General features: G+C 43.4%; 4 protein-coding genes across 10 annotated transcripts in view; 3 read left to right on the plus strand and 1 right to left on the minus strand.

The window, feature by feature from the left end:
* znf593 (zinc finger protein 593) overlaps nt 1-648 on the plus strand; it is a 9,761-nt gene extending 9,113 nt beyond the window's left edge. Inside the window, exon 4 of the mRNA XM_073028412.1 lies at nt 1-648. This exon is cut by the window's left edge and continues 1,290 nt beyond it. The gene's annotated coding sequence lies outside the window, so the exon portion shown is untranslated.
* Nucleotides 649-5,712: 5,064 nt separating this feature from the next.
* On the plus strand, nt 5,713-47,144 carry selenon (selenoprotein N). 2 transcript variants are annotated; one of them, XM_073028418.1, is made up of 12 exons: nt 5,713-6,276; nt 9,034-9,151; nt 11,233-11,363; nt 17,524-17,736; nt 21,485-21,609; nt 23,567-23,704; nt 25,178-25,259; nt 30,378-30,566; nt 31,904-32,009; nt 36,010-36,122; nt 37,906-38,007; nt 41,484-47,144. In XM_073028418.1, the coding sequence occupies exons 1-12, from the start codon at nt 6,082-6,084 to the stop codon at nt 41,649-41,651; spliced, it is 1,680 nt and encodes a 559-aa protein (XP_072884519.1). In that variant the 5' UTR covers nt 5,713-6,081; the 3' UTR covers nt 41,652-47,144. The 2 variants fall into 2 exon arrangements, with proteins under 2 accessions (XP_072884519.1, XP_072884520.1); XM_073028419.1 differs by lacking the exon at nt 5,713-6,276 and adding an exon at nt 6,397-6,817.
* A 522-nt stretch (nt 47,145-47,666) lies between these two features.
* On the minus strand, nt 47,667-165,010 carry LOC140715901 (nuclear receptor coactivator 7). Of its 5 annotated transcripts, none has more exons than XM_073028416.1 (16): nt 164,500-165,010; nt 161,377-161,480; nt 136,705-136,884; nt 129,824-129,945; nt 129,135-129,242; nt 128,222-128,335; nt 125,418-125,555; nt 124,089-124,273; nt 116,841-117,610; nt 96,335-96,503; nt 61,931-62,090; nt 55,830-55,952; nt 53,018-53,170; nt 51,972-52,067; nt 49,970-50,043; nt 47,667-47,877 (listed from the first exon to the last, which is right to left on the minus strand). In XM_073028416.1, exons 5-16 carry the CDS (start codon nt 129,234-129,236, stop codon nt 47,742-47,744), a joined length of 2,220 nt encoding a protein of 739 aa, XP_072884517.1. In that variant the 5' UTR covers nt 129,237-129,242; nt 129,824-129,945; nt 136,705-136,884; nt 161,377-161,480; nt 164,500-165,010; the 3' UTR covers nt 47,667-47,741. The 5 variants fall into 5 exon arrangements, with proteins under 5 accessions (XP_072884517.1, XP_072884516.1, XP_072884514.1 ...); XM_073028415.1 differs by having other exon boundaries at nt 129,824-129,953; XM_073028413.1 differs by lacking the exon at nt 129,824-129,945 and adding an exon at nt 130,000-130,070.
* A 60-nt stretch (nt 165,011-165,070) lies between these two features.
* Nucleotides 165,071-192,478, plus strand: mtfr1l (mitochondrial fission regulator 1-like). Of its 2 annotated transcripts, XM_073028420.1 has the most exons (8): nt 165,071-165,221; nt 165,917-166,015; nt 174,882-174,986; nt 183,240-183,364; nt 184,443-184,669; nt 187,081-187,408; nt 189,458-189,615; nt 190,280-192,478. In XM_073028420.1, exons 3-7 carry the CDS (start codon nt 174,882-174,884, stop codon nt 189,570-189,572), a joined length of 900 nt encoding a protein of 299 aa, XP_072884521.1. In that variant the 5' UTR covers nt 165,071-165,221; nt 165,917-166,015; the 3' UTR covers nt 189,573-189,615; nt 190,280-192,478. The 2 variants fall into 2 exon arrangements, with proteins under 2 accessions (XP_072884521.1, XP_072884522.1); XM_073028421.1 differs by lacking the exon at nt 165,917-166,015 and having other exon boundaries at nt 165,074-165,221.
* The last annotated feature ends 95,880 nt before the right edge of the window (nt 192,479-288,358 follow it).

Here is a 288,358-nt window from a genome sequence, read left to right on the forward strand (position 1 = left end):
TGAAGGTCAACAAAGTTCACTGGGCTAGGCCTTTCTTCATTGGAACTTTGGAGAATGGGAGGGGGGCAGTGCAACCCTATAGAAATGTTCAAAATTATGAGAGTAAGATAGGAACAATCTTCCCTAGGGTAGAGGAGTTTAATTTGGGTTGAGAGGGGAAACTTCCTCTCAGTAAGTGGAATGATCTGGGAGATTGCTGGGCGGCGCGGTTGGAAGGGCCTATTCCATGCTGTATCTCAACAAATCGATGAAAGTTACCTGGACAGGTACATGGAGGGGTGAGGCTTCAAATGTGGGCTGAATGCAGGAAATCAGGCCCATCTAGATGGGCACTGTAGTCAGAATCAGGCTTAATATCACCAGCATATGCGTGAAATTTGTTTACTTTCCAGAAGCAGTACAATGTAGTACATAATTTAAAAACCATGAATTACAGTAAATATATTTATGTAAATAGTTAAGTAGTCCAAAAAAAGTGAGGTAGTGTTCATGGGTTCAATGCCCATTCAGAGTGGAAGAAGCTGTTTTTGAATTGAGAGTGTGCCTTCACGCTGCTGTACCTCCTCTCTGATGGTAGCAATGAGAAGAGGCATAGACTTGGGTTGCATTTGTGCTATGACCATAAATGAGTTAATTGTTTTTTCAGAATTTCTTGTGCTTTGATAATGATTCTTTTTCACGATAGCTAAATTTCATAAGTCAGTGTGCAAATAATTCAGCGACAGGAGGGTACAAAGCTGATGTGTGCAACATGAAGGAATATTGAGGTATGCAGGAGGTTTCTGTAACCTCTGCCAAACTCATGATTAATAGGACCAGTTACATCAAAATATAAAAGAGCTCAGAATGACAAATAATAGGAAAAAGGCATGATATAACTTTCCAAGAATCACAGGAAGCCATTCAGATATCCAATTTCTGACTCCCTATTGCATATTTTAAGTTCCACAAATCAAGCTTCTATCTTCTGCCTCTGAATTCTATCATCTAGATGACTGACGTAAGTTGTGGCTGCCAAATGTTTGAATTTTTTTTGTAGTATTTTTAAAATCGACAACTTAATTTATAAGTTGTCCTCAAGGCTCTAAATCACAGGACAGGAGAGTTTTAAATAGGAATAATAGCTTTGTTATTTTAAACAATCCACTGTTTCTGTAATTTAAATATAGACATACTGTCAATTATTTATTCAGTTGCTAAAATAGTTTCTGGCACTTCATTTCTCCATTATTTGGATGTACATAGAATTGTGAAACTAAAAAAAAGTTATAAGAATATTGTTAGATTTACATTATTTCTATAAATTTTGCTCCTTTTATGTCCTTTCCTAGTTCCATTGTCAATTCCTCCCTCTGCTCTAAGGCAGATGTTGACAATGAACTATGGAGAGAGAGGCGAAGTTAATGCACTTAAAATATGAATGTTTCCTCTCGCTTTGACCTCCTGATTTTTTTTGTGTGTTACCTTATATTTCTGGCATTGCTTTAATCAGTAATTTCAGAACAAGCTTACTTAGCTCCCACATTGAGCATAAATGGATTATTAGTGTACACTCTTGTCATTTGGTGTCAAGATGGTACAGGAATTTTGTCCCAGGCTGAATTGTAAGCAAGATTTTACCCAAAATCTCATTTAGTGCATGCTACTCAGAGTTGGAGCTTCAACTTTATGTTAGCAAGACGCCACCACATTAGGTTACGATCAGATCAGCTCATGAACCATCCGAATTTGTGTGAATTGGGTTTGCAGAAAGATAGAGGTTGGTAGAGAAAAGGAACTGTGCTGGTGGGTGAGAAGCAGAAAGATACTGGGCAGGCCAATCTGAATGTGTTCAGATTTCAGAATGTGTTTATATTCACGTGAAGTTTCAGTTGATGACTGTAAAGTATGCATGCCCGTTGAATTCCTTGTCTCCAGCAGGGTGCACAATCACGTGAGATGACAAGCTCAAATAGAGTCTGCTTATTTATACAAAACTTCATAGACTGCCTTTGGGGCTTTCTATAAATATTATTGCAGCCCATGAGTTGAAATGACAAAATTTAAAAAGGGTGAGAGCTTTAAAGTAATTGATATTGCATATACTACTCTTCTGGGAGGGGAGAAAACACTGATTTAACGTATTTTCAACTTTAAAAATTTAAGCAAGTCACCAATTTTTAAAATTCTCTGCACTGATTTTGCCCTTGCTGAACTAACAGATTCAGTTGTACAGCGTAGAAAAAGGCCCTTCAGCCTATTTTCTCAATGCTGACCCTGATCTGCTGAGTCTCATCCACCTGTACCAGACAATATCCCTTTAAATCTCTCCCATTCATGTACCCATCCAATCTTCTCTTAAATGTAACATCTGAACCCACATCTACATCTTCTGCTGGCAGCTCATTCCACACTCGTACCACCCTCTAGCAGGGCTTCCTAACCTGGGGTCCACGGACCCCTTGCTTAAGGGTATTGGTTCACGACATAAAAATGCTTGGGAACTCCTGCAGGTTCCCCTCAAATTTACCTATGCAAGCAAAGTACCATCCATTTACTAACTTGCATCAGAAATACTGTCTGACAGTTCTCAATGAACAATTGTAGCTCCTTTAGGATCATTTCCTGACTTAACTGCAATATTCCTGGGCCTTACACAGTTGGAACAAGTGGTCTGCACGCGCGCACACACACGTTAATTATTTAGAACTGAGGTGTGTAGAAATTTCTTCTTTCATAGGGTAGTGAATCTCTGGAATTCTCCACCCCGAGGGTAGGGAAGGCCAGATCATTCAAAATATTGAATGTGCGGACAGATAAGGGTGAAGAACTGGGGTTCACAGACTTCAGAGGAGAAAATCTGCAGATGCTGGAAATCCGAGCAACACACACAAAACGCTGGAGGAACTCAGCAGGCCAGGCAGCATCTATGGAAAAGAGCACAGTCGATGTTTCGGGCCGAGACCCTGCAACAGGACGGGAGAGAAACATCTAATGAAATGCATTGTGAGTGTCAAATCAGATTAGTGAGGATTGTGCTGGGCAGCCCGCAAGTGTCAACACACTTATGGCACCAACATAGCAAGCCCACGTCTCACTACCCTAACCCTTTCGTCTTTGGAATGTGAGAGGAAACCCATGCAGTTACAGGGAGAATGTACAAACTCCTTACAAATAGCAGAGGGAATTGAACCCTGATCTTACAGCCACCACAGTAGAGCATTGTGCTAACCACCACACATACCATGCCAGGGGAATCGCAAGTAATCAGTGCTACCTTTTAAAGCCCTTAAGTTTGCTCTGCTGTGCCTATTCACCTGCCTTACTGCTTTGATTTGCCAGCAGTGAATTTTTGGTGTGATCAGTCTACCCAGCAAGATTTAATGAAACTTTGTAACTCCAATGTCATCTCCTCTATATGAGTGTATTTTTCCTTGATTTCAATCAGTGTGCATGTGTGTGAGCAATAGGGTTCAAAGGGCCACAGCACACAACATGGTTAGCTACCAGTCTAACTCTGTGTTCAGAAGCACATTTTATCATGAGTTGGTGTGGTACACCCAAAGGAATCATTACTAAGGTTTATTTATTTATTGAGATACAGTGTGGAATAGGTCTTTTCAGCCCTTCAAGTCACACTGCCCAGCAACCCCCGATTTAACCCTAGCCTAATCATGGAACAATTTACAATGACCAACTAACCCACCAATCTTTGGACTTTGGGAGGAAACCTTACACAGATTCCTCATCTTCCTGATCTTTCGGTGGTTCCTCCTAACATTGAGGCAGGTTTGTGTGGAAGTCGAGTGTAGTATTTAATCAAGTTTGGAAATGACTGGAGCCTAGTGACATCAAGTTTTCAGGTTCTGATAAAAGTTGGAGTCTAACTTTGCTCAACAAAGAACCAAAATAAGTCACCTCTTTCTGCAAGGATTCCAAGAGGACCTCAAGTTTGACATAGGGTTTGGAGGCTTGTATGCCTCAATGACCCTGAGACCTACACTTGCTGGAGTCAAGGCTTTATGCTTTGGCTCTTGGTAGTTCAAACAGATCAAAGGGTAGAGGCCAGACTAAGAATGGTCTGTGGTCCTCCAGGTTCAGGGATTCAGCTCAGGGCTAACAACCCTGACTGGTCAAACAAAACTTATGGAAACAGCAGTGAAGGAAACCTACACCTGAGTGCAATGAGTCCATGCCTGGGATTTGCGTGACTGATAGTAGTGAAAACAGACAGCAAGCTACTGACACGATGAAGGAAGCCCTGAACACCACCAGAGATGGAGGACCTTCATTGCTGCCCCTATTGCCAGTGGTGTAATGGGCAATTGCTTGCTTTCTGCAAGGGAGGCACATCATTTATATTAAAGATTGACAAAATTCTGAACACCTCAGGCAGATAAAGGTGTTCTTCCTCCATGGTGGTTCCTATTAGTAAGTCACCGTGATTTGCAATGGTTATACACCATACATCTGCTTTCAGGATCTCAGCATCCATAGATGCTGCCTGGCTCTCTGAGTTTCTTCCTCAGTTTGCTTTGCAATTAAATGAATACAACTTATCTTTATTCATTGTCAAGCCATGTTTTATTCTGTTTATGACAGCTAGACACAAGTGTTCATTCGTTATGTGCTATGTTGTATGTCATGGGCAATCAAGGTCTTTCCAAGACCATGATTGTTCATGGCTAACTTTTCTACAGAAGTGGTTTGCCATTGTCTTCTGGTCAGTGCCTTTACAACACAGGTGACCCCAGCCATTATCAATACTCTTCAGAGATAGTTTGCCTGGCATCAGTGGTCGCATAACCAGGACTTGTGATATGCACCAGCTGCTCATGTGACCAGGTGCTTGTTCCCCTGCTTCATGTGACCCTGATCAGGGGGCTAATCAGGTGCTACCCCTTGACCAAGGGTGACCTGCAGGCTAGCGGAGGGAAGGAGCACCTTACACCTCCTTTGGTAGAGACGTATCTCCACCCCGCCACGAGGGGAAGAAGCTGTTCCTAAATCGTTGAGTGTGGATCTTTAGGCTCGTGTACCTCCTCCCTAATGGTGGTAACCAGGAGAGGGCATGTCCCACATGGCCTTTAGTGATGGATGCTGACCAGACCATATCTTGAAGGTACCCTTAGAACATCACGCCTGTGAAAATCTATTATTTGCAAACATAAAGCAAGTTAGAATAATACACACAAAATGCTGGAGAAACTCAGCAGGCCAGGCAGCATCTATGGACAAGAAAGCAGTCGACGTTTCTGGCCGAGGTCCAGGATTTTGGCCGGAAACTTTAACTGTACTTTTTACCATAGATGCTGAGTACCTCTAGCATTCTGTGTGTGTTGCTTGGATTTCCAGCATCGATCGGCAGATTTTCTCTTGTTTGCTAGTTAGAATAATGCAAGGTTTCCTTTTCTATAAGCATTTTTTTTTTAGCATTAGCGATTCCTGACTCCCTTGGGACGGGGTAATGCGCTCCCTCCGCACTGTCCTGCCGCTTCAGAAATCAGAGCTCTTTCAAAAACGGGATGAACTCCAAAACTCAGTGGTTATTCTTAAAATGTGATGCGACAAAATAATACACACAATCACATTCACACTGAACGCAAAGTATCTCAAAGCAAAACTGAAAGGCGCCGACCACCCCTCTGCCTCCATCGACGCCGCGTTCCGCCAGCAGACTGTTCAGAGAAACAAAGATCGAAGCAATCTGTCCCACCGGATGTTCGGCCTTTACCGCAATCGGATCGGAGGCAAAAATCTGCTCCTTCCACGGAGCCACTACCTACGATTTCGGACAGGGCTGTGCACAGCACTAAATTTCCAGAGCTCTGCGTTTATTTTAGTTGAATAAAGGGGATGGGGGTGGGGGCGATAATCGGGTAACGGAGCAGCTGTGGGAGGGATGTGGAGGATTTGGGAAGAGTTTCCCGGCTGCTGATTGGTAATTCCACTGCGATAGTTCCGCTCCTGTTGCAGGCTCCCTCGCTCCGTTCCCGGCGGCACGTAACCCTCCCGGGCAGAGGTGATGCGAGGATGGGCGGATAAACAGCAGGCAGGGCAGGGCGCGGATGGACAGCGGCTAGGGTCCGGACTGCGGGGCGGATGGCGTCGGATGTGAGGCAGCGCAGGACCCCGCGGAACGGGGAGCGGGACCGAGGACCGGCCCCATCGCGAGCGGTGCCCGGCGGAGCCAAGAGCGGCCGCCCGGGGCTCCTGCTGCTCGGACTCGGGCTCGGGCTCGTAATCGTGGGCGCCGTGGGATGGAAATATTACACAGATTTCCAGCGAGCGAAGCAAGTGAGAGAAACCGCCGAAATTATTTTCCCTTGTTCGTTTTATTGCTGAAAGCAAATAGGCAGACCTTGAAATTAAATAAAAACCTGGCGGGTGGAGGGAAGAATGAGGGGATTTGGGCTGAGTTTTCTGCATTGATTCACGCCAGCGCGCCTGCTCGGAGGGCAGTGTCCCGCCCCCACTGTTCGCCGTGTTTTCACCATTAGATCACACGGAGTCTTTCTCTGTTAAGTCATAGTCACAAGAGTCTCACGGCGCAGAAACGGGCCCTTCGGCCCGTCTAGATCGTGCCGAACTATTAGCTTATCTGAGCAACTCACGCAAAACGCTAGAGGAACTCGGCAGGCCAGGCAGCGTCTGTGGGACGTTTCGGGCCGAGACCCTTCCTCAGGACTGAGAAGGATGGGGGAGAGGAAAGAAGCTAGCTGGAAGGTGATAGAAGAAGCCAGGTGGGTGGGGGAAAGATCAAGGGCTGGAGAGGAAAGAATCTGACAGGAGAGAAGAGTGCACCTGGACCATGGCTCTCCGTACCCCTCCAGTCCATGTCTCTTAAATTTCTCTTAAATTAAAAAAAATCCAGCAAAATGTAGTAAAACGTTCCCCACCATTGAGCACATCTACATGAAACGCTGTTGTAGGAAAGCACCATCCATAATCGGAGATCCTCACCACCCGGGTCATGCTCTCTTCCCGCTGCTGCCATCAGGTAGAAGGTACAGAAACCTCAGGATTTGCACCACCAGGTTCAAGAACAGTTACTACCCCTCAACCATCAGATTCTTGAATAAAAGGGGGTAACTACACTTGCCCATCCATTGGGATGTTCCCACAACCAATGATCTCACAAAGACTCCATCTCATTATCTCATGTTCTCTTTATTTAGTGCTATTTGTTTATATTTGCATTTGCACAGTTTGTTGTCTTCTGCACTCTGGTTGATCTTTCATTGATCCTGTTATAGTTACTATTCTATAGATTTGATGAGTACGCCCCCAGGAAAATGAATCTCAGGGTTATATATGGTGATGTACTACAGGCGTCCCCCGCTTTACAAATGTTTGCTTTACTCCACTTCGCTTTTACCAAAGACCTACATTAGTAACCTGTTTTCGGATTACAAAGAGGATTTTTGCTTTTATGAAAAATTTTCCCATATAATTAATGGTTCTTCGCTTTACGTCATTTCGGCTCAAGAAAGGTTTCATAGGAACGCTCTACCTTTGTAAAGGGGGGGACACCTGTATATATGTACTTCAATTTACTTTGAACTTTGAAATCAAACCCACATCCACTGCTTCCACTGGGAGATCTTTCCACCTTCTGAGTGAAGAAGTTTCCCTTCAGACTTCCTTTAAGCATTTCACCTTTCACCCTTAACCCATGACCTCTAGTCCTAGTCCCACCCAACCTCAATGGAAAATGCCTGCTTGCATTTACCCTATCTATACCCTCATAATTTTGTATACTTCTATCAAATCTCCTCTTAATCTTCTCCTAACCAAGTCCTAACCTTGTTGCCAGTTACAGGGAAAAGTTGAAATTGTGTACTTGAAACTGTAGAAGTTGGGTTTGGTGTTTAGTCCAGCTGGAACCAATTTCAGGGAGGAACTTTTACCCACCAGTGACTCAGACTGCCAGTGCGTTCCTCCCAAATTACAATCCTCACCTTTTACTCTTGTAACATTGCCTGCAAATGCCCCATTTCGGCACTATAGGAGGTTGTCAATATGTACTGTGGGACAGCAAACAAGGGCATTAATCCAATTTCAGAGTGGTCAAGTATGGGCGGACACCAGGGTTAGCATAGTCCCACACCACCAGCTACTCGATCAACAGGCTGCTGAACCAGCGTGGATAACTTCACTCACCTCAACACTGAACTGATTCCACAACCTATGGATTCACTTTTAAGGACTCTACAACTCGTGTTCTCAAAATAATTAATTACTTTTTCATCTGTTGTTATTTTGTTTTATTTTTGGACTTGCACAATTTGTTGTCTTTTGCACGTTTAGTTTTTCATTGATTCTATCGTATTTACTGTGAACACCCGCAGGAAAATGAATCTCGGGGTTGTATATGGAGACATATACGTACTTTGATAATGCGCTGTCTGGAATGGTGGTAGAGGGAAATACATTAGAGGATAGGCTCATGGATGTAAGGAAGGTGGAAGGACATGGTGTGTAGGTAGGAGGGATTAGTGTTTGGTGGGTGTTTCTGATGTGCTTTTTAGCTGGTACAGCACAACATAATGGGCTGAATGGCCTGTTCCTGAGCCGTACTCATCTTCTTAAAAAAAACTTCTTTGTGCTGGGAAGTCTGTATCCCTACTCCATCTAGAATCTGTGGTAACGCACATGGACCACAGGGCACAGGAGCAGAATTTAGGCCATTCAGCCCATCGAATCTACTCCGCCTTTCCATCACGGCTGCTTCATTTTCCTTCTCAACCCCATTCTCCTGCCTTCTCCCTGTAGCCTTTGATGCCCTTACTAATCAAGAGCCTATCAACCTAAGCTGTGGAAGCCACGTCATTTAAAGCAGAGGTTGATAGGTTCCAGATTAGAAAGATTACGGGGAGAAGGCAGGTGAGAGTGATAATAGATCTGCCATAATAGATTGGTGGAGCAACTTGATGGCCTGACTCTGCTCCTATGTCTTCTCATCTGAAATTTTATTGCAAAATATTTAATGCTGTCTATTATGTTGATTTTTTGATCAATGGTTTGATTTTTAACTAATGCTTATTTTTACAGGATAATGCTCTGAAGTCACTTGGCAATGAAGGCTTGTTCTTGTTTTCCTCGTTTGACGTTAACAATGACTTGTACCTCAGTCCAGAAGAATTTAAGCCTTTAGCTGAAAAACTAACAGGTACAGTGTGCTGTCTTTGGTGTGGAAACTCACCGATGCAATGTAGATTATTCAGCATATGGCACATGCTGAAAATCCAATAAATGTATTCCTTTATTGTTTGATACAAAAAAATTCTGATTTGAGCCCAACCCAGATTAGCACCTTAATTAGTTGTGTAGGAGCCATTTTCTGTCACGTGGGTTGGGGATTGGTAGAAGCATAGTTATGTACTTGTTTCGTTAGTTGTCTAGTTTATTTGAGAGGGGGTGCACCCATTATTAAGGACCTCCAGCACCCAGGGCATGCCCTTTTCTCACTGTTACCATCAGGTAGGAGATACAGAAGCCTGAAGGCACACACTCAGCGATTCAGGAACAGCTTCTTCCCCTCTGCCATCCGATTCCTAAATGGACATTGAACCCTTGGACACTACCTCACTTTTTAAAATATACAGTATTTCTGTTTTTTGCACTTTTTAAAAATCTATTCGATACATGTACACTGTAATTGATTTGGTTCTTTATTATTACTTTTTTTATTTATTATTTTTTTTCTCTTCTATATTATGTATGGTATTGAACTGGTACTGCTAAGTTAACATATTTCACGTCACACGCCGGTGATAATAAACCTGGTTCTGAATGGTATTTTTTGGCCTCTATCAGTATGTTTAAATACGTATAGAACTCTTGTTTAGTTCAACTGCTTAGTTACACCTTTTGGGGTGTTATTGGAATGCTAACTTCACTTAAGTACGTTAGTTGGACCATTAGCTTCGTTACTTTGCTAATTTGAATGTTCCACTGCTAATTTAGTTCCGTTTGGTTTTTGCATCGCTGCAAGATCGTTCGTCTTTGCTGCTTTTGTAATAAAGGATCGAAAGTTCAATTTTTGACTTTGGAACTTTGTTATTTCGAAGCAGGTCACATAGCGTCCATCTCCTGGCTTCGTCCCTCAGCGTTTTTGGTTTGTTTTGAAGAAACCGCTACTAGTTGATCGCATGAGAGAGAGGGGAAAAAAGAGAGAGGTTTACGCAGTCATTAAAACAGCAACCGATTGGGAGATGGGGTGGTTGTAGTACTGTATTGTTGCCGTTTTGGGTTGAAACCTTGATATGCCGACAATTCCTTTCCTCCCACCGATGCTGCCTGACACGCTAAGTTCTGCCGGCAGATTGCCGCTCCAAATTCCAGCATCTTGTCTGGAACGGAGGACTTCGGTAGTTATGGGGCAAGATTGGGCAGGCTGGGACTGTCTCATCCGAGTGACAGCGGCATATAAAACTAGAAGGGGCATAGTCAGGATAGTTTTTCCATGGTAGGGGTATCGAAAACAAGAGGGTGCGGATTTAGGGTGAGAGGATGGCATGGTAGCGTAGTGGTGAGCACACCGCTGTACAGTACAGCCGAACCTGGGTTCAGTTCTCTCTGCTGCCAGTGAGGAGTTTGTGCCTTCCCTCCCGTGACCAGGTGGGTTTCCTCCGGATGCTCCGGTTTCCTCCCACAGTCCAAAGACGTACCGGTTTGTAGGTTAGCTGGCCATTGTAAATTGTCCTGTGATTAGGCTCGGATTAAATAGGGGGACGGCAGGACGGCGAGGCTCGAAGGGTCCGTTCCACGTCGTATCTCGATAAATAAATATAACTAGATCTCAGATTCTGCAGATGCCGGAACTCCAGGGAAACACGTGCAAAACGCTGGAGGAACTCAGCAGGCCAGGCAGCATCGGTGGAGCGGAATAAATAGTTGACGTTTCGCGTGAAGTGTAGGTGGGAAAAGGCTGTCGGGAAGGGACCCAAAACGCCGACTGTTTATTCTATTCTGTAGATCCTGCCTGACCTGCTGAGTTCCTCCGGCGTGTTGTATATATGTTCCTTATAAATGGATCCCGGAGTTGTTGATGTCTGCAGAGCTCTGCTAGAGTTATAGACTCAGACATAATCATTATGTTTAAAAGGCATACCAGCAGACCCTTGAGAAGGCCAGGCCTAGAATGCTTGCAGATTGAAGCAGACAGACTGAGGGGCCGGGGCGGGCACGGTGGGTGGGTGGGAGTGCTGTAAGGCTCGCTTTGATCCCGTGTGTTTTGTATGTGTACAGGAAGTATCCAGGCCCCTGTTTATGACAGTGAAGCGGAGACGGACCCTGACGCGGAGACGTTGATGATTGAAGCTGCTTTCCAGCCGCTGCTCCTGGAATCTATGACCAAGAGCAAAGACGGATTTCTTGGAGTGAGTGGACTTTGTCTCCTGCTTTTTAATTTCATCACCACCATCCTTATGTGCCGTGTCGTATGACGTGGGCGGTCATGGTCTTTCCGTATTTTTGGCAAATATTTCTACAGAAGTGGTTTTCCATTGCTTTCTTCTGGGCAGTGTCCTTACAAGACGGGTGACCCCAGCCGTTATCAGTAATCTTCAGAGATTGTCTGCCTGGTGTCAGTGGTCGCATACCCAGGACTGGTGATGTGCACCAGCTGCTCGTACGGCCATCCACCGCCCGCTCCTATGACTTCACCTGACCCTGATCGGGGGGCTAAGCAGGTGCTACACCCTGCCCAAGGGTGACCTGCAGGCTTGGGGAGGGAAGGAGCACCTCACACCCCCTTTGGAAGAGACGTATCGCCACCCCACCACCCACACTTTATATTTGTGTGTTCTGACTGTGGTCTCGTATCTCGCCAGAAGGCTCTGCTTTGGAAGCCATCCCCATTCGGGACACCACCAGGAATGTTTTGGGCCACTTTCCCAGGCACTTAGCGATAAAGGATTACCGTAGCTTTATATGCATCCAGTGCGATGCATCATTTGCATCAATGACCTAGTTCAAAGTTCAAAGGGCACTTACAAGTACTACACAGTCCGCATAGGCGCAGGAGGCAGCCCGCAAGCGTTACCAAGCTTCCGGTGCCAATGTAGCATGCCCACAGCTTAGCTATCCATAACCCCTACATCTATGGACTATGGGAAGAAACTGGAGCACTCGGAGGAAACCCACACGCTCACGGGGAGAACGTGCAAACTCCTTAACGGACAGCGGCGGGAATTGAACCCCGATCTGTCATCGCTGGCAGTGTAAAGCGTTATGCCAACTGGTAATTGCACAGTTACCTCTTCTTTGTGTGCTACTTCAGATCGCATGACAATCTTTGCACCTTTCTGTAGTTTTTTGCTTGTTTTAATTATTATTCAGATATATATTAATTATTTTTATTATTATTCTGATGTATATAGTTTATTCTGTGAGCTTCATGTGAACAAGGAACTTTATTGCACCCCAGTGGATATGACAATAAACTAATGTAATCTATTTGGCCGGCTGGTGGTTCAGTGGCATCCGTGCTGGACTTCAAGGTGAGCGGTCCCAGGTTCGAATCCAGCCGGCTCCTTGCACACTTTCCATCCGTGCTGGGTTGAGCGTCGAGGTAGCAACTTGGCCTCGTAAAAGCAGACAAGTGCCAGAGAACTGGGAAGGTTGCCACCCAATGCGCCACAAGGTGCGGAAAGGAACTGCCATCTAATCTGTTAGTATTGGTTTATTAGAATTGGAGTTGGTTTATTTGCTGTTGAGTGTACTGAGATACAGAGATAAGTATATAAAAGAGTTAGAAGTTATCTGGTCATTGTCCCACTGCCGTACATGGGATCTTGCTTTGTGCAAAGTCGGTGTTAAATTTTGATTTCATCACAACAATAGTTATGTTTCCACATCTCCACCTTGGCTGGAGCATTGAGTGGTTGTGAAAGGCACTACATAAACACCAGTATATTGGAGAATTACGCGGGGCTAGTCAATTGTTTAAGAGCTTTATTTTTTTAGCGGTTTCCTGAAAATCTCTGAGAGTCTGAGCGAGGGACTCGAGGCACTGTATGACGCGATTCCAAATAGCTGAGTTCGAGGCCGAGAAAGGTACAGAGCCTATAAAAAGTATTCACCCCCCCCCCCCCACCCCCTTGGAAGTTTTCCAGTTTTATTCCAGTGAAAGAGTGAAGTAAGTGAAACAGTGGAAGTTAACGTATTAGTGGTCAATAAAAACAATCCATGTCCCCTACTCCCCCTCTCTCTAACTAAAAACTAATGGCACAAAGAATGAATACGTGACTATACTCAGCTTCTACCATGGCCCAAACTTTCAGACCGTAAGATATAGGAGCAGAATAAGGCCATTTGGCCCATTGAGTTTGCTCCGCCATTTCATCATATAACCATATAACAATTACAGCACGGAAACAGGCCATCTCGGCCCTTCTAGTCCGTGCTAGTCCCACCGACCTGCACTCAGCCCATAACCCTGCATTCCTTTCCTGTCCATATACCTATCCAATTTTTTTTAAAAATGACAAAATTGAACCTGCCTCTACCACTTCTACTGGAAGCTTGTTCCACACAGCTACCACTCTCTGAGTAAAGAAGTTCCCCTCGTGTTACCCCTAAACTTTTGCCCTTAACTCTCAACTCATGTGCTCTTGTTTGAATCTCCCCTACTCTCAATGGAAAAAGCCTATCCACGTCAACTCTCTCTATCCCCCTCATAATTTTAAATACCTCTATCAAGTCCCCCCTCAACCTTCTACGCTCCAAAGAATAAAGACCTAACTTGTTCAACCTTTCTCTGTACCTGCTGAAACCCAGGTAATATTCTAGTAAATCTCCTCCGTACTCTCTCTATTTTGTTGACATCTTTCCTATAATTCGGTGACCAGAACTGTACACATCTTCCCAACCATTGAGGTCAGATTAACTGGTCTATAGTTTTCTTTCTTCTGCCTCTCTCCCTTCTTAAAGAGTGGAGTGACATTTGCAATTTTCCAGTCTTCCAGAACCATTTCCAGTCATTCTTGAAAGATCATTACTAATACCTCCACAATCTCTTCAGCCACCTCTTTCAGAACCATCATGGCTGATCCATTTTCTCTCTCAGCCTCAGTCTCCTGCCTTCTCCCTGTATCCCCTCGTGCCAAGAATCTATCAACCTCTGCCTTAAATATTAAATATACCCAATGACTTGGCCTCCACTGCTGCCCTTGGCAACAAATTCCACAGATTCACCACTCTCTAGCTAAAGAAATCCCTTCTCATCTCTGTTCTAAAAGGACTCCCCTGTATTCTGAGGCTGTGACCTCTGGTTCTACACTCCCTCACCATAGGAAACATCCTCTCCACACACACTCTATTGAGGCCTTTCTATGAGATCACCACTTATTCTTTTTTTTGTTGCTGTCACACAACAAACCACAAGGACCTGAGTTACAGGGAAAAGTTGAATGGGTTAGGACTTTATCCCCAGAAACACAGGAGATTGAAGAGCGATTTGATAGAGGTATCCAAAATTATGAGGGGTATATAGATAGGATGAATGCAAGCAGGTTTTTTCCACTGAGATTGGGTGAGACAAGAACTAAAGGTCATGGGTTGAGGGTAAAAGTTGAAATGTTTAAGTTGGAGCATGAAGGTAAACTTCATTCAGAAGGTGGTGAGAGTACGGAATGAGCGAATGTGGGTTCAATTTCAACGTATTAGAGAAATTTGGATAGGTACGGGATGGTCCGGGTGCAGATGGATGGGACTAGTCATATTAATAGTTTGGCACGGACTAGATGGGCCAAAGGGCCTGTTTCTGTGCTGAGGTGTTCTATGACTCCATGTAATAAAGTTGATCCTTGATCCTTGAACATTCTAAGCTTGAAAGATTCTCCTTTATATTATACTGTAACTTCCTGGAGCAATCATTTAATAGGAAATTAAAATGTCCACATGATGGTAAATGGGCCATTTAGTAATTATGTCCTGATAGAATTGCTAATGAAGGCATAGTGTATGATCCCAGGTGATTTAATATGGAGACCAGTAACTAGAGGAAGTAGGTTTAAGGAAATATTAGAAGGTAGCTCAGAGGTCAAACAAAAAAATTGCTCGGCAATTAGCTGGGTCAGGAACTTGCTGTTGGAGGGGATGGTGGAGACGAGCCTGTTTGTGTTTCAGACAAGCCTCTGAAGACTGCTAACCTAAAAGGCTGAAGACCAAGAGCTGGGATATGGAATAGCTTGTAAGATCTATGAGAGACGGAATTGTGGTGGTGTATGGTTCTAATTTAATACCATTGCAATGTGAATTGAATTAAAAATCACTCACAGTAAAAAAGAAGGTAGAGGTGAAGTTGCTCCCTGCGCATCGGGCAGCAACCTTGCTGTTTCTTTAACATTTATCTGTTTTTTTACGAGGCTGAACTGCCAGCTCGACGCTCAACCCAGCACAGATGGGAAGCGTGCAAGGAGCTGACCGGATCTGAACCTGGGACCACCCAGCTCAAAGTCCAGCACGGGTACTACTATACCACTGGCCGGCTAAGTAGATCAGATTAGCTTACTGTTATATCCACTGGGGTGCAAGGAAATTCCTTGTTGATGTGAAGCTCGTGGAACCCGGCTGGATTCGAACCCAGGGCCATTTGTTTCTAACTTTAGGTGCGAATACCACTAAACCACCAGTACAGACAAAAAAAAAAATCACCTAGTGGATCCTTAATTCTTAAATTAACAAATCCTTCGATAACGTACGATCCTTAAGGTTGTTACAGCCAGGGGTGGGTAATGGGGACAAGCTCCAACTAGTTATTAAATGCTCCCAATGGTGTGCGTCTCAAATAGCCTCTGTTAACCAAGTCCAGCTCCTGACCTTCACGTGTGGCTTAGCTACTAACCCCGGCAGAACCATTTCTACAGACAGGAGAACGGGCAAAGGTGGGTTATTGGTGTCTTAGATCCAGTTGCTTCGAGCAGGTGGGGTTCTTCCGCCATGGTTGGCAGCTCATCCAGGAAAAGGAGATCTCTGATCTGAAACCTGCACTGCCTTGCGGCTTTACCCTCTCATGGGGGAGGCTTCGGGAGTAAACCCCGAGGCAAAATCCAGAGTCGGGGTCCCTAAGGCAGTCCTACGTTGAGTTCAACGCTGACCGGCAGCTCCTGGTGCCAAACTGTATCGGTCTCTGCTGTTCCTTTGGGTTCATCAGTTGTGTGGAGAGGAGGAGCTTGCTACCTGGGCAACAGCTTGCTCTCCATGTCGTACTGCCCAGCTTGTGTATCTCGACAACTAGGACACAATATCCATGGTCGACCCTGACCAACGCAGGCCTCACTGGACAACAGTTCAAAGAAATCAGAATCAGGTTTAATATCACCTGCAGACGTCGTGAAATTTGTTGACTTTGCAGCAGCAGTACAATGCAATACATGATAATAGAGAGAATAAACTGAATTACAGTACCTATATTTATATTAAATAGTTAAACTAAAAGGTAGTGCAAAAAGTTGGAGATTTAAAAAAAAGTGGTGAGGTAGTGTTCATGGGTTCAATGTCCATTCAGAAATCGGATGGCAGAGGGGAAGAAGCTGTTCCTGAATCATTGAGTGTGTGCCCTCAAGCTTCTGTGCCTCCTCCCGGATGGTAGCAATGGGAAGATTGCATCTCCTGGGTGACGGGGTCCTTAATGATGGACGCTGGCGTTTTGAGGCACCTCTCCTTGGAGACGTCCTGGATACTATGGAGGCTGTGCCCATGATGGAGCTGACTGAGTTTACAACTCTCTGCAGCTTACTTCGATCCTGTGCAGTAGCCCTCCCCCACCCCCCCACATACCAGTCGGTGATGTAGCCAGTCAGAATGCTCTCCACAGCATTGTTGTCTTTGAAGAAACTTCAGTTTTGCGGTGATTTAGGTTTGAATAGGAGTATAGTTTGGCAGAGTTACAAAAAGTATAGAACCATTTTCATGGATTGGCAATAAACTGAACTTTATTAGAGATAAGTGAGTACCTGATAAGATAACAACAGTTTACAAGCACTGAAAGGAATGCTTCACACTCAGGTTGGAGGAGCAACACCTTATATTCCTGTTTGGGTAGCCTCCAAACTAATGGCATGAGCATCGATTTCTCGAACTTCTGGAAGTTGCATCCCCCCCTCCCCCTTCACCATTCCCCATTCCTGTCTCTCTCTCTCACCTTATCTCATTCCCTGCCTATCAACTCCCTCTGGGTCTCCTCCCCCTTCCCTTTCTTCCATGATCTTCTACCCTCTCCTGTCAGATTCCTCTTTCTTAAGCCCTTTATCTCTTTCACCAATGAACTTCCCAGCTCTTTACTTCACACCCCCTCTCGATTTCTCCTATCACTTTCCACCTTGTACTTCTCCCCTCTCCTCATCTTCTTGGTCTGAGTCCTTCCTCCCTTCCTTTCCAGTCCCGATGAAAGGTTTCGACCCGAAACGTTGACTATTTATTCCCGTCCTTTGACCTGCTGAGCTCTGACAGCATTTCGAATGTGTTGCTTTGGATTTCCAACATCTGCAGTTTTTCTCTTGCTTCAGAAATTGTGACCGTTTCCTTGTGTTTCAGGTCTCTCGTGGCTCTCTGTCGGGACTGAGGAACTGGAAAACTCCGGAACTGTCCTCTAGTGTGTTCAGTACCAGCCTGTTTAAAGCCTTCCTCCCTCTCAAGGATAAAATGGAGCTGGGAGAGGCATGGTGGATAATCCCCAGTGAGCTCAACATCTTCACAGGATACCTCTCGAACAATAGGTTTTACCCTCCAACGCCGCAAGGAAGAGAGGTAACGTAAGGAGCTTTACGAAAATGATTTCCCGATTGAAAGGTTTGTCCGGTGAATGCCTGATGACTCTAGGGCTCTAATCACTGGAATTCAGAAGGATGAGGGGTGACCTCATTGAAACCTATTCATTGAATGTTGAAAGGCTGCGATAGAGTGGATGTGGAGAGCATGTTCCCTACAGTGGGGGAGTCTGGGGACCAGAGGACACAGCCTCAAAATAGAGGGGCGTCCTTTTAGAACGGAGATGAAGAGGAATTTCTGTAGCCAGAGAGTGGTGAATCTGTGGAATTCTTTGCCACAGGGGGAAGGGTATATTTAAGGCAAAGGTTGATAGATTTTTGATTAATCAGGGCATGAAGGGATACAGGGAGAAGGCAGGAGATTGGGACTGAGAGGGAAATGGATCAGCCCTGATGAAATGGCAGAACAGACTAGATGGGCCGAATGGCCTAATTCTGCTCCTGAATCTTTTGGTTTTATGGTGTATTACTGTTTCCTGCCTCCGACTCGCCCCTCCCATCTGGACTGCAGAACCGTAGTCTTCACTGAGACAAGTTAACTAAGTTGTCTGATTATGTGAAGACAGTTACAGCCACCCCCCCCCCCAATGATGATTCACACTAAATTTAGCTCAGTTAAACATAAAGAAAGTGCTTAACAAAGTATTTGCTGTGTACACAGCAGTCTCCCCCTGCCTGAATCCCTGACTCAATGCCTGAAGATCGTGTGGTTTAAAAGTACTTCTATTAATGTAGTATTTACACTGTTTCGAGGCGGTCCTTCAGCCTCAGACTGTTTATGCTCTTGGTAATGTAGTGATTCCAAGGAATTTTCATTTCCGGAGGAAGATGGAAATGGAGATTCCATTGGCACTGGCAGAAATCCATTCCGCTGGTTGACATCCATCTACTTCCTTAGGAGTTTGTGGAGGTTCAGCAGCATTTAAAACTTTGACAAACTTCTATAGGTGTGTAGTGGAGAATATATTGACTGGCTGCATCACAGCCTGGTATGGAAACACCAATGCCCTTGAGTGGAAAATCCTACAAAAAGTAGCGGACACGTCCCAGTCCATCACGGGTAAAGCCCTCCCCACCATTGAGCGCGCCTACATGAAACACTGTGGCAAGAAAGCAGCAGGGTCACCCACCTTCGACGACATGCTCTCTTCTCGCTGCTGCCATCAGGAAGAAGGTACAGGAGCCTCAGGACTCTCAGCACCAGGGTTCAGGAACAGTTATTACCCCTCAGCCATCAGACTCTTGAACCAAAGGGCATAACTTCACTTGCCCCATCATTGAAATGTTCCCACTAACATTCAAAATTCAAAGTAAATTTTATTATCAAAGTACATATATATATGTCACCATGTACAAGCCTGAGATTCCTTTTCTTGCAGGAATACTCAAAAAACCCAAAGAATAATAGCTATAACAGAATCGATGAAAGACCGCCCAACTAGGCAGTTCAGCCAGCGTGCAAAAGACAACAAACTGTGCAAATACAAACAGATAGATATAATATTAAAAAATAAATAAACAATAAATATTGAGAACCTGGGATGAAGACTCCCTGAAAGTGAGTCCATTATAGATTCCTCAGCCCTGTTTAAGGAAGAGTGCGGCAGGCCTCCCTGCTCTCAAGGAAATGTGACGTTGCTGCCTGTGGGATCCTCCTTTGTCTAATTTGGCCATGCCCTTTTCTGTGGGTCAAAGGCCACGCTTCAAAACGTTCATTAGCTGTGAAGACCTTTCACCTCTACTCTCCCAGGGTCGAAATGGCAAATACTGGTGAGCGTGAGGTTGAGAGGGCGAAGCTCAAAGGTCATTTGTGGGGCAAGAAGAGGGGTGAGTGTCTGGAAGACACTGCCGGGGTGGTGGTCCAGGCAGATACAACGGAGGTTTCCAAGAGGCTATCAGATAGGCAGAGGTTGAGTGAATATGGATGTTGTGTACTCAGACGGGAGTAGTTGAGTTGGCTTTTAATTACTAGTTTACTTAGTTTGGTACGTCGTAAAAATAAGTTGTTGTTCCTCTCCGCCTTCTGGCGCAACAGGCGGCAGTCTTGCCAGTCACAGTCTCTGGTGTTTGTCTGCTCTTCCACGAGGCCGAGTGGCCAGCTCGCCGGAGGGAGAGTGTGCAAGGAGCCGGCCGAATTTGAACCCTTAATCACAGGTGTTAGCTTTATGTGTCATGCGTGTCTCAAAGCGTACAGCAAGATGTACCGCGTGCGCCGATGACCGAGGATGTGCTGGGGGCAGCCTGTAGGTGTCGCTGTGCTCCCGGCAACAACGTAGCTCGCCCGCAACTTACCACCCCGTCTGCCTGAGGAATGTGGGAGGAAACCCACACAGTCGCAGGGAGAGCGCGCAAACTCCTTACAGGCAGTGGCGGAATTGAACTTGGGTGACTGGCGCCGTAATAACGTTGTGCATAATTCCCTGCTACGTGCCGCCATTGTGGGCTGAAGGACCGGTTACTGAGCTGCACCCCTCTCTGTTCGATGTACATTGTTAACTCACTTCTGAAAAGTACTTGGAATCAACACTTAGTAAAAACTCTTCATGTCTTTGTTTCTGATTACAACGAGAATACTGCCTTGTAATCAAGGAGGCACTGAAGTTCCAGAGAAGGAAACTGTTCCTTTGTCTCGGGCAGCTATGTTGTGCGTGTCTGTGTGTTGGGACAGGGTTTGTTGAAAGTTCAAAGTACGTTCTTGATCAAAGTATGTATACTATGTACAACCTTGAGATTTGTCTCCTTACAGGCAGCTACGAAACAAAGAAACCCAATAGATCCCATTTTTTTAAAAAGACCGTCAGACACCCAAAGTGCAGGGGGAAAAAACTGCAAACAATAAAAGTCAGCAAATAAGATTCAGAACTGAAGTTCACGAAAGTGAGTCCACAGTCACGAAGCCAGTCACCACTGCAGACGATTCAGGCCACGATTTAGTTGCAGGCCACGGCCTCAGTTCAAAGCAGAGATGAGTAAACTTCATGGGGTGGTGAGCTAAACCAGGCCATCCATCACCTCCGGACCTGACACACTGACCTTTTCAGTCTGGCCTGGTGTTTAAATCGTCCAAACCTTGGGCTAGTCCTTGCTCTTGGACTTGGGCCCTGTCACTTCAGTGTGCTCCTGGGTTCAGGCCCCACCGCCTTGATTTGGCCTCTACCCAATCTTTCCAATTTGGCTTGGCACTTAAATCGATCTAACTTTGGGTCTTACTTCAACCTTGGGCCTGGGCCGGACCCCACTACCTCAACTCTGTATTGTCTCCTCTCGCCTCAGTTCTTCCATATTGAATCACCTCCAAGTCCTCTTCAGCAATGGCCAAACACTGTTCCTGACTTTTTCAATCTGGCACGTTGCTTATTTCATTCAAACAATGGGTTGTTCCTTGCCTGGGCCCCGCAGCCTCGACTCTGCCTCACCTCGCCTCAGTTCTGCTGCATTGAATTTCCTCCCAAGTCCACTTCAGCAATAGCCAGACATTGGTTCATTCCCCACCCTCAGGCCCGTAACTGCCACGCCACAGCCTTTCCACACCTTCGAAGCTTCAGCTCACACCATAAAAACGCCAGGTCGAACAGGCAGTTCAAAAGCTCAACTCCGAAAGGGAAGTCACAGGCTATTGGCTGCGGTGATCGTGTCCGAGAAAGAGTGTGATTAATACAGTAGTTTTTTTGTTTTGTATGCTGGTAGTATGTTGTCGCACCTCCTCAGAGTGTCTCGTTTTTAAGCAGGTCCTTATTCATAAACTGCTCGGCATGTTCCACCCTCGGCCCTTTGTGAAGACGCGATTCGCTCCTCAGGGAGCAGTGGCCTGTATCCGAGCCGTCAGCGACTTCTACTATGACATCGTGTTCCGGTGGGTATAATTCCTCTGTTGGTTACCTCATCGCTTGTTTATCCCCGTGTTCAGGTGCGAGCAGAGTGCGCTTGGGGATTGCGAAACGTAGAGCCACCTTGGGGAGACGTGGGTGCAGCTGCTAGAGCTGCTGCCTCACGGGTCAAATGACCTGACCTCTGACCCCAATCCTCCTCCAACCTCAATCCTGACCTCCGATGCCGCCTGTTCTGGGATTTTCCACGTTCTCCCTGTGACCACATGGGTCTCTTCTAGGTCCTCGGGTTTCCTCCCACACCCGGAAGACGCAGGTTGGTAGACCAATTGGCCGCTGTAAATTGCCCCGAGCGTGTGGTAGAGGGATGGGGAAAGACCCTTCGCAAATTGGGGGACCGCTTCACCGAGCACCTCCGCTCCGTCCGCCAAAAGCGGAACTTCCCCGGTGGCCAAACGTTTTATTTGCCGTTCCCATTCCAGTTCTGACACGTTGGGCCACGGCCTCCTCTTGTGCCGAGATGAGGCCACCCTCGGGGTGGAGGAGCAACACCTTATATTCTGTCCGGGTAGCCTCCAAGCTGATGGCATGAACATTGATTTCTCCTTCCGGTAAAAAAAAATCCCCTCCTTTTCTATTCTCCACACTGAGCTCTTATCTCTCCTCACCTGCCCATCCCCTCTCCTTGGGTCCCCTCCTCTTTCCCTTTCTCCTCTCCTATCAGATATCTTCCTCTCCAGTCCTTGACCTTTCCCACCCACCTGGCTTCACCTATCAACTCTAGCTAGCCTCCCAGCTTTTTATGCTGGCGTCTTCCTCCTCTGTTTCCAGTCCTGAAGAAGGATCTCGGCCTGAAACATCGACTGTTTATTCATTTCGATAGACGCTGCCTGTCCTGCTGAGTTCCTCCAGCATTTTGTGTGTGTTGCTTCGAATAAAATGGAATTAGTACAGGAGTGGTGTCATTGCCCTCACTGGACTCAAGGGGGCCCTGCTGCTCCACTGCGAGGCGCCTACCCTGAGGAAGTTTAAATCTTCTCTTTGACGGGAGTTCAATGAGACCCTCTCTCACTGCTCCCCCTCTGTGATCTCGGCTGCTCTCCGTATTCCAGGCCAGTGATTTTCCAGGCCTTCTTCCTGCACCTGCTGCTGTAAGTGCCCTCAGTGGAGGGAAGTTCACGTCCACAGATGCTCTGGGCTGTCCGTGCCACTCTCTGCAGTGCCCAGCGATCAGGGTTGGTCGGTTCCCGTCCCAGACGGTGATACAGCTAGTCAGGATGCTCTCAATGGTGCCCCTGTAGAAGGCTGCAAGGATTTGGGGGCTCGTGCCGAACTTCTTCAGTCACCTGAGGTAGACGAGACACTGTTGTGCTTTTTTCGTCAGACAGCCGGTGTGTACAGTCCAGGTGAGATCTTCAGTGAGGTGTAGGTATCAGGGGTATAGAGAGTGGTGAGTGCGTGGAGTGGGCTGCCGGCAACGGTGGTGGAGGCGGATACGATAGGGTCTTTTAAGAGACTTTTGGATAGGTACATGGAGCTTAGAAAAATAGAGGGCTATAGGTAAGCCTAGTAATCCCTAAGGTAGGGACATGTTCGGCACAACTTTGTGGGCCGAAGGGCCTGTATTGCGCTGTAGGTTTTCTATGTTTCTATACCAAGGAACTTGAAAATACTCACCCTCTCAACTGCAGTCCCATCGGGTGCAAGCCTGTCTCCGTTCCTCCTGTAAGCCATGTTGTTTTTTGGACATTGAGATTGTTTAGAAGGTTGGATTAGTTACGGTAATTGGGATTTCTGCTGTCAACTGTGCATGGGAAACCCCTTCCCCTCCCCCTCCCCCAGTTTCAACATGCATAAAGTTTAATCCTTGAAACTGACACAGTGACATTGGTTTTACTGATCAATGCGTGCCCGCGCTGGTGAGCGTATCTTGCGAGCGGTGGCCGTCAGTTTGACTGACCGAGAGTTGCGATTGTGTTTCAGGATCCATGGAGAGTTTCAGCTGAACGAGCCTCCGGATTTCCCCTTCTGGTTCACGCCAGGACAGTTCACTGGGCACGTCACCCTCTCGAAAGATGCCTCGCATGTCCGAGACTTCTGGATGTACGTTCCCAATGGCAGGTTGGTGCAATTTCTCCCTCATTTTTGTTTCTCAGTAAGATAGCAATGGCGCTCTTCAGAAGTCCCACCACTTGTCATCACACTACAGGCCATTCATCCCATCACATCCTTGCTGAGGAGGCATTTGTCCGTATCAATCCCATCTTGGCCTGTAGACTGTGTGCCTAGTGAATTTGGATAGGATTGGCGCATGAACTGAAATAACTTTTTCTTAACCATTTATCCACAAACACATGTGCACCCCTCATTTCCTTAGATCACATTAGGTCAGATTTGTGTGTAACTCTTGCTTTGGCTAGCGGCTTAATATAGGGGTGATAGTCCCCAGCCCGGCCAAACTTAAGAAATCTCGTTTGGGTGGATGCTGCGCGATGTGTCCCCTGTTACAGATCAGTACCCCGAAATAACAAACAGTACACTATGCGATTAAACGATTAAGCTTCATAATTCTTTGACTATATGGTTAGTAAAGAAACAAGAAAAAAAGGCCCAATCTTATTAAACAGTCTGTTTCACAGTGTTGGAGCTCACTGATAAGCCGGTCGTCCACCATCAACCTCCTCCGATCGTCGCTGACCTTCAGACTTTCGCTCCAAGTCCACTCGGTCCAGCGGACTACCCAGCTCTCTCCATCCGTGTCTTCTCTCCTCATCTCTCCCCGGCAAGAGACCGTGAAAATCTCTCTTCCAGACTCTCAAGGAAAAACATTGGATAGCCCCCCGCATTCCAAACCCTGTTATCTCTAGTCATAACCCAAACGTTGCTGTGACAGAGAAACCATTACATTATCAGTGAAACCTTACAGCACGTTACATGTGTACACCGACTGGCTGTAAAGTACTCTCTGAAGGCGTCAAAGTGCTGTACAGTACAGCTCAGAATCAGAATCAGGTTTAATATCACTGGTATGTGACGTGAAATTTGTTGTTTTACAGCAGCAGTACATAATAATAAAAGCACTGTAAATTACAATAAGAAATGTATATAAAAATCAAATTAAGTAGAGTCGTAGAGTCATAGAAGAGTACAGCACAGAAACAGGCCTTCGGCCCATCTAGTCTTTGCTGAGCCATTTAAACTACCTTCTCCCATCAACCTTCACCAGGGACCCTCCATACCCCTCCCATCCACATACCTATCCAAACTTGCTTAAATGTTGAAAGTGTAAAAAAAACCGAGGTAGTGTTCATGGGTTCATTGTCTATTCAGAACTCTGATGGCAGAGGGGAAGATGCTGTCCTGAATCATTGAGTGTGTGCCTTCAGGCTCCTGTACCTCCTCCCTGGCGGTAGCAATGAGAAGAGGGCACGTCCTGTGTAATGGGGGCCTTTTTGAGGCATCGGCTTTCGAAGATGTCCTTGTTGCTGTGGAGGCTACTGCCCATGGTGGAGTTGGCCGATCTCACGACTTGCTGCAGATGTTTTTTCCCCCAATCCCGCGTAGTAAATGTCTTCTGTTTGTGATCCTGGCCAGGTCTCTGAACGTGGACATGGAGTGGCTGTACGGGACGGGCGACAGCGGAAACATGGAAGTGGACATAGGTTACCTGCCCCAGGTATGCTCTCGTGTCCTGGTTGGACAGCGGTTCCAGTGAAGTAAATCTCTGTGAATGAGGTTGGAACTTTTTCAATTAGACTGTAAAGAGTATGACCTTACGAGGTGTATAAAGTTATGAGGAGCATGGACAGGATGAATGCAACAGTTAGGGAATCAAGAATTAGCGAGCATGGGTTTAAGGTAAGAGGGGAGAGATATCTTAGGAATCTGAGAGGTAGTTTTATTTTTTTGCCCAGAGGGTGGTCTGCATATGGAACCGGCTGTCAGTGGAAGTGGTTGGGGCAGGTACAATTACTAGGCTTAAAAGGTACTTGGGTACTCTACCAGCTGGCCGGTGGTGCAGTGGTATTGTGCTGGACTCCGAGATGAGCAGTCCTGGGTTCAAATCCGGCCAGCTCCCTTCACGCTCTCCAACTGTGCTGGGTTGAGCGTCGGGTTATCAGCCCAGCCTCGGAAAAAAAACCACACAAAAACGCAAAAGAAATGGTGTGGTTGCGCCCGATGTGCCACAAGACACGGAAACGAACAACAAGGTACTCTACTGCCCTTTATACCGCCAGCGTTTAGGGCAGCAATGAAGGTCCTCCTTCATCGTGTCGGTAGCTTGGTTTTCATTACTGTCTGTCATATAAGTCCCGGCTGGAGACTCGGGAATACCGTCACACTCAGATGAAGAAGGATTCTTCATTGCTGTTTCCGTAACAATTCTGTTTGACCAGTCAGGGTTGTTAGCCCTGAGCTGGAGGACCGGTGGACCACTTTTAGTCTGGCCTCTACCCTTTCAACACCATCTCCTGCCTTCTTTCCATAATCTCACCTATAAACCTTTACTTTAAATAAAGCCAAAGACTTGGCCTCCACAGCCTTCTGAGGCAATGAATTCCACAGATTCACCATCTTCTGGCTAAAATAATTCCTCTTAATCTCTGTTCTAAAGGGATGTCCTCGTATTCTGAGGCAGTTTCCTCTGGTCCTAGACTCCTCCACTATTGGACACATCCTCTCCACCTCCACTATCTAGGCCTTTCAGTATTTAATAGGTTTCAATGAGATGCCCCCTCACTCTCCTAAACAACAAGTACAGGCCCAGAGCCATCAATCGTTCCTCATGTGTTACCCCTTTCATTGCCTGAGGCCTTCCGTTGGTTGGGATCGACCATGGATATTGCGTCCTAGTTGCCTACGTGATACTCAAGCTGGTACCTAAGCCAGGGTGGTACAAGGTGTTGCCCATGCTGTAGGCTCCTCCACCCCACGCAGCTGAAGCATCCAGAGGAAAGGCAGAGACTGATACAGCTTGGCACCAGCGGTGTCGCAGGAGAATTAAACTCAGTTTTGGACTGGCTTAGGAACTCTTAATTCCGGGTGTTTCCTTCGGGGTTTACACCCAAAGCCTCCCCCAGGAGTGGGTATAGCCGCAAGGCAGCGGAAATTTCAGATCTCCTAGATGAGCTGACAAACCTCACCTTCCCAAATCAGGGGGACAAGGAAATGGCGGAATTTGTGTTTGTCTTCACTGTGGAATACACAAGCAGAATGTTGGATGTTTGAGAGTGTTGGGGGGGGGGGGGCAGGGGTAGAAGAACTACTGTCACTACTGTGGAGAATTTGCTTGGAAAGCTGAAAGGTCTGAAGGTAGAATAGTCACCTGGACCAAATGGACTAACCCCAGGGTTCTTGAAGAGGTGTGGAGGCATTAGTAATGATCTTGCAAGAATCACTAGACCCTGGCATGGTTCCAGAAAAGTGGAAAATTGCAAATGTCACCCCACTGTTCAATAAGGGAGAGAAGCAGAAGGAAGGAAATTATGGGCAAGTCGGTCTGACCTCTGTGGTTAGGAGGACGTTGGATTCAATTGCTAAGGATGAGGCCTCAGTGTTCTTGGAGGCAAATGATAAAATAGGCAAAAGAACAATCTTGCCTGATAAATCTGTTGGAATTTGAGGAAATAACAAGCGGGATAGACAAAACAGAAATGGTGGATTTGTGTATTTGGGTTTTCAGAAAGCCTTTGACAAGTTGTCGCAAATGAGGCTGCTTAATAATTGAAGAGCCCGTGATATTACAGGAAAGATACTAGTATGGATAGAAGTTTGGCTGATTGAAGGTGAAGTGTGGGATTAAAGGGGGTCTTTTCTGTTTGGCTGCCGGTGACTAGCGGAGTTCTGCAAGGGTCGGTGTTGGGACTGATTCTTTTCATGTTATATGTCAATGATTTGGATGACGGAATTGATGTCTTGGTGACCAAGTTTGTAGACGATACCAAAATAGGTGGAGGGGCAGGTGGTGTTGAGGAAACGGAGGCTGCAGAAGGCCCTAGACAGATTAGGAGAATGGTCAAAGAAGTGGCAGAGATGGAATACAAGGTAGGGAAGTATGTAGTCATGCATTTTGGTAAAAGGAATAGAAGTGTAGACTGTTTTCTAAATGGAGAGAAAATCCAAAAATCTGAGGCACAAAGGGAATTGGGAGTCCTTGTGCAGGATTCCCTAAAGGTTAATTTGCCGGTTGAGTTGGTGGTGAGGAAGGCCAATGCAACGTTAGCATTCATTTTGAGAGGACTAGAATGCTAAAGCAAGAATGTAATGCTGAGTCTTTATAAGGCATTGGTCAGACTACACTTGGAGTATTTGAGCAGCTTTGGACCCCTTACCTCAGGAAGGATGCGGTGGCATTGGAGAACGATTCCAGGAAAGAAAGGAGGAGTGTTTGATGGCTTTGGGATTGCATTCGCAGGAATTTAGAAAAATGAGAGGGAATCTCATTAAAACCTTTTGAATGTTGAAAGGTCTTGATTAGAATGGATGTGGAGAGGATGTTTCCTACAGTAGGGGAGTCGAGGGCCAGAGGATACAGCCTCAGAATAGAGGGACAGCCATTTAGAACAGAGATGAGGAGGAATTTCTTTAGCCAGAGGGTGGCGAGTCTGTGGGATTCGTTGCTGCAGGCGGCTGTGGGGGCCAAGGCATTGAGTGTATTTAAGGCAGAGGTTGATAGATTCTTGATTAGTCAGGGCGTGGAAGGTTACGGGGAGAAGGCAGGAGATTGTGGCTAAGAGGGAAATGCATCAGCCATGATGAAATGGCGGAGCAGACTCAATGGGCCAAATGACCTAATTTTGCTCCTATATTTTGGAATCTTATGGTCCTTATGGAAGCCACAGGTTTTAAGATGCCAGTAGCTGGCCTTTGGCCCTTCTCCTGTCAGTGGAAATGGCTCTGCTGGGCTTAGTAGTTGGACTTGGTTGTTAGAGGCTGTTCGAGATGCACGCCATTGGAAGCATTTAATAGGTCGTTGGAGCTTATCCCCACTACCTTCCCCGGCTATGGCTACCTTAAGGAACCACCCTTTCATTATGATCTGGATCTATTGGTGGAAGAAGCTTCAAAAGGGACTTTCCCCAAAGGGAATTGTGTATATCCACTCAAAGCATAGCATTTCCTTTCCGGAGAGGAGGAATGATACTCGGAATTTGAATTGGTATCAGGTTTATTATCACTGACGTGCATTGTATAATGTGTGGTTTTGCCATAGCAGTACAGTACAGATACTTAATTTAAAAAAAAACAAGTTACAATAAGAAGTATTTAAAAAGTACTGGAAAAACAGATGAAAATAGTGAGGCTGTGTTCTTGGACCGTTCAGAAATCTGATGGCGGAGGGGAAGAAGCTGTTCCTAAAATGTTAGTGTGTGTCATCAGGCTCCTGTTCCTCCTCCCTGATGGTTGTAATTAGAAGAGGGCATGTCCTGTATTGTAAGTGTCCTTAATCTTGGATGGGCTTCGCCTTTTGAACTTGTTCTTAATGCTGGGGAGGCTGGAGCCCACATTGGAACTGGCTGAGTTTACAACCCTCTGAAGCTTTTTCTGATCCTGTGCGTTGGCCTCTCCACACCAGATGGTAATGCGACCAGTTCAAAGGTCGAATTTAATGTCAGAGAAATGTATACAATATACATCCTGAAATGCTTTTTCTTTGCAAACATCCACAAAAACAGAGAAGTGCCCCAAAGGATGAACGACAGTTAAACGTGAGAACCCCAAAGTCCCCCCAGCTCCCCCCTCCTGCACATAAGCGTCAGCGAGCAACGATCCCACCTCCGCGCACCAGCAAAAAGATCCGCACATCGGTACCGTCACTGAGCCTAAGCGTGTGCTAAGCGATAGCAAAGACACAAACCTTGCAGTTACCCAAAGGCTTCACGTTTCATCCAAAATTTGACAACCCACAGGTTCTCTCTCTCCCTGGTAAGGGAGAGGGAGGTGTCCCCTATTTTCACAGCAAGTGGAAGACATTAACAATAATCCGCTGGTTTACGATGTTAAGAGTCCGCTTTGTCGCTTTTTCCGAGCTCTGTGTCCAAAGATCGCAAAGACCTCGGGTCTTCGGGCCCACAGGACCAGGCCTGTCAGTCCGTCTAGTCCGTGCTGAACTGTTATTCTGTCTCGACCCATCGACCCACACCTGGACCCTTCATTCATGTTTCCGTGCAAACTTCTCTTCAATGTTGCAATCCACCACTTCCGCTGGCAACCCGTTCCACACTCGCATCACCTTCTGAGTGAAGAAGTTCCACCTCAGGTTCCCCTATTTCACCTTCCACACTTAACCTCTGACCTCTAGTTTTTGTCTCATCCAACCTCAGTGGAAAAAGCCTGCCTCTCTTTCCCCCGTCTATACCCCTAGTAATTCTGTATACCTCTATCAAATCTCCCCTCATTCTCCTATGCACCAGGGAGTAAAGTTCTAACCACTCATTCAGTCTATTGATATATTTCCTGTAGATAGGTGACCAGAACTGAACATAATTCTGGGAGGGGATTGGAATGATCTCTAGTTGAGCTCAGTGGCGCCACCTATCTGTGCTGAACCTCCAGTGCCGCCAAGTTTTATCAGATGATAATGGCAGAGGTTGTGAGTGATAACCCGGTTAATTTTGCAAATGTTTGGGAATGCTGGATGAGATTGTCACTCTATGTACGTGTGACTCGAAAGTAACAGCAGGGAAGTGTTGTGTCTGGTAGCAAAGCAAATTGTCACGATGAGAGGCATCTTGTGTTGCCTCAGACATCTGTCTTTCCCGCTCAGTGCCTGTCCCCTCTGTCGTCCATCCAGATGGAACTCAAAGCCACGGGCCCCTCCTTTCCGAGTGTTATTCACGATGAGAATGGAAATGTCATCGACACCGCCGACCCGTCGGGGGAGCCCATTCAGTTTGTTTTTGAGGAGATTCACTGGCAGTCTGAAATCAGCTTTGAAGAGGCTGCCAAGAAGCTGGAGACAACTTTGTATCCCTTTAAAAAGGTAATTGAGAATGGAACTTGCCGCTTCGGGGGTGGGGGGGGGCATGGTAGTGTAGCGGTGAGTGGGACACTATTACAGCTCGGGGCGTTGAGAGTTCAGAGTTCAAGTCCTATACCGTCTGTAAGAATGGGGACTGGAATAATCTCAGTGGTGCCACCTATCGTTCTCCTCGCGACCATGTGGGTTTCCGGTTTCCTTTCAGCTGCTCCAGCTTTCACCCACGGTCTAAAGACGTACTGGTTAGTAGGTTAATTGGTCATTGTAAATTGTTCTGTGATTACTCACTTACGGCCTGTTATGCCGCTGGTGTTTAGGGCAGCAATGAAGGTCCCCCGTCTCCGGCGGTGTTCAGGGCTTCCTTCATTGTGTCAGTAGCGTCCTCCCGGTTTTCACTACCGTCAGACACGCAAGTCCCGGGTGGAGACTCAGGAATACCGTCGCACTCAGATGTAGAAGGATTCTTCACTACTGTTTCCATAATACCAGGCAGGGTTGTTCGCCCTGAGCTGAACCCCCCCAACCGAACCTAGAGGACTGGTGGAATACTCTTCATCTGCCCTCCACCCTTTGACCTATTTGGCATGGGTGACCCTTCCAAGAGCCAAAGCATAAAGCTCTGACTCCAGCCAATGTAGCCCTCCAGGTCACTGAGGCACGCAAGCCTCCAAACCCTACGACAAAGTTGTGGTCCTCTCGGAGGTGTCCTTAGATTAAATAGGTGGGTTGTTGGGTGGTGCAGTGCATTGGGGCCTGTTCCTCGCTGTATCTATAAATACAGAAATTTTACTTTTTGTTTTGAAAATGTCTTATTGGGGTTTACTAATAATACCAAATCTCATAGGGATCATTTCTTTATCATAAATCTTTTGTTACTTTACAGCAAATTTTATATCCATAAATGCAAATACAGCAATAAGAAACCTTAATTTATATTTTTTTTACGCCAGACTTCAAACTATATGTTAGTACTCTGAAAACTTCCCATAACCAGAAAGCTGTAAAGACTGTACAAATCTGTCAACGTTTCGGGTTATCTCTGGAAATGTTTCTGTTTTGTGACCCCGTTTAGATATAGTTCCTTCTGTCCACCAGTATTTAGAGTGGATTTCCTTGTTTATTTGTATATTTAAAGTTAACAGTTATGTATTTGTTGCCGCTTATGTGTGATTCCCTGGCTTTGTGAGCATATGTTTAGTGTTTCTGTTTGTGTTCAATAAAAAAATTTTAAAAGTTCAAAAAAATACAAAAATTCCCAGCTTGTGACGGTTGCCTTGATCTCAGCTTTTCTGCTGATGGCGAAGGCAAATCTAATTCTCGTTGGATTGCTTCTTTTCGAGGTTTCCTACCTTCCTTTCACCGAAGCCTTTGAACGCGCCAAGGCAGAAGACAAGTTGGTGCATTCCATATTACTGTGGGGGGCACTCGACGACCAGTCCTGCTGAGGTAAGTCATCACCTTTAGTCTGTGCGTACGGAAGCGGACCTGGTGGTCTGGCACACTGACCGTGAATAGTCTTTGGTTGCCATTGAGGGATGGGGATTCCTCCTTCTGTGAGCTTGTTTGGAAGGTGGGTGAAGTCTGTCTCAGCTGGTGTGAGGTTGCTCGCGGTACCAATCATGATTGAACGACAGTCCACACTCTCTTTTGCTTTTAAGAGAAGTGAGAGGCAGCAGAAAAGCAATGAAGAGGGCATATTGTGGAGCAAAAACTAACAAAAACTAGTTAGAGGATTGGGAAGCTTTTAAAAACCGACAGACAGAAGACAATTAAAAAGCAATAAGGAAAAAAGGATGAAATATGAAGGTAAGCTAGCCAATAATATCAAAGAGGATAACAAAAGTTCTTTTCAGATATATGAAGAGTAAAAGAGAGGCGAGAATGGATATTGGACCGCTGGAAAATGATGCTGGAGAGATAGTAATTGGGGATAAAGAAATGGCGGATTAACTTAATAAGTAATTTGCGTCAGTCTTCACTGTGGAAAGCACCAGCTGTATGCCAGAAATTTGAGATTGTCAGGAAGTGGGTGTCGTTGCTATTACTAAGGAGAAGGTGGAAGGTCTGAAGGCAGATAGACTGGCTGGATCAGATGGACTACATCCCAGGGTTCTGAAAGAGGGAACTGAAGAGATTGTGGAGGCATTAGTAAGGATCTTGCAAGAATTACTAGATTCTGGAGTGGTTCTGGAGGACTGCAAAAATTACAAATTTCTGCCCACTCTTTAAGAAGGAAGGGAGGCACAAGAACGGAAATTATGGGCCAGTTAGTACGAATTCAGTGGTTGGGAAGAAGTTGGAGTCAATTATTAAGGATGAGGTTTCAGGGTACTTGGAGACACAAGATAAGGTAACCCAAATCCAGAATGGTTTCCTTGAGGGGAAATCTTGCCTAACAAATCTGTTAGAATTTATATTCCTCAAAGACAATGGGGAATTGGTGGACATTGTGTACTTGGATCTTCGGAAGGCCTTTGACAAGATGCCACACATGAGGCTGCTTAACAGGGTAAGATAATGAGCTCAAACTGTTGCTGCTACGAGTTTGGCTCAGGATGGGGACACTTGCTCACCTGCAGGGAATTGCTACAATGCCAATTTCCGTATTTTCCAGCACCAGTGTTTGTCTCCCTTGGTGAGTGTACCTGTCCCGACAGAAGCCATTTTGAAACCTTGGTTTGGGTTTCCCCCCGTGTGCTTTGGATGGTGAGGCAGGATTGCAGCTCCATCCCTCAGATCCGAAGTGCTCTCCCAATTAGCAATGGAGACTACGTGCAAGGTTAATGACAGGATTCTTGGCAGTGTGGAGGAACAGAGGGATCCTGGGGTCCACACCCTTACATCCCTCAACGTTGCTTCACAAGAAGATGTGTAGTGCATTGTCTTTCATTAGTCAGAGGTATGAGTTCAAGAGCTGTGAGGTAACATTGCTCCTCTATAAAGCTCTGGCTGAACCACACTTGGAGTATTGTGTTCAGTTCTGGTCGCCTCATAAAGGAAGATTGGCCAATTATAGGTCAATAGATTCTGCATGGGCTTTCGTTTGTCAAGGGATTGAATTCAAGAGCCGTGAGGTAATGAATTCTATAGATTCACCATTCTTTGGCTAAAGAAATTCCTCATCATTATGTTTTAAAGGGATATCCCTCTATTCTGAGGCTGTGCCCTCTGGTCCTCGACTCACCCACTATAGGAAACAACCTCTCCACATCCACTCTGTGCCCTCTGGTCCTCGACTCTCCCACTATAGGAAACAGCCTCTCCACATCCACTCTGTGTCCTCAACTCACCCACTATAGGAAACATCCTCTCCACATCCACTCTATCTGTGTCCTCTGGTCCTCGACTCTCCCACTATAGGAAACATCCTCTCCACATCCACTCTATTGAGGCCTTTCACACAGTCAGAGACATTTTCCTAGGGTCGATATGGCTAGTATGAGGGATCATAATTTTAAGGTAATTGGAAGTACGGGAGGGATGTCTGAGATAAGTATTTTTACAGAGAGAGGTGGGAACATGGCTTAAAATGGTACTAGAGGCAGATATATTAGGGACATCTAAGAGACTCATAGCTTAACACACAGATAAAAAAAAATTGGAGGGTTATGTGGGAGTAAAGGGTTAGGTTGATCTTGGAGACAGAGAAGCAGTTTCAGCGACAGGTTACTGTCGATGCAATGCTCCTCAGACAGGATGAAGAGGTCAATACTCCCCAATGCCATTAGGCTTTACAATTCAACTGCCAGGACTTAAGAACTTTTTTTTAAAGCTATTATTAATGCTTTTTGAGTTAGTGATTTAGATGCATATCATATTATTACTGAGTTAAGTATTGTATGTAATGAGTTTTTGCTACAACAAGTGTATGGGACATTGGAAAAAATGTTGAATTTCCCCATGGGGATGAATAAAGTATCTATCTATCTATCTATCTATCTATCTATCTATCTAAAAGGTTGGCACAACATTGTGGGCAAAGGGCCTGTACTGTGCTGTACTGTTCTATGTTCTAAGCCATGGACTAATACCATTAAGTAAAGGGTCTGTGGGCCCCAGGTTGGGAACCCTTGTTCTAAGCATTGAGTACTGATTATAAAAAGGGAGTGGCAGGAATACTCAGCAGGACGGGCAGCATCAATAGGGAGAGAAACATTTTTTTCATTGATGATCCTTCAGAGCCTGAAAAGTGAGAAAGCGACTGCAAAGGGGGCTGAAATGGAGAGAACAAAGAGGGAGTCTGTGATTGGCTGTTGTTCGGGTGACACAATTGCTTCCAGTGGTCAAGCAAAATGATTGGTTGTAGCTGATGCGATTATTCAAGGACGGGACGAGAGTGTTGGGGCAGAGGAGTTTGACGAAGGAGCTGTCTTTGCTGAGGGATGATGATGATGCTGGTGAAACCTGATCCACACCTTGCTCGAGAGTGTTCACGGTAACAGAGTGGGACACACATTCCACAATACCTGTGGGGCCCCCTATCCTGCCCCAGAATAAACAACGGAGATCACCTATCCAAATAAAGGTGTGTGGAGCTGGAGCAGGCGAACGAAGGCTTGGGCCAAATCAAAATGAGACTGAATCTCCAGTAATGAGATTAGAAATCAGAATCAGGTTTAATATCACTGTGGGATATGTCGTGAAATTTGTTGACTTTGTGGCAGCAGTACAATGCAATACATGATGATGGAAACAAAACTGAATTACGGTAACAATATATGTATTAAATAGTTAATTAAATAGGTAGTGCAAAAATAGAAATAAAAAGGTAGTGAGTGTTCATGGGTTCTGTGTCCATTCAGAAATCATTTGGCAGAGGGAAAGAAGTTGTTCCTGAATCGTTGAGTATGCGCCTTCAGGCTCCTGTACCTCCTTCCTGATGGTAGCAATGAGACGATGGCATGTCCTGGGTGCTGGTGGTCCTTAATAATGGACGCTGCCTTTTTGAGGCACCGCTCCTTGAAGATGTCCTGGATATCACGGAGGTGATACAGCTAACTAGAGTGCTCTCCACGGTACATCTGTAGAAATTTGAGTCTTTGATGACGTACCAAATCTCCTCAAAGTTCTAACGAAATATAGTCCCTGTCATGCCTTCTTCATAGCAAGCACAACACATATACAGTAAACTTCAGAAGAGGGATTGTTTCTCCACTGCCTGCAAACAGAACCCCTAACCCTGAGGTTGGGTAGGGAGAGTGTGGATTATCTGTTCCCTAATTTAGGCTAGCTTTCTAGCACTGCTGTAAGGATATTTGGAGTGATGAAATGTTCTGTTTTATGTCATCTGTGGGAAAAATTCAGCAGGTCTGCACAAGTAAGTTCACATCACAGTTCATTGCCTCTATAAGTTTGAACTCCTTTTTAAAAATTTTGTGTTAAACAAAACTTTCCTCTCGCTGACAGGCTCGCTTTAATAAACCTTTGTTTCTCTTGGCTTGTGTAGGTTCGGGGCGGACTCTGCGAGAGACAGTTCTCGAGAGTTCGCCCGTTCTCTCGCTGCTGAATGAAAGTTTTGTCAGCAGCTGGTCCCTGGTCAAGGAGCTGGAGGATCTCCAGGTAAAGGGATGGCGAAGCGGCAATATTGTGGGACCGATTCGAAACCGACAACCAGATAAATTATACAGACTAGACCGAACTGGGACACTGTAGGAAGTCAGAGAACAATGTGATTAAATCCATGGGTGTTTGGAAGCTACCTGATTAAATACGTAAATGAGGGAAATGTTTAAAATGTATTCTTATTATTGACTAATGGTGTGGCGGGGTAGAGATACATCTCTACCAAAGGAGGTGTAAGGCACTCCTTCCCTCTGCTAGGCTGTAGGTCACCCTTGGGCAAAATGTAGCACCTGATTAGCTCCCTCGATCAGGGTCACATGAAGCTGTGAGAGCAGGTAGTGGTCGTATGAACAGCCGGTGCAGATCACAAGTCCTTGCTAAGCGACCACAGGCGCAAGGCAGACTATCTCTGAAGAGTATTGATAATGGCTGGGGTCACCCGTCTGGTAAAAGAAGGCACTGGCAAACCACTTCTGTAGAAAAATTTGCCAGGAACTATCATGGTCATGGAAAGACCACGATCGCGCACATCACACGACACGGTACATACTGCACTAACGAATGGTGTGGGATGTCATAGCATGTCTAGCATTTAATATTGATCCCTATTTGCTCCTGTGAACTCAGTAGTGAGCTGTTGCCCTGAAGCAACACAGAGCAAATAGTAATCTGAAGAAGAACGGAGAAAGTGGGATTTCAGTGGGTGCTATGGGGGCCATTCAGCCCATCAGCTCCATTCTAGCCCACAGCAGCAATCCCATCGGTCCTATTTGCTCTCCTTTATTTCCCTGCGGTCATTCTTTGCAGGCTCTCCCTGTGGCTATCTGTCACTTGCCCTCACTGAGGATTAATCCACACCAGTAGTGTAGAGGGAGTCAGCGCAGTCACGGCAAGCATGCAAACTCCACACGGAGAGCACCATGGGTCGGGGACAAACTCTGGGCCCCTGGATCTGTGAGGCAGTGCTAGTGACCGTGTCTAAGCTGGAGATGGATTGGACAGATAATGCAGGTTGGCTCCTACTACACGGGGGGCGGGGGAGTGTCGTATCTCAATATATTTAAATACGACATCTCTGAGGTTAAATTTGAAGATCCCAGTAATGAGACAAGTTCCTAGAGAGGTCGGGACAAGGTTTGGAATTTCTCAGATCAATGGGTTATAAAGCTTGTATGAGAGTTTCTGTGGTAGATGAGCCAGAGGGTGGAGTCAGGCTTTATGGGAGGTGGGAGAGTCAATCCAGCTGTCATGGGAGCTTGTCTTCGGGCCAAACAACATCAAAAAATCTGTTTCCGTTTCAGCCAGCTAACATGAAGTAGTGACTAAGGAACAATTGGAATGGAGATGGAGTGTAGTTTGAGAAGGTGCAGTTCAGGAAAGGCAAATAAAATACAAGAGCAGAATTAGGCCATTTGGCCCATCGAGTCTGCTCCACCATTTCATCATGGCTGATCTATTCTCCCCTCTCAGCCCCAATCCCCTGCTCTAAATAATTAAGAATCTATCAACCTCTGCCTTAAATACACCCAATGACTTGGCCCCCTCAGCTGTCTGTGGCAATGAATTCCACAGATTCACCACTCTCTAGTAAAGTAAATGGCTTTGTTTAAATGGGATACATCACTCTAATGTGTTAACACACTGTGAAATTCCTGTAAGAAGTTAGTTTCCTGCTCAGATCTTTGATGTTTGACCAGATGGTCGGTGTTGGGGTCAAGGAAGAGTTGGGTCCTTGAAGTATTGACATCGGTGATTCTGATTTCTTGTTCCCTCTCTCCAGAGCAAGCAGGAGAATGAAGAACATGCCCGGTTAGCGAGTCTGCATTTGGAACACTATAACTTCCCTGTCGAGATGCTCATCGCTTTACCAAACGGTGTGGTGGTAAGTTCTGTAACCCGCTGCGGTCAGTCAAAACCAGCTGGCCATGTTATCGGACTGTCTTAGATCCCAGGACCAATTGTATCTCATAGTCTGAATGCACAATGCTTTTTGGGGGGAATAATTATTCAAAGATTTAAGTTGGTTGCGGAGGAAAGTTCAAGTTTATTATTCGACTGTGGTGCTTTGCCTTCCTCTCACAGTCCAAAGACGTACCGGTTGGTAAGTTAATTGGACATTGTAAATTGTCCCATAATTAGATGCGGATTAAATCGGGAGATTGACGGGTGGCGTGGGCCGGAAGGGCCTATTCAGCATCGTATCTCAATAAAATATTTTAAAAATCGTCTACATTTATACCACCAAACAAAACAACTTTCCCCCGGACCAATGTGCACAGTACAGTCCATTACTCACACACAGCACATAAAGTAATATTGCCGCAAGTAAATTAATAAATAATGGAATTATTACAGAAGACTGACACTTAGCACAAGGTGCATTTGCAACACAAGTTAAAAAGGAAACAGTCGATGAAACGTGGGTGGTGGCAGGGAATTCGGGGGTCTCACGGCCTGGGGGAAGAAGCTGTTTCCCGTCCTAGCAGGCAATGTCCTATTGCTGTGGTACCTCCTGCCCGATGGTAGGGGGTCAGAGGGATCGTGGAGGCTGAAGTTTGTGTTGTAATGTTCGCTCCTAATGCGGCTCTGCTGCCCGGCTGTTTGCTGTCGGTTGGTGGGTCAGAAACTGATTCAAAGGAAGTGGCCGCTCCAGCTGAGCAAATGGTTTTGTTTAAATAACAGCAGCGTTTCAGACAGACGTGTTCGCACTGTGTCAGCTAGCAACAAGCAGATGTCGGAGGTCGGGTGGCGACCAGTTCCTTTGTTGCAAATCCCTTCCCTCTTCACTGCTGAAGCTGTTGGTGTTCCAGTTCTCAAAACTCAAAATAATTGTCAAAGTGCTGATTGTGTATCTGTCTGTATATACATGTGTACTAAACAATTATATATATATACAAGCTTAGTGTTGGGGCAATATCCACCCACATTTCCCTTCTTTATTGCTCATACACTGCAATGGAGATGCAACAATAAGATTTTTATTCCCTTGGATGTAAGAAATAAAATAAATACAAATATAAGACTATAAAATATAGGAGTAGAATTAGGCCACTTGGACCATTGAGTCTGCACCGCCATTTCATCATGGCTGATCCATTTTCCCTCTCAGCCCCAATCTCCTGCCTTCCCCCTGTATCCCTTCATGCCCTGACTAATCAAGAATCTATCAATCTCAGTGACTTGGCCTCCACAGATGCCTGTGGCAACACATTCCACAGATTCCCCACTCTTTGGCTAAAGAAATTCCTCCTCATCACTGTTCTAAAAGGACACCCACCTATTCTGAGGCTGTGTCCTTTGATCTTGGACTCCCCCACCAGAGGAAACATCCTCTCCACATCCACTCCATTGAGGGCGTTCAACATTCGATAGGCTTCTGTGAGGTCCCCCCTCATCCTTCTGAGTTCCAGTGAGTACAATACAGATTTACCGTATTTACCCAGAGATTCATGTCGGGAGTGTCCGTAGACCAAAGAAAAGCAATGGAGTCGATGGGTTTAAGTGCAAAATGCTAAGTCTTGCCTGTGACATGCATCCAGGAGTTTAGAGGAATGAAAGATGATCTAATTGAAAAATGAGAATTGTGGCTATGTACAACTGAGGACAGCCAGTCAGCACATGGGCGAGAAGGCACTTTTTCCATTCAGAATTAGATACGCTTTAGCACAGAAGGTGGGCGGCATAGTAGCTAGTGTAACACTATTACGGCACCAGCTTCAATCCCGCCGCTGTCTGCAAAGAGTTTCTGTGTTGTCCCCGTGACTGAGTGGGTTTCCTCCGGGTTCTCTGATTTCCTCCCACATTCCAAAAGAGTACGGGTTGGTCACATGGGTGTAACTCGGCATCGTGGGCTCATTGGTCCAGAAGGGCCTGTTACCAAGCTCCAACTCCAAATAAATAAAATTCATAACGTGGGCGATCAGGTCTTGGCAAATTTTTCTACAGAAGTGGTTTGCCATTGTCTTCTCCTGGGCAGTGACTTTACAAGATGGGTGACCCCCCCCCCCCCCCCCCCCCAAAATCCCTAGCCATTATTAATACTCTACAGAGATTATCTGCCCGGCATCAGTGGACGCATAACCAGGACTTGTGATGTGCACCAGCTGCTCATACGGCCATCCACCACCTGCTCCCATGGCTTCACGTGACCCTGATCTGCGCTGGTGGGGCTAAGCAGGTGCTACACCTTGCCCAAGGGTGACCTGCAGGCTAGCAGAGGGAAGGAGCACCTTTAATAGGTTTCTTTGGAATATCTGAGGTAAGTGGGAGGTGAATAGTACAGAACATGGACTGCTGTGTAAATCAGTGGGTTAAATGACTGAAATTTTAAACCCTGGAAACACACATCAGTCTGTGTAATTGCTTCTCAGCTTAAAATGTTTACTAGAGTTTACTTACTTTATTGTCACCAAACAATTGATACTAGAGCGTACAATCATCACAGAAATGTTTGATTCTGCGCTTTGCGCTCCCTGAAGTACAAATTGAAGTAAATATAATAAAAATTTAAATTATAAATCATAATTAGAAAATAGAAAAGGGAAAGTAAGGTAGTGCAAGTTAGGTCCGGATATTTGGAAGGTACGGCCCAAATCCGGGTCAGGATCCGTTCAGCAGTCTTATCACAGTTGGAAAGAAGCTGTTCCCAAATGTAGGAAGAAATGAGGTTTATTTTCAATAATGAAGCTTTCCATCGTCACAGAATAGAGTCATAGAAAAGTACAGCACAGAAACACCTAGTCCCTGCTGAGCCATTTAAACTACCTTCTCCCATCAACCTTCACCAGGGACCATAGCCCTCCATACCCCTCCCATCCACATACCTATCCAAACTTGCTTAAATGTTGAAATCAAGCTTGCATGCACCGCTTGTGTTGGCAGTTCGTTTCACACCCTCACAACCCTCCGAATGAAGGAGGTTCCCCTCATGTTCCCCCTTAAACTTTTCACCCTTAACCCATGACCTCTAGCTGTAGTCCCAGCCAACCTCAGTGGAAAAAGTCTGCTTGCATTTACCCCATCTATACCCCTCAATTCTGTATACCACTAACAGATCTCCTCTTGTCTTCGACATTCTAAGGAATAAAGTCCTAGCCTATTCAATCATCCCTTATAACTCAGATCCTCCAGATCCAACAACACACATCCTTGTAAATTTTCTCTGTACTCTTTCAATCTTATTTGCATCTTTAGGTGGGTGACCAAAACAGCACACAATACTCCGAATTAGGCCTCTCCAATGTCTTATACGACTTCAACATAACACCCCAGAGGTATCGTGTCTGCCGTGTTTCTGTTCTGATTGGGTTTGATGTGGTTATTTGACTTTGGTTGGTGACCTGTGTTTGCTTTTAACAGGTTCACCACATCAATGCAAACTATTTCCTTGATGTCACTTCTATGAAACAGGATGAGATGGACAACGGCCTCTTCATCTCTTCACGGTTCGAGGACCCTTCCACAGCAGCTTATGTACAATTTCTGAAGGAAGGACTGGAAAAGGCCAAGCAGTTTGTACCGTCCTAACTATGAGGAACACGTCAGGAATGTGGTTCAGACTGACTGCACTGCTCCTTCCCTACAGGCCTTGATGCACGGTCTTCACCAATAATTCACCTAGGAAACCAGGCCACGTGGGCTTCAGCCACTGAGAAAACGGACAACGTTTTTGTTGCTGAAATGTATGTGTGCATGAGTGAGCAGAGGCATGGTATGTGTTGGAACGTCCCCCTGCTGCATCAGGTGATGAATCCATCAGTTGTCTATGGAAATGTTGGTGGAAACTAGGACTGTTAGTGAGAAACCAAATGATTTTTAGATGCTGAATGTAAAACTCTCCCTGTCCCATTATTAGTCATCAAAAAAGATGAGAATATCCTATTTCAACACTTTTAGGGTTACTTCAGGAACATTATTTCCATCTTGTTTTCTGCTTAAAATTAAGTGAATACTGGTAGGCCCCAGAGCTTATTGAGACATGACTCAGAGTTTCAAACTTGCAATACAATAACCTTAAGTGTCTCATTCCTTGCTTTCACGTCCTGCAGCGCTGGTGATGTCCAGTTGCTGAAGCAGTTCCAGGGGGAGGAACTCATACCCCCTTCCCATTCCCTCCTGTGAAACATACTTCCATATTCCTAGGATCTCAAGGTTAGCTGGATCTTTGACCGATCAAGCTTGAATCTTCCCCTCCCTGTCATCCCCATAAGTCATAAATATGATTGGTGGCCCGGCTGAATTTCTGGTCACGTTATCTTGCCTCATTTCCTGTTTGAAGAGATCGTGCTCTTCCATATGCAAAGATTTAACCCAGTATGTAGTACCTTCTAGCTTTTCAGCAAGAGGGGAGGGCAAGACAGAGAGAGGACTAAACACATGGTGTCAAATGATCAATTTCCTTAAAAGAGACTTTCTAACCCAAGACCACTTTTTTTTTTAAAAAGCTAAGATTCAGATAAGTATGAATTGACGCAGAAGCAGAATATAAGCTTGGCTGTGGATTCTCTGCTCATGGATTATTCAAATGCCTTCATTCTGAACAGAGAACAGTACAGCACTGAAACAGACCCCTTGGCCCTCTCTGTTGTACTGAACCAGCTAAAAAAGAAATGAAGAGACACCCAAAACTAATCCCTCCAGCCTACACACATCCATCTGCCTATCCAGATGTCTCTCAAAAGCCTCTAATACCATACCAGGTATCTACCACTCAGTTAAAAAAAAAACTTACCCTCACATCCCCCTTGAACCTACCCCCTCTCACCTTCAATGCATGCCCTCTGGTGTTACCCTGGGAAAAAGATACTCCCCGTTTACTCTATCTGAGCCTCTCATAACTTTATAAACCTCTATCAGATCTCCCGTCAGCCTCTGCTGTTCCAGAGAAAACATCTCAAGTTTATCCAGCCTCTCGTGATAGCACATGCCCTCTAAACCAGGCAGCATCCTGGTAAACCTCTTCTGCACAGTCTCCAAAGCCTCAACGTCCTTCCTATAGTGGGGCAATCAGAAATGTATGCGATACTCCAGATGTGGCGTAACCAGAGTTTTATAAAGTTGCAACATAACCTCTTGACTTCTGAACTCAATGCCTCAACTAATAAAAGCAAGCTTTCCACCAGCTGTCTTAACCACATTATTGACCTGTATAGCCACTTTCAAGGAGCTATGAACTTGGACCCCAAGATCTCTGCTCAGCAACATCTCTTCTGTTTGATGATGTTTGAAAAAAGTCAAAAGTTTAATAACACAAAATTCATTAAGCCCATCATTATCAGGCTTGCTGAAAATAACTTTTATTTCTCTTTTACAATGGTCAAATTTTTACTAATGTTTTTAAAAATCCTTATTAAAAATCAGTATTCCTTGTAGGGCATCCCATGTTTGAATATCCCTTTGTTTAAACAAAGTCTCCCTGTTGGTGGTGAGTTTTTTTTTGGCCTGAAGTTAAATGTCTGTCAGATCTGTTCACTTCTCTCTTTATCATAATAACTTTACATCTCTATTCAACTTTATTCCAGTTTTAAAATCTGCCAGTCAGGCCTGGAATAATGTGTGCTAGTCTGTTTTTGAACGAAACTGAATGATTAGAATTGAGGACAAGTTGGAAAGTCTCAACTTAAGGTTTATTTGACAGGTGGGGATGGGATATGGGAGGTTAGTCCCTTTAAAAAGGCCCTTCAACTTCAAGGTAGGAGACAAAATAACCCTTCCCTGATATAACATGGAACAAACTCCACTGAATTGTAACTTAATTCTTATGAACCAGGAGAGTATATTTAAAATTCTGCACACTTCTCCAATTTAATTCAATTATGTAGAAAATGAACAGTGCATTAACTAAGAAGCCTAGTTCAACCAAACCCATCTCCAATAAATCAAAAATTACATAGGAACACACTCAGAATGCTGGAGGAACTCAGGTGAGGCAGCACCTAAAGAAAAGATTTAACAGTCAATGTTTTGAGCAGAAACCCTTTTTCAGGACTGAGGGGGATGGGAGGGGATACCTGAATAGAAGGGTGAGGGGAGGTTAAGCCAGTTGGGTGGGAGAGGTCAAGTGCTGGAGAAGAAAGAATGATTGGAAAGGAGAGTGGACCACAGGAAAAAGGGAAGGGGGTGAGATGTAAAAGATCAGAGCAGGGAATAAAGGAAGGGTGGAGGGGGTGTAATTTTTGTTCACGGAAAGGGTGATGAAGAAAATTATGAAGAGTTTTGAGTAAATGAAGCCAACTTTTAGAATCGGTAACCAGAAGACCACATTTCTATGAAATATGGGAGAAAAGACAGGAGATGAGCAAAGCCTGTTTGGAACAGATGTTTGAAAAAGGCAAAGTTTATTGGAACCTTTGGTTCTTTTAGTCTAGCTTCAGAATGATAAGTAAACTGGAGGAACTTTCTACCATTCTAGTAATGGAGTCATTATCCAGTCAGGGTCAGGTTCGACATCAGACTCCGTCCGGAAGCTGGGGATAGGAGATCAAGAGTTGAAGTGCTTTGGGAACAGGTGATCCAAAGTCCTCAAGTTTCCCCTGAGCCATTTCATATCTGTCCCAAAATGACAGAAATCTTAATTGATTTAAGTAAATCTATACTAAGTGCTTTCACCACTGCCCGAAAGACTGCTGTGACCACATTAACACTTGTCTGTTAACAAGGGAGCCTGGCTCACATTCCTGGATGTTTAGAGTCATAGAAAAGTACAGCACCGAAACAGGTCATCTCGTCCGTGCTGAACCATTTAAACTGCCCACTCCCATCGACCTACACTGGGAGCACAGCACTCCACACCCCTTCCATCCATACACCTCTCCAAATTCCTCTTAAATGTTGAAATTGAGCTCGCGTGGACTACTTGCACTGGCAGCTCATTCCACTTTCACAGCCCTCGGAGTGAAGCTCCCCCTCATGTTCTTATTAAAGTTGTCACCTTTCACCTTTAATCCATGACCTCTGGTTGTAGTCCCACCCAACCTCAGTGGGAAAAGCCTGCTTGCATTTGCCCTATCTATACCCCTTATAATTTTGTATACCTCTATCATCTCTCAATCTTCAACTCAGGGCAGAAATCCATCTGTCCTAATCCATCAGCATATACTAAATGGGATTTTATCCGCGGGATAGGGTCTTCAATGACATGAACATCAACTAGTTTTATAAAATCCAGGTACACTGCCAGTGTGGGTATATGAAAGGCAAAGGCATACCACTATCCTACTTGCACAAGTGAAAAGAGCAGCCAGGTTTACTTGCAACCTGAACAGACATTTGAATAAGGTAAATGGAACTGTGCCTCAAGGCTTTCTGTAGGGTGACTCATGTAATTTAAAGGCTGTTCCCTGGCCAACCATTACTGTACCTATGCAAAGATGGCTTCTCTTTTAAAACTATTTTATCAAATCTACAAAATATTTATAGTCAGAGGTAGATAGGTTTGACGTTTTAAAATTTGACCTCATTTTATACATTTACAGATCCAGTGTTGTTTTGTACACTGGTGATAAGGGTATCAGAAGTGGCTGTGGGGAGAATCCCGATCTGGTCATCTAGAAGCCAAGGTCAAGAATGGCAAAGGGTGGTTCTCCTTTTCTCAGGAGCCGCATTTATGAAGGCTCTTCCCCAAAGCCTGCTAAAAGGACTGGGTTCAGCCTGATGCCCAGCGAGCTGCCCTTGAGAAGGAACAGCCTGATGCCATCCCTTGCTGAAAGAATCCAAAAAAAAGAGACAAGAATCCAATTCAAGGCCTTTTAAAAGAAAGCAAGAGCTGTGAAATGCTACGGCCGACAAAAAAGTTATGACCCTGGTTCTACAATAGATTAGCCTAGGGAGGCTCAATTTGAATTTAATGCAAAATTTAGATTTATTTATCACATGCAAGTCAAAACAAACTCATTATTGCTGCCTCCTTTTGGCATTTTATTTCACTGGGCAAGGACAGTATATCCTCAGCTACATAACTGCAATCCATCGTGCCTAACCTACTTGCTTGTAACTGGAACACAACTGCATCTCAACACTTAAATGTTTCAAGCAATTCTAACCACAAATGTAACATCATTTACTTCAAAAACTATGAATAGTTGGCTCCTTTGAACTGCAACGAGTGCGATGGTTTAGATTTACACTCAGTGGCCACTTTATTAGGTACACTTGCTTGATTTTGCAAATATCTAATTGGCCAATCACATGACAGCTGCCTAGTGCATAAAAGCATGCAGACATGGTCAAGAAGTTCAGTTGTTCAGACCAAACAGCAGAATGGGGAAGAAATGTGATTCAAGTGACTTTCACCTTGGGATAATGGTTGACACTAGATGGGCTGGTTTATGTATCTCAGAAACAGCTGATCTCCTGGGATTTTCAGGCACATAGAGCAAGGGTTACCAACTTTTTTTGTCATGGACCCTTCTCAGTGAACCCCAGATTGGGGACCCCTGCTCTAGAGAATGGTGTTGGGGGGAAAGAAGAACACCTAGTGAGCAGCAGTTCTGTGGTCTTAAACACCTTGTTAATGAGAGAGGTCAGTGAAGAATGGCCAGACTGGTTCAAGCCGACAGTAACTCAAAAGACCACGCAATACAACAGGGGTGTGCGTAAGAGCCTCTCTGAATGCACAACACATCGAACCTTGCCACAGGAGCAGAAGACCATTTCAGATTCCACGCCTGTGCCCAATAAAGCAGCCACTGAGTAGGTCAACAGCTCAATAAGCAAATTTATACAGTAACTACTTCTGCCATTGAGGATGTACTGGTCTTAAATACTAAGTTATCAATCCATGGACAGAGATGATAGTTATGTCACATAGCAAACATTTTCATTTGAAAATTGTATTTTTTGGGATTGTTGAGTTATTATTTCAGTAAAGCGAATTTAAAATGGCAATGGACTCAGGTGTTTAAAAAGGAAAGGTTCTTCAAAGCTTGGATAGCACGTGCATGTAACTTTGGTACTTAATGCTTGAAGTTTATTTTTGTAATGACTGCAGTTTCCAACATTAAATCACCTATACCTCTTCGATCCAATGCAGTGATTTACAATCATAAGGTATTTATTACGAACTTACAGACAGATACACATTTGACAATTCTCACATTAGTCCTCGGTAACAACAGGAGATTAAGGCCGTGTAATCAACATGGAATACCTCTCCTGTAACAAAAATATACACAGTGATCAACTAGTGGCGAAGTGCAAGTCAGTATTATATCAATACTATGAATAAATTTTCACATATTGCACAAGCAGGCTGATGCTTCATTTCAAACTACATCCAGTTTCATTTTGGCAGTGCAAGACCATCTTTCTAGATGAAGTGGGTAAATTGCATCAGGGTCCCCTGGGCTACTGGGGTCAAGGTGTCCACCTGCTCACGTACTAGGAGTTAACTTGTCCTTTCTTTACTAAAGAAATGCCCAGCTACAGACAATATAGCAGTCTGTTTAAAGTGGGAACAGCAGTTTTAAGGAACAGGACCTATCAGTGCACAAATTGGAAAATGGGCCTTGTGCCATTTCCTGCAATAGCCCCCACCCCCCCCCCCCCCCCCACCTCCATCCCCAGGTGCTTCATGCATCAGTAGTCATCAGCCGGTAGACTCAGGAGGTTGGTGCACAGCTAGCGAAATGTCCACACTTCAAGATCCTGCACCGTGAAATCTTCGGTTTTCGACAGAATGGAGTTGTTGAATGTTGTACAAGGGTTACTCCTTCCATGATTGAGATCTTCATCCAACCACAAACCAAAACGTCCACTTAACAGAAGGAAAACATTACAAAAAAGTTTCTCAGTCAATTTGGATTGGAAATACTAAAAAGAAAATATTGGCTCATTTTGACCTGCCAGACATCTTCCTTGTCTGCATTTCAACAACTTCTATATTCTTCGGTTAATATTCTCACTAACTCAATGATCAGATAACCTCATTTACAGTTTTACCCTCTCAGACTCATCTTTCCTCCCAAAGGTTAAATGAGCTTTAAGTTCTGACATGGACCTTTTACTGTTTCTCTCCCCACAGATGCCGCCTGATCTGTTGAGCATTTCCATCATTTTCTGTTATAAAAAAAATATTTTTTAAACATTTTACTCCATTGATGCAGGTGAGCTCATTTCAGAACTAAAAGTATAGACTGATTAGGCCTACCCGTTGTTGCCAAGATGAACTTACTGTTCATTGTGCCACTGGCATTTAGGGCAACAGTGAAGTCCTCCACCTGTCTGCCCTTGGCCACACACAGATGTAGGAGGATTCTTCATTGTTGTTTCTGCAGCAGTTTTGTTTGAGCAGTCAGGCTTGTTAGCCCCGAGTTGAACCGCTAAACCCAGAGGACCACTCTTACTCTGGCCTCTACCCTTTGACCTGTTTGGCAAGAGCCAAAGCACAAGGTCCTCACTCTAGTTGGCAAGACTGCTGCATTTCAGAGGGATTATGCATTCTGCACATTCAAAAAGGCCGAGTGATTTTATGCCTTGTAGTTGCTGATTGAATGGAATCTGAAGGGGGAGGCAAACATCTGAAGGACGTGCAACACCAGGAATGAAATGTGGGCTTTGGACTATATTCTCCCCTCCTCTGCCTACTCCGCAAGGCGCGTCTTTCAAGCAATGCTCTGTAAAGAACTTGGAGAGGATGGTTCGCATTAGGACACACAGCCCACAGCAGGGGTTCCCAACCTTCTCCCCACCACCCCTAAAAGATTCAAATATATTTATTGTTTAAATTATTATATAGTATACAACCCTGAGATTCATACTCTCCCCCCCCAATCACAAAACAAAGAAAACCATGGAACCTGTTCAAGAAAACATCAAACATCTAATGTGCAAAAAGAAAAATATAAAAGACAAAAATCAAGACTCCAGACACTCAGTTCTGCTCAGTGCAATTCACCCAAAATAGCAAAAAAGTGATCAGAAACATGCATGGACCCCCTACCATCAAATCAGGGGTCTGTGGACCCCAGGTTGGGAACCCCTGTTCAAGAGGCAAACTTATTCCCACACCAGACTAAAGTTCAAAGGTGTATCATTCAAATTAAAAGGCAGCGATAAATACATTTAAACCAATGCTGCAGTAGTATATCCCAAATAATTAGTGACAAATACCTAACAGGTCAGGCAGCATCTGTGGAGAATGTAACAGTTAACATTTCAAAGTCACTGATCTTTCATTAGAACTCCACCATCTGTATAAAAATGGAAATGTGTCAACTTTTTTCGAGACTGGCCGAATGCAGACTCATCCAAACACTGCCCTTTTAAATAGATTTTCCCAGTTGGATACAATCCTCCAAGAGGACCACAACCTTGTCGTGGTTTTGAGGTTTGTATGCATCAGTAACCCGGAGAGCTAATGTTGGCTGGAGTCAGGGCTTCATGGTTTGTCTCTTGGTGGGGTCACTCACGCCAAACAGACCAAAAGAGTAGAGGACAGACCAAGAGTGGTCCACCGGTCCTCCAGGTTTGGTGGCTCAGCTTAGAGACAACTTACAGAAACAGAAATGTAGAATCCTTCTACATCTGAGCATGACAGTATTCCTGAGTCTCCATCTGGGACTTGCACGATTGACAGTAGTGAAAACTAGAGGAAGCTACTGACACGACAAAGGAAGCCCTGAACACAGCCAGAGATGGAGGACCTTCAAAACTGCCCTAAATGCCATCGGGATAACAGGCAGCAAGTAGTTAGATATAATAGTTGGTTAATGGTTTTGAAAGTATCTGGTGTCCTGAACAGGCAATGCTGGGAACTGAATGCCTTCTTCCTCCAGTTGCAGGTATGCAACATAAGCACCTCCCCACCATCAAAAAAACAGCAGAAATCATTTTCCAGAAAACGATACCTGCCACCTCCTAATGCCAGCGAGTCCAAGCTTCCTTTTATGAAGAAAGAATTCTCCCCAGTCCACTGGAAAACCTGGAACACAAATGTTTCAAAAGTTAGTTCTTTCATGAAACGGAAAAAACTTCCATCAAGACATTGCACAAAATGCTGGAGGAACTCAGCAGGCCAGGCAGCATCTATGGAAAAAGAGTACAGTCAACATTTCGGGCCAAAACCATTCTTCAGGATACAATCACTTCACAGCCAATGAAACTTATTTGAAATGTGTTCACTACTTAGCTAGCAAAATAATTTTTTTTTGTCTGTTATTAAATCTGTTTGCTTGATATTGATCTAGAAAGAAAAAGAACCCATTTATTTTATACTTCTCAACTAAATCTCCCCCTCAATCTCCTTTAACTCCACCATGGATAGTCCCAGGTCCAGCTGTTAAATGAGGGGGAGATTTAGTTGGGAGGTATAAAAACCTAGAACTATAAAAACACCAACAGAAGCTCTAAAGACCTCATTGCTGGGAAGGGAAGAATCTTCAGTCTCCTTTATCAGGGCAGGAATTAGATCAGTCTCCCCTCAGTTTTAATTCCCCACTCCTGGCGACCTTTTAAAGACTGTGTGCTTATGCTACCATATCCTTCCCGTAATGCAGTGACCAGAACAGTACATCCTATTCATGTGGTGGTCTAGTTAACGTTTCACTAAAAGAATTGCAGATGCCAAAATACTTACAGCAGGATTTTTAAAAAAAACAACTAGTTTTGAACAGTTCAAATACAACTGCACGTGTTCTGAACCTAAGCCAGAGAAAAGCATCGTCCATGCCTTCACAGTCAATTATTTTATTTAGTGACAGAGCCAAGTAGGCCCTTCCAAGCCACACCAGCAACCCCACAACCCTGGTTAACTCCAATCTAATCATGGGACAATTTACAATGATCAATTCACCTATCAGCAAGTCTTTGACCTGTTGGGAGGAAACCAGAGCTCCTGGGGAAATCCCCATGTATTCCACAGGGAGGACGTACAGAGACTGCTTGCAGAATGGCACCGGAACTGATCTCTGCACTCTGGAATGCCCCCAAGCAGTAATAACGTCACACTAACTGCTACCGTGGCACCCCATCCCACCACCATCAGCAACTTGTGAGCCGTGCACTTGGGGATCTCCTGTTGGTCCAGTCCGCTTGGTGTGTCATCTTGGAGGAAAGAGACTGCGGATGTTAGGCAGTGGAGCAACAAGCCATTTAGAACCAGAATCCGGACAAACTCAATGGGCCAGGCAGCATCTGTGCAGGGAAGGGAATGTTTTGGATTGAAACGCTGCATCACAAGTCCTGAATCAAGGCTTTAACAAGAAACAATCTCTCCCTCACCCAGTCATAGATGCTGCTCAACCCACTGACTTCCTCCAGGAGATTGTTTGCTGATTTAGAGCGTGGCCATGTTTGCCCTCCGATTGTATCATCTCCTTTTGCCCCTTCTCTGTCTATCAAACTTGTCCTTCAGTAGCTTCCTAGAGCCTAGAAACTTCCTCCCTCAGTCACACTGATTTTGATAAAAATAAACAACAAATATAACATACAAGTGCTGGAGGAACATGCAGCATGTTCAGAAAAGACAGTAAACAGTCTACGTTTCAGGCAGACTCTTCATCAGGACTGGAAAGGAAGAGAAGGATCTTGGCTCGAAATGTCGACTGTTTATTCATTTCCATAGATGCTGCCAGACTTGCTGTTCCTTCAGCATTTTGTGTGTGTTGCTTTAGATTGCCAGCCTCAGCAGATTTTCTTCTGTTTGTGGAACAACTTAAACGTGGCCCCCATCCGTAGATCAGATCATACATCACAAGGAGTTCCGTTTCGAGCCCAATTGCTGTCTGGGCACACTTCCAGAGAGCAGTCACTGATCTTTGATTTATAACCAGCAGGGAGAGTCAATAATGGAAAAAGAAATCCACATTACATTTGATCCAAATGTCTACAAGCAGACTTTGATGAACATACCTTAAAATCCAGGTTAAAAGTGTACAGAAACGTTTCTCCTGTCCCAAAGAAATGGTCACTTGGCCTTGGGGGATGTGAAGTCAAAGCACCAAACACCTGTAATTATAACAGGTTAGTTAGGCTCTTGTAATGCACATTCAGTTCCTGGGAGTTCACATCATAGAGAACCTCACGTGGTCCCTTAATGTCACCTCCCTGAACAAGGTGGCACAGCTGCACCTCCAATTCCCCAGGAGATTGAGGGAAGCAAGGTTCCCCCCACCCCAATCTTAATTGAATGTTATAGGAGTGCCATTGAGAGTGTCCTGACAAGCTGCATCTCCACCTAGCATGGGAGCAGCCAAGCATTAGACCAGAGGTCCTACGGAGGATTGTGAAAATGGCTGAGAGGATCATAGAGGTCTCCCTACCATCACCAAGGAGATTTATCAGAAGCGCTGCATACTCAGGGCCTTTCGTGCTATTAAAGATCCCACCCATCCATCCAGAATCCCCTTTAATGCACTGCCCAAGTCTGTGGTGGAGGCAGATACACTAGTGAAATTTAAGAGACTACTAGACAGGTATCTGGAGGAATTTAAGGTGGGGGGGGGGAATATATGGGAGGCAGGGTTTAAGGGTCAGCACAACATTGTGGTCTGAAGGGCTTGTACTGTACTATTCTATGTTCAACTTTCTACCATCAGGCAGGAGACTCTGATGCATAAAAACAAGAACAGTCAGCATGGGAAACAGTTTCTTCCCTCAGGCCATTAGGCTGCTGAACTCCCTGCCACATTTCATTCAAGGTGTCATCAGTTAATCTGTCCAATACCTTACAATATTTAACTTATGCACTTTAGTTTGCTATGTACGTGTGATTCATCTGTAGATTTCATCCTCACCTTCACAAGTTATTGTGTTGTGTGTGATACGTACTACTGTTTTACACCCTAGTTTGGACAAACATTGTCTCGTTCAACGGTATAGAACTATGTAGTTAAATGAAAATAAATTTGACTAGACTTGATGCCAGAGGAAGTAGTTGCAACATCAATGTCGCTTACCTGTCCGCAGGTATCTTTTATAACCAGCAGTACTGGCGAGTCAGTGTTAGCTACTTTGCGGTACAAGGTCTTTAGGCTGAAGCCATGCAAGGACGTGCTGAATGCCAACTGCCACGGATGGCCCACTGTACTGGGTGGGAGATACTTGGAAATCTACAGATCCAGGGAGAATTAAGATTAAAGTGAACAGAAACTCAAAACAAAAGACATTATTGGGACAAACATCACTAGGACAGGTTGTGGGAACCTATTCACTTTCAGCCGCCACTAAATTGGTCATGGTCGAACTGACAGTTCCTTGGGAACACCCGATTGAGGAGGCATTTGAATGCAAGAAAACCAGATACCAGGAGCTGGTAGAGCAGAACCAGGGACAGGGGTGGGGGGCCCAATGCGGGCCTATAGAGGTGGGATGTAGAGGTTTTGCTGGCTTCTCACTGTGAAGAATCTATTTTCTCTTTGGCATTGCAGTGGGTGTAAGGGAAAGCCATCAGGGCCATCACAGAGGCTGATGAGCGAGCCTCCAGATGGCTGCGGATCAAGAGGTTGGGTCACAAGCCTGATCAACCTTGGCCGGGTTGCCTGGGCAAGAACGTCTGATGTTGAAGGACCCAAAATACCCAATGGCCCCTGGTTACATCACTGACGACATGTCCCAACACATCCTAGGATGTACCTCAGCATCAGATTTATTTAATTATTTTAAAAAAGGAGCTTTCTATCATCTCCAGCTCAGTACAGTTACTCAGGAATTTCATAGCTCCAGAAAATCTTGCAGATCTTTGGACCTTCCACAATTTTAGATAAAAAGTATGAAGAGTTGGTGGATTCTGTCAGTGATTTCTGTCCATCATCTTTCAAGGACCTGAAGCAAGCAACAGCTGATGTGCCAACTTTCATTTTGGGAGACCAGACGTGGATCTTCAGATTTCAAAATTGGCCTTTCAAAATTCAAAAGGTTTCAATAAGAACTCCCCCCACCCCCCCCCCCCCCACACTTTTTCTAAATTCCAATGAGTACAGGCCTGGAGCCTTCAATCACTGCTCATATGATAACCGCTTCATTCCTGGAATCATTCTCGTGAACCTGCTCTCAATCCAGTTTGTCAATACTTTAGAAAGAATTTCTTTGGCTGCTCAATTTGACAAAGGCCGAGATAGAGTGGGTGTGGAGAGGACTTTTCCTTTGGTGGGGGAAGTCTAGGACTGGGGCACAGCCTCAGAATAGAGGGGCTTCATTTAGAACAGATGAGAAGGAATTTCTTCAGCCTGAGAGTGGTGGATCTGTGGAAGTTGTTGCCACAGGTGGCTATGGAGGCCAGTATCATTGGGTATATTTAAGAGGTTGATAGATTCTTTATTAGTCAGGGCATGAAGGAATACGGGGAGATTGCAGGAGATTGAGGCCAAGAAGGAATATGGATCAGCCATGATGGAATGGTGGAACAAAATCATGGACTAAATGGCTTAATTCTGCTCCTATATCCAATAACAGAATACAGCAATGTTGGAACCATCTAGAGCAACACCACTATCCCACCCCCCCAAGTCTTTTCCATGGCTCCTTTGACTTGTGCTAGTTAAACCCAAGTTCACAATCATATTCCAAAAAAAAAATACTTACAATGCTCTCATATCTATCAAGACAATTTTTGCCAGATTTCTCCTCCTTCTCAAAGTGCACCACTCACCTTGATAACTTAGTATGGAACTCCTTGACAGCAGTTAGCAAGTTTTTGATCACAAGATACCAAAGCACAATTCTGTAATTTAAGAGTGGCTTCCCTTCTTAATTGAGTCATACAAACACTTTTAAGTCTGGCAGCGTCTTTGGAAAGAGAAATTGAGTTGATGTTTCACAGTGAATGCTCTTAATTCTGTTTCTCTTTCCACAGGTGCTACTTGACCCGAGAGTTTGTAGCACTTATTTTTGATCTCATTTGCAGCATCAGCAGTTTGGTTTTCAGGTTGAGGGCACAATGTGAGCATCTGGCAGTGGGGTGTAGAGGTTTTGCCTGCTGCCTGCTGTGCAGAATCTACTCTCCCTGTCAGGACTGTCAGAGAGGCTGCTGAGCGAGCCTCCAGGCGGCTATGGATCAGGTGGTGTGACCCGTGGACCAGTGCTACTGGGACACAAGCCAGGGCCTGATCAACCCTGGCTGAGAGTGTCTGATGTTAAAGCCCGATGACCTCAGGTTACATCACTGATGCACGTCCTAGCATGTATGTCAGGATCATGAATTCCTTCAGCAAATTTAACTTCTTATCTTGACATTGCTCTGCCTGGGGAAGAAAGCAATATCAGGGCAAGGTGTTAAGGTGAGATGAAGCAGGGGGAAGCTCACTCAACACTCATGTAGGCCAACTGGGCCAATGGCCCATTTCTGCAATGCAATTTAGATTAAGTCACACAATATGGCTTTCACTTGCAATTTTCATCTTCCTATTTATTAATTTCTTAAATTCTGAAGTCCTATGTCAAACGATTTCACTCCTCAATGATATTTCCAACATTTTATGATATTGTTTCCTTGTTTAAACAGTGCACTGTTGGCGAGATGGACAAGATCCGGCAAAAGAACGAGAACATTAGAAATAGGAGGAGTCAGCCATCCAGCCCATTCTGCCATTCAATAAGATCACGGTTGATCTGACCATGGACTCACCTCCACCTACCTGCCATTTCCTCATAGCCCTCAATTCCCCAACTATCCAAAAATCTACCCAACCTTGTCTTAAATACATTTATTGAGGTAGCCGCCACTGTTTCAATGGGCAGAGAATTCCACAGAGCAACTTTACTGTGTCATACCTTCTCAACGTGGAAAGATTCCATTAAGCCACTTTTCCCCTGAAGAACAGGTGCCATGTTTTCAAAGTCTGGATCAAAAATATCTTTCAAGTGCTTCAAGTGGTCATCCTCCTCCGTTATAATCTGAAAAAAAAAGCACAAATTTCAAGTGAATAGCTATTTACTTTTAGAACGTTCAGACTATCACACTTCCAGAGCACTGCTGGAGAAACATTGATTATTGGAATCCAGAGACACTTATCTACAATTCTGTGGCTGCATTTACAACACGAGTATGACAATACTGAAGTGTCTAGTCCATAGACGTTGTTACTCAAACCACTGTACTGTTCTGTGTACAATGTAATTTCCTTCCCAATATTCACAGACCCCAAAGAGTCCATTCAGATGAAGCAGTATTTCACTTGCACCTTTTCCAATTTAGTCATTACATTTAGCGCTCTCAATGTGGTCTCTACCCAGCCTAGTTTGACAACCGCATTGTAGAGCACGGCTGTTGAGTCCACAAGGGTACCCTGAGTTTCTAGTTACCTGTCACTTTAACACTCGACCCACTTCTACACTGTCTTCAGCTTCTGACATTGTTCCAACAATGGCCAATGTAAGCTCAAGGAACAGCACTTCATTCTTTATCTGGATAAATGAATTCCTGAGACAAGAGACTAAATTGTATCCCTTCACCAACCTCCATTTCTCCAGGGAGATTATTGTATCTTCCTGTTTTAAGTTTTTTTGTTTCTCCTCTGTCTTGGAGAATTTTTCTTTAAAAATTGTCAATGATAGTTTTGGGATCTACACCTACCTTAGGCATTCCTGTGTTCTCTGTATGATCACCACTCTCTACAACTTATAACGTGCATTGTTTTCCCGTTTTTCCAGGGCTTACAAAAAAGGCCTTGCCGTGACAAACTTTCTCTCACCATTGACCCGATTCATTTATTGGGATACACTGCCCAGCAACTCTCGACTTAACGCTAGCCTAATCACAGGACAATTTATAATGACCAATTAACCTACTAAGTGATACATCTTTGGACTGTGGGAGAAAACCAGAGCACCCAGAGGAAACTCACATGGTCATAGAGAGAATGTACAAACTCCTTACAAGCAACGGTGGGTATTGAACCTGGGTGTCCTGTACTGTAAAGCCTTGCCATTTTTATTTTTTTTTATATAAAGAATTTTTAAGCATCATTTTCTATTTTTGTTTCATTTGAAATTAGTTGATGAGAAATCCCATACATTTGCAGATTATAGACAGCATTACTTTTCTGTGGTGAGATTTTTGATGATTCATTACCTTATTTGGATCCAAATGAATGCCTGCACATTAAGTCATAGTTCCCAGGTCAGAAATAGTCATAGAACACGACAGCACAGAAATGGGCCCTTTGAACCATCTAGTCTTGTGCCAGACTGTTATTCTGCCTAGTCTCATTGACCTGCATCACAGCCCTCCCTACTCCCCCCAAACCCAAAGTCTGGATATACCTATCCAAGCTTCTTAAATAATCTAATCGCATCTCCATTCAACCCTGCCCTTGACAGTTCTTTCTCACACCACACTGAGGGAAGAAATTCCCCCTCAGGTTCCCCTTAAATGTTTCACCTTTCACCCAATCTCAATAGAAAAAGAATGCTTGCATTCACCCCATCTACACACCCCTCATTCAAATCTCTATCATCTACCTCTCCTCTGCGTTGGAGAATAGAGTCCTAACCTGTTCAAAAGCCGTCACTAGATATTCTGCATGTGCTGGAAATCCAGGGTAACTCAGGAGATCAGCCAGCACCTATGGAAAGAAACAGAGTCAAATGTTTCAGACCAAGACCTTCCAGGACACATGAAGGGTCTTAGTCCAAAACACCAACTCTTTATTCCTTTCCATAGATGCTGCCTAAACCTTCTGAGTTCCTTCAGCATTTTGTCTGGGCTAGCCTATTCAACCTTTATGGGATTGAAAGGCTCATCATATGAGGAGCATTTGATGGCTCTGGGCCTGTACTCACTGGAATTCAGAAGGGTAGGGGTAGAATCTCATTGAAAATTGAAAGGCCTCAGCATGGATGTGGAGAGGATGTTTCCTGTGGTGGGGAAGTCCAAGACCGGAGGGCACAGCCTCAGAATAGAAGGGCATCCTTTCAGAATGGAGATGAGGAGGAATTTCTTTAGCCAGAGTGTGGTGAATCTGTGGAATTCTTTGCCACAGGCAGCTGTGGAGGCCAAATCATATGCAAGACAGAGTTTGATAGATTCTTGATTAGTCAGGGTGTTAAGGGATATGGGGAGAAGGCAGGAGATTGGGGCTGAGAAGGAAATGGATCAGCCATGATGAAATGGCAGAGCAGACTTGATGGGATAAATGGCCTAATTCTGCTTCTATCTCTCACGGTCTTTCCCAACAACTCAGATCCTCAAGTCAAACCTTACTGATATATTGATTCCTCACCACACCCCCCCCCCCAATGTTCTTGATACTTGTTGTTTATTTATTATTTCTTTGTGTTTGCACAGATTGTCATCTTTTGCACATTTACTGCTTGTCCACCCCGTTGAGTGCAAACTTTCATTGATTCTATTGTGCTTCTTGTATTTATTGTGAATGCCTGCAAGAAAATGAACCTCAGCGTTGTACACGGTGACACGTACTTTGACAATACATTAACTTTGAACTCATTAGCTGAATGGCCATGTATTTTATTTTCAGGCAAGTTGTTCACATCTAGCAAAGTTCCAAGCAAATTTATTATCAAAGTACATAAATGTCACCATTTACAGCCCTGAGATTCATTTTCCTGTGGGCATACTCAAGAAATCCATAATAATAACCATAATGGAATCAATGAAAGGCCACACCAACTTGGGCATTCAACCAGTGTGCAAAGGACAACATGTTGTGCAAATATTAAAAAGAAAGCAACAAGCAAGCAATAAATAAATAAATAAATAAATAGAGAACATGAGATAAAGAGTCTTTGAAAATGAGTCCATAGGTTGTGGGAACATTTCAATGATGGGGAACCTGTCACCTGCTTTGAACTGTTGGAGAGCTACGTTCAACTTGGCATCACTTCCCCATCTCAAACACTCTTTTAAAAAGTCACTTTCTGATGGTTAATTCATCACATTTTCTGAATGTTCCAACGAATGAACCTTGCGTTCAGATGGCTGCCGCGGGGGACTCATGCCTTAGCAAATTTATTCCTTCATGAACTTCATTGACAGACCTTCGCTAATCATTACCGGCAATTTAGGTGGAAGGTCTCCAGCAGGCTTGCCCAGAGCTCATGCCAGTGGAGTACAACTGAAGTTAGACGGTGCAACTGAACTACTACTTGGCAACAGTCCAAAATATACTACTTTCAACTCAAATAGCGAGTGACTTGATTGAAGTCTGGAAGAGGACAGGTTGTTTCCTTACCCTATTTTAAATAGCCCCTGAACAATAATTTACACTTTGAACCCATTGCCTTTGTTAAAGGCAGTAGGAAAGGCCAGGTCATGCTCTTTTCTTGCTGCTGCCAGCAGGAAGGCAATACAGGAGCCTCAGTACTCTCACCACCAGGTTCAGGAGCAGTTATTACCCCTCAACCATCAAGCTCGCGAACCAAAAGGGATGATTTCACTGGCCCCATTATTGAAGTGTTCCAACAACCTATGGACTCACTTTCAAGGACTTTTCATCTTAAGTTCTCAATATTTATTATTTCTTTTTGTATTGGTGCAGTTTGTAGTCTTTTGCAAACTGGTTGAACACCCAAGTTGGTGTGGTCTTTCACTAATTCTATTACAGATTTATTGAGTGTGCCCACACACAAAAAAAAAATGAACCTCAGGGTTATATATGGTGACACATATGCACTTTGATAATAAATATATTTGAACTTTGCAAATTACCAGAGACCTGCAAATAGGGGGTGATAATTCAATCAGACTTCCAAAATTAAAGGCACGTTTTCATGTGTCTGCTTATCCCAGTACTTTAATGTTAGTTGGTAATCAGCTGTGCAACACTCCTACATTACTAGTAAAAATAACAGAACACTTGTGCAAAGATTGGATATTTACTGCAGTTCAGAGATGGAGGTAAAACACAGGACAGTGTTTACTCTGGGACATGGATCTGGGCTGATCAGCCACAAGGTAACGTTGCAGCTCTGGTTAGACCACACTCGGAATATTGTCCTCAGTTCTGGTTGCCTCATTTATAGGAAGGATGTGGAAGCTTTAGAGAGGCTGCAGAGGAGATTTACTGGATGCTGTCTGGATTGGAGAGCATGTCTTAGGAGGCTAGTCTGAGCCAGTTAGGACTTTCCTCTTTGGAGTGATGGAGAATGAGAGGTGACTTTTTTTTTTTTTTTTTTTAATAAAGTGTACAAGAGTCATCAATCAATCAGACATCCAGAAACATTTCCCCCCCACAGGGTGGAAATAGCTAATACCAAGGGCATAATTTTTTAAAGTGATTGGAGGAAAGTATAGTGGGGAGATAGAGTTATTTTTAAAATAAAAAAAGTGGAGGAAGATACATAAACATTTAAGAAACTCTTAAGATAGGTACCTGGATGATAGAGAAATGGAGGACTATGTGCAAGGGAAGGGTTAGATTGATCTTAGAGTAGGTTAAAAGGTTTGCACAACATTGTGGGCTGAATGGCCTGAACTGTGCTGTAATGCTCTATGTTCTATTGTCCCTGAGGTTTTCCCAGATCACTGACAACAGTCACATCACCAACACAGACTGCACTTCACTATAACTGGTACTTAAGTTACAACTCAGACCTTTCGTACCTCAAGCTTCCACAGTCAATTTAAAATTGGAGCCTAAAATTTGGCCGTGGAAGCCAAATTATTGAATATATTTAAAGAGTTAATATTTTATGTTAACGTTAATATTTCATATTATATACACAGAAAATATATTGTTTGATTAAGCCTTGATCATTTAAATAATTCATTACAGGTTATATGTAAAAATACATGAATTGCACGATCATGATTCTACCAAGCGATACATGCACGTACCTCACTTAAAGTAAACATGAAGTCAGACTCACATTTCAGACTCCCATGTCTTCCTTTGAATTAGTCTAATGTTTTGAAGTTAAAGAACAACAGAGGTTGATAGGTTCTTGACTAGTCAGGGCATCAAAGGTTATGGAGAGAAAGCAGGAGAATAGGGTTGAAATGGATAATAAATCAGCCATGATGGAATGGTGGAGCAGACTCGATTAGGCAAGTGACCTAATTCTGCTCCTTTGTGTTATGGTTTAACATATTTTGAGACTGAATAGATAGACAAATTTCACACACAAAATGCTGGAGGAACTCAGCAGGCCAGGCAGCATCTATGGGGAAAAAAAAAGTACTATCCATGTTTTGGCTTAAAATGTCAACTGTACTCTCCCCCCCACCACCCCAAATAGACGCTGCCTGGCCATTTTGTGTGTTATTTGGATTTCCAGCATCTGCAGATTTGCCTCATTTGTAAATAGGCCGCATGATTAGATTAAGCAGAACCGGAACACTAAACTGATGTGTGACAGTAGTTAAGCATTCTAGTTGGCCAAGGAGAAACTGCCTCAAAAGCCAGTTTCAAAATGAAATTTAACGGTTTGCCAATTGATCCAACGTTTGGTTCATTTTACCTCAGCTATTATCATAATTTGACATGCATTTGTACACCTTACCTGAAGGGTTTATAATTGTCACTTGTACCAATACAGTGACAAACTATTGCATGCCATCCATTATACAAGTGACCTGAAGTAGTACAAGGCAACAGGATGTAGAATAAAGGGTTGAAATTACAGAAAAAGTGCAGCAGACAGACAGCAAGATGCAAGGACATAAATGAGGTTGGTTGAGAGGTCAAGTGCCCATCTTATCATACCGAGTGGTTCTATAACAGAGCAGGATGTAAGTTGTCCTGAGCCTAGTGGTACATGCCTTCAGGTCTTTTGAGTGGCCTCTGATTCTGGTGTTCATAATTCAGCATCTTGCTGTTGCGCTCTGGCCGGCAATGAAAGTATTAACAATGTCTCGTGGATGGACGTGAGATAACCTGTATCTACGATCCAGAGAAGATGATTTGACTCACCTCCCAATCATCAAACAGTCTATCAAAAAGCTTCTCATTCAAGGAGAATGGACACTTGACATCCAAGAGAACAAAGTCATCTGCACGAGTATCTCCCATTTCTTCAAATAGATAAATATCAGGTCTCCAGTGCTTCAGGTATTTGTGGAACTCAGACACGCTGAAACGACAGAACAGGAAATGGAAGTTGAATATATTTTCTTTGGTAAGTTTTTAAAATCAAAGTACATATGTCACTATACACTACCATGAGATCATTTTCTTGCAGACATTCACAGCAGAATAGGGGTTCCCAACCCTTTATGCACCATGGACCAATACCATTAAGCAAGGAGTCCATGGATCCCCGGCTGGGAACCCTTGCCATAGAACAAAGAAATACAATAGAATCAATGAAAAACTACACATAAACAAAGACTGACAAGCAAAGTGCAAAACCGTACAAATAAAGAAATAAGCAATCACAAATACTGAGAAAATGAGTTGTAGAGCCCTCGAAAGCGAGTCCATAGGTTATAGAATCAGTTCAGGGTTGAGGCAAGTGAAGTTATCCACATTGGTTCAGAGTTCCTGAAACCCAGTGGTGTGGGACCCAAGAGTCCTGTATCTCCTTCTTGATGGCAGAAGCGAGAGGGGAACAGGGCCTGGACGGCGGGGGTCCAGGATGATAGATGTTGCTTTCTGTGGTGCATCCCAGCAATCCAAAATACATCATAACCAATTCAGTGCTTTCAAGCTGCAGTTATTCTCGAAATACTGGAAATACAGTCAAAACAACCATTACCATAATTGGATTATTGGGTCATTTAAGGGGGTAATATTAGAATACTGGCAACCTCTTTGGTATTTGACATCATTCATGGATAGGAAAGGTTTTAAAGGATATGGGCCAAATACAAGCAAATGGGACTAGTTCAAGTAGGCAATTTGTTTAGCGTGGACAGGTTAAGGAAAGGGGGCCATTCCATGCTAGATAACTACTTAACACTATGAACAGAAAGGGGGCAGACAGGGTTTAAGTCTCTTCCTTAGGCTGCATTGGAGTCCAAGTCTTAACAGTGAGACTTCAATCATGTAGTATTCTTCAAAAGAAACACTCAAAAGTTCATGCTCGCAATTGGAGTGCCAACTACAGGATGCTTTGCATTAAAACTTCTGGCAGAATATTAATACAGACTGGAATTTTGGCGATTTCCATTATTTGCAGAAAATCAGATTACTATTTAGAGAGTTCATTAATAAAGAGATCTACATACAGAGAAACCAAGGTATTCAAAAGAAAAAAAAAGTAGTATTTTTGGCATTTACTACAAAATAAGGAGAATATTTTTAAATGGCAAATTTGAAAAAAATTGTACATTCAGAAACAAGCATACAAGTTTTAACTTCAAGAAGAAAGCAGTTTATGCTTTTTGAAGAGTTTCACATCTCGGGAATCCTTATTTGCTCTCTGGGTACCTTAAATAATCATTTGGAACAGCTCTTGATGTTTTTGGATAAAACAGACCTTTAGTTTGCCTCCAACCTCTCTACTATTAGCACATAGAACCATATAGAGCAGTACAGGCTCTGCCTCAAGATCACAAGACAAAGGAGCAGAAGTAGGCCATTCGGCCCATCGAGTCTGCTCCACCACTCCACCATGAGCTAAACTATTCTCCCGTCTACTTCCAATTTCCAGCTTTTTTCCCATATCCCTTGATACCCTGACTAATTAGTATTGGAGTATAAAATATTATGGAGTATAAAACTTAATGCTGACAAACTATGTGGAATACTAGAGACAATGGTGTGTCTAGGGAGAGGTCGCCAGCTTTGAAGTTGGCTATGTGCTAAACTTGTCGGCTGTGTAACTACAGCTATGTAGGAGACAATATGTGTTAATAAAAAGTAGCTAAGAGATTTTGCTTTGAACTTGTCTGCTGTGTAATTAAAGCTATGTAGTCAAGACTAGAACATGAATAAGTCAATAGGTAAAAACAATAGTAACGGATGTACTGTGATATGCACCGCTTGGATATGTTAATGCAGCTAAACCAGGTTTGCTTTAAAAAGCTGCTGTATCCCAGAATCGATAGGCAGTCTGCGACCAGCTCAATGACTGTCTCAGCTTTGATTTGCAAATTAAAGTTTAACCCTTCTTGAAGAATTTTCTGCGTCTCCTGGTCATTTGAAAAGCACGAAAAACCACGACATTAGATACCTGTCAATCTCCTCCTCCTTTAAAAACCCTCATGAGATTGTGAACACTAATACAAGCATAGTCTATGATCAATCCAAGTCTTTCCTCCTACATAATCCTCTCTTACCTTTACATCCGTATGCCCATCCAAGAGTTTCCTAAATGTCCCTATTGTGTCAGTCTCTATCACCACTCCCAGTAGTGCATTCCAGACGCCAGCAACTCTTTGGCAAAACTTTACCTCTCATCTCCCCTAGACCTTCCTCTATTCGCCTTAAAAAGGGTGCCCTCTGGTATCGACCATTGGGAGAACGATGCTGGCTGTCCACTCTCTGGATGTCTCTCAATCTCAGACACTTCTATCAAGTGGCCTCACTCCCACCTTCATTCCAAAGAGAAAAGCTCTAGCTTACTCATCCCTTTCCCATTAGACATCCAGGGAGCATCTTGGTATCCCATGGTGACAAGATGGAGGTACATCTCTACCAAAGGAGGTGCAAGGCACTCCTTCCCTCTGCTAGCCTGCAGGTCACCCTTGGGCAAGGTGTAGCACCTGCTTAGCCCCCTCAATCAGGGCCACTTGAAGCCATGGGAGCAGGTGGTGGATGGTCGTATGAGCAGTTGGACCACATCACAAGTCCTGGTTATGCGGCTCCTGACGCCAGGCATACAATCTCAGGAGAGTATTGATAATGCCTGGGGTCACCCCCCTTAAAGTCACTGCCCAGAAGGCAGCAACATCAAACCACATCTGTAGAAAAAATTGCCAAGAACAATCATGCTCATGGAAAGACCATGATCGCCCACGTCATACAACACAAACAATCCAGGTAAATATCCTTTCTAAAGCTTCCTCATCTTTCCTATAATGTGACCACAACTGAACATCATCCTACAGTGTTATTTAAACAATTCTATAGAGCTGTAACATTACCTCTGATTCTTGAACCATCTCCTGACAAATGAAGGCCAGCACACCATATGCCTTCTTAATCACCCCATTAACTAGCTCAGCAACTTTGAGGGATCACTGGACTTGGATCCCAAGATTCCTCCGCTTCTCCACATTACCAAGAATCCTGGCATTCACCTTTTATTCCACCTTTCCTTTTCTGACCACACCTGCAATAGGTGCATCCAGCTGCAGCTCCTATCAGACCGAATTAGGGAATTGGAGCAGGAGCTGGATGAACTACGGATCATTCGGGAGGCAGAGATAGATAAGAGTTATTGGGAGGCAGTCACACTGAAAAGACAGGAGGTAGGCAAATGGGTGACAGTCAAGAGAGGCAGGGGGAGCAGACAGAGAGAGAAGAGCACCCCTGTGGCCGTTCCCATCAAAAATAAGTATACCGTTTTGGATGCTGTTGGTGGGGATGACCTACCAGGAACAAGCTGCAGTGGTCCTGTCTCTGGCACTGAGGTTGGACCCTTGACTAGGAAGGGGAGGAGGGAAGAGAAGAGAGCGGTATTGATAGGGGATTCTATAGTCAGGGGGGCGGATAGGAGATTTTGTGGGGTAGATCGGGAGTCTCGAATGGTATGTTGCTTCCCTGGTGCCGGGGTCCGAGACATCTCAGATCGGGTGCAGGTTATTCTCAAGAGGGAGGGCAAGAATCCAGATGTTGTGGTCCATGTAGGGACCAATGACGTGGGTAGGATGAGTGAGGGGGTCCTGCGTAGGGAGTTCAGGGAGTTAGGTGCGAAGCTGAAGAGCAGGACCTCCAGGGTAACAATCTCAGGATTGCTACCTGTGCCACGTGCGAGTGAGGCAAGGAACAGAAGGATTATAAAGATTAATACGTGGCTGAGAGGATGGTGCAGGAGGGAGGGCTTCAGGTTTGTAGATAATTGGGCTTTGTTCCAGAGAAGGTGGGATCTGTTCCGAAGGGATGGTTTACACCTGAACTGGAGCGGTACTAACATTCTTGCAGGGAAGTTTGCTAGTGCTTCTTGGGGGGGTTTAAACTAAATTTGCAGGTGGCGGGGATCCAGAATGAGAGAGAGGGTAGCGAGAGGAAGAATAAAGGACAGGTGGGGATTACACGGTTCCGGAATATTAAGTGTGTAGTAGAGGAAGGTGGGGCGGAACAAGTGATAAGGAGGACTCATGTACAGAGGGATGGTCTGACGGAACATGGAGTTAAATGTGTTGAAAGAATAAGTAAATGTAGGAAGGACAACAAAATTCTAGGGGCGTATAGCCCGATGGGAGTTCGGGGAGCTGGATTAAACACAATAGGCAGCGATTCAAACAGAGAGAGGAGAAATGGGTTAAAAATTCTATATCTGAATGGACGAAGTGTCAGAAATAAGGCGGATGAGCTTGAAGCCCAGGTGCGAATGGGTAACTATGATGTTGCTGGGATAACGGAGACATGGCTGCAGGGAGATCAGACCTGGGAAATGAATGTACAAGGGTATACGTGCTATTGTAGGGACTGAAATGTGGGCAGAAGGGGTGGGGTGGCCCTGTTGGTGAGGAATGAGATTCAGTCCTTTGCAAGGGGGAACATAGGGTCAGGAGAAGTAGAGTCTGTGTGGATAGAACTGAGGAACAGTAAGGGCAAAAGGACCCAAATGGGTGTTGTCTACAGGCCACCAAACAGTAGCATGGATATTGGGTGCAAGTTGAATAGGGAGTTAACATTGGCATATGGCAAAGGTAATGTCGCAGTAGTTATGGGGGATTTCAACATGCAGGTGAACTGGGAGAATCAGGTTGGTGCTGGACCACAGGATAGGGAGTTTGTAGAGTGCCTACGGGATGCATTCTTGGAACAGCTTGTACGAGAGCCGACCAGGGACAAGACTATTCTGGATTTAGTGTTATGTAATGAACAGGATTTGATAAGCGATCTTGCAGTAAAGGAGCCATTAGGAGGTAGTGATCATAATATGATAAGCTTTTATCTGTAATTTGAGAAGGATAAGGGCAGATCGGAGGTGTCAGTGTTGCAGATGAACAGGGGAAACTATGGAGCCATGAGGGAGGAGCTGGCCAAAGTTGACTGGACGGATAGCCTAGCAGAAAAGACAGTGGAACAGCAATGGCAGGTATTCTTGGGAATAATACACAGGGTGCAAAATCAGCCATGAGGAAGGATTCAAAGGGGGGGGGGGAAGGGGCTACAGTGGTTGACAAAGGAAGTCAGAGATTGCATAGCATTAAAAAAAAGGAAATATGACAGAGCTAAGGTGAGTGGGAGGACAGATGATTGGGAAGTTTTTAAAGGAACAACAGAACTTAACTAAAAAGACAATACGGGGGAGAAAAAATGAGGTACGAACGCAAGCTAGCCAGAAATATAAAGGAAGATAGCAAAAGCTTTTTTAGGTATGTGAAGAGAAAGAAGATAGTTAAGAACAATGTTGGGCCCTTGAAGAATGAATTGGGTGAAATTGTTATGGGAAACGGAGAAATGGCAGAAGAATTTAATGAGTACTTTAGATCTGTTTTCACTAAGGAAGACACAAGCAATCTCCCAGATGTATGGATGGGCCAAGGACATAGGGTAACAGAGGAAATGAAACAGATTGACATTCGGAAGGAAACTGTGATGAGAAGACTGATGGGACTGAAGGCTGACAAATCTCCAGGTCCGGATGGTCTGCACCCTAGGGTACTAAAGGAGGTGGCCCTGGAAATTGCAGATGCATTGGTGATCATTTTCCAATGTTCCTTAGATTCAGGATCAGTTCCTGAGGATTGTAGAATGGCTAATGTTATCCCACTTTTTAAGAAAGGAGGGAGGGAGAAAACAGAACTATCGACCTGTCAGCCTGACATCGGTGGTGGGAAAGATGCTAGAGTCCATTATTAAGGATGAAGTAGTGGCATATCTAGATAGCAGTGATAGTATTGGGCCGAGCCAGCATGGATTTACCAAGGGTAAATCATGCTTGACTAATCTGTTGGAGTTTTTCGAGGATGTAACCAGGAAGTTAGACGGGGGAGATCCAGTGGATGTAGTGTACCTCGATTTTCAGAAGGCATTTGATAAGGTCCCACATAGAAGATTGGTGGGTAAAATCAAAGCTCAGGGCATCGGGGGAAAGGCATTGACATGGATAGAAAACTGGTTGGCAGATAGAAAGCAAAGGGTAGCGGTGAATGGGTGTTTCTCGGAATGGCAGGTGGTGACTAGTGGGGTGCCACAGGGCTCGGTATTGGGACCACAGCTGTTTACCATTTACGTTAACGATTTGGATGAAGGCATAGAAAATAACATCAGCAAATCTGCTGATGACACTAAGCTGGTTGGCAGTGTGACATGTGATGAGGATGTTAGGAGAATTCAGGGTGACTTGGAAAGGCTGGATGAGTGGGCAGATACTTGGCAGATGGTGTTTAATGTGAATAAGTGTGAGGTTATCCACTTTGGGAGTAAGAACAGGAAGGCAGATTATTATCTGAACGGTGTAGAGTTGGGTAAGGGAGAAATACAAAGAGATCTCGGAGTCCTTGTTCATCAGTCACTGAAGGTGAATGAGCAAGTGCAGCAGGCAGTGAAGAAGGCTAATAGAATGTTGGCCTTTATTACAAAGGGAATTGAGTACAAGAGCAAGGAAATCCTCTTGCATTTGTACAGACCCCTGGTGAGACCACACCTGGAGTATTGTGTACAGTTTTGGTCTCCAGGGTTAAGGAAGGACATCCTGGCTGTAGAGGAAGTGCAGCGTAGATTCACGAGGTTAATTCCTGGGATGTCTGGACTGTCTTACGCAGAGAGGTTAGAGAGACTGGGCTTGTACATGCTGGAATTAAGGAGATTGAGAGGGGATCTGATTGCAACATATAAGATTATTAAGGGATTGGACAAGATAGAGGCAGGAAATATGTTCCAGATGCTGGGAGAGTCCAGTACCAGAGGGCATGGTTTGAGAATAAGGGGTAGGTCATTTAGGACAGAGTTAAGGAAAAACTTCTTCTCCCAGAGAGTTGTGGGGGTCTGGAATGCACTGCCTCGGAAGGTAGTGGAGGCCAATTCTCTGGATGCTTTCAAGAAGGAGCTAGATAGGTATCTTATGGATAGGGGAATCAAGGAATATGGGGACAAGGCAGGAACCGGGTATTGATAGTAATTGATCAGCCATGATCTCAAAATGGCGGTGCAGGCTCGAAGGGCCAAATGGTCTACTTCTGCACCTATTGTCTATTGTCTATAAGATAGATCTCCAACCACACCCTACTCCATCAGTGTCACCAAGAGGACATTGCCACAATCATCATGAGGAAATGCTGCAGATGGATTGGGTTCATGATGAGAAGAGGCCAACTCCATAATCAAAACAGCATTTCATTGGACCCCTGTAGGGCGGAGGAAATGCGGGAGAACAAGCACAATTTAGCTCCGTACCCTAGAGGCAGAAACGGGGACCCTGAACTACACTTGGGACACTATAAGAAAGATGACCAAGGACAGTCAGAAATGGAGGACCTTCATTACTGCCCTAAACACCAATGCATAACAGGCAATAACTGACTAATAGGCTTAACGCTCAATCTTCCAAAGTGTAACACTTCACACTTCTCTCCGGACTGAACGCTTTTTGCCACCTCACCCAACTCTACATCCTGCTTATACACATCCTGTTGTAACCTACAGCAACCTTCCACACCATTTTCAACTCCAACCTTCGAGGCAATTAACAACTTGTAATGGAAGCCTGCAAACTCTCTGCTGCATTTACAAAAAGGAAAGCAAAACAACTTTAGATCGTTCTACAGTTAGGAGGCCATATTACATATTTAATCAAACGTCAGACATTGCCAGAAGTCAAATGAGGGTTAGTAATAGCTTCCATTTAATTAAACATCAGACATTGTCAGGAGTGGTCAATTTCCTTAACAACTTCCTTTTACATTGTTTGCAGCAAAGGAGTTTACATATTGCTATTGCACCAAGTCGATCAAATAAAATTCATCTCACGTCTAGACTTGCACAAAGTGCTCTGATTGAGTCCTTCCTGTAACCCTGAGCAAACAATTTATTCATTTCTTCATAATAAGATGCAAACTCAATTCCCAGAACTTATGAGATACTATACCAAGCTAATCTTTAAAGCCATGATACAACTCAATTAATAAGAATACTCCTTCCTTATTTTCTTAGGAACTGCTTGCTGTAAATTGAGCTGCAAATAGAAGACTTGTGTCAATTTAATCACAATTAGGTTTAATACCTTGTGAAGTTTGTTGACTTTGAGGCAGCAGTGCAGTACAATACATAGAGAAAAAAATGAATTTCAGTAAGTTTATATTTTAAGCTGTTAAATTAAATAAATAGTGCTAAAAAAGATAGTGTTCATGGGTTCAATGTGCATTCAGAAATCTGATGGCAGAGGGGAAGAAGCTGTTCCTGAATCATTGAGTATGTGTCTTCAAGCTTCTGTGCCTCCTCCCTGATGGTAGCAATGAGAACAAAGCATGACCTGGGTGACAGGGTCCTTAATGCTGGGCATCATCTTTCTAATTACTCCTTGAAGATGTCCTGGATACTATGGCGGTTAGTGCCCGTGATAGAGCTGAGTAAGCTTACAACCTTCTGCAGTTCATTTTAATCCTGTTCAGTAGCCCCACACCTCATACCAGAAGGTAATACAGACAGATATAGATAAAGACTTATTAGTACTACTAATAAAATAATAATTATAAGCACTAATAATATTAGTACTTGCAACTCCACTTCAATTCACTTTGTATACATTCACATTCCAATAAAATACAACCAAAAATATTAACTAAAATGCTGGTTGTTCCCTCATTGGGAAGATCTATACAGTACTTACCAAACAGACTTCTCTCAGCCAAACCTCTCCAGTCTCCAGACTGGGCTTTGAAAGTAGGCTATGAACAGGGTTATAAATCTTTCACTGGCTAATCAGATGCCTGCCCCAGTTAACAGAAAGATAATGTAGGCAATCATTCACAGCTCTGTGCTCAGTTCTAAGTCTTGTACACCAGCTGTTTAAACAAAGCAGCAGGTAAGATAGTTAAAAGTCACTGAAATTTATATAAAAAGCATTGGCCCACATCTTCAATACTAAAAGCAGGTGTGTTGAAGATGAAAGATACAACAAACAAAACAGGAAGCAAGACTGCTTACTTATGGATATAACGAGCATGGGCAGTTAGCCAATTTACTTAGGGGAATATGGGTGGGCCATGCAAATATGACAATGAGACTGATTTCCTTAGATTGAACAACTATTTTGCTTTTTACCATAAAAGAGCCAGGTATATCATCTGCGCGCTAAAGAGGCTGAATGCTTATGAGAAGTGCTTTTACAAGCATTCAAATCTTGTTGAAGTAATGTGAAGTATAAAGAAAATTAAATTTCATGCACAGTCCCTTTGCAATAGAATCTGCAAAAGGAGGGTTAATTCAGGAAAAACTGCCATCCAGCTCCCAATTACTTCTTAAAAGTTTACACTACTGAATATATTGACTACAAACACTAGGTTTTTTTTGCACAGTTTTACTCAACTTCACTTGCCCCATCATTGAAATGTTCCCACAACCAATAGACTCACTTTCAAGGACTCTTCATCCCATGTTCTCAATATTTATTGCTTATTTATTAATTATTATTATTATTTCTTTTGTTTCATAGTTGTTGTTTTCTGGCCCCATTTTAAGAAAATTCGGCACAATATTTTGCACTTTAAAAACATTTCCTTTGATAAAGGCATTAGGAACGGCCAGGACATGCTCTCTTCTTGCTGCTATCATCAGGAAGAAGGCACAGAAGTTTCAGGACTTGCACTGACAGGTTCAGGAAGAGTTACTACCTCTCAACCATCAGACTTTTGAACCAAAGGAGATAACGTCACTCAACTTCCCTTGCTCTGTCATTGAAATGTTCCCACAACCAAATGACTGGCATTCATTTGATGAGGAGAGCTGCCAATCTGCGATCATTCTGTGGCACCTCTGCATCAGCCTGGTGATGACCACGTCTTGGGGCAGTACAGATGTGGTGCATCGCTAACACCCCATTGGTGAGCACCTGTACCAGATGTGCTGCGCCCGGTGTCAGATTGCACCCCACAACTACTTTTTTACTGCTTGACGACTAAGTTTTTTCTTGTAAAAAATGTGTTTAGTTTATATTTGCAAACACAAGAATTTTAATATATTTTCACAAATACCAGCTGCACAAGGCCTTGACCCTGCCTTGTGCAGCTGGATCCTGGACTTCCAGTTAGATCACCAGCAGGTGGTTAATAGTGGGCTGTGTCCTAAACCCCCTCCTTTACTCCCTGTATACCCATGACTGCGTCACTATCCACAGCTCTAATCTGCTAATTAAACTTTCTGACGACACTATATTGATTGGCCTTATCTCAAACAATAACGAGGTGGCCTACAGGGAAGAAGTCATCTCTTTGACACAGTGGTGTCAAGAAAACAACCTCTCCCTCAATGTTGCAAAAACAAAGGAGCTGGTTGTGGATTACAGGAGGAATGGAGATGGGCTAACCCCTATTGACATCAATTGATCTGGGGTGGAGAGGGTAAACAGCTTTAAATTCCTCGGCATACACATCACATAGGACCTCACGTGTTCTGTACACACCAGCTGTGTGGTGAAAAAGGCACTACAGTGCCTCTTTCACCTCAGACAGTCGAGGAAGTTTGGCACAGGCCCCCAAATCCTAAGAACTTTCTACAGGGGAACAATTGAGAGCATCCTGACTGGCTGCATCACTGCCTGGTATGGGAACTGTACTTCCCTTAATCGCAGGACTCTGCAGAGAGTGGTGCGGACAGCCCAGCGTATCTGTAGTTGTGAACTTCCCATGATTCAGGACATTTACAAAGACAGGTGTGTAAAAAGGGCCCGTAGGATCATTGGGGACCCAAGTTACCCCAACCACAAACTACTCCAGCTGCTACCATCCGGGAAACAGTACCACAGCATGAAAGCAGGACCTTTATTGTTGAGAATGAATCATTAGCACTGGACTTTGCAGGGATAAAGTGTAGAAGCACCAGAGTGTAGCTATCACTTCCAAACTTTGCCAATTTTAGACCTGACGCAAGGTCAGGAAGTTTGGGGTTCCTCCGGGTGTTTCGGTTTCTTCCCACAGTCCAAAAGCATGCTGGTTAGTAGGTTAACTGGTCACTGTAAATCGTCCTGTGATTAGGCTAGGGTTAGATAGGTGGCTGAGTGGCGTGGCGTGTTGAACTGGAAAGGCCTGTATAGCGTTGTATCTCTAATGAACTAACTAACCACATAGATAGATAGGTAAATAGACCATTTTATACAACATAACCAAAACCTTACCCTTTCATCTAACTATTATATTATAGGTTGACTAGATGTACACTACTTAAATGGTTTGACAATCTTAATTTATTACAGGTTAAATTGTTACAGACATGACCACCCCCAGCAAGTTCAACATTAAAGAAAAATGCTGGAATCGTTAAGGAGGTCAGGAAGATCTACAGTGGAAGAGACAAAGGCAAGGGTACAAATTCATAACCTTTCATCGGGTCCAGCACATTTTAAGCTGCAAAGTGAGAAGTCTGTTAGTGCTTTCGCAGGTACTGTTCAACTTACTGAGTTACATAACTTTACACTGGGATTTTTGGTTCACTTCTTCTGAGCTTTTATGACCCTGGGCAAAGCTAAAGAAACTTTTACATTACCGATATATCACCAACTGATAGCTGGTGTGCAATGGGCTGACCATTTCACACTGAAAGAATTGATGGGTGGCAGGGTGGAGGTACATCTCTACCAAAGGTGGTGTAAGGTGCTCCTTCCCTCTGCTAGCCTGCAGGTCACCCTTGGGCAAGGAGTAGCACCTGCTTAGCCCCCCACCCCCCACACCAGATCAGGGTCAGGTGAAGCCATGGGAGCAGGCGGTGGATGGTCGTATGATTGAAGAAAAATGGTCGTATGGTCCTGGTTATGCGACCACTGATGCCAGGCAGACAATCTCTGAAGAGTATTGACAATGGCCGGGGTCACCCGTCTCGTAAACACATTGCCCAGAAGAAGGCAATGGTAAACCACGTTTGTAGAAAAATTTGTCAAGAACAATGTTGGTCATGAAAGACCATGATCGCCCACATCATATGACACGGAACAAAGTGATGATGGTGATGATGTCAGAACCGAAAGAGAAGCAACCCAACCCCAATCTTCAGTAATTGCCGAATAGTGTAACTCTTAATACACCAGTTGTGCTTAAGACTCAGCTTAAATTAAGATTTTTTATCTTAATTCTTTCTGCTTCTACACCTCTCCTTTTGTAAGATGCTCCTTGAAATTCCTCTGTTAATCAAACTTTGCATCTAACAGTAGGTTCTTTAGTGGCTCAGGGTCAAATTTTGTATGATAAAGCTCCTATGAAGTGCCATGAGTCACTGGATATGCAAGTGTTATAGAAATGGAGGCTGTGTCAGTGAATGAACCCATCTATGATAAAGAGATGAACAAAATGGAAAAGCCTGTTTCAGTACAGGATGCAAATTAGTTCAAAGTTAAAAGTAAAATGTACTATCAGAGTACATACAGTGGTGAGAGGAAGTTTGTGAACCCTGCATTATTTTCTCTATTTCTGCATGAATATGACCTACAATGTTATCAGATCTTCACCTAAGTCCTAAAACTAGATAAAGAGAACCCAATTAAATAAATAACAGAAAAAACATCATACTTGTTCATTTATTTATTGAGAAAATGATCCAAATTACATGTTCTTGTTGGAAAAAGTATGTGAACCTCTGCGGTAATGCCTTCTACAAAAGCTATTTGGAGTCAGGTGTTCCAATCAATGAGATGAGATTGGAGGTGTGGGTTGTAGAGGTGTGCTGCCCTATAAGAAAGATACACTAAGTCACAGCCTGCTCTTCTCAAGGAAGATCTGCTTATGTGCACCATGCCTCAATCAAAAAAACTTTCAAAGGACCTTAGAAGAAGAATTAGAGAGATGAATGAAGCTGGAAAAGTGACAAAAGTGACAAAAGTGACAAAAGTGTTTCTAAAGACCTGAATGTTTCTCGGTTCACAGTAAGAAAAATTGTCTACAAATGGAGAAAACTCAGTACTGTTCCTACTCTCCCTAGGAGTGGGCATCCTACAAAGATCACACCAAGAGCACAATGTGCATTGCTGAAGGAAGTGAAAAAGAACCCAAGGGTAACAGCAAAAGACCTGCAGAAATCTCGAGAACTTGTTAAAGTCTTCATTCATGTGTCCACTATAAGAAAAACACTGATTCATGGAAGGACACCATAGACAAAACCATTGTTCTCCAAAAAAAGCATGGCTGCATGCATTAAGTTTGCAAAAGACCACCTGGGTGTTCTACAACACTTCTGGGACAATGTTCTGTGGACAAAAGTTGAACTTTTGGCAGAAATGCACATTGCTATGTTTGAAGGAAGAAGGTCACTGTGCACCAAAACCTCATCGCATCTGTGAAGTGTGGTGGAAGGAGCATCATGGTTTGAGGGTGCTTTGCTGCCTCAAAGCCTAGACAGCTTGCAATCTTTGAGGGAACAATGAATTCAAAATTGTATCAAGACATTTTATAGGAGAATGTCAGGGTAGCAGTGCATCACCTGAAGCTTAATAAAAGCTGGATAATGCACTAAGACAATGATCTGAAAGACGAGAGTAAATCAACAACAGAATGGTTTAAAAAGTAAAACATTTGTGTTTTGTAATGACTGAGTCAAAGTCCTGACCTTAATCCTATAGAAATGTTGTGGAAGGACCAGAAGCAACCAGTTCATGCAAGAAAGCCAACCAACATCCTAGAGTTGAAGCAAGTAAAATTCCTCCAAGCTGATGTGCAGGACGATTCATTTATCTTGTTATTTCATGCTCGTAATTTATTGCTATTTATTTATTATCTGTATTTGCAGCGCTTGTTTGCAGTTTACAGTTACTGTTCTATAGATTTGCTAAGTATGCCTATAGAAAAAGAATCTCAGGGTCACCACAAACATGTGGTGCAAACACTGCTACCCTGACATGTTTGTACACCGATAATTTTTACTTTGAATTTTGAATCTTAATACTTGAATTCAAAAAACTTAAGTGGATTAAGGAAAGAGCTTCAGTTTTGAGGGTTGCCAGTTCTCTGCTAATAGGTTACAGATACGAAACACTGGACAAATTCATCTGAAATCCATTCCTTCAATTAACATTTTAAGTAGCTTCTTATGCTTCTTCTTCATCATCCAGACCATGCTGTCTTCTCCTCCCAGCTGCCAGCAAGAAGAAGGAATCCCACCACCAGGTTCATGAACAGTTATTACCCCACAACCATCAGGCTTTTGAAGCAGAGGGGATAACTTCATTCAGCTTTACTCACCCCATTATTGAAATGTTCCCATAACCTATGGACTCACTTTCAAGGACTCTTCATCTCATCTCATGTTTTTGACATTTATTATTATTATTTCTTTCTTTTTGTATTTTCACAGTTTGTTTTCTTCTTCACACTGGTTGAATGCCCAAATTGGGCGGCCTTTCGTTGATTCTGATCTAGTTATTATTCTATAGATCTGTTGAGTATGCCCACAAGAAAATGACTCTCAGGGTAGTATGTGGTGACATATATTGTATGTACTTTGATAATAAATTTACTTTGAATTTTGAACTTTGCTTTTTGTCATTAAGACAGAGTTGGAGATTACCCTATCACGGTCTGTATAAATAGCAAGAACTTCAATTGCAAGCTTTACAGAAGAACAGCATCAGCTTCCCCTTGTTAGACCAGGTTGAAGTATACAGTCTCAATGTTCCCAGTTGCAATCTTTCACAGCTCTCTGCATTCAGCAAAGTTTGTGTGCTTTGGATCCTGTTCTTAAATGGTAACATCACAATGCAAACAGTTTCACTCCATCCGTAGCAATGATAATGGTGATGGAACTGCATTCCCAGTGTACTAAAAGGACTGGGCAGGTCGCTGCACATAGGAAACTAGCATGTTTTTTGTGTGCGGGATACTGCAGCATGAAAACAGGCCCTTCAGCCCAATAGGCCCATGCTGACCAAGATGCCCCATCCAAGACAGTCCTCACCTTAACCTTCTAAACCTTTCCAATTGTCCAAATGTCTTTATTGTACCTGCCTCGCCACTTCTTTTGGCAGCTCCTTCCATATATGTACCATCCTTTGTGTAAGAAAGTTACCCCTCAGTTCTTATTAAATCTCCCCCTCTCACCTTCTAATTCTTGATTCCTTAATCCTAGAAAGTGTTGGCACGTGACCTAGTGGATAAGGCATCGGTCTAGTGATCTGAAGGTCACTGATTTGAGCCTCAGCTAAGGCAGCGCGTTGTGTCCTTCAGCAAGGCACTTAACAACACTTTGCTCTGCGATGACACCGGTGCCAAGCTGCTTGGGTCCTAGTGCCCTTCCCTTGGACAACATCGGTGGCGTGGAGAGGGGAAGGCCTGCAGCTTGGGCAACTGCCGGTCTCCCATACAACCCTGCCCAGGCCTGGGCCCTGGAAACCTTCCAAGGCGCAAATCCATGGTTTCACGAGACTAGCAGATGCCTATGTTTATTTAAGTCCTAGAAAAAAAAGACTGATTGCATTTACCCTAACTACACCCCTCATGGTCACCAGAACTTGCTATGATATATCATCATCATCATTATGCGCTATGTCATATGACGTGGGTGATCATGGTCTTTCTATGACCGGGATTGTTCTTGGCAAGTTTTTCTACAGAAATAGTTTGCCATTGCCTTCTTCTGGGCAGTGACTTTACAAAGCGGGTGACCTCAGCTGTTACCAATACTCTTCAGAGATTGCCTGGCATCAGTGGTCGCATAGCCAGCTGCTCATATGACCATCCATCACTTGCTTTCACCCTGTCCATGCTATTATTATGTAGAAAAAGATTAGCTTTATTTGTTACCTGTACATTGAAACATACAGTGAAATTAGTTGTTTATACCAAATCAAATCAATGTGGATTGTGATGGGCAGCCCACAAGCATCACCAGGTTTTCAGCACCACAACTCACTAACCTCAACCATACATCTTTGGAATGTGGGAGGAAACCCATTTGGTCGTGGGGAGAATGTACAAGCTCCTTACAGGCAGCAGCAGGAATTAAATCCTGATCAGTGATTGATGGTCCTTTTGATGGTAAAGCAATGCTACCATGCCACCCACTCGAAAAAAATAGTGATGAAATACAACTCAATTCTGTTCAAAAAGAGCTAATATGGAGTGGAATAATTTCACTTGAGTTTCTGGATCAGGAAATCCATCTTCTCATTTTGCAGTGGGATTTTCATTCACCTGCACATGTTGTTTTTCTCTTTGTGTTAAAAACCTTAAATATTGTTATAAAAGAAAATTTTCATCCTCAGTGACCTGAAAAGTGGGTTTATTTGCAAATCAACCAAGTTTTCCCAACCCCATTTTTCCTGAAACTGTTCTGTTTAAAGGATCTGTGACCCCAGATTCAACTACTGGTTTTCCCATGGGGGTCAGGTCCTGCTCATTCCTCATTTCAGGAGGGTCAGCTAAATTCCACAGGGATTGGGCAAAATTCCCTCTAAATTTTTTTACAGCTGTGCAGACCTGCCATTGCTCTGAGCAAGAAACTTTTCCACAGCCTGAAATCTGCACAACACTTTAAATGTTATTTTTCGTAACATGCACATCAAATAAATACAACCCATAATGCACAGCACAAGTAAACAATGTCAGATATTCAGAACAACTGGCAGATACAATGGCAAAAATAAAATGTTTTGACTAGACAGCGTCGGCATTCAGTGGGCTGGCAGTTTATTAACAATGAGCTACCAACTTCCATTCTGGGTTTATTGTTAGAATTTGTAATTTTTCAAACATTTTTGAAAAATTCAATAAAAAGAAAGAATTTGTAATTTGAAACACCGACAACGTAAATACATTAACACTCTATAATGTTTCAAAGTCACGGTTGTGGGACATTTATTATTTAGAAAATTTATGGATTATATTCATTAACATAATTAATTATGGGGTATTTCACAATTATATTAACATAGATTTCATTAATATTAACATAATATAAAAGGAAGTTCCAGCTGCATGGCAACAAAGACTATGTGCGCAGGAACATTTCAGTTACTGCGTGGCCATGCACCCACACAGCATAGAAGGAACAGTGGATTGGTGACCTTTCCTTCATCCTACAGGTGTGGGCAGGAATATTTGCCTGCATTGCAGACCTCCTTAGACTGCACGCATTCAGAGACTGCGTTAAAGTACTTACAAAGACCTCCCAGGATGACTATGACTCTGTGACCTTGGAAAGTCAATCCTTGAACTGTGTGAACTGACTTCACAAGTCAGAACAAAAAATTCTTGGGTAGAACCGGTTTAAGGTAGTCTTGTGTCAATGTGTCAATGTGTCAAACCTTCGTTATCATCCCTCATGGAAGCTGAGTTAATGATTAGGTTTTCATTGAGACTGTGCCCGGGAGCCATGAGCATCACCATCAGAGTGTCTCTCACCTTGAGACCACCATTTGATTTACTGTGCTTGGTCAAATATAGATCGCTGCTGAACGATCACGGACAGTACGGTGACAGACAGGCTTCCAGGCTCCAACCTGTATTATTTGCCACTGCAGAATAGCTGATCACTGAGGAAATGGAAGCTCTTTTCATTCAGATTCCAGCCTCTAACCTGTATTATTTGCCTTTGCAGAATAACCCGTCACTGAGGGAATGAATGCTCTTTTCATTCTGACATCAGGGAGAGTTGAAATGTCATTGATGTTGTGAATATTTGGTCTGCACATCTCAATCTAGGGAAGAGTTTACGTTTAGTCCATCTGATAACTAAATTCATGTTAGCTCTTCTCAGGATGGAACATCAGAAACCAAATTCCTAGAGTGAGCTCCATATCCAAATTATTCATTGGGGTGAGAAGATTTGCTTGTAACTCACTACTGAATAATTTCCATCTCTGGTTTACACCTTCAGGATCATAGAAAATAAATAAAAAATATCTACCCATTAAAATTCTGTGGGTGTCACCCATATGTTTCTGACCCTCTTTTCACTTTGGCCCTGCTCTTCCAGATTCAGTGAAGGTAAAAGTGTACAAAAGGCTTAGGCACATCACATGCCACAGAGTTTTGCACAGTACTGTAGTAATTTTATGTATGGCAATTGCACTGCTGCTGCTGAGAAAACAGATTTCATGACAAATGTGAGTGACGATAAACCTGAATCTGATATGGGTCTCTGCTGTGGACTGAGAGTGGGAAGGGGAATCATAAGACCATAAGACTACAAGATATAGGAGCAGAATTAGCCCTATTCGGATCATTGAGTTTGCTCCACCTTTTCAACATAGCTGATCCCTTTGTCCTTTGGGGGACATGATTGTCAAAAATCACTCCCATCATGATCGGGTAGTTTAGAAACTGCAGCTGCTTTTCCCATTGGTTAGCTGCCTGGTGTCCAGTTTCAAACATCTCGGATATGGGATAGCACGTGGAAGAGGCTTGCTCTCTTCCTTTGTTTAAGGCAAGCGATGCTCTGCATGCACTTTTATGTTTGTTGAATGTACATTTGCTGAATATTCAGCTTTGCGGTTTCTGTAACTTGTGGAACATGAATGTTTGGTTGAATTTTTACTGTTTGTAAATAAATGATTAATGTACTTCTTCGCAGTTGGTGTTTTCTGTCTCACTTGCCAGACCTGTGAACTTGATTCAGTGTTACACCCTCTGAGACCCAATCTCCTGGTTGGGAGACGGGAGTGGGGAGGGAGCGGGCATCTCCAGAGAGACATCCAGTAATGATCAATAAACCAATTATTTGGAATCAAATTACCTTGCCTGGACCACCCCCTTCCCTGCCCCGGCACTCCTTCTCTGTCACCCGTCCCACACCCCTCCTGTGGTGCTCCACTCTCACCATTCTGAACATTCTTTGCTCCCGCCAGATTTACAAACTCATTCTCTGCTCCACGTTGAGAAATAAAGCACTGTGCAAAATCCCTAGGCACCCTATTTTTATATATATATATAGATATATCCATCTACTGCACAGTACTCTAATTACACCTGAGATAAACATAAAATGGTAATCTGTTTTAGAACTGTATTGTACCGTGATGCATTTCACTGTATGTTACAATATACAAGTGTAAAGGGGGTTTCTTCTTTTTCTTTGTTACTGTGTATGTTATTCAAAATGGCTTCTTTGTTTTGTTAAAAGTAGGAATACTTCTTTGTTGCAAGAGAGTGCTGGAAGCTTGTTTGGGTTAAAATTTACTGATAACGAGAATTGTACTCCTTTGTAAACCAATTGGGATTAATGTTGTTCTTTCTTCTGAGTCTGTAAGCTATTGTTGGTGGGCTTTTGGGGAGATCGGCGCGAGGGGGTGAGAGAGAGAGGACACGATGCTGTAAGCTGGGCGAGGAACAGACCCCAAGCGGGGGTCTGAGGTCAGGAGGTACCCCGAGGAGAGGAGATGAAGCTAGATGTGCTTGGTTGACCACTTCGGATGGTCCTAAGCTGCGAGTCGAGGAGTTCAGAGGGGATCAAATGGTGGCCAGAAGACTTCAGTAATTGAGCTCCAACGGTTGTGCACGAAGTGGTTTGGACTTTGATAAGTTTGGCGCCTTTTCTTTTTTTTTCCTTCATATATACTGTATCGTTATTAATCACTTAGTTATAGTAACCTTTATAAATTGTACTCATTTAATCGCATATGGTGTACTGTCTGTTTTTGGGCGAGGCGGGGACATCACACAGCATCCACACAAGCTGATTACCCAGTTTGGTGGGGCTGAAGGCTGCTCCCCCAGACGAGAACGAGCTGAGCGAGCCTGAGGTGACCCAGGGGGTTACATTGTGGGGGCTCATCCCGGATTGATTTCTGTGGAAACTGTGTGATTGTCCTCTTTAAATTATGTCTGCGGCGAAGAGCTGGTGTGCCTTTGTGGGTGTGCGATTGCTGGTTATCACTGCATGTGTGTTGGGTGGGGTGGCTGCTGTTGGTAGCCCGGAGGTCGTTGTTTGAGTTCAGACTAGTGCTGACGAAATGGTGGTGGGGCCATGGGTTGTCCATACTGTTAGGAGAGTGAGGAGTGACAGGTTGGGATGTTACAGAAGTAGTAGGCTCCGCCCGGTTGTTGGAATAATGTCCAGCCCTAAAGGGGTGGAGCGGACCTCTCAGTTGTTGGGTGAGTGGCAGTGCTTGGCTGAGGAAAAGCGACAGGAATTGGTTGAAAGTTTGAGTAGGCAGGCTGGTGGCGTTGTTAGAACTGTTGGGTACAATTACTTTGGGGTGACAGCTGTCAGTTATGTGAAAGTGTGGGAAAATGCGTGTGGTTCGACTGGAAGTCAAATGCCGCAGCTGGGGGGCTTATCATATCCGTGGCAGGAGATTGGTGGAAAGTTTTTAGGGTATCCCTTTTGGCTAGGGGGGCAGATAAATTGCTTGCAGTGCCAGGGGGATCTGTCAAGGGGATCAGTTGTTCAGTTGATCCGAGAGGTGTCGGGAAACTTAGAGGAGGCCCAGTGGGGGAACGGCTTGGGGTCTCTGGGGGAGCACGTTCCCAGCAATGTACCAAGGAACTCCCGAAAGGAACAGACCCTATTCCTTAAGGCTTAGAGGGACCACGCGCACAGGAGTTGTTACAGATGGATGGAAGTCAAGTTAAAGCCATCCTTGGCATCGGGGTGCCGGTTAAGTTGCTGTACAGTTTGTTTTATAACCATTATTGGAAGCACTTACCCTTGCTGACATTGAGGGCACTGGAGATTTGGGGTACCAGTGCCGGTGATTATCTAGACGATGGTTGTTGGTCAGTGTGCTGGCTTTATGGCAGTTACTTAGTTTATAATATTTTCGCTTAGTAATTCATTTGTTAGCATTTTTTAGTTAAAGTTAGGATTGTTTAAGTAAATTCATTTGTCTGTAATATATCGCGGCTGCGATGACGTCACATCCGGTTTCGCCGCATCTTGTGGGAAAATACCGGTTTGGGATGAACGCAAGGGTGGGGGGCGCTCACATGTGGCAGTTCAGCGCGAGCAGTTTTCTCTCTATGCACCAGAGACACAGTGAAAGCAACGCTGTAAGTCATGAGATAATCGATACATTGAATTAAAATGTTAACGCTGATTCTGTTAAAAGTAACGACGGTCGATAAGGTTTATGTTTTCGTTAGTTAAAGAGTCGGGATAGTTTGTGTTGAAGTGTATTTAAAGCAGTCAATGGAGCAGGTAGATTCTGACTGTATGCTGCACTTTAATGTAATGTAGTTATTGTAGTTTTACCTTTGCAAGTATTCACGATGTAAATGTGATATTTAGAAGGAAACAAACACTGTACCAATCTTGTATTATTTTATCAACAGTTTTCACCATACGTTAATGTGAAGAGTGAACAGTAAATGGTTAATCTTACTGCGACCTTGTTTTCATTGACTACAGTTTAACTTGACATTTAGTTCGGTGTTCTGTTACACCCGAGCGAGAACGTTACAGTGAAAAAGCGGCATTATTAGGTGTTTCAAGTGCAGCAATGACAACTTGGTCCAGCATCAAGTCGTTGCCAAAGTCGTTGCCATCCTGCGACAGGGGCAGTAGGGCATCAAGTAAGGCCACCCAAGCAAGAGCTAAAGCAGAAGCCGCCAATGTGCGAGCGTGCTTTGCCAAATGAGAAGTAGAAATAAAAATGGAAGCGGCTGCCAGGGAAGCCGAAAACCAGAAGGAAAAGGCTGCCAGAGAAGCCGAAAACCAGTTGGAAAGAAAAAGGGTAGAGGCAAAGTTAGAAGTGCTGAAGCTAGAACGAGAAGCAGCAGCTGCCAGGGTGGAAGCAGAGTTAATAGAAGATGCTGAAGAAATGCATGATCCGGTTGACGGAAAATCTACTTCAGAAAAGATCAGATTGGAACGCACAAGCGACTATGTCCAATCTCAAATAGAATGGAAGACTCGTTCTTCCTCTCCATACTTATTTGATAACGTCCCACTTCACGAGGAGTCTCAGAGAGGTCCGACTGCATCACATCCATCCGAGGAAGACAATTTACCCTCGCAACCCCGCAATGAATCCAGGAATGAAAGGGCTCATGACAAGTACTTCTCGACACCAAACTTACCAGATTTGGGGAGATGAGAGGCAAAGACCGAGTCCAGAACAGCAAATTCCATAACAGATGTACGCCCTCAGTCGTATACCCGCAAACATGTTTCCTCAGCCCGCATGCCACTTGCAGTCGAACCCGTAGCATGGTATTTGGCACAACGGGATCTCATCACTTCAGGACTATACCAGTTCGACGATAAACCTGAAAATTACCGTGCATGGCACTCCACATTCACCAACGCTATCGACGGAGTCCAGCTCAGAGCAACCCAGAAGTTGGATCTTATGGCGAAATGGCTGGGAAAAGAATCATGCGAACAGGTGAGACGCATACGTTCAGGGTACATCAACAAACCCGAGCTAGCATTGAAGAAAGCATGGGAGAGACTTCAGGAGGGCTATGGGGCCTCCGAAATTATTGAAGCGGCACTATGCCAACGTTTGGGAAATTTTCCTAAGGTGTCAGCCAAGGACCACACTAAGCTAAGAGAATTCGGAGATTTACTCATGGAGATTCAAGGCGCCAAAGAAGATGGCTACTCAGCTGGTCTAGTATACCTAGACACTCCAACCGGGATTAGACAAATCGTGGACAAACTTCCATTTGGGCTGCAGGACAGGTGGGTGTCTGTTGCCTCAGAGTACAAGGAAGATCACAGAGGTCGATTTCCTCCCTTTGAGTATTTCACTAGGTTTGTGTGCAAGGAGGCGAAGAAGTGAAATGATCCTAGCCTCATAGGTCCAGGAAGCAGTACAATTTACACCAAGCCAGATAAATCCTCTTTGAATAATTTCAACATTAATAAACCAGTCTCAGCGCTTAAGACTGAAGTCTTTACAACTAACAACGACCCTAGCAAGAATTGTCCATTGCATAACAAACCCCACCCCCTCAAAAGATGCAGAACGTTTAGGGGAAAACCCCTTGAAGAGAGGAAGGCCCTTCTCAAGGAGAAAAGAATATGTTTTAAATGCTGTTCCTCAACCTCTCACCTTGCTAGAGAGTGTACTATCGCCGTGAAGTGCCCGGAATGTAATAGCACTAATCACGATGGGGCCATGCATCCCGACCTGTTACCACGAACCGACAACGCTCCTTCACCCCCACAACAGGACGGCGGGGAGGGAGAAGCTCACTCCAGGACAACTGTTGTCAGCTTGAGCTGTACAGAAGTTTGCGGTCAAGCTCAGTCAAGCCATTCTTGTTCAAAGATCTGTCTCACTAAGGTGTACCCTAAGGGAGTCAAAGACAAGGCCATCAAAGCCTATGTAATTCTGGATGATCAGAGCAATCGCTCGCTAGTCAGTCCAGAGTTCTTTAACTTGTTCAACATTGAGAGTGAGCAGTTCCCATACTACCTTAGAACTTGCTCAGGCAACATGAAAACTTACGGAAGGAAGGCAGAAAGCTTCCAGATCGAGTCCCTGGATGGTAAAGTTCTCATCTGTCTCCCTCCACTCTTAGAGTGCGATGAAATCTTGAATAACCGCACTGAGATCCCAATGCCAAGTGCGGTGCTACACCAGCCACATCTCCACCACATCGCCAAACACATCCCAGAGCTGGATCCAAAAGCAGAAATACTCCTGCTATTAGGAAGAGATGTTCTCCGGGTGCACAAGGTTAGGCAGCAGGTCAATGGACCACACGACGCCCCCTTTGCGCAATGCCTGGATCTGGGCTGGGTGGTGATAGGAGAGGTGTGCCCTGGCAACATACACAAATCGACGGTTAACACACTCAAGACCAATGTGCTAGAGAGTAGCCGCCATTCGATTCTTCAACCCCGCACAAGTTCCATGTGTGTGTCCAGGAAGCACAACAAGGCTTTAACAAGCGCAAAGTAACTGACGAGACGCTGGGTCAGTCAGTCTTCGCTCAAACGGAGCATGATAATAAACTTGCTCCATCGGCTCAAGACGCCATCTTCTTAAAAACAGAGGACACCAAGGTCTTCAGAGACAAAGCAAATAATTGGGTCGCCCCACTACCTTTCAGAGAACCACGCCAGTGAATGCCAAACAACAAAGAGCAGGCAGTCAAGCGGTTCACGTCCTTGCAAAAAACCCTGAAAAGGAAACCTGAGATGCAGCAACGCACCCGATTGACCCACAAGGTACCGCGCACACTAATGGCAGAGGTCACAGCCATTATAAATGCACGACCACTCCTACCTGTGTCTTCCGACCCGGAAAACCCCTTCATACTCTTGCCATCAATGCTCCTTATGCAGAGGACAGGAGCTGCCCCTCCACCAGGGGACTTCTCTGATAAGGATTTGTACACAAAGCAATGGAGACAGGTCCAGGCCCTGGCAAATCGATTCTGGTCTCGTTGGAGACAGGAATATCTACCTTCGTTGCAACACAGACAAAAGTGGACAGAACCCCGCAGGAATCTTCAATTTGGAGATTTAGTCCTGCTCAGGGACAAGCAAATCACCCGCAACTGCTGGCCAATGGCCAGAATCACTGCCACATTCCCTAGTCGGGATGGACATGTCAGGAAAGTCGAGTTGAAAACTACCGACCAAGGCGAGGTGAAAATTTACCAAAGGCCAGTTACAGAAGTCATTCTGCTTCTACCTAATGACTGATTTAGAGACTGAAGTTTTGTATTATGTTCACTGTGACCTTACGAAGGTCAAGCGGGGAGTGTGCTGCCTTTATGGCAGTTATTTAGTTTATAATATTTTCACTTAGTAATTCGTTTGTTAGCATATTTTAGTTAATGTTAGGATTGTTTAAGTAAATTCATTTGTCTGTAATATATCGCGGCTGCGATGACGTCACATCCGGTTTCACCGCGTCTTGTGGGAAAATACCGGTTTGGGATAAACGCAAGGGTGGGGGGCGCTCACATGTGACAGTTCAGCGCGAGCAATTTTCTCTCTACGCACCAGAGACACAGTGAAAGCAACGCTGTAAGTCATGAGATAATCGATATGTTGAATTAAAATGTTAACGCTGATTCTGTTAAAAGTAACGACGGTCGATAAGGTTTATGTTTTCATTACCGTAGATACCGGATTATAAGCCGCTACTTTTTTCCCACGCTTTGAACAGCTTTGAACACTGCGGCCTTTACTACGGTGCGGCTAATGCATGGTTTTTTTTCATGCCGCCAAAAACATTTTGCCTCGTAACAGTAGACCAATAAAATTGATGAGTAGTTCACAGAGGTCCAATGAAATTGTACGATAAATCAAGCGCACTTTCACAATTAAATTATGGTAAATCAGTCATTTGTACTCACCCTCATCAACATGGAAAACACTCGAAGAAAAGCATTGTGCTGCCTTTATGGCAGTTATTTAGTTTATAATATTTTCGCTTAGTAATTCATTTGTTAGTATTTTCTAGTTAAAGTTAGAAGTGTTTTAAGTATATTTGTTTTCTGTACTACATCCCGGGATGCTATGTCGTCACATCCGGTTTCGCCGCGTCTTGTGGGGAAATACCGGTTTGCGATAAACGGAAAGGTGGGGGCGAGCACATTAGACCCGCGCGATGATGCAGCTTTTAAGTTAAAGGCGATCAATAACTTTTCCTGGTAGGCTGCAGTATATATTTTTTTACCAGTCGTTAGGAGATATTGGAATGTTGTTCGTGCACTGTTCAGTAAAAAAGTATACGCAACGTAATTTGTGTGTTACCGATACGTATGTATATTTAAAAGTAGCCGTGTTACAGGCACGGTTCGAAAAAAAGCATTTGCAATATGTATTTGTTTATGTTACCATACGGATTTAATTAAAAGTTAAAAAATCCTCACGTGTAATATCTTTCTGTGTAAATATCTCATATTACAATGTGGGACACCTGCGGCTTAAAATCCAGTGCGGCTTGTACAAGTACAAAATTGATTTTCTTTCTAAAATTAGAGCCTGCGGCTTTTAATCAGGTGCGCTCTGTAGTACGGAATCTACGGTAGTTAAAGAGTCGGGATAGTTTGTGTTGAAGTGTATTTAAAGCAGTCAATGGAGCAGGTAGATTCTGACTGTATGCTGCACTTTAATGTAATGTAGTTATTGTAGTTTTACCTTTGCAAGTATTCACGATGTAAATGTGATATTTAGCAGGAAACAAACACTGTACCAATCTTGTATTGTTTTATCAACAGTTTTCACCATACGTTAATGTGAAGAGTGAACAGTAAATGGTTAATCTTACTGCGACCTTGTTTTCATTGACTACGGTTTAACTCGACGTTTAGTTCAGCGTTCCGTTACACCCGAGCGAGAACGTTACAGTCAGTGAAAATGGAGTTCTTAGAGGCAAATGTGGAGGTGACTGAGGTTCGTGAATCGTTAATGCTGATGTGTCCGGACACTGTTGAGACGGGCAGTGTTTCGGTTCTGGAGAGAACCAATAACCTGCTGGTGCACTTGGGGGCCTGCCCGGAGGAGGTGGGTGAGAGCTGTTTGGAGACATTGTCGATGCACCCAGAGTTTCGAGCTGCTTGTGCGGACATGTGTAGCAGCATTGGGCCAATACCGAATTCAAATAAGAGCCGGTGGTGGTACGGCCTGGGGGAAGTATCTGAGGGTGAGACCCTCTTAGTGGATGCTGCAAAATACCACGAGGGAGGGGAGTTGACCGCTGAAGACACCTCGGTGAGAGAGAGGTTGCGGCAACTGGCCCCCGAAGCCGTGGAAGACGTAGGCAGCGTGTGTGTGGATTATATTGCGCTGAAGAGGCGCACTGTCAGTGACCAGAATATGGCCCTGAGGGCTGAAGAGGCAATGGTCTATCTGAGTGGTGCGAAGTGGTTTAAGGTGCTGGATCTGAGGAGTGGATGTTGCCAGAGTGGGGCCGACAAGGAGAAGATGGCCGTTATAAGTTCCCTAGGAGTCTTCCGGTCCGAAAAGATGCCACAGGGCATATCCAGAGCCCTTGCAACCTTCCCGTGGGGCATGTGGAAGACCATGGGGGATGTGGAGGCGTTTGGAGTTTTGGCGTATGTGGATGATCTCTTGGTATTTGGATTTGCCTTGGGAGAATATGAAGTGAGATCATTGCAGGAGCGGCTGAGAACTACAGAGTTAAAGTGTTTTCTGGACACATGCCAGGGCTGGCGAAGGTCGCAGCTCATGAGTGACTGTCTCTACGGAATGAAGTTTGAAATGAAGAAGGAGAGACTGGAGAAAGTTGATCTGGAAGAAGTCATGAGGAAGAAAAAGCTGGAGAGAAGTGCAGTGAATACTGAACTGGAGGCTGACCAATCTTTAACTGCTGCTTTTCAGGTCAGGGTGGAAGAAGCTGTTGGAGTAACTGCGTCCCAGATTGAGATGGCCGGGATGCGTGAGTCAGAACTGCTGAGCCTGTGGCGGGAGTTGCAGGGGCCAGAGAAGAAGCTGATATCTCAAATGCAGGAGGCTGAAGAGACTGCAGGAGCAGTGCAGGCCACGTGTTTCCGTTTGGAGAAGATCAAACAGCAGCTACCGATCGCAGAAATGAGGAAGAATATAGAATATAGAGAGAACTACTGCATAGGATTGAAGTAAGTTGCAGAGAGTTGCAAACTTAGTCAGCTCCATCGTGGGCACTAGTCTCTGCAGTATCCAGGATACCTTGGGTTGGCACAGTGGTGAGCACAATTCTTTATAGAACAGGCGACCTATATTCAATTCCCACTGCTGTCTGTAAGGAGTTTGTACGTTTTCTCCCGTGACCACATGGGTTTCCTCCGGCTGCTCCTGTTTCCTCCCACAGTCCAAAGGCATACTGTTCATAGGTTAATTGATCATCCTAAATTGTCCCGTGATTAGGCTCAGATTAATATCGGGGGATTACTGGGTGGCAAGGCTCAAAGGTCCTATTTCATGCGGTATCCAAATAAATAAATAAACTAATAAATCTTCAAGGAGCGATGCCTCAAAAAGGACCCCCATCATTAAGGACCGCCATCACCCAGGTCACGCTTTGTTCTCATTGCTACCATCGGGGACGATGTACAGGAGCCTGAAGGCACACACTCAACGATCTGCCATCTGATTTCTGAATGGACATTGAACCCATGATCACTACCTCACTACTTTTTTATTTTCATTTTTGTACTACTTATTCAATGTAACTATTTAATACATATATACTTATGGTAAATAACAGTTTTTTATTATGTATTTTTATGTATTGCATTGTACTGCTCCTGCAGAGGCAACAAATTTCATGACATTGGTTGGTTGGCACCCGTCTGAGTCAAAGGACAATGGATGGTGATCATCATCACAAGCCTGGGCAGAGGGTATGGAGATCCTGAGATACTCAGTTATCAAGATCCCCCTCTTGGCCTCACCAGTGTAGTCCAAAGGAAAGCTTATGAAGCAATACATTTTGCTGCAGGAGCTGCTGGAAGGATGTTCAATGACATTCAGCCGCCTGATGGGCTCCACTCCGGATTTGCTGTCTGGGTTTACTGCCGTAGCCTTCATCTCTCCCAAGGCTGCCTACAAGACAGTGGGGCTATTTACTATAACTAGGGATCTGGTTCATGAGCACCAGGGCATGTCCACACAATGGTGAGTCTGCGTGTATTGGAATATAAAAGTTGTGTTGTTTGCTGTGTAACCAAAACTATGTAGTCAGCTTTGAACTTGCTATTTGCTAGAGAATGAAATCTTAAGAATGTAGAAGACAATGGTGTGTTAATGAGAGGTAGCTAAGAGATGTAGATTATGTAGTCTGAGTTTGCTATTTGCTATGCATGTATCCAATTTAGTTTGCTGTGTAACCAAAACTATGTAGTCAGCTTTGAATTTGCTATTTGCTATGCATGTATCCAATTGAATGTAGAAGACAATGGTGTGTTAATGAGAGGTAGATTAGAACATGATTAAGTCAATGGGTAGAAATAATAGTGGCGGATGTACTTGTGATACGCAACTGTAGACTGATTGGATATGCTAATGCAACTAAACCAGGAGATTGCTATAAAAAATGCTATGTGCAAGGATCGGTGGGCAATCGGCGACTAGCTCAATGACTGTCTCAGCTTTGATTTGCAAATTAAAGTTTAATACTTCTTGAAGAATCTTCTGCGTCTCCTGGTCGTTTGTGGGGCATGAGAAACCATGACACGTGCTACGTGTGCAGGGGTCAGACCTCCTCCCCGTCCTCTGTAGTTCAGCCTGAGTCGAAAAGGAGTTCAGTTTCCATGTGTTGGCAGTGAGGAGGCACTACATGAGGCTTGCTGTTGGAGAGGCTATGTACTGGCAGGGAGAGACTTACACACTTCAGCTCTCCTTTTTGCAAGACTGCTAGCCAGCAGTGGAAGCTGAAAGTGAGAGCGACAAGCACTACCCACTACACTACCACACTAGATGTGTCACAACAGCCATTTTGACACGACATATGCCGGGGATATTAAACCTGATTCTGATTCTTCAGCTACTCTAGCTGTTCTTAAGTGAAACTGCAGAAATGTATTTATCCCCCAGGCAGTTGCTAGACTCGATATGCCTAAACCTGTTAATATGAATACAATATGCAGCATGAGAAAAGATGCACAAGCAGCTGTATTCTAGTACCTAAATATTAAAAAAAGCCGTGGATGTAAGTCATGCATCTCCTGATAATGGATGTCACAGTAACGGTTGAAATGTTGCCAACAAATATTCACATTACTTCCCAAGCTTGACGAGGACCTAGACTGTGCTGCAAGTTTAGTGGGTTATAGTTGGAAATAGGCAGTAAGATATGAAAGTGGTGTAGCAGATAGAATTATTTGTTAAAGTTACTCAGAGCTTTGCTTAATTTTATTCTACATGAAATTTTTTTGTTGTTGTTTGCTCTGGAACAGCAGAGGCAGAGTTCAAAGTTCAAAGGACATTTATTATCAAAGTATGTGTACTATATACAACCTTCCATCTGCTTACAGGCAGCCATGAAGAGACGATAGAAGTTTATATAAGATCATAAGAGGGGCAGACAGCAAATATCTTTTTCCCAGAGTCGAACTATCTAATATGAGAAGGCATGCAATTGGGTTGAGGGAGGTAAGCACAAAGGAGATGAGTGGAGGAAGTTTGTTTTTTTGTACACAGTGGACGGTGGGTGTCTGGAGTTATCAGACACATCATTATTAATGTAAAGTTACAAGGTGGCCCAACGCAGCAGAGACCAAACCACTAGCTGGAATAGTCAGAGACTCTTTAAGAGCAAACAAATATCCTGGGACCACTTTCTGTGCTTCCACAGCTGATGTCACCTGAACTATCTGATATCCTGTGACTGGCTGTCAATGATACTCTTCAAAAAATGTACATGACCTGTGTCCTAGCTGCACACAATGTCCTAAAATCACTTCTTGCTATCTCATGCATTCAATGAGGAGAGCTGCCAATCTGCCGTTATTCTGTGGCACATCTGCATCAGGACTTCGAAGGGTCTTGGACTGAAACATCGACAGTGCTTCTTCCTATAGATGCTGCCTGGCCTGCTGCGTTCCACCAGCATTTTGTGTGAAGTAAGTAAGTAAGTTTGTTTGTGAATGGACTGTTCATAAATCTCATGACATAGGGGGAGAAAGCTGTTCCTAAAATGCTGAGTGTGTGTCTTCAGGCTCCTGTTCCTCCTCTCTGATTATATTTATAATAAGAGGCATATCCTGTGTAGCAACAAAACCAAACCAAAACAATTGCTGCTGCCTACAACTGCTACGGATACTTGCATGATGCATCCCCAGCTCCAATGGTTGTTCCAAAAGCCGAATCCTTTATTCGACCCTTCATTAGCAAACGTACAATCCTGAAGTGATGAAACTTTAGCATGCCCAAGTGTAAGCTGAGCATTATGTCAGGGATCAGCAGAAGATACACCAAGCTACAGGCTCCCACAAAATAAGCAAGAATACGGAACTTATTCCCTTCACTTTTACCACGCCTCCACTTGTATGACTAGTTACCATAATAATTATCATTGCAAAGTGCTTTGAGAGACTGGTTCTATCACATCTGAAATCCTGTCTGCCCACTACTCTGGACTCCCATCAATTTGCCTATCACACCAACGGGTCAACAGAGGACGCCATCTCCACAGCACTTCATTCTGCCCTGACCCACCTGGACAGCCCCAACTCTTACGTCAGAATGCTCTTCATTGATTTTAGTTTCAGCATTCAATACTGTGATCCCCTCCAAGCTGATGGCCAAACTTCGCCAGCTTGGTATTATTGGAGTATAAAAGTATAAATTTTGCTGTGTAACCAAAACTATGAAGTCAGTTTTGAAACTTGCTATTTGATATGCATGTACTCAATTTAGTAGGAGAATGAAATCTTAAGAATGTAGAAGACAATGGTGTGTTAATGAGAGGAAGCTAAGAGATGTAGATTAGAACATGATTAAGTCAATTGGTAGAAACAATGGTGGCAAGATGTACGTGTGGTACGTGTGATACGCAACTATAGACCGATTACATATGCTAATGCAACTGGACCAGGAGATTGCTCTAAAAAATGCTGTGTCCGAGGATCGGTGGGCAATCAGCGACTAGCTCAATGATTGTCTCAGCTTTGATTTGCAAATTAAAGTTTAACCCTTCTTGAAGAATCTTCTGCGTCTCTTGGTCATTTGTGAGGCATGAGAAACCACAACAGTATCAGCTCATCCCTCTGCAATTGGACCTTGGACTTTCTAACTAACAGACCCCAATCTGTTAAGTTAGACAATCTCTCTTCCTCCACTCTCACCCTGAACACCGGCGTGCCTCAAAGCTGTGTGGTGAGCCCTCTTCTGTACTCCCTTTTCACCTATGACTGCGTTCCTGTACATAGTTCTAACTCCATAATCAAGTTTGCAGACAACATAACGGTGGTTGGCCTGATCAGAGGGGATGACGAGACGGTCTACAGGGATGAGGTCCAGCACCTGGCTGCATGGTGTGCCCTTAACAATGACCAAGGAGATCACTGTGGACTTCAGGCATGCTAGGAACCACACTCATGTCCGCATCTACATCAATGGAGCTGTAGTGGAGTGTGTATCAAGCTTCAAACTCCTTAGTGTCCACACTTACGATGATCTCACCTGGTCCCTGAACTCCTCCATCCTGATCAAAAAGGCACAACAGTGCCTTTATTTCCTGAGGAGCATCAAGAAAGCTCACCTCTGTCCCAGGATACTGACTGATTTTTACCGCTGTACCATTGAGAGCAGTAAAAGCTAAGATGGTTCTGTGGGGTGTTGGGTACAAAGATGTACAATGTGCTTCATCATGACCACCGCCCCCCCCCCCCCCCCCCCGGTTTGTCTCCTCTTCCCTCAGAATCCTCTCCATTCCCATCTTCTGGGGCCTATCCCAATAATCTGAAAAAGACTCATCGTACACAGCACACCGTGCAGTCCCACCAACAACTTTTAAAAATGAAATGTAGTGTTCCAAATCTTATACTCAGTGCCATGACTGATGAAGGCTACCATGCTAATGCTGTTTTCTCCACTATGTTTACTTGTCACGCTGTCTATAATAGACTATGCACTTGTGCTTTGATGTCCTTCTCTTTTACTACACTCCCCCATGCCCTACCATTCATGGTATAAGTCCGATAAGACCATAAGTTTGTAAGACATAGGAGCAGAATTGGGCCATTCAGCCCATCGAGTCTGATCTGCCATTCCATCATGGCTGATCCCAGATCCCACTCAACCCCATACACCTGCTGTTTTGTCATATCCTTTGATGCCCTGACCAATCAGGAAATGATCAACTTCCATCTTAAATATGCCCATGGACTTGGCTTCCACCAGAGTCTGTGGCAGAACATTCCACAGATTTACTACTCCCTGGATAAAAAAATTCCTCCTTACCTCTGTTCTAAAGGATCACCCCTCAATTTTGAGGCTGTGCCCTGTAGTTCTGGGTACTCCCACCATAGGAAGCATCCCCTCCACATCCACCCTATCTAGTCCTTTCAACATTCGGTAGGTTTCAATGAGATCCTCTGCATTCTTCTAAATTCCAGTGAGTACAGGCCAAAAGCTACCAAGCGCTCCTCATAAGTTAACCCCCTTCACTCCTGAAACAATCCTTCTGAACCTCCTATGGACTCTCCAATGACAACACATCCTTTCTAAGATATGGGGCCCAAAATTATTGACAATACTCCAAGTGCAGCCTGACGAGTGTCTTATAAAAGCTCAGCATTATTTCCTTGCTTTTATATTCTACTCCCCTTGAAATAAATGACAACATTGCATTTGCCTTCTTTACCATAGAAGCCTACTCTGGCTTCACTTTCCAAAATGCATCACCTCGCACTTAATTTCATTGAAATTTATTTGCCACTCTTCAGCCCAATCACTTAACTCATCAGGATCCCCCTAGGCCAGGAATTCCCAACCACGTTTATGTCATGGACTAAAGCCATGAAGCAAGGGGTCTGTGGACCCCAGGCTGAGGACCCATGCCCTACGATAACCTTTTCCTCTATCAACAAACCTCCAAATTTTGTGTCTTTTGTGAATTTGCTGATCAAGCCTTAGGCATTCCCATCTATGTCCTTTCATTTGTAATGTGCCATGTCGTATGATGTAGCCAATCATGGTCTTTCCTTGAATATGATTGTTCTTGGCAAATTTTTCTACAGAAATAGTTTACCATTTCCTTCTCCTGGACAGTAAAGTTGACCCCCATCCACTGTCAATACTCTTCAGAGATTGTCTGCCTGGTGTCAGTGGTCGCATAACTAGGACTGGTGATGTGTACCAGCTGCTCATATGACCATCCACCACCTGCTCTTATGGCTTCATGTGACCCCGATCGGGGGTCTAAGCAGGTGCTACCCCTTGCCCAAGGGTGACCTGCAGGCTAGCAGAGGGAAGGAGCACCTTACACCTCCTTTGGAAGAGACATATCTCCACCCTGTTATCAGCATTCCCATCTGCAAATAATGACTAACAAGGGCACCAAAACTGATCTTATTGTAAATTATATTTCTATTTCCCTCCACAGTTTAAAAGAGAAATCACAACTCAGAAATATAACATGTAATGTCAACTAGGTTGTACCATGCTTAAATGGACACAATTAGTATTGTCAACCTATATTTAATTGTGGTGTATGGCAATGCAAGTTCTACAGTCATGTTCTGAGACAAGGATTCCCATTAATAAACTTACTTTTCTTGGGACATTGCAAACCAGTACTCATCAGATTTGTCCCGGTCCATATCCTGAGATGTAGCCACTCCAAACGTAAGCAAACGTGTCTTTTTTACAGGAAGTCTGACCTTTAGGCATAAAAACATCAATCGTAGTTTGTCTTCTTCTTCTTTAGAAGGACACGTGTCTGCAATTTAAAAAAAATCAATTTTTATAATTCTTTAATTAGTTTTGGTTAATGTACTATTGATAGAGATAGGAGGAACATTAGCGTACAGTGTTCTAGATTATGCAATAGGATTTTTCACAAAACAGTTTTTGAACATTTAAAAGTAAACTAAAAATTAAAGCAAGTTACAATAAAATTTCAATTAGCTGTTCACTTGCATTTTATTTATTGAGATGCAGCATGGGACAGGCTCTTCCAGCCCTTCGAGCAATCCTTCGACTTAATCCTAGTCTCCTCATGGGACAATTTACAATGACCCATTAACCTACTGACCAGTCTATCTTTGGACTGTGGGAGGAAACCAGAGCGCCGGGAGGAAACCCACATAGTCACAGAAGAATTCCTTACAGGCAGCAGTGGGAATTGAACCCAGGTTGCCTGCACTGTAAAGCGTTGTGCTAACCATTACGCTACCACGCCGCCCTTGATGGTGCTGGACTAGCAGATTCTTCATGCCATTGGACGTTGTAACTAAACAACCTTTGGTGTTACACAATAGTACAATACCTTTTCCAGAAAACAAGGAATGAGTCTAAAGAGAGCATGGGAAACAGAACTTCTGTTTTTGAGGGAATGTGGGAATCAGTACCCTGGTTATTTTATAAGGATTGTGGGAAGAAGGCTCTGTGAATTTAAAGGAAGTGTGGGGAGAAGTCATTTGGTTAGCTGGATGTTGAACTGTCATGATATCTGAACAATTACTAGATTACTAGAGTGTTACTTATTTCTTTTAAACTCATAGTGTCACCTCTAAAGAAAGTAGTAGAGGTAAATTGGTAAAATTCTTCATTAAGGTGACATAACAGACATTATAGATTGGGCTTTTCATTTAAATGATAATCTTCACAAACAGAAAAATCATTAAATGAGCTGGCATCCATCCCCTAAGTGCGTTCCACGTGTCATGTGATCATTACATCTGACATTTTGAAGACTTTATGAAATATTCACTTCAAAAGCAGCCTGTTGGGTTCATTATTAGATGACTTCAGCAAGTTGCAGGGCAACATTTGCTGTTTTGTATAAGTGATGCACAGGATCAAGAAGATAGATAGATAGATAGATACTTTATTCATCCCCATGGGGAAATTCAACTTTTTTTCCAATGTCCCATACACTTGTTGTAGCAAAACTAATAACATACAATACTTAACTCAGTAAAAAAATATGATATGCATCTAAATCACTATCTCAAAAAGCATTAATAATAGCTTTTAAAAAGTTCTTAAGTCCTGGCGGTTGAATTGTAAAGACCCAGTAGACTCAGTCAGTTCCATCATGGGCTCGAGCCTCGCCACCAACGAGGAGACCTTCAAGAGGCAGTGCTTTAAGAAGGCGGCATCCTTCACTTAGGACCCTTCACCTCGTCTCTTTACTACTTTTGTGACTGTCAATGAAAACCACTGGAGAGACACGCAGCTGGTAGTATAAAAGTCTTTATTTGGCACACACAAGCTGACAGCATTTTGGAGTCACACTGGAGAGTGGCTTCCTGACCCAACATTACATCACATTTTTATATGCTAAAGATCAAAGGTAACAGCAGGACCATTTCTATAGTTACAATGCATTAATAATGCTTCCTTTGGGTTACATATAATTTTCAAGCACTTAAATCTTCACACTAACACACCCAAAATAAGTATTAATCACTGGTGTCTCCGAGATGCATTCATGAATATCCAGACATCTGATGTCAATTGGGCATTTCCTGGTTTGCAATCGACCCCAGTATGCAGCTCCAGGGTCACCACTGTGCTGAACTGCATTTTAAATTCAATCTACAATCCAAATTCAGATCTGAAAACTGATTGCTGTTGAAATTAATAGTTTTTACTGTATTTCATAACTCCAAAGCAAATGACTCGAAGCACATTTTATCAAAGAATGTATAAATTATACATCTTGAAGTTTGTCTGTTTATAAGCAGCTACAAAGCAAGGAATTCAAATAACCCAATTTAAAAAATAAAAACCACTGCACAGAGAAAGAGAGGAAAAAAGAACACGTTGTTCAAACAATAGAAGCAAGCCAATAGCACCCCGACAGAGTCGCAGATCCGCTCCCAGAGCAGTCGGAGTAGGCCCAAGCCGAGCCTTGGTCCCAGTTTTCACACCGGCAAGGAAAAAATGCATAGCAGCCAGATCAGTTCACAGCCCGGGGGCCACGGAGAAAGGAATTAACATTCGCAGGAGGGCGAGCAATATCAGCCTAGCCCTTAACACCATTCCCAGCACTTGGGATTCCAGTCTATCTGCACTAGTGCTTAAATGGTCTGAGCACCAGGTAGTGCTACGTTCTAGGACCTGGATCCCAGCACCCTGATATGCCTGGGCCGCCGCGCCCGAAGCTGTTCTCTATCTCACCAAATTGGCTCGGCACTTGACGATCCAACCTCGCACCCAGCTCAGGTGGACAGGCATCAAAACTCTTCCGCATCGACTCCTCGCCAAAACGCTCACTCCATCTCCGATAGAGATACAACCTCCAGCAGCTTGAACACTTTGCATCTCGCAATGCCCCAGCATGGCTCATCTCCCGAACCAGCCATGCCTCCACCTGCCTCCTTACTGTCTGCAGCCATAGCTCACCACAATTTGCTTCATGAAAGATGTTATGAGTAATGCTTTTAGTCAAATTTCTTGCCCTATGATTTACCAGTGAGCTGTCGCACATCTTCGGTAATGCTATCTTAAACCATTAGTATAATTCTCCAGAATATGCCCTAACAACTGCTATTATGGTGGAGGTACAGGAGCCTGAAGACCCACACTCAATGTTTTCTTAATAGTCTATGAACCGAAGAATACTACCTTTATTATTCCTCTTCGTTTGCACTATTTATTTATTTTGGTAACATATAGGAATTTTATGTCTTTGCGCTGTATTGCTGTTACAAAACAACAAATTTCATGTCATATATGTTAGTGGTGATAATAAATCTCATTTTGATTTTGATTCTAGTAAATTCTAATCGGTCTCATATCCACATCTAGATGTTGGCAGGGGGAGGGGGTGGGAAAGGAAAGTGTGAGGGGTGGTTGTAGAACAAAGAAAGTTATTAAATATAAAACATAAATGAACAAAATATGTACAAAGTTTCTAGAAGCTAGATTTTAAAGGATGAGAATACTGTGGCGACCCACTTCCCAGTGCACTCGAACCGGCTCACAAAGCGGTGCGCGCCGGCATAGAGGCTGGTTCCAAAGAGGGCGCCAAGTCTGCTTCACCAGCGAGGGGAAAAGCCCGCGCGCGGGACGGGACTGTGAATACGCGCCCCCTACAGTATTTCCGCCCGGGGAGGGCAGGATCAGGAAGGCTTTAAAGCGAGGCCGCGAAGTTTGAATAAATCTCTTTTGCAACTGCAGCTCACCGACTCCGTGTCGTTTATTGCAGCGCTGCGTGTGGCCACCGCTACAATACCATGATAACCAATCTTCTATCTAGTCAAGATAATCCAGGATATAATAATGGGTGATATAATAAAGTGAGTTATTGTTTCACAAATATTGTTAGTCATTTCTAGTTTTCCAGTAACAATTTCCTGTTACTTTGTTTGAAGGAAATGGTGGACAAGATTATTTTACATTTGTTTATACATGACTAACAATCTCTCTTTACATATTTACGCGGCTGGTGTTTAGTGCAGCAATGAAGGTTCTCCATCTCTGTTTCCTTCTTTTCTATGGTGCCTCAGGTTTGGTTTTCATTTCTGCCTCTAAGATACGGCACTAAGTTGTCTTTGGTCTCCCATACCATCGCACACAGATGTAGAAGGATTCTCCATTGCTGATTCCTGAACAATTTTTGCTTGACCAGTCAGGGTTGTTAGCCCTGAGCTGAACCCCCATACCTGGAGGACTGGTAGATCTCTACCCTTTGACCTGTTTGGCACGGGTGACCCTACCAAGAGCCAAAGCATAGAACTCTTACTTCAGCCAACATAGGTCTCCAGGTCATTGAGGCACGCAAGCCTCCAGACACAACGACAAGTTTGTGGCCCTCTTGAAGGGAGCTTTTGAGTGCATATAAATTAGAATAAATGTCAATAGACAGGACAAATTAATTTTCCATAAATAGACTATAAGTTGGATGATGTCATAAATCTGTATGATGATGTAGTTCCATCTGACTGAATGTTACATTTATTAGCAGGATTGACTCAATTATTAAAGAACAACCAAATCACCAAGGAAAGTTTTACTGGTAGAGCATCACCTTATCCTTCAGTATTCTCTGATTTATCTGATAGAAGTTTACAAGATTATGAGAGGCATAGATAGAGTAGACAGAGAGGATCTGTTTCCCAGGGTTGATATGTCTAATACCAGAGGGGATGTGAGAGGAGGGTAGGTTCAAGGGCGATGTGAGGGGTAAATTGTTTTACTCAGAGAGCAGTGGATGCCTGGAATGTGCTGCCTAGTATGGTAAATATATTAGAGGCAAATACATTAGAGGCGTTTAAGTAATGTTTAGATAGGCACATGATGTAACAAAGATGGAGGGATATGGACATTATGCAGGTCGGAGAGATTAGTTTTTGGATGTCTTCGATTTACTCTTTTGCTGGTTCAAAAGGGGTTTGTACATTCTCCCCGTGACTGCGTGGGTTTCCTCCAGGTGCTCCAGTTTCCTCCCACAGTACAGAGACGTACCAGTTGGTAGATTAATTGTCCTGTGATTAGGCTCAGGTTAAATTGGGGGATTGATGGGTATGAGCAAACCAGAAGGGCTTATTTCGTGCTGTATCTAAAAAAAAAACAAATCTCAATAAATAAATAAACAAATAAATAAACTAATGAAATTCTGTGCTATTTTGTGAGTAATAATTCATCTTATAATATAAAGCAAAGCTGAGTTCTGATGCCAGAATTTCTTGAAGACATTTTGGTTCAATTGAACAGGTACACAAACAGCAGCTTAAATTTGCTTAGGAGCAATTTTTATAGTCCTTTCCAAACTTTGTAATTATGCTCCAGTTGTGCAAATATGCCTGGAGCTTGCTGGATTTGAATATCTAGATAAGTGAGTTTATTGTGCTGCAACTGTAATTCGATGATGATGCTATTCAGACTATTCAGTTAAAGATATTAAAAATCAGAATTTAAAAAGACAATTTTCCAATTTTACACTTTCTTCTCAGGCCACACCAGTCAGTACTGGAAGGCATTTTCCCCCTTCGTTTTCCATATCACTTTCACACAGAGTTAAACAGCATGGAAACATCTACTCCATACCAACCAAGACGCTTACTCTAAGCTAGTCCCATCTGCCAGCATTTGGTCCATATCCTACGAACCTTTCCAATCTATGATGGTCTGAGCTTCCGATCTTTACTGACAATGATGTAGATGACATTAGCAAGCTGCTTTGTTAACCCATGAACACTACCTCAAACAAGAGAAATTCTGCAGATGCTGGAAATCCAAACAACACACACAAAATACTAGAGGAACTCAGCAGGCCGGCAGGATCTATGGAAAAGATCTATGGTCGACGTTTCAGACTGAGACTGTTCATCAGGACCGCTTCACTACTTTTTTATTTCTATTTTTGTACTACTTATTTATTTTAACTATTATATATATATATTCATTTAATTAATGGCTCTGACTGTCTAACGGAGTGACCTCTCCGGGGTGCAGACCTGGGCGATGAATATAGAGATCCTGGGCTGCCCAGACATCAAGATCCCCCTCTCGGCCTCGTGGATGTCGTCCAAAGGAATGCGAAGCATCAGCTTGGCTGCGGGAGCTGCCAGGAGATGATGTGATACGTCATCCAACCACCTTATTCTAAAACTAACATTTATTCACAAAATTTGCAATTCTACAGTATGGATTATTCATTGCTTCTTATTCATTGCACCCAACATATCATTATATTATAATATGTTGATTATGTTAGCATGATTTTAACCTTCCTTTTTGAAGCAATTCATCTGGTGTACATGGATTTTAGTAAGGTATTTGACAAGCTTCCATTTGGCAGGCTTATTCAGAAAGTCAGGAGCCATGGGATCTGGAGAAACTTGGCTGGATTCAGTACTGGTTTGCCCACAGAAGGCAGGGGACAGTTGTAGGCAGCTGTATTCTGCCTGAAGGATGTTCCATAAGGATCTGTCCTAGGACCCCTATTGGTCAGCTTGCAGATGACATGAAGGTCAGTGGCGACGTGGATTGAGTAACAGGTTGTAGTAAGTTACAGTGACACATTGATAAGATGCAGAGCTGAGAAGTTGAAAATAGACTGGTGACTTGATAGTAAGAGGCATGGAGAAGACAGCCAATGCCTTTTCCCAGGGCAGGAATGTCTAATATGAATGGACATACTTTTAAGGTGATTCAAAGATTCAATGGTTCAATTTAGTATCAGAATGTATACAACCTGAAATTCTTACTCTTCACAGACTTCCTCAAAACAGAAAACCCCAAAGAATGACAGAAATACGTTAGAACCACAAAGTGTCCCTCCCCCTTCCATGCAGCAGCACTCCCCTCCCCCACTTGTTCCACCAAAAAGCATCAGCCCACCCACCAGCCACTGTGCAAAAATACCAAGCCCCCAGAGACCTTGGTCTAGAGTCCTTCAAAAACTACAGTCCATCCCAGCACTTCAGCATCTCAACAGGCTCTCTCTCTCTAATGAGGGGGGAGATTTATTGCTCCTGCTACAGCAAGAGGGGAGGCCAACGGATCACTGTTTCAGTGTTACAGTCTGCAGCGTCACTTATTTTGGGACCATGACTCAAGAATCAGATGAATGGAGGAAAGTTTGATGGGGGGGTATCAGAGGTGGTTTTTGTGGTTGAGGCAGATAGATTAGGGAAATTAAGATGGGCACACGCATGAAAGAAAAATGGGAGGGAAGGGTTAGATTGACATGGAGTAGGTTAAAATGTCAGCACAACATGTACTATTAACATTCTATCATCAGTGTTCAGTGGAGGTAAGCTCTGTTCTGTGCCCTTTCCCTTTCGCCTTGTGCTTGCATCACACTTCAGTATGTCCCTCGGTACATCCTCCTGCATCTTTGTACGTGCCAGTCAGTGACACTTGGTTGTGGACAGCTCCCTGCACTGGAAGACCAGCAAGTCTCAACGTAGAGTCCATTCAGCTGACGATCTGCTAGCTGGAGTTAATGTTTTACTTGGTGTACATCCCTAGGGTCATCCAACCCTGCATTGGAGCCCTGTGTTTGTGTACTGCTTGGGATGAATCTCAAAAAAGATAATACATTTGCAAGCCACCCATACAGATTATGTCACTAAAACAGTGCTTGGTAGACATAGTCAACTCTTAATCAGATGATGGTGGACTAGGACATGAACCTAGAGACCTGTTTAGAGATACAGCATGGTAACAGGTCTTTCCTGCCCAACAAGCTTGTGGTGCCCAAATACGCCCAAGTGACTAATTAATCTTTAATCCATACATCTTTGGGATGTGGGAAGAAACCAGAGCACCCGGAGGAAACTGACACAGTCATGGGGTGAATCTACCAACTTCTTCCCGACAGCGGCGGGAATTGAACCCAGGTCACTGTCACCGTAAAGCTAGGCTGAAGTGCCACCCCACGGGCACTCAGTGGTCAAGTTTCTCTTTATGCTCAGTTTTTATTAAGGGTCCTATCTTTTGAGTAAAATTTTAAACTGGATACTCCCTCACACAGATCTAAATGATTAAAGGACAATACTTCATGAAATAACATGGGGGTTATCTCTACCATCCTGGGCAATATCTACCATTCAGTCTGTATTATTAAGAAATACAATATGGGTTTTTCAAAGTTTTGTTCATGGTAGCTTCTTACATTAAGGGGAACATGAGGGGAAACTTCTTCAGTCAGAGGGTCTAGAGAACGTGGAACGAGCTGCCAATGTAAGTGGCGCATGCAAGCTTGATTTCAATGTTTAACAGAAGTTTGGATAGGTACATTGATGGGAGGGCTATGAAGGGCTATGGTCGCAGGTTAAATGGAAGTAGGCAGTTTCAATGGTTTAGCATGAACCAGATGGGCCAAAGAACCTGTTTCTGTGCTGTACTTTTCTATGACTCTATTAAAAGGTACTGAGGTTTGAAAGAAGCTAAAAAAATAAAAGTTTTCCTTAAATAATGTTTTGGATTCATGGGTTCCTATCAAACATAAATAATAAACAATACTTCACCATTAAATAATATTCTGCCAAATGGATTCAAGTATTGTGGGTCAAAAGGAAGACTGCCTCCTTTTTGGGAGGGCAGAGGACCTCTTCTGTTAGCAAAACCAAAAGACTGACGATATAAAAGTCTGGAATGTCATATTGATCTGGCTCAGAGAAGGAAATGTGCCTTCCTTGTCTGCTGTCAGAGCCACCAATATATGACTCTTAATAGCCTCATGTGTTCAGGGGCAACTAGATTTGAAAAAACATTTCCAGTGACATTTGTACAATTAACCAATAAATTAACAAAAGCCCAGGACTGAATTGAACTCTACAATTAGAAATAGTTCATCAATATATTGTGTATACGAGAGGCAATTTCACCATTTTTACCCTGGTACTGGAGAACCATTGTCCAAGACTGGACACAATCAGTGTCCTTGCCAATTTGAAAGATACTATTCAACCTAATCTCACAATCAATTGAGATACTGTCAGGATTTAACCTTGCAAGTTCTATTTAGTAGTTGCATAGCAAACAGTGCTGACACACACTCAAAAGATGATGGCTTAGCTTTCTGACTTGTTTGAGATAGCTAATATTGTACCAATGAAGCCACTTTGATTGTCTTCTTTCTCTAAGCATCCTCAGGAGGAATTTCTTTTGTTTAAGAACTCGACACTGATTTTTATCATGAGTTTATTACCACACAGAAGATAACAACAGTAACTACATCGTTAAAGTATTTAATCAGTTATAAAAGACCACACTCTCTCTCTCTTTCTCTCAATGGTAGGGAGAGTTTGCTGCTGATTCTGGAGTTGGAGAATCTTGGAATAAAAAGCAATGCAGCAGACTGTAACATCATAACAGTGATTGTCAGTTTCCCTTTTGCTGTGAAATGGGTGACATCTCTCTGTCCCTCGTTAGTGAGAGAGAGCCCGTGGCATGTCAAAGCGTTGGGAATACTATAGTTTTTATGGTCTCACTTTGAGTGCTTTGCTGTTGGTGGGTGGTGAGTGTTGATGCTTTTTGCTGAAGTGGGTGGGATGAGGTGGAGACTGATGTGTTGATATTTTGCTGCTGCTCGCGTGGGGAGGGGGAGAGGAGGCTTTAGGGTTCTAATGTTTTTTCTGGTGTTCATTCTTTTGGAGTTCTGTGTTTCGCGGATGTCTGTGAAGACTAAATATTTCAGGTTGTATATTGTATACATTCTCTGATAATAAATGGAACCATTTGATCTGAACCATTTGAAAATGCTTTGAGACATCATAGGGTTCTGAAAAGCAATATATAAATAACAATTCTTTAACTTACTTTGAATTCATTAATGTGTTTAGACAAATTTGGAGTAATAAAATGGATTCAACAGTGGCTAGATGGGAGATGCCAGAGAGTAGTGGTGGATAATTGTTTATCGGGATGGAGGCCGGTGACTAGCGGGGTGCCTCAGGGATCTGTTTTGGGCCCAATGTTGTTTGTAATATACATAAATGATCTAGATGATGGGGTGGTAAATTGGATTAGTAAGTATGCCGATGATACTAAGGTAGGAGGTGTTGTGGATAATGAGGTGGGTTTTCAAAGCTTGCAGGGAGATTTATGCCGGTTAGAAGAATGGGCTGAACGTTGGCAGATGGAGTTTAATGCTGAGAAGTGTGAGGTTCTACATTTTGGCAGGAATAATTCAAATAGGACATACAGGGTAAATGGTAGGGCATTGAGGAATGCAGTGGAACAGAGAGATCTAGGAATAACAGTGCATAGTTCCCTGAAGGTGGAGTCTCATGTAGATAGGGTGGTGAAGAAGGCTTTTGGAACGCTGACCTTTATAAGTCAGAGCATTGAGTACAGAAGTTGGGATGTAATGTTAAAATTGTACAAGGCATTGGTAAGGCCAAATTTGGAATATTGTGTACAGTTCTGGTCACCGAATTATAGGAAAGATATCAATAAATTAGAGAGAGTGCAGAGACGATTTACTAGGATGTTACCTGGGTTTCAGCACTTAAGTTACAGAGAAAGGTTGAACAAGTTAGGTCTCTATTCATTGGAGCGTAGAAGGTTGAGGGGGGATTTGATCGAGGTATTTAAAATGTTGAGAGGGATAGATAGAGTTGACGTGAATAGGCTGTTTCCATTGAGAGTAGGGGAGATTCAAACGAGAGGACATGATTTGAGAGTTAGGGGGCAAAAGTTTAAGGGAAACACGAGGGGGTATTTCTTTACTCAGAGAGTGATAGCTGTGTGGAATGAGCTTCCTGTAGAAGTAGTAGAGGCCAGTTCAGGTGTCATTTAAGGTAAAATTGGATAGGTATATGGACAGGAAAGGAGTGGAGGGTTATGGGCTGAGTGCAGGTAGGTGGGACTAGGTGAGATTAAGAGTTTGGCACGGACTAGGAGGGCCGGAATGGCCTGTTTCCGTGCTGTGATTGTTATATGGTTAAATTTCATATAATTTCCATCTTGACAATATTTTAGTTTGGATTTGGACAAATTGGCATCCATAAACCATTTCTCTTATCTTGCTGACGGAGATTGATAAAAGTTGATTTGATTACAGTCAGACAATAATCAAAGACCACACCCATATCAGACATTCTGTCTTTCACGCACCCCGCCCCCCACCCCTGCCATCGGGCAGAAAATGCAAAATCCTGAAAGCACGTACCATCAGGCTCAAGAGCAGCTTCTATTCCTCTGTAATAAGACTACTGAATGGTCCCCTAGTACGATAAGTTAGACTCTTGACCTCGTAGTCTACCTAGTTAAGGCCTTACACCATATTGTCCAGCTGCACTGTACTCTTTCTATGGGGCAGCATGGTAGCATAGTGGTTAGCACGGCACTTTACAGTACAGGCAACACAGGTTTATTTCTCGGCTCTGCCTGTAAAGAGTTTGTATGTTCGCCCTGTGAATGTGGGGGTTGCGTTGGGGTGCTCCAGTTTCCTCCCACAATCCGACAAAGCACCAGTTGGTAGGTTAACTGGTCATTGTATATTGCCCTGTGATTAGGCTAGAGTTAAATTGGGGGATTGTTGGGTGTTGCAGCTCGAAGGGCCGGGAGGGCCTATTCCACACTGTATCTCAATAAATAAAGATAGATAAATAAATAAGTAGGCAAACAAATAAATAGATGAACAAATAAATAAATAAATAACTGTTTATTCTGCATTTTGTTCTTGTCTTCCCTTGTACTACTCAATGCGCTGTTAATGAGCTGTACAGATGGCATGCAAAACAAGTTTTTCTCTGTACCTTGGTACATGTGACAATAATAAACCAATTTAAGAGAAGTTAAATCAGTCATTTAAAAAAGTGAGTTCATGAACTCTAGTCCACTGGGATCAAAACATCAGGAACAATTTAGGATTACAGTTACAGCTGTGATAGTTACACACTTCTGTCTCATGTTTGCTAAGCTTGCTTTCTAAATAGCAGCTACTACTTGTTAAGATCAAAAACAGATGTAACTAACAACTAACAGCTTGTTTAGTTTTTGGTCATAAAATGGAAATCTGCCTTCGGTTCTTAAAATGTAAATAAGACCAGTGATCAGCTTGAAGTTATAAAAACACTCTCTATAGAACAGCTTTGCATACAAGCTTTGTATTTTGCAGACACTCTGTCTGAGAGAAAGCAGATGCTAGTCACAACACTTGCTTTATTACTGTGCAAGGACAGAGTATTAGGTTGTTTAACTTGGGGTCTTTCAAACAGACAAGCTGACTCTTAAGATGTTTAATTCAAGGAAGCTTGCAGAGCAGATAGATACTATAATTTAGCAAATTAATAACTGATGCATTTATAGTTTGAAAGGTTTTTTTGTGCTCAAGGAATGTCCTGTTATGTGTTTCACAGCATTAATAGTGAACTGTGAGCATTAATCTAAGGTCTTCTTCTCCAAAAGATACTTTTAGACTGTTTGTGTTAAAAGGATCACTAAGGAAAGACCATATGCATGTGAAATCACCCAAGTGGGAGAAAAAGGATACAAATGTAGAGAGCAGTTTAAGCTTATTGAGAATGGGGTAAGGAACATCAAGAAGAAATGGGAAAGAAACACGGAATGAACTAGAATCCTTGCCTCCAGCTTTAGTTCTGTGATGGATGATTTGTTGTCTGTATCTTTGGTATGTCATTTTAGTTTATAAGAGTGTGTTTTGGAAATCCTTTATCCTTTGAGATTAAGAAATCATTAATGATTTTGTGTTTTAGGAATACTTTGTACTTTGTGTTTTAGGAAATGGTTTGTGTTTTAAAAATGGTTTGTGATTTGAAAATATTTACGATAGAGAAATCCTCCAAGCTTTAAAAGTGTTTTACGAATGTTATTTTGACTTAATCACTCTCCTCCACCTAGTGGAACTTGTCCTCACTCTAAATAATTTCTCTTTAGGCTCCTCCCACTTCCTTCAAACAAAAAGTGTAGCCATGGGCACTCACATGGGTTCCAGCTATGCCTGTCTTTTGGCTACGTGGAACAGTCGATGTTGAAAACATTGAAAATAAATGAACTGTGTATTAAGCTACTTTGATAGCTGGAAATATCTTCTCCTTGGAGAGGGGACCCACTGCTCAAATTTTTGGCAGCTAAACTCACCATGGAGATTAAACAGGGAAGTAAACTAGTCTTTGACGATTGGGTAGTTACAATATTGTCTTCCTTTAGTGAGAGTATTCATGGCAATTTATATCTGATAGGGCTTAAAGTCTTCATTTGAGTTTAGAACTTTCTAGTCAGCAAATCCAATACCATCATGCAACTGGAGATGAAACAGAAATAAAATCAATGAAGGACTAAAAATGTAAAATTCAACAATTAAAACCATCTCTTGATGATGGATTAAGCTGTCTTTAGTTGAGTACATTTAGTGTGATTTAGAGCTGTATTCTATTGATGGGTTTAAATGAGATTGTTTATCTGTATTGAACAATGCAGTAAGGTGTTTGCTGTTTGCTTGCATTTATCTTTTGTGTAACATGACTTGCTGACGTCACTATTACAAAGCTGTAGAAAATACCAAAGAACTACTGTAGATATCTTAAGACCATGGACTAAAAGAAAATGGGATTAGATTATTGGCTATTCGATGAACAAATTCTGATTCAGGTGAATCTATGGATTACATCCTGTCAGTAGACACTGATACATCAGGGAGCTTGAGTAGAGAGGAAGCTTCAGTGATTGGTGCCTGATTCATTCTCCTGATTGAGGCTGGCATTAACACACGCACGCACGTACGCACACACACACACACACACACACACACACACACACACACACACACACACGCACGCACGCACGCACACACACACACACACACACACGCACACACACACACAATGCTGGGGGAAGTCAGCAGATCAGGCAGCATCTATGGAAATGAATAAACAGTCAACATCTCGAGATGAGACTCTTCTCCAGGACTGGAAAGGAAGGGGGGAAAGATGCCAGAATAAGAAGGTGGGGAGAGGGGAAGGAGCATAGCTAGAAGGTGATAGGTGAAGCCAGGTGGGTGTGAAAGGTCAGGGGCTGGAGAGGAAGGAAGAGTGGCCCATAGGAGAAAGGAAAGGAGGAGGGGACACAGGGGGAGGTGATAGACAAGTGAGAAGAGATAAGAGGCCAGAGTGGGGAATAGAAGAGGGGAGGGAAAGGGATTTTTTTTACCGGAAGGAGAAATTGATAATCATGCCATCAGGTTGGAGGCTACCCATGCAGAATATGAAGTGCTGTTCCTCCACCCTGAGGATGACCTCATTGTGGCACAAGAGGAGCCATGTCAGAACGGGAATGGGAATGGGAATTCAAATGTCTGGCCACAGTGAAGTTCCAATTTTGGCAGATGGAACGGAGGTGCTCAACTCAGTCCCCCAATTTTCGACGGGTCTCACCAATGTAGAGACATCTGGAGCACCAGACACAATAGACGACCTCAGCGGATTTGCAGGTGAAATGTTGCCTCACCTAGAAGAACTGTTTGGGGACCTGAATGGAGGTGAGGGAGGAGGTGAATGAGTAGGTCTAGCCCTTTGGTCACTTGCAAAGATAAGTGTCAGGAGGGACGAATGGACAAGGGAAACACAGAAGCAGCCATCCCTGCAGAAAGTTTGGGGGGGGTGTGGTTGGATGGTAAAGGTATATTTGGTGGTAGGAGCATTTTTGGAGAGGGCCAGAGTTGTGGAGAATGACGTGTTGGTTGTGGAAGCTCATGGAGTGGTAGGTAAGGACAAGAGGAACCCTGTCACTGTTAAGATGGTGGAAGAAGGGGTGAGCGCGGATGTTCGCGAAGTGGAGGAGATGCAGGTGAGGGCAGTATCAATAGTGGAGGAAGGAAAACTCTGTTCTTTGAAAAACGAGGAGATCTCTGATGTCCTGGAAAGGAAAGTCACATCCTGGGAACAGATGCGGCAGACATGAAGGAACTGAGAAACAAGAATAGCTTCACCGTTAATTCACTGTCAGTGTGAGAATGGGAATTTACTATCCAGCAGATCATGGTAAGCTGTAACAAATTATAGAATTCTTGATTCAGACAATGAGGCTTTGTTTATTGATTCACAGGACTAATAAACGTTCAACTCTAATTGGCCATGAATAGATGAGGTAGTTAAGAGTCAATCTGCTCATTGGGTCTGGAGTCACATAGAGGACAGAACACATAAAGATGACAGATTTTCTTCCCAGAAACCAGATTTCTGTGGCACTCCAGTTGTTGCTAAATTTAATTTCAGATATATTTAATGAATTAAATTTAATTTAGAATTCCCCATTTCCCATGGTAGGATTCAAACTTGCGTCATATAATTCAGCACTACTGGTTGCTGGTCTTGTACTTAATAAATTGCTTTTACTATCGAAAAGCAAAAAGAAATACCCAAAATATCATTCCTATTTTCAGAAGAATGTTAACACTTTATTCACATTTTCTTGAATGACAATCAATTTTCTATGATTTCTGTTGACTGTTTAAAATTCAGCTGTCCACTTGCAATGTTTTTTTTATTTATTGAGATATAGCATAGAGTAAACCTTTCTGCCCCTTCAAGCCGTGCGCTGCCCAGCAATCCCCCTACTTAACACTCCCCTAATCACGAGACTATTTACAATGACCAATTAACCGACCAACTGGTACGTCTTTGGACTGTGGGAGGAAACCAGAGCACCTGGAGGAAACCCATGTGGTCATGGGGGAGAACATAAAACTTCTGACAGCAGTCACAGGAACTGAACCCAGGTTGCTGGTACTGTAAGGCATTATGTTAACTGCAATAATGCTACCATGCCATTGTAAAAGTGTGTACTAATGTCAAATAGTTCTTGCTGTGTAACTAATCCATTGGAAGATACTCTGACCAGAAATTCAGTTGCAAGTGAATGCTATTGATACCCTTCTGTTAGCATTTAGAATTATTATTCGAGATAAAGTCTTAAAGAATTTTTTCTTTGTGTATTCCTATGACCAAAGTTACTGATTAAGTGTTTTGACTGATTATAAAACTGTGGATTGGAACAGAAACTTTAGAATGCAGCAATCTCCTGCAGTAACTGTATTAGCTGAAGCACTGAAATTTTGGTAGGTTAGATATCAATGTTGCTTCTTTCATTCCTGTTCCTGATAAGTTGCCAATGTCAGATCAAACTGGTTTCACGGATAGAAGAATGGGAAGGTCCTGTTTTGATCTTTGGTCAGTGCTGAGTTCACTGATTGCAGCTGAGTATAACTATACAGTCACAATAACTGGATACATGCCCCCTGCGTTAGCAATATCTCCCCTGGTTCTTGCTCCAAGTTGATGCCAGTTACATCCAGTGCTATGTCACCAAAGACTCTAGCTGGAAAATATGAATGGAATCATGTGCGGTGATAGTGGTTTTTGTGGGCAAATGGAGACTTATGTGGCTTCACCATTTGAGCAAGGAGGCTGCTTAACTAGCAAGGTGGCAGGTTGGAGATGCATCTCGTCCAAAGGAGGTATAATGCACTTCTTCTCTCTGTTAGCCTCCAGGTCACCCTTTAGCAAGGTGTGTCACCTGCATTCCACACCACACCGATCAGGGTCTTGTGAAACAACGGGAGCAGCTGGTGGACGGTCGTATAAGCAGCTGGTGCATGTCACAAGTCCTGGTTATTCAACCACTGATGCCAGGCAGACAACCTCTGAAGAGTATTGATAATGGTTGGGGTTGCCCGTCTTGTAAAGACAATGTCCAGAAGATGGCAATGGCGAACCACTTCTGCAGAAAATATGGCAAGAACAATCACAGTTATGGAAAGAACAGGATGGCTCATGTCATACGACACGGCACATAATGAATGAACGAACTGAACTAGCAAAAGGTGGAATATTTAATATGGAAAGGGACAATGAAATAAAGTAAAACAGAGTAATAGAAACTTACGTATGACACAGACAGCCATTTGACTTCCATCTCAATGATGGGCAGGCACAACCTATCTTCCAGCTGTTAATCTGTGGGTTTTTGGAAAATATTGAATGAAACCTATCGAATGTTGAAAGGACTCAGTAAAGTGGATGTGGAGAGGATGTTTCCTGTGGAGAGGCTGCTTAGGACTGGAAGGCACAGCCTCAGATAGAGGGTTGTCCTTTTAGAACGGAGATGAAGAGGAATTTCTTTAGACAGAGGGTGGTGAATCTGTGGAATTCATTGCCAGAAGCAACTGTGGAGGCCAAGTCATTGGGTATATTTAAGGCAGATGTTGAAAGATTCTTGGTTAGTCAAGGCATGAAGAGTGACGGGAAGAAGACAGGAGATTGGGGCTGAGAGGGAAATGGAGCAGCCTTGATGAAATGGCGGAGCAGATTCAATGGACAAATGATCTAATTCTGCTCCTATATCTTATAATTTTAAGGTAACTCAAACTCACGGTTCTTTTCAATTTTCCAACTGGCATAATGCTGCACACTTGATTTTTCCTTTTTAAGTAATATCTAAAGTCTTAACGCCATCAATGAGATGGGGGAACAAAAGGTTCTTAAATGGCTGTTTCTTTCAACTTTCTGGTAATGAAGGGAGACCACACTAGCCTCTTTATCTCAGTAAGTTCTAGGTGACTTCACCTGGTAAGTAAGAAACTTGGTAAGCCTCTGAGCAAAAATTAATTACTCTAAGCTATTCCTGTTCATTGCATCCTTCCCTCCCAGATTCTCACATTCCAGACTTTCAAGAGAAGGCTGCTACTAACAACACTTTATACTCTATCTGGGTAGCCTCCAACTTGAAGGCATGAATATCAAGTTCTTCTTCCGGTAAAAAAAATTCCCTCCCTCTCCCCTCTTCTTCTATTCCCCAGTCTGGCCTCTTACCTCTTCTCACCTGCCTATCACCTCCCCCTTGTATCCCTCCTCCTCCCCTTTCTCTGATGGTCCACCCTTCTCTCCTGTCAGATTCCTTCCTCTCCAGACCTTTACCTTTCCCACCTACCTGGCTTCACCTATCACCTTCCCCTCCACCTACCTTTTCATTCTGGCGTCTTCCCCCTTCCTTTTCAGTCCTGAGGAAGGGTCTCAGCCCAAAACATCAACTGTTTATTCATTTTCATAGATGCTGCCTGACCTGCTGAGTTCCGTCAGCATTTGTATGTGTTACTAAAAATATTACTTTGAGTTCCTTTTGACTGTTACCCACTGAGGGGATGTGAGCTTTGCTTGCAAGGATCATTTACTGTTCATTCCTATTTGTCCCTACATAAATATTAAAATAAAATGAGTAAAATAAAAATTAACCTTTCCCACTAATTGAGGTTTTTACTTTTTTATTCAGAGATACATCACAACACTGTAACAGGCCTTTCCACCCAACGAGCCCACACTGCTCAGTTACACCCATGTGACTAATCAGCCTACTAATCAGTGCACCTTTGGACTGTGGGAGGTAAGACCGGTTCACCCGGAGGAAACCCACATAGTTATGGGGAGAAGGTACAAACTCTTTAAATACAGTGGCGTGTATTGAACCCCGATCACTGGCACTGAAAGGTGCTACACTAACCACGACACTACTGTACTAGCCTACTTGTAACCAAGTTCTGATCTGCGGCCAGATGCCTTCTCCCAATAAGGAAGTTATAACTTCTATGCGCATCCCTGAAACTGTAACATTTTATGAGAAGCAGAATCTTTACTTTACTTTATTGTCACCAAACAATTGATACTAGAGCATACAATCATCACAGCGATATTTGATTCTGCGCTTCGCGCTCCCTGAGTACAAATCGAAGTAAATATAATAAAAATTTAAATTGTAAATCATAATTAGAAAATAGAAAAGGTAAAGTAAGGTAGTGCAAAAAAAAAACCGAGAGACAGGTCCGTTCAGGATCCGTTCAGCAGTCTTATCACAGTTGAAGGCTAGAGCTGCGGCTTTTAGGTCCGGAGGTACAAGTCGCTACATGGAATCCAGGCGTGAACTCCTGAAAGCCATTAAGGGCGCCAAGAGGCAATATCGAGCCAAGTTGGAAGCCCAGGCCAACCAGAGGGATGCCAGTAGACTACGGCAGGGTCTAAATGAGATCGCTGGTGATATTAATCTGAATTAATATCACCAGCATATGTCATAAAATTTGTTGTTATGCAGCAGCAGTACATTGCAATACATAATAAAAATGGTATAGTATATATAGATAGATACACACATATATGTATACATATACATAGATTTATATATTTATTAAAAGAAGTCAAATTAATTAAGTAGTGCAGAAAGATAAAAAAAGAAAAGTAGTGAGGTAGTGTCCATGGGTTCAATGTCCATTCAGAAATCTGATGGCAGAGGGCAAGAAGCTGTTCCTAAATCATTGAATATGTGCCTTCAGGCTCCTATACTCCCTCTCTGATGGCAGTAATGAGAACAGGGCATGTTCTGGGTGATGTGGATCCTTAATGATGGATGCTGCCTTTTTGAGGCATCACTGCTTGAAGATGTCCTGGATACTATGGAGGCTAGTGCCTGTGATGGAGCTGACGGAGTTCACAACTTTCTGCAGTTATTTCGATCCTGTGCAGTTGCTGCACCCCCTCCCCCCATAGCAGACGGTGATGAAGCCAGTTAGAATGCTCTCCACAGTATTCTGCATTCTATCATTGTTTTCCCTTGTAACACCTCCACCTCAATGCATTATTTTCATGAAATGATCCTTATGGATTCATTGCAAAACATAATCTTCACTGTACCTCAGGTCATGCTGCTCTGCATGGACAGTCCCATGCCCGGCTGCGACAGGAGAAGGTTGGACGGAGGGCTAGCAACCCCATGCCATTAAAACACACAGAAATGCCAACAGACGCTCCAAGGAGCTCATCCCTAGGAGAGGAAGGATCTTCGCCAAGAAGATGTGTGGTGACAGCTGCTAGCCCATAAAAATACAGGACCAATCAACCTTCTACCATCCAGGACCACCACTAGGTTGGCCTAGGACTCTGGCGAGCTGCTGTCAGTGGCCTAAAGGGGTGACATGTTTAACTAACTAAGTACCTGTGACAGTAATAAATTTATTTACCATGAGATCTCAATTCCTATAGTCTGTGAACAGCGTTTGGGAAAAAGTCCTGGGAGCTAAGTTACGGCCTTCTCTCAGCTTGGAAGTGTTTGGAATGGATTCATTCCACAAGTAAACACCTCCAAGAGGACCACAACCTTGTTGTGATTTGGAGGCTTGCGGGCCTTAATGAGCCGGGAGAGCCGTGTTGGCTGGAGCCAGGGCCATGTGCTCTGGCTCTTGGTCGGGTCACACATACCTCTCCCGGCATACCAACAGGGTTGAGGCCAGACTTAGAGTGGTCCTCCAGATCTTCAGGTTCAGGAGTTCAGTCGAGGCTAACAGCCCTGACAGGTAGAACAAAATTGTTACGGAAACAGCAGTGAAGAATCCTTCTACATCTGAGTGTGACGGTATTCCTGAGTCTCCACCCGGGACTTGCATGACTGACAGCGGTGAAACTGAGCCACTGACATGATGAAGGAAGCCCTGAACACCACTAGAGATGGAGGACCTTCATTGCTGCCTGAAACGCCAGCGGTGTAACGGGCAGTAAGTACAAGTGAACAAACCTGGGAGAAAAATACAAAGATGGAAAAATGGAGGTGGTGTAAAAAACTGCTGAAAACAGTAACAATTATCACCTACCTTGTTGGAATCCATGTTTCCTCGTCAATGTGGACAATGTCTCATTTGAGTTAATACCTTGTTTATTACATAATCCACATGGATCATCTTTGGCTTTGTCTATGGGAGAACAAGCTTCTTCGGGCTTCAAGCTTGACATTCCAGTATAAAGCCTTTTCTCTCCTGCTGTCTCCACCACAGACCACAGATATTTACACCCTTGATCTGACAGATTTATCTCGCAGAACGATGCAGTATTATCATCTGTATTGTTGAGTGAATCACAGAGCATCTCTCCCTTATTTTGCTTACACAACTGCCCCTCTGTCAGTATCTGGGATAAATAATGGTTGCCACCAGGATTTGCCTCTTGTTCCAATATTCGTTCTCTTGTAACCTTTTCAGAATAATCACACCGTTTGCTCCCCAATATAGAACTTTTCCCTCTGTATTTTACTTTGTTTGTGAAGGGAACTGTACCTTCGTTCTCAGCTTTGTCATTTTCTTTCAGGTCCAAGCACGTTACATTCTCCCGTAATTCCGTCACCTCATTGCACGGTTTCATATTAACCTGACAAACAGAATCTAGACAGGAGTAGGGGATGCCAGAAAGTTTTGTTAAAGTTTTAGATTGTTGGTCGGTGGAAAATAAATCCATTTCTTTGATCCCTGCACGCCGTGATTTGCCTTTGATCTGTGCTGCTGTAAGGATATGAGGTTTTTCCTTTTGGCTGGAGTTTGCAGGTCCTCTTCCTGTCTGTTGTACTTTACTTTGGATAGGAACTTCTCTTCTACAAGAGAAACAGAGAAAGACTATAAGATACAGGAGCAAAATTATGCTATTTGGCCCATTGAGTCTGCTCCACCATTTCATCATGGCTGATTCATTTTCCCTCTCAGACCCAATCTCCTGCCTTCTCCCCGTATCCCTTCATTCCCTGACTGATCAAGAATCTATCAGCCTCTGCCTTAAATACACCCAATGACGTGGCCTCCACAGTCAGCTGTGGCACTGAATTCCTCAGATTTACCACTCTCTGACAAAAAGAAAGAACCTTTATGTCCATTCAGGCAAAGCAAGGTAAAGTTATTTAATGTGGAGTTTAACGGTTAAGTCAGAGACTACCAAGTACACTCACTGGAAACATTATTAGGTACAGGAGTGGAGCCTGGTGTGGCCTTCTGCTGCTGTAGCCTATCCACTTCAAGATTTGATGTGATGTACATTCAGAGATGCTTTTCTGCACAGCACTGTTAGAAAGCATGGTTACTTGAGTTATTGTTGCCTTCCTGTCAGCTTGAACCAGTCTGGCCATACTCCTCTGACCTCTCATTAACAAGGCATTTTCACTCTCAGAACTACCGCTTACTGGAATTTATTTTTTGGTTTTTGCATCATTCTCTGTAAACTCTAGACACTGTTGTGCATGAAAATCCCATATTTATGCATTAAGTTGCTGCCACATGATTGGCTGATTAGATATTTGCATGAGCAAAGTGTACAGGTTACTTAATAAAATGGCCACTGAGTGTACATTAGAATGAATTTAAATTCCATTCCTTACCTATTCTTAATAATAAGAACCACAACTCTGACTTACAGTTTACTCTGGCCATGTTTTGCTTTAAGGTTGCTCAAGAAACCTTGTATGCTGAGACAGATTGGTAATTGTCAGCTATGGTGGGTATATACTTCAGATTAGGGTGTCCATGGAGGGGTAGCACCTCTGGTGAAGGGGCTTGTCATGTCCATTCTGGGGCAGCTCACTCACCTTTGGTCCCCACCGGACACTCCGTTGTCACCTGTGGATCCAAGTAGCTGTTTGCATGCAGCCACACCTCGGTACATAGCTTCGACAGGCGGGCTAAACCAGTGAGTGTAGCTGGTGGCCTCGTACCCCGGTGAGATAGGGACATGCCTGTCCCAGCATGTGAAGCCAGCTCCAGTGGACTGGGTGGATGAGATCCACAGTGAGATCCAATGGCCAGAAAGGCAGTTTTGCAACACTCCGTGGAGAACAAAAGGGCAGAACAAGGCGCAGAAGACGTCATGGTCACCCACTGCAACCAAGGAAGACCCTAGTTTGTGACGCTTGTTCATACCACTGGAGCAGACTTCTGAGGTCGAGAAAGAAGAACTGCTCCAGTACAACGGCCTTTTCACTTTAAAAACTCTCTCACGCAGGTTTCCTGTCATTGCCGGAAATGATGGACAACCACCATACCTCAGATTTTATCACTGATTAGATTTCAATGGTTGCAGACTGTTTCCAAACGCTTGGGAAACTTATCAGGAGCAGAAACAGCAGCAGCAGCAGCAGCAGCAGCAGGTGATTGCCCAATAAACACCAGGAGCATTGTGCTGAATCTTTACCAGCGCAATCCAAAATTAACTGCAAACACTGCTCAGTTCCTGGTATGTCCTCAGCTCCATACATACAGTATATCCATCCAAGTGAAAAACATTATTTTGGATGTTCACAGGTTCTGGGGTCTCCTCTGTGATGGTTGTAGGTGGTCTGCAGAAAGTAATTTTGACAGCTCTGGACAAGTTTCTTCTCTAACAATTGACTCTGCTCTCCTCCACTGATCGATATGTCATCTCCATTAGGCTCAACCTCCACTGTGTAGGAGAGTGGTCCAGTTCTGACCTTAATCTTTCCAAGTACCCACTTTTGGTCAGCTCTGTAGTCCCAGACAAGGACTAATCATTCAGGAATGAAGCATCAAACCTCCTTGTTTGAGGAGCCCTCAATTTGTCTCAGCTGTTTGTCCTGCAGACTGCTTCGGAGATTGGGCTTGAGGAGATCCAAAGTGTGAATGCGAGGGATGGCCCAGGAACGGCACAACTGGCAGGTTGTTGGCTGTGGAGTGTGTTGCACTGCAATATGCAAGGAGGAACTTGGTGAGCTTCCACTTCAGGTAGTGTGTTCTTCTGAAATTGCTTGCAGTGAGCTCTTCAGATGCCAGACAAACCTTTCCACTAAGTCATTTGTAGCTGGGTGGCATGGTCCAGATGTAATATGCCTTATTCCATTCACATTTAGGGATGACTGAAATTGTTCTGCAACCAACTCTGGTCCATTATTAGTGACTCAGTGTCCTAGAACACCAGTCCTTGATAAGAGGCTTCCCAACATTTCAGCACTGTGCAAGGCTATAGTGGAGGCTATTTGGAATACTTCAGGCCAATTTGTAACTGCATCCACAACTATCAGGAAATTTGTGCCCAAGAATGGTCCAGCAAAACCCACATGAATCCTCTGTTAGTGCAATGCAGGCTATTCCCAGGGATGGAGAGGCACTGCTCTTGTCATCTTCTGGATGTGTTGGCATCCTGAATAGTGTGTGGCAGGCTGCTCGATCTGCTGATCTATCCCAGGCCAACAGACAAAGCTTCAAGCCAACATTTACATTTTGACCACGCCTAGATGACTGGCTTGTAGCTCCTCCAACACTTTAGATCTCAGCTTGGATGATACAACAATTCCCAATTCCCACATATAGCAACTCCTGTCAAAGGTAAGTTCATTCCAGCACTGGTAAAAATGGGGAACTAGAATTTCAGCTGCACATTCCAGCAATTTTGGGTGGCCTGTAGACTTGAGACAGTGTAGGTCTTTTCTTGTTTCCCTTTTGATCATCTCTGCCGTAACAGGGAGACATTCGATTTGCATTAGGGAGAATACGTCAAGAGGAGTGTCCTCTTTTGAGAATTTTTCAGATTATTTCCTTTTCCAACAGTAAATGGGACAATCCATCAGCACTTCCACAATTAGATATCCTCTTGAATTTGATCTTGCATTTGAATCCTCCAAGAAAAACAGTTCATCTCTGCGTCCGTGCTGCTGTCATTAGTGGAACATCCTTCTGTGGACTAAAAACGGACACCAGTGGTTGATGATCGGTAATGAAGGTAACTCTCTCCCATACGGGTAGTGGTTGAAACATTTTACCCCCAAACCGGACTCAAGGCCTTTCTGTCAATATGCGTAATTTTTCCCTGCAGCAGTACAGGAACGCGATGTAAAGGCTGTGTGGCGTCCACTTCCATCACTCATAGCATGTGACAAGTCTGTACCTATACCATAAGCTGCAAAGCTTCACTGGACGATATGAATCATAATGTGTGAGTACAGAATCTGATGTCACTGTTTCCCACGTATTTTGGAAAGATACCTAACATTGTTTTGTCCATTGTCATTTCTTCCTGAGCTGTAGTATTGAGTTCAAGGGGTGGCAGGAACTTGTTACAGTAATTGACAAATCCTAAAAAAGGACTGCAGCTGTGACAAATCCTTTAGCCTTGAGGCATCCACTACTGCTCCAGTTTTCTCAGCACATCTGTGTAATTCTTGTGACCACAGTAAGTGATGATTGGCTGAAAGGATTCACATTTGTCATATACTCTTCTATTCTGAACCCTTAATCTTCTATTCTTTTCAACACAGTCTTGAGGCTTTGGAGATGTTCCTTGTCATCCTCACCGCTGACATTGATGTCATCCAGTTAACATTGTGTGCCTGGGCTGCCTAGACCATAATTCTCTGACAGAATGTAGGTGCAGAAACTACTCCAGAGGTAAGCCTATTATACCGATAAAGCCCTTTGTGAGTATTTATGGTGAGAAACACTTTGGATCCTACTTTTATCTCCATCCACGGGTCAGCCTCAGCTAAGTCACTTTGCTGGTGTTTCCCTCCAGAAAAGTTTGCGAAGATATCTCTATGTCAGTAGAGGGTATTGATCTACTTTCAGCATTGAGTTGATGGCGACTTTAAAATCACCACAGATCCTGACAATCACACCCTTCTTGGCTACTGGGACCACGGGCTCCACACAAACTCGTCCATGGGCTCCACTCAGTTTCCATGCAACCTTGCTCACTGGCTACTTTATCGTGGATTGTATTAGGAACCAGACGGGCTTTGTAAAACTTGGGTGTACCTTTCTTAATTTGCTTTCAGTTGACCCTATTGGAGGGATGTAGCATGCAAATGGTGGATGGATCTCTAATCAAGTTGTAGTTGTCTCAGCCAGTCGCGGTCCCACAAAGCTGGCCCTCCTGTTTTTACCACATACAAGCCCCATGTGGTTTGTTGGCTGTTGTATATTAATGTTATGAATATCATTTCCACAGGAGTTCTCTTTTCTCCAGTATATGTTCTTCGTTGGATATCTGCAGACTTCAGTTTAGTATCTTTGAAATGTTGTTCAGACTCATTTTGTGTAATGACTGAAACACCCAAGCCTGTGTCCAATTTCATTTTAATCAATTTGCCTTTCATTTTCTGGTGGAAGCCATTCTGCAGGTCTCTTGTTCAAGATTTTGTAAAAGTCTCAGGGCTACACAGTCCTCTGTCACTCTCATCATTATTGTATTTTTCATCAACAGCATGCAAGTTACTGCTCATTTTGAAACTGCAACTTGACTTTTTATCTTTTTCTCTTCCTTGTGCAGCCCGTTTATTTTTGCCTGCCCAACATGCTTTTTGCATCTGTCCTACTTTGTTGCATTTTCCACAAACTTCACCTTTAATTCAGCATTGGTCTAGTATATGTGAACCCCTGCTACAACGGTAACACAATTGTTTGGCCAGACTGGTTTTTGTTTAGTCAACATGTACAAACAAGCTGGATGAACTCAGCAGGTCAGGCAGCATCCGGGGCATCATTTTCAACGGATGCTGCCCAACCTGCTGAGTTCATCCAGCTTGTTCGTACACATTGATTTGACCACAGCATCTGCAGTGTACCTTGTGGTTTTTGTTTAGACAATATTGTTCACACTCACCTTCATTCCTGACTGCAACTCAATTGCATCCCTGGCTGCTGTTTCCATTGATACAGTGATTTCAGCTGTACTTTTAAATGTGAGTTGTGCCTTATTTAGGTTTGTATTTTTGAATGCTTTCTTGTAAGCTTTCACAAACTAATTGATCATTAAGCCCTGCACTGAACTTACAATGCTCGGACAATTTCTTCAACTCAGCCATGTAAGCTGAAAAGGACTCCCCTTTAAGAGAAAATCTGGAGATGCTGGAAATCCAAAGCAATACATGCAAAATGCTAGAGGAAAAACTGCACAAAAAAACCCTATCTTCTCTCTCTCTCTCTCTCTCTCTCTCTCTCTCTCTCTCTCTCTCTCTCTCTCTCTCTCTCTCTCTCTCTCTCTCTCTCTCTCCTCCCTCCCTCCCTCCCTCCCTCCCTCCCTCCCCCTCCCTCCCTCCCTCCCTCCCTCCCTCCCCCTCTCTCTCTCTCTCTCTCTCTCTCTCTCTCTCTCTCTCTCTCTCTCTCTCTCTCTCTCTCTCTCTCTCTCCCCTCTCTCTCTCTCTCTCTCTCTCTCTCTCTCTCTCTCTCTCTCCCCTCCCAAAGAAAAATATGTTGAGCTTCAATAGGTAGGTAGTTGTCTCGGGTTTTTTTTTTAAACTTTCTCATTGCCACTGTTATGATTTTAACTCAGAAACAGCTCAAAAGAAAATCACAGGAGCCCGAGATAACTTGTCTATGTAGTTTTTCTTTTGTGAGGTGCCCACATATGATGTGGTGGCATAATGACGTATGCCATTCACATACTTTTTACACATAACCCATTGTGAATTATGTAAATAAAGAATGCTTTATCGAACAGTATTTACAATATTACTCAAATATTACTGAAGTACTAAATACACTACATTCTTCCCTGCTTAGCTATAAACTCCAACTCAATATTGAATGTATCTGAATTCAAATTTATAACATATTACTCGAGTCATATATACACAGTATACTCTATTATACAACTACTACATCAACACCCACAGCATAGTAAATTTTAAATTGTCCAATTTAGGCCTAAAAATTTAATTGCTGTGGAGGATATCTTACTCTTGTGGGATAACACTAGGGCGGGGGTCGCTACACGTGAGAACATTTCAGCTATTGCGCAGTGTGACCACAAGATGCACTGCTGGAAGGTGCTAAGTTTCCTTGACATATTCATGATTCATACATCCAGAAAGATTACAGTAATTGATCTGGAGGTACAGTACACTGTTGCTCTTTCATCATGCTGGGTCATACTCCCACAATTCTGTACTGCAGGAGGTCTTTCACCACACAGTTAGCGGTGGTTCAGGAAGACAGCTCACTCCTATTCACGGAAAATTATGGATGCACAATAAAGGTTGTTCCTGCCAATGGTCCTTGTGCCCTGCAAGTGAATGGATGAAGATAACTTTAAATAAACACAACGGTTCCAATTGAGTGATTTTAAATCATACTCACAAGGGAGAAGATGTGGAGAGCTTCATTTGAGAGATGTCTTTGTGAGATTCAGCTGAAATAATTGATTGTGTGCTGCAGGAAAAGAAATAATCTTCACAGCCATTTTCAATGATCAGAGGATGGGACTTGTATGGGTCAAAAAAGATTTTTTTTGGAGTGACGTACAGGATTCCCATTACAACACCCTGCAAACAGATCACACAAGTGCAAACACAATGAGAGACAATTACTGACAAGTATCTCAGTATTTTGTTAAGGTATTCAAAACATTGTAGCCTATAATATAAATCATTTATCTTTGACAGCTTGATACTAAAGTTCAAAGTAAATTTATCGTCAATGTACTATATATATGTCACCATGTACAACCTTGAGATTAATTTTCTTGTGGGCACACTCAATAAATCCATAATAGAATAATAACCATAATAGAATCAATGAAGGACTGCACCACTCTGGGTGTCCAAAATACAGCACACTGTGCAAATACCAAAAATTATAATAATAAATAAATAAGCAAAAAATATCAAGAACATGAGATGAAGATTCCTTGAAAGTGAGTCCATAGGTTGTTGGAACATTTCAACGACAGGGCAAGTGAAGTTGAGTGAAGTTATCCTCTTTGGTTCAAGAGCCTGATGGTTGAGGGTAGTAACTGTTCTTGATCCTGGTGGTGAGAGTCCTGAGGCTCCTGTACCTTCTACCTGATGGCAGTAACAAGAAGAGAGCATGGCATGCACTCTTCTGTACTAGGATTGCTGTGAAACTATTTTGTTATTACACCATTTGACTATTAAAATAGTTTATTTATACTTCTGAATTGAAAAATCCTTTTCAAATTTACAGATAGAATTATCATTTTTATGCAAATATTCCCTTTAGACCAAGTCCCACTCTTGTTGTTTAATAGGTTCACTCAGATGACGATCTTAAGATGATATTAGAAGATAGGTCCTGAGTATAACACATAGCTGAGAAATGCCGATCTTATGAACTGGTCAATTTTATTCTTACTTATTTTCAACATCTATCACTTCCCTGTAAGGCTCTCTGTGCATTTCTAGAGTAATATGCCTGCACTCAGGTGTGATTTCAATAAAGATAATACAGGTGAAGTTATTCCAGCACATATTCTGGAACAGGTGCTGCCCAGGACACAGATTCACATGCCCTAATACTGTCACTTCAACAAATAGGAATTAATGATGAAGCCATATTGTGTAACATTTGCGGATTATTTTCTGGCTGTTATATGCCTATAACTTTCAGAATGTTAAAGAGGGATACCTTTTTAATGTTAGTTCTGTTATTATAATTAAAAGATTTTACCTTTCTGTCTGTGAAATACTTGCAACAGATTTTTAAGAATCTTTCGGAAGTAGGGATTTCAGCCCTGATTTGACCTGAGGAGCTGACGATCTGTGAGCTGCACCACTGCACACTGGACATTTCTGCAGAATCAGCATCCTGAAAATTTACAGAATGATTGTTAGTATAATGGGTCAGTGATCGTGCTACTGCCGTACGTACTGTTCCAACGAACCAGGTTCAATCCTGGACTCTGTCGCTGTGTGTGTGTGTGTGTGTGTGTGTGTGTGTGTGTGTGTGTGTGTGTGTGTGTGTGTGTGTGTGTGTGTGTGTGTGTGTGTGTGTGTGTGTGTGTGTGTGTGTGTGTGTGTGTAAAGAAGGGAGAGGGAGGAGTGAGGGAGAGAGTGAGGAAGAAAGTGGGAATGAGGGAGGGAGAGGGAGAGTGAAAGGGAGTGAGAGTGGGAGGAAGTGAGTGATTGTGAGAGGGGGAAGAGAGGGGGAGGGGGAGTGAGGGAGAGAGATTGTGTGTGGAGTTTGTATGTTCTCCTTGTAACTGTGGGCTTCATCCCACATCCCAAAGGTAGGTTGATTGATCACTAAGAATACCCTCTGTGTAGGTAAGTGGTAGGAGAACTGGTGGTAATTCTCGGCTGCATGAGAAAGAATAATGTACAAAGCACTAACCCTAGGCAATTGAACTGATAGGATTTCTCTGAGAACTAGCATAGACTAAATGGGCTGAATGGCCTCCTTTATCATGAGTAAATATGAGAAACACAATCATTAGTTCTCTCATACGTTTGAAACACATGGCTTTGGAATTTAATCATTCCAACAACAGAATGCATATTTTAAACAATATTTTGTGGTGATAAAGCTTTATTAATGCTGATTATGGATCATGAGATATTCATTCTCAGACCTCACTGGGAGAAAACTGGCAGCCATGTTTTCTGCACTTCACCACAGATTAACCCAAAAGTAGGTCTTGAAATTACAAATGTATGTCATTTTCCCAGATGAAAGTTGATGTGAAGATCTGAGCTTGGGCCTTTTCCACTTTTACATATTACCTAAGCTAAAAATGGCCAATCCGTTGTCAAAATGGTTGTGTGATTATGACTGCTAACACATTGATTTGAGGTTTATTTCCAAAAAGAAGAAGATAAACACCTACACTTGTCAAGATAATTCTAACAACAAAGAAGATACCGGAGGAACTCAGTGGGTCAGGCAAAATCTGTGGAGGAAAATGGATAGACAAAAGTTGGATTATGTACATTGACTGCCCATGTCCTTCCACAGATCCTGCCTGACCCACTGAATTCCTCCAATATCTGTTTGTTGCTCCAGATTTCTGCATCTGCAGTATTTTATATCTATGGGATCTCTACCACTTTTCCTTAGTACAAATACTACCGTGGATAAATAGTGCCACCTTTAGACTTCAGTGAGAACAGAAAATACTCTAAAAGGTATGCATTGTATCCAGAGCAACTCACACAAAATGCTGGAGGAACTCAGCAGGTCAGGTAACGTCAATGAAAATGAATAAATAGTCGACGTTTCAGGCCAAGACCATTCCTCAGGACTGGAAAGGAAGGGGAAAGATGCCAAAATAAAAAGGTGGGTGGGGGGGAACTGGGAAGGACTCTAGCCAGGTAGGCAGAAAAAGTAAAGTGCTGGAGAGGAAGGTATGTGACAGGAGAGAGTAGTGGACAATAGGAGAAAGGGAAAGAGGAGGGAACCCAGGGGAGAAGAGGCTAGAGTGGGGAAACTGAAGAAGAGGGAAGGGTGGGGAAATTTTATTTTTATTTTTTTCACCAGAAGGAGAAACTGACATTCATGCCATCAGGGTGGAGGTAACCAGACAGAATACAAGGTCTTGCTCCTCCACCCTGAGGGTGGCCTCATCATGGCACAAGAGGAGGCCACAGACCAACATGTTGAAACAGGAATGGGAATGTTTGTCCACTGGGAAGTTCCGCTTGTGGCGCATTGAGTGGAGGTGCTCGACCAAATGGTCCTCCTACTTTCGTTGTGTCTCACCAATGTCAAGGAGGCCACATGGGGAGCGCTGGACACAATAGACGAACACAGCAAATTTGCAGGTGAAGTGTTGCCTCACCTGGAAGGACTGTTTGGGACCCTGGGTGGAGATGACAGAGGAAGTAAATTCTGTGTTTCTTTTTTGTTTGTTCCTTTGGTCTTGGAACAGCTGTAACCACCAAGTTTTACATTTCATTACTGATTTTCAAACCTCTGGATTGTGCAAATACAGTATCTGCGTACTTGTATTTCACGTTTTGGCTAATATTTAATCTTCGATCAACATAAAACAGATGATTTTGTCATTATCAGACTGCTGATCACTGTAGGAAAATTGACTGCTGCGTTTTTAAAAAATTCCAACCTATAAAATGGTCCTTTATTTGCAGCAGGTGTGAACGGTCGTGTATAAACACGTCCTTTTCCTTCACGTTGGAGGAGCAACACCTTACATTCCGTCTGGGTAGCCTCTAACCTGATGGCATGAATATGATTAAATGATTATTTTAAGGGAGGACTGCGTGAAAGCCAAGTGAGGGGTGGAGGGATTGTGGTGAACTACATATACCTGTCTGGACTGAACCTGTGGCCCCTCCCACAGACCCCTGTATAAAGGCGATTGAGGCCTGAGCCCGGCCTCATTCTCCAGGATGTAGTGTTGTTCATTCTTCCAGTCAATAAAAGCCGATATCTCGCTTCTTACGTCTCAGAGTGAGTTATTGATGGTGCATCAGGGATACAGGAAATTAATTGGATGCCCCTTTGGCACCACTTACCAGGAGTTTGTCGTACTCGGTGTCGGATGAAGACAGACTTGGAGAGTGGCTTGGACTTGAGGACAAGGGGCTGTCTTCACTCTGTGCAGTGACAGGATAAGGAATGTATAGTCGCTGCAGGGGAAAACATTAAATTCAGAGTTTGTTCATTTAGGCATAACATTGCTTCGCCACTGACGCAGGTCTGAATTAAGTGTAAATGTATCATCCTTGTCAATTTTCTATTCAAGACAAGCATGAAATGTATATAATGGGGTTTCCATTTTATACCATTTGGCCTCTATTATCTTTCCAACATTAGATCAAAGTCCAATGCCAATTTTATTATCAGAGTACATACCGTATATGTCACCACATACAATCCTGAGACTTTTTTTCTGCAGGCATACTCAGCAAATCAATAGAATAGTAACTGAAAACAGGATCGATGAAAGATCAACCGGAGTGTAGAAGACAACAAACTGTGCAAATGCAAATATATATAAATAGCAAAAATAATGAGAGTATGAAATTACAAGACAAAGAGTCCTTACAGTAAGATCATTGGTTGTGGGAACATCTCAATAGATGAGTGTAGTTATCCCCTTTTGTTCAAGAGCCTGCTGGTTGAGGGGTAGTAACTGTTCTTGAACCTGGTGGTGCGAGTCCTGAGGCTCTTGTACCTTCTGCCTGATGGCAGCAGCAAGAAGAGAGCATGGCCTGGGTAGTGAGGATCTTTGATGATGGCTGCTGCTTTCCTATGACAGCGTTTCATATAGAGGTGCTCAGTGGTTGGGAGGGCTTTACCCGTGATGTACTGGGCTGAATCCACTATCTTTTGTAGGACTTTCCATTCAAAGGCATTGGTGTTCCCATACCAGGCCATGATGCATCCATTATACATCTGATAGTGGGGATTTTGCAATGAACGTACCTGCCCAGGGACAATACTTTGTGAGTAGAGCTTGTTTAGATGAACCAGCTTATTTGGTGTGCTGTTGAACTTCAGGGCTATGCTGCAAAGAGTATCCTCCATTCCTGCCTATAAAGGAGAAAGAATCACATTGTATCTCTAACATGAGAAATTCTGCAGATGCTGGAAATCCAAAGCAACACACACAAGATGCTGGTGGAACTCAGCAGGCGAGGCAGCATCTATGGAAAAGTCGACGTTTCGGGCTGAGACCCTTCATCAGGACTGGAAAGGAAGGGGCAATAGAGGAGACCATGGGCTGACGTGTCGGAAGAGGAATAGGAAGTAGTATTTAAATGGGTGACCACGATGAGGGCACACTCAGGTTGGAGGAGCAACACCTTATATTCCATCTGGATAGCCTCCAGCCTGATCGAATGAACATCAATTTCTCGATCTTCCGGTAATTGCTCCCCCTCCCCCCACCATTCCCCATTCCTGTCTCCCTCTCTTGCCTTACCGCCTTACCTGCCCATCACCTCCCTCTGGTGGTCCTCCCCCTTCCCTTTCCTCCATGGTCTTCTGTCCTCTCTTATCAGATTCCCCCTTACCCAGCCCTTTATCTCTTTCACGAATCAACCTCCCAGCTTTTTACTTCCCCCCTCCCCCCTCCCAGTTTCACCTATCACCTTGTACTTCTTCCTCCTCACCTTCGTACTCTGATGCTTTATCTTCTTTTCCAATCCTGATAAAGAGTCTCGGCCGAAACGTCAACTGTTTACTCTTTCCCACAGATGCTGCCTGGCCTGCTGAGTTCCTCCAGCACTTTTTTCTAATGCACTTATAAAGAAAGGCAAATAAAATGATATAATTGGATAGCACTTACTCTATATTCTATCGTGCCTTCCAGTCTCCCTTGGATTAGTTTTCTACTATTATTCTGCTTGTTTTTATTTTCTGAAAGATATAGAACATAAAAAATAGTAAAGTACATGCCCTTGAGCCCATTATACTGTGCTAACCTTTTAACCTACTCCAAGGTCAATCTTACCTTTCCTTCTTATGTAGCTCTGTTGGAAACCACTGTTTTTTAAAGTAATACTTTTATAAGATTTGTTTTTTTTAACAAGCTCGTGTATTTTTCACACTCACTGGCAGAAAGCGGTATAGCAGCTAAACTAATGGTTTATCATCTTTCTCAGGTTTCATTGGCTAAGTATTAGCGCATTACCCACATGATTTAATTGTTTTAATTATGTAGCATATTAATTCATTCATCTCAAACTAAGGAATTTCCTTATCTATAAAAGCGATATATTTTTCATAAGCACCATCTTTTATTCCTTTGTCTTAAACTCATTAGCATTAGTTCACCTCTTAGCATCATTTCTTGGCTCTTTTTTATGTTTGTTTGTATTCTAAAGTAAATTGGAATCTTGGAATTAAATCTGGTTGCCATTTCTGACTCTGGAAGGAACCCTAAGGATCGGAAATAAGACAGCCCACAATCCTCCATTTTTCTTTCATGCATGTACCTGTGAGATTTTGTGAATAAAACATGCACGATTCATTTTAAGTGCTTAACAAAAGCCTCAGCCCTTTATTCCCATTTTGAGGAAACCAAAAGCTGTCACCTTACACAGATGACATTACATCAGACACCATTTCTTAAAGTGAACACAACTCAATGATAATATATGTGAGTTATGTAAAACATTTTCTATTATGAACAACATGAGTCATCTGTCACCCATAACTTTACCCTACATATTGTGCCTACCTATGAGTCTCTTAAATGAACCTAATATTCCAACCAGGTACTTAACACTCCCTGTGTAAAAAAAAACTACTGCTGACATCTCTAAACTTTCCTCCACTCACCTTAAAGTTCAAAGTTCAAAGTAAATTTGGACTGATGTTCTCAGGTATTAGCCATTTTCACTCTGGGTAAAAAGGTCCCAGTTGTCCACTCTATCTATGCCTCTCAAAATCCTACACACCTCTATCAAGTTGTCTATTCCTCCATCACTCCAAAAAGAAAAGCCTTAGCTTGCTCAACCTCTCCTCAAATTTAATGCCTTCTAATCATGGCAACATCCTAGTAAATCTTTAGAGAGGGTACTGAGGAGATTTACCAGGATTCTGCTTGGGTTAGAGAGCATGTCTTATGAAGAAAAGTCAACTGTGTGTTCTTCTCCATAGATTCTGCCTGGCTTGCTGAGTTCCTCAAGTATTTTGTGTGTGTTGCTCAAGATTTCCAGCATCTGCGGAATCTCTTGTGTTTATGGACTGCTTTATTAGGTCACTTTGGTGGTACTAAAGTTTTGATAGAACTATCATGAGTTTGGAGGATTCCAATATGTAATCCAATTCCAGCATTTAAACTAGGTGAGTGGTCACAGCTCTATAAAAGAGATATCCCATGCTCACACAACACGTCTGCACTCAAACCAATCATTCAGTTGCATTAGGCAGGCCCATTCAGTCAGTGAACTCATCTTACAAGGCTCTGGTCCAGACCCTGTACCATAGGCATCTGAGCATTCTCACTAGCTATGACCTGCCAGGATAATTTGCTTATTTTCTAGTGAAAAGCTGATAAGTAAATGACGGATGATGGAATCGATGGCTTTGTGGCCAAGTTTACAGATGATACAAAGAGAGGTGGAGGGACAGCTAGTTTTGAGGAAATGTAGAAGGACTTAGACAGATTAGGAGAATGGACAAAGAAGTGGCAGATGGAAAATAGTGTCGGGAAGTGTATGGTGATGCACTTTGGTAGAAGAAATAAAAGGGTAGATTGTTTTCTAAATGGAGAGAAAATTCAGAAGTCTGAGGTGCAAAGGGACTTATGCAGGATTCCCTAAAGGTTAACTTGCAGGTTGAGTTGGTGGGGAGGAAGGTAAATGTAATGGTAGCATTCGTTTCAAGAGGGCTAGAATATAAAAACAAGGATGTAATGTTGAGGCTTTATAAAGCACTGGTGAGGCCTCACTTGGAGTACTGTGAGCAGTTTTCGGCCCCTTATCTAAGAAAGGATGTGCTGAAACTGAAGGAGATTCAAAGGAGGTTCACAAAAATGATTCCAGGATTGAATGGCTTGTCATATGAAGAGTGTTTAGTCGCTCTGGGTCTGTATTCACTAGAATTCAGAAGAAGGCAGGCAGACCTCATTGAAACCTATTGAATGGTGAAAAGCCTTGACAGAATGGATGTGGAGAGGATGTTTCTTATGGTGGGTGGGTGAGTCTAAGACCAGAGGACACAGCTCAGAATAGAGGGGCTCCTTTTGGAATGGAGATAAGGAGGAATTTCTTTAGCCAGAGTATGGTAAATCTGCGGAATTCATTGCTACAGGTGGCTGCAGAGACCAAGTTATTGGGTATATTTAAGCAGTGGTTGATAGAGTCTTGATTAGTCAGTGAATGAAGAGGTATGAGAAGAAGGCAGAAGATTTGGATGAGAGCGAAAATGGATCAGCCATGTTGAAATGGAGGAGCAGACTCCATGGGCCAAATGGCCTAAACAATTGTCAAATCATAAATGTCAATTTAAGCCCTCAAATATTTCCATTCTCATTGCAAATCCTTCCTTTTGTAGTCTGATTAAAATCAGAGAGCAGTTTTACCCAGTTGAGTCAGAAAGTATGATGTTAATTCCGACATGTTCTGAGTAGGAATTGTTGTGGACAGTAAATCATGGGGTAAAACAATCTCCTTTATTGTATTCAACTCAATAATTTATCAGCCCTCAAGAGAATAATTTTGGAAAGGTAAAAATGTACACATGTAATTAATTTTACTGGTGCCATAAGGATCCCAAAGAAATAATGTTTACAAACCAGCTTTTGAAAGAAATATTATATTGACTTTTCTTCATTCAGATCAAGGGTTTCCAGCCTTTTTTATGCCATGGACCCTAACCATTAGATGAGGGATCAGTGGATCCCAGGTTGGGAAGCTCTGATTAAAATGATGAGAACTTGCAGGAACACACCAACTTTCCAATTGACGTGATTTGACCTGTTTGTGCACAGCTCTATTCAAGGTTCAGATAACCTAACAAATTTCATTTGTGAAATTCTTCTTGTAATATATATACAAACATTTGTATATTTCTGCCCTTTTCTAGGTAAGACTTCCAAAACCAAACAAAAGCATGAACAGTAAACACAAGGGATTAGGCGGGTTTTAGAAATGGACTTTAAGTTGGCTGGTGATTTAGTTGCATCCGCACCAGACTTAGGGGCAAGTGGGCATGGGGTTCGAATCCGCCCAGCTCCTTGCACGCTTTCCATCTGCGCTGGGTTGAGTTAGTAATTCGTGCCGATGCGCCACAAGGCACGGAGAGGAACAGCAAACAGTAAGTGGACTCCAGTCATTCTCTGGCTGGTGAATGCAGTTCTAAAAATTAATACTTCTAAAGGCTGCCTTTAATAGAGGATTGTTTGTAATACTAGTTCCAGTGATTCTGGATATACTGTATGAACATGTATAGCCAGAGAGATGACACTAATTAAACAGTTCGGAAAAAAGTTCAATCTGAAACAGTAACTCTGTTTCTCTCCTCACAGATCTTCCCTGACTGCACTACTTTAGATCTCCAGTACTTGCAGTTGTTGTTTCAGTTTACTCAACAACTTACTGCTTTTACAAAGACCACTTTTTATGATCTTTTTATGTACTTGACCGATCCTTCTCTTTTTCGATGGAGAATGAGAGCCTGTTCATGCCTGAGACAGGGGATTTGCAGAAGATTGTAACATTGGGACAGTGAGTTGCTGGTCTCTACTCTTGTTGTTGTAGGACCAACCTCTTTTGCTGGAGAGAGAGAGAGAGAGAGAGAGAGAGAGAGAGAGAGAGAGAGAGAGGGAACCTGTCTGTGTTTTGATGAAGGGTCTCGGGTCAAAACGTCAACTATACTCTTATCCATAAATGGTGCCTGGCCTGCTGAGTTCCTCCAGCATTTTGTGTGCGTGGCTTGGATTTTCAGTATCTGCAGATCTTCACTTGTTTGAAATATCAAAGTGCTGGTTTGTGGACTGTAGTTTGATGGACTCTGGATCAATGGACTGTTTGGAGTTTCTGCTGCTGCTGCTTGCATGGTGGGGTGGGGGGGTTGGTGCTTCTGCTGGCGTGTGTGGGGGTAGAGTGGGTGGTCGATGCCTTTTGCCGATGCTTGTAAGAAGGGAGCAGCTTCAGGGCTTTGACGTTTCTATCGTTGTATGGGGTTTCTTTGTTTCGTGGATGTCTGTGAAGAGCATGAATTTCAGGTTGTGAGTACATTCCCTGATATTAAATGTACATTGAACTTCGATCATTTAAACTTATCATTACATTGGATTTGACACCATTATGTGCATTTGGTGTCAAGTGGCTCATGTCATTTATGACATGGAAGTCCTGCGATTGTTTCACAGCCACAAGTCTCACCTACCAAGCAGAGTGATCCCCTTGGTCAGGGAAGACGTTAACCCATTCTCGTTGCTAATATTATGCTTTATACCTTCTAAACAATAAATTACTTCAAAGGAAGGCACGTGGCCAAGGAACTATGTTTCCATGTTTCTAAATGTGGGTGTAACTTAGTCTTTACTAAGTGAGGCGCACCTGTTTCATGTGGTAGTATGGTGATGTAGTCAATTAATGCATTTTAACATAAAACATTTAATTAATTGTTTAAACAAACATGAATACTTAATCAACCAATATATGTACAAGATTACTCAAATATTATTGAAATATTAAATACACAACAGTACAGGCAGCATCCATGTTGGGGGGAAATGGACAGCTGATGCTTCAGATTTCTTGGCCCAAAATGTCGAGTGCTTGTTTCTTTCTGCAGATGTTGTCTGACCCACTGAGCTTCCCCAAAATTTTGTTTTATGCTTCCAATTCCAGCATCTGCTGTCTCTTGTATCTTGGGTCTTTATACTATTACCATTCTGACAAGAGCAAATGATCAGGTTGCCTGTGAGCTACAGTCACTCATCGATACAATAAATAAGAGAATGTCCTTTAATCACTGGTTCTAGGGTAGTTAATTTTTGCGGGTTATAAATAGAATTTCTGATAGAAAGTTTAAAGCAGGGGTTCCAAACCTGGTGTCCATGGACCCCTCGGTTAATGGTATGGATCCATGGAATAAACAGGGTTGGGAATCCCCAGTTAAAATAAGCTGCAGAGAGTTGTAACTCATCCACCTCCATCATGGGCACTAGCCTCCATAATATTCAGGACATCTTCCAGAAGCAATGCCTCAAAAAGGTTCCCCCATCACCCAGGTCATGTCTTGTTCTCATTGCCACCATCAGGAAGGAGGTACAGAAGCCTGAAGATGCACACTCAACGATTCAGGAACAGCTTCTTTCCCTCTGCCATCCAATTTCTGAATGGACATTGAACCATGAACACTACCTCACTAACTTTTATTTCTACTTTTGCACTATTAAACCTGATTCTAATTCTAAAGCCAGGTGCAGCATAACAGGAACAACACAACATCCACAGCAGCACTCCAAATGATAATTCCATCACTTTCAAATAATTTTTAAACATCCAATTACCCTTCTCTTCAGAGGTAATTATCTTCTCAACAGAGTGTAGCTTCATCAGCAAAATCTATTCCTGTTACCTTGCTCAAGTTAACATGGGAAATTTTCATGAAGGACATCCAGGCCTGATCTTATTCTCATCCAGAAGATTAGGAGAGATGAGACTAGGAACAGGAACCATGCACAGTTTCTTCTCTTTAGTGAGAGCATTGTAAATAACTCTTACTTTACTCTTGCCCCTTTGATTACTGGAAGACAAGATAGTGATCTGGGAGTTTTCCTGATGTCCAAGTCTCAACTAATAAACACACAGACATTGAGTTTAAGGGGGTATATTTAATTTCCCCAGCCTGGTAGATTTCAGATTGGTGGATATTGTGGTATTGCAGAGTGGAGGAAGTGGGGAAATGAGGGAAGAGAGAGAGTGGGGAGAAAGGGGAAACGGGGGACAATAGGGAGATTGGGGAAGAGGTAATGGGGACAGAGGAGGAATGGGAGAAGGGATGAGGGAAGGCGAGTGGAGGAAGAGGGAGAGTTAAGGAAGGGGGGAGTTGGGGAAGAGGGAGAGTGGGAGAAAGGGGGAAATGAGGAAAGGGGAGTGGGGGAAGAGGGAAAATGAGGGAAGAAAAGTGGCAAGGGGAGGAGTTTAAGCAAAACGCAACATCACCTGACCCAATTCATTTTGTTTCTTGATACAGCCATCTGCATCAAGGACACATACCCCAGAGCTGGTGAGGTCAATTTAAACAACAAAACTAATTTTTACTCAAGCACGAGAGTGGCCCTTGTTACACAGTCAGACTGTGCTAGAACGTAAGCCAAAGTCAAAGGAGCCTGGTAAGCTAATTTTTAAAAATGTTACAGTACTTCCTTGGAGACCAGGAGGATATTGGAGTCAATATCTTCAAAAAGATATGGCAGAAGTTGTGAGAAATAAAGAACTGTTCCCTTTAGCTACTATTTTGTTTCTAAAGATATAGTAAATTCCACATACCGATGTGAATACTCACAAGCAAACATATTTTTTTAAATTACCTATTGTATGGCGTTGTTGAAGATCAGTTTTCTGTCTTCCTGATGGATCCGTTACTGGTGTGAACTGTGCTCCATTAAACACAGCTGCTTTGTTTGTTGTGGAGGTCATTTTCATGTTTCTGTGCTCATTCCCTGAAGACTATTGAGGTGACTTCAGTTTGCTCACATTTCCCCTTTGATCTTTTGGAAAGAAATTATTCAATTAAAACTCTTTCAGCAGATTCTGTCCATATAAATCCGCCATAAACCTTACAAATGCCAACCTGTCCACACAATAGAATAGATACCTTGGAGGTTCCTTTAAAGTTCTGATGCTGAGTTGTAAACTTAAAATAATTACTGTAAGCAGATTTATTAGAGTCATAGAAAAGTATAGTATAGAAACAGGCCCCTCAGTCCATCCAGTCTGCGGTGGACCATAGCCCTCCACACCTATGCTGTCCATGTGCCTATCCAAACTTCTCTTAAATGCTGAAATTGAGCTTGCATGCACCATTTGCGCTGGTAGCTCATTCCACACACACACGACCCTCTGAGTGAAGAAGTTTCCGCTCATGTTCCCTTTAAACTTTTCACCTTTCACCCATGACCTCTAGTTGTAGTCCCATCCAACCTCAGCGGAAAAAGCCTGCTTGCATTTACCCTATCAATACCCCTCATAATTTTGGATACCTCTATCAAATCTTATTCAGTTGTTGAACCTTTAAACAGCAAGGACACCTTGTGGTGACATGGAAGTCTTGCTACTCTAATGGTTAGCTCACCAGAAAAGATTTGTGATCCAAAATTAAAAGATATGAGACAGTGCTGCCTTTTACATTCTCTGAAATATAAATCTTTCAGGAGGAAAATAATTAGAACAGCAGGTGTTGTATCAAGACTATTTTGCCTCAAGAACCGTGAGCTTTCATGGGGAAAAGGTAAAGAAATTGAAGTAGCACAGAAAACGGGAGCAGGAAAAGGACATTTGACACTTAAAAAACAAATAGGTTACAGAAAGGAAAAAAAAATTATCAACCCTTCCCCCCTCCCCTTAACCCCTCCCCCCTAACATCTCCCTATAGAAAAAAAAAGAAAGAAAAAAGAAAGAAAGAATGCCTGGATATCGGAAGATCCCACATGCTCCATGGAGTTCATAATAGCTTTAATATGTATATTTATTACTTTCCCCAGATAACCAATAATTTTATCTTCGGAGCACCTATATATTTAATCCTATTTTTTGTAAATAAAGGCGCCAAATTTTCAGAAATATTTCATATTTATCTCTTAAATTATAAGTAATTTTTTCAAGTGGAATGCAGCTAAAAATTTCATTCTTCCAGCGATCTATACTTAAGTATGAATTCGATTTCCAAGTAACTGCAATAGCCTTTTTGGCTACTGCCAATGCAATTTTTATGAATTCTTTCTGATATTTATTCAATTTGGATTTCGATTTTATCCCTTCAATATCGCCTAGTAAAAATAATGTTGGATTATGTGGAAGTTGTATTCCAATAATTTGTTCCAGTAAAGTTCTTAAATTTGTCCAAAAAGTTTGAATTTTAAAACAAGACCAAGTAGAGTGTAAAAAAGTACCGATTTCTTGATTACATCGAAAACATTGATCAGATAAATTTGAGTTTAATCTATTTATTTTTTGTGGTGTAATATATATTTGATGTAAAAAGTTATATTGTATTAATCTTAGTCAAACATTTATTAGGACATTTGACACTTGCTCCATTTTCAAAGTGATTGCAAATTGACCCATTCACTGACTTGTTCTCTTATGCTCTCCTTCATAGAGAATTCTACCTTCTGAGTGAGGAATTTTTCTGTCATCTCAATCCTAAACATCACCCTGTGTCCTGAAACAGTGACCGCTTGTTCCATACCCCTCAGTCATGGAAAATATCCTCCCCTCATCTGATCTGTCTAGCCCACTTTTCATGAGACCCCTTTCATTGTTCAAAGTCTGTGAATAGAGGCCAATCACTTCTCATACAACAGTCCTGACATCTCAGGAATCAGACTGATAAATCTCATGGCGTTCTCTCCATGGCAAACACTGTATGTCTGTATATGGATATCATGGTAAAGAACAAAGAACTATACAGCACAGTACAGGACATTCGGCCCACAATGTTGTGCTGACCCTTAAACCCTGCCTCCCATATAACCCTCCACCTTAAATTCCTCCATATATCTGTCTAGTAGCCTCTTAAATGTCACTAGTGTATCTGCCTCCACCACTGACTCAGGCAGTGCATTCCACGCACCAACCACTCTCTGAGTAAAAAACCTTCCTCTAATATCCCTCTTGAACTTTCCTCCCCTTACCTTAAAGCCACGTCCTCTTGTATTGAGCAGTGGTGCCCTGGGGAAGAGGCGCTGGCTGTCCACTCTATCTATTCCTCTTAATGTATACCTCTATCATGTCTCCTCTCATCCTCCTTCTCTCCAAAGAGTAAAGCCCTAGCTCCCTTAATCTCTAATCATAATCCATACTCTCTAAACCAGGCACATCCTAGTAAATCTCCTCTGTACCCTTTCCAATGCCTCCACATCCTTCCTATAATGAGGCGACCAGAACTGGAGACAGTACTCCAAGTGTGGCCTAACCAGAGTTTTATAGAGCTGCATCATTACCCCGCGACTCTTAAACTCTATCCCTTGACTTATGAAAGCTAACATTCCATGAGCTTTCTTAACTACCCTATCTACCTGTGAGGCAACTTTCAGGGATCTGTGGACATGTACCCCCAGATCCCTCTGCTCCTCTACACTACCAAGTATCCTGCCATTTACTTTGTACTCTGTCTTGGAGTTTGTCCTTTCAAAGTGTACCACCTCACACTTCTCTGGGTTGAACTCCATCTGCCGCTTCTCAGCCCACTTCTGTATCCTATCAATGTTTCCCTGCAATCTTTGACAATCCTCTACACTATCTACAACACCACCAACCTTTGTGTCATCTGCAAACTTGCCAACCCACCCTTCTACCCCCACATTCAGGTCGTTAATAAAAATCACGAAAAGTAGAGGTCCCAGAACTGATCCTTGTGGGACACCACTAGTCACAACCCTCCAATCCGAATATACTCCCTCCACCATGACCCTCAGCTTTCTTCAGGCAAGCCAATTCTGAATCCACCTGGCCAAACTTCCCTGGATCCCATGCCTTCTGACTTTCTGAATAAGCCTACCGTGTGGTACCTTGTCAAATGCCTTACTAAAATCCATGTAGATCACATCCACTGCACTACCCCCATCTATATGCCTGGTCACCTCCTCAAAGAACTCTATCAGGCTTGTTAGGCACGATCTGCCCTTCACAAAGCCATGCTGACTGTCCCTGATCAGACCATGATTCTCTAAATGTCCATAGATTCTATCTCTAAGAATCTTTTCCAACAGCTTTCCCACCACAGACATAAGGCTCACTGGTCTATAATTAGCTGAAATATCCCTACTATCTTTTTTGAACAAGGGGACAACATTCGCCTCCCTCCAATCCTCTGGTACCATTCCCGTGGACAACGAGGACATAAAGATCCTAGCCAGAGGCTCAGCAATCTCTTCCCTCGCCTCATGGAGCAGCCTGGGGAATATTCCGTCAGGCTACAGGGACTTATCCATCCTAATGTATTTTAACAACTCCAACACCTCTTCTCCCTTAATATCAACATGCTCCAGAACATCAACCTCACTCATATTGTCCTCACCGTCATCAAGTTCTCTCTCATTGGTGAATACCGAAGAGAAGTATTCATTGAGGACCTCGCTCACTTCTACAGCCTCCACGTACATCTTCCCACCTTTAACTCTAATCGATCCTATCTTCACTCCTGTCAACCTTTTGTTCTTCGCATAATTGAATAATTGCCTTGAGATTTTCCTTTACCCTACTCGCCAAGGCCTTCTCATGCCCCCTTCTTGCTCTCCTCAGCCCCTTCTTAAGCTCCTTTCTTGCGACCCTTTATTCCTCAATAGACTCATTTGATCCTTGCTTCCTAAACCTCATGTATGCTGCCTTCTTCCACCTGACTAGATTCTCCACCTCACTTGTCACCCATGGTTCCTTCACTCTACCATTCTTTATCTTCCTCACCAGGACAAATTTATCCCTAACATCCTGCAAGAGATCCCTAAACATCGACCACATGTCCATAGTACATTTCCCTGCAAAAACATCATCCCAATTCACATCCGCAAGTTCTAGCCTTATAGCCTCATAATTTGCCCTTCCCCAATTAAAACTTTTCCTGTAATGTAGCGGTTAGTGCAACACTATTAAAGCTCAAGACATTGGCATTCAATCCAGATGTCTTCTGTAAGGAGTCTGTTCCCGTGAATGCAAGGGTTCTTTCCTGGTGCTCCAGTTTCCTCCCACACTCCAAAGATGAACCAGTTAATAGGTTAATCGGTCATCCTAAATCATCCCATGATTAGGCTGGGGTTAAGTTGGGTGGCACAGCTTGAAGGGCCAGAAGGGCCTATTCTGCTCTGTTTCTCTAAATAAATAAAAATCTTTCCTTAGATAAGAAATATCTTTTCTTAGGGTAAAAGTAACAATACAATGCAATTGACTGTGCATATTAAACAGCTAATATTTGATTTTCTAAAAAAAATCTACATTTAATTAGTGCTGTAGGGAAACATGGAAATGTGTGATTCTCTATCAAAGAATTAAATTGCTTTGCAAATAGTTTCAATGCAAATAAGAAGTACGGCGTTCCAAAGAACTTGTTAGCATAAATTTTAAAAACCAACAGTGGAAATCCTGCCTGACAAATCTATTGGAATTCTTTGAGGAAATAACAGGCAAGATAGACAAAAGGGAGCCAGTGGATTTTCATAAGGCCTTTGACAAGATACCACACATGAGCAACACACACAAAATGCTGGTGGAACGCAGCAGGCCAGGCAGCATCTATAGGGAGAAACATCGACAGCGCTTCTCCCTATAGATGCTGCCTGGCCTGCTGCGTTCCAACAGCATTTTGTGTGTGTTGCTTGGATTTCCAGCATCTGCAGATTTCCTCGTGTTTACCACACATGAGACTGATTAACAAGAGCCCATGCTATTACAGGAAAGAAACTAGAATAGATAGAAGGTTGGCTGACTGCAGGAAGCAAAGCGTCAGAATAAAGGGAGCCTATTCTGGTGTTCTGTAGGGGTCAGATATTGGCACCACTTCTTTTCACATTGTATGTCAGTGATTTGGATAATGGAATTGACAGCTTTGTCACCAAGTTTGCAGATGATACAAAGATAGATAGAGGGGCAGGTAGTGTTGAGGAAGCAGGGAGTCTGCAGAGGGAATTAGACAGATTGGGAGAAAGGGGAAAGTAATGGCAGATGGAATATAGTGTAAGGAAGTGTATAGTCAAGCACTTTGGTAGAAGGAACAAAAGCACAGTCTATTTCCTAAACGGGAAAAAAAATTCAAATATCAAGGTGCAAAGGGACTTGGGTGTCCTTGTGCAGGTTTCCCTAAAGGTTACTTTGTAGGTTGATTTCATGGTGAGGAAGGCAAATGCAATGTAGCATTCATTTCAAGATGACTAGAATATAAAAACAGGGATATAATGCCAAGGCTTTATAAGGAATTGGTCATACCACTCTTGGAGTATTGTGAGCAGTTTTAGGTCCCTTTATCTATGAAAGGATATACTGGCATATGAGAAGGTCCAGAGGAGGTTCATAAGAATGATTCTGGAATTGAAAGGGTTATCATATGAGAAGCATTTTTGATGGCTCTGGGCCTGTAATTACTGGAGTTTAGAAGAATGAGGGGAATCTCATTGAAACCTATTGAATATTGAAAGGCATAAATAGAGTGGATTTGGAGAGTATGTTTCCTATAGTGGGGGAAGTATAGGACCAGTGGGCACAGCCTCAGAATAGAGGAACATCCATGTAGGACAGAGATTAGGAGAAATTTCTTTAGCCAGAGGGTAGTGAATCTGTAGAATGCATTGCCATAGATGGCTATAAAGGTCAAGTCATTGAGTATATTGAAAGCTGAGTTTGATAGGCTCTTGATTAGACAGGGTGTCAAAAGTTACAGGGAGTTGGCAAAAGAATGGGCATTAATAAATTGGCCATGATGGAATGGTGGAGGAGATTCAATAGGCCAAATGGCCTAATTCTGCTTCTATGTCTTATGGCCTAATAAAATGCTGCTTATCTGACACTATGTGATTGTGCTGCTGCTGCAAGTAAATTTTTCATTGCACCTGCGCATTCATGAACTTTTGCATTTGAAATTAAAGTTGACTTTGAAACTATTCATGTCAAGTGTTCCACAACTCCCTCAGATGTGGCTTTCAAAATATTTTATGTGCATATTATCTCTCTGCAGTCACTTTAGAATTTGTGTTGGACAACATATTGAGTTATTGACAATATATTGAGCTATCTGATGACTGTGCTTCTTTGGTAATAGTTTCAGGGTTGGATTAATGAGTAAAGGATGAAAAGTAAAACATACTATCAAGGATCCTGTCCACATGATAGTTGTTCCTTGAAGGGATAGGAAATTGTTTAATGGTTTATTTCTTTGCTGTATAAGGAAAATGGGCCCATGAAAGTGGTGGGGAGGTGGGAGAATGGAGTAGAATTAATATGCAAATATTTTCATCTTGACTGATATATTTCATCATGCTTTCTTTAGGGAATATTTTGAACCTCTGTCTCTCTTGCTCTCTCCTGCACAATTGCAAACACACCAGCGAAAAATCACAAGTATCCACGTGAATGGTAGATACAAAGTCCATGTAAGATTGGACTCAAGGAGCAACCTCTCTGAACATGCAAAATCCAGAAGATCCAGAGCAGGGGTTCCCAACCTGGGGTCCACGGACTCCTCGGTTAATGGCAGGGGTCCATGGTATACAAAGGTTGGGAACCCCTGATCTTAACGAAGAGGTACATTCTCAGAGCTTCCATCTCTGCCTGTCTCTTCAGGTGTACCAAAAAGATTCTATAGTGGTATTTTGCATAGCTCATCTTATGTCCTGGCTAATTTCCATCTCCATTCTCCTGCAAATACCATCAAAAGCAGATTTGGTGATCAGTTAGTGAATCTTCTGTTTGCCAGAACTATCTGAAAACATATTTTCATTCACAGTAACTTACAAACAATTTAGATAGAAAGTAGTTAAATGTGAAGCACCTGGATCTTTTTGAATTTTTCACATCAATTTGTAAAACATAATTTCATTCCTTTTTTAAACTTCTTGGTAACACAGTAAATTCTCCTGAGCCACTGACCAGCTCAAGTTTGCCATCATCCAGAATTATTTCAAATTTCCACTATATTCATCACCACCTTATCACAAAATCCTAGAACACTTGTGTCACAGAAGTAAAATAAATGGGTGTTAATATTTATTGCTTTATTTACAATGAAATTTTGACATTAAAATAGTTTTATTTCTCTTCTTGAAGATGAGCACTACCTGGCAATTTTCAAGTCAAGTGAAGTTTATTGTAGACATATACTGCTAAACAAGACGTCCTTTCTCTGGACCAGGGTGTAAAGCACAGTAGTACACATAACACACATATAACACAAAATAACTTATGAAAGTAGGGATCAAATCTACAGATAAATTATGCATAAATAAACAATGCAAAGTGCAGTAATTAAATATTGTAAGGTATATAACAGATTAACCCGTGACACTTCAAATGCAATGCAGCACGGAGTTCAGAAGCCTAATGGCTTGAGGGAAGGAACTGTTTCCCACTCTGACTGTTTTTGTTTTTATGCGTCTGAGTCTCCTGCCTGATGGTAGGAAGTCAAGGAGGATGCTGGATGGATGGGTGTGATGCTTAATAATACTAAGGGCCCTGCGTACACAGCGCTCCTGATAAATATCTCTGATGGATGATAGGGAGACCCCTTTGATCCTCTCAGCTGTTCTCACAATCCTTTGGCGGGACTTCCAGACTAATGCTTGGCTACTCCCATACCAGATGGAGATGCAGCTTGTCAGGACATTCTTAGTGGAGAAAGTAAGACCTGTGACATCTGCATGCACACGAATGCGCTTGCACTTGCTGTACACAGCCATGGACTGCTTCATTTGCTGAGGAATTGTAACTGGAATTAAGCATGCAGGATGAAAGCTCATTGCTGAAGATAGATAGATAGATAGATACTTTATTCATTCCCATGGGGAAATTCAACTTTTTTTTTCCAATGTCCCATACACTTGTTGTAGCAAAACTAATTACATACAATACTTAACTCAGTAAAAAATATGATATGCATCTAAATCACTATCTCAAAAAGCATTAATAATAGCTTTTAAAAAGTTCTTAAGTCCTGGCGGTTGAATTGTAAAGCCTAATGGCATTGGGGAGTATTGACCTCTTCATCCTGTCTGAGGAGCATTGCATCGATAGTAACCTGTCGCTGAAACTGCTTCTCTGTCTCTGGATGGTGCTATGTAGAGGATGTTCAGAGTTTTCCATAATTGACCGAAGCCTACTCAGCGCCCGGAACAGGGGCCTGAAGAATTCTCACAGTGATGTCCTGGGACAGGGAGGACTGATGTCCAACGAGATTACAGAGTTACGATTCCAGCCACTGCTTTCCCTTAGAAGCCCACTGATTACAACTTTGCCAGAGTGCCTAGATGCCACACTAGATCACATGATGCCTTGGACAGTCCTTTTAATAATCTAGGACAAAGAGATGTTTGTGTCAAGGCTGTGATGACATTTGGAGCTGAGAGATCCTGGCAAATCAGAAAGTGAGCACCATTTGGCAAAAGGCAATTGCTAATGCTGTTGATGGTGGACTTCCTTCACTTGGACTGTGATTAGATGATAATTACCTGGATTGGTTAGTTCTGCTTTTTGTGGTACCTGGGTAACTTTCTACATTATCAGGTAGATAACAGTGTTATTTATTTATTTGTTTGTTTGTTGAGTTACAGCACTGAATAGGCCCTTTGAATTGTGCCATCTGGCATCCCCCAATTTAACCCTAGCCTAATCATGAGGCAATTTACAACAATCAATTAACCTACTAACCGGTCCATCTTTGGACTGTGGGAGGAAACCGGAGCAACTGGAAGAAACCCACGAGGTCACGGAGAGAATGTACAAACTCCTTACAGGAAGTACGGGAACAGTATGGTTAAAGGCACGCTTCCAGATCAAAAGCAAGATCATTTTAGGTCCCTTATCCCATACTATATCCAGTACTTGAATTGATTTCTTGATAAACATCTGAAACTTAACTAAATTGACTTCTGTCATGGTAGGGATCACAGGAGGAAGTCAAGGTTAATATCATAAGGGAAGCGGGAATTCATTGAATATCCCTTTGCAATTTCCACATGACATTGTGACCTGAAACATACCATGTAATGCTGTATGTTTCAGAAATACCAGGTACTGTATTACTGAACATTAGTGAGCGAAGATTTGTTCACTCAAACATGAAGCTGCATTTTTCCATTTGATGTGGCAACCTGCTTTGAAGGCACCATTTTGGTATGCCTGGGTGATCTGTTCAGGGCGGCATTCTTCAAAACAAAAAGTAAGTTGAGGAAAAATGCAGATTTCTGCTAAATGTTCACTCCAACTATTTTTAGTTACTCATTTAGAGATACAGCCTGGAACAGGCCCTTCCAGCCCAGCAACTCCCCTATTTAACCCTAGCGTAACCACAGGACAATTTACAATAACCAATTAACCCACTAACTGGTACGTCTTTGGACTGCGGAAGGAAACTGGAGCACCTAGAGGAAACCCACGTTTATGGAGATGACATACAAACTCCTTACAAGCAGTGTCTGAATTAACTCTGAACTCCAATGCCCTGAGCAGTAATAGCGCCTTGCAAACTTCTATGCTTCCATTTCGCCCTGTCATGTGGAATTTAACTCAGGTTGCTTTTTTTTAAAAACATGTGATATTGTAGGTTTTCAAATAAACAGCGGTGGTGGTTTATGTTTCAGAAGAGCCGCAGTAACTCATTTACTGAACACCAAAAAAATGAACTCAAAGTGCGCTAAAAGTCCTTTATATAATTTCCTCATTATGTCAGACCCACCTCTTAAAATGAACTCAAGCCCAATGTCAGTAGTTGTGAATTCTGTACATTTCCACCAATTACATTACCCTACAATATGAAGCATTGGCAGGATATTAAGTCAAAAATTGGAACTCTGTTTCTCTGATATTTGACAGTTGAGTTTTGTGAAGAGTGGCCATCACTTCCTCCTCCCAAGTCTAAGGATTGTTGCTTCCCCTCCACTCAGTCTGAGAGCCAGCCTCAGAGTAATATCCATTTCAGATTGTCTCGACAGCTCCTTAAATAGCTGCCCCAGACCTTGTTATCCTTTAGCTTTAAAAACAATTACCTTTACAAGAAGAAAAGATCTGACAATATATAGGACCAGCAGATTGTAGATTAAAATAACTAGGCCAATATAAACCAAAAAAGGAACTGAAAACTGCCAGGGCTATCTATTCCTTACATTAAAAGCATTCACTTATGATTCACTGGGAGCAATTTATACCATCAAACAGTCTGTACAAATTTCCAATCATGTGACACTTAATACTGCTGTGTCACAGCTCTAGAAATATGGTGAACTGACTTTGGGTTCCAATTATTTGAGTTCTCCCTGGGTTCCCTGGTTCCCACTTGTTGGAGCCATATATCTGCTCTCTATCTCCTTTATATTCTGTGTTGCGTATTTATTATGGTAACTAGTCTCATGAGTTAGGGGTGGGGTGGTAAAGGCAAAGGGAATAAGTTACGTACTCTTGCTTATTTTGTGACAGTTTGTAGCTTGAGACCGGTGGACGTCGTATCTTTTGCTGACCACTGAGATAACGCTTAGCTTATGTGAGCATGCTTAAGTTTCATCGTTTCAAGACTGTACATTTGCTAATTGCTAATGAAGGATCAAATAAAGGATTCAGCTTTTAGAACAACCATTGGAGCTGGGGGATGGGTCACGCAAGTATAACAAATCCACAGCGGTCGCAAGCTAGCGGCAATTGTTCTCGTTTTTGGTTTGGTTTTTCCACTAGACCCCCCCCCCCAAAAAAAAAATGCCAGGCATGTGCCAGTTTACAGTTTGATTAGCTACCATTGTAAATTGTCCCTAGTGCAGGGTAAAATCACAGCCTGAAGGTTGGTGGTGGCGGCAGGTGAATGATAGGTACTAACAGAGGCTGAGGGCAATTTATGGGAATGAGTGAGGACAAAATGTGATTGGTGTTGGCGATTGCTTGATGGTTGGCACGGGTGTTGTAGGCTGAAGAGTAATATAACACAAACTTTTTTTAAACTATGGAGGGCAACAGTCTAGGTGCAAGTTGATGTAACTAGGTAGAAAACCAAGCTAGACTACATGGGCCGAAGGACCTGTTTCTATCCTGTTGTGCTCTGTGACTCTATTACTTATTTATATTACCCAGTTTAAAACATACGAAGTTCATAACAGAAATAACTTTCCCAGTGTTGAATAATTATTTGTAAGATATTGTTGTGTACCCTTCCTTTCCTCCATTCTGGCTGAACACCCAATACAGCTTCCTGACTCTTGGTTCAGCGCATTCATCCTCGGACAGAACAAACGGCTGCAATTTTAAATTAATGTCCATTTACTCTGGATCAGTCCATCTCAAGAAAGTACTCCAGACATACTGAAAAGGTTAGTTCAGCATCACATCGTGGGCTGAAGGGCCTCTTCCTGTGCTGTACTGTTCTATATTCCCCGTTTTCCCCATTTCCTTCAACATTCCAAAGACATGCTGGTGTAAGGCCATATTCTGGAGTTAGGGTATCTAACAAATATTAACCTCAACAGTAATCAAACTTCAGATCTGAATAGGGATTGTAGATTGAATTTAAAAGGCAGCCCAGAACAGTAAATTGTAGACCAGGAGACATTCAACTGACTGAGATGTCTGCATATGCATGAAAGCAATCAACATCCCTTTGCATGAGTGTGACCACAGTAAATAATTAACACTCATTTTGGGTGTGTTGGTGGGAAGATCCAGGAGTTTGAAAATTATGTGTAACTCAAAAGAAGCATTATGAGGGCATTGTAACCATAGAAATTATCCAGATTATTTTATATAGATATAATCACACAAACACAAAGGATGTCAGCATGTGTGTGTCCTTAATAAAGTCATTTACATCTACCAACTCCGTCCTCTGGTAATTTTGTTCACAGTTACAAAACTGATAGAATAACTAGGTATTTTTAAATTACCCACAGCATTGCTACTTTTTTATATTAACCTAAGGTGAGTTGGTGGGCTCGTGTGAGTGAACAATTTGCAAAGATAAAGGGAAATAAGGAGTGTCAATGGGATTGCTTCTATAGGAACCAGCCTAGACCTGAAGAGCCAAATAGTCTCTTCCTGTTTTCTGATAAAGCTTTAGTGTGGCACTAAAGAGGCAGTTTTATTTATTTCTCTTTTAGCAGACAGTACAAAGGACTGAATTCAATCCTAAAAATATTTCTCCAGGGAGTAAGATTGGATTCCTGAAATAATTCATTGTTGAGATGTACAGAACTTATTCTCATTTCCTAAGCCAATTTATCAGACTTCTACTGCTTTATTTTACCAAAGGTGAATGACAATTTGCCTTCACATTAAAAGAGTAATCTTATTTCCCCTTCTGTTCATTGTAATCCATAGTTCTACTGACACTACAATGCAAAAACGTTTGCTATTTTAAGATGTCCTCCATTTCACTTCTGTCTCCAGTGGAACACTTCCTTATTAATAGGAAATTAAACATGCGTCTTGGTGTCCAGGTGTATTTTCTTCTAAAGATACCGAACAGGAATTAAAACAAAAATCAATAAGTTAGAAAACATTCAAAAATAGATTATGATCAACTGAAAGGATTAAATATAAATGATTAAACCGTCACTATTTTGTTTTCACGCCAGGCATGTGAAAACTAGTTAATTCTGGAGTGAAAAGTAACGTCAATGATATCTGTCACAAACAAGAGAAAATCTGCAGATGCTGGCAATCCAAGAAGCACACACAAAATGCTGGAGGAACTCAGCCGGCCAGGCAGCATCTGTGGAAAAAAGCACCGTCAACGTTTTGGGCTGAGACCCTTCGGCAGGATTCCTCCAGCATTTTGTGTGTGTCACTGATACCCGGATACTTCAAAGGCTGTGTATCACTTTGGGACGTCCTGAAAAGGTTATGGCAGCTATTCCTTCTTTCAAACTAACTGAAATGAGCAAAAGGCTCAAGAGGCTGATCAACCTGCTACTACATGCTAACGTAAGCCTGTTTTCTGCCTCCCCCCCCTCACCATACCAACTGATCCTAGTAATGGGGGGGGGGTGGAATTGTGGGGAAAGAGGAGGGGTTGTTTGCAGTAGCAGACAGAAGGAGAAACACATTCAAACAAATGTACAATCAAAACTGCTTAAAAATAGCCTTTTACATTTTGATTTATTCTTAATATATTATTCTTTCACACCCACTGCACACACTGTACTGATCTCCCTGCCCCAATCAATGGCTCCCAATCGAAATCCAGTAATCCACCTCCACAAAAAACAGTCCACAATTGTCCTCTTTAATGATCAGACTCCAAACACTCCCTCACACCACCTGTAGAACTGAAATATCTATCCCCAATCCAACTGGAATGCTAATCTCCAGTCCTTTCACGTTGACTGGACTTAAGGCTTCCTCCTTTGGTCGGGGCCGACCTTGGGTGCTGTATTGTAGCTGTCTAGATATACAAATCAGGACAGTACGATATGGAGAGCAAACTGCTACCCATGCAGCAGGCTCCCCCTCTCCACACAGCTGATGAATCCAAAGGAACGGCAGAGGCTGATACAGTTTGGCAACAGCAATTATCAGCAGGCGTTGGACTCAATGTGGGCACTTCAGCTCCAGATATTCCCCTTGGGGTGTACTCCCGAAGCCTTCCCCGATCCCTGCAATACAATTGGACTACTTGTGTCTATTCACTCTGACCCAGCAGGAGTGTTGGAGCACTCATCTCACACACCTCTTAGAACGCAATAGAACTTGTAGTCTTAAAGTACTCGATAGGGTAGATGCTAACAGGCTGTCTCCTCTATCCAAATATCCTAGAACTTATCATAAGAGATCGACAAGTGAGGAATTATACAGGAGAAAAATTCTTCATTCAATATGTTGTAAATATGCAATCACTGGGTGTAGCGACTACTTGAAAACAACTAAAAGTTGCTGGGAGGCCAAGAGAGGGAGTACCACAATGTATGGCATGCTTCCAGTTAACTGAGTTCCAAGTTGAAAAAGTACATTTAATACTCTATTACAAATTAACAATACAATCATACAACTCTTCTGTATCTCATGGAAAATAAAGCTGAGCATAATTGATGAACAGAAGTCCATTAATCTCAGATTTAAAATTGGTAACTGAACCACAGTCATATCAAATGTAATTTTTCTGAAGAAAATTTCATATTTATAACATTTGATCATGTGAAGTAATTTTTTCTTTCCTAAAACTCTTTGCTATAATATAGAGATTATTTCCTCCAGCGAAAGGTGCCTCGAGAAATAACCTGTTTTATATAAATTATCTTTATTTTGTTGAAAGCTTGAAGAAGATGATCCCCTAGCCTTCTCCCAATAATTTAACCCTGAATTCCAAATAGCACGGTACAAATGTATCTTGCATTTCCTCACAGTTATATGGAACAGAAACCACACAGGAAATACAGTTACATGGTTCCACATTCAGCTAAAATGACAGACAAGATACTTCATGGAATTAAGATGGATCATTTGAAAGCTAGCTGGTTGGTGGCGTAGCACATCGGCGCCAGACTTCAGAGCGAAGGCTCCTGAGGTCAAATCCAGCTGGCTCTCGTGCACGCTTTCCATCCATGCTGGGTTGAGCGTCGAGCTAGCAACTTGACCTTGTAAAAGTAAGAAAGCCTGCTAAAAAAAACACCGTCACAATGGTGTCCTGATGACTCCACTTGGAGTTAAGGGCTTTCAATTCAAATTCATGTGAAAGCTGAAGAGTATTAATTTGGATTTTTCTACATTAAAAATGGAGGAAATGAGTCATTTTCAATTCCTCATTAACAGCTACTGAGCTTATTTTCTTATACACACCCTTTATATTCCTTGCAACACATACCGAATGTTACACTCTATCATAAGACCATAAGATCTTAAGATTTTAAATCGAAGCAAGAGGCGGAGAGGGAAGAGGTAAAGGCAGCTTGGAGAGAAGCCTTTTTTTTAACTGATCGGGGCAAAGAGGCTAGACTGCGCAGGCGCGTGACGTAGTACACCAAAGGTTTAAAAAAGAACCCACCATATACAGCGGCCATCGTCGTAGCAGCCATCATCAGAGTGGACTGAGGCAGAGTGGGACGGCTTTGGCTCAATCAGGCTTCGGCGAGAACAGGCAGAGGCGAGGTTTGAACGGGGCACGATTGCGCAAGCGCATGAAAGTCGGCCTCTGAGATCAGCGGGAGAATTTAATTAGCGAGCAGAGGCTGAGGACGAGCTTCACTCCAAGTGAGTTAAGGCCGGGTAAGCTCCTTTAATTAATCTAATTAGCTCAGGAGTAGGTAATGGAGGCAGCGGTTAGGGCAGTTGAGTGCTTCGTTTGCAGTTTGTGGGAAGTCAGGGCGAGCACAATTGTCCCTGATGACTACACCTGCAAAAGGTGCATCTAGCTGCAGCTCCTGACAAACCGTGTTAGGGAACTGGAACTGGAGCTGGAGCTGGATGAACTTCGGATCATTCGAGAGGCAGAGGCAGAAATAAACAGGAGTTATTTCAAATAAACAGAAATAAACAGGAGATAGTCACCCCTAAGAGTCAGGAGACAGGTAGCTGGGTGACTGTCAAGAGAGGGAAGGGAAATAAACAGGAAGAGCAGAGCACCCCTGTGGCCATTCCCATCAACAATAAGTATACCGTTTTGGATACTGTTGGTGGGGATGACCTACCAGGGACAAGTTGCAGTGGTTGCGTCTCTGGCACCGAGACTGGACCCTCAGCTCAGAAGGGAAGGAGGGAAAAGAGGAGAGCAGTAGTGATAGGGGATTCGATAGTTAGGGGGACAGATAGGAGGTTCTGTGGAAGAGATCAAGAATCCTGGATGGTCTGTTGCCTCCCTGGTGCCAGGGTCCGCGATATCTTGGATCAAGTTCTCAATATTCTCAAGAGGGAGGGTGAGCAGCCAGATGTCATGGTCCATGTAGGGACCAATGACGTGGGTAGGAAGCGTGAGGAGATCCTGAAAGGTGAGTTTAGGGAGCTAGGTGCCCAGTTAAAGGACAGGACCTCCAAGATAGCAATCTCAGGATTGCTACCAGTGCCACATGCAGGTGGGTTTAGAAATAGTAAGATAGCACAGATCAACACATGGCTGAAGACATGGTGCAGGAGGGAGGGCTTCAGATTTATAGATAATTGGGCAGTTTTCCAGGGAAGGTGGGACCTGTTCCGGTGGGACGGTTTACATCTGTACTGGAGGGGACAAATATTCTTACAGGTAGGTTTGCTAGAGAGGCTCCAGTGGATTTAAACTAGATACGAGGGGGGAGGGGAACCAGGGTGTAGGAACAGATGTATGGGAGAAGGAAGAAAAAGATAGTAAAGTTGTTTGCACCATTAGAGATAAACAGAGAGGAAGAGGTGGAGAATTTCTTAAATGCATTTATTTTCATGCTAGGAGCATTTTAAGAAAGGTGGATGAGCTTAGAGCATGGATTGATACTTGGAAATATGATGTTGTAGCTATTAGTGAAACATGGTTGCAGGAGGGATGTGATTGGCAACTAAACCTTCCTGGATGTCGTTGCTTCAGGTGTGATAGAATCGGAGGGACAAGAGGGGGAGGTGTTGCATTGCTTGTCAGAGAAAATATTACAGTGGTGCTCTGGCAGGATAGATTAGAGGGCTCGTGTAGGGATGCTATTTGGGTGGAATTGAGGAATGGGAAAGGTGTAGTAACACTTATAGGGGTGTATTATAGACCACCTAATGGGGAGTGAGAATTGGAGGAGTAAATTTGCAAGGAGATAGCAGATATTTGTAGTAAGCACAGGGTTGTGATTGTGGGAGATTTTAATTTTCCACACATAGACTGGGAAGCCCATACTGTAAAAGGGCTGGATGGTTTGGAGTTTGTAAAATATGTGCAGGATAGTTTTTTGCAGCAATACATAGAGGTACCAACTAGAGAAGGGGCAGAGTTGGATCTCCCGTTAGGGAATGAGATAGATCAGGTGACGGAGGTATATGTTGGGGAGCACTCTGGGTCCAATGACCGTAATGCCATTAGTTTCAATATAATTATGGAGAAGGATAGGACTGGACCCAGGGTTGAGATTTTTGATTGGCGAAAGGCCAACTTTGAGTACGTGCGAAAGGATTTAGAAGGAGCGGATTGGGACAATTTGTTTTATGGGAAGGATGTAATAGAGAAATGGAGGTCATTTAAAGGTGAAATTTTGAGGGTACAGAAACTTTATGTTCCTGTTAGGTTGAAAGGAAAGGTTAAAAGTTTGAGAGAGCCATGGTTTTCAAGGGATATTGGAAACTTGGTTCAGAAAAAGAGAGATATCTACAATAAATATAGGCAGCATGGAGTAAATGAGGTGCTCGAGAAATATAAAGAATGTAAAAAGAATGTTAAGAAAAAAATTAGAAAAGCTAAAAGAAGATACAAAGTTGCTTTGGCAAGTAAGGTGAAAATAAATCCAAAGGGTTTCTACAGTTATATTAATAGCAAAAGGATAGTGAGGGATAAAATTGGTCCCTTAGCGAATCAGAGTGGACAGCTATGTGTGGAGCCAAAAGAGATGGGGAGATTTTGAACAATTTCTTTTCTTCGGTATTCACTAAGGAGAAGGATATTGAATTGTGTAAGGTAAGGGAAACAAGTAGGGAAGTTATGGAAACTATGACGATTAAAGAGGAGGAAGTACTGGTGCTTTTAAGGAATATAAAAGTGGATAAATCTCCGGATCCTTACAGGATATTCCCTAGGACCTTGAGGGAAGTTAGTGTAGAAATAGCAAGGGCTCTGACAGAAATATTTCAAATGTCATTAGAAACGGGGATGGCGCCGGAGGATTGGCATATTGCTCATGTTGTTCCATTGTTTAAAAAGGGTTCTAAGAGTAAACCTAACAATTATAGGCCTGTAAGTTTGACGTCAGTGGTGGGTAAATTAATGGAAAGTATTCTTACAGATGGTATATATAATTATCTGGATAGACAGGGTCTGATTAGGAACAGTCAACATGGATTTGTGCGTGGAAGGTCATGTTTGACAAATCTTATTGAATTTTTTGAAGAGGTTACTAGGAAAGTTGACGAGGGTAAAGCAGTGGATGTTGTCTATATGGACTTCAGTAAGGCCTTTGACAAGGTTCTGCACAGACGATTAGTTAGGTATTAATATTGAAGTAGTAAAATGGATTCAACAGTGGCTGGATGGGAGATGCCAGAGAGTACTGGTGGATAACTGTTTGTCTGGTTGGAGGCCGGTGACTAGTGGTGTGCCTCAGGGATCTGTACTGGGTCCAATGTTGTTTGTCATATATATTAATGATCTGGATGATGGGATAGTAAATTGGATTAGTAAGTATGCAGATGATACTAAGGTAGGTGGCGTTGTGGATAATGAAGTAGGTTTTCAAAGCTTGCAGAGAGATTTAGGCCAGTTAGAAGAGTGGGCTGAACGATGGCAGATGGAGTTTAATGCTGATAAGTGTGAGATGCTACATTTTGGTAGGAATAATCCAAATAGGACATACATGGTAAATGGTAGGGCATTGAAGAATGCAGTAAAACAGAGTGATCTAGGAATAATGGTGCATAGTTCCCTGAAGGTGGAATCTCATGTGGATAGGGTGATGAAGAAAGCTTTTGGTATGCTGGCCTTTATAAATCAGAGCAATGAGTATAGAAGTTGGCATGTAATGTTGAAATTGTACAAGGCATTGGTAAGGCCGAATTTGGAGTATTGTGTACAGTTCTGGTCACCGAATTATAGGAAAGATGTCAACAAAATAGAGTACAGAGAAGATTTACTAGAATGTTACCTGGATTTCAGCACCTAAGTTACAGGGAAAGGTTGAACAAGTTAGGTCTTTATTCTTTGGAGCGTAGAAGGTTGAGGGGGGACTTGATAGAGGTTATTTAAAATTATGAGGGGGATAGATAGAGTTGACGTAGATAGGTTTTTTCCATTGAGAGTAGGGGAGATTCAAACAAGAGGACATGAGTTGAGAGTTAGGGGGCAAATGTTTAGGGGTAACACGAGGGGGAATTTCTTTACTCAGAGAGTGGTAGCTGTGTGGAACGAGCTTCCAGGAGAAGTGGTAGAGGCAGGTTTGGTATTGTCATTTAAAGTAAAATTGAATAGGTATATGGACAGGAAAGGAATGGAGGGTTATGGGCTGAGTGCGGGTCAGTGGGACTAGGTGAAGGTAAGTGTTCAGCACGGACTAGAAGGGCTGAGATGGCCTGTTTCCGTGCTGTAATTTGTTGTATGGTTGTATGATCTAGGAGCAGAATTAAGCCAATTGTCCCATAGCATTCCCACCGCTATTTCATCATTGCTGATCTATTTTCCCTCTGAACCCCATTCTCCTGCCTTCTCCTCATAAATTTTCACATCCTGACTAATAAAGAGCCAATCAACATCCACCTTAAATACACCCAATGACTTGGCCTCCATAGCCACCTGTGGCAACAAATTTGATAGATTCACCAGCCTTTGGCTAAATAAATTCCTTTTCATCTCCATTCTAAATGGACAGCCCTCTATTCTGAGGATGTGCCCTCTGATCCTATAGGAAAGATCCTCTCCACATCCACTCTATCTAGTCCTTTCAACATTTGAAAGCTTTCAATGAGATATCTCTGTCATTCTTCTAAATTCCAGTGAACACAAGCCTAGAGCCATCAAATGCTCCTCACATAACAAGCCTTTCATTCCCAGAATGATTCTCGTGAACCTCCTCTGGATCCTCTCCAATGTCAGCACATCTTTTCTCAGATAAGGGGCCCAAAACTACTCACAATAATCTATGCGAGGTCTCTCCAGTGCCTCATATATACCAACAGTCATGTTACTTCTTAATTTTAGTAGACCTAAGCGGATCAGGGTTTACTAATCTATTTACTAGTTTCTGAATACCTTCAACATCCTTACTATTTTAACGATCATCAGGCTTGATACCACCACCAAACTGAGCAAGGGTGCATAAGTACACCTTGAAATTTGCATATGCCAACAGCATTAATCATGGGCAAATTCCCTTCAAAAAGTCAAAGATATGCTGGTGTCAGATTTGCCAATAATGGCAAAATATTTTTGCAAATGGCGTTTGCTACACATCTTCAGCTTGATGTCACGTAGAGCAGACTTTGCTGGACTTTTATTCCAAAGGTGATTATGTATGGATGGGCCAAGGACATAGGGTAACAGAGGAAATGAAACAGATTGACATTAGGAAGGAAACGGTGATGAGTAGACTGATGGGACTGAAGGCTGACAAATCCCCAGGTCTGGATGGTCTGCATCCTAGGGTACTAAAGGAGGTGGCCCTGGAAATTGCGGATGCATTGGTAATCATTTTCCAATGTTCCTTAGATTCAGGATCAGTTCCTGAGGATTGGAAAATGGCTAATGTTATCCCACTTTTTAAGAAAGGAGAGAGGGAGAAAACAGAGAACTATCGACCTGTCAGCCTGACATCGGTGGTGGGGAAGATGCTAGAGTCCATTATTAAGAATGAAATAGTGGCATATCTAGATAGCAGTGATAAGATTGGGCCGAGCCAGCATGGATTTACCAAGGGTAAATCATGCTTGACTAATCTATTGGAGTTTTTCGAGGATGTAACCAGGAAGTTAGACAAGGGAGATCCGATGGATGTAGTGTACCTCGATTTTCAGAAGGCATTTGATAAGGTCCCACATATGAGATTGGTGGGTAAAATCAAAGCTCAGGGCATCGGGGGGAAGACATTGACATGGATAGAAAACTGGTTGGCAGATAGAAAGCAAAGGGTAGCAGTGAATGGGTGTTTCTCGGAATGGCAGGTGGTGACCAGTGGGGTGCCACAGGGTTCAGTATTGGGACCACAGCTGTTTACAATTTACGTCAACAATTTAGATGAAGGCATTGAGAATAACATCAGCAAATTTGCTGATGATACTAAGCTGGGTGGCAGTGTGACATGTGATGAGGATGTTAGGAGAATTCAGGGTGACTTGGATAGGCTGGGTGAGTGGGCAGATACTTGGCAGATGACGTTTAATGTGAATAAGTGTGAGGTTATCCACTTTGGGAGTAAGAACAGGAAGGCAGATTATTATCTGAATGGTGTAGAGTTAGGTAAGGGAGAAATACAAAGAGATCTAGGAGTCCTTGTTCATCAGTCACTGAAGGTGAATGAGCAAAGTGCAGCAGGCAGTGAAGAAGGCTAATGGAATGTTGGCCTTTATTACAAAGGGAATTGAGTACAAGAGCAAGGAAATCCTCTTGCATTTGTACAGAGCCCTGGTGAGACCACACCTGGAGTATTGTGTACAGTTTTGGTCTCCAGGGTTAAGGAAGGACATCCTGGCTGTAGAGGAAGTGCAGTGTAGATTCACGAGGTTAATTCCTGGGATGTCTGGACTGTCTTATGAGAGAGGTTAGAGAGACTGGGCTTGTACACGCTGGAATTAAGGAGATTGAGAGGGGATCTGATTGAAACATGTAAGATTATTAAGGGATTGGACAAGATAGAGGCAGGAAATACGTTTCAGATGCTGGGAGAGTCCAGTACCAGAGGGCATGGTTTGAGAATAAGGGGTAGGTCATTTAGGAGAGAGTTAAGGAAAAACTTCTTCTCCCAGAGAGTTGTGAGGGTCTGGAATGCACTGCCTCGGAAGGTAGTGGAGGCCAATTCTCTGGATGCTTTCAAGAAGGTGCTAGATAGGTATCTTATGGATAGGGGAATCAAGGGATATGGGGACAAGGCAGGAACCGGATATTGATAGTAGTTGATCAGCCATGATCTCAAAATGGTGGTGCAGGCTCGAAGGGCCAAATGGTCTACTTCTGCACCTATTGTCTATTGTATAATGAAGGGGTAGTTTAAGGCAACGCCTAGAAAGTATAGCATTGAGTCACATTGTCTGCAATGTGTGACATCAAGTTGAGCAGCAATGCTGGATTGGTGGAATTTGGTAGTTTGGATCTTGTTGCAATGCTGTACCATCTAGATGTTGCTTTAATCCACACCTTGAAAAAAAAGAGTCCAGCAAAAGGGCAGCACAGCAGTGCAGCTGTTAAAGTTGTTGTTTCAGAGCTCCAGCAATCCAAGTCAATTCTGACCGTCAGTGTATGTTTCCTCTCTGACTGCATTGGTTTCCTACCACCTCCCAGGAGAGGTGTGGATTAGCAGATTTAAATGGTTACTGTAGATTCTTCTAGTGTTTAGGGAAAAGGGGAGTGGTTGGTGATAACATGAAGAGAATGAAATAGGCTAGGGTAGAATTGGTGTCAGAAGGGGTTAGAGCATAGAAAACCTACAGCACAGCACAGTGTTGGGTTCAAAATGGCTCAGTGGGGTAAAGGACCTGTCTCCCTGCTGTATATGGAAAATCAGGTAAACTTATGATGCAAGACAAGCTATATCCTGATGCATGTGACAGTAATAAACCAATACCATTTATAAACCTAGGGAAAGTGAGCTGGAATACATCATAGGAGAACTCCACACTGCTATTTTGCATTGGTCTTCTCAAAGTACCATGGCCCTGTTTAGCCCATTAGGATTCATATCAAGTGCGGAAATGCCTGTTGTAGGAGCCCTGTATTCTGTGACGTGTGTTTATTATGTCTATTATGGTAATTGGTCACATTAGTGGGGGCGTGGTAAAAACAGATGGGAGAAGTTACGTTTTCTTGCATATTTTGTGGCAGTTTGAAGCTTGGGACCGTGGAGGTCTTATCTTTGCTGATCGCTGAGATAATGCTCAGTAATGCTTAACTGTATGTTTGCTAATTGCTAATAAAGGATCAGAACAGAGAATTTGATTCTTTGGAACATCATTGGAGCTGTGGGCATGTCATGCATGTACAACAACTCTGTGGGGTCGCTCAGTGGCAGCAATTGCTTTGCTTTGCTCTTGGATAAAGTTTTGCTGTCTACACCCAGCTAAGTACTGTGACACATGCTATCACTGAACTCTTGAAACTAATGGTTAGGAGTGCTGGCCAACAGTGTTCCTCCAAATATTCAGTGCAATGAAGCCAGAAACACAGAAGTCATCTGCATCAATGACAGCCCTAACTGAACTCCTCATTCATAAAAGTTGAAGGAATCTCTTGTCCCTCCATAAGGTCTTCTGGAAACTTTTGTTTGTATACGTACGTGTTCTTGTAAAGGCAGACAGTGCAACAACTTTCGGGGCAAAACATGGACAGAAGCTACCAATCTAATTTTTGATCCCATGTTTGACCTTCCATGAGAAGGTGACTGTAACAAATCTGACCAAATTATGCAACAACACTTAAGTCCCTTTCTAAGTCAGGGGACTGTACAGTACTGTAGTTGTCAATGTAGAGCGGAGAGCAAGTTTGTAAAAGTGGCGGGGGGGGGGGGGGCTTCTGTATAGTATTGTACATTTTCTTTCCCAGACACCATTAAACTGGTTTACTCACCTTAAAACCACACATACAAGCTTCGAGTCAGCCAGACAAAAGGGAAGTCCTACACTAGAGTCATAAATCCTTTTAAAGTCTAACTCTATGTTCCTGTTTTGAGAGGTGGAAACGGATAAGGCCGGTCAACAAGACTCTGGAGAAGCAGAGCTAAGGAGGTTAATGGTGCCTAACAGCAACTTCTTTGCTTGCATCTTCAGAAACAGCTCTATTTCCATCTTTAATATTTCTATTTTTCCCTTTAAGGGTTCTTTTGAAGACCCCGACCTGGAGTTACACGCTGACTTCAGTTCTTTGGAGGAATGGGACCCACTCTTGGGGTTCCACAACCAGCCATTATTGTTCTGCAAGCCAAAGGCTCAGCCTATGATGCCGGCTCAGATTTGAAAGCCTAGGATCTCGGGGCTCTGGAGACGGGTGAATCAAGGGTTGGTGTCACGACAGGAGACCCATGTGTTATCGGGGGCGTCAGAAAATCTGCTGTGAGACCCGGGATCTTTGCGATCTTCAGGCCCAGAGCTCGAAAAAAGCGACGTAATGGACTTTTAACATCGTAAACCAGCCAGTTGTTTGTTATGTCTCCCCGCTCGCTGGGAAAATGGAGACATCTCCCTCTCCCTTATTAGGGAGAGAGAGAAAACCTGTGGTATGTCGAATGCCAGGTGAACAATGTAGTCTTTGGGGTAACTGCGAGTCTGTGTCTTTGCTGTTGCTTTGCTCACGCTCGAGTGTTCAGTGGCAGGTGCCAATGTTTTTTTTTGCCGGTGGGGGGGAGGGAATTTTGTTGCTCGCTGCCGCTTATGCATGGGAGGGGGGAGCTAGGTGGGGGAACTTTGGGGTTCTAATATTTAACTGTCATTCATTCATTGCGGAACTCCTCTGTTTTCGTAGATGGTTGCGAAAAAAAACATTTCGGGATGTATATTGTATATATTTCTCTAACATTGAATTGTACCTTTGAACCTTCGAGAAGCTGTCAAACAAGAGAAAATGTGCAGATGCTGGAAATCCGAGCAACACACACGAAATGCTGGAGGAACTCAGCAGGCCAGGTAGCATCTGTGGAAAAAAGTACAGTCAATGTTTCGGGCATTTTGTGTGTGCTGCTGTGGTGAAGCTGTGTAGGCCAATCCCCTGTACAGTGGATACAATGGATTGTAGAAGCACTGATGTACTCCAACCATGCCATCAACTTCAGAGGATGACAGAGACACGAGCTCATCGATGGCCTGTGCTCTACTGGGAGCTAAGGGCCCAAGTAAGTAAGTAGGGTCATAAAGTCATTGAGTACAGAACATGCCCTTGGCCAACCATGTCTATGCTGACCAATATAATTATCTATACTAGTCCAATGCACCTGCATGTGGCCTGTAACTTTCTACGTCATGCCAATTCAAGTGATTGTTCAGGTAGTTCTAAAGTGTTGTGAGAGTACCTGCTTCCACTACTTCCCCAGGCAGATTTATCACTATACAACATCATTCATCTTTGCTGGTTTTGTAATAAACGATCAAACATACTTTTTTCAACTTGGGACTCAGCTATTTTGAAGCACGTCATACAGTGGTTTTGGTTTTTGTCAAGTAACTGTTATACTTCTTAAATCTCAATTGTGGCAAATTTCCATCGTACCCACTCTAGTCTTTGCCATTCTTTCTCATATTGTCATAATGTCTTCTCTCTTTCTTCTTGAAACAGCATTTAGGTATGACTTAAGTAGACCTCCCAATACTCTACTGTTGTCTTCTATTCTTCTCACCTTATGATGAAAACATTTTGATCTACCAATATACTTAGAGCTTCAGTGCCAGAAATGACAAAAGTTTTAATTGCTGATCATGCAAAATTAAAAGGGTTAATATTCTCACCCCTTGTAGTAACTGAATAGATATAAATAGCATGAGAATATATATGAGAAAGTCTGCAGGTGCTGGAAATCCAAAGATCAAGTCAAGTTTATTGTTATTTAACTACCGGTATATACATGGAAACCACAAAACAAGGCAAAGTTTTCCTGAACCATATTGTAAAGCACAGTAGTATACATGACAGATATATAATACATAATAAATTAGGAAAGTAAAAATAAAACCTACAGATGAATTATGCATTAATAAACAAAGTAAAGAGCATAAATTAAATATTGTAAGATACAGAACACTTCGGTGACATTTTGAATGTGATGTGGCAGGGAGAGTCAGAAGCCTAATGGGCTGAGGGAAGAAACTGTTTCCTATTTTGACTGTTCTTTATCAGAGTCTCCTACCTGATGGTAAAAAGTCAAAGAGGATGCTGGATGGATGGGTGGGATCCTTGATAATACTAAGGGCCCTGCAAATGCAGCCCTCCTGATAAATGTCCCCGATGGATGCTAGGGAGACCCTGACGATCCTCTCAGTCAGTCTCACAGTTGTCTGTAGGGCCTTTCAGTTCACACATAAAATGCTGGAGGAGCTCAGCAGGTCAGGCAGCATTTATGGAAATGAATAAACAGTCAACGGTTCGGACTGAGACACTTGTTCAGGATATAAATATCAACCGAAACCATAACTAGCTGGCATCTTCCCCCTTCCTTCTCAGTCCTGAAGAAGTGCCTCAGCCCAAATCGCTGATGTTTATTCCTTTCCATAGATGCTGCCTGACCTCTGAGTTCCTCCAGTATTTTGCATGTGTTGTTTTGGATTTCCAGCATTTGCATACTTTCTCATGTTTATGACACATTATTATGGATTATGGATTCTACCAGAATGAGAGATTCCAGTCTTGCTTAGACACTTGAGATGCAAGAGCCTTTACCATACAGTTCCAAAAGTGAAGCTTTATATAGCATTTTCAAGATTATGAACGATTTTGACATTTTGATAGATAGTTTCACCTGGTCAGCAAGACAATAATGATAAGTTACAAATGTCAAGTTTTAAGCAAATTTCTTTGCACAAGATTGTTGTAATTAACATATCTCCATCACAAACTATTTTAAATGAAGGTGGAATGGTAAATAACACAAATTCAAAAACATCTCAGCATCTTACAGGCATTAAATTGCATATAACATCTTCAAGGAGCGATGCCTCAGAAAAGTGGCTTCCATCATCAAGGACCCCCACCACCCAGGACATGTCCTCTTCTCATTATTACCATCAGGAAAGAGGTACTGAGCCTGAAAGTACACACTCAACGATTCAGGAATAACTTCTGCCATCCGATTTCTGAACGAAGCCATTAATACTACCTCACTATTTTATTTTTAAATTTCTGTTTTTGTACTAATCTTAATTTAACTATTTAATACACACACACATATGCACACATACATAAATATACAGTATATATGTGTGTGTGTATATACACACTGTAATTAGTTTTTTTCTCTCTATCATGTATTGTAATGTACTGCTGCCGCAAAGTTAACAAATTTCACGACACATGTCGGTGATATTAAATCTGATTCTGATTTATAAAGACAGACATACTACAACTTGCGCTCAGCAAACCACAATCAACACAATGGCCAGACTGAAAAGCAAAAAACTGCAGGTTAGAAATCTGAACTGCAAAGAGAAAACTAGGGAAATTTCAGTTCGTCAGGCAGAATCTCTGGAAGAGAAAAATGGTCAGTGTTTCATCATGAGGTTATCAACCCAAGTTAATAATGACCAGAAAATCTGCTTCAGCAGTATAAACTGGTAAGTACATCTGCTAGACATCCTGATCTTCTTTAAACAGTAAAGCATATTCAGTTGAGAGAAAAGATATGACAGTACGTCCTTTGGTGCAGCACACGCTCGATAATCCACTCGATTTTCCTTCACATGTGCCCGTGGTGAGATGTAACCCACAACATTTTCCCTCACAAGCCACTGCAAAACCACCACCTAAATGCGGAATTAGAGCGCGTCTCAAAATACAATTACTGGTTTAAAGGACCTGTGCTATGATTCTAAGATCCCATACATTCTCCGAAGAAGCCACAAACTAGCTACAAATGGGTGTGTATCTAAGTGCTATGCACGTAACACTTCATAATATCATGTAGACAGATTATTTCTAAATTAGAAATCAATGCTTTCACACTCACCTACATCCTGTCGCATTTTAGTTATTAGATTTTCATTCAATGGAACGGACTAGTGTTTGTATGTATTTCTCAAGAGCCACCAGATGAATTCTGAACAGATTCTGGAATATACTGCATTCTGACATACGCCACTTTTTTTTTTGAAGACCGAGAGGAAGCGAAAATACTGGCGATGAGCAGATTTAAGCATTAACAAATCACCGGCCACACACAAAAAAGATCCTTCACTTGACGAAACGTCACTCTCTGTACCGCCCAACCCGTTGACAATCGGTGGGCAAACGACAATATATCACCGATTAGTTAGAATTAAAACAAGAGGATCATTTCTGAGGTACAAGAATGGGAAGGGAAATGGGCATAGGTGGGCAGTTTGTGAGGCAGGTGGTGTGATGATCCCCATGAACTGTATAACAACCGTGTCTCTGCCTCAAGCCAGGAGACCCTTTAAAACCGCAGGCCGACATCTTTGTTCTTCCCCCTCCTCCCGCTGCCGGAGCGCCACCTCCCCCGTCCCGGGTAACCTATTGGCTACAAGCAATCGGGAACCTCACCAAGAGCCCAATAGGAGACGGGGTTGTTAAAAAGCCCATGGAAACAACTTGCCAGTCTCTTACACCAAGCGGCCTGGTGGAGCCTGAAGCTGCGAGCACGGTTTAGTTTGACAACCCGAATGTGTTGGTGTCCTTAACGCACGAGGGAGCCAATTCTTTGTTGGCAAGGTACATTTTTGCATCTTTAATGTGCGATAGCTATTTCAGCACTAGACTTTAAGGCTTGTGGCTTTGAAGTCTAGTGGGATAGGAGCACTATTGTTTAATTTAACTGCGCTGTCGTACTGAAAGGGGGTAAGATTTTTCAGGTCAGATTAATAATTAATATGTAAATAAATAACTTCATGAACTAGTGGTTTGGCCCAAACTTATAACTTGGACAGTGATTGTTCATCTTTTATTATCATAAAGTAAAATTCAGTAAGTCTTTAGTAGGTCGTCAGTTAAGCCCTTCTGAAGGGATGTACGATATTTTCCATCAGAAGTTGCTGGTATTGGCTGACCTTGATGTGTTTTGGCCACGTATTTAAATAGCTTTCCAAAGTCCCTAGGCTCACCAAATACCAACTGGATCAAACTAGCAAATTCTTGGTATCGTTCTGACTGCCTTGTCTAGCTTCTAGGATGTGATTGCCAGGGCCCGGTTGATAACGCTGTCTCAGTGCAGCTATAATATTGCCCATGTTCAAAATGTGATTTATTTTTAATCTGTTGGAGAACATGCGACTTTTTAACAAGTTATCACAGTTTATATCTGAAAATGTTTGCATTTAAATGAGATAATAGCATGTAAAGCTGTCCAAATTTTTTTTACTGAAACAAAAATGATTTTGTATTCAAACTGTGGTAACTGTGCTATGCAGGTTGACTGTGGAAAGCTGCTGTGCAGGTTGACTCTGGTTAAGAAGGCATACGGTGAACTGGCTTTCATCAATCGTGGGACTGAGTTTAAGAGCCGAGAGGTAATGTTGCAGCTATATAGGACCCTGGTCAGATCCCACTTGGAGTACTGTGCTCAATTCTGGTTGCCTCACTACACGAAGGACGTGGAAACCATAGAAAAGGTGCAGAGGAGATTTACAAGGATGTTGCCTGGATTGGAGAGCATACCTTATGAGAATATGTTGAGTGAACTCGGCCTTTTCTCCTTGGAACGATGGAGGATGAGAGGTGACCTGATAGAGGTGTATAAGATGATGAGAGGCATTGATCATGTGGATAGTCAGAGGCTTTTTCCCAGGGCTGAAATGGTTGCCACAAGAGGACACAGGATTAAGGTGCTGGGGAGTAGGTACAGAGGAGATGTCGGGTAAATTTTTTACACGGAGAGTGGTGAGTCCGTGGAATGGGCTGGTGGAGGCGGAAACGATAGGGTCTTTTAAGAGACTCCTGGATGGCTACATGGAGCTTAGAAGAATAGAGAGCTATGGGTAAAGCCTAGGTAGTTCTAAGGTAGGGACATGTTCTACACAGCTTTGTGGGCCAAAGGGCCTGTATTGTGCTCTAAGTTTTCTATGTTTCTAAATCAACAGTGGTCATATTTACGGTTAAAAATGAGAGGCTCTTATTGCTTGTAGGGGGAAAATACTGATTCTTGAATGCAAACATTATAAAACAGACTTTTTATTTTCATCAATGTTCAAAGTTTTTTAAAATCGACGTACATATATATCACCATATAACCCTGAGATTGATTTTCTTGTGGGCATACTCAGCAAATCTATAGAATCGTAACTATAACAGGATCGATGAAAGATCAAGCAGACTGCAGAAGATGACAAACTGTACAGATATAAATAAATAGCAATAAATGAGAACATGAGATTATGAGATAGAGTCGTTAAAGTGAGATCATTGGTTGTAGGAACATTTCAATTCTGGGGCAAGTGAGTATAGTTATGCTCTTTTATTTGAAAGTCAGATAGTTGAGGGGTAGTAACTGTTCTTGACTCGACTCAAGATTCTCAAGGAATTCTGGACAAATATTTACTTATCTCTGCTCCATTTCAATTTATTAAATGCACTAGGCATACAAAAAAACTATTAAACTGCCTTCACAAACGAGAAAGTCTGCAGATGCTGGAAATCCAAGCAAGACACACAAAATGCTGGAGGAACTCAGCAGGCCTAGCAGCTTCTGTGGAATAGAGTAAGCTGTTGACATTTCGGGCTGAGACCCTTTCTCAGGCCGAAACATCGATTGTTTACTTTTTTCCATGGATGTTGCTTTGCCTGCTGAGTTCCTCCAGCATTTTGTGTGCTGCTATTAAACTGCCTTGCTGTGGTATTATTCTGTTGGTTTCATCTGAGCACCTGACCTTAATTATGTCCTCAGTTCCCATTTTCCATGTTCACACGCTGTTGAAATTGCTGAGGTTTGTTCAGTACTCTTGAGTGCTTCTGAGCATATGGTTTATGGTCTTGTGCCTAACCTTGTGCTAAATTTAAATTGTCTGTTAATCTCTTATAGAATATCTTGGCACATGCTAAATGTGCCCAACTAAAATAATGCTAGAAGTAGCTTGACATCAGTAATATTTTCAGTACGTTTTTAATCACAATGATGGGACCTTTGTCATGTTTGCTTCATTTTTATAATCAGTACATTCCCTTGGTTGTGATAATTTTCCTTGTGATTGCAAATATCTTTCTTTTGTTTATTTTTCCTGCTCTATTATTATCTGATCTTGTCCTAGATTGTAATGCAATTCCTGCATCATTATTTCCTTCCTCCTGTAACTTACAAATAGACGTTTTCAAAGAGATAGTGAGGTAGGGTTCATGAGTTCAATGTCCAGAAATCGGATGGCAGAAGGGAAAAAACTGTTCTTGGACCACTGAGTGTGTGCCTTCAGGCTTTTGTATCTCCTTCCTGATGGTAACAATGAGAAGAGGGCATGTCCTGGGTCGTTGATGATGGAAGCCACTTTTCTGAGGCATCGCTCCTTGAAGAGGACCTGGATGATGGAGTTTCTTAATGATGGACACCAGCCTTATGAGGTATCTCTCCTTGAGATACCATCACACTGAGCACGGGGGCTCCCCAGGGCTGTGTGCTCAGTCCACTGCTGTTCACTCTGCTGACCCACGACTGTGCTACAACACACAGCTCGAACCATATCATCAAGTTCGCCGATGACACGACCGTGGTGGGTCTCATCAGCAAGAACGACAAGTCAGCTTACAGAGAGGAGGTGCAGCGGCTAACGGACTAGTGCAGAACCAACAACCTGTCTCTGAATGTGAACAAAACAAAAGAGGTGGTTGTTGACTTCAGGAGGGCACGGAGCGACCACTCCCCGCTGAACATCGACGGCTCCTCGGTAGAGATAGTCCATCTTCCCCCCCACCCATCCTCATCACATTCTACAGGGGTTGTATTGAGAGCATTCTGAGCAGCTGCATCACTGCCTGGTTCAGAAATTACACCATCTCGGATCGCAAGACCCTGCAGCGGATAGTGAGGTCAGCTGAGAAGATCATTGGGGTCTCTCTTCCCGTCATCACGGACATTTACACTACCCGCTGCATCCGCAAAGGAAACAGCATTATGAAGGACCCCATGCACCCCTCATACAATCTCTTCTCCCTTCTGCCATCTGGGAAAAGGCTCCGAAGCATTTGGGCTCTCACGGCCAGACTATATAACAGTTTCTTCCCCCAAGCTATCAGACTCCTTAATACCCGAAGCCTGGACTGACACCTTGCCCTTCTGTCCTGTTTATTATTTATTGTAATGCCTGCACTTTTTTTTGTGCACTTTATGCAGTCCAGTGTAGGTCTGTAGCCTAGTATAGCTTTCTCTTGTGTTTTTTTGTTACGTAGTTCAGTCTCGTTTTTTGTACTGTGTCATGTAAACCATGGTCCTGAAAAACGTTGTCTCATGTTTGCTATGCACTGTACCAGCAGTTATGGTCGAAATGACAATAAAAGTTGACTTGACTTGACTTGAAGCTGTCTTAGATACAATGAAGGCTTGTACCCATGATGGAGCTGACTAATTTTACAAATCCTTGCTGCTTATTTCGATCGTGTGCAGTAGCCTCTCACCCCCATACCAGACGATGATGCAGCCAACTGGCATGCTCTCCATAGAACATCTGTAGAAATCTGCAGTGTTTTTGGTGGCATACCAAATCTCCTCAAACTAATGAAATATTGCTGCTGTCTTGCCTTATTTGAGGCTGCATCAGTATGTTGGGACCATGTTAGGTCCTCTGAGATGCTGACATCCAGGAACTTGAAATTGAAAGTCATCAGTCTAAAAGGTAAACAAGAGGAAATCTGCAGATGCTGGAAATTCAAACAACAACACACACAAAATGCTGGTGGAACACAGTAGGCCAGGCAGCATCTGTAGGGAGAAGTGCTGTCGACGTTTCGGGCCGAGACCCTTCTAAAAAGTAACTCTTTTGCTTTCTATAGATGATACCTGACCTGCATATTTTGTGGACATAGTCAAGCGTGAACTTGACACTTCATCAATTCCCATCTGCTTTTCCTCTCTCATGTTATCTTCTTAACTGCCCACTGCCTCCCTCTGGTGCTCCTTGCCCCTCCCCTCTTTCTTCCATTGCATTCTGTCTCTTTCACCAACTTCCTAGCTTTTTGCTTCATCCCTCCTCCTCCTCCAAGCCTCCAAGTTTCACTTATTGCCTGGTGTTTCTCTCTCCCCTTCCCCCCCCCCCCCCCCCACTCCTCAGCTTTCAAATCTACTCCTCAGCTTTTTTTCTCCAGTTCTGCCGAAAGGTTTCAGCCAGAAACATCAACTGTACTGTTTTCCATAGATGCTGCCTGGCCTGCTGAGTTCCTTCAGCATTTTGTGTCTGTTGCTCAGATTTCCAGCGTCTGCAGATTTTCTCCTCTTTGTGATTTGATACGATTCCTTCATGGTTTTCAAATTTGTAATTAAAAGAAGGGTGTGAATATTCACTGCTATATAAAGCATCAAACCATTTAAACCTGAATTTAAAACCATTCAAATTCAGTATGTGGATTGATTCTCTTTTAGCAAACACTCCAAAGCTGTTTGAGTATGCCTGCAAGAAAATGAATCTCAGGGTTGTGTATATGGTAACATATATGTACCTTGATAATCTTACTTTGAACTTTAAATACAAATCTGTTAGTATTTTTCCTTTTTAACTGAACAGATTTCTGCCTTTTTGTTTTGTGTAAATACGGTGCATCATCACTTCTGATACAATGTCCTAACCACTTGGGTTGTCTTACCTCTGATTTTAAAATTATGCACTTGTGTTAACAGACTTTTATTTTTGTAACTTTAATGACTCAGCCAAGATAGAAGAGAGGACATTTTTGACTACTGTGGTAACATTTTGATTGCTGTTATTGCATGGCCTAACCGCGGAGGCTGTTAACCTGCAGATAGCAAAAGGCCGCATGTTTCCCACTTGTCTTGTTTCTGCTTAATTTGCAGTATTTTTACGAGAAACATAAACTCAAAATTCTGAGTGGGTAATCTGTCTGAAATTTTGTTGTGTTTAACTGGTTCTAGAAAGCCAGTTGATTAGAACAAATTCAGCATTTTTTGTCACAGGAAATCTGTTTCAAATCAGATGAGGGAACCATTTATAATTTTCACTACTTGGGTTCATGAAGATGGCTGCTATGGAAATATGTGGGTAACACTGTAATTTGACGTTAAAGTGGAAGCATGTGGTTGAAGAATAGACAATTAAAATCTATTCTGTTAATACATGAGCTTCTGAGTATCTATCTACTGCCTGTTACTGCACTGGCATTTAGGGTTGCAATGAAGGTCTTCCATCTCTGGTAGTGTCAGTGGCTCAGTCTTCACTACTGTCAGACATGCAGGTCCCGGGTGGAGACTCAGGAATACCATCACACGCAGACCTAGAAGGATTCTTCATTGCTGTTTCAGTTTTACCAGTCAGGGTTGTTAGCCCTGAACTGAACCCCCCAAACCTGGAGGATCGGTGGAGTCTGGCCTCTACCTTTTGACCTGATTGGCATGGGTGACCCTACCAAGAGCCAAAGCATAAAGCCCTGACTCCAGCCAACAGAGCTCTCCAGGTCATCGAGGCACGCAAGCCTCCAAACCCTATGACAAGGTTGTGCTTCTCTTGGAGCAAGCTTCTGAGTGCATATATTTACTGTTACTGATTAGTTGTACAGTTTTTATTGTACATCTATTCAGGTATTTTATGGTATTGAGATTTGTATTTTTAGCAATTGCTTAAGCTTTGGTATTGAACAAAAACCAATGAATTATTAACTAAAAATGAACTCCCGTAGTTGTTTTTTTTTTACCCAGTTCCCAAGGTTGGTTCCTTTTTTTTCTACTTTTAAGGCCAAGTGACTAAATTGGGAGAGCTGTGCCATGGATTAGTTAAGAAAATTCTAACACAGTTGTACTTACAGAATCATAAACACAAGAAAGTCTGCAGGTGCTGGAAATACAAAGCAACACGCACAAAATGCTGGAGGAACTCAGCAGGCCAGGCAGCAGCTATGGAAAAGAATAAACAGTCGACGTCTCAGGCTGAGACCCTCCTTCAGGACTGGATAGGAGAGGGGGAAGATGCCAGAATAATCAGGTGGGCAGAGGAGAAGGAAGATAGCTGGAAGGTGATAGGTGAAGCCAGGAGGGTGGGAAAGGTAAAGGGCTGGAGAGGAAGGAATATGATAGGAGAGGAGAGTGGACCATAGGAGAAAGGGAGGGAGGAGAGGACCCAGGGGGAGATGATAGGCAGGTAAAAGGTCAGAGTGAGGAACAGAGGGTGGGGGAGAATTTGTTTACCTGAAGGAGAAATTGATATTCCTGCACAAACAAGAGAAAATGTGCAGATGCTGAAAATACAAGCAGCACACACACAATGATGCAGGAACTCAGTTGGCCAGGGTGCATCTATGGAAAAGAGTAGTCAACGTTTCATACAGTCAAGTACAGTATGTAGGGACCAAACTAGCAACCTCGCAAACATAAAGTCCAGTTGTGGTTTTGTAGTTCTGTATGAGGGGGGATAATTCAACAACTAATGGGAAGGGTGGTATTAAAAATAACCCCTTCTACAATGGTTGAATCTAGCACGAGTGCTGAAGACGGGGATGAAGCATTAACAATCACATTCAGCCAGAAGTGCAGAGTGGATTATCCGTCTTGGTTTCTCCAGAGAGTTTCACCTGCATAGAAAGCAGTCTTCAGTTAATTGGATTTGAACCACATGACATCAAGAAACTGCATACCTGAATTTGAGAGCTGGCTGCCATTTTAGCTAGGCATCTATTACAGTTACTACACTGGGAAATACTCAACAATATGGAAAATTGTGAACACGATATGACAAAGCATAAAATAGAACTAATTGCCACCCAAACATCCCACTATCATCAACAAAGTGAAGTTATGATCACCTGCACAGTCAAGGGGCATTTGCTCACCAATAATCACCTTATAAAAGCCCAGTTTTGATTTTGTCAGTAGAATTCAACTTCAGATTTTCTCACATTCGTGATCCAGACATGGGCCATATAGTTAAGTTCCAGAGGTGAACTGTAAATGACTGCCTTTATATTAAGGCAGCATTTGATAATGTGTGACATCAAGCAGACCTGGTAGAATGGAAATTATCGGGCACTGAGGGGAACACACTTGGGAGTCTTACTTCATAGAAGAGAAGCTGGTTGTCATTGTTGATCACCGATGATCCCAGTAAAAATACATTGCTGCTGGTGTTCTTCCGAGCAATGCCTTAGGCCCCATCAGCCAGCTGCATAATCAATGACCTTTCTTCTTTTATAAGGTCAGAATGGGGATGTGCTGTTTTCAGTTTCTTGATTTTCCGTTGGAACTCCTCTGCAAATCAAGTGGATCTTCACTGAGACTTGCATCAGGATTGGGCTGATAAGTGGAAAATAAGTTTCAAGCCACCAAACTGGCAGCCAATGAAAAGAGCGTTTAACCACTTACCCTTGTCATTGAGAATCTCTTTCCCACCACCCACCATCATCAACATTCTGGGGTGTGTCACCCCAGACTCTCAACTGCGTTGCTGGATATCCTTTGGTAAATAGTGCCTCCAGGCCTTTCCAGTGCATACAGAGACTACTTAGGAGTGTGATGGGATGCTCTCTACCAGCCTCTATACAGCTGCAACAGTACATGAGAAACTTAAATAGGATTGACTCTGATCCACCATTTTAAACGCTCATTCCCTCTACCACTGGCTGAAGTGTTTATCATGTATAAAATATATTCCTTTTACTCACCTGGGCAATTCTGATAACATCTCCTAACCCCAAGTTTCTTCATTGCCCTGAGGAACTACAGCAGTAACATTGGTCACCAATATCCCACGACTACAACCAGCTTCCTTTCTATGAAGTAGGACTCCAACTGTTTTCCCCTTGTTGCCAACTGCAGAGGAGGACAAGGACTTCGGGCACGTGGATAACATTACAATCTACAAATGACCCTCCAACTCGTGCACTGCTCCTCTTAGAAAAATATTACCATTATATAATCGTTTAGTCTAAATTTATTTATTGATTGAAATACAGCGTGAATAGGGCCTTCTGGTCCTTTGAGCCATGCTGCCCAGCGATCCCCTCTTTAATCCTAACATAGTCATGGGTCAATTTACAATGACCAATTAACCTACCAACCGGTATGAATTTGTACTGTGGGAGAAAACCAAAGCACCCTGAGGAAACCCACGACACGGGTCACGGGGGAGAACATGGAAATTCCTTGCAGGCAGTGGCAGGAATTGAACCCGGGTCACTGGTACTGTAAAGCGTTGTGTTAACCACTACGCCACCATGCTGTCCAATTCCGGAAGTCCTGACAACAATTTGGAAGTATATTCACTGGATGGACTGCTCCTTCCACTCACACTCTTCTTCTTGGATTATTTTTTTAGGAACAAGGATTAAAGGCTGATGATGTCAATATTCAGATCCTGAAAAATAAACACAAACTGAACTGCTTCCCTCATTTGTGTTAAATGCATCTTTATTGCACAATTCTCTGTTCCTGATTTGTCTGTAATCATCCCACTACACTGCGTTAATACAACTGCACTCTGGCTAGATTGCTTGCCGCTCTTGTGGAGAAATCTCAAACTTTTCATATGCTTTCCTTTACTCATGTATTATTCGTCATGATTTGAATTTCTTCCGTTTTTCCCCTAGTTGCACTTCATTTTGAGTGCAAACAGAGTTGATTTGTTCTAAATCACTGAGGAGGATATGATGAACTCGAGACTTGAGTGTTGTTCTGTCTTTGATGTGAGAATTATTTTTTTTTAAATGACCTGGCATCCCTCAAACTTCAATGTTGCTGACAGTCCTGGGGCATTGAAGGCTATATTGTACTACACGTGAGACAGTCAAGCTCAATGCATTGGGAATGAAATGCAGGAGCCTGTCATTTTCTGTGTCACAACTGCAATCTTGGTAACGTCTGTTCAATTGCACTATTGTTCGAGCAATATGTTGTGTTGTGATCCATGAATGCATGGTTCAAACCTCTGCACCAAATTAATTAATTTTGTGAAAGATAAAAACTACTTTGTTACTCTTGAAGATCTTTCCTTATTGCTTGTTGGTGAGGAAGACCTGGTGAGGTGAATTTTCGGGTTTTTTTTGCCATCCTTTGAAACAATTTATATTGCTAGTTATGAGTGCTTTCTATTTTCTGATTTCCAGATATATACTTGTATTTAAAATTCACTGTCTTGCATTAAGCTTTTGTGTTTTGTGCAAAGTGTTGAAGTTGTTTGGACAACTCTAGAAAATTTTCCCATTGTTCTCAAAAGTGTTGTGACAATTTTTGTTTTCCAGATGATTCCAATATGGCAAAATAAACCTTATGGGTCTTCCCGCAGTGTTGTTCGAATGATTGGATCAAACCTCCCACTGAGACCGTGTCCTAGGGTTTGTTTTCAGGTAATGCCATTTAAATTAAAAATACCAATACGTGCTTGTAAAACAGAACATAGAAGAGTACAGCTCAGGAACAGGCTCTGCAGCCTACAGTGTTGTGCCAAACCAGCTAAAATGCAAAAAAAAACAAATACTGATCCCTCCTATCTACACCATGTAAATATCCCTCCATCTTCCTTGCATCCATGGTGTCTATCCAAATGTCTCTTAAAAGCCTCTAACATATTTGCCTCTGTCACCATACCAGGCACTGCATTACAGGCACCCATCACTCTCTAAGTAAAATAACTTGCCCCTCACATCCCCCTTGAACCTACCCCCTCTCACCTTTAATGGTATTAGACATTTCAACCCTGGGGAAACAGATATTCTCTGTCCTTTCTATCTATACCTCTCATAATCTTGTAAATATTTATCAGATCTCCCCTCAGCCTCCCGTGATAGCATTTGCCCTCTAAACCAGGCAGCATCCTGGTGAACCTCTTCTGCACTCTCTCCAAAGCCTCAACATCCTTCCTATAGTGGGCTGACTAGAACTGTACACAATACTCCAGATGTGGCCTAACCAGAGTTTTATTAAGTTGTGTTTGGGAAAATATTTATTATTGTTGTAAACTTTGAAATGTCAATATAGTCGGCCCTCCTTATCTGCATGCGTGAATTCAACCAACCGTGGATCAGGAAAACCTGGAAGTTCTCTCTCCAGCATTCATTGTTTGAGAGTGTACAGACTATTTTTGCTTGTTATTACTCCCTAAACAATGCAGTATAACAACTGTTTACATAGCATTTACATTGTATTAGGTATTATAAGTAATCGAGAGATGATTTTAAAGTACAGGCGGTCCCCGGATTATATTTAGCTTCAGTTAGTCAAACGTTTGTCTTAGTATATATGTTACCTTTCTACGCATATAAAACACTTAAGAAATGTATGTATTTCAATAATTAAACCACTGCCTTGCTTAGTAATAATTGTAGCTTTCATCGGGCAGGGCCTTTCTCACTTTATCCATTAAAATTGTTCCGATCGTTGACTGACTGTAGCCTAATGCTTTTCCAATGATCGATGGCGTTTCACCTCTTTCTGATCGCTTTATTACTTCCACTTTATTATCAATCGTGATCGTGATTATTTTCGTGAACAGAAATACTGAGGATTCAGAGTTGCGCTGGGTCCTAAAGTCCACCGCACTGAGACAGGTTAAATAAGGGACTTGAGCATCCGCTTTTTTTTGATATCCATGGGGGGGTCCCAGAACCAATCCCCCACGGATAAGGAGGGCTGACTGTAATCCAGTTAAAGAGCAGAAACATTTTGTGTTGCTGCTTAATTTGACAAGACAGTTTTGGTTTTTGTTTTGCATATTCATCCTTTAAGGAACTGCAAAAACTGGCTGTGTTGGTCTTGTCCTGTTTTTAAACAAGTCTGTGTAAAGCTTGATAGCATATAGTTGATCATAGCAGGTATGGTGTATTTTATCAAACCACATATTTAACTATCTAAGTAATGATATCTCTGTCTGTATATGTCCAAATACATTACATTCTTTGAAAACATAGAAGACAGAGGGTAGTGATTAGAGGGAGCTGGGGGTTTGTAATTAGTGGTGTTTCAATGGGATCCGTGCTAGGACCTCTGCTGTTTGTGATGTATATAAATGACCTGGAAGAAAATGTAAATGGGTGGGTTAGTAAGTTTGCGGATGATACCAAGATTGGTGGAGTTGTGGGTAGCGCAGAAGACTGGCAAAGAATATAATGCGATAACAGACCAGTTGCAGATTTGGACTGGGAACCCAGATAAATGTGAGGTGTTGCACCGTGGTAGGCAAACGCAAGGAGACAGCACATTAGTAAGGGCAAGTTCCATAACAGTGTTGCCAAGCAGAGAGATCTTGGGATCCAAGTTCATAGCTCCTAGAAAGTGGCTGCACAGGTTGATGAGGTGGTTAAGAAGGCTTATGGAATGCTTGCTTTTATTAGTCAAGACATTGAGTCAAGAGATTATGTTGCAACTTTATAAAACTCTGGTTAAGCCACTTGTGGAATGTTGCATACACTATAGGAAGAATGTTGAGGCTTTGGAGACTGTGCAGAAGAGGTTTAGCAGGATGCTGCCTGGTTTAGAGGGCATATGCTATCATGAGAAGCTGGGTGAACTTAGGCTTCTTTCTCTGGAGTGGTGGAGGCTGAGGGAAGTTCTGATAGAGGTTTATAAGATTATGAGAGGCATAGAGTGGACAGAGAGTAACTGTTCCCAGGGTTGAAATGTCTAATACCAGAAGGCATGCATTGAAGGTGGAAGGGAATATGTTTCAAGGGGGATATGAGGGATAGTTTTTTTTTTAAACCCCAGTGTTAGATGCCTGTAATACGCTGCCTCATATGGTGGTAGAGGCCAAATACTTTAGAGAATTTTAAGAGAGGTTTAGATAGGCAAATGGATGTAAGAAGATGGAGGGATATGGACATTATGCAGGTAGGAGGGATTAGTGGTTGGATATTTTTGATTTGGTTTTCAGTTGGTCAGCACAACATTATGGGCCAAATGGCCTGTTCTTGCTGTACTGTTCTAAATTCTATGGACAGATTTTTCTTTGTTACTTTTTGCACTGTGCTATATAAATGACACAATTCTCAAATGCTAAGAGTTCTAGTTGGGTTGAGTTGTTCTCTGATCTTGGCAATGTACCTGCAAATGCTTCATCACCATGTGAGGAGACATCGTCAGTGCAGTGTGTCCTCTGAATGCCTAGCCTTTATATTCTCAGTCAGCTAATTGGATGTTACTTTGGAAACTCAATTGTGTTGTGGGGAGGAAATCTCGTCACTATTTGGCTGTGGGGCATACTTCGTGCGTTGTGGTCTGGAATTGTTCATGGAAAACCATACTTCTAGGAATTTTCTTGCATGCCGTGTGTTTGCTTTTGTGAACAATTCTGTAAACAAACACGTGCACCTCAATCCTATTTATTAGCCAATGCAGGCAAAATTCCAGACCACAATGCACAAAGTTCACCACACAGCCAATCAGCGAAGTGATCTCCTCTCCACATCACTGAGCTTCTGAAATGATGTCTAATCAGCTAATTGCAAAGTATATAAAGGGCAAGCATTTGGAGGACCACACCACAGTCAACAGCGCATGGACAGTGTCTCCTCGCATGGCAACAAAATGTTTTCAAGTCAGTTGCCAAGACCGGAGAACAATTCAACCCAACTATCAACCACCCGAGCTACACAACTTCTGAATTATTTCCAACTAAGAATTCTCTTTGGAGACTTGACGTGCTTTATTTTATGTGTTCGAATGCAGATTTCCAGGGAGCAGCCCCTTTGAGCACTTTAAAGGTCTGCCGAGTAGAAAATTATCAGCTTGTTGTAAATCTGCACCTGGCTTATTTTCTCATTTGGATGTGTTGGGAAAAGTAGTCAAGCTTACTGAACTTACATGATTAAAAAAATGTATTTCAAGCATTTTTCATAGCAGTATTTTTAACATTCAAAGTAAAATTTGTTATAGTACATATGTGTCACTGCATGCAACTCTGAGATTCATTTTTCTGTGGACATACTCAGCAAATACAGAGAATTATAACTAACAGAATCAATGAAAGAACAATTGGATCATAGGAAACAACAAGCTGTGAAATACAAATATAAATAAATAGCAACAAATAATGAGAGCATGAAATAACAAGCGAAAGAGCCCCTAAAGTGAGGTCATTGGTTGTGGGAATATTTTGATAGATGAATGTAGATAACCCTTGATGTTGAAGGGTAGTAACTGTTCCTGAACCTGGTTCAAGTCCTGAGGCTTCTGTACCTTCTACCTGATGGCAGCAGCAAGAAAAGAGCATGGCCTGTGTGGGGAGGATCTCTAATGGATGCTGCTTCGATCTGTTAAAAGGCATTGGTGTTCTTGTAGCAGACCACAATGCAGCCAGTCAGTACACTTTCCACTACACATCTACAGAAATTTGTCAAAGTTTCTGATGTCATGCCAAATCTCTGCAGACTCCTGAGGAAGTAGAGGGACTGTTGTGCTTTCTTTACGATTATATTTATATGATGGGCTCAGCAAAGTATACAACTGCTGATGGTTTGTTGCAAGTTTGTGTTCTCAAAGGGGTAGAAAATTTCATGTGTGCACAGAATAGATGATCTTCATCCTACAATACAAATTGTAGGTCATAATTAGATTCTCAAATGATCCAGATTCAGTCAGTGGTTTAATGAGATTATTGAATACTGAAAGGGGCATTGTAAAATGGCCAACTTTACATTTGTTGAGGTCAACTTCAATGAACTAGAAGCCATGCACAATCTGGGCAAAATCTGCAACTGGAATAAATACACAATGGAGTGGTGGGGATGATCAAGGAATTTACTATGATTCAGGACCATTCTATAACCCCTAGGGACAAGTACAATAGCTGTCAGAAAAGCACAAACATGGATAATCAAAAGTAAAATCAAAACATACAAAAAGACAACTGTCCCTGAAAAGCTAATGGTGATTAAAAATAACCATAACTACAAAAAAACTATAAGTGGAAACTTGAAAGGGGTGTAAATGTTTACAGTTATACAAGGTGAATAAAACAGGACAGGAACAATTGGACACATTAAAAATTGATAGTCGTACTGTAAAATGAAAATATCAGAACTTGTCAAATGATTACTTCGCATTAATGTCTGTCATGGGGAAGAGGGAATTTTAATTAGTGAGCTCATTTTCAACAACTGTAGTTAAGAGGTTAGAACTGTGACAACTTCAGCAGTGCTGTAATGCATACATGAGGAAAGGGAATATACTCAGTGTTGATGCTAGTAAAATCCATGCCTGGATTCACATGGTTTGGGAAATGAGGTTATTATTCTTGCAATCTTAATATTTGATCAACTGAAACTATCTATACAAATTTCACGAGCATTGAAGACCCTGGTGGGAAATGTATTACTAGTACCTTTGGCAGAACATGCCCTATTCTCATTACCACCACCAGAGAGGAGGTACAGGAACCTGGGGGGACCCATCCAAGATTTTAGGAACAGCTTCTTCCCCTCTGCCATCAGATTTCTAGATAGTCTAATTCACTATTTTGCTCTCTGTTTACTCTCATCATTATCATTATGTGTCATGTTGTATGACGTGGGCAGTCATGGTCTTGACCATAATTGTTCTTGGTAAATTTTTATACAGAAGCGGTTTGCCTTCTGGGCAGTGTCTTTACAAGACGGGTGACCCCAACCATTATCAATACTCTTCAGAGATTGTCTGCCTGGTGTCAGTGGTTGTATAACCAGGACTTATGATGTATGCCAGAGCTACTTGAATGACCATCCAGTACTTGCTGCCGTGGCTTCACATGAACCTGATCGGGGACTGAGCAGTTGCTACACCTTGCCCAAGAGTGACCTGCAGGCTAGTGGAGGAAGGGAGGGCCTTACACCTCCTTTGATAGAGACACATCTCTACCACGCCACCCTCTTTTTATGTGTAATACCCTGGTTAAGAACATTTTATTACTACAACTATGTTGTTGGGTATTTCCTGTAACTTTTCTGTGAAACATTGTTCTGTTAATCAAACTTTACAGCACAGCATTTTGGTTTCTGTTAAGATGAGGAATCATTTGATCCACTTGGGAATGCTGTGTCAGCCAGTTGGATTTGTCTTGATAACATTTTGGCCAGTGGGTTGCCATAGAACATAGAGAGATGGGTGGCAGCCAATTTCTAGGAGGACATGGGTTTTGGGAGAGTTCTTTTTGGCAGTTGTTGGAGGAAGATGAAGGTGTAGAACAGAGCACAAGGGAAGATGCTCATGGTACCCTTCCCGAAGGAGAGAACTCCGTTGTAAGAGATGCTTTGTGCAGACAAATGGTTCCATGGAGCAAGTGCCAATTCTTCCAAGTTAGCCAGTTTGTTCAGAATGGATTTCATGAAAAGTTTGAACTGTGGCTGGTCTCTTTCATGCAGAATGTGAGTTCAGTGTCATGAATAATTACAGCAAACCACCCGACTACCCAGGAATGAGCTCCAATGTTTATGTGCACGTTATAGACTGGTTTAACTGTAATGGGCCTTTTTACTGTTACTGTTTGCCAAATTTGAAATATACTTCCGCTTTAATTTTATGACTGTGTAAGTTCCATTATTTCGTGATGAACGATAACTTTGCATGGGGAAGTATTTACACATCATTCACCATAATTTCCATTCCCTCATTGGAATATTCCAGCTTTCTTGTTTGGTTGAGCCCGAATCATACTGACTCTAGATGTGTTGCTTATTGAAGATGGCCGTCTCACCATCACCCATGCAATGTTGAGTCACGTGGCTGTTAGCCAGTAATAGCTAACAAACCCAATCTATTATGAGCCATGGTAAAAGGGTTACATATGCTACTTTTTGTATTATCATAACTTGCATGTTTTATGTATTGCCTTGTACAACTGCTGCAAAACAATAAGTTTCACAATATATTCTTCCAATTATGAATATCTTTCTGATTCTGAATTAATCTTCCATGAATGTGATTTTTAATAATCCAGATTTATGCACTTTGTTTCTGATTGATGAAACATCAAGCACGCAGAATTGTAATACGGGTGAAATTTTAAATACTTACAGTGGAAGGAGGCCATTCAGGCCACTGTGCTTAAGCTAGGCTTTTGTTTATTTTAGAAGCTGTTTGGGCAATTCTGACATTCCTCATTCTGGTTATTGTAAAATGGACTTGTAGTGTTGCAAAATAGTCACCAGCTTTCTCATCCTGAAAATCTGATTTGAATGTGGAATGCTGGGAGTTTTCAGTTGGTTGCTACAGAATTAGTGAAAAAAATCGCCATGAGAAAACTGATAAAATTTGAGTATGTGCACATACAAAGTTCAAAATAAGTATTATTATCAGTGTACATTTGTAACCAAATAAAACCCTGAGATTCTTTTTCCTGCGGGCATACTCAGCAAATTTATAGAATTATAACTATAACAGTATCAATGAAAAATCAAGTAGAGCGTAGAATACAACAAACTGCATATGCAAGTATAAATAAATAAAGAGAACATGAGATAACAAGATTAAAAAGTCCTTAAAGTGAGAACATTGGTTGTGGGAACATCTCAGTGGATGGGCAGGTGAGTGGAGCCATCTCTTGTTGCTCAAGAGCCTGATGGTTGAGGAGCACCTAACTGTTCTTGAACCTGCTGGCTCCTGAGGCTTCTGTACCTTCTATCTGATGGGGGCAGTGAGAAAAGAGCATTATGTGGGTGCTGAGGATCTCTGATGATGGATGCTTCTTTCCTACGGCAGCAATTCATGTAGATGTGCTCAATGGTTGAAGGGCCTTCCCTTTGATATACTGAGCCGAATTCATTAGTTTTTGTAGGATTTTCCATTCAAAGGCGTTGGAGTTCCCATTCCAGGCGGTGATGCACAAATATTGTTTGGAATGGGAAAGGTCATACAGTATATAAAGATCACTTTAAATCAAATGACTTAATTTGCAATACAATAACTTTGTATTTAGGTAGTAAGCATTAGTTTTATTTTTGTACTCACACTCTTACAATTGTAGAAGAATGACATTTAGCTCATCAAGATGTTGCTGAATCTCAGAAATCCTATTTATCCTTTGCCCTTACCTATTTTGTTGTAACCTATTCTCTCCCTCGGGCTCATCAGCCCTCCACCCACCAACGCTAGGGCTAAGTTTACAGTACCCAGTTAATCAGCATGCTGCACATCTTTGCAGTGTGTGAGGAAACCAGAGTGAATGGAAGAAATCTGTTCTGTTACAAAAAGAGAGTGAACATCTCCACTGACAGCACCAGAGGTTAGGAGTGAGTCTGGCTCACCGAAGTTGTGAGGCTGCTTGCTAAACTACTCTGCCGCCTCTTTAAGCAATATAAATATTAACATAATGTAATTGAATGTAAAGGGCGAGGTGACTGCAGTAAGGAATGAAAGATGGAAAATAACATTGTGCAGGTTTAAGTTCCTAGTATTTGATTCATTCGTTTCAATCATTGAGTCTTCAGTAATTTAAATCCTCTGCATATCTTGACTTCACGTTCTGTTGGGCACGTATTAACTGGATTTTTAAAATTTAAAATATGATAAGAAGGCCCATATGCCTTTGTAAAACCCCAATCCATTTACTTATTTTGTTCAGCCAAATGTTTCTAATTCTATTAATAAAATCTTCTTTCAATTTCCATTAATGGAATTTCTTTTCCCTTCAGCTTGTTCCTGGGCTTACTGCAGCTGAGACTTTGAGTTCCATCCACGGCAATAAACCAGCCGTTCCGACCCTTGCAGACATTGCATGGATAGCTGCAGATGAAGGAGAAGCCTTTACAAGGATGAGGTATTCACCAATGCGACTGAATCTGAGTTTCCCCAAAAAGTGGTGTATTGGGGTTGTGTGTGAAGTTATGTTGCCAAGAAGTTAGTCAAAACAACAGAAACCAGTTAATTCTACTTTTAATAGAAATAGGGTATGAAGTCAGCAGCAAACTGTTTGAGAGAAAATGTTGCTCACTTAAATATTAAAATGAGTCAGTCTGGCCTTGAGTGATAGAGATGTGTCTCTACCAAAGGAGGTGTAAGGCTCTCCTCTTCTTGGATGGGTGACTTCTCCAATTGTCATGAAATTGTTAACTGGTATCAACATCTAGGTTAGTACCAAAGTGCATTCTACTGCGGTATTTCCCAAATGAGTGCACTTTTAATTCTATTAATTCATCCTGAATCCATTCTAGGTCTTTTAGGTGTCCCAGCTATTTGCTACTTAAAAATATCCCTGTGACTGAAACCAACATTTTAGCCATAGTGGTGTAAAGGTTCATTTTGCCATTATTTATTGAGATAGAGTAGACCCTTTGGCCCTTTGAGCTGCACTGCCGAGCAACCCCCTGATTTAACCTTGCCCTAATCATGGAACATATAACAGTGACTAATTATTTTTTTAATTGGTTTTTTTATGCATTTTCTACAACACTACAGATAAGAAACAAACCCAAACCAAAATGAAAAAAAATTAATACAGTGCAAAAATAAACATACAATAATAATATAATACAAAAGAGATAATTGAGAAAGCACCCAAATTGAAGTCATAACAGTGACTAATTAACCCACCAACCAGTACGTTTTCATACTGTGTGTAGCCAGAGGAAACCACGTGGTCATGGGGAGAACGTGCAAACTCCTTACGGACAGTGGCTGGAATTGAACCCGGGGTCGCTGGTACTGTAAGTCGTTGTGCTAACTACTATGCCACCATGCCACCCCAAATCAGACAAAATCACTTGACACCTGTATGTTTTAGATTTGTAGTTTTAATACATAGCTCTTGAACTATGGGTTATGTTTTGATTGTAAGAAACTGTTATGAAAACTTTCCCTCTGATAATATTTGTAAATGTATCTGATTTGGATTACAGAGCTGATGCTAGACCCTACAGGGAAGAATGGCATCCGACTCCACTGCTTATAATGCATAGAAATTCTTCAGTGCCTAACTTCCGAAGGGAAGGGAGGAAATACGAAAGCCTGAAGAAGCCGGGTCTGACTGCACTGAATCACACTGTGGCACTTCAGGATGAACTTAGCCGCTTGCGAGAGCAGATTGCTAAAATCGTTGCTGTGCCAGAGAGTAAAATGGAAACTGGTGAGTTAGTGAAAATATTGTCTCCCATTGATAGCTTCAGATACAGTTAGAAACATAAGAATTGAAGTTTTATGAATGAACTAGCCCAAGCTGTTGGTAACGAGTGGCAGTTTAGAAACAAAGTTTAGAATTTCACAGTGGTTGAAGATTCTTGCAGATTGTTGTGTATGGAAGGGAAATTGAATAACAAAAGGTTATTTCTATTCTCTATTTCCCATCCCCTTTTCCCTCTTTCATCTTGTTTCCTTGCCTGCCATCGCCTCCCTCTGGTGCTCCTCTCCCTTTTTCTTTCTCCCATGGCCTTCTGTCCTCTCCTATTAGATTCCTCTTCTCCAGCCCTATATCTCTTCCACCAATCAACTTCCCAGCTCTTTACTTCATCTATCCTCCCTTCCCCCCCCCCCCCCAGTTTCATCTATCACTTTGTGTTTCTTCCTCCCCTACCCCACTTTCTAACTCTGACTCCTCATCTTTTTTTTTCTCCAGTCCTGCTGAAGGGTCTCCGCCTGAAACATCAACTGTACTCTTTTCTATAGACGGTGCCTGGTCTGCTGAATTTCTCTAGCATTTTGTGGTTCTTGCTATGAAGATTTGGAGTTGCTTGGGTGTTGTGAATGGAAAATTTGAGTGATAATGTTTTTTGCAGAGGGAAAATTAGGGCACTCATGAGGGGTATCTGTAATTAATATGGGTTGGATTATTGGTAGTATTTTAGTACATTGGAACAGTAACTGTAGATGTCTAAAAGAACAGTAAGGCCAAACCAGTTGAGGATTGAAGGTAAAAGATTTTTTTGTCAGTGGATGGGTACCTTTTTAAGTCTCGATCCTGTAGAATAGCACATAGTTTAGTAATCTCATGCCATTGTTACGAACTGGTCACATCTGGATACTGAACCATTGGGTACTTCAACGTACTCAATGTCAGTGTATATAGAGTCATAATCATAGAACACTACACAGAAACAGGCCCTTCAGCCCATCTAGTCCATGCCAAACTGTTAATCTGTCTAGTCCCATCGACATGCACCTGGATTTAAAAACGAACTTCATGACATGTGAGTGAGATAAACCTGATTCTGCTATGGGTCGCTGTTGTGTACTGAGTGTGGGAATGGGGCAGGGAGAGGTAAATCATGGTTGGGAAAAGTGGAAGGGAAAGAGGAAGGAGCGGAAAGCATCAGAGAGACATTCTGTAATGACCAATAAACCAATTGTTTAGAACCAACCCTCAGTGGCAGTCCTTCTCTACCACCTATTTCACACCCTTCCACTGTGTTCCACCATCACAATTCCCAACATCCTTTGCTCTCGCCAGATTTAGTCTCACTCTCTGCATTATGTTGACAAATACAGTACTGAGCAAATGTCTTAGACGCCCTACCTAAATATATTTGCCTAAGAGTTTTGCACAGTAGTGTATCTATACCCCTCATAATTTTGTATGTTTCTATCAAATTCCCCTCATACTCTTACAGTCTATGGAATAAAGTCGTAACTTGTTCAACTTTCCCCTGTAACTCATGTCCTCAAGTCCTGGGAATACCTTGTAAATTTTCTTTGTACTCTTTCAACCTTGTTTACATCTTTCTTGCAGGTAGGTGACCAACTCTAAATTAGGCCTCTCCAACGTCTTATGCAACTTCAACGTAAGATTCCATCTCCTGTACTCAGTACTTAGATTTATGAAGGCAAACATGCCAAAAGCTTTCTTTACAATTCTTAACTACCTGTGACACCATTTAAAAAGAATTATAGATTGATATTCCCAGATCCCTTTGTTCTACTGCACTCCTCAGTGCCCTACCCTGGTTTGTCCTCCCAATTTACTGATCCAGTTTACCTTAGGAAGGCAACATCCATCATTAAGGATCCCTACCACCTAGGACATGCCCTCTTCACACTGTTACTATTGGGAAGGAGGTACAGAAGCCTGAAGGCGCACATTCAGTGATTCAGCAACAGCTTCTTCCCCTCTGCCATCTGATTCCTAAATGGACATTGAACTCATGAACACTATCTCACTACTGTTTTTTATTTCTGTTTTTGGTCTACTAACTCCATTTTTTTCTATATTTATCATGTACTGCTGCCATAAAGTTAACAGATGTCAAAGTATATGCCGGTGATATTAAATCTGATGCTGATATAGATGACAAACAACAACAGATCCCTGGAGCACTCCACATGTCACAAGCCTCCAGTCAGAAGTAACTATTTACTACCACTCTATGACTTCTCCCACAAAGCTAATGTCTAATCCGATTGATAACCTCATCTTGAATACTGAGCAACTGGACCTTCTTGACCAACCTCCCATGCAGGAATCAATATATTTCTTTTAGGGAAAAAAAAGTTCATCCAACATGTGCTAAGTTAAAGAGGATCTAAGATTTCCCTCTTGTCTTCCAGAATCTGCTCCTTTTACACCAGAACTTGGTTCTCCTGACACGTCAAGTGTTGCCTGCTCTCTACCAGATTTTGAGTCTGCATATCCTCCATTAGCGTCATTTACCTTAAACGATGATATTCCAGAAAATGATCCAGCTGAATCTTTGAGCATTGCATCATTTTCCATGGCTGCTTCATCAAACTTTGACCTTGATTTTGAAAGTAAAAGGCAGGATATAACTGCAAATGAAGATGACGAAACCTCCTGTCTATCAAAATCCACAAGCTTTGCAGATATGATGGATATTCTGAAAGATATGAACAGGGTTAAATTAAACTCCTTACAAGGGTGAGTTGGAAGTGGAGATAACTTGAGGGTATAATTACATATTCATGTTAACAATATTAGACTATGTTTTAAAGTTGGAATCTACTGTATGAAATAATAATGACTGAAACTTTGTAACACAAACATTCCATGTTTCTCTACCATTTTGATAGAACCATAGTATGACTAAAGCATAGAAGGAGGCTTCCACACTAGCTCTCTACCAAAGCAATTCTTCCATCTACCAGCCCATTCTCTGTAGCCTTGCAAATTTTCTCTACTGTTTGGTTATCTGGTTCCCTCTTGAGGGCTATAATGGAAGCCACCATGTCATCAAACAGTGCACTCCAGATTCCAACCATGTTGCATTTTTCCCAAAAATAAGTTTCTTTCCATGACACTCCTAATTCTCTTCCCTTTTATTTTATACCCATGACCTTTAGGCCTTGATGCCTCCACCAAATGAAGCAGCCCTAAACTATTCATGCTTTTCAGACCCTTCATTTTACATGCCATCAAATCTGACTTCAGCCTTCTCCTCAAGTCACATCAAGTTTATTGCCATATAATGTATGTAGAAATGAGACAAAGTTCCTTCGAACCAGGGTGTAAAACAGTACATTTAACACATGAAACTTGTGAAGGTAAGGATAAAATCTACAGATAAATCACACATAAATAACAAACTAAAGTGCATTAATATTAAATATTGTAAGGTATGGAACAGATTAATCAAAGAAAGCTGTTCCAGTATCCTCCTTATATTTTCAACACTCATTCCAGGAACTATGTTCTTAATTCTTCTCTGGAGCCTCTAAGGCCGTCCTACAACAAATCAATCTATCGATCTCTGTAGGATTTTGTAAGGCTTCGGCACAATTTACAAGATCTACATAATATTCATCACATGGAATGTTTCATTTTACAAATATTTTTATTCTGAATAATCCATTTGTTTATATACATGTAAAGCCATCTTTTTCTGTTCTGTAACAAGAGATTTTTGTACCACCAGTGTGTGTTTTTTTTTCGGTTTGACAGCCCTTATAATTATTCAGTTATGTGGCCATTATATGCAGAAAGCCGTAACTCCACAAACTTTATGTGTACAAAAGAACATATTACAGATGCTGGAAAACTGGAGTCAAAGCAGAAAATGGCAAGTCAAACTGTGTGTGGAAAGAGCAATAAAGTTAATCAGAGCTAACCTGATGCATAAGCTCTGTTTCTCTCAGGCACTGCCTGATCGATCCTGTCCATAACCATCCGAAATATAAACAAAATGTTGGAGCTACTCGGGAGGTCAGATTCCATCTGATATTTCACAGAAGGATATGAGCTGATGAGTGCAACCAGCATTTTCTTGGTTTGTTTTCAGATTTCTAGTATGTGCAGTTTTTTGGCCTTCTCCCCACCTCCCCCTTTAACTATAATTTGTGAATTAGCTTACAATTCAATTCACGTTTAATTGTCATTCAACCATACATGAATACCCACGAATAGAGCCATACGAGACAGCATTGCTACGGGGTCAAGGTGCAAAACACAATGCAAAATGCTTTCACGGAATAAGAGTCCGGGCACCCCTCCCCTCTCAATGACACTGTGGCTTAATGTCCAATCTTCACACGTACAAGTCAACAAACCCATATAGAATATCAGTAAGATACAACGATGCAGAATGTGCATGTATATAGTCCAGACCTCCCAGCCCATCGAGATCATCTCTCGACTAGTCCTGATGTCTGACACCCACTAGGGATAGCACAGCTTTGAGGCCCAGTCCTCGTAAATACAGGCACAAATAGAATGTTAGTAAAAACACAACCAGACAAATATACTCGTATATAGTGCAGAACCCTCAGTCCAACTGAAATCTTCAGTCAACCACAACTGAGCTGTGTCGCCTCCGGTAACAAACTAACATCGATAGTAACAGCATTAATGAATGTCAGACAAAACTTGCAATATGTTGCAGCTGTAGTAAGTATCCATCAAAAAAGTTATTTTACAACAGCTTAAGTTTGATGGGAAAGACAAGTTTTAACTACTAACATTGTGTTACTTTAGGTCCAGGAGAGGCTCTCAGCTTTTGAAAGAGAATGACCCTTCGGTACTCATATCAGAGGCATTGAAACGCAAGTTTACCGTACCAGACAGTAGTATTTTTATGAAGGAAGACTGATTTATGCAAGTTCTTCAAACATCAAGTAGTACCCACAACTCAAGTAAGTCTCAATTATGTACACGGTGAAAGTTAGGTCATTGTTTAACTAACCCTTTCCATGAATAACAATTTAGACAGCTTGATTTTGTGCATAAATGACTTAAGAGAATAAGAAAGGGATGAATTCTTATAATTCAATAAAACTAGCTGCTGTAGTTAGGAGGTATGGTCAGATTGTCAAGTGAAAATTTCTTCAAGGGGCTGCAATATTTCTGATTGAATTCTTTGGGCATGGTATATTATAATTGTTCCACAGATTAAGGCAAAAGTTTCTCATGAAGATAGGCAATGTTACTGGGGTGAGGAAGGGGTACAGTGGGAAAGGGAGAAAGAAGGCTAGCCAAGGAAGAAGCAGTGTTTTTAAATGATGTAGTGTGAGGGCAAATTTAGTGTTGTATTAGGAACTCCCATCATAGGGGAAGCAATTAATGGGGACGTTTAATGGCAGGCATTTTACTTTGGGAATTGAATGGGGGGGTGGGGGTGGGGGAGGGAATACAACAATGGAGGTTTTGGCTCCCAGGTGATTCCAAGAATTGGTGATTTTCATGAAGCTGTAAAGAAGTTATTTCCCATATGGACTTTTCCCAGTATAAGTTAAACACTAAAATTAAAACACATCTGATAGGTTTGTTTTTGTCTTAATATTTCTGTCTTCACCTTAGGTCTCATAACAAGACCTGTTGATAGAAAACTGCAGTTATTTGGAAAGGACTGCTGTACTCCAGTATGCCCTGTGGACCCTACTATTAATACATAAAGGACCTGGAGCAGAACTGTGCCGATCAGGACACTCCTGTTCTCTTTGCACTGCAATATTACAGGTGGTGGAAACAAGGTTATAAACGGAGCAAGCTTGTATTTGTGCCTTGACTGATGGAAATAGAGGAATGTCTTCCTTACCTCAGTTTTTCTTTAGGGGGGTGGGGTGGGGTGGTAGACTAAGATGGTAGAGGTGGCGATAAATTGGGCATTTGATTTAAGAAATAATTTTCCCTTATCTATTTTACATTCTCTCAACCACCACACTGCGCCCTCAGGGAACTGGGATACCCAAGGAAAATTCACTAGTTGAGGGGCTTAGTGGTTTCCTCAATTTCTAAATGACAACTTCTCTGTTTAACATCCTTGATTTTTGCATCCAAAGCAGCCCTGCAGATTTTCTCTTGTTTGTCACACCAAAGTGGATGGCTTTTTGAAATTTGAGCGTGTAGATGATTGCAGCACAAAGAAGAGACTTCTGGCCTATTTTACCATATTTACTCAAAATTGATTTCCACTGCTTTTGAAAAGGAATCTAATAGCTTTGTGCATTTCCAAGTGTTATCCACTTACATTATTAAAACAGTTATCTGTAAAAATATTCAGAAATAAAACCCAAGTATGGTCGGGTTTGCTGAATGTATTTACATGTACTGCCCCTTTAGCAACGTGGGGGTAAAGATTTGATATGAGAAATGATCATCGGAGCAGTGAATCACATCACCGTCCTTCAAATTCTTCTAGCTAAATTTAAAAAGTAAGATGAAAGGTCACTGGACTATATATATACACGGTCCAACAGGAAATGATTTACATTAGATGCATTAGCAGCACATTGTTGCTAGCCAGCACTCTAATTAGACACATTGGACATGAAATGGGAATTGAATGGGCACAATAGAATTGTGCTTGTGTTGCACTTCTAATATTCCCTTCTGCCAATACTAGTGTATTATCAACAAAGATGGAAAAGGCCCCATGTTAGTGTAGTGGTTAGTGCGATGCTGTTACAGCTTGGGGTGTCCTGGTGTTGGGAGTTCAATTCCGCTGCTGTATGTAAGGAGTTTGTGTCTTCTCACGTGAACTGAGGTTTTCTTTGGGTGCTTCAGTTTCTTCCTATGGTTGATGGGTTAATTGGGCATTGTAAATTGTTATTCCATAGGGTAGGGTTAAATCAGGGGGTTGCTGGGCTGCATGGCTCGAAGGGCCTATTCTCAATAAGTAATAAGGTTGCTGGGTGGTGTGGCTCGTTGAGCCAGGAGGGACTGACTGTTCCTTGCTGTTCTCTAGATAAATAAGTAAAATTAATATTTATTTCTGGATGGATTGCTTTCCTCTTGTTCTTTTTTTTAAAGGAAGACATTACACATTGCACAGAATTCACTGCTAATGTTTTTGTGCACAACTTGCACCTCCACTCACACTTAACTTATTTAACTAATGTATTTAAGGTGTTGGGAATAAGTTGCTCGTCATAGTGCCATAAAATTTGTTGATGTGCTTGGAGCTCTGTTACACAAACCAGCTGGAGTAACTTTTCCTAACACTTTTTTTCTCCACCTACTACCACCGCCAACCCTTACTCCCCTCAGTTTTGTTGTAATTATAGAACCTTTCTTTTTTGTTAGTGACTGCATTTTTAATTTTGGTGGGATTTTTTACGTTAACTTTTTTTTGTCAGCGAGCAAAGAAATCTTCGGATGAGCTAGCAGTAAATGTTTCAATTGGTAAATAAACAAGCTTTGTTTTTGGGAATGTAACATTTTGGGCCCAAGTACTTCAGTCGTGCACTATGGACATGCACAGATAACTAAGTTCTTCCTGCATGTTTATGGTGCCACCTCAGACCAGATGGGTGAGAGTTTGGCATACTTATTCAAAACTATTTTAGTACTTAAATGTAATACTGCATTATTGAATGTTAATCTAGATTTAAGTGCTCATTTCACTCAATGTTAAAAGCAATAAATGTATCAGCATGATGGGTTAACTATTTATTACATTTAAGAGGGAGATCTATTGAAATGGTTTTTCACCCATGTAATAAAAAGATTTTTTAAACATTGATATTTCTGAAAGTACCAATAAAAGAACTTAAAATATTTTGAGGTTTCTGAACTCGTTTAGTTATATAATGTTTTTTTTTTGCAGCCAGCCAATTATTTGGCATTATCCCAGCACCCACAGAATTTTAGTTTGTGTTTGGATGAAGGTTTTATTGTCTAACGTGTCTAGAACCAAGTAAGGGAAATATTTGTAAGTATAATCATCTTGGAGAATGGTTAGCAAGCTTGTCCAGTGAACACGACTGCTGTGATAATTCATCTCAGTACAGGTTATGTCAGTGCAGCTACAGATGGCCTCAGCACTGTAGATTGGAGAGGGCAAATTGTACTAGGGTAGCTTTCCCTGATGAATGCTAGGCCTTCTGAGAAGCAGTGCACAGACTTATTCAGATTTAGATTTTATTTAACTATCATATGTACGTCAAAACCTGCAGTCAAATATGTCACTTGCACCAGCAACCAACGCAAACTAACGATGTGCTGGAGCAGCCTGTAATTGTTGCCACTCATTTTGGGGCCAACATAACATAGGCATCCGTTAGTCTCGTGAAACCATGGATTTGCGTCTTGAAAGGTTTTTCCAGGGCATGGGCCTGGGCAGAGTTGTAAGGGAGACCGGCAGTTGCCCAAGCTGCAAGCCTTCCCCTCTCGCCACCGATGTTGTCCAAGGGAAGGGCACTAGGACCCATACAGCTTGGCACCGGTGTCGTCGCAGAGCAATGTGTTGTTAAGTACCTTGCTCAAGGACACAACACGCTGCCTCAGCTGAGGCTCAAACCAGTGACCTTCAGATCACTGGACCTGATGCCTTATCCACTAGGCCACGCGCCAACGCTCAACATGCCTACAACACAAGCAACAACAACAGCCACTTTTAAACTGCCTTCCCATATGATAGGGTGGGAATGAGCAAAGGCTATATGTGTTTTTTTGTTTGAAAGTTTTCCACTTCAGATTTTTCTTCTAAAGTATTTATTTCCATAGCTACTTTAAAAATGGGTCTTTCAGGTCTCACATCATTGGAATGTCTTTTTTTTTTTGGCTTGGGGAGACTGGCGTGAGCAAGTCTCTAGTCGTATGTTGCCTCCCTGGAGCCAGGATCAGGAATATCTCTGTGTAGGCACAGGGCATTCTGAGTGGGGAGTGCGAGCAGCTGGAGGTCGTGGTCCTTATCGGTCCTAACCACATAGGCAGGAAGAGAGATGCAGCTTGGAAAGTGAAATTGGGATTTTATGCAGGAAGTTAAAATGTAGGGCCTCTAGGGTTGCAATCCCAGGATTACTCCCTGGGCTATGTGCTAGAGAAAGAAATGGGAAGGTAGTACAGTTAAAAGTGTGGCTAAAGGGCTGGAGCAAGCAAAAGTGTGTGCTTGTAGTAACATAGATTACTGAGCTCTCTTCCAGGATAGGTGAGACAAATACAAGAAGAAAAGGTTGCACTTGAACTAGAGGGAACTTGCAGGAAGATTTGCTGCTGCTACCAGGGAAGGCTTAAGCCTGTGGGGCAGTGAAAATGAGAACCAAAGGTGTAGATTAGCAAATGAAGAGACTGAAGTGGAAAGTAAAGGTTAGCTTAAGCATGTCTGGTGCTTCCCGATACGGCCTCCTCTACATTGGTGAGACCAGTTGAAAGTTGGGGGACTGCTTCGTTGAGCACCTCCGCTCCTTCCGCCACAAGCGGAACTTCCCAGTGACCAAACATTTTCATTCTGATTCCCATGCCCATTCCGACATGTCAGCCCTCGGCCAGCTCTTCTGCCAAGATGAGGCCATCCTCAAGGTGGAGGAGCAACACTTTATATTCTGTCTGGGCAGGCTCAAACCTGGTGGCAGAATATTGATTTCTCCTGGTTTAAAAAAAAAAATTGCTGCACCTCCTTCCCCCTCTTCTATTCCCCACTCTAACCTTTTACCTTTCTCACCTGTCTATCACTTCCCCCTGGGTCCCCTCCTTCCCTTTCTCCTTTGGTCCACTCTCCTATTTTAATGCCTTCTTCTCCAGCCCTTGACCTTTCCCCATCCACTTTGTTTCACCTATCACCCTCCATCCTTCCCATCACCCCCACCAGACGTCTTTCATCCTCCCTTCTCAGTTCTGAAGAAGGGTCTCGGGCTGAAAAGTCAAATGTTTATTGATTTCCGTAGATGCTACCTGACCTATTGAGTTCCTCCAGCATATTTTGTGTATTACTTTGCGTATAGCTGATAGGAAGGGCAGACAGTGAGCACATAAGAGCTGATGGACTGAAGCATATGCAAGGTGTTTTACAGGTACAGTAAGTCAGATGAACTTGTGGCTAGATTAGTATATGGAACTCCAATACTGTAGCCATTACAGACACTAGGCTGAGAGAAGGGTTATTATGTTATTAGGCTGAAGCTGGGGAGAGTAGATTGACAGCAGCTATTTGGTAACTTCACAACTGGCATGTGGGACTCGTTTTAAGGCCAACTGATCAGAATTCAGGACCAGCACATTCCCATGAGGAAGAAAGCCAAGGATGGCAAGGTTCAGGAAACCTGGATTGGAGAATTGTTGCAAATTTAGTCCAAAGCACTTGGGAAGCTGAAATTAGACAGGGCTTTTGAAGAAATATAAAAGAAGCAGGGAGGGAACTTAATTAGGGATTCAGGAGAGCTAAAAGGGGCCTTGAAAAGTCCTTGGCAAATACGAGTAAGGAGAATCACTATGTAGTTTGCTGCTTACATTAAAAACGAGGGTAGGACCATTGAAGGACAAAGGAGGACATTTACGCCTGAAGAAATGGATGAGTACTTTGAGACCGTATTCACCAAGGAGAAGGACATGGATGATGATGAGATCGCAGAGGGCTTTGCTGATGTTCTAGGACAAGAAGTGGTTGAGCTACTTGAAGCATTTAGTATCAAAGTATACAACTCTGAAATTCTTCTTCTCCAGATAGCCACGAAACCAAGGGAAAAAAAGAACAGCAACACGATCATCAATCCCCAAATCTCCCTTCACCCACACAAAAAAAAGAACAACAATGAAACAGGAACATAGACTCCCAAATCCTCCTCTCCCACCCCCCCCCCCAAAAAAAGAGGAAGTTTGGCCAAAAAATCACAATTATAGAAAACTTGTGTGGTTGAATTTTTTTTTTTAAAGTTCATAGTCCAAGTCCATATCCAAAATGCAGAAAACCTTGGTAACATTTTTCGGGCACAGTGGCAGGCCACACAGTCTCCCCTCTCTGGCAGCAGAGCGATCCTATCAGCGACTGAAAGGCAGGTAGCAGGTGCGTTCACCTTCTGCACTTGCCTCAGTGTTTCATGATCCATCTCTGCTTTAATCGGTGAACAATGGAAGCTTTTGTGAAATGGAGTTGGCCATCGGCTCAAGCCCACCCCCCCCCGGCAGCCTCCTCACCATAAGGTTCACACTCGCTGCCTCCCGAATCCTCTCGGAGACAGCAAAGCAGTGGATCACCAAACTGCAAATCACAGGCACCAGCAGTTCCAGAAACACATTCAAGGTGAAAAACAGATGTAAAGGACATAAAAGAAGTGAAATAAATAGTTTTGTGGTCTAACCAGAAGATGGCAACCATGGGGCTGTTGTACACAGGTACCATTTTGACCAGGACATCAAGAAGCTGAAGAGTATTATGATGGGGAAGTCCCAGGGGCCTGAGGAATCTATCCCAGGCTATTGAGAGCGGCGAGAAAGTAGATTGCTGGGGCCTTGACAGAGATCTTTGTATCTGTGGTGAACTAGATATACCTGTCTGACTGCTCCTGTGGCTCCTCCCAAGACCCTGCTGACTACCCCTGTGGCTCCTCCCACAGACCCCTGTATAAAGGCGACTGTGGCCTGCTGCTCTCCCTCATTTTCCCCAGGATGTAGTGTTGTCCTTCAGTCAATAAAAGCCGATATCTCACTTCCTAAGTCTCGGCGTGAGTTATTGATGGTGCATCAATTTTATTGACTGAAAGTTACAACATGGAAACCGCTTTACGCCCAGAACGCCTAGACTTGGACCCCCGAGACCCGGGAGCAGCTCTTGCCTTTGAACACTGGCTGGTGTGCTTCCAATCGTACTTAGAGGAGGTTGGCCGCCTCTATCGCAGAGCGTAAGGTAAGATCAGCTTTTTCCAGCAGCCGCTGGCGGATACACACCGACCGAACCCCAGTCACAAAAGCGTCTCGGACCAAGAGTTCCTTATGCTGTTCCGCTGAGAGCGCTTTGCAGTCACAGTCCCGCGCGAGTATCTGTAACTCGCTGAGGAATTCAGCAGTCGACTCCGTAGGCCGCTGTTTTCGCGTGGCCAAGCGGTGCCGCGCATAAACTGGATTTACTGGCCGCAGGTACTGTCTTCGGAGGGCGGCAAGCGCCTCCTCGTAGGTGGATATGTCCCTGATGAACGAATAAACTTTTGGGGCGACCCTCGAGAAGAGAAGTTTGTGCCGAACAGCCGAATCGGTGGCACGAACCTCCTCTAAGTACGATTGGAAGCACACCAGCCAGTGTTCAAAGGCAAGAGCTGCTCCCGGGTCTCGGGGGTCCAAGTCTAGGCGTTCTGGGCGTAAAGCGGTTTCCATGTTGTAACTTTCAGTCAATAAAATTGATGCACCATCAATAACTCACGCCGAGACTTAGGAAGTGAGATATCGGCTTTTATTGACTGAAGGACAACACTACATCCTGGGGAAAATGAGGGAGAGCAGCAGGCCACAGTCGCCTTTATACAGGGGTCTGTGGGAGGAGCCACAGGGGTAGTCAGCAGGGTCTTGGGAGGAGCCACAGGAGCAGTCAGACAGGTATATCTAGTTCACCACAGTATCGTCTCTAGCTACAGGCAAGATCCTTGAAGACTGGAGAAGAACTGCATGAGTTCCCCTGTTCAGGAAGGGAAATGGAGACAAACCAGGAAATTATAGGCTGGTGAACTTTGCATTAGTGGTATGGAAATTATTTGAGAAAATGCTTGGGGATAGAATCTGGAAGAACATAGACTTAGGTCCTTTGTGGTAGGCTGATCCCGAAGAATAAGGCACACGGGTCTATGGGATCCATATACTCGGTAGTTTGAATTCAGAGTTGGTCCTAGAACACATGAGACTGGTGGGAAGGTGTTATTCTGATGTGAGGTCTGACTAATGGTGTTTTTACAGGGATCGGTGCCGAGACCTGTTGGTAATGTACATGATTGACTTGAACGAAAATGTAAGCTGGCTGTTTAAAAATAGCTGAGTTATGGATAGTGATTGTTTAAAGATTCAGCAGGATGTAGAGCAGTAGGCCATGTGGGCAGAGAAGTGGCAGATGGAGTTTAGTCCAGACAATTATGTGGAGTAAGAGGGAAGTGTACAGTAAATAGCAGGACCCTTTGGAGCATTGATGGACTGTACAGACTGATCTTTGGGTGCAAATCCATTGCATCGAGGAAGTTGCAGTACTGGTAAAGAAAGTATGTTGCACACTGGCCTTCGTTGGTATGGGTGTTGACTATAATTGTCGGGAAGACGTGCTGCAGCTGTATAAAACTTTTGTCCGGCCATATCTGGAGTATTGTGTGCACTTCTGGTCATTACAGGAAGGACGTGGAGGTTTTGAAGAGGGTGTGGAAGAGCTTGGCCGTGACATTGCATGGATTGAGAGCATTAGCTGTAAGGAAAGGTTGGACCAACTTCGATCATTTTCGTTGGAGCGTCGGAGGCCGAGGACATATCTGATCGAAGTGCGAGAGGCATAGACAAGCAAGAGTATGTAGTCAGTCTTTTCCCCAGGATGGAAATGCCAAAACCCAGAGGCACTAGATTTCAGGTGGAGGGGGGGGGAAGTTGAAAGGAGATTTACATGGCAAGTTCTTTTTCCTGACTCGGAGTGGTTGGTGCTTGAAATGTGCTGTCAGGGGAGATGATGGAAGTAGATACGGAAGCAATGTTTAAAAGACATTTAGACAAACGTGTACAAGTACACCACATGCAGGCAATTTTGCAATTTAAATTGGTACCACATGCAGCACAGACATTGTGGGCCAAATGGCCTGTTCTTTCGCTGTGCAGTTCTAAGAATTTTAATATAAATCTGCAGGAAAAATATGTGCCAGCTGAGGGCAGCATTTCACAATAGTTGAATGAAACGTGTTGATGCCAGAACTGCAATGTACAATGCGATCTGAAACAGTAACAGATTTTCTTTCCACAGATGCTGAACAGTTCCAGCTTTTCCTGTTTTTAATTTCAGCCATAAATTCGGCCATAGTGGGGTGTGTCAGGAATGGACAGGAGGAGGAGTATAGGAAACTGATACAGGACTTTGTGATATGGTGCAACTCAAACTACCTGCGTCTCAATGTCACCAAGACCAAGGAGATGGTGGTGGACTTTAGGAGATCTAGGCCTCATATGGAGCCAGTGATCATTAATGGAGAATGTGTGGAGCAGGTTAAGACCTACAAGTATCTGGGAGTACAGTTGGACGAGAAGCTAGACTGGACTGCCAACACAGATGCCTTGTGCAGGAAGGCACAGAGTCGACTGTACTTCCTTAGAAGGTTGGCGTCATTCAATGTCTGCAGTGAGATGCTGAAGATGTTCTATAGGTCAGTTGTTGAGAGCGCCCTCTTCTTTGTGGTGGCGTGTTGGGGAGGAAGCATTAAGAAGAAGGACGCCTCACGTCTTAATAAGCTGATAAGGAAGGCGGGCTCTGTCGTGGGCAAAGTACTGGAGAGTTTAACATCGGTAGCTGAGCGAAGGGCGCTGAGTAGGCTACAGTCAATTATGGAAAACCCTGAACATCCTCTACATAGCACCATCCAGAGACAGAGAAGCAGTTTCAGCGACAGGTTACTGTCGATGCAATGCTCCTCAGACAGGATGAAGAGGTCAATACTCCCCAGTGCCATTAGGCTTTACAATTCAACTGCCAGGACCTAAGAACTTTTTTTTTTTTTTTTATTAAAGCTATTATTAATGCTTTTTGAGTTAGTGATTTAGATGCATATCATATTATTACTGAGTTAAGTATTGTATGTAATGAGTTTTTGCTACAACAAGTGTATGGGACATTGGAAAAAATGTTGAATTTCCCCATGGGGATGAATAAAGTATCTATCTATCTATCTATCTATCTATTTCTTTCTCCCAGTGAGAGGAGAAACAAAAACGAGAGATGATATAAACCTAAAGTAAAAATTGCCAGTGGTGGAAATGTTTGGTAGAACAGGCAGCATCTGTGGAGAGACGGAGCTGAAATTTCTTTCTTCTGCAGATGTAGATGTACAGTTCTACAGATGCACACTAACTGGCTGCATTACTGTCTGGTACAGTGGGGGGGGGGGGGTGGTCTATTGCAAAGGAACAAAGTTGCAGAAAGTCATAAAATTAGTCAGCTCCATTGGTATTAGCCTCCATAGTATCCAAGCCATCTTCAAGGAGCGGTGCTTCAGGAAGGTGGTGTCTATCATCAAAGACCCTTGTCATCCAGGACTTGCCCCCTTCTCATCAGGGAGGAGGTACTGAAGCCTGAAGTCAGTCACACACTCAGTGACAGGATCAATTTCTTCTCTGACAGCAGATTTCTAAAAAGACATTGAACCCATGAACACAACCTCACTACTTTTTTAAAGTTTCTGTTTTTGCACTACTTACTTTAACTTAACTGTTTAATATATGTATGGATGTACTTACTGTAATTCAGTTTTTTCTATATATTTATCATGTATTGCATTGTACTGCCACTGCAAACTTAACAAGTTTTGCAACATATGCTGGTGATATTAAACCTGACTCTGATTAAAATTCCTTGAAGAGCAAAAGAGCACATACAAATAATTCTATATTCTTTCCATGTTTACTCACGTACGTAAATGCCAAGAATTTTCCATTGCTTTAAATGACCTAAATCAAAACTTGTTTCCCTTACTGAAAAGATATTCTTATCCTCTTATTTAAGTTGTAGACATTTCCTTATTAATTTCCTTATGAATAGACAGTGCTGTTAGTGGCTTTGTGTTACAGCTACTGTAATTGCCAGCAATATGCTGAAGAGACACAAGTAGAAGTGAGACAATCCTGCTCTGCCATTTAACAAGATCGTGACTAATCCAATTTTTGGTGTCCACTATACTTTCCTCTTTTCTCTGCAAAATTGCTGATTCATTATAGTTTAAATATTTGTCTCTTGTTTTACCTTGAACATTTTCAGTCATCTCACCTCTACAACTCTCTGGGATACAGAAGTCCAGAGATCAATAGCCTTCAGAAATTATTTCTTGTCTGCTGGGAAGGGTAACTCCTTACTCTGAATTTTGATAATCCCACTGGTGGGGGAACATCCACTCTCAATCTCATTGGCTTTAATAAATTCACTTCTTATTTTCCTAAACTTCAATGGGTAAATGCTCAATCTCCCCAGACATCAACCCCTTTAGATCAAGAGTCAACCTACTGAGCCTTCTCTGCACCACCTTTCGTGCAAGTCTGCTTTTCCTCGAGTGTCTAAAGTGTCTATACTTTACTTCATGCAAGCATTCCAGGTGAGATCTTGCCTGCAAAGAACTTCCAAGGGACAAGATTCCTTCCTATAATGAGGTGACCAGAACTGAACACAATACTGCAAGCGTGGCTTAACCAGAGTTTACCAAAAATTAAATTTTGTTTTAATAACTCTTAATCTTTCAGTATAAGTAACAAGATTAGACAAGTTAGAGAAAAGCAACAAACGCAAAATGCTGGAGGAACTCAGCAGGTCAGACAGCATCTATGGGAATGAATAAGCAGTCAATGTTTCCGGCCAAGACCCTTCTTCGGGACTGAGAACAAAGGGGGAAGACGCCAGAATGAAAAGGTGGGAGGAGGGGAAGGAGGATAGCTGGAAGGTGTTGGGTGAAGACAAGTGGTTGGGAAAGTTAAGGGCTGCAGAAGAAGGAATCGGAGAGGAGAGTGCAACACAGGAGGAAGGGAGGAGGAGGCCCATAGTTGCCAGGGATGCTTGGATAAATTTCTGGTGGTTTCAACTATGTGTTATAGAAGACTACAGCACAGGAATAGACTTTTCAGCCCATAACTTTTGTGGTCTGTGATGCAAATTAAATTAAGTCCATGTGCCTGGAGATTATCCATATCCCACCATTCCCACAGATTTATGTGCCTGTCTAGGTGCTCTTAAATGCCACTGTTGTTTCTGATTACACCACCTCCCCTGGCAGCTCGTTCCAGCAATCTCTGTGTAAATAAACTTGCCCCACATGTCTCGTTTAAACATTCCTCCTCTCACCTCGAAGCTGTGCCCTCTAGTGTTTGACGTTTCAACTGCCTGGTTACTATAATTCCTGATGATCACAGAGTTAAATGCATGGAGCTGCAGTTTTTGAAGACCAGCACATGAGCTTAGAACTCTTTAAACATTGCTGAAATTATTCCCATTTTAACAATGTGACTGGACAACTTGCAGCTTTAAAAGGAAATACTTGCCACATCATGCTTTTTACCTTTTGGTTTCGACAAATGTGATTAATCGATCTGGCTTGCTTCATCAGATAAAGTTCCACTGCTTTCTGCCCAACCCTGAAGCATTACTTTCACAATTACCTCACTTACTGCCTTTTGAATGACACCATTGATCAGAAATGGCGGAAGTTAATTTGGAGGTGTAAAAGTCGGTAAGAGGCATCCAGTAGATCGAGTGAATGGCCGGAGACTTTATCCTAGGGCCAAAATGGCTAATATGGTGGGGGGGGGGGGGGATGACATGAACTTAAAGTGATCAGAGGTAAGTATAGGGAGGATGCTGCCTGGCCTGCTGAGTTCCTCTAGCATTCTGTGTGTATGTTGCTTGGATTTCCAGCATCTGCAGATTTCCTCTTGGTTTTTTTCCTGTCATTAATTCTTTGGGGTTTTTCTACTGTTTCAAGGAAGTCTGTGGAGAGTTAAAATGTCAGGTTGTGTATTGTATACATTCTCTGATGTTAAATTGAACCATTGACAGAAATTGGAGGGCTATGTAGGATTAGATTGCTCTTAGAGTAGGTTAAAAGGCTGGCACAGCATCATGGGCCGAATGGTCTGTTCTGTGCTGTAATGCTCTATGTTCTATAGTCCCTGAGGTTTTCCCAGATCACTGACAACAGTCACTCCAACAGTGGCTCCATTCCACCGTAATTGGTACTTGAATTACAACTCAAACCTTTTGTACCTCAAGCTTTCAAAGTCAATTTAAAATTGGAGACTTCAGGAGATGTACTATGTTCAGAATGCTGGAGTAAATTTTCATATCCTGCTCAGGTTGATTTCATAATCACCTCAAACCTTTACCAGCTGATTACTAATCCTCCATTTGGAAACAGTTTAATTCTTTAAATTCACCAAAACTCCTCAGTTATATTAAAATTCAGAACCCCTGCTCCAAGATCACAATCTATTGAAAATTGGTAATAACATCGCCACCTCACTGACAATCAACACTGGTGAACCTCAGGGATGTGTCCTTGACCCACTGCTCTACTCTCTCTCTACACCCATGACTGTGTGGCTAGGCACAGCTCAAATGGCATCTATAAATTTGTTGATGATACAACCGTAGCTGGTAGAATCTCAGATGGAGATGAGAGGGCGTACAGGAGTGAGATACACCAACTAGTGGAGTGGTGTCGCAGCAACATCCTTGCACCCAATGTCAGTAAGACCAAAGAGCTGATCGTGGACTCCAGGAAGGGTAAGACAAGGAAACATGAACCAATCCTCATAGAGGGATCGGAAGTGGAGAGAGTGAGCAATTTCAAATTCCTGGGTGTCAATATCTCAGAATGATCTAATCAGGTCTCAAGACATCGATGCAGCTATAAAGAAAGCAAGACCGTGACCATATTTCATTAGGAGTTTGAGAGGATTTTGTATGTCACCTGAAGCACTCGAAAATTTCTACAGGTGGAGAGCATTCTGATAGGCTGCATCACCATCTGGTATGGGAGGGGGGGTGCTACTGCATAGAATCAAAGTAAGCTGCAAAGAGTTGTTAAATTAGCTCCGTCATGGGTGCCTCCTTAGTATCCAAGACATTTTCAAGGAGCGATGCCTCAAAAAGATGATGTCTATCATTAAGGACCCCTACCACCCAGGTCATGCCTTGTTCTCATTGCTACCATCAAGAAAGAGGTATAGGAGCCTAAAGGTGCACACTCAATGATTCAGGAACAGCTTCTTCCCCTCTTCCATCCAATTCTTCACTGCTGTTTCCGTGACAATTGTTTTTTGACCCGTCAGGGTTGTTAACCCTGAGCTGAACCCCTGAACCTGGAGGACCAGTGGACCACTCTTAGTCTGGCCTCTACCCTTTGACCTGTTTGGCATGGGTGACCCTACCAAGAGCCAAAGCACAAGGCCCTGACTCCAGCCAACATAGAACTACAAATCATTGAGGCGCGCAAGCCTCCAAACCATGACAAGGTTGTGGTCCTCTTGGAGGGATGTTGAACGTAGAAGCTCTCATATCCTTACCAGGACATTCCTAAGTGCTCTGTAGCTAATGGAATATTTCTGACATGCAGCCACTAATTAGGCAATCGCCCGCATGCATCAATATGAATGAATAATACATTTGTGGTGATATTGGTTGAGGGAAAGTTTTCATGTTCGCTGGATCTCCAGGGAGGTAAGTTCCTCCCCACACCTTGTTTGGCACATTGTTTGGCAACTTTGCCATTTCTTTAGCATTTATCTTTTTTACAAGGCCGAGTGGCTAACTTGATCCTCATCCCAGCAGAGATGGAAAACATGCAAGGAACCGGCCGGATTCGAACCCTGGACCTCTTGTTCCGAAGTCCTGTGTGGATGCCACCACAACACCAGCACTGACAACTTCAGGGGGCTAAATGACAGAAACTGAGGGGCCCTTCATCAGATTTTATTACTTTTGACCCAACACAACGGGAAAATATGTCCGAGCTAAAAGTGGGAAAATGCAAATGTTGTAAATTCATGTGGTGTGTCGTCATTGCCGATGCCAAAACAGTATTTGCCATTTCCAAATGCCTTTGGAGTTGGCTGGTCAGGGGCTTTCAGAGAGCAATTCGGAACCTACTCCATAGTCACCCTTGGGCCAGGCCTGGTCAGGAATGTCGATCGCCTGGGCAACCAGCGAGTTAATGGTCACCATTGTTGTTATTAGGGTGGTACTGTAGAGTAGCAGTTAAGATCGGAGTTCTATACTGTAAGGCATTTGTGCATTCTTCCCATCACCACTAGAGTTCCCTCTAGGTGCTTTAGTTTCCTCCTGCATGGCAACTTTATGGTGAGGGTTAGTGAGTTGTGGGCATGCTAAGTTGGCAGCAGACACGTGACAGCACTTGCAGGCTGCCCAGCACAATCCTCACTGATTCGATTTGACACAACCAATGCATTTCACTGCATGTTGGGGGGGGGGGGGGGGGCAACACGGTAGCGTAGTGGTTAGCACAACGCTCTACAGTTCAGGCGACCCAGGTTCAATTTCCGCCGCTGCCTGTAAGGAGTTTGTACGTTCTTCCCGTGACCATGTGGGTTTCCTCCCACAGTCCAAAGAAAAGACGTACTGATTGGTAGGTTAATTGGTCATTCTACATTGCCTGGTGATTAGGGTAGGTTTAAGCTGAGGCTTGTTGGGCAGTGTGGCTCAAAGGGCTGAGAGAGCTTATTATGTGCCTAAGACTTTTGCACGGTTCTTACATATGACAAGTAAAGCTAAACCTTTAAAAAGCTATTGGGTGACTTTTCAGCAACAGTGTGCATCATAATGGATAGAGATGATAAAACCAGGTTGTGTATGAATACTCTCAGGATTTGCCTAATAAAGTGGCCACTGAGGGTATGCTCGTGGTCTTCTGCTGCTGTAGCCCATCCACTTGAAAATTTGACTTGTTGTGCATTCAGAGATGCCCTTCTACACACACCACTGTTGGAACACGTGGTTATTTGAGTTACTGCCTCCTCCTTGTCAGCTTGAACCAGTCTAGCCAATCTCAGCGTAGTTTTGAGCACAGGTCTGCACAAGTAGATTTGATCCGGTATTAATATCATCTCCATGCCGGCCGGTGGGGTAGCGGAATCGGCACCACTTTGAGGTGAGACGTCCTGGGTTCGAAATCCGGCCGACTCCTTGCACGCTTTCCCTCCATGCTCAACCCAGAGCATCGAGCTAGCGACGCAGCTAAAGCGCGGGGAGGAATAAAATTAACAATATTATAAAACGTGCTTGTTCATCGTTAAAGAATGTTTGTTCTACCCTTATGTAAAGGATGAGCCATCTGGCCTTAGGAAGTGAAATATAAGAATGAACACCTTGTAATTTCATTGATTAATTGAGTAATGGACTTCCTGTTGCTATTACACAGCTCATAAAAGTCCAAGTGCTAAATTTAGATTTAAAGTCTTCAGCATAGAATAAAGAGTAGGAAGCAATCTTACTTCCTGGGCATCATTTATAGAAGAGAACAGAACATTGAACTGTCACCTGACCTGAATACTTCGGAATCTTCTACCGGGAATTAGCATTAAAATTGGCACAGAGACATCAGATGCCGTGATGTTTAAACTGACTGACTTCTCGGGGGAAAAAGTATCCCCAGTCTGACCTCCACAGATTGCAAATTATCGAATGGTAAGAAGGATAGTGATAGATAAGAGAATGATGGGTAGGTTTAGACAGGGACGTGGCCAATAAAATTTAATAGTGAAAAAAATGCAAAAATTTGCATTTGAAAGGCAAAATGAACCATAGAACACTACAGCACAGTACAGGCCCTTCAGCTCTCCATGTTGTACCAACCCATATAATCCTTTAAAAAAAGTACTAAACCCACACTACCCCATAACCCTCTATTTTTCTTTCATCCATGTGCCTGTCCAACAGACTCTTAAATACCCCTAATGTTTTAGCCTCCACCACCATCCCTGACAAGTCATTCCAGGCACTCACAACCCTCTGTGTAAAAAAATTTACCCCTGATGTCTCTCCTAAACTTCCCTCCCTTAATTTTGTTCATATGCCCTCTGGTGTTTGCTATTGGTGCCCTGGGAAACAGGTACTGACTATCCACCCTATCTATGCCTCTCATAATCTTGTAGACCTCTATCAAGTCCCCTCTCATTCTTCTATGCTCCAAAGAGAAAAGTCCCAGCTCTGCTAACCTTGCTTCACATGACTTGTTCTCCAAACCAGGCAACATCCTGGTAAATCTCCTCTGCACCCTCTCCATAGCTTCCACATCCTTCCTATAATGAGGTGACCAGAATTGAACACAATACTCTAAGTGCGGTCTCACCAGAGATTTGTAGAGTTGCAACATGACCTCTCTACTCTTGAACTCAATCCCCCTGTTAATGAAGCCTAGCATCCCATAGGCCTTCTTAACTACCCTATCAACCTGAGCAGCGACCTTGAGGGATGTATGGATTTGAACCCCAAGGTCCCTTTGTTCATCCACATTCTTAAGTAACTGACCATTAATCCTGTACTCAGTCTTCTGGTTTGTCCTTCCAAAATGCATCACCTCACACTTATCCGGATTGAACTCCATCTGCCATTTTTCTGCCCAACTCTGCAGCCTGTCTATATCCTTTTGTAACCTTCGACAACCTGCAGCTCCATTCACAACTCCTCCAATCTTCGTGTCATCCGCAAACTTACTCACCCATCCTTCCGCCTCTTCATCCAGGTCATTTATAAAAATCACAAATAGCAGGGGTCCCAGGACAGATCCCTACGGCACTCCAATAGTCACCGACCTCCAGGCAGAATACTTTCCTTCCACAACTACCCTCTGCTTTCTTCCTTTAAGCCAGTGGGGAAAGTGAGTGAATGGGAAAAGCCCATGACTTTTGGAAATAGATCTGTTAGTTTAGGATAAATGCAAGCAGGCTTGTATTAACCTCCCCCACTGAGGTTAAGAGAGACCTCAACCAGAGGTCATGGGTAAAGGGTGAAAGGTGAAAATCTGAGGGGAACATGAAGGGGAACTTCTTCGCTCACGGGGTAGAACAAACTGCTGCCCCAAGTGGTGGATGCAATTTCGATTTCAACGTTATAGAGAAGATAGGATAGGTACTTGGATGGGAGGGGTATGGAGGGCCATGGACTGGATGCGGGTCAATGGGACGAGGCAGTTTAAATGGTTCGGCATGGCCTGGATGGGCCGAAGGGCCTGTCCCTGTGCTATCGTTTTTCTATGATTCTATGGGGGTATGTACTGTCGAAAGTAGCAAAGCAGACAGAGAAAACAGTTTAAAAAGTACAATAAAGGAAAGAAGTCACCATGATCCTTCTGCTGTCCAGTTTTTCACAAGGTCAGAAGGGATTTTACTGAAACAGTTCCAGGGATCGGGGACTTTAGTTGGGTGTGTAGGAACGGATACATTAAGCAGTATTATGTGTGCGGACTGAAGCTGCTGAGGTTGTATCAATGAAGGATAAGAGGGGGCAGACGATTCGATCAGAATTATGGTCGTCATCACAACAGGTGTTGTGCGAGCCGGCCGGTGGTGTCAAGGCTTCCGCATCCGACTTCGAGGCGAGTGGTCCCGGGTTCGAATCCTTCTATGCTGGGTCGAACATCGATAAGGAAACAGACAAAAATGCTAAAGGATCGGCAGTGAGTCACAGGAGGTTGTTATTATTATTATTATTATTATGCCTATATTATATAATTACTTCCTGTTGCTGTTGGTGTAACAGCTGATGGATACCATCAAAATAAAATGCCTTTAGAATCTTCTTTCAACATCCTGCAACTAAAAGGACGTGGTCTGTGGTGTTTAACAACAGCATTCCAATCACACTCAGGAAGTGCTGAAGTTAGATCCTTAACAACAATCGGGTTTTCTGAAGAAGCAAACACATTCTTTCAGGACTGAAAATACAACACAGCTTCTGGCTGGGTAATGGAAAACGATCTCATGCAGGAAAATTGGGAACCAAATTCTTCTGACGTGGCCTCCTACCTACAACCCCACCATGTCGAACTTACTTCTGGTTTGGACCTGAAAGGTGCTTCCACTGTCAATGAAGGTTTAGCAAAACAAGATAACAGAAGACTGAGAGGAGATTTGATAAAGGTATTCAAAATATGAGGAGTGTAGATAGGGTAAATGCAAAACAGGTTTTTTTCCCACTGAGATTGGCTGGGATTGCACCTAGTCATGGGTTAAGGGTGAAAGGTGAAAAGTTTAAGGGGAACATGAGGGGAAATTTCTTCATTGAGAGGATGGTGAGTGTGTGGAACCAGCTGCCAACACAAGTGGTGCACGTAAGCTTGATTTCAACATTTAAGAGAAGTTTGGATAAGTACATGGATGGTCGGGGTATGGAGGGTTATGGTCCCGGTGCAGGTCAATGGGAGTAGGCAGTTTAAATGGTTTGGTCCAGACTAGATGGGCCAAATGGCCGGTTTCTGTGCTGTACTTTTCTATGACTATTGGTTCAGTGTCATTGTAACTCATTTGACTCTGCTTAGCTGTAAACTGGAATAATTGCTTGCATGCAAAAACTGGTGTAAGGCAATTTTTCATCCGAAGCCACACTCAGTGAGGGTCAGGAGTGGAGCTTGGTGTGGTATTCTGCTGCTGTGGCCCATCCACGTCATGCTTTCAGAGAGGCTTTTCTGCACACCAGTGTTGTAATGCGTGGTTATATGAGTCAATTTTCGCATTCCTGTCAGCTTGAACCAGTCTGGCCATTCTCCTCTGGTTTCTCTCATTAATGAGGTATTTTCACCCACAGAAGTGCTGCTCACTGGATGGTTTTTTCATGTTTGTTTTTCATACCATTCTCTGTAAACTCTAGAGACTGTTGTGTGGGAAAACCCCAGGAGATCAGCAATTTCTGAGATACTCAAACCACCCCATCTGGCACCAAAAATTATCCCACAGTCAATATCACTCAGATCACATTTCTTCCCCATTCTGATGCTTGGTCTGAGCAATAACTGAATCTCTTGACCATGTCTGCATGCTTTTCCCCACCGCTGCCTGTAAGGAGTTTGTACGTTCTCCCTGTGACCACATGGGTTTCCTACGGGTGCTCCGGTTTCCTCCCACAGTCCAAAGACCTACCAGCTGGTAGGGTAATTGCTCATTGTGAATTGTCCCATGATTAGACTAGAATTAAATTGGGCAATTGCTGAGCAGTGTGGCTTGTAGGGCTGTCAGGGTCTATTCCACGCTTTATCTCAATAAATTAAATAGATAGATATCGATAGAGATAGTGAGGGAGAGAGGAAAAATAAATAGAGAGATAGGTTCAACCTGTGACAGATGTCATTCTGAAGTCGCTTCATTGACCCACATGTTTTGGTCTTGCCCTTGTTTGCAAAATTATTGGAAAGATATTTTTGGTACTATTTCAACAGTTCTGAATATCAAATTGCGACCGCATCCTATTACTGCAATTTTCGGTTTACCAGTGGTGGATAATATTTGTTTATCCCCCTCAGCTCTATGGATGATTGCATTTGTTACACTAATGGCTAGAAGATCTATCCTATTGAACAGGAAAGAAATTAATCCTCCAACTATATTTCAGTGGCTTTCTCAAACTATCTCTTGTTTGGGCTTGGAAAAAAATAGAAGTGTTGTCTTTGATCCTTCAATTAAATTTGAAGAAACTTGGAGACCATTTATTCAACATTTTCATATGAGCTAAACTGACTTTTCCTAAACCTTACTTTTATTATCCTTAATTATTTGGATGGAGGTATGGAGTTATTGACGCTACTGTGTATATTTGACATAATGCAATGGCCCATGTTGGTTAGTTCTTTTCTTTCTTTTTTTGGGGGGGATTTTTTTTCATTTTCTCCTTTTTTCATAATTACTATGAATTTGGGAGGTTATTATATATATATGGATTATCATCTATTTGAATGTATACTTAATCTATTAATTATGTACTCTCAAACTCTCTGTATTCATGTTTCACTTATGTTTGTTTAAAATTAATAAAAAGATTTAAAAAGAAAAAAAAGAAAGAGAGATAGGTAGATGGATAGATAGATGGATAAATGAATAATGTCTTGAGTTGCTGCCACGTGATCTGCCAATTAGATATTTGCATTAGCAAGCAGTTGTACAGGTTGTACCCAATAAAATTTACAATGAGTGTATAACAGCATTAATGTAGATACATACAAGCCTTTCATCCTTACAAAAAGTGCAGGAACAGTTAGATTAGCTTAGCAAATTAATATTGCCTAACCTTCTTTGTAACATGAAATTATTCACAGAAATAATAAAATAACCAGCATTTTGTGGATAAATTAGTCCCTTCATTGTGCCCACATATCTTGATTCAATGTGAAAATCAGTTATCTTGCTGAAGATGAAATGAAATGGAAATAATTTGTAATTATTCTTTGTAATTATTCTGCATCATTATGCAATTAATTTAAAGCAAATCTATTAATAAATCTCTTTGTCAACTTGTTTTGAGACAAACTAGTCAGGACAGTTGAAAGCAGGAAGTAATCAAACAGTGCTATACAAATTAATTGTTACAGATACCTCAGGTTAGTTATATTAATGATAAAATGTTTTTCATGTACAGTAGATTCCAGTTAATTGGGACACATCAGGACCAGTGTATTCAGCAGCTCCCCAATTAGCCAAAGTTTCATGGAAATAGTTTATAAGGTATAAAAAAGACAAACTACCGAAAATCCTGGCATTTCGGCACAACGTTTCTCACCCTCTGCATACCACCTTGGCGGTACTGAGGAGCACTTTTAGGAATAGACTAAGACAACTGTGCTGCTCCAAAGAGCGCTATATGAGCTCATTCTTACCGCGGACATCAGGCTCTATAATGAGTCAACCTTCAGCCAAGGAGGTGATGAACACCTCCTGTTAGACTGTTTGATATAACTTATCTTTTGTTCTTTCTTTCTTCTATTCTAATATTTGCATATATGTGCACTTGTAATGCTACTGTGACACTAATTTCCTTTGGGATCAATAAAGTACCTGAGTAACAAATTATAAGACCATAAGATACAGGAGCAGAAGCAGACCATTTGGCCCATTGAGTCTGCTCCACCATTCCATTTTGGGCTGATCCAATTCTTCCAGTCATCCCCACTCCCCTGCCTTCTCCCTTTGATGCCCCAGCTAATCAAGAGACTATCTATCTCTACCCAAATTCCACAGATTTACCACCCTCTGACTAATATAATTTCTCGGCATCTCTGTTCTAAATGGATGTCCTTCAATCTTGAAGTTGTGCCCTCTTGTCCTAGACTCCCCTACCTTGGGAAATAACTTTGCCATATCTAATCTGTACAGACCTTTTAACATTTGAAATATTTATATGAGATTCCCCCTCATTCTCCTGAACTCCAAGGAATACAGCCCAAGAGCTGCCAGACATTCCTCATGTGGTAACCCTTTCGTTCCTGGAATCATTCTTGTGAATCCTCTCTGAAACCTCTCCAATGTCAGTATATCCTCTCTAAAATAAAGAGCCCAAAACTGCACACAATACTCCAAGTGTGGTCTCACGAGTGCCTTATAGAGCCTCAACATCACATCCCTGCTCTTATATTCTATACCTCTAGAAATGAATGCCAACATCATATTTGCCTTCTTCACCACTGTCTCAACATGGAGGTTAACCTTTAGGGTATCCTGCACGGGGACTCCCAAGTCCCTTTGCATCTCTGCATTTTGAGATCTCTCCCCATAATAGTCTGCCCATACACTTTCCAACATTGTACTTCATTTGCCAATCTTTGCCCATTCCCTTAAACTATCTAAGTCTCTCTGCAGGCTCTCTGTTTCCTCAATACTACCCGCTCCTCCACCTTTACTTGCATTGTGTTTTGGTGTTTACCGAGTTTGGCGTTTAGCTAGCAGACCTTTTATCAGTAGTCGCGGTGCCAACCTCAGTGTGCAGTTTCTCTCTGTGAGTGCTTGCTTTTATATAGGCTCCTATTCACTTACCTCGGTCCTGATTGGCTACCGCTTGTGTTGACCTTTAAAAGCGAGCACTCCCAGAGAGAAACACCAACAACTGCGCACTGAGGATGTCACCTCGAATGGTGATGAAATATCTACAAGCTAATTGCCAAGCTCAGTGAACACCACAATATCAAACGCCTCAACCTGAGCTACCTATATTCACCACCATCCTAGACGAATTATGTATTTAAATGAAATACAGAACAAATTAGAAAGCTGTCAATACTTATACAGTATTATAAAACTGTGTATTAGTTCCTAATAGTTATCAAAGGAGGAATTAATCCAGTATATGGTGGCATGTTGTTTTGATTGATTGCAAATGTACAAAGTCACCACAGACAACTTGTGTAGATAACGGACTGCCTTCCTATAATGCTTTCAATGATTGCATCCTCCAAATCTTCATTTTCATTGTAACATTCAAGACGATTGTTGATACCTTCAAGTTCTTCACAGATCCTAACTTGTTCGTAGCTAGTAGGGAAATAGAACCATTTTCAAAGTTGGCCGTTTCTGGTATCTCCAAACCTGAATGCTTGAAACCGCACTGAGCGAGACCATCGTGACTCACCTTATCGCTTATTTCTCGCCAACCATCAGTGACAAAAAACATGTCTTTTTTGAACACGAGCACACACAACTGACACTATGTAAAAACTGTTTGCTCCAAGGATGGTGCAGTCTCTGATGGTTACACAAGTACACACGGACTGGTGTTAGTTAAAAACAGTTCAGCAGCAGTATCCAGTCCCAATTAAGCGGCTTAGAGTCCCAAATAAACGAAGGGAATCCTGGCTATTTTCTCAATTATTGTTCTTTAAGATTTGTCCCAAATGAGTGGCTGCCCTGATTGATCAATTAATCAGAATCTACTGTATTTAATATATCAATTGGCACTTTTAGGTCCAACAAAGAATGTACAAAACTTCACCACCTACTGTGTTTAGGAAGTGTAACTCTCTATAAAAAAAGAGTAATTGTAACAAACGGAGTCTGTCCCTTTAAGTGGCTTCTAAGTTTGGACTTCTGTGCCTTGTGATGCCCTTCGCTCTCCACGTTGCAGAAACAGGTTCAATTCCTGCTGCTGCCCAAGGAGTTTGCAACATTCTTCCCTGTGACCATGTGGGTTTCCTCTGAGTGCTCCGATTCCCTCCCAGTCCAAACAATAAACCTCAGAAACTATAAGATAGTCAGAATGGTCCACAGGCACCAATTAAATAATTAGCAGTATGTTTAGTTTTCTAAAATGGGTTAAAACTCCAGTCCATTTCCTCCAACCCAGAGACAAAAAAACTGAGCTGGAGGCCCCATTGCTTTGGTTAGCTGCACTGGAAAATTGTAGCACAGCTTGGATCACCATTTCATTACTAAATGGGTGGAAGGTTAGAGATTCGAGCAATTCCTCCTATTCTGGGTGTCTTGACTGGGGTCCATGTGCTTTTGGACTGCAGGTCAAGCCCATCACAGGCAAAGCCCTCCCCACCATTGAACACATCCACAAATAAGCAGTATCCATCCACAAGGTCTCCTGCCATCCTCATCTCACGACTGGCATTGGCCAAAGGAGTACTGGCATGATGTGCGCTGGCAATATTGGAACCCAAGCGTGGAGAAAAGGCAGGCTCCAGTGTAGAGAGGCGACCAGAATTTATTCATAAGGATTCCAACTGAACATCAGTGGCTTGGCTGAGCGACACTGTAGGACGTAATATTCTCAACACTAGGACCCCGCCACTAGTGCTAATCTGGCGTCCGCTTAAATCCAAGTTATGTGGAATCCCCCGGGCCTATCAAAAGAAACCTGACACGCTCAGAAAGAAAGCACCAGGAGACCACATTACAAAGAGTGAGTCGCTCGAGAAAAAAACACTATGATTTCTAAACGATTAATGACTCTCGTTAAACAACAATTAACCAGTTCAGCTGCTCTAAAATCCTTGGAGCCCAACGCTCTCAGGCTACACGCAAAAAAGCCAAAGAGCTCACTATAAGTACAGGAACTTTAAATCCCACACCACCAAGTTCAGGAGCAGTTTTTATTCAGAGCTATCAGGCTCCTGAACCATTGTGGATAACTTCACTCACCTCAACTCTGGACAGATTCCACAACCTAGAGTAACACGCACAAAATGCTGGAGGAACTCAGCAGGTGGGGTAGCGTCTATGGAAAAGAGTACAGTCAACGTTTCAGGTTGAAACCCTTCGGCAGGACTGTTCTGCAACATACAGATTCACTTTCAAGGAGTTTAATTATTTCCACAGTTTGTCTTCTTTTGCACATTGGTTGGTCATCGGTCTCCGTTTAGATATCGTTCATTTGTTCATTATGTGCCGTGTCGTATGACGTGGACGATCATGGTATTTCTATGAGTATAAGTGTTCTTGGCAAATTTTTCTACAGAAGTGGTTTGCCATTTGCCTTCGTCTGGGCAATGTCTTTACTAGACGGGTGACCCCAGCCATTATCAATACTCTTCAGAGATTGTCTGCCTGGTGTCAGTGGTCGCATAACCAGGACTTGTTATATACACCAGCTGCTCATACAACCATCCACCACCTGCTCCCATGGCTTTACATGACCCTGATCGGGGGGGCTAAGCAGGTGCTACACCCTGCCCAAGGGTAACCTGCAGTCTGGCAGAGGAAAGGAGCACCGTACACCTCCTTTGGCAGAGAAAATACCTCCACAATGCCACCTTTGGGCATAGTTTTTTCATAAGGTCTATTACATTTCCTTATGATCCTGTAACTGCCCGCAATAAAATGAATCTCAAAGCAGTGTGTCGTGACATATATGTACTTTGATAATAAATTTACTTTGACATTGATTTTGACTTTGAGATGATCCAACCTAGGTTTTAGGTGGGATAATATGCTAAGTGGAGGCTTGTTGCAAAATGCTGGCAATGGAGTCAACATGTTTTGGAAAATAGTTTTATTAGTAGCAAGGGTTGCCTGATTAAAGTAAACACAACTCTCATACCATTGCTGCTAGTGAAGATCCCTGGAGACAGCAATTGTGAGGGGCAATGAATAGAGCTTAATAGTGCCAGTGATTATTGTTCAGAAGAGAATTCTGCTCAATTAATCCCAGACATGAACCATTCTCAAGGAAAGTAGCGTTCTCACATTGCTCCTGCTGTTCTAGACTCCTAGCAACAGCAAATATAGAAGCATCTTCTCTGTTTATAGCCCTTGGTGTCGATCACAATCCCAGACCAAAGGTGAAGTCACACCATCAGTGGAAAATTTGTTATCCACATGATCACGCAGCTTCTCGCCAGATGACGAATCGCATCAGAATCAGGTTTATTTCCACTGGCACGTGATGTGAAATTTCTTCCTGTGCAGCTGCAGTAAGTGCAAGACACTTTTTAAAGTTACTATAGTTCACAATAAGGTTGCTTCGTGCTCTGTGTCTGCGATTCACCATCGCGCCCCCCCCCCCCCAACCCCGTGTGGTGAACTGGGACCGAGGCTTTGGGCCTACTCCGGCTGCTCCGGGATTTGTGTCTGCAGACTCGACTTGCTTCTGAATTCTGTTGCGTGCTTTTATTGTTTGCAAGATTTGAGGGTTTTTTTTCCCTCTTTCTCTGCACAGTGGGTGGTGGTCTTTTTTTAGATTGGCTTCTCTCGGGTGTCTCGCTTTGTGGCTGCCTGTGAGCAGACGAATCTCAAGGTTGTATAATCTATACACACTTTGATAATAAATGTACTTCGAATCCTTTAAAAAAAAGAGCAAAAACTGAGTTAGTGTTCATGGGTTCATGGTCTGGTCAGAAAACTGATGGCGGAGGGGAGGAAGCTGTTCCTAAAACAGTTTCAGACTCCTTTGCCTCCTCCTTGATGGTAGTAACAAGAAGAGGGCATGTCCCAAATGGGGAGGGCCCTTAATGACGGACGGTGCCTTCTGGAGGCATCGTCTGTTGAATGCGGGTGTTAGCAAACCAACTTCAATAAAACTTTTTGACCTATTTTCTGTTGCCTCACCCAATGTTCCCTCTACGGTGCCCGCGTACACATCTTTTGCTACCGACGCACAAAGAAATTTAAACTGAGCACAAAAGGTTGTCACCCTCTACCTCATTGGCATGTTCAGTATATTTCATGACCGTAGACAATCACATTTCCTTTTCCGGTTTCTGATGCGGACAGTGTTGACAAAGTGGAGTCTGCAACGATTTCTCTGCAGATTTTAGAACCGGCTGATTTATACTGTTTGTATTGAACAACTGTAATAACATGTGAAAAGATGGATACTATTACATGCTCTATGAGAAATAAGACCCATTGATATGAATTATTTTCTTTATTTTAAACAATGGACAACAGACTGGACTTGGTAGTTTATTATCCTTAGAATTGCTTCAGGTTTACTTCCACGTAAAAATTCAGTGCGGACATGTTGTTGTCACTGGGCAAAAAAATTGCACTGCACAAGATTTTTGCGCACACTGGTCATTTCAAATTAGAGGGAACATCGGCCTCACCAATTGTCTTAACAGAATTAGTAGCACACATCACAAAGTGTTAATAAGCTAAGAATGTGTAATATCACTGGTTAAAATTGATTATAAAGTCCTCGTGCTGCAGGGCTCCATCAGTTCACTAAGATCTAATGGAATTGTTTTAAAGACAAGCAAGGGAGCAATCACTAGACCACGAACGTTTCGGGCAACACCAGTGAAACAAAGCCCTCGTTGTCACAATTGGGAATTTGCCAGGTCTAGTCTAGCTGTGCCTTACACTTCCAAAGTACTTCAGTCGAGCTACTTGCGTGCAGTTAGAGCCTCGACATCGGGATGCAGGCTTGGAAGGGGACACTGATGTCCTCCCACATCCTTTCAGTGAACTTGGAAGATCTTACAGTGGTAGCACTAATGATATCTTCTCAGTGTCTTGAGATAACCTTCTTTAAGCATTCCAAGTTTCAGATCGTATAGGAGCAGAATCATATAGGGCCCACAGAATCTGCTCTGACGTTCGATCATGGCTGATTTAATTTCCCCATCAGCTCCGTTATCCTGCCTTATAAACTTTATAACCCTTACTAATCAGGAAGCTATCAACCTTCACTTCAAGTACACCCAGTTGACTTGGCCTCCTCAGTTGTCAGTGGCAATGAGTTCCAGAGCTTCACCACTCTCTGCCTAAAGAAATTCTTCCTCACCCCTGTTCTGAAAGGTGAGGGGAAAGGTGGGTGGCGGGGGGGAGGGGGGAGTGAAGTGAGAAGAGCACACGGTCGAAGAGTCAGACAGCAAGCCGAGATCACGGAGGGGGAGCAGTGAGGGAGGGTCTCACTGAACTCGCGTCAACAAGAAGATCTCAACTTCTTCAGGGTAGACATACCTTGACGAGACTTCACAGAGGAGCAGCAAATCATGAACACGAGGGATTCTGCAGATGCTGGAAATCCAGAGTAACAGACACAAAATGCTAGAGGAACTCAGCAGGTCAGGCAACATCTATGGAGAGGAATAAACAGTTGATAGTTTGGGTTGAGACCCTTCTTCAGGGAACAGGAAGGGGGAAGAAGCATTGCAGTACTGAGAGAAGGCTCCTTGGGTCAAGTGAACGAATTCTGCTCCTATATGATCCAAAACTTGGAATGCCTGAAGAAGGTCATCTCAAGACACTGAGAAGATACCCTTAATGTAAAATAATGTAAATACACTGTAAAATCTTCCAAATTTATTGAGCTGTGTGGAACTGTTGAGCCCTCTCAGTTAGGCCGTGAAAGATTACCATGGCATTATTTCAAAGAATAACAGCAGAATTATTCAGGTATCCTGTCCAAAATTCCCACAACCAATATCGCAGAAGCAGATTATTTGATTTTTTTTTTGGCACATTGGTGCTTCGGGGAAGTATTCAGGAAATTTAATTGCACATTCTTTAAATTTCTAACAAAAGCGAAACCAAAAGATGAAAGCCTCACTTTGGGCCATCCAGATTATTAGAGTTCACCTCCAGGTCGAACCCAAAGGAAGACAGCGGCTCTGTTAGTTATGTTATTGTTTTTCAGCCGTACTCCTTCAGTCTGTGTTAGACTGCGTGTTTTGACTAGGGACCTCATCGACTTGTGACAGTTTGAGACGTGCTGTGCATCTGGTCTTTCCACATTATCACAACTTTGACTGCAGTATTTTTAGAAACTACTCAACCTCGCACCCACAGTATCCAAAGTCAAATACCCCCTACTTCAAGGTCATATAACGCCTACAGCACACTTCATTAGGGGCCACGCTAAGATGAGTTGCTTGTCTCCCGTACCCGAGACTTACTCACTGAAACATCAAGAGGAGAAAATTAAGCCTAACATAATAGTTTTAAAAGCTGCCTCAGCCCTTTATTTCATTTCCATTTTTATTCCAACTACAGTATAGAAACAGGCCCTTCGGCCCTTCTAATCTGTGCCGAACCATTTCAACTACCTAGTCCAATTGAGCTACACCGGGACCCTAGCCCTCCATATCCCTCCCATCCAGGTACCTATCCAAACTTAAGTGCTGAAATCGAAATTGCATCCCCCACTTGCGTTGGCAGCTCATTCCACACTCCCGCGGCCCACTGAGTGAAAAAATTCCGCCTCACATTCCCCTTAAGTATTTCACCTTTCACCCTTAACCCATGACCTCTAGTTGCAGTCTCACCCAACCTCAGTGGAAAAAACCTGTTTGCATTTACTGTGTCTATACCCACCCCCATACTAATGGCCCTCCCTTAGACAACATCGGTGGCGTGGAGAGGGGAGGCTTGCAGCTTGGGCAACTGCCGGTCTTCCATTTAAAAAAACCTTGCCCAGGCTTGCGCCCTGGAAACTTTCCAAGGTGCAAGTCCATGGTCGATCGTGACTAACGGAGGCCTACTACTACTACCCCCCATAATTTTGTATACCTCTATCAGATCTACCCTCAAACTTCTACTTTCCGTCTGTATCCCTCCAACCAGACAGTGATGCAGCCTGTCAGAATGTTTTCCACGGTGCAACTATCGAAGATTTTGAGCGTATTTGTTGACATGCCAAATCGCTTCAAACTCCTAATGAAGTATAGCCGCTGTCTTTCCTGAATCTGTGGAATTCTTTGCCACAGGCCGCTGTGGAGGCCGAGTGTTTATGAATATTCAAGGCAGAGCTTGATAGATTCCTGATTGGTCAGGGCATGAAGAGATACAGGGAGGAGGCAGGAGATTGGGGAAAATTGGATCAGTCATGATGAAATGGCGGAGCAGACGCAATGGGCCAAATGGCCTAATTCTGCTCATATGTCTTATGGTCTTAGAGCCTTATGTGACGAGAGCCAACAAAGCTGTATATAATGGCTCAGATGCAGCTCACCAACATCTTTTACATCTACAACATCAAGACCTACCTGCTTTACTCTATGCCTTGACTGTTGAAAGCCAATGTGACAAAACCTTTCTTCATCAGCCAGTCTACCTGTGGCACCACTTTCAGCGAGCTTTGTGTCAGCATACCTAACGTCTTATTTCTATATTCCCTTTACACCAGGGATTCCCAGCCTGGGGTCCATGGACCCCTCGGTTAATGGCAGGGGGTCCAGGGCATCAAAAAAGGCTTTGCACGAGCCTTTCACATCTTTGTGGCAGGGTGTGCATCGAAATGTTTCCATTAGAATCTCGGATGAGGGAATATAGTTACAAGATTAAGATGTGGTTGTTTAAAATTAAGAATCTCTGGGATTCTTGCGTGAGGGATTTGAGAAAGCCAGATTACTGAGGGAATCTCAATGTTTCAATGGTTCAGTTTGATGTCAGAGAGGTGAGGGCCTCCGTCGGTCAGATTTGACAATGGATATTGTGTCCTAGCTGTCTACATATGCAAACCTGGGCAGTACGATATGGAGAGAAAGCTGTTGGACGGAGATGAGGAGAAACCGTTTTTCCCAGAGAGTGGTGAATCTGTGGAATTCTCTGCCCAGGGAAGCAGTTGAGGCTTCTTCACTAAATATATTTAAGATACAGTTAGATAGATTTTTACATAGTAGGGGAATGAAGGGTTATGGGGAAAAGGCAGGTAGATAGAGCTGAGTTTACGGACAGATCAGCCATGATCTTATTGAATGGCGGTGCAGGCTCGGTGGGCCAGATGGCCTACTCCTGCTCCTATTCCTTATGTTTGTTCTTATGTTGCCCATGTAGCAAGCTCCCCTCTCCTCAATTCTGATGAATCTAAAGGAACAGAAGAGGCCGATCTAGTTTGGTACCAGAAGTGTCGCAGGAGCTGCCAGTCAGCGTTGAACTCAATGTGGGACTGCCTTAGGGACTCCAACTCTGGATTTTTCCCTCAGGGTTCACTCCCAAAGCCTTTCCCATGAGTGGGTGTAGCCACAAGGCAGCGGAGGTTTGAGATCAGAGTTTTCCTTCTCCTAGATGAGCTGCCAACCATGGCTGACGAGCCCCATCTGTCCGAAGCGACTGGTTTTAACCTGCCTAGTAACCTAGCAACCTGTCTTTGCCCCTTCTCCTGTCGGTAGAAACACTTCCTCCAGGCTTAGTAGCTAAGCCACATGTGACGGGCAGGAGCTGGACTTGGTTGTCAGAGGCTATTTGAGACACACATACCACTGCAAACATTTAACAGGTAGTAGGAGCTTGTCCCCATTACCACCCTGTGGCTATAACAACCTTAAGGAACCTTCATAGAATGTATACAGTATACAACCTGAAACTCTTGCTCTTCACAGACATCCACGAAACAGAAGAAAACCCTAAAGAATGAATGACAGAAAAACGTTAGAAGCCCAAAGCCCCCTCCCCTCCCACGTACGAGTAGCAGCAAGTATCAACCCTCCCCCCACTTGTTCCAGCAAAAAGCAACATGCCCCCCCCACCACCCACCGAGCAACAGCCAGCACCCAGAGACCGTGCCCTACTGCCCATCCCAACATCTCGACAGGCCGCCTCCCTCATGAGCGAGGGGGAGAGATAGCGCTCCTGCGAGGGGGCAGGCCGACAGCTCGCTGTTCCACTGTTACTAACTTCACACCTCTCCACGTTGAATTTCATCTGTGGGGATCAGTAAATCACTGTTGTAGTGGAACTGAAGAGTCTCAGCTGGAGAGAGGCAAGCTGAGTTCACATCAAAAGTTGCTGAATTCACCTCTGCACAGACAGTTCTGACCTCAGAAGTCCGATGATCTGAAACTGCTGAATTTTAATTGGGGCCCAAGGGCTGCAGCAGTTCTAAGTGGGAGCTGAGGTATCTGTTCTTGGCTTATTTTTGGCCTTCATTGGCACAGTGTGAGGGACAGAACACACGAGTGGCAATGGGAAGCACGTTATCACACTTCGAGTACAGCAGGGCTACCCCACTAGCGGTTTGCTGGATAGGGTGCGGAGTTGGACCTGCCGCGCACCACGTTGGAGTCTGCTTCGGCCGCCCTGGGAAGGGGGCGTCAGCCCTGGCGTGTGGAGGATGGGTGCCCGCGATTGTCTTGGGCGTTTTTGTTGTGCGATCGCACGACCCTGTTGGACATCAGTAGTGTAGAATCCTGCAAGTCCAATTCGCTGGTTCATTGGCAGGAGCGTCGGCGGGGTAGCTCTGTGGTTTTGGCCGTGGTGTGGGCCGGGCCCTCGTTCATGCCTCGGAGTCGCCTGTTGCTGAGACACCCGCAGGCTGTGAGCTGCTGGGTTGGGGGCCGGTCCCTCCTGTCGGTGCTGCCCTCTAGTGCTTGCTGGGTGTAAGACAAGCTGGTTACCTCCATCTGCAGCTGCGCTGCATGATATGAGGAACTGCGACGGGCTCCTCTTGCAGAAACATGGCTCCAGGGCAGCATCCTTGCACCATCAATCTACAGGCCACGACATTCAGGGACTTGGGCAATATGATTACTTTTTAAATAGTCCTTTTGTAACTGTATACTTTCCTGCTATTAGAATTATATGTGCTCTGTTCTGTGAGTGACTGTTGGTTCTGTGTTTTGCACCTTGCGCCTGAGGAATGCTGTTTCATTTGGTTGTATTCATGTGTATAGTTGAAGGGCAATTAAACTTGAACTTGAAATTGAACTTTCGACTGCAATCATTTTAGAAATTACTCAACCCTCCCACCCACAATCACTATTCAGTGAATACTTTTCTCCAAAGTCAAGTAACTCCAACTCTCTTCATTAGAGGGCAATGTGAAGATTATCTCCAGCACTGGAAGACGTCTGTACGTCTGCTCACTAAACCATCAAAAGGAGAAAATTAAGACAAACACAATAATTTTAAAAGTTAAACTCGAGAAAATCAGCAGATGCTGGAGATCCAGAGCAACACACACAGAACGCTGGGGTACTCAGCAGGCCAGGCAGCGTCTATGGAGATAAATAATCAGTCAACAATTTGGGCTGCGACCCTTCTCAGAAAGGAAGGGGGAAGATGCCAGAATAAAAAGGTGGGGGGAGAGGAAGAAGGATAGCTAGAAGATGATAGGAGCAGCCAGGTGAGTGAGAAAGGGCTGAAGATGCTCAGAAGGAGCAATCCCCACCGGGGTGGGGGGGGGGGTGGTGTGAGCTTACCGTCGCATTATCTCAGGTTGGGGCGTTCCAGAGTTCGGATTTCAACTGCAGTGTTGTCTCTAAGGAGTTGGTGCTTTTTCCCTGTGAACGCAGGGGTTTCCTCTGGGTGCCCTGGTATCCTCCCACATCCCATGGTTGGTAGGTCAATTGGTTATTGTAAATCGTCCTGTGATTAGGCTAGGGTTAAATAGCTGGTTTGCAGCTTGTTGGGCCGGAAGGTCCCGTTCTGCGCTTTATCTCTAAATATAGTATAATTCCTGTTTGTTATAATTTTTGTCAAATAGGGGAAGGAATGTAAATAGATACTCCTTTGTGCAATATTTATCTTCACAGCAGATCAAATGTCATAATTTTCTGTTCCCTGTACGCAGTTCTTCACTTCCTACTTTCAGTTGTTTGTGCCAATATTTTAATTATAAATTTCTACATCTCCATTTTATAAATTTATGACAATGGAAGATAATATCAATAGTTTCATCAGGCCAAACTTATCCCGCAATGAACTGCTTACTCAAACTCAACTTCCCGATTTTGCTCTAGAGTCATAGAAAAGTACAGACCCATTTAAACAGCCTACTCCCATCAACCTGCACTGGGACCATAGACCTCCATAGCCCGACCATCCACGTACCTGTCCAAACTTCTCTTAAACGTTGAAATCAAGCTCGCAAGCACCACTTGGCTGGCAGCTCGTTCCACACTCTCACCACACTCTGAGTGAAGAAGTTTCCCCTCATGTTCCCCTTAACCCATGACTACGTCAGACCATGACCAAACTAAGTAACAGTTTCTTCCCCCAAGCTATCAGGCTCCTCAATACCCAGAGCCTGGACTGACACTTTGCCCTATTGTCCTGTTTATTATTTATTGTAATGCCTGCACTGTTTTGGGCACCTTATGCAGTCCTGGGTAGGTCTGTAGTCTAGTGTAGTTTTTTTCTGTGTTGTTTTTTTACATAGTTCAGTCTAGTTTTTGTACTGTGTCATGTAACACCATGGTCCTGAAAACGTTGTCTCATTTTTACTATGTACTGTACCAGCAGTTATGGTTGAAATGACAATAAAAAGTGACCTGACTTGATGAGACTAGCTGAATAGCAGTTCGGCACGAATCAGATGAGCTGAAAGGCCTGTTTCTGAAACAAGACAAAGTCTGCAGATGCTGGAAATCTGAGCTAGACACAAAATGCCGGAGGAACTCAGCAGGCCAGGCAGCATTTATGGGGACAAAAGTACAGCTGACATTTCGGGCCGAGACCCTTTGGAGAGAGAAAAGCTGAGGAGTAGATTTGAAAGGTGGGGAGAGGGGAGAGAGAGACACCAGGCGATAGATGAAATTTGCAGGGAGAGGGGTGAAGCAAAGAGCTAGGAAGTTGATTGCTGAAAGAGACAGAAGGCCATGGAAGAAAGAAGAAAGGGGGGAGGGGAGGAGCACTAGCAGGAGGTGATGGGCAGGCAAGGAGATAACATGAGAGAGGGACCAGGGGATGGGAAATGGTGAAGGAGGGGTGGAGGCATTACTGGAAGTTTGAGAAATCGATGTTCATGCCATCAGGTTGGGGGCCTGTTTCGGTTCTTGTAGAGCTCTTGGAAACTTTAGAAACTCAAGAGATTCTGGAGATGCTGGAACTCTTGAGCAAAACGCACACAAAATGCTAGAGGAACTTAGCAGGCCAGGCAGCATCTATAGAGGGAAATAAACAGTCATTTTAGATCAAGTTCCTGTGAGTGAAGAAGTTCCCCCTAAGGCTCCCCGTAAATATTTCACCTTTTACCCTTAACATGTGACCTCTAGTTCTAGCGTCACCCAACCTCAGGGGAGAAAGCCTGCATATATTTACCCTACGTACATGCACAGACGAGTCAAAAAATTTCTCCTTGGATCTGTAAATCAAGTGATGGATAAAGCAACACGAAATGTGAAGTTATGATCAACCGGAAGGTACGCTGGAATGGAAATACAAATCTCAAGAAAAGATGGTGGATTTTCACCCTAGCAAAACATGTAACCTGGAATTAATGTGTGAGTCTGTGTTAAGAGAAACTTTCTGTCTGAATCATTAAACGACAGAAATGCTCCCACCCTCTATTGACGCAGGCTGTTTCTGTTTACAATGAGGGTGAGAATTAGGGCGAGCCTTCATTGTTCTTTGGAAAATTGCCTCTTCCTCATTATGTAAATGCACAGGAGACTGTTACCAAACCCTCTATCACTGCAAAAGCCTAATTTTATGAATAACCTTCAACAAGCTTTTCACACTTTCATGAGATTCTCCTGTGTGAGAACGGCTTTCTCTGGGAACCTCACTAGCGTTGGGTGATGTCAGAGAGGGAAGGCTGAACAATTTTGAAAATAACATTTATGCTCATACATGGAAGTGAACTCAGAGCATGCTGGAATACATAAGGTCAAATGGTGAGGCAAGTGACAAAGTTCAAAGTTCAAAGTAAATTTATTATCAAAGTACCTATATGTCACCATACACAACCCTGAAATTCATTTTCTTGCCAGCATACTCAATAAGTCCATAATGGAATAATCATCATAACAGAATCAATGAAAGACTGCACCAACTTTGGTGTTCAACCAGCGTGCAAAAGACAACAAACAGTGCAAATACAAAAAGAAACAAATAATAATAAATAAATAAGCAATAAATAGGGAGAACGTGAGTTGAAGAGTTCTTGAAAGTGAGTCCATTGGTTGTAGGAATATTTCAATGATGTGGCAGGTGAAGTTACCCCCTTTGGTTCAAGAGCCTGATGGTTGTGGGTTAATAATCGTTCCTGAACCTGGTGGTGTGAGTCCTGAGGCTCCTGTACCTTCTTTCTGACGACAACAGTGAGAAGAGAGCATGTCCTGGGTGATGGGGGTCCCTGATGGGAGATATTCATCAGCAGCAGTCTAAATGCTGGAGGAATTCAACAGATCAGGCAGCATCCAAAGAGAGGAATAAACAGTTGAGATTTCAGGCCAGGACCCTTCATCAGGATTGGAAAAGAATGGCGAGGTGGGGGTGGGGGGAGGGCAGATGCCACGATGAGAAGGTATGAGGAGAGGAAGGAACGCGACAAAGTGGCAGGTGATAGGTGAAACTGGGTGAGAGCGCCAGCTTCCTCCTTCCCTGCCAGCTCGTACATCTTTTCACTCCCCACTGTCTTATTCTGGCTTTGTCCCCCTTCCTTTCCAATGCTGATGAAGGTATTTGGTGATTGTTTACTCATTTCCACGGATGCTGCCAGACTTGCTGAGTTCCTCCGGCATTTTGTAAGCGTGGCTCAAGATTTCCAGCAACCGCAGAATCTCTTGCGCTTATCGGAATCAGTTTTATTATCACTGACTTACGCGATTGTTGTTCTGTGAAAGCGATACAGTGGAAACGTATAAAATTACAAAGTAAATCAATAGTACCAATAAATGAACGGCAAGATGGTGCTCATGGGCCAATCAGAAATCTGATGGCGGAGGGGAAGAAGCTGTTCTTAAAACTTCGAGTCTGGGTCTTCATGCTTTTCCTCGGTGGTGGTCAATGAGAGGAGAGCACACCTCAGAATGCGAGGATGTCACCCTGTTGAGGCATCGCCTCTAGAAGATGCCCTCGATGCTGGGGAAAGTTGTGTCCGTAATGAGCAAATGAATGATCTTTATTGTCATTATACATAGATACAATGAAACTCTGTTTGGCTTCCTCTCAGGCAATTAAATAAAGCGGTAGATAGAAACAAGACAGTAATAGAAAAACAGTATTAAATAGATAAGTAGCAAAAAATAAGTTACAGCAGCACCAGAATATCACAGTAATGCACAAAGTGCCGTCAGTGCAAGTATTTGAGTCCTTGTGTGTGCTCACAGTTTCAGTCATTGTTCTGTGGGAGTGGTGTGATGGAGGCCACAGCTCTGGGGTAGAAGCTGTTCCTCAGTCTATTTGTTCTTGCTTTTAGTGTCCTGAGCCTTTTGCTGGATGGCAGCGGGTCAAACAGGGAGTGGCCGGGGTGTGTGGTGTCTCTGGCTATGCTGATTGCTTTCTTCCTGAGTCTGCTGGAATAGATGGTGTCCAGTCCTAGGAGCTGTCCAGTCCAGTCCAGCTGGCTGTGCCTACAACCCCTTGTGAGCCTACAGACTGGAGCCTCGACAGGCTGTGATGCAACCAGTCAGAAAGCTCTCCATCACACAAATATTGAAGATTGGTGAGATACCAATCTCCTCAAACACCTTACAAAATATGACCCGGAGAGCTCTGTTGGCTGGAGTCAGGGCTTTATGCTTTGGCTCTTGGTAGGGTCACCCACACCAAAGAGGTCAAAGGGTAGAGGCCAGACTAAAAGTGGCCCACCGGTCCTCCAGGTTCGGGGGTTCAGCTCAGGGCTAACAACCCTGACTGGTCAAACAAAACTGTCATAGAAACAGCAAGAAAGAATCCTTCCACATCTGAGTGCGATGGTATTCCTGAGTCTCCACCCGGGACTTGCACGACTGACAGTAGTGAGAACCGAGAGGAAGCTACTGACATGATGACCACCACCGGACGGAGGTGGAGGACCTTCATTGCTGCCCTAAATGCCGGCGGCGTAACGGGCAGTAGGGAAGTAGGCCCTATCAAAAATAGCCACTGGCATCAATGTGCTGGGACCAGGACAGCTCCTCTGCGATGGTGACACCCATGGGACTTGACGCTGTTCTCCCTTTCCACCACCGATCTCTCAATAACAACTGGTGGGCGTCCTCCCAACTTTCCCTTCCTGAAGTCCACAAACAGGTCTTTGGTCTGGTTGACGCCGACACTTCCGCATTCCATGGAAGTTGAGCCTTTTCATATATTGCAAGGAGGAACAGAGGAAGGTTGCGTTCTTACTAACAGGATAGATGCAACAAAATTATTTTCTCAGATGGGAAAGTTAAAAATACAGGGACCGTACTTTAAAGTCAGTCTGGTCACAAAGGCATGAAACTAAGGTGCACCTGAACTCATAATGGGCAGCAGAAATCTAAAGTTCCTTCTGGTCGTTGGAACTGCTCGCATTTTGCTCTAGGCGAGAGGCTTCACGAGAATTGAAAAGGTTAACACACAAGAAGTATCTCTACACTGGTATCACTCCCAATTTTTCCTACTCTACATCTAGAGTCCTAATGAAGAGTCTCGGCCCAAAAAAGTCGACTGTACACTTTTCCATAGATGCTGCCTGTTTGTTCGCTACTTGGAACAGTCTGTGTTCCAAGCCTACACTGGTATCCCTCCCAACTTTTCCTACGCTACATCTCGAGTCCTGATGTAGGGTCTTGTCCCAAAACGTCAGCTGTACTCTTTTCCATAGATGCTGCCTGGCCTGCTGAGTTCCTCCAGCATTTTATGTATGTTGCTTGGATTTCCAACATCTGCAGACTTTATCTTGTTTGCTCTGATTTCCTGTTGCTTTAGGGCACCAACTTTGCTGGCTCTTTGGCATTTTGTCTCGTTTTTATGAGGCAGATTTGCTAACTCAGCACTCAGTCCAGCACGGAAGGAAAGTGCATGAGGAGCCGGCCGGATTCGAACCCAGAACCACTCGCCTCAAAGTCCGCTGTGGGTGCCACTACACCTCTGGCTGGCAGGTTGTACTCCCCCATTGCACATTTATTATGGTAACTAGTCACGTGGGGGGGGGGGGGAACGTGATAAAAGCAAAAGGGATTGAGTTACATACTTGTGGTTTGTTCTGAGGTGGGGACCATCGGGTGTCAAATCTTTTGTTGACTGCTTAGTTGCGCTTAATTTATTTTTAACACTTGAAGTTGCTTAACTCTACTTAACTTTGATTACATCCGCTTAAGTACATTTAATATTGCTAGTCTTAGTTTCATCGCTTCAAGACCGTACATTTTATTAGTTGCTAATAAAGGATCGAATATAGTTCTTCGACTTTGTCATCAGATTGGTCGGAGGGCATGTCGTACAAGGATAACAATCGGTGGGGGGGGGGGGGGGTCACCAGCAGTAGCATTGGTTTGCTAGAATTGGCTGTTTCAAGAGAGAGGACGCACTTAAGCAACTCTACCACCTCTTCTGGCAAGTGAGTGGTAGATGTCAAACTCCTATCTGTGTAAAATCCATATCCCTCAAATCCCCTTTCTCTCACCTTAAACCTATTCCCTCTTGCTTTTCATATCCCTGCCCTGAAAAAAGATTCTGACAACACGGCTTTCAACCTCCACGGAAAAGAAAGTTAAAGATTTGCTTTATTTGTCGCAATAATTAATTAATTGTTGTGCTGCCCTGCACTGTTTTGTGCACTTTATGTAGTCCTGTGCAGGTCTGTAGTCTAGTGGAGTTTTTGTGTTGTTTTACGTAGTATAGTGTAGCCTTGAGTTGTCTCACATTGTCTAGTGTAGTTTTGTGTTTCATGTAGCACCAGGGTCCTGGAGGAACGTCGTCTCGTTTTTACCGTGTACTGTACCAGCAGTCTATGGTCGAAATGACAACAAAAAGCGACTTGACTTGACTTGAAAACGCATCGTTTGTGTGAAATGAATTCAGTGAGGATGTGCTGGAGGCAGCCTGCAAGTGTTACCATGCTTCTGGTGTGCCCACAATCTACTAACCCAAACCCGTATGTCTTTGGACTGTGGGAGGAAACCGGAGCACCTGGAGGAAACCCACGCGGTCATGGGGAGAATGTACAAACTCCTTGAATCAAACCTCGATCTGTGATCACCGGCACTGAAATAACATTATCCTATTGCTGTGCCTGCCTGGTTTCGGGTGGCGGGGTAGAGATGCATCCGCACCAAAGGAGGTGTAAGTCACTCCTTCCCTTCATTCCGGGGTAGCTCACTCACCTTTGGGCCCCACTGCGCACTCTGCTCTCACCTGCGGCTCCAGGTAGCAGTTTGCACGCGACAGCGGCCTCGCCTCGGTACGCCGCTTCGTCTGGCGGGTTAAACCGGGTGAGGATAGCCGGCGGACTCATACCCCGGTGAGACAGGGACACGCCTGTCCCAGCATGCAAAGTTGGCTCCGGTGAGATCAACAGGGAGATCCAATGGTCAGGAAGGCAGTTCTGCAGAGGTTTGTGGAGAGCGATGGGCATGACAAGGCACAGAAGACGTCACCGTCATCCACTGAAACCAAGGAAGATTATTCGTAACACTGGATCCAAACTTCTGAGGCCAAGAGAGTGGAATTGCCGAAGTGCAATGGCTTTTCCACTTTAAAAGCTCTCCTATACATGTTCAAAGTAAATTTATTATCGAAGTACATACAAACTACAACCCTGGGATTCATTTTCTTTCAGGCGTATTCAATAAATCCAAAATAGAATAATAACCATAACAGAATCAATGAGAGACTGCATCAACTTGGGTGTTCAACCAGTGAGTAACACACAACGAACTATGCAATGAACAAAAATAAATGAATAATAACAATAAATAAGTAATAAATATCGGGAACATGAGATGAAGAGTCCTTGAAAGTGAGTCCATATGTTGCGGGAACATTTCAATTACAGTTGCGAGTGAAGCTGAGTGAAGTTATCCCCTTTGATTCAAGAGCCTGATGGTTGAGGGGTAATAACTGATCCTGAACCTGGTGGTGTGAGTCCTGAGGCTCTTGTACCTTCTTCCTGATATCACTGTCGTCATTGGACACCAATTAATCATTATACTTGTAAATCAGTCTAGTGGCAAGAATATTTTCTTGGTCCCATTAGAGCTGAAACCCCAACAAACCAAAAAATTAGATCATGCTTGCTACTCTCCTATCTAAAGCATCCAGTCTATAACATGAGAAAATCCTGCGTCTGGTGCACCGGGTGTGGCCTCCTGTATATTGGTGAGAGCCAATGTAGAGTGGGAGACTGCTTTATTGAGCACCTTCGCTCCGTCAGCCACGAAGAGCAGGATATCCCAGTGGCCACCCATGTCAATTCTACTTCCCATCCCTATTCCAACACGTCAGTCCACGGCCTCCTCTACTGCCATGATGAGGCCACACTCAGGTTGGAGGAGCAGGTCTCAGAGATGGTGATGTTTACTTGGATTTGTAGTATTGAAGGCAGAGCTGTAGTCAATAAACATTCTTCTAACAACCACCTGGGTAGTCTCCAACCTGATGGCATGAACATTGATTTCTCAAGCATCCGGTAATTACACTCCCTCCTCTCCTTTCACCATTCCCTGTTGCTGTTTCCCTCTCACACTTTATCTCCTTACCTGCTCTTTGCTTCCCTCTGGTGCTCCTCACCCTTCCCTTTCTTCCATGGTCTTCAACCCTCTCCTATCAGAGTCCCCCTTCTCCAGCCCTTTATCTCTTTCACCAATCAGCTTCCCAGCTCCTTACTTCACCCTCTCCCGGTTCCACCTATCACCTGCCACCTTGTACTTCTTCCTTTCCTCCTCCCACCTTCTTACTCTGACCTCTCCCCTTCCTTTCCAGCCCTGATGAAAGGCCTCCGCCCAAAACGTCAACTGTTTACACTTTTCCATTGATGTTGTCTGGCCTGCCGAGTTCCTCCAGCATTTTGTGTATCCCGTCAATATCCGTTCACTTCAGGCTCCAATTATTGTTGTTTGTCACCATGGAAACCATCAGTGTGGACTTTGTTCTGATAAATTTTCTTTTCAGGTATGGTTTCCAGAGTTTTGAAAAATCATTCCCTCGGGATACTGCCCTCTGTTCCTTCTTCCAAAAGCCGGCTGAAAGATGTAGGGTTCTTGTCAGAGGGAACTGCATCCCCATCGACAGAGCCCACGTAAGTGCTGTGGAGAGCTGAACATCCAGGGCGAAACGTTAGGAGTTCTGCTGAAACAAGACACACAGCAGCACTTGTAAACCCTTCAAGACTGATCCTCAGATCATTGAAATCCTATAAGGCACGCCGAATGAGCCGGTGAAATCCTGCTTTTTTTTTCCTGAGAAGCTTTCAGCGGCTTTAAGAAAAACAGATGTTTGTTTATATTAATCTGCAGTGGAACTCAGCCATTAACCCATTACTTCACTAATTTTCCACTGCGCCTTGCAACATATGGGGAATTAGTAAATTTCCATTTACACTGAGCAATGGTTCCCTGTGCCAAATGAAAGTTTTTAAAAATCCGTTCGTGGGTTATGAATATTGCTGATTTCTCACTGAGTTAAATGCCTTTCTGCACCATTTCAGTAGGGGGTATTAGGAATGAATGAAGTTATTGTGTCTGGAATTATATATGCGCCAGTTCGGGTAAGGCCAGAAGATTTCCTTTCCCAAATCAGAATCAGGTTTAAAATCACCGACATGCGTCATGAAATTTGTTAGCTTTGCGGCAGCAGTCCATTGCAATACATGATAATAGAGAGAAAATGTGAATTACAGTAAGTATAGTTAACTAAGTATAGTTAAATTAAATAAGTAGTGCAAAAATAGAAATAAAAAGTAGTGAGGTATTGGTCATGGGTTCATCTTCAAGAAACGGTGCCTCAGAAATGTGACATCCACCTGCTTCTCATTGTTACTGTCAGGAAGGAGGTACAGAAGCCTGAAGGCACACACTCAGCGATTCAGGAACAGCTTCCTCCTCTCTGCCATCTGATTCCTAAGTGAACCTTGAACCCATGAACACTACCTCATGTTTTTATATGCTGTATATTATCTCTGTTACGCATTATTTTTAATTTAGCTATTTAATATAGATATATATACTTATGTGGCGACCCACTTCCTAGCGCACTCGAACCGGCTCACAAATAGCCAGCGCGCCGGCACAAAGGCCAGGTCTGCTTCACCAACAAAGGGAAAAGCCTGCGGGGGTTTGTGAGTACGTGCCCCTTACAGCATCCGCGCCCGGGGAGGGCGGGATGAGGGAGGCTTTAAAGCAAGGCTGTGAAGTTCGAATAAAATCTTCTTTAGCTGCAGTTTACCGACTCCGTGTCGTTATTTTAGCGCTGCGTGTAGCACACCGCTACACTTACTATAATTGATTTACTTATTCACTTTTTCTTTCTGTATTGTCATGTATTGCATTGTACTGCTGCTGTTAAGTTAACAAATTTCATGACACATCGCCTCCCTCTGGTGTTCCTCCCCCCTTTCTTCCACGGCCTTCTGTCTTCTCCGATAAGATTCCCTCTTCTCCAGCCCTGTATCTCTCTCACCAATCAACTTCCCAGTTCTTTACTTCATCCCACCCCCATCCCAGTTTCACCTTTCACCTTGTGTTTCTCTCCCCCTCCCACACATTTTAAATCTACTCCTCATCTTTTCTTCTCCAGTCCTGCCAAAGGGTCTCGGCCCGAAACGTCGACTGTACTTTTTTCCATAGATGCTGCCTGGCCTGCTGAGTTCCTCCAGCATTTTCTGTGTGTTGCTTGGATTTCCAGCATCTACGTCTCTTGTTGATAATAAACCAGATTCTGTCCTCCCAGCATTCAATAGACAATAGGTGCAGGAGTAGGCCATTTGGCCCCTTCGAGCCAGCACCGCCATTCAATGTGATCATGGCTGATCATCCACAATCAGTACCCCTTTCCTGCCTTCTCCCCATATCCCCTGACTCTGCTATCTTTAAGAGCTCTATCTCACTCTTTCTAACTCATTCTTTGACACTTTGCATAAACTCAGCACCTCCTTGATTAGATCCTCTGGAGCCTGTGTCTCAGGCCACTGAACAGTCATGCCCTTTTCTCTCAAGTTCTTTCACTGCCTCTCTCTGGTGAATTTTATAGTTTTTTAGGTTGCCTCCAGGGACGAGGTGGTCATCCGGTGAGGAGAGGTTGAGGGAGACTCGTCCATATTGAAGAATGGCAAGTGATTGTGCTTCCCTGTCTTGATAGATCAAGTTAACGCAGGCAGGCTTTTTCCACTGAGGTGAGGTCAAACTAGAATGAGAGGTCATAGGCTAAAGGTGAAAGGTTGAATATTTAAGGGGAGACTGAGGAGGAGCTTCTTCCCTCAGAGGACAGTGTGATTGTGGAATGAGCTGCCAGAGGAAGTGGAATCCTGCACGAAGATTTGGAACGTGGGCGGAAATGAGAGCGCCTGGAGGAAACCCCAGTGGTCACGGGAAGAAAGTACTAACTGCTCGAGAAAGCTCCGGCCAGTGCTCTCCACCTCCACATTCTCAAGGGCAATTAGAGACGGGTAATTAAATGCCACGTCACCCCTTGATTGAATTATAAAAAGCACAAGATGTTCAACAGATGCTTGAAATCCCAGCAAAGACACACAAAATGCTGGAGGAACTCAGCAGGTCAGGCAGCATCTGTGGAAATGAATGAACAGCCAATGTTTCGGGCTGAGACCCTTGTCAGGGCAGGTGTGATCAAGAACCACAAATTATTCACATGGGAGTAACCAGGGCTTCAGGAGTCAGAGTGAGGGCTGAATTGAGGGGAAGGCTGTGCATCTCTGAAGGGCCGTGGGTGGCAGGAATCGAGCCCCGATCGGTGATCGCGGAAGGTGTAGTAGGAAAGGGGACAGAACCAGGGATTTCCCTCCTTTGCCAGCCTCCGGCACTCACTAAAGAATCACAAAGACATTGAGGAAGCTGCCAGTAATCAGCTTGGATGTGTTCCCTTTAAAATGGGCTTCTCTTCATTGTCACGCAGCGACCAGCACAATGAGAGCACTGTCTGTGGGCGTGGAGGAAGTGAAATGAAGATACACATTCCTGATAGAGTTCATATACACTCGTTCAGGAACCATCTGACACTGGGTATTTACTACAATGTTTTGTAACTTCAAAACATTAAACTAATTCGAAGGAAGACACTGGAGTCCGAAATACGGTCTAACTTTGAGTTTACTTTAAGTGAGGAGCGCACAAATGACATGGTAGCGTGATGACGCATACAATTCACGCATTTTTACATATAACCCACAATTAATTATTTAAACAAAGAATGCTTAATTAACTAACGTATATATGTGCAAGATTACTCAAACATTACTTAAATATTAAATGCACGCCTGAGTTCGTAGAATTTTACCGGGGAATGCTGAAAGTTAGGGTTATGCGCAGAGGAAAGGAAGAAGGGATATACCTTTAGTTTGGCTGGGAATTCTGAAAATATTCAAGAAAGGGTCCCCACACCTTTTGGAACTCTATGTCCGAATTGAGAGTTGAATAATGGATCTTCTCGAGGTGTAGACTGGACATGATGTCCCTAAGAGGCGGGGCAGCATCCCTCCGCCTGAGCAAGACTGCACTCCTAGCCAAAAGAGAGGCAAAAGTCAGCGTGTGACGTTTTGTTGGACTTAGGTGCGTGCCCCACTCTGTGTGTTAGGAAAATACACCTTCTCTATACCAGTGCAGCTCTGTGGGGATAAAGGTTCTGTTTGGGATGAGACAATGACTCCCATCCACTCCATAATGTACTGGTTAGGCACAGGAGTACATTCAGCCAGAGACTCATTCCACCGAGATGTAACACTGAGCGTCATAGGAAGTTATTCTTGCCTGTAGCCATCAAACTTTACATCTCCTCCCTCGGAGTGTCAGATACTCTGAGCCAATAGGCTGGTCCTGGACTCATTTCCACTTGGCATGATTAACTTATTATTATTTAATTACTTATGGTTTTATATTGCTATATTTCTACACTATTCTTGGTTGGCGCGGCTGTAACGAAACCCAATTTCCCTCGGGATCAATAAAGTATGTCTGTCTTGTCTGTCTGTTAACCCTTTTTGCTAATGCAGTGATGGCTTAGAGATGGGGATTGGGAGGGGTAGGTCAGGGCAGGGAGGCAACCAAAGCATGATTGTACTACAGGTACATCTCTTTCATAGATGTGAATTGTACATTTGTCATGTACTGCACAAACCTCCTTTGTACTATGCTTTCTTGATTTAAAAAAACAACAAAAATATTGTTGAGAAAAAAATATTAAATGCACAACATTTACCAAGACTTAATTAAATTTAGAATTCCTGGGACAGCAACAATATACTGAAAAATCTCTGCTTGCAATGAAATGAGTTGGCCAAGGAACTTGGCCTGACCTTTGAAAAAAGTGGTCATGATCACACCTGCCCTGATGAAGGGTCTCAGTCCAAGTGGTTTATTCCATTCCATAGATGCTGCCTGACCTGCCGAATTCCTCCAGTGTGTTTTGCTTTGACTTCTGGCTTCTGTAGAATCTCTTGTGCTTGTATGATTGATCATATTTACCCTTGTCAATCAATTTTTGGGGAATGGGGGTGTAAGTTATTAAAACTGTGACTAATAGTGTTACAGTGAAGGCAGCAAGGACTCTGTGACTTTGTGAAAAAATTAGGTTTTAAGAAGTGCAAAATAAGCAGGGAGCCGGCAGAAAAAAATCATAATCTTCATCATTATCGTGTGCCGTGGGTGATCATGGTCTTTCACCGTGGTTGTTCTTGGCAAATTTGTCTACAGAAGTTGTTTTGCCACTGCCTTCTTCTGGGCAGTGTCTTTGCAAGACGGGTGACCCTAGCCATTATCAATACTCTTCGGAGATCGTCCGGCTGGCATCAGTGGTCGCATAACCAGGACTTGTGATATGCACCAGCTGCTCGTACGACCGTCCACTACCTTCTCCCATGGTTCATGTGACCCTGATGGGGGAGCTAAAGAGGTGCCACACCTTGCCCAAGGGTGACCTGCAGGCTCGCGGAGGGAAGGAGCACCTTACACCTCCTTTGGTAGAGACGTGTCTCCACCGTGCCAGCCAAGAATAAAACAGATGTAAAATATGTAACAGGTGGAAATATTTCAATGATGGGCCAAGTGAAGTTATCCTCTTTGGTTCAAGAGCCTGATGGTTGAGGGGTAGTAACTGTTCCTGAACCTGGTGGTGTGAGTCCTGAGGCTCTTGTACCTTCTTCCCAATGGTAGCTGTGAGAAAAGAGCATATTTGGGTGGTGGGGGTTCCCGATGATGGATGCTGCTTTCCTGTGCTCAACAGCGTGGAGGGTTTTACCTGTGATGGACTGGGACGTGTTCACTACTTTTTGTAGGATTTTCCATTCAAGGGCACTTGTGTTTCCATACCAGGCTGCGATGCAACCAGTCACTATACTCTCCACCGCACATCTATAGAAATTTGTCAAAGTTTTATATGTCATGCTGAATCTTTGCAAACTCCTAGGGAAGTAGACACACTGGCATGCTTTCTTCATAATTGCACTTATGTGCTGGGCCCAGGACAGGTCCTTTGAAGTGACAACACATAATGATGATGAAACTACGTTTCTAAGCTCTCTATCTCCCTCCTATTCTCCGACTCATTGTTACTTGAGATACGGACCACTGGGGTGGTGGTACAAACTTCTAAATGGAGTTAGAGCTTAAGATCATGAGTGTACAGGATAGGGAATAGAGTGGAGAGCTTGAGGGCTCTGCTATTCACCCAGGCAACTGGAAGGTATTCCATCAGACGTAAGACTTGTAAATGATGGGAAGGCTTTGTGGAGTTCAGAGATGAGTTACTTTTGCCACGGGACTCCTTGCCTCCGATCTGATCTTGAGGTCACCTAATGTAGTTCAGTTCAGTTTCTGCTCAACGATAAAGCCCGGGATATTGATATTGGGGGATTCGGTGACGGTAACTTATAATTACCATAAACACTAGAAAGTCTGCAGATGCTGGAGGTCCACACAAAATGCTGGAGGAGCTCAGCAGGTCAGGCAGCATCTGTGGAAAAGAGTAAGCAATTGACGTTTCGGGCCGAGACCCTTCACCAGGACTGGAAAGGAAGGGGGAAGACTAAAATAAAAAGGTGAGGGGAGGGGAAGGAGGCTAGCTGGAAGATGATAGGTGAAGCCAGGTGGGTGGGAAAGGTCAAGGGCTGGAGAGGAAGGAATCTGATAGGAGAAGAGAGTGAGCCACAGGAGCGAGGGAAGGAGGAGGGGACCCAGGATGAGGTGATAGGCAGGTGAGAAGAGGTAAGAGGCCTGATTGGGAAATAGAAGAAGTGGAGACAGAGAGGGTAGCTTTTCACTGGAAGGAGAAATCAATATTCATGCCATCACATTGGAGGCTACCCAAGCAGAATATAAGATGTTGCTCTTCCATTCTGAGGGTGGCCTCAACTTGGCTCAAGAGGAGGCCATGGACCAACACTTTGGAATGGGAATGGGAATTAAATGCTTGGACACTGGGAAGTTCCAATTTAGACGGATGGAGCGGGGGTGCTCGAGGAAGCGCCTGTAACCTACATTGCGAAAGGGAGTTAACTAGCAGGTAGAGTCGGTGGTGAGGAAGGCAAATGCAATGCTAGCATTCATTTCAAAAGGTGTAGAATACAAGAGCAGGGATGTGATGCTGAGGCTCTATAAGGCACTGGTGAAGCCTCACCTTGTTTATTGTGAAGAGTTTTGGGCTCCTTATCTAAGAAAAGAAGTGCTGGCATTGGAGAGGGTTCAGAGGAAGTTCACAAGAATGGTTCCCGGAACGAAAGGGTTATCATACGAGGAACGTTTGATGGCTCTGGGTCTGTACTTGCTGGAATTCAGAAGGATGAGCTGGGATCTCATTAAAACATTTTGAATGGTGAAAGGCCTAGACAGAGTAGATGTGGAAAGGATGTTGCCCATGGGCGGGGGAGTCTAGGACAAGGGGGGACAGCTTCAGGATAGAGGGGCATCCATTTAAAACAGGGCTGCAGAGAAATTCCTTTAGCCAGAGTGTGGTGAATTTGTGGAATTTATTACCACAGGCAGCTGTGGAGGCCAGGTGATTGGGTATATTTAAGGCAGAGCTTGATAGGCTCTTGATTGGACATGGCATCAAAGGTTATGGGGAGAAGGCTGGGGAGTGGGGCCCCGGAGGGGGAAAAGGATCAGCCATGATTGAATGGTGGAGTGGACTCGATGGGCTAAATGGCCTAATTCTGTTCCTATGTCTTATGCTATTAAGAAGAAGACTTCATTCTCATTGGTAAATAAAAATAGCAGAAATCGAAGGAAAAACTCAGCAGGTCGGACAGCATTAGTGGAAAGAGAAATGGTTAACATTTCCGGTCATGTACCTGGACTTAAAATATTAACTGCTTGTCTTGCCACAGATGCTGCCTGACATGCTGGGTTTTCCTCCAGCACTTCCTGATTTTATTTCAGCTTCCCACCATCTGCAGAATTTTTTGGATTTCCATGCACTCCCCATGACACTCATTTCCTATCTGTAACAGGTGCGTCATATGTAACATTGATCTGTGGACAATATCCACTTCTTTAAGGACCGTTTCATGTGACAATTGTGGACTAGCTTTGCATTAGCATCTTGTGGACTAGCAGTTTCCACAGGAAGCTGGTCAGGCAGAGAGCAACTGCAAGGGAGCAGGCAGAATCCACGATGTAGCGGTTACTTTCAAACAACGCAAAACCGCCAAGAGTACTCGACACTGTACGACGCACTTCCAAATAATGAATTTCCAACCCGATCCTTTATTACGAAACCAGCAAAGACGAACGATCTTGTAACGATAAAAAACTACCAAAGCTAAATTAGCGATATAATGGTCTAACAGAGATGTTAGCGAAACTAAGTGGTATAATAGTGTAATTAGTGGTGGAGAAGCATAAGTAAATGAAGTTAGCGAAATAACGAAGTTAGCAATTTTAAGTGGTCTAATATCATTCTAATTAGCATACTTAAAAGGTCTATGAAATAATATCATTACCCATGGCTCGCTGGCTAACACCTAATTAACCCCAAGCGTGAATATGTAGCTATGGTGGTGAATATTGGTAGCTCAGGTAAAGGTGTTTGATGTTGGCAGTGCTTGCCGAGCTTGGCAATTAGCTTGCAGACGTTTCATCGCCCATCGAGGTGACATCCTCAGTGCGCAGTTGTTGGTGTTTCTCTCTGGGAGTGCTCACATTTATATAGGCCCCCGTTCCCCTTCCTCCGTCCTGATTGGCTACCCCTTCAGTTGACCTTTGAATTCTATTGGCTTGCGTGCCCTTGGCTCTTGGAAGTTTGTAGATGGCGTCTATTTCAATATGTTTGTTTACGGAGTTATCAGAAGAGTGCAGCACATCTAAAAATTCTCGTCCCTGTGCCAGAAACTCCGCGGTATCCAGTTAAAGTGGTGTCCTTCTCAGCCTTCATGGATTAAGATCAGCAACAGTGGATCATGTGTCCGTAACATATCAAAATAACATATCATATCATGTACGAATCCCTAAGGATATGTTAAAAGCATGAGGTGAAACAGGGCGAGGAGAGGCTTTGGAAGTGGATTCTGTCCCCGCTACCCTGCAGGCAATGGGTTCAAGGTCAGAAAGGTTTGACACTGCCTCACATTCAGGGACGAGGAAGAATTTCTGTAACCAGGGAGTGGTGAGTCTGTAGAATTCGTTGATGCAGGCAGCTGTGGGGGCCAGGTTACTGGGTATATTTAAGGGAGAAGTTGATAGATTCTTGATTAGTCAGGGCACAAAGGGAGAAGGCGGGAGATTGGGACTGACGGGGAAACGGGGTCAGCCATGATGAAATGGCAGAGCAGACTCAACGGGCCAAATGGCATAATTCTGCTCCTATACCTTTTGCTGAAAACTTTTTAAGTCTGCAAACCCCAGTCTCGATAATAGACCGTTTCTCCCACCGAAACTCCTCATGATCTTGCCTACTTCTGTCAGATTTTCTCTCTGCCTCTGGCGCCCCGGTCCAGGCAGAAGTCCACCATCCCTGGTGCTGTTCTAGTAAATCAAATGGTGTAACCGATATGCAGTTCTAATATGCCTGACTCACCAGAAAGCAGCACTGCGAGAACCTTCATTATTATTTCAGTAGGTAGCCTTATCTTCTTCTGCCGCGATTACGTGACAAGAATTGAATTCTAAAGCGCTTCTCAGAGGTGTCTGGCTTTGCAGCTGAGTGATTGGTGTTATTTAAAGCTGCAACACCCCATAAACGGAACCACGATACCTTTTCATGACGTACATGTGAGATAAGGAAGCCAATCTCGGTACAACTGATAGGTCCTTCACGTCAGCATCACTTATGAAGATACTTGAAGACATCAGGATTTCAACAAAGTATGTTTGGGTGGGGAGTCATCATGGAACTAGGCCTCAGCCAAAGGTTTGCCTGTAGCAGACAATCCTTATCTGTAGTCTGATATCGGTTAGGATGTTAATAAGATCATTTGATCATAAAACGTAGGAACAGGAATATGCCATTCAGCCCCTCAAGGTGATCGAACTTTCTTTCTTTTTCAATCTTTTTACTGAATTTTTTCAAAACCAGATACATAACGATCATAATAGTACAAAGGGAGTGAGATTACATTGTTGGCAGTTAACACGTGATTAAGAACTATACGTAACACCATATAACAGACCTCCCAAACCCTAGATATAAACAGGATACAAGAAAAAAAAACCCAAATTGAAAAATCAAAAACAAAATAAACCCTAACATAACTAAACCTAAACTTAAAAAAAAGCAAGCTGGGCTATTCTATTACATCAAAAAAAATCATTAGTGTCGCCAACTCCGCTCCTCTGCTCAAATTAATGAATAATATAAAGGAATCGGAAAAGGTCAAATTACATTCTGTGAAAGTATTGAATAAAAGGCCTCCAAGTTTCTTCAAATTTAACCAAGGGATCAAAGGTACCACTGCTAATTTTTTCTAAATTTAAACAGGATATGGTTTGGGAAAACCATTGAGATGTAGTAGGAGGATTTATCTCTTTCCAATTCAATAAAATAGATCTTCTGGCCATTAAAGTAGCAAATATAATCATCTGCTGAGCTGCGGAGGGCAGATCAATCATTGGTAAGCCAAAAATTGCAGTAACATGGTGACGTTGTAAATCAATGTGCAAAACTGTAGAGAACGTGTCAAAAATATCTTTCCAAAATTTTTCCAAAAGAGGGCAAGACCAAAACATACGAGTCAGAGAGGCTCGCTCAGAGTGACATCTATCACAAATTGGATTTATATGAGAGTAAAAACGAGCTAATTAAAGATAAATATGAGCCCTATGTACCACTTTAAATTGAATGTCTCGCACACATAGAAGGAAAATTAACTAATTGAAGAATTTTTTCCCATTTCTCTAAAGGTAAAGGAATAATACACTACAATAATAGCTACCCTCCTGTGGCTGTTAATTGGCTGGAAAACTGTTTTGGAGATCCTAAGCGAGTCCCTCTCTCTCTCTCTATCCCCCCCATCCTCCCTCCCTCCCTCCCTCTCTCTCTCCCCCTCCCTCTCCCCCCTCTCCCTCTCTCTCTCCCTCTCTCTCTCTTTCTCTCTCTCCCTCTCTCTCTATCTCTCCCTCTCAGAATCACTGATGGTCTTATTTTTAAGCCAGTTAATTACCTGACCAGTATATGATCACCAAGGAGTTTGCATTTACAAATAGCGCTGCCTTGGAGAGTGTGAACGTGAATGGGTGTCAATATGGTGCACAAAAGTACAGCCTGGACACTTGCCATGTCAATACCCGACTGAAATCGGAAACTTCACGTGAGCATACAAATTAGGATCAGGAACTGGCCATTTGGTATCTCAAGCTTGACCCACCACTTAATAAGTTTGTGACTGATCTGCTTGTAACGTCAACTCCATAGTCCTATTTTCACACTGTAATGTTTCACTCCCTGCTTATCAAGTATCTGCCTACTCTGCTTTTAAAATATTCAAAGACTTCTTCCACTGACCTTCTTCCACTTACACATTATCATCCTTCCTCAGATAGGGAGACCAGCTCTCTAAACTAATATACTTCCATCTTTATCCTTTACGGGTATTATCCTTTACAGCTGAGAAGATCATCGGGGTCTCTCTTCCCGCCATCACGGACATTTACACTACACGCTGCATCCGCAAAGGAAACAGCATTATGAAGGACCCCATGCACCCCTCATACAATCTCTTCTCCCTCCTGCCGTCTGGGAAAAGGCTCCGAAGCATTCGGGCTCTCACGACCAGACTATGTAACAGTTTCTTCCCCCAAGCTATCAGACTCCTCAATACCCAGAGCCTGGACTGACACTTTGCCCTATTGTCCTGTTTATTATTTATTGTAATGCCTGCACTGTTTTTGTGCACTTTATGCAGTCCTGGGTAGGTCTGTAGTCTAGTGTAGCTTTCTCTGTGCTGTTTTTTTAATGTAGTTCAGTCTAGTTTTTGTACTGTGTCATATAACACCATGATCCTGAAAAACATTGTCTCATTTTTACTATGTACTGTACCAGCAGTTATGGTCGAAATGACAATAAAAGTGATTTGACTTGACTTGACTATAACTGAAGTGCAGCCTCTCCAGCTTTGTATTCCTGCATGGGAGCCTTTTGCAGATCATGAACGGGATCACTGAGAAACATCTGCATCTGAGATAATATTCTTGCACTCAATGTATGTGAGACCAAAGAACTCGATTGTGGACTTCAGAAAGGGAAAGTTGAGGGAAAACACCAGTCCTCATAGAGGGATCCGAAGTGGAGAGAGTGAGCGCTTTCAAGTTCCTGCATGTCAATATATCAAAGCAGCCACAAAGAAGGTGAGGTAACAGCTATATTTCATCAGGGGTTGGAGGACATTTGCAATGTCACCAAAAAACACTCGCAAGCATCTACAAATGTAGCTTGGAGAGCATCCTAACTGGCTGCGTTGCCGTCCAGTATGGGGCGGGGGGGGGGGGGGTGCAGCTACTGCACAGGATCAAAGAAAACTACAGAGAGTTGTAAACTCAGTCAGCTCCATCATGAACACTCGCCTCGGCTGTATTCAGGACATCTTCAAGGAGCGAGGCCTCAAGAAGGTGACATCCCCCGTCACCCAGGTCATGCCTTGTTCTCATTGCTACCATCAGGAAGGAGGTACAGAAGCCTGAAGACACACACTCAATGATTCAGGAACAGCTTCTTCCCCTCTGCCATCCTATTTCTGAATGGACATTGAATCTATGAACACTATCTGATTAGAAACATAGAAAACCTACAGCACAATACAGGCCCTTCAGCTCACAAAGCTGAGCTGAACATGTCCCTACCTTAGAACGATCTAGGCCTCTATTTTTCTAAGCTCTACATAGCCATCCAGGAGTCTCTTAAAAGACCCTATTGTTTCCGCCTCCACCACCGTCGCCGGCAGCCCATTCCACGCACTCACCACTCTCTTCATGAAAAACTTACCCCTGACATCTCCTGTGTACATCTCCAAGCACCTTAAAATTATGCCCTCTTGTGCTAGCCATCTTAGCCCTGGGAAAAAACCTCTGACTATCAGGTCACTTCTCATCCTCCGTTGCTCCAAGGAGAAAAGACCGAGTTCACACAACCTATTCTCATAAGGCATGCTCCCCAATCCAGGCAACATCCTTGTAAATCTCCTCTGCACCCTTTCTATTTTTTTCCACTACTTACTTAATTTAACTATTCATTATAAAAATATACTTGCCGTAATTCACAGTTTTTTCCTCTCTGTTATAATATGTTGCATTGTACTGCTGACACAAAGTGAACAAATTTCATGACATATGCTGGTGATATTAAACCTGATTCTGATTCTTTTACACTTTTCTGGCCGAAATAGACACTTCCACATTTTCTCACGTCATGCTCCACTTGCCAGATCTTTTTGAAGAAAGATTAGATTCATTTGTCACATGAACATGGAACATAAGGAGAAATGTATCCTTCGTGTCAGCGGCCAACAGAGTCCGATGAAGTGCTGGAGACACCAAGCAAATGTTGTTGTGTTTTCAGCACCAACATGGCATGCCCAAAACTTATTAACCCTAATCTGTATGTCCTTGGAACATGGGAGGAAACCGGAGCACCTGGAGGAAACCAAGGCATTTATGGGGATTGCATATAAACTTCTTACAGACACATTAGTGGAATTGAAGCTGGATTGTTGGCACTGTAAATGTTGTATATTTAATATTTCAGTAATATATGAGTAATACATATTTGATTAAGCATTCTTTGGTGTTTATATGATTCGTTACGGGTTATATGTAAAAGCACATTAATGGCATACTGTGGCAACCCACTTCCTAGCGCACTCGAACCGGCTCACAAATAGCCAGTGCGCAGGCACAAAGGCCAAGTCCGCAACAAAGGGAAAAAGCCTGCGGGGGTTTGTGAGTACGTGTCCCTTAGAGCATCCGCGGGATGAGGGAGGCTTAAAAGCAAGGCTGTGAAGTTCAAATAAAATCATCTTTAATTGCAGTTTACCAACTCGGTGTCGTTATTTTAGCGCTGCGTGTAGAACACAGCTACAATACATCATATGTGCGCGCCTCAGTAAAATTAAAAATGAACCACACATGTTTGTCCCTGGACTCCCCGTGTTTTTCTTTCGATCAGTTTTGGCGTTACATAACATTAACAGTGGTGATGAGGAAGTTCTAAAGTGAACCCAAGATTACTTCCTACCTGTCGAAGCACAGATGTTCGAGTTAAAAAAAAGTGCAGCAAGATATTCGAGTTAAAAATATACACAGCATGTGATTACTCTGGAAAAGGAGAGAAGCAGTCATGTTTTTTTTAAAAAAGAGGCATTCATGAGTTTATAACCATGGACACCTGGGTGATAATCATCCAAACTTAAAAAAAAAAAGCAAAAATGGCTGGCTACATTGTAAAGATAGATGCTTTCAGTTGTGCAAGAGATAACTGGATATAGTATACTGCGTAAACTGAGCACTATTTTGAAGCAAATGAAATAACCAATGAAAAGTGAGTGCCAGTTATGCTTTAAGTTGAAAGCCATACAGTTTGCTTAGAAGTTTGAATGTTCCAGCCAAACCAGCTGAAATGGGCTTTGCTGATATTGTGAACATAATGCAGGGACGCTTAGAACCAAAACCATTGTAAATTGCAGAACGCTTTAGGTTTCATAAATGGAATCAAAAGGTAGGGGAATCCATTTCAGCATACGTGGCTGAATTAAAGAGCATTGTCAGTTCAGAGACGGATTTAATGATGTACTGAGATCATTTTGTTTGTGGAATCTTACAAGAAAGCATTCAAAATGGGCTCCTAACTGAAGCCCAACTCACATTTAAAAGAGCTGTTGAAATCGCTGTATCAATGGAAACAGCAGCTAGAGATGCAACTGAGTTGCAGTCAGGAATGAAAGTGAATAAAATTGCAACATCTAAGTAGAAACCTGCCCGGCTGAACAAAATATGTTACCACCGTGGCAGGGGATCACATACACCAGATCAATTCAGGTTTAAAGGTCAAACTTGCAGAAAATACAACAAAGTAGGATTCATACAAAGAGCATGTTTGGCAGTCAAAAATAAATGGACTGCATAGCATAGAGAAAAAGATAAAAGAAATTAAGTTGAAGTTTCAAAAAGAACATTAATCTGCATGTGGTTGATGAAGAATCTGATAATGATGAGAGTGATGCAGGACTGCGTAGCCTTGAGATTTACAATGTGAAAACTTTTACCGAAGAAAAGGTAACTCCTGCGGGAATGATATTTGTAACGGTGAATACAACAACCAACAAGCTACATTGGGCTCGTATGTGGTAAAAACAGAGGGCCAGCGTTGTGGGGACATGATTGGCTGAGACATCCACAACTCATGCCCCGTCTCGAAATTTCTTCACTTCGAGACTGTCCAAGTACACGCTCACTTCCTGGAATCTTCTGGGAACTGGATCATTCAATCGATCTCCAAAATGTAAATCGTAGGTTCTAACAGTCCCATTTAAGGTGCCATTTAACACATTTAAGGTGAAAAAAAACAGACATAAAAGAAATCAAATACACATTTTCTTGGGCTACGTGGAAGATGTCAACTGAAGGAGTGTTGTACGCTGGCGTAATCTTTGATGTGTTGTAATCATAACAAGAATCAGAGGAATCCTTTACACTAGTGAGTGCCAGTTTGGGGAAGAGCGTGGAAAGATGGTTTACGATAAAAGTCAATCTATGGTCCGTCTCAGCACAACCCTAGGTGTGTTGGTTCTTGACGCAAAGGACTCATTTCATTGATGTATGTGTGATAGGTAAATCTGCATCTGAGTCTGAAAAGAAATAAAAAATGTACTGGGCGCTCGCCACAGGTCAGGACTTGGGTCTGCCAGCAGTCTGTGTGAACCAACCAACAGCCTAACTCTCGCAAAGGAGCTCAAAGGGAAGGAGGAGGAAGGCTGAGTGCAATGGAGAGCAAGGCAGTGGGTTTGGATGATTTAAGCGCAGAGCCAGATTGAAATGGTCGGGGTCGGAGGTTTGGCTTGTCTCTGAGCTGGCCTGAGGATGCGGCCTGCGACTCGTGGACTTTTGGATCGGCTGCAGTGATGCGTGGTGTTGCGAACTTCCGTTCTGAATGTTGTTTGCTTGATTTTATTGTTTACACGGTTTGTGTTTTTTCTCTCTCTCTGCAAACTGGACGTTTGGACGGTCTTCTTTTTGTTTTTAAATCGGCCCAATCTATTCTTTTTGCTTCACGGCTGCCGGTAAGGAGACAAGTCTCAAGGTTGTATAAGGAATAAAAATAAAATGTACTTTGAACTTTGAAAAAGGAGGGAGAGTGGGTCCAAACTGTGTCAGGAGTGTGAACCCAACAGGAAGGAGGAAGAACAAATCCCAGTGGGAGTGAAGAAGGAAATTGGTCAGGAATGTGACCCTGTTGGAAAAGAGGAGGGAGAGGACAGACCCAATTGACATTGAGATTGTGATCCTAGTTGAAAAGAGCATGGAGAATGGGTCCAACTAGTGTCAGGAGCAAGAATGCAGTTGGAACGAGAAGTGCCAATTATCCTGCAAAGAGCAACGATGGATTGCAGACTCAGGCGAGATTACAGGGGATAACAAATAACGCAAATGAAGATGTGGAATCGCACAGAAGCAAGATGAAGTGCTTCTATATGGTTCACTGATATTATCTTACAGTAAGCGGACATTTGGTCTATCTGAATGTTACTGTGATTAAATTGTCACATTATAAACTCGAATCTTGCACTCAGAGTCAGTAAGACCAAAGAACTGATTGTGGACTTCAGAAAAGGTAAGACGAGGAGACACACACCAGTCCTCACAGAGGGATCAGAAGTGGAAAGAGTGAGCAATTTCAAATTTCTGGGAGTCAATATCTCTGAGCCCAACATGTTGATGCAGTGACAAAGAAGGCACTACAGTGGCGATATTTCATTAGGAGCTTGAGAAGATTTGATATGTCACGAAAAACATCCAAAGCATTTCCACAGATGTGCTGTGGAGAGCATTCTGACTGGCTGCAACACTGTCTGGTATGGGGTTGGGGGAACTACTGCACAGGATCAAAGTCAGCTGCAGAGAGTTGTAAACGTGGTCAGCTCCATCATGGGCACTGGCTCCCATAGCATCCAGGACAGCTTCAAGGACTGAAGCCTCAAGAAAGCGGCGTCCATCATTAAGGACCCTCGTCTCCCAGGACATGCCCTCTTCTCATTGTTACCATCAGGAGGGAGGTACAGGAGTCTGAAGGCACACACTCAACGATTCAGGAACAGCGTCTTCCCCTCTGCCATCCGATTTCTGAGAGGACACCAAGCCCACGCACACTACCTCACTGCTTTTTTATTTCTATCTTTGCACTACTTATTTAACGATTTAATATGCAGTGTACACTTACTGTAATTTACAGTTTATCGTTGTAATGCTGCTGCAAAGACAAGAACATTTCATGACATACGCCGGCGATAGTAAACCTGATTGTGATTCTTTTCAGATGATATTTAGAGAATCCGTGTCCCTATCTTACTCATGGGTGGGAGGTGGGCCTCATCCCGTGGGAATAATCACTGGATCGTGGAATGGGCAAGTCTGGAAGGTCCACGGCTCCTCACTTCAATCTATATTTAGATTGACGCGTCTGTGTCAGTCACTAATAGCCTGAGACTCCAGCTGATAAAACTCTACCAGACAAATACTTACACCTCAGAGCTTCTATCCTGAAACATTTCAGGGTCTTTCTCATGGCTACATCCAGTTCGGAAACACAGGGAAAGCCTGCAGATGCTGGAAATCCAAAGCAAAACACACTCACTCAAAATGCCGGAGGAACTCAGCAGGTCAGGGAGCATCTATGGAAAAGAGTAAACAGTCAACATTTCGGGCCAAGACCCTTTTTCAGGACTGGGGGGGCGGGGGTGGGGAGGATACAAGAATGAAGAGGTGGGGGGAGGGGAAAGAGGCTCACTTTGGCCTTTCACTTCTTCTCACCTGACTATTACTTCCCCCCTGTTCCCGTCCTCTTTCCCTTTCTCCTATGATCCACTCTCCTCTCCTATCAGGTTCCTTCTTCTCCACCCCCTGACCTTTTCCCACCCACCCGGGTTCACCAATCACCTTCCAGCAAGCCCCTTTCCCCTCCCCCCCACCCCACCACCCTTCCCTCTCAGTCCTGAGGAAACGTCTTGACCCACAACATTGACTGTTCACTCTTTTCCACGGAGCGTGTGTGTGTGTGTGTGTGTGTGTGTGTGTGTGTGTGTGTGTGTGTGTGTGTGTGTGTGTGTGTGTGTGTGTGTGTGTGTGTGTGTGTGTTACTCTGGGTTTCCAGCATCAGCAGATTTTCTCATTTTACTTTTTTCTAAATATCGGCAGTTTCCTTTTCAGTATTTTCGTTAGTTTTTGTAAGTTTGCTCTTTGACCCACCTAGCAAACGCCCTGGCACTAAAGTGCGAAGCGACTCCAGCCATTTTTTTCTTTGGTCATCACCCACATATCTAAAGCTGGCTTTTGTGTCTTCTGTCCTATTTGAGGGGCAGAAGAGAGAATGTCCGGGGTGGGTCGGGTTGGGCCTTCGATTGTGCTGGCTGCATTACTGAGGCATCAAGAAGTGTGGACGGAGCCCATAGAGGGGAGGCTGGTTTCCGTAACGTGCTGAGCTGTGTCCACAACTCTACGCGGTTTCTCGTAGTCGGGGGCAGAGCGGTTACTATTCCAAGCTGTGATGTATCTGGATAGGACGTTTTCTACACTGAATAAAAATCGCCAAAGATCAGGATTAAAACGAACTCTTCGGTGCCGTGAGACAGCAGAGCTCAGAGCCACGTCTCAGTTCCTGTTTAGTTTTCACAACAGGATGTCTTCCTGCTCGTCAGGACGCTGTGAAGACGAAATCAGATTCGGCACAGAGACCAAAGGTCACCGGCTGAGTTGCTTTTTAAAAAAAACAATTTTTATTTTTCACAAACAAGTTGAAAAATAAACAAGCAGATGTTGAAAATCAAGGCAATGCGCACAAAATGCTGAAGGGAATCAGCAGGCCCGGCAGCATCCGTGGAAAGGAGGAGAGTCGGCGTTTCGGGCCGAGACCCTTCGTCAGGAGTGGAGGGAAAAAAGATGAGGCGTCAGAGTAAAAAGGTGAGGGAAGAGGAGGAAGAATCACAAGGTGAAAGGTGAAACCGGGAGGGAGGGAGGGTGAAGTACAGAGCTGGGAAGTCGATCGGTGAAGGAGATACAGGGATGGAGAAGAGGGAATCTGATAAGAGAGGGCAGAAGGCCATGGAAGAAAGAAAAGGGGGAGGAGGACCAGAGGGAGGTGATGGGTGGGCAAGGAGATGAGGTGAGAGAGGGGAATAGGACTGGGGAATGGTGAAGGAGAAGGGAAGGGGGCATTACCAGAGTTTGAGAAATTGAGGTTGACGCCATCAAGTTGGAGGCTAGACAGATGGAATATAAGGTGTTGCCCTTCCAACCTGAGAGTGGCCTCATTACAACAGTAGAGGAGGCTATGGACTGACGTGTTGGAATGGGAATGGGAAGTGGAAATTTAAAAAATTTTTTTGAATTGGTCAGTTCCTCGTCTGTAGGGCTGTTCGCCGAGCCTGGAGGTTCGGTCGCAAACTTTCCATCACCAGTTGAGGTGACATCATCAGCGCGCCATCGAGTGTTGTTTCTGTCCGAGTGTTCACTTTTATACTGGTCTGACTCGCTCTGATTGGTTCAATATCGCGCTGGCCACAAGCCTCCAGTGGATCCTGGCCAACCACATGGAGGAGTGATCTCCTCAGGTCCGTATCCCTGGTGATCGGCCATCGTGAGCGTTGGTCCCTTGGGTGTCCGCGGCTCAGTCCTGGGCTCTGATCCCGCGGACGCACAGGTTCCTAAATGGCGTGCAGTTCAATATGCTCGCTAACAGAGTCTTCCATTGAGAACCAAGTTTTTAAGGATTCTCTTGATTTCTTGCTTTTTGCTTCTGCCAGGATGTTTGTAGTCTAGTCAGTTCCTTCTTTGATAGTGAGTAATTGGGAACTAAATCTAGGGGACTTGCTCTCTGTCATTTGATAACTATATAATGTTATTTGATATTTACGATTCATAATTAATGGATTCCCTAGAACCGGAAACCCTTGGGGGAAGTTTGAATATTTTGCCAAACTCTCTAAGGAGCTGTACTAATTATGGAGCTCTCAGCAGACTTTTGATGACAGAGAAGCTTTGCCACGTCAGTCCATTACCTCCTCTACTGCCGTGATGAGGCCAATCTCATATTCTGTCTGGGACAGCATGAACATCGACTCTCTTATGATGATTTCTCCCCCTCCCCCTCTCTCTTTTTCCATTCCCCATTTTGGCTTCTCTCTTACCCCTTCTCTTCTCGCTTGTCAATCGTTTGCCTTTGGCGCCCCCCCCCCCCTTTCCCTTTCCTCCCCTGGCTAAGTCTCCTTTCCTGTCGGATTCCAGTTCCTCTACCACCTTTCGCCTGCCAGCTTCTCATTTCTTCCTCCCTCCCCCACCCACCTACCTTCCCCCCTCACCCGGCTTCACCTGTCACCTGCCAGTTTGGGCTCCTTCCCTTCCCCAACCTTCTTATTCTGGGCTTTTCCCCTTTCTTTCCAGTCCTGATGAAGGGTCTCGGCCCAAAACAGTGACTCTTTATTCCTTTCCACGGGTGTTGCCTGACCTGCTGAGTTCCTCCGGCATTTAGTGTGTCTGGATTCCCAACTCCTCCTGAAATCTCTTGTGTTTATGAAGCTTCAGCTACTCATGTATTTTTCAGGATTTATACGTGGGCCATAAGGGACAGAAATCAAGTAAGAGAGTGTTGAAGGCACTCGTCTCTAACAAAGCAGGTCATCCTCAATGGAGACTGATCCACATCCTTTCGGAAGTCAAAGAAATCACAGCACAGAATCAGGCCTTTCAGCCCATCTAGTCAATGCTGAGCCATTGATCTGCCCATTGACCTTCACCTGGACCATAGCACTCCACACCCCTCCCATCCACCACTCGCCCTGGCAGCTCATTCCACACTCTCACAACCCTCTGAGTGAAGAAGCTCTCCCTCATGTTCTCCTTAAACATTTCACCTTTCCCCCTTAACCCATGACCTCTGGTTGTCGTCTCACCCAGCCTCAGAGGGAAAAAGCCTGCTTGCATTTACCCTATCTGTACCCCTCGAAATTTTGTATTCCTTTATCAAATCTCCCCTAGGTCTTCTACATTCTAAGGAGTAAAGTCCTAACCTATTCAACCTTTCCTTAACCTGACTAGTAATTGCACCCCTCCCCCTTTAAGCCCTCCCACTCTCTCATGTCTAAAACAACAGAACCCCAGAACTTTGAGCTGCCAGTCCTGCCCCTCCTGCCACCAAGTCTCACTAATGGCTACAATATCGTAATTCCATGTGTTGGTCCATGCCCTAAGCTAGTCTGCCTTTCCTATGATACTCCTTCCATTGAAATATACGCAGTTTAAAACACTAGTCCCACTGTGCTCAACCTTTTGATTCCTGATTTTATAAGTAGGCATAACAACATCTTTCTCCACAACCAATCTACTATCTCTTCTGGCGCTCTGGTCCCGACCTTTGCCCAGCCCTACACATTCAGGACTTTTCGACACGTTTAGCTGAAAGTTATCTTTTTCCAAAGGCACTCCTGTGCCGGTGTGCCCAGGGAACAACCCCAAAACAGCGGTGATAACCCCGTTGGCCCTTTTGGAGTCTCTGCACATGCCGTTTGGACTGAAAAAAATGCAGCACAGACTTCCCAAAGGCTGATGGACGCTGTATTAAAAGAGTTAGATTTTCTTTTTGTTTACCTGGATGACACGCTTGTCGCCAGTGCTGCCAAATCCGAACACGTATCTCACCTCCGCACGCTTTTCAGGCGTTTAAGCCAAAACGGGTTGATTATTAACCTTGCTAAGTGCCAGTTTGGGTCGTCAGCCCTTGACTTTCTCGGCCATCACATCTCCACAGAAGGTGCAAACCCCTCCCATCAAAAGTAGCCGCCATTATGGATTTCCCCCTGCCGCGCACTACAGGAGTTCTTAGGTATGGTGAATTTCTATCACCGCTTCATTCCGCGAGCTGCTGAAATAGTGTATAGTGCACTTAACGGCAATACCTCTGACCAAAGGCTTGACTGGTCAGCCGACATAACCGGAGCATTTGATGACACCAAACGAGCTCTTTCTAATGTGACCCTATTGGCACACCCATAGCCATTACTCAGACCGTGCTGTGTACACATCAGGGTTGACAATGCCAACCAAGCTACTGACCCAGAGGCTCAGGCGCTCCAAATGTCAGTCACGGGGCTGCGGTTCGCTGACATTAATTTCAGAGCAGTTGGGGTTTCTCTCCCCTGTGATGTCTCAACCGGTCACCCTCGCCCCACCGTGCCCGTGGACGTACTGTTTTTGAGCTCCATACGTGGCCTTTTGCATCCAGGCCGGAAGGCCTCACTGAAACTGGCTGCACTGAAGTTTGTTTGAAACGGCCTCAGAAAGGACGTGCGTGATTGGAATGCTACCGGTGTGGCGGGCCGGCAGGCAAAATTAACCGTCACGTTCGGGCGCCACTCACACCTTCTGAGGTCCTTGAGTGATGGTTTGATCATGTCAATGTGGACTCGGTTGGTCATCTTACCACCCCCACCCCCGTCCCCACCCCCCAACGGTTTCACGCACCTTCTAACCATGCTGGACCATACCAGGTGGCCAGAGGTGATCCCTCTAGCTTCGACAATGGCCGCTGAGTCATCAGCAGATGTTGCTCAGTCTGGCACTCCATCTCATATTTCCTCTGACCGTGGTCCCTAATTCATTTCAAACGTCAGGGCTACGGTGGCCCAGGACCTCAGCGTTAGGCTACATCACCCACGGTCCAATGGCCTACGCCAGCGGTTTCTCTGCTCCTTAAAGGCTGCTCTGAGGGCTTCCCTGGCAGATGCATGCTGGCATGATCGTCTCCCGTGGGTCCTGCTGGGGCTCGGAACAGCTCTGAAAGAGGACCTGCTGATCTGGTAAACGGACAACGTCAGGGGTGTCAGGTGATTTAATTCAGTCAGCCTCTCAGCAGCGTTCCACCCTCCTCCTCAGTAAATTCAATTCCTTTTCACTTCTTCCTACCTTCCATCATGGCGTACAGCACCCTTGGGCTCCTGTTGACCTGCATTCCGCCTCGTCTGTTTTCATCCGCCACGACGCACAGCAACATTCCCTTATGACGGCCCGTTCCACGCTTTGGAAAGGGGAGAAAAGAGGGGTAAACCTGAACGTATTTCGGTAGATCGCCTTAAACTGGCCCACCACGATTTGGGGGATCCCGCGGTGCCCCTGGTGTCACATGACCATGAGCGGGTCAACACACCTCCGGGTGAGCCAAAGGCACCTGCTATCCCTCCACTCGCGGGATAGAGGACCCAAGCCAGGCGGCTCGTCCGAACTCTGGACGGGCTCACAGTGCCAGTCTTCGTGAATTCTTTGGGGCAGTTGCCGTATAGGGCAATGTGATTGGTGGTAACGTGCATAATTCACAACCACCAACATGGAGTTGGGGTTTCACTTTCAGGGACTGGTCTGACGTGATGACGTAATTACGTAAAGGGATTTTAGCACGCTTTGAGTTCAATTTTTTAGTGTTCAGTAGATGAGTTGCTACAGCTTTTCTGAGGCATAAAATACCTCCTCTGGTTTATCTGTGTAGATCTACAATAGCTCATCAAATCCTAAATGTTAACTCAGTTTCTCTGTTTGCAGAGACTTCCTGACCAGGTGTTATTTTCTATATTTTATTTAAATAAGTGAATCATTCACTGACATTTTTGCCAGGATCTGAATTGGGCCCAGACACTTAATGGAAAAAAAACTGCTTTAACACTCTTTGTTCACGTAACCTGTTTGCCTTTGCTGCTGTTGACGTGCTCTCGGAAAAGTGTGCAGGTTGGGATTTGCTAGTGCTCCTAACACTGGAAGTGTTAAGAGATTTGCTTTTTTTAAAATTTCAATTAGCCTGCTATCTTTTGTGTCAGACATAAAGCCATTTGTGACACATATATTCCTTTAGCTCTGTTCTTGTCTGCTGCGGGACTCTCATTTTCAAATCCCATCCCAATCACTACCCCAACCCCCACCCCACCCTTCCTTGTCCCACGGCTCTTCCCACCACCCCACCCCATCTCATACATTATTGTCATAGAGAGACACAGCACGGACCCAGCCCCTTCAGCCCAGCAAGTTGGTACTGACCTGTTTATGCTAATTTATTCTTCCCACATTCTCATTGATTAGGGTCAGAGAGTCACAGGGCACTACAGCACCGAAACAGCTCATTCAGCCCATCTAGTCCATGCCTGGTTTTCTGCCTAGTCCCGTTGATCTGCACCCAGATCATCGCAAACAATACTCTGTAACCTCCCTTTGGACTTGGAACCAACTCGACGTGGCAGAACCGAGGCGAGGCAGTGGGCCCATCGCCGAGAGCGAGGAAGGCCCGAGGTCCGATCGTTCAAGCTCCAGGCCAAATCGGAAAGGTCAGGTACAGGCTGAGTCGAGGCGGCAGGGTCCAGGCACAGGAGCGTATTGAGGTGACCGAACCCGATGTTAGGACGATGATTCAGGCGCTGGGCTAGATTGAAAAGGTCAGGGGGTTGGGGCCCAAAGCGAGTGATGGACCAGTTCAGCTTGCTGCTCGTTGAACTGAACTAAGGGACTGACTTTGTGGACATTATTGTTTGCATGATTTGTTTTTTCCCCCCTGTACATTGGCTATTCAACGGTCTTTTTGCTAATGGATTCATTTGGGGTTCTTTGTTTCATGGCTGTAAGGAGGCAAATCTCAAGGTTATATAATGTATACGTACTTTGATAATAAATGTCCTTTGAACTTTGAACTTTGAGCATAGCCCTCCATGCATCGCGTACCGATCCGAAAGGCTCTTCAGTGTTACACTTGAACCTGCATTCACCTCCTCCACTGTCAGCTCGTTCCGCCCTTGCGTCTCCCTCTGAGTAAAGAGGATTCACCCCCCCCACCACCCCCCAGCTTCTACCACTCACTACCCAGGAGGGGCAATCACAGTGGCCAAAAACGGGGTTTTGTTGGCCCTCGGGAGGGTGGAGGAAGCGTGCAATGCCAAAGGCAACTTGGGACCATACCACAGAGGCCCTGAAACACACCTGGGGCTCAGTTAAGCACAGACAGGTAGAGGACCTCCATTGCTGCTCTAAAGACCAGCAGAGTTACAGACAGCAGGTAGGTTCTTCAAAGTTCAATGTTCAAAGGAAATGTTGTTATCAGAGTACAAATATGTCTCCACACACAACCCTGAGATTCATTTTCCTGCGGGCATACTCGGCAAATCTATAGAATAGTAACTATAACAGGATCAGTGAAAGATCAACCAGAGTGCAGAAGACAACAAACTGTGCAAATACAAATATAAATAAATAGCAATAAATAATGAGATAAAGAGTCCTTAAAGTGAGATCATTGGTTGTGGGAACATTTTAGTGATGGGGCAAGTGAGTCCTATCCCCTTTTGTTCAAGAGCCTGATGATTGAGGGGTGGTAACTGTTCTTGAACCTGGTGGTGTGAGTCCTAAGGCTCTTGTACCTTCTGCCTGATGGCAGCAGCGAGAAGAGAGCACGGCCTGGGTGTTGGGGATCTCTGATGATGGATGCTGCTTTCCTATGGCAGTGTTTCATGTAGATGTGCTCAATAGCTTGTGATGGACTGGGCTGAACCCGCTGGCCCGAAACCCACCAACCAGAACACCTAGAGCAGGGGTTCCCGACCTGGAGTCCACGGACCCCTTGCTTAATGGTATTGGTCCACGGCGTAGAAGAGGTTGGGAACCCCTGCTCTCGAGGTATTCTACGCGGTCACAAGTAGAACACGTGAACTCCACAAGGACAGCGCCCGAGGTGTGGGCTGAACCTGGGTCTCTAGCACAATGAGGCCGCAGTCCTACTAACTGCCACCGTGCTGCCCTCTGCATGTGTGGCACTGATCACGGGGTTGCACGTATACCCTTTTCAGAGGCTGTGGTCTAGAAATCGCCTTGGGCACCACAGTAACGCAGTGGTTCACGCGACACTATCACAGCTTGGGGTGTCGGAGTTCAGAGTTCAGTTCCGACGACATCTGTAAGAAGTCAGCAAGTTCTCCCCATGAACCGCGTGGGGTCAGTTGGTCATTGTAAATTGCCCTGGGATTAGGCTCAGATTACATAGTGGGGTATGGCTTGTGGGGCTGGAAGGGCCTGTTCTGTGCTGAATCTCTATATAAATCCAGATCAGTGTGTTGCAAAATCACCCAAGTTGTGCTTTCTCCTCCAGTTCTGCTCCTGACAATAGATGGAGCTGTGGCTTCGAACAGCCAGTGTTGAAAATGCACTGCCATCACTTTGATCATCTCTGATCGGATTATAAACTTTCACAATGACGTGTTGTACAGGAGGTCATTTGTCATGGGAGCATCTGTTTCAGAACTAGAAGAACAATTCGCTCCTGCCACCACAAAAAGCAGGATCTCCCAGTGGCCGCCCATTTCAGTCCTACGTCCCGTTCTCATCCCGCCATGTCAGTCCACGGCCTCCTCTACGGCCACGATGAGGCCACACTCAGGTTGGAGGAGCAACACCTTGTATTTTGTCTAGGTAGCCTCCAACCTGATGGCATGAACATCGATTTCTCAAACTTCCAGTTATTGCCCCCATTTCACTGTTCCCCCTTCCTGTTTCCCTCTCTCACCTCATCTCCTTTCCTGCCCATCACCTCCCTCATGGTCTCCTCCCCCTTCCTTTCTTCCATGATCTTCTGTCCTCTCCTATCAGATCCCCCCCTTCTCCAGCCCTTTATCTCTTTCACTAATCAACTTCCCAGCTCTTTACTTCATCCGACCCCCTCTCCTGGTTTCACCTATCATCTACCACCTTGTACTTCTTCCTTCGCTTCCCCCCACCCACCTGCACCTTCTTACTCCGACTTCTCCTCATCCTTTCCAGTCCCGATGAAGGGTTTCGGCCCGAAACGTCGACAGTTTACTCTTTTCCATCGACGCTGCCTGACCTGCTGAGTTCCTCCCGCACTTTGCACGTGTCCCTTTCGATTTCCAGCATCTGCAGATTTTCTCGTGTCTGAGAACAATTTGCCATCTGTTTGAATCGGGATTTTGATGAAATCTGTATTTTTTTCAATGTGGAAGGCGATTCCTTATAAACCCCCATAGCTGACTGTCACTTTTATAAATGGTCATGGAAGATTTTTTTAAATTGGCCTTATTTGTCACATGTACATCAAAACATTCAGTGAACCATGTCCCTTGCGTCAACGATTGTCACAGTCTGAGGATGTGCGGGGGGGGGGGTCACCATGTTTTCAGCTTTGAAAGAGTATCTCCACATATTACTAACTGTTGTGTATTTAATACTTCAATAATATCTGAATAATCTTGTACATATACTGGTTGATCAAGCTTTTCTGTTCGTTTAAATAATTCATTACAGGTTATATGTATAAGTACGTGAATTGCAAACGTCATCACGCTACCACGTGATACTTGCATGCCTTGCTTAAAGAATATTCCAAGTTAGACCCACGTTTTGGACCCTGGTGTCTTTCTTGAATTAGTTTGAATTACAAAACATAACACAGACCGTTACTGATCTGTACATCTTCGGAATGTAGAAAGCAGAGCACCCGGAGCAAACCCGCATGGTCACAAGTTCCTGACAGACAGCAGCGGGGTTGAACCCGGGTCGCTGGCGCTGTACAGCGCTAGGCTAGCGTTATGCTACCACGCCGCATCAATGGATTGAAATGGCAACACCCTGTTTCAGAATCAGAGTCAAGTTTAATATCACCGGCGTTTGTCGTCCTCCGGGTTTGGGGGCTCGGCTCCGGGCTAACAACCGTGACTGGGAAACAGCGATGAAGCATCCTTCCCAGTGCTTTTTTTTTGTTTAGAATAGTCGGTTTTTTTCCTTTTTTTCTTTTATATAAAAAATTCTAATAGTCCTTCCTTTCTTCCTAAATTAATAAGAGGAGAATTATACATTCTATATCAAACTTATACATTATAGGTCAACGATATGCGTGATTCTGATATTGTTTATTTTACCTTCTGTATGTACTGCTATTGATATATATCCCAGAGATATTCTCCTCTTGTTTGTATACACACTTTGTTTTAGATCATATAACCATATAACCATTTAACAATTACAGCACGGAAACAGGCCATCTCGGCCCTTCTAGTCCGTGCCGAACGCTTACTCTCACCTAGTCCCACCAACCTGCACTCAGCCCATAACCCTCCATTCCTTTCCTGTCCATATACCTATCCAATTTTACTTTAAATTACAATATCGAACCTGCCTCTATCACTTCTACTGGAAGCTCATTCCACACAGCTACCACTCTCTGAGTAAAGAAGTTCCCCCTCGTGTTACCCCTAAACTTTTGCCCCTTAACTCTCAACTCATGTGCTCTTGTTTGAATCTCCCCTACTCTCAATGGAAAAAGCCTATCCACGTCAACTCTATCTATCCCCCTCATAATTTTAAATACCTCTATCAAGTCCCCCCTCAACATTCTACACTCCAAAGAATAAAGACCTAACTTGTTCAACCTTTCTCTGTAACTTTGGTGCTGAAACCCAGGTTATATTCTAGTAAATCTCCTCTGTACTCTCTCTATTTTGTTGACATCTTTCCTATAATTCGGTGACCAGAACTGTACACAGTACTCCAAATTTTGCCTCACCAATGCTATGTACAAGTTTAACATTACATCCCAACTCCTATACTCAATGCTCTGATTTATAAAGGTCAGCAAACCAAAAGCTTTCTTCACCACCCTATCCACATGAGATTCCACCTTCAGGGAACTATGCACCATTATTCCTAGATCACTCTGTTCTACTGCATTCCTCAATGCCCTACCATTTACCATCTATTTGGATTATTCCTACCAAAATGTAGCGCCTCAAAAAGATTGAAAAAACAGAAAGAAAGAAAGAAAGAATCCTTCCACATCTGAGAGTTCAGTGCTCCAATTGTTCCGTTTAATATCAGAGAATGTAAAGTCAGAAACACTTGCTACAATCGAATTGCAATTTGTATTTTAATTCAGTAATTGGAGACTATTGGTTCAAATGCTTCAATTTAATATCAGAGAGCGTTTACAGTATAACCACCTGAAACTCTTACTCTTCACACACATTCACGAAATAGAAGAAAACCCCAAAGAATGAATGAAAGAAAAAGTATTAGAACCCCAAATACCCCAAGTGTGACGGTATTCCTGAATCTCCACCTGCGTCTTGCATTGTGAAAACCGGGAGGAAGCTACAGACACGATGAGGGAAGCCCTGAACACCGCCAGGGATGGAGGACCTTCATTGCTGCCCTAAACACCAGCGGCGTTACAGACAGTAGGTAGGAAGAGTAGAGCCTATGTGAGCCCCAAATGGCTGAAAATGTTCCACAGAAATCACTTCTTTACAGAGAATAAGAAATAATAAAATAATGTAAGTCCTCTGAGAGGAGACTGGATCTGGATTTAGATTTAATACTCTGGCCATGACTGTGATTTTATTTATTTATTTATAATCTGCATATCTGTCATTGCCGCTGCAACTGATTACTAAGCCCTTTCTTAAGTTGAATATTTCTGATTAAACAAGAAGCTCTTGTGACTTATCTTAGAGAGGGTCACGATTTACGTCAGAGGACATCATAATATCTGCGGCGGTACAGGCCAGATATGAGAGGAGCTCATGTTTTCAAAAGGGGAGACGTTCATGTAATTCAGGTTATCAGGCAGCACTCAGTAAGTCTTCAGGATATACCCTGGACTGGAGAGGTTAGGGTGAGTGTTGGCGTTTTGGAGTAGCTTTGAAGTTGGTTTGGTCTTGGGGTTTTGGCTGGCTTTAGTTTAGAGATCTAAGTCGGTTTTCTGCCGCTGCCTGTAAGGAGTTTGTACGTTCTCCCCGTGACCAAGTGGGTTTCCTCCCACAGTCCAAAGACGTACCGGTTGGTAGGTTAATTCGTCATTGTAAATAGTCCCGAGATTGGGCTAGGATTAAATCTGGTGTTGTGGCATGTGGCCAAGTGGTTAAGGTGTTGGACTAGCGATCTGCAGGTCGTGAGTTCGAGCCCCAGCTGAGGCAATGTGTTGTGTCCTTGAGTGAGGCACTTAATCACACATTACTCCAGTCCACCCAGCTGAAAATGGGTCCCGGCAAAATGCTGGGGGTTAACCTTGCGATGGACTGGCGTCCTATCCAGGGGAGAGTCTCGTACTCTCAGATGCTTCACACTACAGAAACCAGCGTAAACACCGGCTTGATGAGCCTATAAGGCTTGGGACAGACTTTAACTTTAAACCTGGTGTTGCCGGGTGGCATGAAGAGCCAGAAAGGCCTACTCTGTGAGGCATCTCAATATCTAAAATAATATCAGAGAATGTGTACAGGATAAAGCCTGAAATTCTTACTCTTCACAGACATCCTCGAAACAGAAGAAAAACCCCATAGGAAGAATGACAGAAAAAAAAGTTAGAACCCCAAATACTCCAAGTGCGACGGTATTCCTGAGTCTCCACCTGGGACTCACATGACTGACAGTAGTGAAAACCGAGAGGAAGCTACTGACATGATGAAGGAAGCCCTGAACACCACCAGAGATGGAGGATCCTCACTGTTGCCCTAAATGCCAGCGGTGTAATGGGCAGTCAGTAGGAAGAGTAATGCCTACCTGAGCCCCAAAGTGGGCTGGTTTGGAGTTAGAATTAGCTGTAAGCTTCCGGGCAGCAGGAAGATTTCTCCTGATATGTTTTCCCCAACCTCCGGGGTTCTCAGTGCCACTGATCACCGCTATTATAATAGAGTCATGAAAACACACGATTCTGCAGATGATGGAAATCTTGAGCAACACGCAGAAAGTGCTAGACGAACAGAGCAAGTCAGGCTGCATCGGTGGAAATGAATAAACGAGGAGGAGCCCAAATCGTTGGCTGTTTATTCTGCTCGTCTCGGCCTAAACATCGGCTATTTATTCCCCTCCATAGCTGCTGCCGGGCTTTCAAAGTTGAATTGAATTGAAATGACTATTTCTTACATCTTTCACATACGTGAGGAGTAAAAATCTTTACGTTATTTCTCCGTTTTAATGTGCAATGAGTAAATTATAGTAATTTGTAATAAATAGCATGTCCAGTCAGATGTACAACAGAACAGCCAATATAGCTTAGAAGTAAAATTCTGTCAGTGTGAATGAATCAGTTTGATGGCCTGGTGGAAGAAGCTGTCCTGGTTTTTATGCTGCGATACCGTTTCCCAGATGGTAGCAGCTGGAGCAGATCGTGGTTGGGGTGACTCAGGTCCCCAGTGATCCTTCGGGCCCCTTTTATGCACCTGTTGCTGTAGATGTCCTGAATAGTGGGGAAGTTTCAAAGTACATTTATTGTGTACGTTATACAGCCTTGATATTTGTTTTGCTTACGGGCAGCCACAAGGCAAGCAACCTGAAAGAACCCAATTTAAAAAAAAGACCAACACCCGATGTGCAGGGAAAGGGAAAATAAAACACAATTCATGCAAACAATCGAAGCGAGCAACAACATTGCGAACCAAAATGAGTCCTTAGATCCGAGCTCTGGAGCGGCCCAGAGTAGGCCCAAGGCCTTGTATTAGCAGGCACGGAGCACAACAGCCAGGGGGCAGTCTTCATAACCTCAGTGCCATGGAGAGAGGAGTGAGCATTGCGTGGAGAGACGTGGTGAGTTCCTCCAGCGTTATATGTGTGCTGCATTACTTTTCATTAATCTCAGTGCAACTCCCCTTTCCCTTACCCACTACCAACTGGAGTTATATTTGAGACGATCAGGTTAATTATCAGCTCTCCCTGAAGTTGTGAAGGATTAAGGTTAGGAATTGGGGTCAATGTTAGGATTGGACTGCCTGTCCAGGAGGGCTGTTGTATTCATCTCCTGGGTCCAATGTTAGCTTTCATTTTGAGAGGACTAGAATTTAAAAGCAAGGATGTAATGCTGAGGCTTTATAAGGCATTGGTCTGACCACACTTAAAGTATTGTGAGCAGTTTTGGGCCCCTTATCTAAGAAACAACGGCTTTAGAGAGGGCTGTTAGGAGGTTCACAAGAATAATCCTGGGGAGGACAGGGTTACCTTGTGAGGGGCGTTTGATGGCTCTGGGCCTGCACCCACTGTAATTCAGAAGAATGAGGGCTGACCTCATTGAAACCTATCGAATTTGAAAGGCCTTGATAGAGTGGATCTGGAGAGGATGTTTCCTATGGTGGGAGACTGTGTGACCTGAGGATACAGCCTTGGAATAGAGGGACATCCTTTTAGAATGGAAGTGGGGAGGAATTTCTTTAACCAGAGATTGGTGAATCTGTGGAATTCATTGCCGCAGTTGGCTGTGGAGGCCAAGTACGGCAGAGGTTGATAAGACTCTTGGTCAGTTGAGGTATGAAGGGATACGAGGAAAAGGCAGGAGATTGGGTTGAGAATGGATCAGCCATGATGAAATGGCAGAGCTGACTTGATGGGCCAAATGGCCTAATTCTGCACCTATAACTTGTGGTCTAAATACAACAGAATCAATGAAAAACTACACACAAAGACTGACAAAATCAATATGCAAAAGAGGACAAACTGTGCAAATACAAACAACAAATTATATATAAATACAAATAAACTCCTCTTGGGCTTCCAGATGGGTGGTGGTGGCATCCGTCGGTCTCGAGAGACCATGGATCTGCGCCTGGAGTTTCCAGGGCGCAGGCCTGGGCAGGGTTGTATGGGAGACCAGCAGTTGCCCAAGCTGCAGGCCTTCCCCTCTCCACGCCACCGATGTTGTCCAAGGAAAGGGCACTAGGACCCATGCAGCTTGGCACTGGTGACGCCGCAGAGCAATGTGTTGTTAGGTGCCTTGCTCAAGGACACAAACACGCTGCCTCAGCTGAGGCTCGAACCAGTGACCTTCAGGTTACTAGTCTGATGCCTTGCCCACTAGGCCACGCGCCAACATGCGCCAGATGGGTACAGGTATTGATTTTAACCGGCGTTTCAATGACAGACTCTGCCATCTTCAAGAGGGATGATGCCTAGGCATGTCTAGTCCGGTGGTATTTATACCCCCAACGTCCATCCCTCCTGATTGGTTAGTCCTCATCCAATCAGGTTTCTGCTCTCCCACCTTGTTTACGATCAAATTCCATTTCTTACTTAGAGTGGGACCTTCATCTTTGTCAAAAATTCTTATTCTCTAGTTTTATTTCAATGGTTTCCTTCATTAGGCGGTCCCAAAAGCCACTGGCGCAGGACAGTAGTCAATCTCATGGCCAATGCAAACACAATGTTCTGCTACCGCCGATTTCTGCGGTTAACCCCAACAGATACACCTCCTGTGCTCCTTGATGCGGGTTTCCACCGTACATCCCGTCTGGCCGATATACGAATGGAGGTATGTATACCACCAGACTAGGCATCATCCCTGATGAAGATGGTAGAGTTTGTCATCAAAACGTCGGTTAAAATAGATACCTGTATCCAGCTGGAAGCCCGAGAAGAGTTTATTCATCATATACGCCAAGAAAGCACTAGATCCTTATATTTATATTTAATATATGTTTATATCTCTATTTCCAGAGGAGACTGAGGTCCTTTAACATCTGCCAGACGATGCTGAGGATGTTCTATGAGTCTGTGGTGGCCAGTGCTATCATGTTTGCTGTTGTGTACTGGGGCAGCTGGCTGAGGGTAGCAGACACCAACAGAATCAACAAACTCATTCGTAAGGCCAGTGATGTTGTGGGGGTGGAACTGGACTCTCTGACGGTGGTGTCTGAAAAGAGGATGCTGTCCAAGTTGCATGCCATCTTGGACAATGTCTCCCATCCACTCCATAATGTACTGGTTAGGCACAGGAGTACGTTCAGCCAGAGACTCAATCCACCGAGATGCAACACTGAACGTCACAGGAAGTCATTCCTACCTGTGGCCATCAAACTTTACAACTCCTCCCTCGGAGTGTCAGATACCCTGAGCCAATAGGCTGGTCCTGGACTTATTTCCACTTGGCATGATTAACTTATTATTATTTAATTATTTATAGTTTTATATTGCTATATTTCTACATTATTCTTGGTTGGTGAGACTGTAACGAAACCCAATTTCCCTCCAGATCAATAAAGTATGTCTGTCTGTCTGATATATATAGAGAGAATATATTATATACAGGGAATATATATATAGATAGATGATGAATGAATAATATTAAGAACAGGAGTTAGTGAGTCCTACAGGGTTTAACCTTAATCTAGTTATTCAATTGGCTACTTCCAAACAACTGAGTCAACGTATAATTAAACTATAGTGGACTTAATTAACGGAAAAAGTGTTTGCCATTGTTCAGTTAACTTTTTTCCCATTTACGGAGTGAGATTCAATGCAGTGCTGATGGGGCGCAGACAGAGCCTCAGTAATCCGCTGCCAATCCAGGTGAATGAATGATTGAAACTGTTTCCGTCCGATCCGACCCGCCCCACTCGGCCCGTCGGCCGAGCCCCAGCTCGTTAATCCACCAGCAGACTGTCATTCACAAAGCAGGCTGCGGCTGCTGTGGGGCTAATGAGCTGCCCTGTACACGGGGTTGACGTGGGTTCAGGGGCAAAGGAAGGGCAATAGATTCATGGCACAATTGACCCACGAGTTAACAGAACTGCATGACCGGCTTGTTGAGGCGAATAGCTGGTTTTAAGCACCTCTAGATCCCGGTACCCTTGCAAGAGAATCAGATCGGCAGTTTAACCTCCAAAAAGCGACGTAACTAAGGGGGGCATCGATCTCAGAGTGGAATTTGGACTCCTGATCAGATGAGCCACGTTTAGGGATCAAAAGCAGGAGAAAATCCACAGATGCTGGAAATCCAGAGTAACACGCACAGGACCGCTGGAGGAGCTTGGCAGGTCAAACAGTATCTACGGGAATGAATAAAGAGTCAAAGTTTCGGGCTGAGACCCTTCTTCAGGACTGGAAAAGGAGGAAGAAATGGCCCGAAAGAGTCGACTCTTTTCCATAGATGCTGTCTGGCCTGCTGAGTTCCTCCGGCATTGTGTGCGTGTGTTGCTTGGATTTCCAGAATCGGCGGATTTTCCCTTGTTTGAGGAAGGGGGAAGACGCTGTGGTGAACTACATATACCTGTCTGGACTGCTCCTGTGGCTCCTCCCACAGACCCCTGCTGACTGCTCCTGTGGCTCCTCCCACAGACCCCTGTATAAAGGCGATTGAGACCTGAGCCCGGCCTAATTTCTCCAGGATGTAGTGTTGTTCATTCTTCCAGTCAATAAAATTGACTGGAAGTTAAAACATGGAAACCGTTTTACATCCGGAAAGATTGGATTTGGACCCCCAAGACCCTGAAGCAGCTCTTGCCTTTGAACTCTGGCTTGCATGCTTCCAATCATACTTGCAGGAGGTTCGTGCAACTGACCCCGCTGTTAGGCACAGAATTCTCCTCTCGAGAGTCGCCCCAAAAGTTTATTCATTCATCAGGGACCTCTCGACCTACGAAGGGGCGCTTGACGCCCTCAAAAGACAGTACCTGCAGCCGGTGAACGCCGTCTACGCCAGACATCGCTTGGCCACGCGCAGACAGCGCCCTGCGGAGTCGTCTGCCGAATTTCTCCGAGCTCTACAGGCGCTCGTGTGGACTTGTGACTGCAAAACGCTCACGGCGGAACAGCATGCAGAACTCTTGGTACGAGACGCCTTTGTTACAGGAATCAGGTCAGTGTATGTGCGCCAGTGGCTGCTGGAAAATGCTGATCTTACCTTACGCTCAGCGATCGAGACGGCTGACATGCTGGAGGCCGCTCTGCACAATGCTGACGCTGTCCAGCCGCGCGATTCCCCGCCGGTTCCGTGGACACCTCCGACTCCGCCGCCACCGGTTCCCGCGAGCGAGTTCGCCAACGTCGCTGCCAGTCGTGGTTCCACGCACTCCCCGAACTCATCAAACCGAAAGCTGTGTTATTTCTGTGGGCTTGAGAAACATCCTCGAAACCGTTGCCCAGCTCAAGAAGCAACCTGCTCCAGCTGCGGAAAACCGGGCCATTTTGCCAGAGCCGATATCTCGCTTCTTACGTCTCAGAGTGGGTTATTGATGGTGCATCAGACGCCAGATTTAAAAAGGTAGAGGGAGGGGAAGGAAGGTGATCGATGAAGCCTGAAGGCACACACTCAGCTACCCAGGAACAGCTTCACCTCTGCCACCCGATGGACATTGAACCCACGAACACCTCCTCACTACTTTTTTAAATTTTTTGCACTGCTTATTTAATCTATCTATATTCGTTGTAATTCACATTTCTTACTTTTTATGTATTACCTTGTAGTTCTGCCGCAAAGTCAGCAAATTTCATGGCATATGCTGGTGATATTAAATCTGATTTTGATGGGAAAGATAAAGGGCTGCTGAGGAAGGAATCTGATAGAAGAGAGTGAGCTTTCAAGTCAAGTCAAGTCGCTTTTTGTTGTCATTTCCACCATAGATTGCTGGTACAGTACACAGTAAAAACGAGACGACGTTCCGCCAGGACCCTGGTGCTACATGAAACACAAAACTACACTAGACTATGTGAGACAGCACAAGGCTACAGTAGACTACATAAAACAACACAAAAACTACACTAGACTACAGACCTATACGGGACTACATAAAGTGCACAAAACAGTGCAGGGCAGTACAATAATTAATAAACAAGACAATAGGCACAGTAGAGGACAAATTACAATATCATAATAAATGATGTAGATGTCAGTCCAGGCTCTGGGTATTGAGGAGTCTGATAGCTTGGGGGAAGAAACTGTTGCACAGTCTGGTTGTGAGAGCCCGAATGCTTCGGAGCCTTTTCCCAGATGGCAGGAGGGAGAAGAGTTTGTATGAGGGGTGCGTGGGGTCCTTCATAATGCTGTTTGATTTGCGGATGCAGCGTGTAGTGTAAATGTCCTTAATGGTGGGAAGAGAGACCCTGATGATCTTCTTAGCTGACCTCACTCTCCGCTGCAGGGTCTTGTATCTGAGATGGTGCAATTTCCGTACCAGGCAGTGATACAGCTGCTCAGGATACTCTCAATACAACCCCTGTAGAATGTGATGAGGATGGGGGGTGGGAGATGGACTTTCCTCAGCCTTCACAGAAAGTAGAGACGCTGCTGGGCTTTCTTGGCTATGGAGCTGGTGTTGAGGGACCAGGTGAGATTCTCTGCCAGGTGAACACCGAGAAATTTGGTGCTCTTAACAATCTCTACCGAGGAGCCGTCGATGTTCAGCGGGGAGTGAGAAAGGGAAGGTGGAGGGGACCCAGGGGAGGTTGAAAAGCAGCTGGAGGGTAGAATAGTAGAGGGGTGGGGGAGGGAATTTTTTTTGAACCAGAAGGAGAAGTCAATATTTATGCCATCAGGTTGGGGAGGGGGTACCCGATAAGGTGTTGCTCCTCCATCCTGATTGTGGCCTCTTGGTGGCACAAAATCTAAAGGTTCAGGGGTCGTTGAACTCGGATTGGAGCAGGGTCGGTTAGCGTCTTATAAATCAAAGCATCAAGACTCAGTTGACTCGAGTCCGACAAGAACCGACTGTGAAAAGCAGATCGTGCAGTGGTTGCTCCATCGAGATCAGAAATAAGAGAATGGCGGGAAAGCTCGGTGGATTAGTCCGGGTATCGAAAGGATTTTAAATTGTTGGATTGGGTTTGGGTCTGCGTCAAGTAATTCATTTTAGACACAGACAGTCCTCTGAATCAAAGGCCTCGACCAACGCACTTACACACTTTTCAATAGGGCTCCCTTGAATAGGAACTGAGGCAGGAACAGGCTCTGCCTGTAGTTAACCCATGGCTGAGAAAGCTGCTGTGTCACCAAGCACATGCACCCACACCAACTCCACACCCCCACCCCATCTTCTTAAGTGCACAATGCTATATTAAAACAAAACAATCTTTTTTTATGTAGCTTAGAATTTGTAAGGCTCCTGGGGAACGTTGAATAGATGTTGTCAGTTGAAGGATCAAGGCCATAAAATTTTATAGTGCCCGAGGCCCAAATTGTTCCTCTCTACAAATCACAAACTCAAGAAAATCTGCCGATGCTGGAAATCCAAAGCAACCCGCACAAAGTGCCGGAGGAACTCAGCAAGTCGGGCAGCATCTATGGAAAACAGTAAACAGTCAATGTTTCAGGCCGAGACCCTTCTTCAGGACTGAGAGGGAAAGTGGGGGGGAGATGCCTGGATTAAAAGGTGGAGGGAAGGGAAGGAAGCTAGCTGGAAGGTGATAGGTGAAGCCAGGTGGGTGGGAAAGGTCAAGGGCTGGAGAGGAAAGAATCTGATTGGAGAGGAGAGTGGACCATTGGAGAAAAGGAAGGAGGAGGGGACCTAGGATAAATATTGGTTTTCTTTGTCACGTGTTCATCAAAACATACAATGAAATGTATTGTTTGCTTCAGGTCGAATCAGCAAGGATTATACTGGGCAGCCCACAACTTTTTGTCATACTTGCAGTGTCCACATAGCATGATTGCAAATAACCAACCCTAACCCTAATCTGATGAAGGGTGTCAGCCCGAAAGGTCAATTGTTTACTCTTTTCCACAGATGCTTCCCGACCTGCTGAGTTCCTCCAGCATTTTGTGCGTGTTGCCTGGATTTCCAGCATCTGTAGAATTTCTTATTTTAACCCCAACCTGTGTGGCTTTGCAAGGAAACCGGAACACCCCGAAGAAACCCATATGGTCATGGGAAGAATGTACAAGTTCCCTACAGATAGCAGTGGGAATTGAACCCTGATCTTATGAAGACTGCTCCATCCCCACTAATAGGATGGACTGATATCAAGGCTTGGGCCTACTCTGGGCTGCTCCAGGTTTCGGAGTCTAAGAACTCACTTTGGTTCGGAAGGTTGCTACTCTTTACATGATTTGTGTTTTTTCCCCCCTTTCTCTGCACATTGGGTGTTGGCCTTTATTTTATTTTTTAAAATTGGGTTCTTCCAGGTTCCTTGCTTTGTGGCTGCCTGTAAGCAAACAAATCTCAAGATTGTGTAATTTATACATTCTTTGATAATAAGTGTGCTTTGAAATCTTACGGCTGGCACTGTAACAGGGTTCCGCTAACTGTTGTGCTACTTGTGCAAGGATAGAAGACTTGCACACTTTGTGTGTTCAAAGGCCTTTCAGTTCTGAGTTGTACCCATACCTCTTGTCCACCTGACATCGCCTTTTCTCACCAGAGATGGAGATCTACAACTAAAGACCCATTTTGCATTCGGGGGTGGGGTGGGGGTGGTGGATCTTCACTACCGGTTGAGTGACTGGGTGTTTAAAACTTAGTTTGAACTTTGGACAGTTGACGCATCAGTCTGTGACATTGACTCAATTATTCTCCCTGCACAGATGTCCTAACTTCTGCTTTTCCAACATTTTCTTATTTCAGACCTCATGGTGAATACTATGTTCTGCATCTCACAGTTCCATTTGTTTTCTCTCTCCCTCTTCCTCTCTCCCCTTTCCCCCTCTCCTCTTTCCCCCTCTCCTCTTTCCCCCCCTCCCCTTTCCCCCTCTCCCTCCCTCCCCTCTCCCCCTCCCCTTCTCCCTCTCTCCCCTCCCCCCTCCCCTTCTCCCACTCTCTCCTCTCCTCTCTCCCCTCCCCCTCTCTCCCCTTTCCCCTCTCCTCTCTCCCCCTCTCCCTCCCTCCCCTTCTCCCTCTCTCCCCTTCCCCCTCTCTCCCCTCCCCCTCTCCCCTTCTCCCCCTCTCCTCTCTCCCTCCCTCCCCTCTCCCCCTCTCTCCTCTTTCCCTCCCTCCCCTCTCCCCTTCTCCCACTCTCCCCCCTCTCCTCTCTGCCCCCTCCCCCTCTCCCCTTTCCCCCTCACCCCTCTCTCCTCTCCCTCCCTCCCTCTTTCATCTTCACTTTACACCTCCTCCAGTCAGACCAGTTGTGACCTACAAGTATTCACCATTCTCTCCTAAATGGCACCAGCAATTTTCTGAACAATTTTGGTCTCCAAACCGCCTCACAGACATTCCCTTTGTTCTCTCTATCCTCTCCCCTCCCCTCCAGCTTAAAACATGCTTGTCTCCACACTTCTCCGGTGCTGCTGAAAGGTTAACAACCTGAATGAAATGTTACCTCTACTTTCCCCTCTGACCAGACGAGTATCTCCGGTTTCTTATTTCAAATTTCCAGAATCTGCATTTATATATGCTCTTTGGGTAGTTGTTATTTACTTGTTTGTTTGTTTATCTATCAATCTATTCATTTGTTCATTCATTCATCCATCCATTTATTTATCTATTTATCTGTCTATAGATGTATTTGTCTATCTATTGATCTATCTGTCTTTCTATTTATCTGTCTATAGATTCATCTGGCTGTCTATCTATCTGTCTATCTATCTATCTTTCTATCTGTCTGTGTATCTATCTATCTGTCTGTCTACCTGTCTGTGTATCTGTATATCTGTCTATCTATCTGTTCATCTACCTGTTTATCTGCCTATCTATTTATCTGTCTATTTATTTATGTATGTATGTCTGCAGTTATTTATTTATTGAGCGACTGTGTGGAATAGGCCCTTCCTGTCCTTTGAGCTGTGCTGCCCAGCAATCCCCTGATTTAACCCTAGGACCACAGGACAATTTACAATGACCAGTTAATCTACCAACCAGTACATATTTGGACTGTGGGAGGAAACCAGAGCACTCAGAGGAAACCCACGCATCACAAGGAAAACGTACAAGCTCCTTACGGGCAGCGGCAGGAATTGAACCCAGATTGCCGGTACTGTAAAGCATTCAGCTAACCACTCTGCTATGGTGCCATTGTTCCCGGAGTAACGTTTCTAAGGGTCTGGAATATTTGCCATGATTTATCTGTCTATCTATCTATTTATCTAACTATCTATCTATCTATCTATCTATCTATCTATCTATTTATTTATCTATTTATTTATTTATTTATTTATTTATTATGAGAGATACAGCACAGTAACATGCCCTTCTAGCCCAACGAGCCCCCGCTCGTGACCAATTAGCTTACTAACCTGTACGGCTTTGGAAAGTGGGCAGAATCCAGAGCACCCAAAGGAAACCCAGACGGTCACAGGGAGATCATACAAACATGTCACAGACAGCAGCAGAACTGAACCAGGGTTGCTAACACTCTAATAGTATTGTGTTTGCTAGGGTGTATTCTGGAGCTATGGTAAATAGCAAGTATTAACTTCAACAGCGACCAATCTTCAGACCTGAAAGTGGATTGTAGATTGAATTTCAAATGCAGCTCTGAACGATGGCCTTCCGTTTGACCGCAGAAACCTGCATAAGCACGAATGTGGTGGGAATTAGTATTCGTTTTGGGTGTCCAGAGTGTGGGTGCGAAGAAGAAGGTGTTTGAAAACTACATGTAACTCAAAGGAAGCATTGTAGATACATCGTAACTGTAGGATTGTCCTGCTGTTAACTTTGATCTTCAGCACATAAAAATGTCATGTAATATTGGGTCGAGCAGGCCTCTTCTTCCAAGACTGTCTCAATGTGATGCCTGTTGCTTGTTTCTCCTGAATAAAACACTTCTGTATCCACTAGCTTCAGAGTCTCTCCAGTGACTTTGTCCATGTCACGATGACATTAACTGCTAAACCATTACTTGGCTTCAGAATCACTTGGATATTTTCGGCCTGCTGTGAATGTTTCTTTGCAACATGTGAGTTGTTTTGCCGTGTTAACTTTCAGCAGCTTAGCAAGTTGCAAAAGAGAAAAGGGATTAAAGGAAGGTCACCCAGTGGAAAGTTTGAACACACGAGTCATTGTCTGGAAAGAATACCCAAAATGGGGGGGGGTACTGACTGCTGTCTAGAAGGTTAAGGAGTGATTTGTGGTCAAAGTTTGGAACTCACACAGATGCTGCGTCAAACCAGAATCAGGATCAGGTTTCATATCACTGGCATACATGGTGAAATTTGCTAACTTTGTGGCAGCAGTACAATAAATTACATAATAATAGAAAAAGCCATGAATTACAGTAATTATATACGTATATTAAAAATGGTGTCAAAATGGCTGTTGTGATGTGTCTAGTGTGGTAGTGCAGTGGGTAGTGCTTGTCACTTTCACTTTTGGCTTCTGCTGCTAACTAGCAGTTTTGTGAAAAGGAGAGCTGAGCGTGTAAGTTTCTCCCTGCCGGTACACAGCCTCTCCACCAACAAGCCTCGTGTAGTGCCTCCTCGCTGGCGTCACGCGGAAACTGAACTCCTTTCGGACTCAGGCTGATCTACAGAGGACGGGGAGAAGGTTGACACACCTTGGCGCTCGTGAACCAGATCCCCAGCTGTGGGTAAACAGCCCCACTGCCTTGTGGGCAGCCTCGGGAGAGACGAAGGCTACGGGAGTAAACCCAGACAGGAAATCCGGAGTGGAGCCCCTAAGGCGGCTGGACGTCATTGAACATCCTTCCAGCAGCTCCTGCAGCCAAGCTGGTGCCAGACGTATTGCTTCATGATCTTTCCTTTGGACTACACTGGTGAGGCCGAGAGGGGGATCTTGACGACTGGTCATCTCAGGATCCCCATACATTCCGTCCAGGCTTGTGATGATGATCACCACCCATTGTCCTTCAAGACAGACAGACGTCAACAATATGTTAAATTAAATAAGTAGTGCTAAAATAGAAATTTAAAAAAGGAGTGAGGTAGTGTTGATGGATTCAATGTCCATTCAGAAATCAGACGGCAGAGGGGAAGAAGCTGTTCCTGAATCATTGAGTGTGTGCCTTCAGGCTCCTGTACCTCCTTCCTGATGGTAGCAACGTGAAGAGGGCATGTCCTGGGTGATGGGGGTCCTTAATGAAGGACGCTGCCTTTTTGAGGCATCGCTCCTTGAAGATGCCCTGGACACTACGGAGGCTGGTACCCATGATGGAGCTGAGTAATTTTACAACTCTCTTCAGCTTATTTTGATCCTGTTCGGTAGCACCCCTCCTCCTATACTAGACGGTGATGCAGCCAGTCGGAACGCTCTGTGCGGTGCATTTCTGCTTTTCACATTTTTGATAAGTAAAGTTATTGAAGGATTCAGGGAAAAGGCAGGTGGAGAGCATTAGGTCACTGAGCAACTGTGACCCCACTGTCAGCGGAGCGGGCTTGACGGAATAAGTATATCCCGCTGTTTACGAGCTTCTGTGATGTAACGATGGTTAGCTGTGTGGGAAAGAGGATGAAGAGTATGGATAACAAAGTGCTGTACAGTTCAGTCCAACAGTCATGAATTAAACGGGAAATGTTCAGTAATACATTTCATTTTGAAGTCTGTGATTCATACAGAGATCATCGCACCTTCAAAGCACATCTATGAGGAGAAGCCAGCCAGTGAGTTATTTAGAACTTGATGGGACAGGGCCTGTTTTGTTTTTCACCCATAAAGATTCACAGCCCAAGGTGTTGATATTTTCTTTGCAAGCCCAGATCTGTTCCTCCCACAGAAAAATTGATAAGATTACGGATGTACACACCAGATGTACAATTCTGGGAACATTCATGAAGGTAAAATTGGATTAGGGTTTATTCAATTATGGTTGAAATTGTAGTCATTTGTTTGTCGTGCAGAAGCAAGCTGACCTTTTGTCTGAATGTCTCTATTCAGACTTAATTCAACATATTGTATGTACAAACCCCATTTCCAGAAAAGTTGGGATATTTTCCAAAATGCAATAAAAACAAAAATCTGTGATATATTAATTCATGTGAACCTTTATTTAACTGACAAAAGTACAAAGAAAAGATTTTCAATAGTTTTACTGACCAACTTAATTGTAGTTTGTAAATATACACAAATTTAGAATTTGATGGCTGCAACACACTCAACGAAAGTTGGGACAGAGGCATGTTTACCATTGTGTTTCATCACCTTTCCTTTTAATAACACTTTTTAATCGTTTTGGAACTGAGGATACTAATTGTAGTAGATTTGCAATTGGAAATTTTGTCGATTCTTGCTTGATATAAGACTTCAGCTGCTCAACAGTCCGTGTTCTCCATTGTCTGATTCTCCTCTTCATGATGCGCCATACATTTTCAATAGGAGATAGATCTGGACTGGCAGCAGGCCAGTCAAGCACACGCACTCTGTGTCTACAAAGCCACGCTGTTGTAGCCCGTGCAGAATGTGGTCTGGCATTGTCCTGCTGAAATAAGCATGGACGTCCCAGGAAGAGACATCACCTTGCTGGCAACATATGTCTCTCTAAAATCCTAATAATACACCTCAGAGTCAATGGTACCTTCACATACATGCAACTCACCCATGCCGTGGGCACTGATGCACCCCCATACCATCACAGATACTGGCTTTTGCACCTTTCGCTGATAACAATCAGGATGGCCGTTTTCATCTTTGGCACGAAGAACTCGACGCCCGTTTTTTCTGAAAACTAGCTGAAATGTGGACTCATCTGACCACAGCACACGGTTCCACAGTCTTTCGGTCCATCTGAGATGAGCTCGGGCCCAGAGAACTCACCAGCATTTCTGCATTGAGTTGATGTATGGCTTCCTCCTTGTGTAAAACAGTTTCAAGTTGCATTTCTGGATGCAGCGACGGACTGTGTTAAGTGACAATGGTTTTCCGAAGTACTCCCGAGCCCAGGTGGCTATAATTGTCACAGTAGCATGACGTTTCTTGGGCAGTGCCGCCTGAGGGCTCGAAGATCACACGCATTCAACAGTAGTTTCTGACCTTGCCCTTTACGCACTGAGATGTCTCTGAATTCTCTGAATCTTTTCACAATATTATGTACTGTAGATGTTGAAAGACCTAAATTCTCTGCAAACTTGCGTTGGGAAATGTTCCTTTTGAACTGACTAACAATTCTCTCACGAATTTTGGCACAAAAGGGTGAACCACGACCCATCCTTGCTTGCAAAGACTGAGCCTTTGATGGACGCTACTTTTATACCCAGTCATGATACCTCACCTCCTACCAATTAGCCTGCTTAATGTGGAGTCTTCCAAACTGGTGTTACTTAAATATTCTGTGCACTTTTCAATCTTATTTTAACTTTGTCCCAACTTTTGTTGAGTGTGTTGCAGCCATCAAATTCTAAAATTGTGTATATTTACAAAATACAATTAAGTTGGTCCGTAAAACTATTGAAAATCTTTTCTTTGTACTTTTGTCAGTTAAATAAAGGTTCACGTGAATTAATATATCACAGATTTTTGTTTTTATTGCATTTTGGAAAATATCCCAACTTTTCTGGAAATGGGGTTTGTATATACAATACATACAATAGCAAAGACTAGGCCTCAAGCTCTGATGTTGCCTGTCTACAGCCACAAGGAGGGAGATGTCAGAACCGACGCACTCCACTGGGGGCATTCAGGCTGGAGTTGGTGTCACCCCCCCCATTCCCTCCCCTAGTTTTTGCTTCACAGAAGACAAGATCCGTTGTGGTCGTCTGCAGATTTCAGCGGCATTGGGTGACTTGAATTTGGTCTCTTTTATTGAGTGGCTGCATCTTTCTATCTTATACATGTTGTGCGTGCTTTGTGCTGTGCGTGACCTTTGGTACTATGCTTTGCACCTTGACCCTGGAGTAATGCTGTCTCCTTTGACTGCATTCATGAGTATTCATATATGGTTGGATGACAATTAAACTTGAACGTACACTTACTATAACCCCTGCGAAAGAGACATGCAGTTCCCAAGTTTATTTGTACACGCAGTTTGTCAGTACACGTATCCTATGAGTATCTGCATGGGCATTTCCATTTATGTCCAATTTAGCTCGCCTGTTAATGCTTACGTGAATGGGTGTGTTTATTTATATGTCAAAGAGAGAAGTACACCACAGAAACAGACCCTTCAGCCCATCCAGTCCATGCCGAGCCGTTTAAACTGCCTACGTCCATCGACCTGCACCAGGACCATAACCCTCCATGTACCTGTCCAAACTTCTCTTAAACATTGAAATCGAGCTCACGTGCTTGTGCTGGCAGCTTATTGCACACTCTTCCAACCCCCCCGAGTAAAAAATTTCCCCCTCATCTACCCCTTAAACTTTCCACCTCTCACCCTTAACCCATGACTTCTTGTTATAGTCCCATCCAACTTCAGCGGGAAAACCCTGCTTGTATTTACCCAATCTATATCCCTCACAATTTTGTATACCTTTATCAAATCGCCTCTCAGTCTTCTACGTCCCAAGGAATCAAGTCCATACCTACTCAATCTTTCCTTGTAACTTTGGTCCTCTGTACTCTTTCAACCTTATTCACATCTCTCCTGTAGGTAGGTGAGCAAAACTGTACACAATACTCTAAATTAGGCCTCACCAATGTCTTACACAACTATGAGATTGAGGTTGAGGCCTCCGTTAGTCAGAGTTGACCATGGATATTGCGTCTGGGAAACGATACAGCTTTGGTGGGGGACGGAGTGTGTCAGCATAGCGGTTAGCATAACACTATTACAGTGCCAATGACTAAAGTTCACTGCCGCTGCCTGAAAGGAGTTTGCACGTTCTCCCCGTGACTGCGTGGGTCTCTTCCTGCATTCCAAAGATGTACAGGATAGTAGGTTAATTGGTCACATGGTTACAAATGGGTGGCGAAGGCTCGTTGGAGGGAAGGAGTGTGTTATTCACCTCTTTGTCTCTAACCTGCCACCAAAAACCTTTGTAGTGGGTATGTCAATTTTTTTCTTCACTGAGATTCCAATTTTGGTCAGGTGGTTTGACATATCTTTTGCAGCGATTATAAATGACGGCAGTACAAGTTACTTTACATGACAAATGTCATCTCAGCCAAAAATTAAATCCTGCAGATGCTGGAAAACTGAGATGACTTTCTTTCTCCCGAGAGAGAGAGAGAGAGAGAGAGAGAGAGAGAGAGAGAGAGAGAGAGAGAGAGAGAGAGAGGGGGGGGGGGAGAGAGGGGGGGAGGGAGGGAGTGGGAGAGAGAGGGGGAGGGGGAGGGAGAGGGGGGAGGGGGAGGGGGAGGGGGAGAGGGAGAGAGGGGGGGGAGGGGGGAGGGGGGAGAGGGAGAGAGAGGGGGGGAGGGAGGGAGTGGGAGAGAGAGGGGGAGGGGGAGGGAGAGGGGGAGGGGGAGAGGGAGGGGGAGGGGGAGAGAGGAGAGAGAGAGGGAGGGGGAGAGAAATCTTAACCGCCAGATGTTCGAAATCCACTACAGCACACACAAAATGCTGCAGGAACTCAGCGGGTCAGGCAGCATCTATGGAAATGAATCAGTCGACTAGGACATCTTCAAGGAGAGATACCTCAACAAGAGGTCGCCCATCACCCAGGACACCCCTCTACTGATTGCTACCATCACATTTATTTCTAATTTTGTACTACTTAGTTAATTTAACTATATCTTTTAGAAAGTACCGATCAAACACAAAGTAGGCAAAGACCTTGAAGCTAGCTACCGCCTTTATTTCGTGAATTCACGGGGGAGCCGTTCCGCACGTCTCCGCCGACGCAGGGTTACAATTCAAATTTATACATCTAATCACACGAGATCAGCCGCTCTCCTGACACTATTTCCGCAGTTCACACAACATTATCACTGTACAATCGGTTCCTCATTGCTCAGAGTACCTAACAACCCGCTAATCACTTTGCCTCTCAGGTGAATAGCACCTATACAATCGGTTCCTCATTGATGACACGATATATTGTTAGTTAGCACAAAGAAGATAGACTCATTCTGCTTTTTTTTATCATGCTCTCCCCACGAGTCTGCCAACCCCCAATCCTAAAGGTACATACTTACAGTCTTAGGTTCATATATATAGCTAGGGAGCCGAAGTCTTTTGCCCAGTACTGAAATAATTTTATGTATCGCACTGTCCTGCTGCCACACCCAAAAAAACAAACAAATTTCATGACATATGTGAGTGATGATCAGACCTGGTTCTGATCTGGGTCTCAATTGCGGACTGAAAGTGGGAAGGGGGCAGGGAGAAGAGGGAAGGGAGCAGGGAGGGAGAGGGAAGCACCAGAGAGACATTCTGTAATGATCAATACACCTATTGTTTGAAATATGGTGGTTGTATCATCAGCAAATTTATAGATGGTATTTGATCTAGTCATGGGTATCGAGAGAGTAGAGCAGTGGGCTAAGCACACACCCCTGAGGGGTGTTGATGGCCAGCAAGGAGGAGAAATCACTGTACAACCTATTATTTGATTTTGCCTGGTGTATCAGGCTGGGTATGTCTGCAGCCACGCCAACCCCCGCCCCTGGCACTCCTTCTCTGCCGCCTGTCCCACTCCCCTCCCGCAATACCCCACCCTCTCCATTCCCAACATCCTGTGCTCCCGCCAGAGTTACAAAACTCACCCTCTGCTCCATGTTGACAGATACAGTACTCTGCCAGTCTTGGTTACCCTATGTGTGTCCCTTTGACTTTTGCTCAGTACTGTATATCAGTAAAATGATAAAAGGCATAGAGACAGGTTAAATAGTCAGAATCCTTTCCCAAAGTTGGCGCATCAAAACCAGAGGGCAAAGGCTTAAGATGAGAGGAGGGGACCTGAGTAGTGTGAGAATTGAGGACCAGAGGGCACAGCCTCCAAATAGAAGAAAGATGAGGAGGAATTTCTCAAGGCAATGGGTGGTGATTCTGTGTCACAACCATGGATTCAGCAGTGCAGTAGGTATGACAATTGCGCTTCTGAATTTGCACGTGTCTGGTAATTATTATTTAATCGTGATAGATTCTTGTCGTCGTAGTGTTTGTCGAGACTTGGACAGAGCGCGGCAACTCTTCGCTGCTGTTTTGTATTCGGCCTTCCCTGAGTTATTGGGATTTCAAATCAGCTGGCTCTGAAGACTAGTGGTATGCGTTTAATGTTTTGCTGTTCTTTTCGGCAGCAGTGTAGGCTCTGTATTCCTTTGAGAGTTTTAGTTAACGGCCCTGTTTGGCCTAGCGTTTATTGTTTTATTTTCCCTTTAACTCTGTTCGTATAAAGTCTGTGAACTATCGGCCTGCTTCAGTGTCTCTCACTCTGCACTTGGGCCATGTCCGAACCATGGTGACACTGAGTGGTAAATTCCAATAGTGTGAGAATTGAGGACTAGAGGGCGCAGCCTCTAAATAGAAGAAAGATGAGGAAGAATTTCTTAAGGCAAAGGGTGGCGATTCTGTGGAATTTATAGCCACAGACAGCTGTGGAGGCCAAGCTATTGGCTATTTTTAAAGTGGAGGCTAGTTAGGATCTTGATTAGTAAGGGTGTCAAAGGCTACAGGGAGAAGGCAGAAGCACAGGGTTGAGAGGGAGAATAAATCAGTCATGATGCAATGGCAGGACAATATTAATGGGCCAAATGGCCTAATTCTGCTCCTATGTCTTATGGACTAAGTTTTTTAACAGAAAGTGGTTGATATCTGCAATGTACTGTCAGAGCAGATGCAGTCACTGCTTAAGAGGCACCTAGGCTGCCACTTGAATAGGCAAAGCTTTGAATAATATGTACATTGTGTAGGTAAATGGGGTAGGGTTTAGTATAGAAGGGATGGGCTGAAAGGCCTGTACAACTCCTCGTGTGTGATATGACAGCTGGCAGAAAAGGTCACATGAGGAAAGGAACATTAAAACAATGCAAGAAATGAATGATAATAGTCAAGCAAAAGGGCAAAAAATGGGTGTGGTGAAGATAACAGGGGTGGTTACAGCAGAATAGCGGAGGGGGAAGGAAGCACGTGAATTCTGGAATTGAGAATGCCATCCCAACCCACGTCCCAGCTAAGGAAGGGGTGCAATGCAGTTTCACGCCAAAGGCAAAGAGAAGTTATACATGATCAAAGTAGAGGACCACAATGTTGTTGTAGGGTTTGGAAGCTCGTGTGTCTCAATGACCCGGAGATCTATGTTGGCTGGGGTCAGGGCTTTATGCATTGGCTCTCAGTAGGGTCACCCATGCCAAAAAGGTCAACGGGTAGAGGCCAGACTAAGAGTGGTCCACCGGTCCTCCAGGTTTGGGGGTTCAGCTCAGGACTAACGACCCTGACTGGTCAAACAAAAAACTGTTACATAAACAGCAATGAAGAATCCTTTTCCATCTGAGTGTGACGGTATTCCTGCGTCTAAACCTGGGACTTGCATGACTGACAGTAGGGAAAACTGAGAGGAAACTACTGACATGATGAAGGAAGCCCTGAACACTGCCAGAGATGGAGGACCTTCACTGCTGCCCTAAATGCCAGCAGCATAACAGGCAGTAAGAAAAGTACATATATGTCACCAAGTAATACCCTGAGATTCATTTTCTTGCAGGCATTCACAGTAGGTACAAAAAGACACAATAGAATCAATGAGCCACTGCACAGGACTGAAATAAGCTCAGAATCAGAATCAGGTTTATTATCACCGGCATGTGACGTGAAATTTGTTAACTTAGCAGCAGCAGTTCAATGCAATACATAATCTAGCAGAGAGAAACAAATAATAATAAATAAAATAAAATATCATAATAATAAATAAACAAGTAAATCAATTATGTATATTGAATTGAGTTTTTTAAAATGTGCAAAAACAGAAATACTGTATATTTTTTTAAAAAGTGAGGTCATGTCCAAAGCTTCAATGTCCATTTAGGAATCAGATGGCAGAGGGGAAGAGGCTGTTCCTGAATCACTGAGTTTGTGCCTTCATGCTTCTGTACCTCCTACATGATGGTAACAGTGAGAAAAGGGCATGCCCTGGGTGCTGGAGGTCCTTAAAAAAGACTGAAAGTTGTGAACTCAGTCAGCTCCATCATGGGCACTAGCCTCCGTAGCATCTGGGACATCTTCAAGGAGCGATGCCTCCTGACGAAGTCAGTCCTGTCAAAGGGTTTCGGCCTGAAATGTCGACAGTGCTTCTCCCTATAGATGCTGCCTGGCCTGCTGCGTTCCACCAGCATTCTGTGTGTGTTGCTTGAATTTCCAACATCTGCAGATTTCCTCGTGTTTACTTTTTTTATTTCTATTTTTTGCACTATTTATTTAATTTAACGATTTTATCCTGACTTGGAAACATATCGCTGTTCCTTCATTGTCGCTGGGTCAAAATCATGGAATTCCCCCCTAATTGCACTGTGGGTGTACCTACACCTCAGGGACTGCGGTGGTTCAAGAAGGCAGCTCATCAGCACCTTCTCAAGGGCAACTAGGGATGGGCAATAAATGCTGACCTAGCTGGTGATGCCCACATCCCGTAAATTAGTTTAAAAAAATACTTCCTCTAATTTACTGTTTTTTTCCCCTCTATTATCATGTATTGCATTATACTGCGGCCACAAGGTTAATAAAAAAGTTGAATTTCCCCATGGGGATGAATAAAGTATCTATCTATCTAAATTTCAAAATATATGCCAATGATTCTGATATGATCTATGTTGGGGTAGCAAACTACACAGCTGAATTCCTGTCATGTCAATATTTAATTTGTCGATTAAATCAAGTCTATTTGTTTCAGTATGTTTGACTTTATTCCAGCCTTACCACTTCGGAAAAGTTATTTCTCAACATCCAGTATTGTCCAAACCTCCATCTACATTCTAGAAGACCTATTTGGTACTACATTCAAGATGTTTAAAACTACTGCGGTGGTTAATGTCTGAATAAGCTGATTATCCTGACTCATTGTGGCTGTGGCTGCACTGTCAGCTCTGAGTCAGAAGCTTGTGGGCTAAAACTTCAGTGACGCTGTTCCAGATCTGTCTACTGGATGAAATATTAAACTCAGTTCCAATGAAGAGTCTTCATCCGAAAACAATAACTCTTTCTCTTCTCGCAGTGCTTCCAGCATTTTTAATTTTCTGTTAGGATTAGGCCTTCTGTAATACCAGGTAGAGATGAAAGATACTACAGTCCTAGTCTGAATTAAAATTACGGACTTGGACCATAAGACTATAAGACCTAGGAGAAGAATTAGGCCATTTAGCCCATTGAGTCAGCTCCAGCATTTCATCATTGCTGATCCTTTTTCCCTTCAACTGCAATCTCCTGCCTTCTCCCGGTAACCCTTCACCTCCTGACTAATCAAGAACCTATCAACCTCCACATTAAATACACCCAAAGGCCTGGCCTCCACAGCTGCCTCTGACAATGAATTCCACAGGTTCACAATCCTCTGGTTAAAGGAAGTTCTCCTCATCTCTATTCTAAATGGATGCCCCTCTGATCTGAGGTTGTGTCCTCTAGTTCTACAATCACCATAGGAAACATCCTCTCAGCATCCACTCTCTCTAGGTCTTTCAGCATCCAACATGCTTCAGTGAGATCCCCCCCTCATTCTTCTCAACTCCAGCGAGTAAAAACCCAGGGCAATCAATCGCTCCTCGTACGATAAACTTTCCATTCCCAGAATCATTCTCGTAAGCCTTCTCTGAACCCTCTCCTACGTCAGCACTTATTTTCTTAAATAAGGGGCCCATAACTGCTCACAATACTCCAAGTGAGGCCTCACCAGTGAAAAGAGAAAATAGAAAATAGGTTAGGCTTTTATTCTTTCTACCAAAGTGTATGACATTACACTTCCTGACTTTGTATTCCATTTGCCACGTCTTTGCCCGTTCTCCTAATCTGTCCAAGTCCTTCTGCAGCCTTCCTGCTTCCTCAACATTACTTTCTCCTCCACCAATTTCCATAACATCTGCAAACTTGGCCACAAATCCATCAGTTCCATCATTCCACTAACTCTTCTTTGTCTACCCTGCTTTTTTTTTCCTCAAAAAATTCCAAAAGATTTGTCAGGTAAGATTTTCCCTTAAGGTAATCATGCTGACTTTGGCCTATTTTATCATGTGCCTCCAAGTACCCTGAAACCTCATCGTTAACGATCGACTCCAACATTTTCCCAACCACTGCGGTCAGGATAACTGGCCGAGAAATTTCCTTTCTGCTTCCCTCCCTTCTTGAAGAGTGGAGTGACATTTGCAATTTTTCTATTCCTCCAGCACCATTCCAGAATCTAGTGATTCTCAAAAGTTCATTACCAAAGACTTCATTTACCTTTTTCAGAAACCTGGGCGTAGACCATCTGGTCCAGGTGACTTAACAACTGTCAGATCTTTCAGTTTCCCAAGAACCTTCTCCCTAGTAATAACAACTGCACTCACTTCAGCCCCCGACACTCTCGAACTTCCAGCATACTGCTAGTGCCTTCCAGTGAAGATTAATGCAAAATATCTATACAGTTCATTTGCCATGTCCTTATCTCCAATTACAAACCACTCCAGTGTCATTTTCCAGTGGTCCTATATCTACTCTTACCTCTCTTTTACTCTTTATATATCTGAAAAATAAACTTTTGGTATCCTCTTTGATAATGTTGGCTACCTTATCTTCATATTTCATCTTTTTCCCCTTGTGGCTTTCTAGTTGTCTTTTGTCAGATCTTAAAAGTTTCCCAATTGTCTAACTTCCCACTAAATTTTGCTCTATTACATGAATCCTTTTTGTTTTCATGTTGGATTTGAATTCCTTTTTCAACCACAGTTACATCATCATGCCTTTAGAATACTTCTTCTTCTTCTTTATGATGTATCTATCCTATGCCTTCTGAATTGCTCCCAGAAACTCCAGCCATTGCTGCTCTGCTGTCATCCCTGCTGGTGTCCTCTTCCAATCAACTTTGACCAGCTCCTCTCTCATGTTCTGTAATTCCCTTTATTCCACTGTAATACTGATACATCTGACTTTAGCTTCTCCCTCTCAAATTGCAGGGTGAATTCTATCACATTATGATCACTGTCTCCTAAGGGTTCCTTTACCTTAAGCTCCCAAATCAAAAATGTATATTGGGAGACTGCTTCATCGAGCACCTTCACTCCATCCACCACAAAAAGTGGGATATCCCAATGGCCACCCATTTCAATTTTACTTCCCAATCCCACTCCAGCATGTCAGTTTATGGCCTCCTCTACTGCCATGATGGGGCTACACTCAGGTTGGTGGAGCAAAGCCTTGTATTCTGCCTGGGTAGCCTCCAACCTGATGGCATGAACATGGTTTTCTCCAACTTCCGGTAATTGTGCCCCCTCTCCTTCAGCATTCTCTGGTTTTGTTTTCCTCTCTCTCCTTACCTGCCCCTTACCTCCCTCTTCCCTTTCTCCATGCTCTTCTGTCCTCTCCTAATAGATTCCCCTTTCTCCAGCCCTTTATCTCTTTAACCAATCAACTTCCCCAGCTCTTTACTTCAGCCCCCCCCCCCCAGTTTCACGTATCACCTGCTGCCTTGTATTTCTTCCTCCCCTCCCCTCAGCTTCTTACTCTGACCTCCCTTTCCTTTCCAGTCCTGATGAAGGGTCTCGGCCTGAAACATCCACTGTTTACTCTTTTCCACAGATGCTGCCTGACCTGCTGAGCTCCTCCAGCATTTTGTGTGTGTTGCTTGGATTTCCTGTATTTGCAGATTGTCTCATCATTGTGACTACCCATATGATATAATTATTTCAATTATGCATCCTATTTCTTTCTAATGAATTTTACTTAAAGTGATGGATTTTTCAGAAGCATTGCTTCTTCACATTATGGCTTTTTCTCTCTTTCCTTTTTGTTCCCTCTCTTAGTACAGTTTCTCAGCTCTTTATCTAGTTTACTTACTCTCTCTGTTTGTTTGGACTCTAAAATAAACTGAAATTTTGGAATTAAGACTACTCGTCGTTCTTGACTCCCAGAAGAAACCCAAGGATCAGAAATTAAACAGATATCCAACATACGGTTGATACTTGTTAAAGAGCTGTGCTTCCTCTTTTCTCTCATTTTACAACTTTAGCTTCTGCCACACTCACCAAATTCTTGTCTGATGCTGCATGGGCTATAAGATTAAATTCTCAGTCTCATCAACTGGCAGACGTCAGAACATTCGGATATGCCCCAAGTGTAGAGTGAGAGACACTGAAGCAGGTCGACAGCCCACATAATTCAGAGCAGACAATAGACAATAGGTGCAGAAGTAGACCATTCGGCCCTTCGAGCCTGCACCGCCATTTTGAGATCATGGCTGATCATCTACTATCAATACCTGGTTCCTGCCTTGTCCCCATATCCCTTGATTTCCCTATCCATAAGATACCTATCTAGCTCCTTCTTGAAAGTATCCAGAGAATTGGCCTCCACTGCCTTCCGAGGCAGTGCATTCCAGACCCCCACAACTCTCTGGGAGAAGAAGTTTTTCCTTAACTTTGTCCTAAATGACCTACCCCTTATTCTCAAACCATGCCCTCTGGTACTGGACTCTCCCAGCATCTGGAACATATTTCCTGCCTCTATCTTGTCCAATCCCTTAATAATCTTATATGTTGCAATCAGATCCCCTCTCAATCTCCTTAATTCCAGCGTGTACAAGCCCAGTCTCTCTAACCTCTCTGCGTAAGACAGTCCTGACATCCCAGGAATGAACCTTGTGAATCTACACTGCACTTCCTTTACAGCCAGGATGTCCTTCCTTAACCCTGGAGACCAAAACTGTACACAATACTCCAGGTGTGGTCTCACCAGGGCCCTGTACAAATGCAAGAGGATTTCCTTGCTCTTGTACTCAATTCCCTTTGTAATAAAGGCCAACATTGCATTAGCCTTCTTCACTGCCTGCTGCACTTGCTCATTCACCTTCAGTGACTGATGAACAAGGACTCCTAGATCTCCTTGTATTTCTCCCTTACCTAACTCTACACTGCTCAGATAATAATCTGCCTTCCTGTTCTTACTCCCAAAGTGGATAACCTCACACTTATTCACATTAAACGTCATCTGCCAAGTATCTGCCCACTCACCCAGCCTATCCAAGTCACCCTGAATTCTCCTAACATCCTCATCACATGTCACACTGCCACCCAGCTTAGTATCATCAGCAAACTGGCTAGCTTGCGTTCGTACCTCATTTTTTCTCCCCATATTGCCTTTTTAGTTAAGTTCTGTTGTTCCTTAAAAATTTCTCAATCATCTGTCCTCCCACTCACCCTAGCTCTGTCATACTTCCTTTTTTTAAAGGCTATGCAATCTCTGACTTCCTTCGTCAACCACTGTGGCCCCTTTCCCCCCTTTGAATCCTTCCTTCTCCGGGGGATGAACTGATTTTGCACCTTGTGCATTATTCCCAAGAATACCTGCCATTGCTGTTCCACTGTCTTTTCTGCTAGGATATCCGTCCAGTTAACTTTGGCAGCTCCTCCCTCATGGCTCCACAGTCTCCTTTGTTCACCTGCAACACTGACACCTACGAGCTGCCTTTATCCTTCTCAAATTGCAGATAAAAACTTATCATATTATGATCACTACCTCCTAATGGCTCCTTTACTTCAAGATCGTTTATCAAATCCTGTTCATTACATAACACTAAATCCAGAATAGCCTTGTCCCTGGTCGGCTCTCGTACAAGCTGTTCCAAGAATGCATCCCTTAGGCACTCTACAAACTCCCTATCCTGGGGTCCAGCACCAACCTGATTCTCCCAGTTCACCTGCATGTTGAAATCCCCCATAACTACTGCGACATTACCTTTGCCACATGCCAATGTTAACTCCCTATTCAACTTGCACCCAATATCCATGCTACTGTTTGGTGGCCTATAGACAACACCCATTAGGGTCCTTTTGCCCTTACTGTTCCTCAATTCTATCCACACAGACTCCTCTTCTCCTGATCCTATGTCCCCCCTTGATAATGGCTGGGGTCACCCGTTTTGTAAAGACACTGCCCAGAAGAAGTCAATGGCAAAACCACTTCTGTAGAAAAATTTGCCAAGAACAATCATGGTCATGGAAAGACCATGATCACCCACGTCACACGACATGGCACGTAATGAACGAGTTTCCACCTAAAGGTGATTGTTGATTTAAATATTTCATGAACGCTGCCTAAGGTTTTGCACTTCACCCTTATATCCATTAATAGATCCTTAATGCTCCTAGCAGTCTTAAGCTTTAATACTAAATCTCTGCTGCAGACATTTCAAATTCTGGCAGCTTTAAGCACCAGGAAATAATAGATCACTGTTTGATTCACTGCCTCCAGTTTGTACTATTTTCTTAACATGGGTCATGCTTCAAAGAGCAAATGTAGAACGTTCAGTCTTCTTCATAGTTTGAATCTGTCTTTCCAATGATGGCGTTTTTAAAATAAGCATTATAGTTCAGGGCTTTCAAGAAAATGTAGCAAACCAAAAAAAAAAAAAGAATTAATGGTACTAAAAGGAATTGGTGAGGTAGATCGCCCAACTCCGTTCATTGAGCTGGCTAGGAAAAATAAA

This window comes from Hemitrygon akajei, chromosome 24 (assembly GCF_048418815.1).
Source record: "Hemitrygon akajei chromosome 24, sHemAka1.3, whole genome shotgun sequence".
Taxonomy (NCBI): Eukaryota; Metazoa; Chordata; class Chondrichthyes; order Myliobatiformes; family Dasyatidae; genus Hemitrygon; species Hemitrygon akajei.

What these genes read in the sequence shown, in the direction of transcription:
- mtfr1l (XM_073028420.1), top strand. Translation starts at nt 174,882, where the DNA reads ATGATTCCAATATGGCAAAATAAACCTTATGGGTCTTCCCGCAGTGTT. An exon ending in GAAGCCTTTACAAGGATGAG is followed by an intron (nt 183,365 to 184,442) that starts GTATTCACCAAT and finishes TTTGGATTACAG; the next exon opens with AGCTGATGCTAGACCCTACA. An exon ending in AAATTAAACTCCTTACAAGG is followed by an intron (nt 187,409 to 189,457) that starts GTGAGTTGGAAG and finishes GTGTTACTTTAG; the next exon opens with GTCCAGGAGAGGCTCTCAGC.
- LOC140715901 (XM_073028414.1), bottom strand. Translation starts at nt 136,819, where the DNA reads ATGAAAATGACCTCCACAACAAACAAAGCAGCTGTGTTTAATGGAGCA. An exon ending in GAAACATGGATTCCAACAAG is followed by an intron (nt 96,504 to 116,840) that starts GTAGGTGATAAT and finishes TTTAAATTGCAG; the next exon opens with ACACGTGTCCTTCTAAAGAA. An exon ending in AATCTTTCCACGTTGAGAAG is followed by an intron (nt 53,171 to 55,829) that starts GTATGACACAGT and finishes CTGGATCTGTAG; the next exon opens with ATTTCCAAGTATCTCCCACC.